The following is a 219,389-nucleotide window of genomic DNA, read 5'->3' as shown; positions in this document are numbered from 1 at the left end:
TACTTTAGAACCTTCATATTTGTGCATTAGCCCTTTAGGACACCTCTGTCCTTGCTATGAGAGTTACTGTGCTTACAGCTTCTTGTTTTAGAGAAGAAATAGAACTGGGCTTACCTGCTTAGACTTTGAAGCTTTGGATGACCCAGATGTGACTTATTAAGCGAAAAAGCAACCTGATAGTTAAAAAATTTAGCTCTGCAAACAATTGAGGAAGTATTAAAAGGAAGCACATTCTAGGAATAGGTTTGTGCACTGCCCACCTTTGTGTTGCAGCTAGCCAAGGCTTTTTTAGTTTGATGTGGATGCTGCTCTTAACATTTGAATATCTGACAACCAGTCTGCTAGCGTTCAGCAGATATGTTGTCCTCCAGGTGTCCTAGGTGTCCTCTAGGCAGGCATTGGGCAGTAGGAAAGGCAGGTGCTCATCCTGAGGGCGTGTGCTGAGCTCTTTAGTCAGCAAGGCTGCAGTCACATTCTGGCAGTAGTGATGAGTGCAGTAGAGAGGGCAGTCAAGACCAGGAAACAGGAAGTGGCACCTGTTAAAGGCATCTTTTAAAGAGGAGAGCGGGACTTAATTTGGAAAGCCATAGAATGGCTGAAATGGCTCACGACCACCAGCTGTTAGAAGGCGTCTCTAAGGAGTGCTTTTGTTTTCTTTCCTTCTAGAAAAGTCTTGCTTTCACAGCCCTTCTTTATCGGTTTCTGGAATGGTAAATTACGGGTGTGTATCACCATCTGTCTGAGGAGATGCCCCTTTTTTTCCTCCCTCCCTCCTTCCGTCCTCTCTCTTCCTTCTCCCCCCCCCCACTTCTCCCCAGCAGGGTTTCTCTATGTAGCCCTAACTATCCTGGAACTCTCTTTGTAGAGCAGGCTGGTCTTGAACTCAGATCGCCTGTCTCTGCCTGCCAAGTGCTGGGATTAAAGGCTTGCACCATGCCTGGCTGAGATTATTTTATTTTTAAAGGAAGAATCTTGTAAAGTAGTCCAGGCTGGCCTTGGGCTTGTGCTGCTCAAACCTGAGTCTCCACAGTAGTGGTGTGTGTTATCATATTCATTTCAGGGCTGATGTGTAATTCTGTGTCTGGAGGCCAGAGGCACTGGATCGCCTGGAGCTGGAATTACAGGTGGTTGTGAGCTATCTATTGTGGATACTTGGAACTGAGCTCAGGTTCCCTGGAAGAGCAGTAAGTTCTCTAAACTGCTGAGCCATCTCTATAGACCTTTAACATACTTATGAAAGTGATTTTGGGGCTGGAGAGATGGCTCAGAGGTTAAGAGCATTGCCTGCTCTTCCAAAGGTCCTGAGTTCAATTCCCAGCAACCACATGGTGGCTCACAACCATCTGTAATGGGGTCTGGTGCCCTCTTCTGGCCTGTAGGCATACAACAGACAGAATATTGAATACATAATAAATAAATAAATAAATCTTAAAAAAAAAAAGTGATTTTGTCAGCCAGGCGGTGGTGGTGCACTCTTTTAGTCCCAGCATTTAGGGGGCAGAAGCAGGCGGATCTCTGTGAGTTCCAGGCTAGCCTGGTCTGCAAAGTGAGCTCCAGGAGAGCCAGGCTGTTATACAGAGAAACCCTGTCTCAGGAAAAGGAAAACTATTTAGTTTGTGCGTGTGTGTTTACAAGTGAGTGTGTCTTTGGAAGGCAGATAATAATTTTTGGGAGTTCTCTCCTAACTTTACATGGATCTATGGGTTGCAATCAGGTGTCAGGCTTGTGTGGAAGTGCCTTCACCTGCTGAGCCATCTCACAGCCTTAGGATCTGATTTCTCAGCAAAAGTCAGACACAGCGAGATGAAGCCATAGTGAGGATACAGCTGACAGTCTGCTGGAGTTGAACTCAGGTTGTCCGGCCTGGTAGCAAAGCCTTATCCACTAAGCCATCCAGCCAACCCAAGAACTTCATTTTATAGCAGCAAGAGCATTGACTTTATGGGGAATCACTTTGTACAGTGGAGGAAGAAGAAAAGGAAAGCACAGAGTTAGTATATTAGCTTTCTTGCCATTTAAAGTGGTTCAGCTAAATATAGCTGAGGCACCGAAGGCCGGGAAGCTGCCATCTAGCTATGCTTTCCTTGGAATCTAGTTTCCCTTTTCTTGGCTAACAGTTTAGCTAGGTTTTGTGGCACATGCCTGTAATCTCAGCACTCGGGAACTCGATGGAGGAGGACTGTAGTTTGGCTAACAGTTTAGCTAGGTTTTGTGGCTCATGCCTGTAATCTCAGCACTCGGGAACTCGATGGAGGAGGACTGTAGTTTGGCTAACAGTTTAGCTAGGTTTTGTGGCACATGCCTGTTATCTCAGCACTCGGGAACTCGATGGAGGAGGACTGTAGTTTGGCTAACAGTTTAGCTAGGTTTTGTGGCACATGCCTGTAATCTCAGCACTCGGGAACTCGATGGAGGAGGACTGTAGTTTGAGGTCAGCTAAGGGTGCATAGTAAGACCCTTGTGTCTCAGCAGCAACAACAAAAGGTCCCAAGTTGGTTCTTGTGTACAGAAACAGTTCAGATAATTAATGAGAGAAGATAGGCGTTTTTAAAAACAATTTAATGTGTATGAGTCTTTTGTTCCCATGTATTTCTGCAGTGTGTCATCTGATACCCATGGAAGCCAGAATAGGGTGTTGGATCCCCTAGGAACTGAGTTATAGATTCTTAGGAGCCCCCATATGGGTGCTGGGAATCAAACTTGGATTTTCTGGAAGAACCCCCATGTTCTTCTCTGCAGAAAATCTGATCCGTCTCTCCAGCCCCCTAGACTGGTCTTATAAACATGATTCTTCCTCTGTTGAGAGCTGGTTTGTCTGAATTTTAAAGGTGTGGTACAAGAAGAGCAGATAGGTGCCAGGCAGGTTGAGTGGACATCATAAAGCCATGTGTGGCGGTGTATACCTGTCATCCTGGTACTCAGGAGTCTGAGGCTGTCTTCAGATTTGATGATAGTGCTGTTAGAATAGTGGTGGGCCAGGCATTGGCAGTCTCCACAAATGAAGTAGAGTAACAAGAACAGAAAGAAGGTTCCAGAGAGTGAAGACAGGACTTTAGGATAACAAAATATGGAGTATGAAATGATGTATGTGTAACCCTAGAAGCACATAGTCAGAAGTCATCAGAGAACAAGGTAGTTCAGTGGTAAAGGCACTTGCCATCAAGCCTGACAGCCCGAGTTCAATTCCTGGACTCTGGAGAAAACTTTCAGACCTGCAGCTTGTCCTCTGTCCTCCACATGTGCACTTTGGCACTTGACACACACACACAATTCTAAGTGAGTAAAATTGAACTGTAAACATAGGCCTGATGAAAGAAGCCCATGATCTGTGATACTGAGGAACTGGAGGCAGGGGGGTCAAAATCCAAGGCCTAGTTAACTATAGAGTAAATTCAAGACTAGTCTGAAAAACTCAGACCCTGTCTCAAAATCAAAAGCCAAAAGGAGTACAGGGTTGGGGAGTGGAGAAATGGTGTAGGTAAAGCACTTACTGTCCGTGTGGACACTGCTTTTGGTTCCTGGACCTTGTGGAGGGAACTGACTGTGAAAATTGCCTTCTGCTCTCCACATACGCCTCAACCCCATCATGTTCACACGCGTGATAAATGTCATTTTGAAAAATGAATGCAGGGCTAGAGAGGTGGCTCAGCCGTTAGGAGCGCTTGTTCTTGAAGAAGACCTGGATTTGGTTCACAGCACCCACATGGTGCCTCACAACCACCCGTAACTCCAGTTCTAGAGGGCCTGGTACCTTCTGAACTCTATTGGTAACAAGTACACTTGCAGGCAAAAGACACACATAATAGAAAATTTGAGGACTAGAGATAGGTAAGTCTGGTAAAGTGCTTGCCCGGCATATATGAGGGCTTAGTAATACCAAGTAAGAAAAGAAGAACCATGTATAATTACTGCACGGGTGTTGGTAGATATCCCTTGAGAACAAAATTCTTCCAGGTGCTGATGGGATACGTGATAGTAGGAAGTGGAGCCTGGTACTAAATCTAGGACATTTGGCACATTGACTCTTATCACACCTGAAAAAGAGTTAAAATAGTTGGGACCATGCATTCTGATAGGGCTTTTGTGGGGGACACGGAGGAGCAATGGTGCAGGAGCAGAGTGAGAAGCTGGGAGGACATCTTACGACAAAGAAGAAGTCTGGTGGAGTAGAAGTATCCTCAAAGTCAGGAAGTGAACAGTTGAGAGAAGAGACTAGTTTAAATGTATGTTCCTTTCACACCCCGATTCCCGTGTGTGTGTGTGTGTGTGTGTATGTGTGTGGTGATAAATGCTAGGATAGCGAACGTTGGCTTTACTCTTTCAAACACTGGATGATCGATGACCACTTGGTCCTCAGGGTGGGGTCTGGCTCAGTGGACAAACCCCTCTGGCTCAGTGGACAAACCCCTTGCTGTACAAGTTCAGATCCCCAGCACCCACAGAAAAGTTGTGCAGGTGTGGCAAGTCGTAATCCCAGCCCTTGGCAGGGGAGATAGAGTATCCCAAAGGCAAGCTAGCTAGACTAGCCTACTGAGCAAGCTCCAATTTTGGTGAGAGGGTCCACCTTAGGGAATAACATGGAGAGCGATTGCAGATGACATCTTCCATCAGTCTCTGGCCTCCACACACTCCGAACATGCATAGGTGCACAAATCACAGTGTCCACCCCAAAACAAAAGTCCATAACTGATTCAAGTTATAAGGAACCCGAGCCTGCACTTAGGCAGTGGGTTCATAGCTCTGTTTAAGCTACAGTTTCAAGGAGTTGGCTGTCTTTTTTTTGTTGTTACAGCTTGTACTTGGTACAGGATGTCAATTTATCCTGGGTGTTTGGTTAAATGACTGTGGTAAGAGAGCGAAGTTGCAAACAGTTGATTATGAAGATGTAGCAAAAACAAGCTAATGGAAGCCGGGCATGGTGACGCACGCGCGCATGTAATCTTGACACTTGGGAGGCTTTAGCAAGACTGCTGCAAGTCCAAGACCAGACTGGACTGCACAGTTTCAGGCCGGTCTGATCCAGAGAGTGAGGCCCCATCCTAAGTTTCTTTCCCCATGACCCGCATTTATGTGTATGGGTGTTTGGCCCGCATGTGTGTTTACACCCCATGTGTGTGCATGGTGAAAGCCAGAAGGGAGGAATCTCCTAGAACTGGGATTAGAGAAGGTTGTGAGCCAACAGCTGGGTGCTGGGAATCTACTCAGGTCCTCCGGAAGGACAGCCAGTGCTCAGCTGCTGAACCGTCTCTCTAGCAGCTCCTCTCATCAACTGGTTTTAAAAGCAAACCCAAAATTTATGGAAGGTTTGTGAAATCTGACCTTGATGTCACACAACAAACTAGCAATGTGAGCATAACGCCTTGTGATTTATGTCCTTGTGTTGATTTTGGTGACCCCCATGTCCTCTAGCCAATAGTCCATCCCAAGAATTATATTTTATATGATTTATTAGAGTACATTTTAAAGCATAACAATCTCTTTTAATTATACTTAAATTTCTCTATGGGTATGTTTAATATATTTTTTTAATGAATAGAAAACATTTTGATTATATCTTTGGAAACATTTGTAGAGTTCAAAAACAGCTTGCAATCGATCATGGCTGCCAGTAGGGTCCTTTGAGAAAAGTGCTTTGCTTTGCAGAATTTTAAGCCAGAAAGTACAGTGGCACTATGTCGGTTCAAAGCATAGGGGTTCATGGCTTCTTACGTTAGCTACCTACTTTTTGACCCACATTGAGAACCCCGCCCTGCATTGCTCACGTACCCCAACCTAAGTGATCTCTGTGTGTGTCAATCATTTTGCACTGCCTGAACTGGCCTGTCTCAGCCAATTCTGTGTGTGTCAATCATTTTGCACTGCCTGAACTGGCCTGTCTCAGCCAGTCACCTTCTGCCTTCTCCCCCTCCTCTTGTTATTTTCTTCTTCCACCTCTGTTTGGCTCGGAAAGGAGGATACATTTGTTGTAATTACACACTCTGAGCTGACTTTCCTCTTTGAAATCTCTGCAATACTCTTGGCCGGCAAACCCCAAGATGCATGTTGTCATCAAGCAGGACCAGCTTGACAGAAGGTAGTCCTAATTTATGTAAGCAGGGATTGGGCTTACTAGAAACTTCTTCCATCCCAGTCCGAGACAAACTATCTTAAAGTCTCTGAAGGGTCGTCCCCCCCTTCCCCCATTTTTGAGACAGGGTTTCTCTGTAGTTTTGGCACCTATCCTGGAACTAGTTTTTGTAGACCAGGCTGGCCTCTTGTCTCCCAAGTGCTGGGATTAAAGTCGTGAGCCACCACTGCCTGGCTTTCCAGAGCTTCTTAATCAACAGTTCGTCTTGGGCCTATCTGTGATTTTATCAACTGCAGAAATTGACTTTTTTTTTTTTTTATGATCGAAGTCTCTGAAATCCTTTCTTACGGTGTGTGGGATCTGAGCCTACTTGGTTTATAAGTAGACATCCAACAGGTAGACCTTACAGCCAACAAGGACCATGCAAACCATCAGAAATACTTAGTAGCTCATTTTCACTTTGATCTTTAAAAACAGAATTCTCAACACCCAAATGTCTTACTGGTACATTTTATTGGATTTGCAATTCTGCTTAACTAGATTATTTGAAATTAGTAGGTCATTTGATACTGTTAACATCCCTACTGAAAGGCGCTAGTCGCCGCTTTCTGCCTTCTCTTGGCATCTAGTGGTTCTCACCCTGCTCCCAGCTGTTTCGGGCTCTTGGATTGCCAGTGTCCCTCCTCTTCGTCAGACTCCTCACCAGTGTGGGAGTGCCAAGGTAACTAGTGCCCTCTCTCCAGCCTTTGATAAAGGCTTGATGAGGATGCTGACAGTGACATTTTTAGTGTCTCCAGAGTCCAGAATTTTATCGTGGGTACAATTTTGAATTTTAAGGCTTATGTTAAGCCAGTAGTGTATTTCATAATGACATCTTGGTCAGATCTCTTTATATTCTAAGAATAAAGAACAAAAATTTAATGCTCTTTCTCCACTCGATTTTGGCAAAAAGGGGAGGGGAACCATCTTGGGAGGACTGTTTTGTAAATAAATAAGAATTATTGACTTAAGCAACAGTACTATGTCAAAAAAAAAAAGGGGTACATGTAAGCATTTTGCTTGAACTTCAGCCTTGAAAATGAGCTCCCCCGGGTTGGGGACTGGCAGTTGCTCTTTTTGGCATATCAGCAGTCCTGACGACAGTGTTACTTCACCTGGATGGAAGCAAGTAGTCTGACTGCCATTCTCAGGGATCCAGTATTAGAGCCCCCGGTGGTGGCCAAATGGCGACCCAGGGCATCTTGAGGAAAAATTTCTTTGCCATGGAATGAGTTTCATCAATGCAGGCTTACCCAGCCCACAAAGTGTATGAATATGTATGTGACTGTTGATAGCTGTAAGACCGTCAAAAAAGGACCACACTTGAGAAACAGGACTCTGAGATGGGAAAGTCCCAAACCCTTCTGGAATTGACTGGCTAAGAAAACTTGAAGTAAGGAAGATTTCCAAATACGTATCAGGGGGTCATGGGGACACCCACATGCCCGTTCTTCTGAAGGTGATGTCGCAATTGAATGGTATCTAAAGGAGCATGGCAATCATTTTAGAAACCCGCCCTCAGGATTGAAGTCATTTGTTAGTGTACAGATGGTGGCTTTTCTGTCTACCTGCCAGTACAAATACATCCTAGACGTATTAGAAAGTTTAAAACAGTAATTAAGTAGTTTCAGTGTTCCGGTGCGTGGCTCTCTCCCTCACGTCCCACTGGAACGAGTCTTTGCTAAGGCATTACCATGAGTGCACTGAGCCTCGCTCAGAGCTCGCTAAGGCAGGGATGCGTTTTCAGTTCTTCAGAACACGGCCTTTCTCATCTCTCCACACATATTTCTTCACCTTCTGTGACTGGGGGGGGGACTGCTGTGTCCTAAGATTTCTCGTGGGTTGACATCTCATGGCTGTTGGTCCAGTGCTTTCCTCGCCTACCAAGAAAGCAAAGGCTGAAGAGCTAGTAACTGTTCCCGGGCTCCCTCACGGGGGCTCACTCTCATTAGCTGACTTACTAGTTAGCCTTGGCCCGGGCCCTGCTTAAAGGGGTAGGTCAGATCCTTGCGGTTAACCTGGGAGGAAAGGAGGGCATGACATCTGTGCTGAGGCTTCCACATTTCCACTGGAGATGACTTCAGCTGAGCCCTACCCAGTTCAGTACTGACTGACTGGGGTCAGCCCGCGGGTGCTGCTAGTCTTTCTCTAAACTGAGCTTCTAGACAGAGCTCAGCCAGGCTGGGGTCTGAAAAGTGCCCTATCAAGCATTTGAATGGAAGCACCAGGTATCTTCCAGCAGGTGTAAGGAACACCAGATTGGTTTACTGCATCTGTTTGTGTCTAGACAATGTCAAAGAGCAAGTCTGAGTGCTCAGGTGGATGGTGAAGGGGGAATTAAGACAGAGAGAGGTGTCTCAAATCTGCCCTTGAGTGAGAGGAGGAGAAAGGAAGGGAGCCACTGGCTAAAGGCAACACCCCTTTGAGGACCATGAATGTCAGTGACAGCCACTGCTGGGGCCCCTCATTGCCCCCTCTCCTGTCATGCCGGGCCCAGACAGCTTAGTGATGAATGGTCAAGCTGAGCTAGAATTTTCTCCCCGATGCCTGGCCAACTTTAAACACATCAGGTTTCTATGAAGTTGTGCCTTTCTTTGAGGCTTCTCCCTATGACATGTGGCACTTGGATTCTGGTACTAGTAAGAAAGCAGACACGTCACTCCTGCAGACCTGTTTGACCTTCCCGTCCCACGCTATGTGACTTGCAGTCCTCAGTCCCCCTAACTGCTGGATTTGTTCATCGGAGTTCAGCACAGGGCAGGTGGAGGGAGTCGCGAAGCCAGCACCAGGAAGCGTTCGTGGGTGGTGCCAATCTGGGGCTCTGCTCTTGAGTACTGATTGTGACTTTCTCTGTGGTTCATGGATCACCTCGGACAGGTTTGCAGCAATCCCAGGGAGAGAGCGCAAGAAAGTTCCCCCACCTAGATACCTTAAGTGCATGTTAGTTTGCATTTTCAGATCTGCTTCTACTTGGGGGTAAGACATTTCTACAGAGCTTACAGTGTGGTCTAAGAGAACACGCTTTAAAAAGCCTAAGAAAGCATGAAGAAGCCTTCGGTGGCAACAGGAAGATTTTTCTGACTCAGGCAAAGGATTGTTCTTTCTTTCAAGGGATACTAACACAGCCAGCTCTGAACAGTATCAGACAGTGGTGATGGAGAAATGCTGTGACTCACGGACGAGCCCCAGTTTCTGCCGGAGGCAAGAATTCCATCCGCTTCCCTTGCCTAACCTTCCCAACTTGCTCCTGTGGACTTACTTAAATCGGACTTTTTGGTCCTTGTCTTGACCATTCTTCTGGCAAACGGACTCATGCATGGTCAAAGACAAAGAGAGGCAGGGGAAGTGGGAGATGGGGGTGGTCAGAGGCCAAAATAAGCCTCCATTTAGAAAACTTGTGCCTGGAAAAATGGCCAGTTGGTCCTATAATAACCTCCAGATGAACCTGACGTTTTTGCAGACACCATCAGGCCAACTGGTCTCATTCTATTTGCCTCCCACTTCTTCCATCCAGAATCACGGATCTCCGCTGGGGCTGGTAAAAACAGCTTGTTGACGTCTCTAGTCTCTGGCCATTCTTAGGGATGGTCATCTTATTCCTAAGCGTAACCCCTTCCGCTGTGACCCATGTGTTTTCTGCCAACTCTCCACAGAGAAGGCCAGGGGAGACTGTCTGAGTGGGGCTTCTGATGGGGGACAGCAGGACCTTGGGATCTATCATTGCGGAGGAGGAGGGTAGGTGGTCCATGATGGGGAATAAGATTAGGCTCTGAGGTCTTCCCGGCCTTGACCTGTGGAAAGACTTAGGACCCGCAGACGCTCGCTCCAGTTTCGAAGAAAGAAGGTTCTCCCCTGATGGTTCTGTCTCTGATGTGCGTTTCCTGCATGGCACCATCGCATCCTGTGTGGAGAGCAGACTGGCGGCCCCTGGTTCCGGAGAGCAGAAGGATCCCTCGCACGCGCAGGATGCAGGGCTGTCCTTCCTCTGGGATGCAAAGGCTCCTGTCTCTTGCTTTGGTTGCTGCTCTTCCTCTGGGCTTTCCAGGGAGGAGGGAGAATCATCTTTGGTGAGTTTCTGAGGGGTCTCAGTGGTTGAAACAGGCTCTTCCTGCTTCCTCTCTAGAGGCTGAGTCCCCCCTTCCCCTGTGTTCTGAGAGGGCAGGGGCTGTGGGATCTGCGTGTACTGAATCTTGGGTGGGATCACAGGGACAGCCTTGGCCTGACACATTTTGATCATGAAGGAGGTTCTTACAGCTGACACACTCACAGGAGCTGAGTTCCGACGGCCTGTCAGAGCATGGGCAACAATGTTCAGGTCCTGAGTTTCCTGGGGGTTCCAGGGGGCTGCTTGACAGTGAGAGGAGGTCACCCAGGTGACCTTGGCGTCTCCTAGTTCAGAGAGCTCTATGCCAGGTGAACTAAATGAAGCCCCGTTCTCAAGTCGGAAGAGGTCAGCCATGGGTGTGGCAGAGTCCAAGTTGAGGGAGGAAGGCCTGTGTTTCCCTTTGGAGGGCACACACTCAGTACTCTTATGCTGTAGCTTTAGAGGGTGCTCCCCAGGCGAGGTGCTGTCTGGAGCCCTAGGTGAACGTTCTGTGCTGCTCTCAGGCCCGGGGACATGGCTGTGTTCCACCTGAGGGTTGCTGAGTCCTTGCTCTGGTTCCTGCTCCTTTCCCTCTTCCAGACTGCTGAAGTTGGTTTCCACTGGTTTGGGCGGTACACCAGACGGTCCCTTCTGGCTGGGAAGAGCCTCTAACCCTTTCAGGCCAGAGAACTCTCTGAAGGCTTTCAGGGCTTTTTCCTCCCACCCAGCACTCTTATTCCTGGCTGCGGGGGGCTGCAGGGGCTCATAATTCCTCTCTGTTTCAAGGTCGGCACAGCTGCTGGAGAAGGGAATCTCGAGAGTCCAGTGACTCTGACCAGTGCTTTTGCTATCTAGAGAGCGGCTCTGGCGAAGGCTGGGCCTGTGGCAAAGTCTCCTCTCCAGTCGGTGGGCCTGGGCGCACTGCACCTGCGACTCCTGCACTTCTTTCAGGGTGGGAGAATGAAGGGGACTGGTCACCCACTGGGGCTCCTCCCACGGTTCTACCATCTCCAGGCCGTGCTGAGCTGTGTCTGTCCCCGTGTCGTCTTCATCACAGTCTGAAGGCTCCTGTGCTGCGTGGGGGGCATCCCCCTCTTCTGGAGGGGAGACTTCGACCTCCTGTGCTGGGCTCGGAAGACCGGGGCCTTTGCTCTCGGGAACTGCACACTTTGCATTTTGCTTCTCGTTGAGGCTGGCAACGGCCTCCTCTCTCTGACAGAGGCTAGTGACGCCAGGACTGTCTCTGGGTTTTGGCTGCTCTGTGTAGGCATCTGTCCTGGAATCCATGGATGATTTGTCTCTGTCAGGGCCTTCCTTTGACAGCAATACTCGAGGCTCCTCCTCCAGAGGAGTTGGAGGGGGAGGAGCAGGAGGAAGTGGAGGAGAGAGATTTCTAGGGCCTCCTGTGTCTGTCCTAGCTGGAGAAGACACCTTCTCAAACAGAAGTAATTGCAGAGGTGCCAGACCGGCTGGGTCTGGGCTGAGCACCTGCTTGGACTCTGACCCAGGGATGCTGCCAACCGGCTCCAGCTTCTCTCTATTGGCGAGGACAGCAGCCTCCTGTGTGCTCTGATTGGCTGAGTCCCTCGTCCACACTTGCAGAGGTGTAGAGCTACAGGGCGAACTCGCAGAGGCCTCTGGGAAGGGAAATGGGGCTGGCTCTGTCTCAGTTATTGGGCTTCTCTTCTGATCAGGGGGTGGCAACGAGGAGAGCTCCTCCTCTGATTCAATGATTTTCAGTTCCTGTTGAATCTCAGGCCAGATCAGGGTGTGAGCTAAGTCATCTTCATCCTGAAAAACAAGAGGACCCTGGTTACTTTGGAGTCCAGAACTCTGGGGACTGATGTCTGCCAAGAGGGAATGGGGTGATGCCATATTCCAGCCAGTGAAGGAGGCAGCCCCAGCCATAACCATGGGTGTCTGGAATAGGTTGTGTCTTCCTGTTTAACTTTTTCAACATCCTAAGATGATACCAGGTAAAGGCTTGTTAAATAGATTAAACAAATGACCCGAATCATACAGCAGATTGGGATGGAAATCCAGTCCTGTCCACAGAGGAACTCAGTCTGCGGCTGACCCTCCTCAGTCAGTTCTTAACACGCAAGTGCTTAGCTTAGCAAGTGCTCCGTCACTGAGCTACGTCCCCAGCCTCCCACTTACCTGTAGTGCATTCCTTGCCTCTATCATATCAAAATGCAATTCCCTTGTAAAAAGAAGCATCTCAGGGAGTCTTCACACACACCCCCCCCCCCAGAGGTGTGAGTCATTCTGCGAAAGTCTGATATGCCTCTGACCTTTCATCTCTTCACCCGGCTCTGGGTCTAGAGTACTGAGGGTTAAATCCAGGGTCGTCTCGACAGGTACTTTTCTCTCCCACCCTCCCTCTCTCTCCCTCCCTCCTTCTTCCTTCCTTCCTTTCTTTTTTTTTCTGTCTGTCTCTTCTTTCTTTCTTTTTTTTGAGACAGGGTTTCTTTGTGTAGCTTTGGAGCCTGTCTTGGAACTCACTTTGTAGACCAGTCTGGCCTTGGACTCACAGAGATCCGCCTGCCTCTGCCTCCTGAGGGCTGGGATTAAAGGCGTGTGCCATCACCGCCTGGCCCCTTTTATTTCTTTAAGCTCACGAGTACGACTCGGCCAAAACCACCTGGATTCTACTTCCCTGCATTCCTGTGTGAACAGTTCTGCCCTTTTCGCGTTTCCCTTCATGGATCTTTTACTCAGAAACCCTATTATGTCTCCTCACCACTCCATACCTCCACTGCACCCTGGACGCTGACTTTTCCCTGTGAGGCTGGCAGGGACAGTGGTCACAGTCTTGGTCGCACAGCCCAGCAGAGTGCCTGGCACAAAGTGGGGATTTAGGCCATGTGCCCAGTGAAGGAATGGCCTGAGGCCTTGATTTGCTAACTTGTAGTCACTCTGGTTCTTCCAGCACCAACCGTCTTCCTCGAGGTATTGTCGTTGGTATTGGGGTTCTCCTCACGAGACTCCAACCCCCAAAGAATCTCTGCCAATGCAAACATGCTTTATGGGAACCCTTGCTCAACCCTCCCGAGGCCACCATATTTGCCTAACTCAGCTTTGCCCTAACTCTCCCCATATGGTCCTTTTGGTGTTTCTGGAAGCAAGTTAAAACGCTGTAGACTTCCTTTACCCCTCGGCCCATGCCTCTGATCACGGTTCTTACAAATGCAGGCCTTCTCCCTGGGTGTCCCCCCCAAAACCTCCTCACACCTTCTACATAAAGACATCTCATAAAAACACTTTTGGAAAACATCACCCCTAAAAAACAGATACGGGTTGTCAGCTTTGGCATCGGATTTGACCTTCTCTAGAAGCACAGACTAGAGCCTGGGAACTTCTCAGGTTTTCTAGAGAGCCCGAGACAAACACCAGACTGCCATGTCTGAGAGAAGAGAATGGAGTTCATGAGTGGTCATCTTGTTTGGAACTAGGATAAAAGGAGCAGGCTTCATGTTGCTTCTGGGCTTGAGTGTCATTGCATGCTAAGGACATGCAGTGGTTTATGGGCCAGCATTATTCAGGGATGCGTCTGCCTTGGTAATCTGAGCTAAATGATTCCTTCACCTCATGGCGGACCTCCCTGAGGCCTGCCACGGAGGAACTCCAGACTGAGAAGTTGGTTTTATTTTGTTTGTTTTGGGAGACAGGGTCTCAAACATCCGAGGTTATCCCAAACGATCTTAAAACCATGGTCCTCCAGTTCCCATCCCCCAAGTGATGGGATCATAGGTGTAGGCCAGCATTCCTGCCTAGTGAGACTTCTAAAGATATAGACGAGGCAAGGAAGATGGCCAGTGAGTAGGGGTGCTAGCCTTGCAAGCCTGACGGTCTGCGCCTGATCCCCGGAGCCCATGTAAAAACCTCATCTGTAATCCCAGCGCGCCTGTGGTGAAGTACGAGATCTGGAAGCCTGGGATCTGGTCATCCTGCAGTCCATAGTGCAGCAGAAACAACAAAAGAGAGAGGCACTGCCTTAACAAATAAGGCAAGAAGAGACTCCCCAAAGTCTACCCCCCACATATACACACATGCAGCAGTAATCACACTTACAAAATGAAAACCTAAAAAAAAAATTAGTAAATAAATCTCTCTTGCAGCAACCCTTAACATTTCTTTAAAATTCTGCTTTAAATTGTGCTGTTTGTGACTAGAGCAGGCAGAGTCCACCTTACCATCTCGTGGAGAAGCATCGCTTCCGTCCTGGCCCTGAGGCCCTCTTGTGGAGCGGCGCTCCTCAGCTGGTCAGCCCCCTGGCTCTCCTCCACCACCTTCTCGGCATTTGGCGTCTTCTCTGGGTCCCTTGAAAGTTGAGAGCCCAGGGATATTTCCAAGGTTTTCTTCTCCACTTGGGTACCTGGGTCGAGGGGAGGGCCTTGGCTACTTTCTGCTGTCCCCAGGGCTTCAGGTTCTGGCACGGTGTCCTCAGGAGCCGCCTTCTTAGCCACAGAAGCTGCAAGGAGAACACTGATCAGTACAAAGGGCTCTTTTCCCAAAGGCCCTTGTGGCACCCTCCCATCCCTGTCCCGCCTCCCCACCCTGCTTCACAGAGACTCACTGCCCCCCCCCCCCCCCCCATTCTTTATGCTTTTCTCGACAACATTCCTGCCTCAGATTCTGGCCATCAGCTACTCCAGGGTTCTCAACTGGGAGCCATTCTGCTCCAAACTCCCCCAGCCCCCTGGGGACATTGGTGATTTCTGAAGACAGTTTTGGTTGTTTACAACCTTGGGGGCGATGAGTTCTTTTGGTTCCTCGAGCACGGCTTTTTTAAACCGTAGGTTGTGCCGGCACGTGAGGCCATGTAACTGAATGTGCAGGTTGTGAAAATGTTGCCACGAGTGAAAGGCGTCTGGAGGAGACGGCAGCCAAGATGAATTCAAAACCGAACAGACAGTTAATCTTAGACGTTCACCGCAGTGCTCACCTGGGCTGCATTGCACAGCTTCGTGGCAGTCTTGGTTCTGAACACTGTGTTGCCGTCCTACCAAGCAACACCAACAAATACTGGCCAGCACACCTTGGTTCAGATTTGAGATTAATAACATGCTAGCAAGTGGTGGCTCCCCACTTACTGGGAAGTTTAGGGAAAATCATTCCTCTACAAGAAAATGGGGATTATCTAATAATAATTACCGCTACCTCAGAAGGTTGTCTTGAGAAGAGAGATGATACATGTTGGGCACAATAGGAGGTTCTGAAAATGTTGGTTGAGACAGAAACATTCTCTTGGCTTGACTGTCAGTAAACCTTTCTGTTGAGATTCTCCCTATTTCGTTTTAGGGCTGTTGGTCAAAAAGAGTCCTTCCTAAGTGGCTTATGCCTGTAATCCAAGCACTAGGGAGGCAGACACAGTGGGATCTGTTGTTGGAGACCAGCCTGCCTACAAGGGAAGAAGTCTGGAGCAACAATAGAAACTCCTGCTCAGCCTGGACACAGTTCAAAGACTGTATTGGCCTTGGTGTGGGAGATCCCATCAGTCTGGGATTGCTGTGGTCAACCCGAAGGAAGCACTCTCTCATGGCTAGGTATGCTAGCCCCATTCTTTGCAGATATGAGGTAGAAGCAAGGAGGGATGGGCAAATAGAAAATACATCCAGAAATACAGGCCCGTCAATTCCAGTTCTCTAGCTCAGCCTCTGGCTTTTCCCTCCTGAGTTCTCACTGTGTGTGCTAATAAAGTAGTTAGTATCATTTACTGAGTACTTAGTATCTATTGGACACTGCTCTGAGATCTTTGCATGTGCCAACCAAATGTTCACACAAACTTAAAAACAAGGTATGGTTATCAACACCAGCATTTTATACATTAAGAAACTGAGGCACATGGGCTGGAGAGATGGCTCAGAGGTTAAGAGCACTGACTGCTCTTCCAGAGGTCCTAAGTTCAATTCCCAGCACCTACATGGTGGCTCACAGCCATCTGTAATGAGATCTGGTGCCCTCTTCTGGCCAGCAAGCATACAGACAGACAGAACACTGTATACATAATAAATAAATAAATCTTAAAAAAAAAAAAAGAAAAAGAAAGAAACTGAGGCACAGGCAGAGCATGGGTTTGCAGCAGCCATTCTGGCCCTGGAGCCCATCATCCCAACCACCTCACCACACTGTCCTGAAAATCCTATTTAAGCCAGTTCAAAGATCGTGTCCTGTCTTGCAATGGAGGGAGACCCTCCGGCCCCTATTTTACCTGGAAGAGACTCAGCTCCCAGGGGCTTCTCTTCTTCTGGCCATCCTCCACTTTCTGAACCTTGGAAAGAAAACTCTTCCAGGCTGGAGAGAGACTGCAGCTCTTTGGGGGGTGTTCTGCACGGGGTGCTGTTGGTACTGATGACAGCGGACACGCGCAGTGGTACCGACACAGCGAAGGGCTCCGAGATGTTGAGCGCCTTTCGCTGGTGGCGCGGTGAGGGCTCCATCTGGAACAGGCTGCTGGTGAAGACGGATTTGCCGGGACTGTCGCTGGAGGTGTAGAACATCCCCAGAAGCTTGGGGGCGGATTGCTCGCTCTCAGGGTCTCCGATGGGGCGGAACACCTTCAGCTGCTCAGGCAGGGGTCGGATCTGACCGCCCACCTCACAGCCCCCCTCAGCCCCAGCCGGCATCCCCTCCTGACCCCATTCGCTCTCCTTGCTGAGGTCGCAGGAGCTGCCGGCGCTGCCCGCGTGCATTTTTGTGGCTGGAATGAAAAATCCACCAGTGGTGACTGTTCGATTGAAATTTCCTTTGCTTTCTTTCCCTGGTGAAGAAGAACAAGTCATGGTTAGCATCGTGGCTGTCCACAGGCTACGCCTGGGGGAACCGCTTTCCTTGAAACTTGTAACTGAGTCTGTTGGTTGTTTGACAAAAAGTGGAACTGCTAGAACAAATGTCAATCCCCCGTTGTTATCAACTCTTATGTGACCCACACCAGCAGGTAATACGTAGCAAATACGCCATTATGCTGGGTTGCCTTTGTCAACTTGACATAAACCTAGACACATTTGGGAAAGGGGCTCTCAGTTGACAAAGATGCCTCCACCACATCACCTCTAGGAGAGCCTGTGGGGCATTTTCTTAACTGAGTGATTGATGTGGCAGGGCCCGGCTCACTGTGGGTGGTGCCTGGACAGGTGGTCTTGGGTTGTGTAAGAAAGCAGGTCAAGCAAGCCATGAGGAGCAAGCACTCCTCTATGGACTCTCTTTTGCTCCAGGCCTCAGGTTCCTGCCCTGACTTCCCCGAGAAAGTTACAAGGTAAATAAACCCCTTTCTCCCCAGGCTGCTTTTTGCCCTGGGGTTTATCACAGCAGTAGAAACCCTAAAACACTGGTCAGTGTTTACTGGCATAAACAAGTCTATCAGTTCAAAATGACCACCGAAACCCTGTGAAACTCATGACCAGGAAACTCACAAGTTCAAGACACATGATTATCCTGGAATAAACAAACCAGTGTTTGGCTCTTTCTGTATACGTTTTGTCTGTCTTAGTTTTTAGCTTGTTGACCTTTAATGTGGTCTAATTTTAAGTGAAAAGTCCCTGTGGTCTCCTCTGTGGCTAGAGGAAAGCTGGAGAGAGGAAAAGTTCTAGATCTTGTTTGGGATGAGCCAGGGAATGATTTGGGGCTAGGTGGTCGTGTATAAAGATAACCACAGGTAAGCGACTTGGTACTAATTGTGGCATCTCACTGTGGTGCTTTGAAAGAGGACCCCCCCCCCACACACACACCATAAGCTCATTTATTTGACAAGTAGTCCCTAGTTGATGGACTGATTAGAGAAGGATTAGGAGGTGTGGCCTTGTTGGGGGAAGTACATAAGTAGGGATGGGTTTGGGGTTTCCAAAGCCCACACGCCTGCCTGCCTGCCTGCCATTATGCCTCCTGCCATGATGATAATGGACGATATCGGACTGTCTGGAATTGTAAGCAAGTCCTTAATTAAATGCTTTCTTTTATAAGTCGCCTTGGTCAGGGTGTGTTATCACAGCAAGAGAGTAATAACAAAGACACTCACCTTCCACAGGCACTGAACACAGTGAGTCCATGCTTTTAGCTGGTCGGATAGTAGCTTTTTCCACTAAAGATAAGAGAAAAAAATACCCCGGATGAATATATATCAAGAAGAAACATTCAGAACAGTAGGTTAGGCTATAAGCATATGAGAAAAAAGTCCAGCAAATGGTTTCAAGTACTACAACATATTATCTCCTTACAGAATTGCCCTGTTCCACTCTACATGTCCCCACTTTCCTGTCGGGGACTGACCTCACGACAAGAGAGCGCAGACTGCGTTTATTAACACTTTACAAGTAAAGTTAAATTGTAATTTCATCAAACGAGAATTCCTGCATCCAGTGTAGCTGAACAAAGAGTTATCAGGGAGTTGGAGCAAAGGCTCAGTGGTTAAGAGCTCTGCTCTTTCAGAGAGCCTGAGTTTGTTTGTTTTTTTTTCCCCCCCGAGACAGGGTTTCTCTGTGATTTTAGAGCCTGTCCTGGAACTAGCTCTTGTAGGCTGGTCTCGAACTCACAGAGATCCGCCTGCCTCTGCCTCCCAAGTGCTGGGATTAAAGGCGTGTGCCACCATCGCCCGGCTGAGAGCCTGGGTTTGATTCCCAGAACCCACACAGCATCTCACAACTGTCCCTAACTCCAGTGCTAAGGGATCTGATGCCCTCTTCTGACCTCCCAGGGAACTGCATGAACATGGTGCAGACAAACACCCATACACATAAAATAATAAAATACATATCAAATAATAAAAATAATGAACAAGGTGTGGACAAACATCCATACACATAAAATAATAAAATACATATCAAATAATAAAAATAATGAACAAGGTGTGGACAAACATTCATACACATAAAATAATAAACATAATTTTAAAAAGTACTCAAGATGGATTCATGGGGTAGACTCTAAGGAACTGGGAAATCTCTTATCCAGCAGACTGGAGAGCAGGACTGTTGGCTGCAACCATATCGAGCAGCACCAGGAATCTGGAACAAGTGAGCAGGCCTGGGGGTGCCGCCGTCAGCTTTACCCCAGGGGCTGTGCTCCATGGAATCTGTGGACTGATGGTTCCTCACCCACCAACCTCCGCCGTGAACAGATCCCTACAAAATGGAGTCCCTTTGGACTCAGACTATGAACCTGGTATACTTCATGCATCATTACAAGCTACCATAGCTGGGACTTGGGAAGTGTTGGTTTAAATGAGTCAAGAGCCCACTGCTAGCACAGGAACAGGCACAGCTGTGGTAGGAGTTTGATCCCCAAACATTCATAGGTTGGAAGCTTAACTCTTCAGTACGTCAGGGTTGGGAGGAGTTGGGTTATGGGGGCAGAGATCTCGTAAATGGCTTAATGACTGTCTTGCTGGGATGGGATAGCTACAGTGAGAGTCTGTACTTTCTCCAGTCCAGCATGAGACTCTCACCAGAAGTCAAGAAGGTGCCGCATGGCCATGATCTTAGACTTCCTAACCTGGAGAACTATAAATCACTATTCTCCATAAGTTACCCAGCCTCAGGGATTCTCTTACAGTAAAGGAAACAGGATTAGGACCAATATTTCTTCCCGGTCAAGCTTGCTAGGAGGAAGACGAGAACGTGGAGGCTAAGAAGTGCAGAACTAACTGCCATTAAGGTAAGTCTGGATTTGCACAGATCTGGGCTTCAGTTATCTCTGTCACTTTGCCGCTGTGCATCCTCAGACACACAACTCTTCTTTTTTCGGGGGGGGGGGGGGGGCGCTATACATCTTTTCATTCTTTTTCAAGACAAGGTTTTTCTATGTAGCTCTGTCTGTCCTAGAACTCACTCTGTAGACCAGGCTGGCCTCAAACTCACAGAGATCCGCCCGTCTCTGTCTCCCGATTATGGGGATTAAAGGCATGCTGCACCAAGGCCAGCAGATTGTATCTTTTTCATGAATAAAAGAAAAACAAGAGTTGTTAAGACTAAATGAGAAATGACTATAAAGTAATTATATTGCCCTAAACTAGAACAGATACTCAATTAAAAATAATACATAGTAGTGAGTTCCAGACCAGCTAGGGCCACATAGTGCGAACCTGTCTTACAAACAAAACATACTCTTTGTGTCTTTAGGATCAGCCAGTGCTCTCACCACAGGGGAAGATGGGAGGCTGTTCCACGAGAAGCGGTCAGAGTTGGCACGAACTCAAACTGGGCAATAACTCATGCCTGTTTTTATTCCTCTTTTTAAAAATTTCCCCTCTTTCTCCCCTTATTCCAAACTCTCCTCTTCTAAGAGGTTCCAAATTAAACAGCTGGCCTCCTCTGCTTGGGGATTCTCTGACTTGGCCACATGGGAGGACTGGCCTTGGCTTCACGCAAGCCCTCAGATGCACCGAGCACCTCCAACCTCCTCACTCTCAATGGCATGCCAAGATTTTTACACTTGGAGAGAGGCTGTCTGTGTAGGATCGTGAACTGATTTATCATCCCAAAGGTGCCTGGCTGGCGTCCCTCCGTCTGTGTATTCTGAGACAGGCTCTGCCTTGCTTTCTGTATCTCTCTGTCTCTGGGCTCCAGTTATCATGTGGTGACCTTAAGGGGCCGGGACCAGGTAAACATGAACTAACCCCGAGTCAGCCCCCTCCATCCGCCCAAGCTCTGAACTTTCAGCAATAGTTCTGAAGCATTCCAAAGCATCTTCTCTAGTCGCTAAGAGTCTGGTTTGGACCCATTGACTCCTGCCTATACTTAGAGGATATTTTTGCCTGAGGTGCTGATCTGGCCTCCTGGAGGTCCACCCACTAGCCCCCCCCCCTTTTTTATGTAAACCAGGCTGTCTTTGAACTCACTATATAGCTGAGGATAACCTTAAGATCCTGATTCTCCTGCCCCTACCTCCTAAGTGCTGAGATCACAGGCAGGTGCTACCGTGCCAAGTTTGTGCAGTGTTGGAAGGCTGAACCTTGGGCCTCCTGCATCCCAGGTAAAAACTCTCCTGAGCTTGTCCTCAGCTGTCGCCCCCCAGTCATCTGGTAACCTTTGTGGTCTCTTCTGATGATTCTTTCACTCAAAGGTAAAGTCTCCAGCCCTATGACTTCGGCGTTCCTCTGCTCAGAAGTTTATTTTGATCTAAAGCAAACTTTAAATATTGAAACCAGTGTCTGGAATCTCTTCAAAGCTTAGGCATCTGTGTTGTCACGACCTCATTTGTTTTCTCACGCTTTCTCATCTGTTTAGTTTTTAAAAATGTGCTTGAACATGTCCCTCTCTCCGCTGCCAATAAACTCCCAATACTATTCGTGGCTAATCAATTTTTAAAATGCCCTTAGGGGGCTTAGGAAATGGTTCAACACGTAAGGTGCTTGCTCTGTGACATGGCAACCTGAGTTTGGGTCCCCAGCATCCACATAAAAGTCAAGACTAGCGGCACATGTTGGGAGGTGGGCACAGATAGTGTGTGCATGCGTGCGTGCGTGCGTGTGTGTGTGTGTGTGTGTGTGTGTGTGCTGGGGGTGGGGTTTCTGGTCATCCAGTCTAGCCAGTGAGAGAGCATGTCGTAACATAACAAAACAAAACAAGGGGAAAGCAGTATAGCAAGACTCCTGGCATTAACGTCTAGCCTCCACAGGCGTGGGCACATGTACGTGCACACACATATGCATGTACCCAAACATATTCCACATACACATACAAAATTTTCAAATACCCTCTGTCATGGAAATGTTAACATATTGTTCACATATGTGAATCCACTGATTTCCCCTTTTAAAAAGTCGCTCACAACGGTATTGCAAACCGTGGTTCCACAGAGACCACGCTGGGAGATTATGGACTTCGGTGGCCTGCCTTTGAGGAGGGATTCAGGTCCTGAGCTTCAGAGTCTGGAGTCCTGAGCAATGCTGTTCTGGCTAAAGCAGCCTCTCCTCTAGCCATAGTTACTTTGGCGACACTAGGGGAGCCACTTGCAATACCATCCTCTGATGTCATTTTACTCCCACCTCCCACCAAGGCTCAGCTGGCTCGGTTCTGTTTCCAATCAGTTGGTTCTAAGACCTTAACCCAGTGGCTTTCAAGCCTGGCTGAATGGTAGAACTACTTAGGGAGTTTTTTTTTTTTCAAGATTTATTTATTTATTATGAATACAACATTCTGCCCCCCCATGTATGCTCACACACCAGAAGAGGGCGCCAGATCTCATGACAGACAATTGTACGCCACCATGTGGTTGCTGGGAATTGAACTCACAACCTCTGGAAGAGCAGCCAGTGCTTGTAACCACTGAGCCATCTCTCCAGCCCACTTAGGGAGTTTTTAAAGGTCACTGACACTCAAGGAGAAACTGCTGTGGCAATGGTACTCTCTGGGTGACTCTGAGACACTACCCTGCTGGGCACATGACACCCCATGAACTCAACCACCATTTGGTCCAGCACCTCGGATTTGTGCCTTCTGAAAAAACACAGAACTCTTTCTATTTCGAGATCACAGCCCATTGTTTATTTCATCTTATTTTGTTCTCTTGGTTTTTGTCTTTTTATTTCTGGCCTCTTCCGTTCCGTAACAAATCCTCTCTTTGCTGTGCTGAGGCAGTCTGTCATCATAGACTAGGGTTTCCTGTCAGGTACTTACTCTTCCTCCCACTGTCCGTGGAGAGTCCTAATTTCTTACTTGTATGAGTTTGGCATGCTGTGACACTCCGTCCTCCTCACTTGAACCAGTTTTGCATTTGATGAAAGGTATGTTAACCACACAACTGTTACAGATACCTACCCAGAATCCTTCTCCCTTTGCCCTATTTACAAAGCTCTTGTACTTCTGTAAATGGAAATTGAATGGTTTAATTTCCATCCCTCGTGCCAGTGGTTGGTTCAGAACCCAGGTTAATCAGCCCCGGGAACCCCTTTGGCCACAGAGCCTGGTCCTGTGGTCCAGTGAAGGCTACTGAGACCAGGGAAGACTCACAGCAGGACACTTGATGAGAACTGCTGAGCAAGCTACCAGAGTGACATTCCTTCTGCCCTTGGGGACAGCGATGCTCAAGGAGAAAAGCTGACTCTGATTACCACAGCCAAAGAAGTCAGCCTAGAGCAGTACTGACGCAAAACGGACAGAACAGCCGAGGAAGGCAGGATGAAATGGAGACACAGCCTCTGTGTTAGGGCACCCCTAAATCTCCTAACTACTGGAATGTCCGATGCTGCCACTGAACTGAATCTATTCTTAGTCATAGCAGAAATCACCACGACTGCTGTCCGCCACACACCTGTGCAGAGAGGTAAACACAACTCAGGTTTCTAGTATTTCTACATTCTGACCCTTGTCTTGAAATCATCACTCTGCCTGCATAAAGAAGTTAGAGATATTGCCCCTCGTTTTCTCTATAGAAGTCCATTTCTTCCCAACACTTAGTTAATATTTCAAACATTCTTAAAAATTGAATATTTTTCTAAACCTACCATCTAATTTCAATGGTTGTTGGCATCTTCCTATTGATTTTATTTGTTCATTTTATACCTACACTTCCCTGAATCACTTGAAAGTAAGTCTTGTTATTTTGACATTTCATTTTAACTACTTCAACTACAGCGTACACCTCCTAAGAACCATTAGCATACTGTACAATTTAATAATTCTTCAAAATCACCTAGTAGCCAGTACATACCCACAGTTTCCTATTGGGCCTTAAAATTGTCTTTGTAGGTTTTGTAAAATACAGACAAACGAACAAATAAACAAACCAGGATGCAGACGAGATTTGTATTTGTGCCTTCGCACTTTGCAAGAACTAAATCATTGTGGAGGTTTTCCTTGGCTTTCCATGACAATATTCAGGATGAACCGACCAGATTCTGCGTTATGTAGCGGTTCCCTCAATTCTTTTCTTTTGCTCAGGAATAAATTCAGGGGAAAGCACCCCATTAACATCACAGCACTGAGTGCGAAGGGACAGAACTTCTACAGCAGAATTCCAACTAATAGACCATAGCTTTTTGAGAAAATTATAGAAATAACCGTTGCAGGCAAGATCTAACCAGCACTGCTGAAATACACAACACACCGTATTTTAACCAAGTAACCCAAACCAGCTCTACAAACAATAAGGCGCTGGCATGGTGTGCCTCTTGACATGACCCAGAGGCAGGCAGCACACAGCCTGTGTGGATTCATAGCTTTAGCATCATGCTGAGAGAAACTAAAGAACAGCTCCACCGTGAAGGAGACTGAGAATGTACCACAGCCAAATGAAGTATGGACCCCAGGTTTGGGCTTGGACCAGAAGAAGGACATTTGTGGGACAATTGGTTAAGTATGACTCTTAACCTATATAAATCAGTCAATAGAATTGTATTCATATTATCTTTTTGTTTTGATAGTGGTTCTATAGTTGTGATGTTAGCATTAGATTTCATGGAAGGTGTAGACACTGAACATTTTTGTAAGTAAAACATTATCATCATCATCTTAAAAAACCCTAGTGAATATATATATTTTTTTTACTAGTTAATGTAAAGTGATCAAATGTGAAACCCAGCTAAGAACCACAGTGTGTTTGCCGGAAGCCATGGTCCTGCTCCTCACCTGAGAGCCTCTGCCCTCTCACGAACACACTCCCATTTCTGCTCAGCTTGGATTTCGAGTCCGACCCAGAACGCCCCAGGTGAAATATTGATTTCCATTTCTTTGATTTACTGGAAAGCTTTCTCCTGAAACAACCAAGCCATACAGGTTAGTTGAACTTGTCATTTCAAGGCAGTGTTTTGTTTTGAGGCAGGGTTCACAGTAGACCAGGCTGGCTCAAACTCATGCTCATTTCGACTCACTCTCTCAAGGGGGATTGCAAATCCAGGGGGAACATCACAGTTACAGTTTCAGTTATGAGTGGCTTTGATAGTTCTAGAAGTTTCCCTCTAAAAGCCAAGATGCACCTGACTATAGCCTATCTGGGGATGTCCTGGGTGATCAAGCAAGTGAAGGCAGAGACCCTTCTCCTCGGAACTACAGCCAAAGATTGTTGTCTATCAAAGGCAGGGATGGGAGGCCAACATAGGCAGCAGTCAGTGGAATGCTCAGAGATCACAAGCAAACACACAGTTCTGAAACCCTGGAGGAAGTCCATGAAGCACCCTAGTCCTAGCTCTTCAAATGTGCCGAAGTCTTTTTTGAAAAAAAAAAAAGAGGTGTAAACAAGCCAGAGGTGGTGGTGCACGCCTTTAATCCAGGCACTAGGGAAAGTGAGGCAGGAGGATCTCTGTGAGCTCAAGGTCGGCCTGGTCTACGTAGTGAGTTTCAGGACAGCCAGGGGTACGTAGAGACCCTCTCATAAACAAACAAACAAACAAACAAACAGGAGTGAACAGCTAGGGTCACAGACTCCATTTCTGTGTCTCTGCCCGGTGGCCATGTGACTAGGGTATGTCGCGTGAGGTGAAGGCTGATAATAACTCAGGATGGAGGGGTGGTAAAGAATGCGTTCTGGTGCTGATGGGGAGATCTGTAGCTTGGCAGCGGGGTCAGGGATCTTGGTAAAGAAATGCATCAGAGTCAGCACACCGCCTACTCCGCCTCCTACCAGGCTGTTTGGGGATGAGGATATGGGTAGGTGACTGACACAGCATTGGGCTGGCTCGTGAGAACCTGGTACCACCAGGGGTCACCACAGAGGCAGGTCCTCCTTGGGATCCACCCAGCCAGGATCTGGAGTGAAGTTCAGGGTGAAACCCTGTAACTTGGGGTTCTCATAAGGCACCTATATCCACAGGGCTCTCACTGAACACTGGGTCTCGGGTTTAGCGGGTCTTCAGGATCAGTAAGTGACAAGCTTGCAACCTCGTTGCCTTCTCCCTGGCTCAGCTTGATAGCCTGAGCACTTAGCCTTGGGCTGTATTACACAGAGCAGCATAAATTAAACTGGCATGGTGCTGGGGCTGAAGGCAGAGACAATGCAGCGGATGGTCCCTCTGAGGTCCCCCTCTTCACCCCCGGGAGGGAGTCTTATTCTGTATTGATTTAGAAAGGTGCTGGCCATTTTGCTCTAGTTGGGTACAATCTGCTCTAGGAAGCAGCGCTTTCGCAGGGAAGTTGAGGCATGCCAGTTCCTCTTCTGCCACAACCTCAGTCTCCACCTCCTCATTGTACCCGCCACGGAAGAAGGCAATGCCTGGAGCCAGAGTCGCTCACCCTTAGCAGACAAAGGCGAGGGCACCTTTTCATTGGATGGTGTCATCCTTTCTGTTTCACGAGCCAGTCCCTTCCCCCAAGATAGCGAGCTGTTTAAAAGGGAAGAAATCTGCCACCCTGGCTAAGTAGAGGAGGCTTGTGCTGTAGGAATGAGGAAAGAGGATACCCTATAGGTACCAATGACGACTTGCTTTGAAAGGGAGAAGGACCAAGGAGATGGCTCAGTCAATAAAGTGCTTGCCACTCAACCTGAAGGCCTGAGTTGGATCCGAAATCTCAAGTAAAAAGCTGAATATTACCCAACAGGCCATGGGAAGTGGGCAGCTTGGCTATTCAGTTCTTTGTGTGTCCAGTCTCATGCACACACCATATTGAGTTTAGTCCAGACGGCATTATTTATTTAAGGTGAACAGAGTGCACACTTGTAATGCCTGTGCCTGGAAGGCACAGACAGGTGAATCCTTTGGTCTCATGGAGCCAGACTAGCCTACTTCATGAACTCCAGGCCAATGATGGAAATGTTTTAAAAAAGGAAGGGAGGAAGGAAGGAGGGAGAGAGGGAGAGGGAGAGGGAGAGAGGGAAGGAAGGAAGGAAGGAAGGAAGGAAAGAAAGAAAGAAAGAAAAAAAAGGTAGGTAGCATCTGAAGAACAACCTGTTCCCTGGCCACACACCTGCAAACCTGCACACACATGTCTTCGCGAACACATACAAACACGCATGTAGACAGACACAGAAAGAAGATGAGGGGTGTTCTCTGGCAGGATGAGAAGAAGCAAGGAAGTCAGAAATGCCATCCCTGAGGGCTGCCACTGAGAACTCTCGGACTAGAGCGGCACCATCTGTCAACCTGTATCTGTCGTAGGCTCATCTCTTGGTCCTTTTTGGTGTCATGTAAGGGTGGAGGTCATGGGGAGGGAGCCAAGCATTCATTTTTGGCAACTGGCTTTGTAAACTGCTGGCCTGTTTTGTCTACTCTTTGGCAGGAAAGACTCACAACTCACTTGGTACCTTGCGTCTTTGGCAGGGGACCAGAGCTCACCGGGGCTCTGGGGCAGTGGGCGAAAGCATCACCATGGACGATGGTGAAACCTGAGGAGACGGCTCCCTTCCCTTTGAGCACATCTCTCTGTACCCCACCTGGACTGCACTCCAACCCATACCGCTATTACTCATGGCCCCGAGACTGGACGCCTCACCTCCTTTGTCCCCCCTCCACCCGCAAATCCTTCAGAATTCTGGAAGAATGCCAATTACTTGCTGTCTGGTAACTCAAGGACTGTGTGGAAGAGGGTGCCCATGGGAGGGACGATCTCAGGCAGGCTGTTTTCTCGTCTTTCCTTTCGAGCAGGGTGGTTTGTCGCCAGGCTTCGGGCCTGAGCCTCCTCCAGGCTTACCAACTTCATGGGCAGGGACAGGGCTGGCAAGGTCAGGCTTTTGGTGATGACACGGCTTTCTGGAAACCAAAGAAGAGTTTAGCTCGGGAGCAGGTCCGAGCTCAGGCCTGGTCAGAGCTCTCATCTATAAGCCTTCCACTTGAACCCCCTGACTGGGGGGGGGCACTGCATGCCAACTGGGGCTCTTTTTTTTTTTAACCACAGGGGAGTCTATGGCAGAGGTTGTGCAAGGAAACTGTCACAGCTGCTCACAGCTGGTGGAGGGCAGAGAGGGGCGTCAGGAGGTTCCTGCTTTCTGGACTTTCCATGGAGCGACTCTTCATAGGCTCGCTCATTCATCCCACAACATTTACTGGGTGCTTACTGTGATCCAGAGTTTCGGCAATGGTTCTTTAATCCCCAAAACTCTGTTAAGTGCTCCGGTCAGATAAGAAGGTGGCTTAACTCGACTAAGATGGAGGAGGAGGCTGCCCCTCCTCCCACAGCCGAGGACCGCATTCTTTAAGGCCATGGATGTCTGGAGTCTACTATTCCTAGGCATCTGTCTCTAGAGGGACAGAGCATTTATCTAGCGTACTCTTCCCTCAGAGAGGGGTGGCTCTTTCCTTGCGGCCTCTACTTGGAGTGTTTCTATTATAGTCACTGTCCCCCGACTCTGGGGTGTTCCCCTTTAGGGTGGACGTGATGAAGGCATGGCTGATGTACAAGGGTCTCCCTTCTCTGATGACGGTAACTTGAGGCAGTTTTACACACCCTCCCCTCACCCTACCCAAGGACATTTGGTGATATCTGGAGATTGGTCCCACACTGTCTATGCAGCCTAGCCTGACCTGGAATGCCTGCTTTTCCTGCCTCCACTTTCAGACTCACTTATTTGGGGGCTCTATGATTAGGACAATAAAGGAGGATGGGTATTTGGGGGCGTAGGCCATGGGGGGAGCCATTACCATCCTGCTGCAGAGGCCCTGGAGCACCACTGTTGAAGATTTGGTCCGCATGATTCAGTATGAATTCAATGACCACCTGCTGGACCCGGACTGCCAGAAAGGCTGCATCTCCATTGCAAATAGTGGCTTCGATTTTTTTACACCTGCGCGGGAGAAACACATCCAGAATGACTGTGCCTTACAATAGGGGGCAGTGAGCACGGCTGGTGGGTCTTTTGTCTGGGCCACATGTTTTGGCTTTTCATGACCAATCAGAGAGTGTCTCCCAACAGACGCGAAGCCCAACCCACTGAATAGACGGGAAGTCACTGTCACACACTCTACATCGCAAGACTACAGACACTGTCCATAAATGCACAGGACGGACTTGTTTTTGCTTCATGGGATTCCCTTCCACCTTTATCCTGCTGTCTCACGTGAGTCACGCATGAAGCAGTTGATTCAAGTCACAGGCATAGGTGACCTCATCAAAACCAAGAGAAGCCAATGAGCCCCAGAGACAAAAAAAAAAAAAAAAAGGCCTTTTCGAGAAATGGAAGCAAACATAGAGATCCATAACTTTAGGCACATTGGGATAACAGCCAACAGATGCCTTTGGAACCAGAATTTCCATGCTGGCAGGCCAAGAGCTTAGCTTTTAAGGCACTATTAGTTCATATATGCTATAAAAAGACCACTGAGCCTTAGGGCTGTCTTCCAGGGCTTTCACTTTGAAGCACCCAGGCTTTGTTTCCACTCAGAGTATTATGGGCTGCTCTGAGCCCACGGGTGGTAGTTACCTGAGGAGGTTCGGGGCCCACACCAGGGCCAGGTTTCTGGCGTGCATGTTGGTCTTGCTGCTGAATGAGGCGATGTGGGCCAGGTGTCGGATCAGGTATTCCAAGGTCCTGAAACGGTTCACGTGTTGGTTGGATGCTTGGCAAAGTAAGAAATGTCAGCACCCATGTGAAGCCTGTCACTTGAAGGTCACACCCTAAATTATGAACTTTGAAGGAGTAGTAGGAAGAGATCAAGATTGATAAAGAAGCTTTCTTGACCCCAGGGCCACTGACTTAGGATGGGGACAGGTGTCAGTGTCATCAGATGTCAGCTGTAGCTGCTGAAGCTGGTCCATAGACAGGACCAGGGAACCACAGACTGCACACCCTCAGCTGGTAGTGAACAACTTGCTTCTTTTCCACCCTGGGAAAAATTCACCTCCCCACGATCCTCAAAGAGGTTCTCATCTTGATTGCCTGAGGACATCCATATGGCTACAGATTAACTTGCTAGCAGGCTCATCTCAGAGACAGACATTTGTCGACCACAGAGAAGTTCTTTTTAACACCACGTCAAACTCTGCCCTCTTTTGAAAAGTGGGCAGATGTAGATGATACTGGGAAAGTTAGTACCGCTTGGGCTCATCTGTGAGACTAGAAAGGAGGGGGTGACACCTGGGCTAATTTTAAGGAGCCAGTAGAGATAATACGCTCAAGAACCACAGGCGCCCACAGCTTAAAGCCATCTGGAATTCCAAAGGTTTGTTTACAGTTTAACTCTGGTTATGACCAAGGATGTCACTCTGAGGCTGGCTTGTGTGACAGCGAGGACGATGACTTGCTTTGGGACTCTGATGAGTGCCCTGCAAGTGGAGACAGGTTTCCCTTGGCTGCCACTGTCCCTGGTTGGACACCTGCCCATCCGCTAACACTGACTGCTCACTGATTTCCAAAGGCATCCAGGGAAGCCACCATCTGTTTATTCCAGTTGCTATGCATCCCCACCTCCTCGATGCTTTACCACACCAGAGTCTGGATGGTTTTTTCTTACCTATAATGGGGCGGGGGGAGCTCATGGATAACATTCTGGATTCGGGCCAGCTGGCCCTCTTCCGGGCAATGAGACACTGCTTCCTGTGGGGAAGAACGGGAAGTAGCTGGTGAGCACCCAGGGGCCAGCACCCTTCCTGCACATGCTGGTCTTACTCAGGACTCAAGTCCTCCAGCCTTACAAATGAGTGCTTGCAGATCCCATCCCAGAAGCATTCTGGTCTGTGGCAGCAGCCAGCCACATGCCCTTTCTGAGTTTCACCAAGTCAAGGGTCTCCACTCTGTATGCACACAGCAGTGGGTGGGGCTCCGTGTGCCCTCAGATGCTGTTTGGTGTCTGGGAAAGAACAGATAGCATCTAAAAGTGTCCTGCAAGGCAGAGAGTCATAGAGAGTCACATTCAGAGAGACAGCATTAGACAGAGACGTCCCAGGGGCACACAAGTCTACTCAGCCCTTCTGGGTGTGAATAGTGACTCACTTGTCACCTAGCCTGGGACTATTCTATGACTCCCAGTCCTCAGCTGCTGCCTGTTTTGGCTGCCAAGAAGCAGAGAAGACGTGCCTTCCTTATCATGGATAAGAGTTTTGTCCCCAGGATCTGGTGGCCTTGCCCTGATTTGCTATCTGCTTAGATCCTGTGTGGGCATTTTGTTCTCATCAGTCCAGGGCCTTGCTGGGGAGGCAGGAACACCATGAGGACAGTGTGATGACAGCCTGGCTCGTGTCCATCTCTCACTAGCCCGAGGCTGCCGCGCGACACTAACATCCCTGAAGATTCTTCAGCCCCAAACTGTTTCCTATCTTAACCATAGATCCTACCTGTGTGCAATGATTGCAGTCGACGGTCAACTTGACAGAAGCTAAAGCCCTGTCAAGTCTTTTGGCTTGCCTATGGAGGACTATCTAGCTTAGATTAACTGAATCCAGAGATGCACCCTAAATACGGGCAGCACTGGTCCATAGTTGCCCCGAATTACAAAGGAGACATAGAGCTGACCTGCTGGCCTCAAGCATCCTTGCTGCTGCCTGACTCGGTGCAATGCGGCTAGCTGCCGCTTGCTTTTGCTTTTTTTTTTTTTTTGGTTTTTCGACACAGGGTTTCTCTGTGGTTTTGGAGCCTGACCTGGAACTAGCTCTTGTAGACCAGGCAGGTCTCGAACTCACAGAGATCCGCCTGCCTCTGCCTCCCAAGTGCTGGGATTAAAGGCGTGCGCCACCACCACCCCGCTGCCGCTTGCTTTTGCATTGACCTGGATAATCACCGCTGGTGGCGGCTGCAACGGAAGCAAAAAGGAAGATTTGAATCTGCGGGCTTTGTGCACTGTGTTTGCCCACATTTATTAATAAATATGAGCAGGCATTTCTGGGGGCCTGGGTGTGGCTTAGTGGTAGAGCATTTGCTCAGCATGTACAAGGCTCTGCCAGCCCAACGAAACAAATAAACAAACACCCAGAGTTCCTTTATGGCACTGTAGGATTTGGTGGTGATTGGAGCTTCTCAGAAGGGTGAAGCAGGAAGGCCATGAGTTCAAGGCCTGCCTAGTCTATAGAGTGAGTTCCAGGGTCTCCCTAATAACATATCAAGACCCTGTTTCAAAAATCACTGTCCTTATTCTTACTATTTGTGTGTGGGTGTATTTGCACACGGTATTTGTGTGAAGGCTGAGAACAGTATGTGGGAGTTGGTTGTCTCTTTCCATGATGCGGGTCCCAGGGACCAAACTCAGGTCTTTGAGCCCTACCCCTGCCTTCTTCCTGGAGCGTTATTTAGACATCAGAATCTCAGGGGCCACACTCCCAGGAGGCAGGGGGAAGCTCACAGGAGAAGGCATCCAGGGATGCAGAATGCAGCATGGGTTCCATGGAGCAACACACCCCGGGAGAGTTGGGGAGGCTGCAGGACTGTCCTTGCACAGCCAGGACCAAGGTCTGCAGAGCTTTGTGCCACTCCCCTCTTTATAAAAGGTGTCTTGCACTGAATGTTGGGGCCCTGGCCAATAATAGCAATGGAAAACTGAAAGACATATTTGGGAATAAAAGCGCAGGTGGAGATAGCAGCCCTCATGGAAAGTTCTTCAATATTTTAGGGAGCAGTTCAGTCATTGTCATTTTTAAAGCCAGTGTTTCTCAACCTGTGGTTGTGACTGTGTGTGTGTGTGTGTGTGTTATGGGGGTTGAATAACCCTTTCACAGGGGTCGCCTAGGACTATCGGAAAACACAGGCAATTACATTATATTCACAACAGTGGCAAAATTACAGTTATACAGTAGCAATGGAAATAATTTTATGTTTGGGGGTGAGCCCAACATGCGGAACTGTATTAAAGGGACAGGACACAGCACTAGGAAAGTTGAGAATCACTGTCTTAAGCGAAGGGGCAGGTTGACCCCTGATGCTTGCTGGGCCCAGTGAGAATTACCTTTTATTTCCTTACTCACAGTCTCTCCCCACTTGCACCCCCATTCTATCCAGAAACTCGCTTTCCTTTTCTTCCCATTTAATTACTTAACCAGACAGGGTCTTTCTGTGTAAGCCAGGTTGGCCTCGAACTCACAGTCTTCTTGCCTCAACCTCCCCCAAGCTGGTATTTATGGGAGGTGATACCAAGCTTGACTTAAATCTTCATTTTTCTCTAGCGGGAGATCTGGCCACTGCAAATTCACTTTGGGTTTGTGTTCCCCAACTAAGACAGAAGATCTTGTTGTGGGCATTTTGGGGAGAAGAGTTTAAGTTTAACACACTCTAATTTGTGTGTGTGTGTGTGTGTGTGTGGTGTGTGCAAGCCAGAGGACAATATGCCTTTTACCTGCTGAGGTCCCCTGGCTACAGTGTTAAGTGTTATCAATTATTCAAAAATGATTATAAATCATTTTGTTAAATTATTTGACACCATAACTGCATTTTTTAAAAAAGTGATAATCAGAAAAAATTTAGGAAAAGGTTCATTTTCCTTTGAACTACAGACCGTCAGTCTCTGGGGGTAATTACTGTGTGACTTCTAGATAGTCCTGTGCGTGTGTCCTTGTTCCATCACGGATGTAATCAACCCCGGATGACCATGTCCTCCTGTGACTCCTCTGTCTCATCTCCCATCATGGCCATCTTGCTCGCTCCATGCTGGTCCCCATCTCAGCATCTTCCCCACCTCCAAGCCAAGGTCTCTGGACCTGCTGTTTCTTGTTGTCACCCACTTCACCAGATACTGGGTATAATCTGTTCCCTCACTCTATCCCTATCTGCTCAGATTCTGCCTCATGGAGAGAACGATGCTGACCCTAAAATAGCAGTCCCTGTCCATGCATATCTCTCCAGCCCGGGGCTATTTTTCTTCACTGTGTTAGTAACACTATGTTCACAGTCTGTAGCCGCTCTAACGAAACATCTCTGTGTTACAAGAGTTTGCCATCTCTCTCTCTCTCTTATCCAAATAGAACTAAAGTAACAATAAGTACGGCTTGTATCTGTCTCCTTCACCATTAGCTCTCCAAGGCCTGGACTGAGAAGGTCCTAACAAACAGCCCTTGAATGGAATAAACAACCGAATGAGTCAATATTCTGCTTGATGCTGACAGCCACACGTGGGCCACAGCAGGTCCAGAGACCTTGGCTTGGAGGTGGGGACAGTGCCACCTGGGAGAACTCTCCATTATGCTAAGCACTGTCTTGCTAGGATCAGCCCCTCCACCTAGGCCCCTGACAGGGAGACCAGTTTGGTTTCCCCAAGGTTAAAAGTTTCTGAGATCAAGGGTCTTTCCTTTTTATTTTTAAAAAGATGTTTTAAAAGATTCGGGTTTTTTATTTATGTTTATGTGCATGTGTGTGCTTGCATGGGTTATGTACCTCACTTGCTCTGGCTGTTTAAGGAGGCTAGAGGGCATGGGGTTGCCTGCATCTGGTGGTCGTGATGCCTGGTGCTGGGAACCAAGCTCAAGTCCTTTGCTAGAGCAGCAGTAAGTGCTCTTAGCTGCTGAGCCATTGCTTCACCTTCCTATTTTATTTCTAATTCTGTATGATGTGCACGCATGCATGTGTCTCTGTGGGCGATTGGGAGCGCATGTGCGCATGTGTGTGTGTTTGTGTGTGTGTGTGTGTGTGTGCGTGTGTGTGTGTGTGTGTGTGCTCGCACGCGTGCGCATGTGTGTGTGTGTGTGCGTGAGCATGTGTGTGCGTGTTTGTGTGTGTGTGTGCTCGCATGCGTGCGTGCGTGTGCATGAGTGCAAGTGCCCACAAAGGCCAGAGATGTTGGATCCCTTGGAGCTGGAGTTACAAGTGGCCGTGAGCTGCCAAACATCATTCCTCTGGAAGAGCAGCACTAATTCATAACTGCGGAGCCCCCTCTCCTGTCCCAAGCGTCTCTCAGTTTTAAAAAGGTCTCTGGCAAGCCAAGACAGTTGCTTTCCACTCCTCCGGCTCTGGAGCCATCTTGAGCTCACAACCCACTTGCCATTGTGAGTTTCTGATTAGCCCCAAGCTGTATTTTTGGGTGACTTATTTGAGTCAACAAACTTGTGAGCAAACATTTGCTGAGTAATCATTCCAACATTTTCTTATCGCTGGAAGGAAGACGCAGGATAATGAGTTAAATAAATATGGTCCTGGCCTTAGGTGGAATTCTAATTCAACAAAGGAGATTAGTACATGAAGAACGGATTTAAAGGGGGCTGTGGAGATGGCCCAGAGCACTTGCCGTCAAAGTATGAGGACTGAGTTGGTATTCCAAGACCCCACGTAAAGAAATGACCCAAATGCCTATAAGTCCACCGCTGGGATGGAGACTGTGGAGACAGTGTGACCCTGGAGCCCCTGGCTAGTTCACCTGGCCCAAATGCCTTTAAGGCCACCACTGGGGTGGAGACTGTGGAGACAGTGTGTCCCAGGAGCCCCTGGCTAGTTCACCTGGCCCAAATGCCTGTAAGTCCACCGCTGGGATGGAGACTGTGGAGACAGTGTGTCCCTGGAGCCCCTGGCTAGTTCGCCAGGCCCAAATGCTGAGCTTCAGGTTCAGTGAGACTGCTTTAAGGGAATAAGGGGAGGGCGAGAGAGAGCAACACACAAGGCTCTTCTGCATTTAGGGACATAGATGTATGCAGCTCCCTCCCCCCCCAGGAAATGATCTTAATATAAATGCAATAAATAATTAAGCCACCATTCCCCAGGACCTCCAAATTAGCAATGTTCATTTGAGTTTAATAATTTTAATTGGATCAATGAGAAGAAAATTTGAATTTTTCCTAAAACAAATGTTGCTTTTTTTTTCTCTGCAAAACAAGGTACATTGAATAATTGTGCCCAAAGACGCCAGGTTCTGCATCCTGGAATGTGGAAATGTTACCTTATTTGAAAGAGAAAAAAGGGGGGGTGGTCTTTGTGAACCTTGAGGAGGGGAATGATCTTAGATTCTCTAGCTCATCCCCAAATGCAAATCTCCTCTGTCCTATGAGAGAGAGACACAGCCAGGAGAGAATCCCATTTGACCCAAGAAGCAAAATTGAGGGACATGACCAAAGCTTATAAAAGTCAACAGCTATTAGGGCTGGAAGAGGCAAGGACTACCCTTTTCTCCATGCCTCTGGAGGGAGCAAGGAACCTGGAAGCCACCTCCAGGACACTGTTTTTAATTCTTGGCTCTCAGAGGTGTGACAGAATAGATTAGCGTCGTGATTGTTTTTAATTGTCAACAATTAACACAATCTGAATTGCCTGGGACAAGGGCACGTTACTGAGGGGACTGTTTAGAGTGGACTGGTTTGTGGTACATCTCTGTGGCAATTTCTTCTTCGCTCCCTCCCTCCCTCCCTTCTTTCCTTCGCCTCCCCCTCCCACAAACAGGGTCTTATTGTACATCACTGGACAGCCTGGAATTTACTCTGTAGATCTGACTGGCATCAACACAGAGATGCACCTGCCTCTTCCTCCCAAGTGCTGTGATTAGTGGCGTGTGCTACCACCAGAAGGGTTTCCTTAATTGAGCACGGAAGACTATTCTTGAATGTGGGAAGCACTGTGGGTGCATGTGACAGTCAAGGGACAATCTGTAGGGGTCAACTTTCTTCTTACATCAGAATGTTAGGCGTGGTGACACCTACGCTTGCCTCCAGAAAACCCCTAGCGTTGCTTTTTTTTGTTTTATTATTTTTATGTGCGCAGGTATTTTTGCCTGCATGTATGTCTTTGCCACTTGCATTCAGTGCCCTAGGAAGCCAGAAGAGGGCATCAGAGCCCCTAAAGTTAAAAGATTGAGTGGCCATGTGAGTGTTAGGAATCAAACTCAGGTCCTCAGGAGAGCAGACAGTACTCTTAACCTCTGAGCCACCTCTTCAACTTTAAACTGGTTTTGTCCAAGTCTTTTTTTGTCATAGCAACAGGAAATAAAACTAGGACAATCAGTTTGTGGTAATTCTGTTACAGGAGTCAACTTGAATAACTTGAAAGTTGCAGAAAAAAAATGTATTTTTTAAAATTATTTATTCCTTAGAAGGGATCACTATCAACCTACTTACCCAAGAAGCAGAAGAGAAGCCCTGCCGCCCCGCATCTTCCAGCCCCAATATGAGCACCGTCTTGCCTTCCTATGCACCCTCACAGACTGCTTTCTTCCTATTTAATTTCATACCATGGCCAGTAAACAGTCTTCAGAGAAGTCTTCCTGCCTACACAGTTTTGAAACGATAGATTTGCCATTTATTTGTCTTCGATGGTAGTGATGTAGCTATTCTCCAAAATTGGGATGCTATGTATAATACCACAGTGAATATAGTTGTATATCAATTATTCGAGTTAACTTCTAATTATTATCCTCAAATTGGGTCCTAGAGTTACTGGATTAAAGAGCAAAACATGTTTATGACCTTGATCATAATTTCAAATAACTTCCCGGGGTGCCCACCTAATTTACATTTCCAGTAAAAGATTATAAAAAGTGGGTTTTCTCACAGACTTGCCAGCATGAAATGTAATGTTGATTTTCTTTTTAAGAGTGTGATCATCAATTAGAGCACATGCTGGTTTTGCAGAGAACTCAGGCTTGTTTCCCAACATTCACACAAAGCTCACAGCCACCTCCAGGACACAGCGCCTCCAGTTCCGGGCCTCCAGCGCCCTTTTGGGCACCCACATGTGTATGGTGCACAGAAATTCATGGAGGGACACACTCACGTACACGTAAATGAAAACAAACAAATCTTTAAAAATTAACATGCAAGCTAGGCAGCAGTGGTGGTGCACGCCTCTAATTCCAGGACTCAGAGGCAGAGACAGGCGGATCTCTGTGAGTTTGAGGCCAGCCTGGTCTACACAGGGAGTTCTAGGACAGCCAGGACTGTTACACACAAAAAAATTAACATGCAAATATATTTTTCTAGTAGTTTTTACATAATTATGTTTTTCTGAATTGTCTGTTGAATTTTTTACTCATTTATTAAGTGAGATATTGTGTATTTTTCTTTTTATTGTAGCAGTTCTCTACAATTAAGGAATATTACTTTTTGTCATTTATTAAGAATTATTAAATATTTATGAATATGAGTGCTCTATTTCCATATATACTAGCATGACAGCAGAGGGTATCATGTGAGCCACCATGTGGTTGCTGAGAATTGAACTCAGGACCTCTGACGGAACAGGCAGTGCTCTTAACCACTGAGCCATCTCTCTAGCCCGAATGGAGTGTTTTTAACAGATGGTCTCACGTAGCCCTGACTGGCCTCCCACTTGGCATACGGCTGCAGCTGACCCTGAATTCTCAACCCTTTTCCTTCATATCTTAGTGCTGAGGTTGCAGGGGCGCACCACCATGCCCTGCTGAAGACTATGTATACAGTATGTCAAATCCCCTGAAATTGGGGTCCCCTGGAAGAGCAGCCGATTCTCTGAACTACTAAGTCATTTCTCTAGCCCAAGGGAAGAAAATCATTGTGTGTGTGTGTGTGTGTGTGTGTGTGTGTGTGTGCCATTTCTCTGGCAGTCTAAAATAGTTTTTATAATTAATATTTGTGTTTTAATGTTATCGACGTATTTTTTAGCATAGGAAAAGATAACACATATGTGGTTCAGCTTGTCAAATTTGGCTTTTGTTATCTTTCCCTCTGCTTTTGTTGTGCGGACACTGTTCAGCACTCAGGCCTGCAAATGGTAAGAAGGCAGGCGTTTTCCCTGGTAGTTTGCCGGCTCTCAGCACGGCTTGTGAACTTCGTCCTTCACTGGGTCTCCTGCTATGCTACTTAGTAGCTGAGACTTTCCAGATCCCACACTGTATCTGAGGGGTGTGGGAGTTGAGCGGAACTTGAGTCTTTATCACCACCTATGAGCAGTACTCGTCTGTGAGTGAGCGACAGTAAGACCGGCTTCCTAAGGAACTAAGAGAGATCCTAACAGAGTAACCACGTAGTTACGTGGCAGATGTTAGCATTATTAACATTACTCTCCCATTAATATCTTAAATCCTCGTATTAATCCATTGAGGTAGTATTTGGCTTCAGCCATGCAAGTAAGTTGAACAAACTGTGACAGTGTAATAAGACTGTAATCTTCACATTTCCAAAGGGGTGCTTATAATGTTACCTCCTCCATTACTGCGGTCCAAGAAATCCACCAAAGGACAAATTTGCAGCATCATTAATATCAGGAGGTCCTACCTCTGCAGAGATTAGTAACCAAAACAACACATTCCCCTTTGACTTTTTAGTGTCCACAAACTGTTTAAATTCAAGTCATTTCCTTCGATCAGATGAAAAGCTGACCAAATGCTGCCTTCCGGCTTTTTTTTTTTTCTATTTTTTCTATTCTCCCAGTCCCTGTGACAGGACCAAAAGATGAACACTGTCAGGGAAGGAGTAGGGATGGAGGAATTGACCCAAGGCTGTCGACAACGTTAGGAAGAAATGGCTTCTGAAGTTTCTTATCGAGGACTCCCCTAGCTCTACACCAGCAGCTATTGGTCAGTGGAGTCGCCAGCATTTATAATTAAGTTTTTGTGTGCTTTGGGCTATTGTTATTTCACTAACCATCATGTATTCTGTGGAGAGGTTATGAAAATCAGTATATAAAAGAGTAAATACTACATACCATCAAGATAAATACCACCCTTGAATTTCCTTCCTTTTAAAAAAATTACTTTTTCTTACAATATTACTTGCGGTGTGTGTGTGTGTGTGTCATGTGTGTGTGTGCATGTGTGTGTGTGTGCATGTGTGCCATGGCACGTGTGTGCATGTGTGTGTGTGCATGTGTGTGTGCATGTGTGCGTGCATGTGTGTGTGCATGTGTGTATGTGTGTCATGTGTGTGCATGTGTATGTGTGCATGTGTGTATGTGTGCATATGTGTGTGCATGTGTGTGTGCATGTGTGTGTGTGCATGTGTGTGTGCATGTGTGTGTGTGCGTGTGTGTGTGTGCATGTGTGTGTGCATGTGTGCCATGGCACGTGTGTGCATGTCACAGGACAAGTTGTGGGCATCGGCTCTCTCCCTCTACTGTGCTGGTCTCAGAGACTGACCTTGAGCGTGGGTCATTAGGGTGGGCAGCTGAACCACTTTAACATTGTGAGACTGCTTTTCTTTTAAGATTTATTTATATGTATGTAATTGTGCCTTCGTGAGGTTATGTGCACCACATATGCACCGGATACCCAAGGAGGCCAGAGGGAAATTGAATTACAGGTGAATTTTAATGACTGAACCATTTCTCCTGTCCTCCCAAGCCTTTCTTAATATACATTTATGTTTTTTCCAACTTTTCAATTATGACTGGAACCTTGTTCCTGTATCAGTGAAAACACTTAAATCTATTGTGAGGTTCCAAGCCCAATTCTTAAGAATAATTTTTCTTGCTAGACAGTGGTGGCTCATGCCTTTAATCCCCTCACTTCAGAGACAGAAGCAGGTGAATCTGTGAGTTCGAGGCCAGCCTGGTCTACAAAGTGAGTTCTAGGACAGCTAGGGCTACACAGAGAAATCTATCTTGAAAAAAAGAAAAAACTACCCCTCCAAAAAAGAATAATTATCCATTTATTTGTGCATGACTTTGAATGAAGGAACTTTTCACGTGGTCCCAAGTTTATTATAGGATATGAGGAAAGATCCTGCCACACCACTAGAGCCCAGATCTGGTTCCTTTCTATCTCCGACGCTAATTCGAGCAGTCCCCTGGCTCCTGCCCTCTCACACTCCACTGTCCTTGTGGGGATGAGTAAGTGCTCAGTGTACCTTCCTCAGTAACCCTGAGTTGTTCTAATTTCTTTCCTCTCCAGAGTTAGTTCTGTGGTCAATTATCTTAGCAACTCCCATCCCTCCCCCCTTTAGCTTTTCCATTAAACCACCTATTCTATAATCTATCTATGTATCTATGTGTTACGCCCTATTTTAGTCTTCTTATTTATTAAAGATTTTAATCGACATTCTTGGTATTAGCTTTCACTATAACATTATCAGAACAAAATCTGTTCTTGTCGAGTCTGCCCTCCATTCTGGCCTCTGTCTGAGTTCCTCTTGTCCCCTTCCACCCACCAAAGTCTCTTTCTACATTCATGTTACATGTGTCCTGTGGTCCTCCCCCATTTTCTGCACACCCTTTCCCCCTTTCTGGGTCTACACTCTAGTATCCTAGCTTGTACCCACTTACACACCCACTGGTATACACACACACACACACACACACACACACACACACACACATCATGAGCTCGCATCAGAATGTGAGAGAAAACATCCAGGCTTTGTCTCCCTGCGCCTAGCTACCTGACTTTACTGTTTGCTTTATGCCTGTGTTTAGGGCTATTATTCTCTTTTCTGCTCACCCACGGGCGCCTCACTTGGTGGCCATGCTGCTTGGATGTAGCTATTCTGTTCTTGGGTGTAGCTATTAGCAGCCCACTAGCCTGGCCCATCCTTTCTCCCCCTGGTCCAGGTGCTTTTCTGTTTCCCTTCTCTTCTTATCTTTCTGACCTATCTTTTGATGTTTGGATGGTTCTCTCTCCCTTTTCTACCTATTGGTCTTTGTCCTCGATCCCCCAACAAAACCAGAAGGAACCCTCTTTTGAAAATGAACCATCTTGGCTTATAGCAAGCGCTGGGGGGCCCTCAGATTCCTGCCCTGCCTCTGTTGTGTGACCTTGGGCCAGCCACTTTACTTCTTTGGTTCTCAGTTTCCTCCCGGTACAATGAGGCACATTCAGTTGAATAAACAAAGAAATAATTTAAGCCAGCTCTTAAAACAAACAGCACCATTCTGAAAACTCAAGAAAAAAAGAGCTAGCAAACTGCCCTCCTCCCCTCGCCATCTTACTTCCACCACGATGCTAAGATAATGCCAACCAGCTGGTGAGTTTTATTATTGTTATTTCAGTGTTGAAACTGCCCTTGGCCGGTCCATGCATCCCACCCGCTAACCACAATGAAAATCCAAACACTCACCGTGAATTTCTCATAGAGCTCATAGGTCAGGAGGGGGTTGGGTAGCTCCCTGAAGTACAGCTTGCACAGGGAGCCCACACAGTGGATGTCTTGGAGGTACACTTCCCTTGTCAGATCTGGACATTGATCTGAGCCGAACTCTTGCCTGAAACAACACAGACGGAGACATAACAATCCCGGGGAACAGGCGCTCGATGTCAGCAGCCGCTCGGAGGCACGGGGTAAAAAGAGCCTACACGGCTGATCTGCCTGTACTCTTGACCTCCCTTCTACTCCGGGCACCAGGAGGTTGGAGAGACACCACTTTCGGAGGCTGAAGCTTGCATGGAAGTAAGCTGTGACCTGAAGTCAGAAAACTCATTTGAGAACAGACGTACCCATGGCACTGTGAGGATATGAAAAGTTTGCCAGAAGAGCCTGCTGAGATTTCAGCTTCCCCTAAGCCTTACTCAAAATTAAACTCTTTTTTTTTTTTAAAACCAGTGATACCCAAAACCAGAGAGGGGGTGAGACGGGGTGGGCAAGGGTGGGGAGAGTGTCCTGTCTTATCACAGACCTCCACAGCCATGTCACAAATTTCTTCATCTGGATACTCAAACTCAAGGCCTAAGGACCTAAATCAACTTGCATATTGACTTTGCAATAGCAGTGTTCTACAGAAACAGGAGGATTGCCCTGAGTTCCAGGCTGGGCTACAGACTAAGATCCTGTCTCAAAAAAAAATTAAAATATATATTTTTATTATTTTAAAATATTTATACTAAACAAGTATATAATAAATATATTTTAAAAACCACTAAATATTCTTTTGGTGTTATAAATAATGAGCAAAATAATGCCTATTAAATTAATCACAGAAAAAATATATATTTCAATATGTTTCATATGTTCTATATACAGTCTCTCTCTATTTTTTAGCTTAAAGGTTCTTATGGATTATCCATTTAAAAAATTACTGGTGTACGGGGGAGGTGGAGGGCACACTTGCTATTGGTTGTGTATGAAGATCAGAGGATGATTTCATGGAGTCTCTCTACTTATGTAGGCTCCAGGGATGGAACTCAGATCACAGGACTTGCCCGGCAAGCATCTTTACTTGTGGTGCCATATCACTGGCCCCAAGTAACTTCAAAACGTCATCATTGATTAAAGACATGTACAGTTACTTCTAATTTCACAACCACCTGAAATATCTAGTGTATCCAAAGAAAATCTCCCCTAAGGGCCTTAGAGTTCTGAGTATGGTGTGAGGGACCCCAATCTAACTGGGCTTTAGAGAGAACAGGTTTCCTAACTTGTCATTTAGATCACATGAGGCAAATCCAATCCACCAGAGAAGCACAAACCCTACCCAAGACAAAGAAAAAGGCACTTTCATTGGAAAGAGTTTCACCAGGCTGGGAGCCCCCTGATTAGTTAGTGTTAGACCTGCCAGGCAGCCATGCCTCACAGAGGCCATCTTTCCGTTTCCTGGGACTCCCAACAAGTGCCAGCAGGGACCCAACAAAGGCAGGCTCACTGGGGGAGTCTGGGCTCTTCTGTCGGCTTACCTTAGCCGCTGGATGTTTGAGGTGACGCCCGAGAGACGGTAGATTCCATCCACAATGCCATGAGTCTCTATAAATTCGGCACAGCTCTTCAGCACATATGGAACTGTGGACGAGAAGAGAAGAACAGCCGATATTAGACGGCAATCTGTCCTGTAGAGATTTCTCCCTCACAATGCAGGTAAATTCAAAGAGAAACAGGTTGGGATTCAGGATAGTTACAAGCGGGGACAATTGCTCTTTTATTTATTAGTAAAGTTAATAAAGTTTCAAATTCTCATGTCTTTGAGGCCCAGTGGGTGTGGTGGTGCACATCTGTAATCTGAACACTGGGGAGTCCAGGGTCATCTTCAGTTGCACAGTAAATTTGAGGATAGCCTGTTTCATACAAACACACAAACAAATAAAACATCCCCCCTCCATCTTCATAGGTCTTAAGAATGTTTTTTCCTTCCTGTGTGTAACTGATGCATGCCCTCATTTAAAAGGTGAGAACCCCAGTCCTTTCTTCTAGTCGTTTATTTAAATGGGTCATCTATATAAGGGTCTGCTATGGCCTCTTGTATTTGCATCCCGCCCCAGGTTCAGAGCCCCCTAGTGGTAGGGAATGGCTGTGCGGGTTTTCTCCTGGGTTGACGCTGAAGGGCCATAGACAGAGTGACGGAATGACACATGTCTTTGAGATGCACAGTAAGTTATTTCTACCTGGGTCCCTTGACCAGTCTGCCTGAGGTCCCCTTGTGAGAGTGTGGTGAATGGTGACGTGGTGTGGGATAGCCCAAGTCTCAGACTAAAGTGTTTTATGGTTGCTGGATACCTAAGGGTGACTGACATAGGACCTCCATGAACTAAGGATAGGTTAGTGTTGTGCTACCCCTCCCAACACACACCCAATCCTTTCTTGGATTGGACTAATGCCAATTCATTCTTGTTTATTGCACAAGCTTCCTCCTAAATGCAAGTTCATACTGGACTGGATCTTTCTCATTTTTAGATAGGGCATTGATAGCTAGGCCAGGTTAGCCTTGAACTCATCAAGCTTCCCAAGTATTGGGCTTAGGCAACCACTACCACATATGTCTTAGATCAAACCTCTGTCTTGGTAATACTAGTTGTTCAAATCCAACATTCTACCTAGACACAAGGTATTGGTTCAATAGTCTCATTATTGCTACGGGTGCTGGAGGATCTAACCCAGCGCTGCTTGGATACAAGGCATGAACTCTGTTACTACGCCACAACCTCACCCACTGACAACGTCTTTGAAGCATTTCCTTTCTCTTGCTGTTTTCAAATAATTGTAAGTTAGGCCCTTACTCAAGTCCATCATTCTTAAAAATACCCTGCCCATCCCTACAGGCGAACGCATACCAGGGCCTCTCCCTTCACCAACACATCCTTATTCTGTTCGTGGCTTATCCTGCAAGACGGGAATTGGGGTGAAGCTTCCAGTTAACCCAGGTACAAAAAGGTCAGGGAGTGGATTTGGGGTTGGAAATATCAGAGGCCAGAGACCGAAGAGGTGGATCCACTTCCTGTGAGTGAGTCGAGGGCAGGGGTGGGGTGTGTGAGCAAGCCAGACTCCCAGATCCTTCTCCCATCTTTGAGCAGAAAAGGTACAGTTGGATCTGCTTTATTGCATAGGAACTTTGCTAAGTCTGTGTGTCTTACCCTAAAGAGAGAAACACAAAGAATGCCAGTGCGTTCTCTCTCTCTCTCTCTCTCTCTCTCTTTCATCTCTCTCTCTCTCACACACACACACACACACACACATACACACACACAGAGAGAGAGACAGAGAGAGAGAGAGACAGAGAGAGAGAGAGAGAGATGAAATTTCTGTCATCTAAGCAAGAACTGATTCTTGCAACACCACTCAAAGCTCTTCTGTAATGTGTCACATGTGGCGTGTGGCTGAGAATTCAGACAGAGATGCCAAGCTGCCTTTGTGGCCTGGGATTAGAATACATAATGAAGTCATCAGTGACATTACCCTCATGGTAGGACTGAAATTATCCATTTATCCTAGATCCTGGACATCAGACATACTCTGGAATGACAGCTGTTATTTCTGGTTTGTGGCTTATGTAGGACATGCATTTCTAGTTTGCATTCTCTTGATGACAACAGAGCTTAGCTCCTCCCTTCCCAACGAACTGTCAAAATTCATCTCTGCTCCCTGGAGTGACAGCTGGTCTTATTTGAGAGTAATTGTGCTTCTGTGTGGTCTCTGTGCCCTTAGGTGACTCTGTGGGGGGCACAAATGCATTGCTTACTTTATTATTTATTTATTCATTTATTTTTAAGTGTGTAGTCCAGGCTGACCTCCAACTCGCGATCTTCTTGCCTTCGCCTCCTTCAGCAAATCCTACGAGCACGCACCACCTCAAATAGTGGCATCGCGTATTTTAGAGATAGGGAAATACACAGGAAGCCCTTGTTCACAGCTCTAAGGGAGAGAGAGGGACTGTTATAACTCCTCCCCAAAAGGGGGCACAGCCCCAGTCCCAAACTTAGCTGTCCTGCATTCCCATCTTGGACCAGGTGGGAAGGTGCAGGTCTCTCTTACTTTCAGCAGCGGGAAAGGAGTCTCTTCATCTCCCGACGTAGGCAGCCAAGTGTGTCCCCTAGCCACCAGAGCTGAAAAGCCACTGGCCCAGCTTAGAGCTTGTGAAATGCAGATGTACATACAGACCACGGGGACCTTGTCAGCCTTCATATTCCAGTTCAGTAAGAAGCTGGTGGGGGGGGGAGTGTCAAGGAATTTACTTTTTGGACAAATTCTGAGGTGACACTGCTGCCACCTCAGTGTCACGGCAGTGACACTCGGGGCAGTGAGGGCCTAAAGGGAGATGGTACTGGGGGATGCTGTTGCTGGGGCCACCAAGATGGAGAGATGGCTTAGCAAGCACTGTAACTTCCTCCTTTTCCAGAGGACCTGGGTTTGGTTCCCAGCACCCACGCTGAGTGGCTCACAACTACCTACAGTTACAACTCCAATTCCAGGGGATCTGACACCCTCTTTGTGGGCGTCCTCACAAACATGGCATGCACACACACACACACACACACACACACACACACACACCAAAACATTTCAACAAGAGTTTAGTCTCCAAGTCTCAGGATTCCTTGCTGCTTCCAGAGTCCAGCGACATCAAGGACAGTTTAAGATTCTCCTCAGGGTGGAGGGCTGATAGAAGTGAGCCCAGTGACCGCACATGGCTAGAAAGCCTCCCTTGTCAACACGGGGAGGAGTGACTGTGGAGGCCGGAGTCACAGAGTTTGGTCTGTGGGCTCTATCTGGGTCTCTCCCACACGGGTCCACATGGTTGCTGGCTAGGATACAATGGTATCATCCCTGAGTTGTTTCACGGACACTTTTCTCCAACTCCCTTTTCTGGTTTGCTTTTGTTTTTTCCTGGATCAGCAATCTTGAAAGTTATCTTCTAATCGGCACAGAGGTTTTCCTTAGATGGCTTCTGGCAGAAGAGAAAGCCTGCCACCTGCCCTATTTACATAGCCCCGTAGTCTCCTTGCCTCTAAGCAGGCGCAGGAAAACACGCTTTTGCCCTGATGAACCACACAGTGGGTCTCTGCGACCCCTGACTCCTCCAACGTTTAGAGCAGAAAGGGCCACAGGAAAGCTTTCCATGTCCCCCCAGAAGTCGTGACTCTGTGAACAGCCTCGGTTTCCTGGTGGCTAGGGTCTGGGGTAGATGGGAGCAGGCAGACTTCTCTTTGGTCACTGTGGGGACGTGTGAATGAAGTCACATTCTTTCCGACCACAGTAAATTGTCTTTGTTAGGGGCACTGGTGTGCTCCTTCCCTGTTCTTATTTCTTATTGGTCAGCTGTCATCCTCTGGGTTCTGTATTCCTGACCTTCACGTAAAGTGTGGCAAATTACACCTCAAACACACACACACACACACACACACACACACACACACACACGTGTGTGTGTGTGTGTGTGTATGAAATATATACACACAGGAACAAAACTCAGAGAGCAACAAGTGACAAGCCCAGGGTTATATCTCAAAGACATGAGGATGGGTGACAGAAGCCATTCCATTCAAGTTCACCTGGCATGATTCCACATATATAAACTCCAGGAAATAGGGACTAGAGAGATGTCATAGCAGTTAATAGCATTTACCACTGTTGCAGAGGACCTGGGTTCAATTCCCACCGTCCTCATGGCAATTCACCACCATCCATAACTCCAGTTCCAGTACATCCAACACTCTCTCCTGGCTTCTATGGGCACCAGGTATGCACATGGTACAATCAGACACACACAGACACACACAAACACACACACACGCAAATCACTCACACACATATAAATAAATAAATATTTAAAAAAAACCCAAAACTGCAGGGAGTGCAAATGAGCTTGCAGAGGAAAATGTAGGGGTGGAGCCTAGGCAGGCAGGATAGGCTAAGGGGCGGCTGGATTGTTTGAGACCTTAGGAAGGTTCCCAGTGCCTCTGGTTAGTGAAGACTAAGGAAGCCTAAAAGGCAATGGAGCAGGAGGGAGACCAGTTGCACAGGGAAAGAAATCCTTTGACATCATTGTGAGTGGCAGGAGATGGCCGAGCAACTGAGGCCTCCTTGTGCCATTTCCAAGTGATGCAGACAGGCTCGACATCCTCCACGACTTGGTCCATCACCCAGAACTCCCTTAGAGTTTCCTCCCCAGAATCCCAGAGCCGTAGTCACAGTGGCCCCGTGATTCTGTCTCCATCAGCCCCCGCTCTTCCACAGTTCCCATTTCCCCTAAGCCTCAAGCACTGTCTCTGTCCCCTCCTCTCCTCTGTGAGGCTCCTCATGCAGATCCCTGTCCCATCACCCTGATTCTCATTTCGTTGTCTCCTCTCCTCCTCCTAGCTTAAGGTGGAAAATTAAAGATGTGTAAATTTGTGGTATTTGGTTAACAGAATACAGTATATTTTTTTTTCAAAAAAAATGAACTACTTCCTACTTTTCTAAGGAAAAATTAAAAATATGTGGTTTTAGTCTGGCTTTAGAGAAAAAAAATTCTTTAAAAAACTTTTTTTGGAGTGGTCTATACCTGTGATCCCAGAACTTGGGAGGTGGAGGCAGGAAGATCAGAAGTTCAGTGTCATCTTCAGCTACAGAAGGATTATGAGGCCAGCCTGGGCATCACTGAGATTGGAGCAGAGAGATAGCTCACCAGGTAGCAGGTTGCTGCTAAGATTCACAGTCTGAGCTACCAGATGGTAGAAGGAGAGAACTCCCCAAAATTGTCCTCTGAGTGCGACCCTACCTGCTGTGGTGCACACAGGTCCTCCCTCCCCAATATATTAAAAGAAAAAACTCAGCATGGTAAGAAGGGGCAAACCTGGGGCTATATCTCAAAGACACAAGGATAGGTGACGGAAGCCAGTCGAATTCATAAGGCACGATTCCATTCATAAAAGGTTCCAAGAAATAGGGGCTTGAGGGCCCCCAACGGAGGAGGCTTCTGATCATTCCACAGCCTTTCACACTTATTGTTGTCTCTTTTTCTTATGGTCATCCTCCTGGGGGCACACTGGTATTTACTGTGGTTTTTGATTTCCATTTTTTCCCCAATGACTGATAAACAATAAGATAAATAAATGTGAAAAATTTAAGCTATAACTCAAATTACATAAAACTCATCTTTTAAAGTGCCTGATGAAGTGGGTTTTTTGAAAGTACATTTACAACTTCAGGGAGCATCACACATCTTATTGTAGAGCATTTCATTAACCGTCCCCTGCCACCCCACAAAAAAACCCCAGCAAATTGATGATTACTTCTTTCCCATTCTCCTCCCTGGAGCCCTCGGCCAGCTTTCTATTTCCACGGGTTTCCCTGTTTCAGACATTCTACAGAAACGGAATCTCACAATGTGTAGTCCCCCGATGGGCCTTTTTCCCACCTAGCATAGCCTTCTCAAGACTGGTTCCCACCGCAGCATGTGTTGGCCCTTTGTTCCTTTCCGTGATTGATATTATTCTAACCAAATTCCTCATTTTGCTTATCCCTTCACCAGTTGGTGGAAAGTTCATCTGTTTCCACTCTTTGGCTAGAGTGAACAAAGAAGGTTCCTCCATGTACATATTTTTGTGTGTGTGGACAGAGAGATTTTTTATTCTCTTGGCTATCGATCTAGGAACGGGAGGGTAATGCTACATTTCACTCTTGGGGAACTGCCAAACTGTTCTTCCAAACAACTCCCACTGGACAATCTAGGAGGATTCCAGTCACTCCACACCCTTGTCAACACTTGTTATTGTCCATCGTTCCTTACGGCCATCCTCCTGGGATGCACTGGCATTTACTGTGGTTTTCATTTGCATTTTGCTGATGACGAATGATGCTTAGCGTCTTTTTCTGGGGTTCCTGGCCATTTGTGTATCTTCTCTGGAGACTCTTTCAACTCTACTTCTAGTTGAGTTGTTTGTCTTTTTGTGCAGTTGTAATAGTTCTTGAAATACTCAGGATGGGAGATTATCATCACATCTGCGTTTGGCAAATGTTTTCTTCTAAGTGATGGGCTGTCTTTATATCTAACTTTTTCGTAAAAAATTTCAAATTTTTGAAATAATAATTACATCATTGTCCTCTCCCCTTTCCTCTTTCCATAACCAGTCCCCACCCCATTCCTTTCTTTGCTCTTTTTCAAATTCATGGGCTCTTTTTTTTTCATTTATATGATGTTACATGCATATATGGATATACATACATATTCCTTAATAGAACCTGCTCGGTCTGTATGATGTTACACCCACATACGTGTTCGGGGCTGACCGTTTGGTTTTGCATAGCCACCTGGTGTGCTCTTCCCCAGGGAAGGCTATTGCTCCCACTCTCAGCACTCCTTAGTTGCTTCAAGTTCCCTGGGTAGGGCTGAAGCCTCCTGGTCATCCCTTCCTTCACTTCGGCATGCCTGTTGGTGTTTAGTCCAACTCCTGTCTCGGCAGTCACGCATATGGGCATAGGTTCTAACATTACAGGGAGCTACAGTATCACTGCAAACTCCCTGATCCGCTGGCTCTTGGAAACTTTAACCCCTCTCATCCACAACGTTCCCTGAGCTTTAGGTGTGGGAGTGTGCTGTACATGTATCTGGCCTCCACAGCTCTGCAGGTTGATTGGTTGAGACTTTCTGTAGTGGGCTGTCTGTTGCAAAGAGAAGTTTCCTTGACGAGGGGTGAAACTACACTTAACTGTGGGTATAATGATAAACGTTTACAGTGTAGGTAGGGGTTTTGTTGGTTTAGTAAAGTAGTGGTTGTAGGGTCTCTTCCAGGATCCATGATTTCATGAGTACTGAGTAGCTCAAGTTTTTAAAAATTGATTTATTTCATTTTAAAATTAATGTCTTTCCAAGCATAGTGGTATGTGCCTTTAATCCCAACGACGGGAAGGCTGAGGCAGGCAGACCTGTGTGTTCAAGGCAAGCCAGGTTTATGTAAAGAATTCCAGGACATTCAGAGTTACACAGTGAGGTCGTGTCTTAAAAATAAACAAGTAGAAACTGGGTGGTGGTGGTGCACGCCTTTAATCCCAGTACTCGGGAGGCAGAGGCAGGTGGATCTCTGGGAGTTTGAGGCCAGCCTGAACTACAAGACCTAGTTCCAGGACATGTTCCAAAGCTACAGAGAAACCCTGTGTTGTAAACACACACACACACACACACACACACACACACACACAGATACACACACTAAAAAAAGCAAAAACCAAAACCAAACAAAAAATAGAGAGATAAATAGATAAAATTAATGCCTTAAGCTAGCAAACAAAGCCACCTTTAATTATATAAAATTTTAAGACTCAAATTGTCATTGGCAATACTTGCACTTATTTCTGGTTTTCTTTAAAGCTGAGAGGTTTTAAATTCGGATAAAATTTGAATTTTCAATTTATCTTTTTTTTTTTTGCTGTTTGTGGTTTTGGTATCAGGAAGAAACTTATCTCTGATATGTTGTCTACACGCTTTGGTCCTCTGCTGTCACGTGCACAGGAAACGAAGCTGTTAACAATGCACGTTGTTGATTGTCACAGATGAGGGCACACAAATGCAGAGGCCAACTGTCCTTTGGGGTCTAAGTTGTTATTCCATTCCAGGAATTCTGGAACCTGCCTTAGGAACCTATTAGAAGTCATACACATTCAGCTCATAAAGAACTAGAATATGAACTGGGCATGGAGGCTCAGGCTTTTTGGTCCAGTACTCAGGAGGCTGAGGCAGGGGAATAGCCATGAGTTTGAGATCCAGGCCAGGATTGCCTGGGTTCTAGCTTCCTCAATGCACTCTGCACTCCCATGAGCTGGTGCTGGGTTTTACAGAGGGCACATCCCTGCCTTGGCCAACTGCCTCTTCTCCTTGGGGGCTCCTCTACCTGCCTAGCTTGGCTCTGATGCCTTCTTAAGGCAGAGATTCCTACATGAGTTTATCTCTCTAGTGCCTTCTGACTTGACAGCACTCCCTAGAACTGTCTGAGCTCAGTTCAACTTCAAATTATACTTATATATTACGTACAACTTTTTCATACACACATGCACACATAAATGATATTTCAGCTCTTGTATTGACAGAGATTTGATAAGTTTTCTTACAAACTATGCTGGCAAACATTTGGAAAGAGTAGCTTTGCCAGTCATGGCAAATAAAAGAAAAGAAAAAGAAAAAAAAAAGAAAAGGAAAAAATCACTAACATAAAAAGGAACATTCAGATTGTAAAATATTATATAATTAATAAAAAGACTACCAAAATTTTCATTTTCCTATTGGTGACTGAACTTATGACTTTCTTTTATATCCCTCCCTATATATTAACTCATATGCAAGCGAATATATGCTTTTTCTTTCATTCTATAAAGTAAACAGATGCTAGTTAGCATATTGTTACATTCATCTAATAAAACAAAAATAACAAGAAGGATATAAAAGAAAGTCATAAATTCAGCACCAATAGGAAAAGGAACAGGGAAGTATATTTCTCCAGAATACATCACCTTTAAATTATTTCATAAATATGAAAAAAGTCTACTGTCCAGGGGCAAGGTCCTGTCCGTCTCTTTGCCGTCCCCATTTCTAACTGTGCTCTACTGAGATGTGGGACCTTCAGGGAAGGAGACATGTCGCATGTCAGGCACTACTTTTAGGTGGCCTTTCATTTGCTTGTTTTGCCTCATTTTCTATTGTACAAGCAGAGTCAGCCCACCGAACAGATGAAGCTCCTCTCTGTTTTGAAACAAGAAAGTTTATTTAAGAGAGGTTGAATGTGAGTTGCCCCACACCGCGGAGCTACTCAGTACTGAGCTGGGCTCCAACCCCAGCTCTGTCTGATGCCACAGGCCATACCTTTTCTATGACATCACTAGGAAGCCATGAAGAATGGAGAAAACCCCAGGCCTACCGAGATTCTCTTCATGACAGGACCTGTGAGCTCTGCTGCCTGGGGGGGACAGAAGAGTGGTCCTTTATCCTTGGTTGCCAAAGTGACAAGAATTCCACGGCCATGGGGCGGACCTAGGTGTTACACATCTCTCCTCAATAACACCACTTAAAGTGTCTTTGAAAAGGTTACAAAAGAATACAAGTGGCTTTTAGAAAATGAGAACTGCTTCCAGAACCGGGTGTGGTGGTACACCCCTGGAATTCAGCTGGAGAGGAGGTCAAGGGCAGACTGGAATATGAGAAACAGTATCTATCAACTAACAACAACAAAACCCCAACCAACCAACCGAGCAAAGGAAAACATACCTTGTTTATATATTAAGTGGGGGTGGTGGGGGTGTTGGGACATGACTCGGGGACACTATCGGAGTGCGAATAGTGATTACTAGATACTAGATCTGTATCTAGAGTCTAGATGGCGGAGAATAAGTGCCTTGCTTTTCTGAGTCTTCTGGAGGAGCGGCGCTTTCTAAACCCCGGGTTCTGAAGAGCAAGATGAATTGGAAGAAGTTGGAGGAGTTCCCGAGATCAGTGAGGCAATGCAATGTTTGCGGAAGTCCTTTCCCGTGATCCCGTGAGGCGATTGCCTGCATTAAGCACAAGTGTTTGCCTAACCTGCTGGCACAGCCTCCAAGAGCTGGCTCTGCTCAGCTCAGGATCCCAGAAAAGGCTCCAGTCATGAGCCTGTCTCTAGGGACCAGGGGGCTCACTGGGTCCTCTCCTCTTTCCACCTCCTAGGTCTCAGATGCTAAGTCAAATCACATGGGCCTTGATACTGTGACTCCTTTTCATCCATTGCTCTGCCCTGTGCAGTCCCGACAACCACCTTATGAGGGAGGTATTCACCCTGTTATACAAATGGAGAGGCGTCTTAGAGGCATTGAGCAACATGGCCAATGGGAAAACATCCAGCAAAACCCATTAAGGGCTTTAGACAGGCACAAAAAAAAGTCGTAACCGGTGTTTTTATTTTTATTTTGTTTTATTATTATTATTATTTACAAAGACTGCACACTGTGGTGGGGTACAGGCAGGAATTTCTGGGTTTGGCCAACTACAGGAAATAATGTGCAATTTGTAGTACTCCAGCTGTGTGAGAAGGACCATGTTAGACAGAGCTGGACCTGGGTCTTCGCACTCAGGGCTTACTCTGTTGTGAGACAAATGGGTAAAGGTGTGCGTGTGGGGAGACCCTGTCAGAGCCGCTCAGTGGAATTCTAACCCGTGGCAGGAGTGATTTGAAGTGAGGGGATACTCACTTTGTGTCTTAAAAGTGCTTGGTCAATCGGCCCATAACAAGCGCTTGGTGTGGGCTGAGCAGGGAACAGCATAAACAAGGTAGAACCAGAGAAATAATGCGGCGCATCCCAGGAATGCTGCCTAGACCAGTCTCGTGGAAGGGTGCAGGTTAATGGGGGAATTTGGAAACGAGGGCCAGGGAAGATTGCGATACTAGGAGTCCTCTTTGCGCGCATGCCCCGTGGCTTCTCCAGAGTCAGTTTCCATCCGGGCGGCTCCCTGGCTAGATCTGCAGCTGCCTTTCCGGGCAGACTCTTGAGAGGACCTGACGGACACAGGGTGCCTCTGGGTGTAGGCATTGGGTTGGGGTGGGTGTACGCATGGTGCTGAGCAGAAAGTGTGGCGTGGGATGAGGCTACAAGGAGTACCCTGCTTGGGGCCTTGAGCTGGCCTTTACCTTGCACAGGGACATTCAGAACTGCTGTCTGCTGACAGTGGAGGCTGCTAGACTGTGTTTAATTTGAAAAGACTATTTTTTTTTAAAGCATCCTTCCCACTATCTGCCCGAGAATAAGGCTTTGTTCTTAAGAGATGCGTACAGAAGGCTGTCCTTCTATCAGGCCAGGAGAGGCTCACAGGACAGAGAGCTGTCAACCCCCAGCACATTCCCAAGCCCAATTTGTGAGCAAGAACAGATAATTTAAAATGCATAACATCCCAGCTTCCCTGCTTAAGGACAAAACCATCCTGAGCCTGCAGCCAGGGGCTGTATTTGCAGGGACCAAGGATATAGCTCACAAGGCTTGATGGCTCATGCCTGAAATCTTAGCACTTGGGAGATAGAGGCGAGAGGTTATCCTTGTTTACAAGTCAAGTTCAAAGCCAGCCTGGGAGAACCCCCCCATCTGTCTGCTATCTATCTGTCTGTCTGTCTATCCATCCATCATGTCCATCTATCTGTCTATCTGTCTGTCCGTCCGTCCGTCCATCCATCCATCTATTTATCTATCTATCTTTTTTTTTTTTGGTTTTTCGAGACAGGGTTTCTCTGTGGCTTTGGAGCCTGTCCTGGAACTAGCTCTGTAGACCAGGCTGGTCTCGAACTCACAGAGATCCTCCTGCCTCTGCCTCCCGAGTGCTGGGATTAAAGGCGTATGCCGCCACCTCCCGGCTTATCTATCTGTCTATCTATCTGTCTATCTATCTATCTATCTATCTGTCTATCTTTGCTGGACAGGTAGTTTTATCGCTACCAGCTTCTCAGGGAACCTGTGGGTGGAACCCCCTCCCTGGCCATGGGCAAAGAAGAGGGTCATGCATACCTACAGACAAAAAGTCTCAGGAAGAGGAAAACTGTAAACTCAGAAGGTCAGCGAGAGGCGAACAAGAAAATAAATCTGTTTCTCGAAATGCTGCTTCACTGGCATCAGTCACCTTACACAAGAGGACAGCGAAACCTGCGTCTCCCTTGGTTATGTGTCCAGGCCACTGTTATTTGTGTGTTCCTAGGGCAGTCGGGGCAGGTCTGACCAAATGCTCTTGGAACCACAGGCTTTGCTATTATTTTATTTAATTCTTATAACCCTGAGGAGGAGGTGTTGCTATTCTTATTTCCTATAAAACAAGAAAACTCTCTGTGTGTGTGTGTGTGTGTGTGTGTGTGTGTGTTTGTGTGTCTAGTTTTTCCAAAGTCTATCCCAGGAGGTGGCAGCAGGTTTATATCCAGAGCTTCCTGGATCGGACCTTACTCTGGGGGAAACCCTGGAGCTTGTTGACAAAGAACAATGTTACTATCCTGATGCTTCACTAGGAAGTCTTACCTGGCGGTAGAGTGGCATGTGTGGTCCTGTGTAGAGGAAAGAGGTTGATTTCGGGATGTCCTCATCATTTCTCTAATTTCTCTGCTTTATTTTCTGAGACAGGATCTCTTACTGAACCTGGAGCTTGCTGGTCCGGCTATACTGGCATGTCAGGGATCTATGGCAGACTTAAGAGCTTGTAGTAGCACTGGGATGCACCTAAAGTTCTTGAACTTTTCAGTAGGTTTTAATAAGCATAACCCGACTTCAGGGAAACCTAGACACAGGTTAAGGACGGGAAGAATAGAAAAAAGAACAACACAGGGGCATTTCCCAAGTCATGAGGGCTTAGGTGAGGAAGTAGGAAGCCTGGTCTCTTCCTGCTCCCCAGGAATCAGATTTAGACCTTTGAGGATAGCAGTTCACCCCTTCCTTGACCTGTGACAAGAACCACTCAGGACAGCAACATGAGCCAGCAGAGGTCCTGGGGCATCAGCTCCTCCACTCTCAGACTTTTCTCTCTCCTGGGAGCCAGTTCTGGAAGGAATGAGGGCCAATATTTCCTTCTGAACTAACGTCCCAAGGTCTGTCAGCTTCCGGGATGAAGCTGGGAGGAGAGGCTGGGTAAGAACCTAGGAGTCCAGTCCACCTGCTGATATTTGGGTCCTTGCTCATGGTGGTTTACATCCAGGTCTTCCTGGACAAAGAAAGGCAGTTATTCTTGTTTGCTAGTTGTGTTTTTGTTTCTCGTTTGTATTCTTCATGACTCTCCAACTCACCCCACCCATATGAACGGAAATTTCTGTTAAATAAAACATAAACTTTGGCCTCAGAAGGTTTAAATGCATCTGCTTCATTGTGGCTGGACTCCCATTAACCCCAACGCTATATTTACCCTGCCAAAGTCAGAGTCCTCCAGGGACTTAACTGTAACGTAGCTCTTAGTTCACCTAAGGGCCTGCCCTCTGCTGATGTCACCATCCCTTTCTTCTGCTTATTGTGCCCTCTGGTTTCCTGGGCGGTGCAGCTTCCTAATGGTTTCCAGACCCGTGGCACTGCGGGCTTCTGCCAGGTCAGTAGCTTTCCTGACATCAGTTTGGTCACTGGGAGATGGGGAGACGTCAGAGAATGTGACTTCATCCCTGTGAGCAGGCTAAGACCCTGTGAAGAGCTGCCAGGTAACAGTTCCTCAGTGCCCCACCCCCACCCCAGCATCTCTTCATTTCCTGCCTAATATTCCTGAGCCACAGGCAACCATTGTTTCCAGAACAGCTCTGCTTGGAAGCCTTGGTACTGAGGCCTCCCAGCGCTTCCTGTTGTTACAAGATTTCTTTTTCCTGCTGAAAACAAGGGTACCTTCCTGCAGCCCGTAACCCTTTTCAGGCAATTCATGTTGTGCGCAAGCTTGTTCAGTGATGGGAAACACTGGGTGCTCAGTAACTTATTCCATTTAACGTGTTTTAAAATTTATTATTCGAGGCCGAGCAGTCGACTCCACCAACCCTGGTGACTTAAGTTCCATCCCCAGACCGCAAACGGTTGAAGGGAAGAACCGACTACCGCCAGTTGTCCTTGGCCTCCAAACCCTCCAAGCCCTAAGTATTATAAATAAAATGCATTTGCAAACTTTTAAATTTTACTGTGCAAGTAATCACTAGAAAAAAACTACAAATGAACGTAAGAAAAAGTCAACCGAATCTCACCCTCTGCGACAGCAATGAAATCTCCTCAAGTGTTTGTGACTTAAGAAATGTGTCTACAGCCACAGTTTACCTCGGGACTTGGGCCTTGTCTCAGGGACATTCCCAAGAGTCTAAATGAGGCAGGGAGATAGCTGTCCAGAACCAGCGTCCTGAGCGAATAGCCTTCTGGAGGTTCTCTATTATCAGGGTACAAAAGTGTCTCCTCAGTCAGAGCTGACAGAAAATACACACTTAGGAAGCGTCCCTTGAAAGATCTCAAGAGCACCCTTGAAGAAAGATCTTTTTAAAATAGCGTATGTATGTATGTATGTATGCATGTATGCATGCATGTATGTATGCATGTATGTATGTATAACATGAAAGGAGAAATGGGCCAGTTGCTACACCGATCTGCCTGCTCTTGAGGTAGCAGAGAACTTTAAGCTCCCTCCCGCAACATCACTCTCTAATTTACAGCCAACTTGTTGCAGGACTCCGGAGACCACCCCTCACGCCTTTCCCGGATTGAAAGAGCCCTAACAGGCTGGGACTGTGTTCTTCAACAACCATCTGAGAGACGCCATCCCTAAGGCTAGTCTTGCCACTTCAGAGGAAGCCGTTTTCAACGTGACTCCAGTCCCCCCAGCACTGCTGAAGCACTCGCTTGTGTTACAAGTCCTGAGAACCTGAGTCCTTTGAGCCTTGGTTTTGGGGCCCTAAAGAACAGAGCTGAGGGTTATGGGTGACCGCGGCAGACGGCGCCCTTCCCCCTTTGCAGATCACTCCTTCTCAGTCTGCTTCTGCAGAGGGGTCGCCCCTGCGCCTCAGCAGACACCACATTATCTCGTGGAAAACCGGGCAAACGCTGGTGCAATCCGTGATTTGTTAACACCGGGATGGTGACTTCCAGGCTTCTGTCCTTAAGTTTTGCGACCCAAACAGCTGTCGTACCCTCTGAAATGTCTCTTCTGAAGGCCAGCACCCATCCAGAGACCCATCCTTACAGGACCCTGATGTAGCAAGCTGCGTGGTGGAGATGTATAATCAACTCCTGAGATGGCTAAGGCCTGACCTATGCTATGATCACGCAATGATTATCAGCTGCCTGCATATGCGTGAACCTATGGGCAGTGCCCACCTGGCAATCCGGGATTGACAGCCCATGCCTACTTAACGGCTGAGAGAAAGAAGAAAAAGGAGAGAGGGGAGAGAGGAGAGAGAGAGAGAGAAAAAAGAAGAGGGAAGGAGAGAGAGAGGAAGAGAGAGAGAAAGTGTAAAAAGTCCTGGAATAAAACTGCAGTGAGAAGAGCTCCGGTGATCACGTCATCCTTGCAGGTCGAGGGTGGCCCTGACACCCTGACAGCTCCCTCCTCGTCTGCTCTCTGTCTCTCCTGACGTCAGGGCTGTCTTCAGAAGTGATTTTTGCAAGATATATTTAGGATTAAGGCTGAAAGATTATGAATTGGAGGGGACTTTGATAAACATCCTTGACTCTGTGCCAGGCAACTGAGGCCCCAGGGAGTCCAGGGCCCTAATCAAGGCCACCCAGCTTCACAGTGGCCAAGCCCCAAGCTGGAGAGAGACTGGAAAGGGCAAGTGTACTTGGTCAAGTGCCTCACATTCCCCTTCTCTCTAATTTTCAGAATGAAGGCGTAACTACCCGGTAGGTTTCTTTGTGCCCAAACTAACACATGCTTTGATGGCATCATAATTCAGGGTGTTTAAATTAAGACACGCCCTTAGCGGTCAAATCAAATTAATCATGTTTATCTGATCCCCACATGTAAAGCCCTTGTGATTCAAAGATATACCTCAGAAGATACTGCCCATGACCTTGACCTGCAAGTTAGTTCAGTTACATGCCGCTGAATGGTAGGTAGAACAAAAATATCAGGCAGAGCCCTTGTTCATTCTATAGCTGCGGGCCAGAGTCATTGGACTTAATGATAGCTTTCTGGAGAGGAAAGGGAGTGGGCTGCTAGAGAGTGCCTCTCCTCTGTAAATATGCAATATTTTGGAAAAAAAAAAACCCAGTCCCTGATCCTGTGCAGAGAGGAGGGATTCGTTTATTTTTGTAAGGCTCTGGTGATTCCTGTTTGAAGAGGGTGCAGGCATGCAATAGATTGTCCTAGGCTTAAATTTACTGCAGAGAGATGGAAATAGCAGGGTGTGGTCACAGCTGGGAGGGAGGGGACTCAGGTTAGGAGCTCTGAAAGCCCACTGAGGACTGCAGAGAGACCAGCTAGGCACCAGCACCATAGGGAAGATGGGGCGTTCCCTGGCCGAGGGCCCAATGGAGGCTCAAGGGGACTGCTCAGGCCCCAGGAGATATGACCCATTCCCTGCCTCCAGAGAGAGGAGGCGGTGAGCCCTCGAGTGAGCACATAGGAGAGATGTCCAAGGACTGACAGCCTTTATGACCTGGCCGGAGGAAAGAAGACACTGGCTTCTGTCTTGTGATTTGCAGCCACGCGCTGGTCTCCCTTAGCGACCAGTTGTAATGCTATTTAAGCAGCTGGGAAGGGGACAGAACAGGGCCAAGTGAGTTCACTGATTAGGTCCTCCGCAGGAGACAAGCCAGAGCCGTATCCCACCCTTCCCCAAGGCTTCCCAGGTGTGTTCACCCTTCAAGTACTTCTTGCCTACTCTGTGCACAGAGACTGAATAGCACATAGCCGGAAGCAAGGGTGGGATCCTCACCTTCAGTGAGCCTGGTGTCTTGCAGGAAGAAGTCCCTGCACATAAATCTTTCGTTGGCTTCTACTTAAGCGGATGAAGCCCATCTGCTTGGGTTTTAACCCTTCCAATTGTGATCAGGGCATGCATTCTGTAGGTAGAATATCATCTTCCTACTGTGCAGGGGCAGGCTTAGTTTGTGATAGTTTGCTTTCACTTTAAAACATTTCTTGTTTGGAGTAAAGACTTTGCATGATCACCTTACTAAGAAGGTTTGGCTTGCTTGTTTGTAAACTGGGGTTAATAATAAAAATCTACCTAAGGGTAGCTGAGGGACTTAGGGAAAACAGTGTGTAAGCGTAGAGCCAGACATTATGCAGAGAGAGAGAGAGAGAGAGAGAGAGAGAGAGAGAGAGAGAGAGGAAGAAGAAGAAGAAGAAGAAGAAGAAGAAGGAGGAGGAGGAGAAGAAAAGAAAAGAGAGGGGGAGTGAAGAATTGAGAGGAGGAGAGAGAGAAGAGAGGAGAGGAGAGGGAAGGGGGAGAGGGAGAGGGAGAAAGAGAGGAGAGGAGAGGAGAGAGAGGGAGAGAGAGACACACAGAGAATGTCTCTTTGGAACTCACAGTTCTAAAGAATGTCTCCATCAAATCTCAGGGAATCCTTTGGAAGAGAAGGCAGAAAGGGTGTAAGAGCCAAAGAAGGATGGAGCCAAGGCTTTCTCAGTCAACTAAGCAAGGCTCATATGAAATCACAGAGATTGAAGCAACAAGCACAGGGCTGACATGGGTCTGCACCAGGTCCTCTGTGTATGTCTTACAGCTTTCAGGCTAATATTTCTATGGGACTCCCGAGTGTGAACGAGGGGCCTCTGATTCTTGTACCTGCTCTCGGGGCTCTTTTCCATCTTCTGGTTTGCCAGGTCCAGACTAGATGTGATGGTTTTTGTTTTATCTTATTCTATTTTATTTTGTCAGGTATGGTTGCTATCTCTAAGAAGCTCTTCCTAAGCATTTTTCTATGGAGAGACAGAAGGTGGGGGGGGGTGGATCCAGAAGGGAGAGGAACAGTAAACAGGATAGTGTATGAGAAAAGAGTCTATTTTTAATAACAACAACAATAATAAACCAAACAGTATCTTAGAATTCCAATGATATGAACAACTTCCTTGCCTCTCCCTGTATCCCTCACACCCTGCATCTGCCCTTACAAGCAGGGTCTTCATGTCTCTACAAAGGGCTTCATGGAAGAGTCTGTCATAGTGGGGTGAGCCTGTAAGAACGCAGGTGGGTGGGCTGGCCAGGGAAGCTGTGTCTCACACAGTCCCAGACAGAAACACAGGACCATGGAGGTCCTTCATTCCCTTTCAGAGTAGGGCTGCCATATAAGACAGTACATAATTGCTGGTTTCAGTATTGCCCCAGTATTGCATGGACCCTTTGTTAAGACGTGATTTGTTGTTTGCAAATATATTTTCTAAAATATATTTGATAATGATTAGAATATATATATATATATATATGCACTAAGATATATTAGAAGATATATTGATTGCTGATGTTCAAATTTAGTTGGGTATCCAGTGTTCCTGGCTCCTAACTATGTCCCCATTTCTGAGTCCCCTCTCCTCTGCTGCCCTCAGGCTAGAGGATGTGTTCCCAGGAAGCCTCATCTCGCCAAACTCTAACTGACCCTTACTTGCTCTACAGGCTAGCTCCAAGCCTGTGCACTCTCCACCTCTCAAATGCCTGAGCTCCTTCCCAGAAGAACTGAAGAAATGAGAGAGTGACAGGTACAAGGACTGATGTGTGTGTGGTGGTGTGTGTGGTGTGTGGTGTGGTGTGTGTGTATGTGTGTGCTGTGTGGTATGTGTGTGCTGTGTGCATGTGTGTGCGTGGTGTGTGGTATGTGTGGTATGTGTGCACGGTGTGTGTGGTGTGGTGTGTGTGTGTGTGTGTGTGTGCGTGCACGTGCGTGAGCTCACGCTCAGTGTGCAGGCCTTCAGGGTGCCCAGATGAGTCTGAGGTCCCCTCCCATCCAGAGAAGGGGAAGCTTGGTTCCAGGAAGAGAAAGCAAGGATGAAGACAGCTTTGACATCCCAAGCAGGCTTTTGTTGCCTGTGGAATCCCTGCCTTCCACCTGTCCCAGGGTGCTCCCTGCTTCTGTTTCTTCTTGGCTACTAGGCATGTATTTGATCATAGGAAGGTGTAGACCAATATCTATATCTTAGAAAAGGGTTGAGGAGGAATTTACCAAGCTATCTCTAAGTTGAAGGAGCTTACATTTTGAAGTCCTTTCCTTCCTTCCCCACTTAAAATAATTATAAAGTGCTAAACTTGGGCTAAGTGTCTGATAGATAATACTTCACACACACTGTATACACACACCCAAACCACACACGCACATATGCACACCACACACACACACACACCATAGACACACACACCACACGCCACATCATCTACACAACATACCACACACACAATCACACACACACATAAACACACATACACTACTACCACACACACCACACAGACACACCACACACACCGTACTATACACATACACACACCACACACCATCTAATCAATCATTCCTTTGATAATTACTGTCAGATGTCAGGAGCCTACAGTGTAAACGGTACAGCAACTGTAGCTATCTTCCTTTTATAGATGAGAAATCAAAGGCTGAGTGAATTCAACTCCCCTGCTGAATAGCACTCCTATGTAAACAGAACAGCAGGTCTTTAGGGCTGTCTCTCTGACTCCCAATCCCAAGCCATACCAGCCTGCTATTCCACCTTTTCCCAGTACCCACTCTGGTCCTGATTAAGTAATCAGTAAATATTTCTGAGTGAATGCATGATTGAATGTACAAATGAATGTAAACAGACAGGGGAGGGATGTTTACCTCTGAAGGTTCATCTGACAGTAATTCTCAAAAGAATGATTGGCTAGAGGGTATCTATATATTTTGATGAAAAACATCATTATTAATATGTGTGTTTGTGTGTGCGCGCGCATGTGTGCACATTGGCCATGTAGAGGTCAGAGGATAACTTTTGTGAGCTGGTTCTTTCCTTCCACCATGTGGGTCCTGGGGAATCAAATTCAGGTTATCAGGCTTGGCAGCAAGTACCTTTACCTGAGCCATATTGCCAGCCCATATTTTTGGCTTTGAAAATTTATCAAAGTAGCTGGGCTGTGGTGGCGCATGCCTTTAATCCCAGCACTCGGGAGGCAGAGGCAGGCGGATCTCTGTGAGTTCGAGACCAGCCTGGTCTACAGAGCTAGTTCCAGGACAGGCTCCAAAGCCACAGAGAAACCCTGTCTTGAAAAACCAAAAAAAAAAAAAAAAAAAAAAAAGAAAATTTATCAAAGTAACGTTTTTTTTGGAGATAGTTTTAGGGTGTCCTTGAACTTGAAGCAATTCTCCTGCCTCAGCCTCCCAAGTGGGGTTTCAGGTATGACCACCATTCACAGCTACCAGAGTCATCTGCCATGAGAGGCTTCACGTCTGCTCCATTTGTGACACTATTCAGTGCTCTGCTCGCAGCTCCTGCACCACAGCTGATATGCTCGAGCATCTACTTCACGCACAACAGTGTTTAAGAGGAACACTTCACAGCTAAGTGTTTCTGTGCAATTCGGGAGTCACTGTTTTATTTGTTTGTTTTTGAAGGGGGTTCATCCTTTTGGGAGTCTTAACTCAGAGCCTCTGGCTGGCCCTTCCATTTTTAAGGATTTTATTGAGACATATTCTGACCTTCAATTTATGCAAAACAGCGGTAACCATGGTCTCTGCACAGTTCTGGGTATCCCATTGAGAAACTTATTTTTTCTTTTGATCTTGCTGTACATTTGGTATTCATTTTTTCTTGGTGTGTTTCCATTTACACATGAATGACCTCAGTCTGGTTTTAGCTAGGACTAGATGAAGATGCAGAGCTTTCTAATGGAAACCCTTGAACCGGGGGCCTTGGTTACAGTTGCTCTTTCAAAGCTCAGACGGTTTGTACACATTCTGTTTTACACACACACACACACACACACACACACACACACACACACAGAGAGAGAGAGAGAGAGAGAGAGAGAGAGAGAGAGAGAGAGAGAGATCCCAAGCCAGCACGGTGTGAAGCAGAGGTCTACTTTGAAGACATATATATGACAAGGAATAGGGAAAACAAGCCCACCATCTTGAGAAGGAAGCAGTAGGACCAGGTTGGTTACAAGCTGTGACATCAGGTCTGCGATGGTTTTGATCAACATTCCAAGAATGTTTACAATTCTCAAGTCTCTCGACAGAAAGTAACAGGACCCTTGGGAGGGCCTGGAGAGTTGCAATGATGGATTGCACACAGATTTCTGGTTGTTTCATGATATCAGCGATGGACATGTCCCTACCACCAGAGCAAGTGCACAGCCACCGAGGAGTGGTCCCATAAAAGATGTTGCCAGAAAGGTTAAATATAAGCTGACAAAGAAGGACTGAAAGCAGGTAATGGCCACAAGTTATGAAAGAGGGCATAAAACAAATTGTTTTTCTAATTCTAATTCTGTCATATTTTTTTGGTGGTAGATAAAATATAACCAACACTGAAGGTGTAAAATTTAATGCGAAGCCCCACACTTTCTATTCTGAATGCCTAATCTAACTGCATAGAAGTTCATTAAGCTGTATAGACTTTGGATCTGGATAATTTTTATATGTGATTTTTTAAAAAAATTATTTGCAAGTTTTTCAAAATAATAAAGTTCATCAATTAAAAAAATTAAAAGACAGTGCTCATGTTTGTAGGAATATGCTTTTGAAGGGTTAAGAGTCACGCTGTTCTTAGTAGTGGAGCTTCTTGTTCATTGTTAGAACCACATTTGCAAGGTTAGCAATGCTCAGCTGGGAATATTTTCTTTTTGCTATCTTTGTGACCTCTTTGTGCCTTAGTATCCTCATTTGCCAAATGGGGGAACGTAATCATCTCATACAGCTGCTGAGTCAACAGAGTCCTGGCATGTCACAGCACTACGGACAGGTTTGCTACCATCATCATCCATGCTACCACCACCACCATCATCATTGCCATCATCATAACCACCACCGCCAGCATCATTATCATCATTGTGATCATCATGACCATTATCATTGTGACCATCATGACCATTATCATTGTCCCCCCACCACCATCACTGTCACCATCATGACCATTATCATTGTCCCCACCACCACCACCATCACTGTCACCATCATGACCATTATCATTGTCCCCACCATCATCACTGTCACCATCATGACCATTATCATTGTCCCCCCACCACCATCACTGTCACCATCATGACCATTATCATTGTCCCCCCACCACCATCACTGTCACCATCAGGACCATTATCATTGTCCCCACCATCATCACTGTCACCATCATGACCATTATCATTGTCCCCACCACCACCATCATCACTATCACCATCATGACCATTATCATTGTCCCCACCACCACCACCACCACTATCACCATCATGACCATTATCATTGTCCCCCCACCACCATCACTGTCACCATCATGACCATTATCATTGTCCCCACCATCATCACTGTCACCATCATGACCATTATCATTGTCCCCCCACCACCATCACTGTCACCATCATGACCATTATCATTGTCCCCACCACCACCATCATCATTATCATCATTGTCACCACCATCATCATCAACACGGGTGGCAGAAGCAGTAACTTAAAGTGACTCTGAATGCTGTGCATCTTTCCTGTGTTCCAGTTAGATGACCCTTCTCTCTCTATCCTGATGTAGTCTTCTCTCCTATTCCATCCAAATATAAACTCTCTCACATCCTTGCTGCTCATTTCCCTTTCCCCTAACAATTATCAACAGCACTGCTGTTCTGTTCTCAGAGCCTAGCATATACTAGTTGCTTGGTAGGTATTTTTTATTTGATTCCAGTCTCTCTAAATGCTGTTTAGATGTGCCCTGTCTCCCTACTCCTTGGCTGCCTTTGATCCCCAAAAGCTTCTTGACCAATAGAACATCCATGTCTTCTCATTCTCCGTTTTCTAGTCTTTTACAAAATCCAAACTTTCCTTTTCCATTTCACAAGTATTTACAGGTACATGCTGTGTACAAACCCCGCTAGGGACTTGCAAAAAATCTTTTGATGTTCCCATACAGTTCACACACTGAAGGAAAAGTCCTTGTAGACCTTTGGAAAGCTCCATCCACCAGCTAAATGAACAGTGGAAGAAAAGGGGTATAAAAGAGATCTTATATTTTTGAAAAATAACCAAGATACGTACCCAGACATGCATGAGCAGTCTTGTGAAAGCAGCGAGGGGGAAATAATACATCTAAGATTATCCTAGATATTATTGACCAAGATGGTCAACAAAATTAAACTTCTCCACAAAGACTCTAACTTCTCTTTGAAGATAGCACCCTTGGCTTTTGTGCTGAAGCAGTGTATGAGCAATGAACATCTGGAGGCATATCTCCGTGGTGTTCGATGCACTCTTCCCTGCACCCTATACACTAAGAATTATTGTTCTTATTTTCAGAGGTGGAAATGGTCAACAAAGTGGGTTCCTTGTCCTTCCACACAGCTGAGAAGTGGCCCAGGTTCTGCCCATCCTACATAGCTGCCACAACTGCTCATTGGGTCAATTGGTGCCAATTTTCACAAATATTAAATGTACTCTTGTGTGTAATCAATCACCAAGCTTTTCTGGAATGAGATATTTTGAAAGCGAAGCACTGGAAGACCCCTATGACTCTCCAGCTGTGGGACACTACTAGAACACTTAATTTACATGAAAAGGAAAAAGAAAAGAAACTATTTTTAGCATGGCCACCAGAGTCTGCAGCTCTAACAGCTTAGGGCCCCCTCTCAATTCAGCCCCTTTACTGGAAAAATTACTGATTTCTACATATCAGACACATTCCAAATGTATGGCTCAACCAAAATAAAAATACTAGAAGACATGTGTCTCACTGTGGATTTAATTTTTATTTTGTAGTGATGATGCATATGTCTTTGGGTTTCTCATCTGGACACCCTCTTCAGTGAAATACCTGCTCGTATCTTTTGTCAGTTCTGTAATTGGATTGCTCTATTTTTTTTTCTGCTGAGATCAAAAATTTCTTCCTACATTCTATGTACCAGTCATTTGTCGGTTCGTGGTTGGCATATATTTCCTCCCTTTTTGTAGATGATCCTTTCATCTCTTAGCAGAGTCCTTTGTTGAACAAAAATGTTTTATCTTCAGTGAAACCGGATGTATCTGTGTTTCTATTTATAGATGACACTTTTGGAGCCAACTCTAAGAATTTCTTTGCCTAGCCATGGATTCCAAAGATTTTCTTTAAATATGTTGTAAGACTTATGGTTTTACACTTTATATTTAAGGCGATGATCACTTTTCAGGGCAGGAGAGCCGACTTGGTGGTTAAGCTCATACACTCAAACTGCTCTTGCACTGAACCTCAGTTGGTTCCCAGTACCTACAATGGCAGCTCACGACCTCCTGTAACTACAGCTCCAGAGAATCCAGCGCTCCCTTCCGACCTCCTCCAGCACCTGTCCGCAGGTGCACATTCCCACACAGAGACACGCAGATGTTATATATTAAAAATAAAATCTTTAAAAATGTCTGTAATCACTTTCAAACAAATTTTTATATAAAGCATAAACTATACATTAAGATTCTATTTTAAGCACGCCTTTAATCCCAGCACTTGGGAGGCAGTCGGATCTCTGTGAGTTCGAGTCTAGCCTGGTCTACAAGAGCTAGTTTCAGGACAGGCACCAAAGCTACACAGAGAAACTCTGTCTCAAAAAACAAGACAAAACAAACAAACAAAAAAACAAAGATTCTTTTTGTTTTGTTTTCAGGTATGGTCTTATATAGCCAGGTCTAGCTTCAAACTTTGTCTGTATCTAAGAATGGCCTTGAACTCCTGATCCTCCTGTCTCTGCCTCCCAAGTTCTACATTATAGATTTGTCCCACCATGCCCAGCTCACACTTAATTTTAATCAATGAATGTGAATTTCTCTAGCACCATTTCTTGAAAGGGTCTTCTTCCTCCATTGTGTTACTTACATACTCCTATAAAAACAGTTTGGTGGACTGGTTTTGGCAGCTATTCCTAGGTTTTCCATTCCACTCCACAGATCCACATATCTACCCTTCGCTAATACAGCACTGTCGTTAGACTGTAGCTACATACTAGGCCTTCATATTGAGAAGATTGATCCTTCATACTTTATTCTTGTATAAGGTTGTTCTAGACCTTCCCTGCCTGTGTTTTTTCACATGAATTGTAAAATAAGATTGTGTTTATTTACAAAAAGGAAAAATGCCTGTATTAAACAAAGTAGGTCAATTTCAGGGAAAATTTATATCTTTCCTATGTTAATTTATAACATTCATCCGTTCCGTCTCCATCCCTGTAACTACCAACCTGGCTGGGCGGTGGTGGCACACGCCTTTAATCCCAGAACTTGGTAGGCATAGGCAGGCAGATCTCTGTGAGTTCGAGGCCAGCCTGGTCTACAGAGCAAGTGCCAGGACAGGCTCCAAAGCTACACAGAGAAAGCCTTGAACCCTTCCCAAAAGAAAACAAACAGACAAAAACAAAACCCTACCACCCTGCAAGAAAACATAACTAATCAATGCCTATACTTCTTGGTCATCTTATAACCACACTTTGGGTTGTGGTCTTCTGCTGTCTCCTCTCATGTTAAGTGTGGATGAACCTCAAACTCTCCACCAGGGTGCTTTCTCATTTAGGAATCCCCAGCTGCTTCCTACTCTAGAATTGGGCCTGGTTTTGCCCTTGCATTTAAGCTCATAGAGCTTCTAATTCTCAGTCGGAAAGACTCTACACCTTCTTGGTCAGGAATTCCTGACTGTTTCTTGCCTTCCAACCCAAACTTACTCAGTGCAACAAATAGTAAGGAAACAACTTGCTGGGTTTGTACATGTTTGTGTACAGCGGTTGACTCAGAACATCTGTCACCAGAGCAGGTCATTTGTTTACATCTTTGTTTGACATAAGCTCTCTTTGTAGCTCTGAACTTGTTACTAGCTGACTTTGAACTCTTGATCCCATGCTTCCACTTCCCAAGTTGTGGGATTACAAGTGTGTAACCATGTCAGGCTAGCTCAGGCCATTTGTAAGATGCTCTCCCTGGGGAGTGGAATCATGCTCTGTAACAAACATGTCATACAGTAGCAGTAGGAACTGACATTTTATTATCTCATTTTTTACTCTTAAGAAAATTGGCTAACAAATAATATAGTTTTATTTTAACTGATTAATACATTATTGTTGTGTGCACCGTGCCTGACATGCACGTGTGGGCGCTGTTTCCACATTCACGTGTGGAGGTCAGAGGACAACTTCGTGGTGTTGGATCACTCCATCTACCTTTCTGTGGGTCCCATGGATTGACCAGGTTGCTGGGCTTTTGTGACAAGTGCCTTTCCTGGCTGAGCCATTCCACCGGCCCCCAAATTCTATTTTAAAGTCATGTAAATTCAGCACAATAATTACTTTGTGTGTGAAGTAAAATCTACACTTGTGAAATAAAGATATGGCGTCTCTAGTTTGGCAACATGTCATTGTTCCAAGTCTTTGGCTTACAAGAAACACTTGAGGCAGTTCCACACCAAGTCATGTTCTGCTTTCTCTCTCTCTCTCTCTCTCTCTCTCTCTCTCTCTCTCTCTCTTTTCCTTTTTTTTTTTTGAGACAGGGGTTCTCTGTGTAGTACTGGCTGTCCTGGAACTAGCTCTTGTAGACCAGGCTGGCCTTGAACTCACAGTGATCTGCTTTGCCTCTGCTTCCCAAGCACTGGGATTAAAGGTGTGTACCACCACCACCCAGCCTCATGGTCTGCTTTTCCTCTCTGTCTATAATCATTGTGCTGTTTTGACTAATTTCCCAATTATTATTTGAGTGTAATCTATATAGAGGCAGGGACTGGAAGCACCAGCATACATACAGTGAAGTTAAACTACTTCTGCCAGGATGAATGAGCACAGAGTCAATGGGAATCCACGTGTGTCAAGGAGGATTGCAATCAGGTCTGCAAACCACAGTCGAAGAGAGTGCAAAGCTTATTAAGGAATAAATGCTAAGAGCCCAACTCATCTGTTCACTAAAGTTCTAGTAAAACTACACCAATATGCTAATTTTATCTGCACATGTTATTGAAATTGATGGGCTCCAAAAATGCTAACCTAATTTTAACATGTGACTAGAAATTCTATCCAAGAGAAATAAAAACATACATTCAGGGCAGTGGGGAGAGTGCTTGCCTAGCTTGCATATGGCCACGGATCTGGTCCCTAGAAACTCATAAAATAAAACTCAAACCAAAACCAACCAAATGCTCATATAAAACATTATCATAAATGTTAATAGCAAAAGTAGGAAAACCTCATATGCCCATCAGATGATGGATAAATAGCCTCTGGTATAGCCACACAGTAGAATTCAACCTTGCTATAAAAGGACTTAAGGACCAATATATGCTTCTGCACAAATGGATTTTGAAAAATAGTATGTTATGTGCAAGAAGTCACATCCAGAATATCACATACCATATAATCCCACTCATGTGACATGCCCGAAGTAGGAAATCTATAGAGAGAGACAGCACGTTGGTAGTCACACAAGGAGGAAAAGAGTAGGGGGAGGCAGGAATGGAGTCCCTGCGAGGGCAGCGAAAGCAGTCTGAAATAGCCGCAGTCGGTGTCTGCACAGCCATGGACTCCCGTACACGTTCAGAGGGTGAGTTGTATTGTGGGTAAATTATACTCAACACAACTTCTTTTAAAAGCAACAATAGTTAACAGTGCAACTGTTCGGAATTAAGACAAATAAAATATTTTGGAGACAAGGAGCATTTTATCATGGGTATGGATGGCTCAGGGATGATTACGGAAAGTGGAGCTTTTCCTAGCTGGTTACACTGTCATATTTAATGTCCTTACAGACAAGTGGGTATTATTTATTTCAGGTGCGTGGGAAGGCTCTCCCCGGCCCTTACATTTTGAAGTATCGTCATATCATCATTTTCATGGCTCATCTAGTGATGGAATGTTAGAAGAAGTTACTTTCGTGCAGAGAAAAGTTCAACTCGAGACCTGTAAGACATTTTGAACGAAAAAGAATGAGCCTCCTGTCTGGAAGCAGGAGAGCTGAGCACTAGCGAGGCTTCTGTCACGAATCTAGAAACCTCTGCATGCAAGCGCACTTAACCCAGGGTCTAGATCTCTTGGAGCCGTGAGCTCTGCGCTCAGGATCTGGGAAGCCTGTGCTGAAAGGGAAGCTTTGGATCTTTCCAGTTCCAAAGCAGTCAGAACTCCCGTGTCCGCAATGGTGAAGGTTATGAGCCACCACAGACCTGTGCCCTTACTATAGAATCTGGGGCCTCTACAGTGCCTGCTGCCTGAAGCCCATGAATCTTCCTCCATAAGCCCTTTTTCTCCTTAGTTCCTCTTTCCCCAAACTCACCTCCCCTACCCAGGAAGACTGCCTTTCTTTAGAGTTTCCCAACTCTGCCTCATTCTGGCCATCTCCCCTCTCTCCCCCCAACCTCATTGGCTAGGGAAGTGTAGGTCTCTACTCTTGGAAACCTTACTTGCTCTTTGGCAATGTCGTAAACATTGGCCAGATCCTATAACATCATAAACACTATTATTCTTTTCTTGAGACAAAGCCTTGTTTATCCCTGTATATGGCTTTATAGTTGAAGATGACCTTAAATTTCTGATTCTCCTCCCCAGGGCCCTTGAATGCTAGGTTTACAGGCACACATCACCATGCCAGAGAAGTGCTGGGGACCACACTCAGGGCTTCATTGCATACTGGGTAAAATCTCTACAGCTGAACTCTGCCCCCAATCCCCAAATGATGTTTTAAGAGAACCTTTTACATTCATTATTATCTATGAGTCATGCAAATTTTGGAAGTGAGACCTGATCTCGGCTTTGAGAAGTCTGTGCCTCGGAGAGTTCTAAAGAACTTGTTTCAAGGCACTCAGTCAATCACCGCGAGATCTACGCATAGTTTTCACTTCCTGTTCCAGTTTAGGATGGCACAGAGGAGCAGACCTCAGGGAAATTACAGTCTGCACAAACTTTTGTGAGTTGGGCTTGGAGCCTAACCACTACTTTTTAAAAAAATTTCAAACCATGGGAAAATGCATTTCAGATCCCAAACAATCAACATACAGATGTTTCTCTAAAGCAGAGCAGTCTTGTGTCTGTTGTCTCTCATTAAAGAGTTGATTTTTTATCGATCCCATTATCATACTGGTCAGGGCCCAAGGGGAAGACTGGAAAATAAAGGCCTCATGAGATGAGATGTTTCTTCAAGCTACTTTTTTTTTTAATTTAAATGGAAGATTTATTTAGAGTATATAGTTTCTCTTGTTTGGGTTATCTCAGTGTTGGGGAAGTAATAGGTCCTTGATGAATATTTATTGAATCTATTAAAAATATTTTTAGGATGGTTGAGATGGCTCAGCAGGGAAAGGTGCCGGCTACTAAGCCTGACGACCAGAGTTTGATCTCTGGGACCCATGCGGTGAAAGAGGAAGACCACGTAGGGACCCACACGGTGAGAGGAGAGAACTGACTTCTTCAAGACGTTCTCTGCCTGTGACGCCATGGCCTGCATGAGGGCACACACGTACACATACACTCTCACACACAAATTAAAGTGTAATAAGATTATTTGCATTTTATTATCTCTCTAAAATTATATTTATTCTGTTACAGTGTTTGTGCATATTTATGAGACCCAATGTGACATTTCCGTGCACGTACGAAATGGGTAGTGATCAGATTCAGATAACAGGCACATCTAGTGGTCTAAACGACTGCATCTTTATGTCAGGAACACTCAAAATCATTATCAAGTAAGCTATTTCATTTCTCGGAGCCCCTGTTTCCGCTGTAGAATATAGGCAAGGTTATAAAAAAATTTCTGTAAGGATTACATAAATAATGCCTGTTTGTCCTAAGCACCTTATGTCGTTCAAGATCAGCTTGCACTGAGTGTGGAATACTACTCTTCTTTAAAGTGGGAAATCCACCTGAGTGGCTGGAAATATGTACCTGTAAGAATCACCTGAAACCTTCCCAGTGGGCAGCCCTTGTTTATCTGCGGTGTTGTGGGAGGTTCTTAGGAGCACTCTCTTCTATTCCTAGTGTTCTGCAATATGGATGGTGAGTTAAACAGTCTTCTACCTAGAGATGGGTGACTGGCAGGTCCCAAGAGTTGAGACTTCAAAGGGACAACATAGACCCAAGGACAGCAGCGAAATCTTGCCTTTGTCAAGAGTATCGCCAGTGAGCAGAGAGCTACTGTTTGGATGTTTCCAGAAGCAGTGCCCACGTTCCTGTTGAGAGTCTGAAGCCAGGGTAGAGCTTGCCAGGTCTAGGGAGCCCAGCCAAAGGAGCCAGCGGTCACACAGTTTCTGGTCAGGCAGAGGCTTTGTCAAGGAGCCAGGCCGTAATGGTAGGGTGGGGGGGCGGGAGTGGGGGCCAATACAGCAAGCCAAACAGGAGGTGAAGGGAAGCCAGGAGGCAAGGTGTCAGGGACACTAGTCAGGGAAGCCAGCGAGGTGCCCGAAGGGCAATGGGTTTTACTAGTTAGGAGCATCAGTCATTCCTCTGGGGCCTGGCTCCATCCTTCCTCATCTTTAAAAGGACCGAGGCATTGTCTAGCAAATATCCGGGTACACCCTCTAGATGAAGTTGTGTCCATGTGCCAGAGTTGAACAGTGATGCTGAGGAGACTGTCTGGGCTAAGAAGGAGCAAGCTCTAAGTGGCAGAGCCATTTAAACCTCCCGTGGCCTGACTCTCTCCCATCTGTGCCAGAGTTACATTCTATAAGCAGAGTGGGAGGACCGTGCCGGTTTTATCCAAGTATCAAAATTCTCACTAAATAACTGCAGTGAATCGCTTCTCACAAGAAAAGCGCAATGGTCAAAAGCCCCATTAGAGGTGTGAGGATCTGGGAGGACAAGGAACAAGGGGCTGGAGGCAGAGCAAGGTCCCATCAGCTTCTGCATCCCTTTACTCTCTTACACCCATTTTCTCACCTGCTGACCCAGATCTCCACTGTCCTGAGGTCAAGGACAGGGTACAGGATGATATGCAAGCCTCCCAGAGACAGGGGCTGCCCCACGGTGTCCCCACACAGGCAGGGAACAAAGTATCAGTCCTTTGTAAGACAAAGGTCCAGAAAAAAACACACTATATTTTTAAAAGAATGCAATCCGGGTAATTATGACAAACACATTCTAATATTTCTCCAAATATCAATAAATTATCTCTTTAAATTGTAGGCAGTGTGTCCGTGAGAGTTGCTAATTCTGTCTTCTTCCGTAAATACAAAATGGAAAAGAAAATCTCAACCAAAGGGTGGTATAGCTATGTGGATGATAGCGCCAGGGTATAGTATTAATATGTTTTGTAGGGATGTAGAAGTGTATACATACATGCAGGTGTCTCACCCATGCACACGTGTGTGGAGGTCAGAGGTCAACACTGGATGTCTTCTTCCATCACTCTCTACCTTTCCTAAATATTTGTTTTATTTTATGTGTATGAGTGTTTTGTACACAAGTATGTATGTGCACCACATGCGTGCACAGTGCCCATGGAGGCCAGGGGAGAGTACTGGAACATGAAACTGGAGTTACGGGTAGTTGTGAGCTACCATGTGGGTGCTGGAAACTGAGCCTGGTCATCTGCAAGAGCAACAAGCACTCTGGACTACCGAGCATCTCTCCACCTCTCTACCTTAATTGTTGAGATAGGGTTTCTCACTAACCTGATCTGGCTGCTTTGGCTGGATTGGCGGTCCCTCCTTCTCTGTTTCCCCAGCACTGCATTACCGGTTCAGGCCCCTGCACCCGGCTTACATGCGGGTTGCTAGGGATCTGAACTTAGGTCTTCATGCTGCACACCAAGCAGTTTACCCAGGGAACCATTTCCCCAGCCAACTGGGTATTAATATTAGCGGAAATTCGGAGCCTCCTTTTGAAGAAGAAAGGAAAAATCTTGTTTGAGCCAGAACACTAGGATATGTTGTTTTGGGTCATGGGGTTCCAGTATGTTGACCAAACAGTGCCTTTCATCAGGGCATCGTAGTGTTTCACAAAAATAATCTTGAGCTCTGCAAGATGATGAGCCTGGCTCTTCTCCAAGCCGGCCCTGGCTGGTTCTGTAAAACCTTAGGCAAGGGCCTCCCGCATCCCCTGTGACCTCATGTGGAAAATGGAGACAGCTGTGTCGGCCTATTGGGTTAAAGGGAGCAACATCTGCCTGCTTTCTATGACACAGAAGAGGACACGGGTAAACGGAGGTCCTCATCATCCTAATAGAAGAACCTTGACCTCCTTTCTAGCATTGCCAGGACGTCACAGACAAAGACCAGGGCAATTCTCTGCTACTCATCAGTGTGAGTGAGCGGCTGGGTCAGGAAGCAAAAAGAGCCAACACAGCCAATCCACAGTAACAGAAACACACAGGGTCTGGAATGTGCATGTGTGTGTATGCACATGGGTGTGTGTGCCCATGTGTGTGTTATATGTGAAATGCCTGCAAAGTCCTTTTCACCGCTTGAAGAAGCTTTTTGTTTTTTTTATAATACTGAAGGATCTAGAAGAGACCAGTGAGTGGTTCTCAGCCTTCCTAATGCTGTGACCCTTTAGCTCAGTTCCTCATGTGGTGACCCCGACCATAAAATTATTTTCATTGCTACTTCATAATGGATAATTTTGTAACTGTTATGAATTGTCATATAAATATCTGATATGCAGGGTATTTGATATGCAACTTCTGTGAAAGGGTCATTCAACCCCCAAAGGGGTCACAACCCACAGGCTGAGAACCACTGACTAAGAGACAGTACCGTGTGGAGAAGGGCGAAGGAGTCTGGGAAATTTAACCTGGAAAAGGAGAATTCTAACTATAGAAAACTGCTTTCAAATATTTGAGGGTTTTCAGTAGAACTAGGTGAAGCTATATTTTCTGCGACTCTGTAACTCAAAACAGAACTCAGAGGCAGAGTTGATGAAGCTGCTGTTTAGCTCAGTCAGGTGGCACTCCCCCCCCACCCCCCTCACCCCCCGCCCTGGGCATAGGCTGCTCTCAGGTGGTCAGCACCCTGTGGCTGCATGTGACTGAGCGAGGCTGTCGGCCTCCTGACTCCAAAATGTCTCCCAGGGTCAGTTACCCTATGATGTGTCTTTGTATCCATTGATTCTTAACAAAATCCTGGGTTCTACAATCCTGTCAAAGTTGGTCCCTGTTAAATCAGATTTTATAAATGCCAAGTTTCTCAAGCGGGTTGTTCAAGGTGAATGGCTACCCCTGAACATAGTTGGTAGATTCCGAAACCTCAGAGAATTGTCACTGGTAGAGAACTAATATTTACGAGTTCCCAGGAGTTGTCCATAATACCCTCCCAAATCACCCCAGCCCAGCCCAGAGCCACGGTCCTCTTTATTTACTGCTTCGTCCGAAATGAAAATAGTTTAAAATGTAATTATGTGCTCGTCTTTTTGCTTTATGTAAAGCCTTTAATATCACTTTGCTTAACTCCTTCCGTTTTTTGTTTTTTCTCTCATCTTTATGAAGTTCAGCGCACAGTAGCGTGTCCACGAGTTACCATTCATGGACCTAGGGACATAGATAAACTGCAGACAGAGACAGTAAAGGGCTTCTCTTGAGCGCCTTTTTCTTACACACACAACTGTGAATGTTGCCTGGGCTATCTCTTGTCAGGCGTGGAGCCCTTTAGCAATGTGACTGAAGGCAGACACAATGTTCCATTATTCAGCCCAGGGACCCTGGGGCAGTCTGAGGACCCCGTGGCTTGTTTGGTTAAGAGCAGACTATCAGAAGTGGACATTCGAAACATGTCAGCAGCTTCAGGGGCGCACCCAATGACATTTTAATCTGAAAACTTATAAACAACAGCACTCCTCCCACTGGCCAAGCCACCTCCCGAGGAATGCACAGTGGGACGGATGTGAAGGAGTCATTGATAAGGATGGCAGCTTGCAGGGCCCCAACCAGGCGAGAGTTTGACAGCTAAGATTATTTTGAATGCTTTCAAAGACACACACTCCACAGACACATTGAGACACAGACCACAGAGCTGCTGTGCCTAACGAGCGAGCAGCACACCCATTTAGTTCCGCCTTCTTCTAAGTGTGGGAAAGATAAAGACTTCAAGAAGCCAAACCCTCCTTCCTGGTCTAGATATTTGGTTCAAGCATAGGTACTTGGAGGCTGTCTCGTCTTTATCTTCTTACAGATAAGGAAACTCGGGTTCTGAGAGAGGGGAGGTGACTTCTTTAGCATCATCAGACACTTAGGTTTAGAATTCCTGATTCTGACTAGAGTTGATGATGTGGCTGTAGAAAGTAAATATCCATACTAAATCACGACAAACAACCCTAGAGACAAGCCAAAGCCACTGGAGACTGGACAGGACTGGTTCATCTCTCAGAAGTCACACGGCATCTCGCTGAACCAACGCAACACAGGCCAGAGGGTGCTCACAGATGGTCAGGTGACAGTCTGTGTCCTTCCTGTGAAGCCAGCAGGCTGAGGTCTCACGAGGACTAGAAATGGCTGCACCGTCTTTCATCACCCTGGGGGTCTCTGGACCCTCTGAAGAGAGGAAACAGAGCCCGGGGAAACCACCAATCCTGTCTCCTACATTTTCCCCCGAGTGAACCCTGTGCCTTTTTCCTCACCACAACACTGGCTGGAACTATGAGATCAGTTGGAATAATCAGATAATTGAAGTATCTACTCCCCTCCCCCGAGCCGATTATATGAAGCAACTGGTTTATTGAGTCACAGATGATGGCGGAAAAGCCGCCTTGCAAGGACACAGCCCCATTCTCTTATCCTCTTTGACTGGCCAGTGTCTGCCTGTTTACCCAGACAGGGTCTTCATTTACCCGTTCTTCAGCGCTACAGAGGCCATGCACAATGAGCCTTGGACGGTGCTCCAGTGAGGGCGCTGTGGATGGACGCCTCTCAATCCGCTCATGTTCGGCCACAGAACAGTCTCCCCTTTCATGGCACGGTGGAATGAGCGCCAGCTCTGTACGCGGGCACGCAGGGCATCCTCTGTCTGACAGCCAAGGCCTGTTCCCAAGTTCCCCATGGTAGCCTTGGATACGGCTGCGTGGGGGTGGGAGGCCTGTGAGAGGCCTTTGTCCCCCCGAGACTCTGTGGAAGGAGGCCATGGACAGCTGGCTTCTGGGCCCGCCAAGGAGAGGAAAGGGACGGTAAGGAGCTGAATCAGGTGTGGATACACTCAGCAAACATCCCAGGCTCCCCAGCTCCCCTTGAACACCGCTGCTGTTGTGTGGCAAGTGTGCGTGATCCTGGTTATGCAACAGTACATAGGCAAGCTCTGGTGACATGATGCAGGCTGGGTTGACATGTGGCTCATGGGGGTAGGGGAGACAGAAAGAGAAACTTGGAAACTGTTTGCCACCATGACCTAAATGACAACGGAGTGACAGGACCCCCAATGTCTAGTTCCTGGAATTCACTCAGGACTGTGCGCCCTAGGCTCACCTATATTGTCGCTCTTGCTTTTCTGTAGACTTTTTAGGTTCCTTCCAAAGTAGATGATCATGTCCTGAGGTCCCAGCATGGGCCATGTAATTCCCCAGTAACATGTTATTGGGATGGTAATAATGATAATAATGATTATTATCTTCTGGGCATCTGTTTAAATCACCCATCCATTGTATATCAGCTATTGCTTATACGGCTTCATAACCTTCTAATGGCAATCTTAAAATGGGATTTATTGTTTCCTTTAATAAATAAGAACAGCAGCAATCTTTTTTTTTTTCCACTTGGGGCTCTCTGTTTCCAAAGCTTGTATTGTCATTATATGTTGGTGCAAAACTAGTAAGGAAATACTGAATTCAATTTGAAACTATCTTCATGGACCTCTTATTGTCACATAATGTGAATGCAATTTTTGTCACCACCCCTTGTCTGAAAGGTGGAAGCAGTTACAAGAACACTATATTTAAAACGAGATGTGGCTGACAAAGATATTGGTACATCTTCAGCTGCATTACCACAGAAATACAGGCTCTAAGAAGAGGGAGTGGGAGATCCTGCACCATTCAGGCTGTTTTTCTTGGCGGCACAGTTAGAGAGAGGAACAGCCAGCCGGCATTCCAGAGCAGTCTGAGATTGTTAAAGGGGCATCTGACTTCGATAGCAAACCATACAGACACACAAAGTGCAACCCTTTCCTGTGCCGAGAAAACTGAGGAGCCGAGGTTACTCGACTTCAACAAGGGTCCTGATGCCTGAGGTCATGTTGTGGCTAAGGTAGGCTGGGAGAGAGGAAGTGGCGATCTTCAAAGTTTGAAACATTGTCCCAAGAGCCTCACGTGGGGTAGTTTGAACAGTCCTGCACCTGCCTAAGGGTACTACTAACTGTTCAAGGGAAGGACTTGCCCCAGTATTTGGAGCTGTTCATAAGGTAACAGTCAGCTGTGTGAGGAGTGAGCTGGAGGTGTCCAAGGAGAGGCAGGAATGGGTGATGTATGGTTAACCACAGTAAAGTACCAGGACTTCCAAACCCGACTTCCGCAGTCATGAGTTACTTCCCCATGAGAAATGTTGCCTCCCTTCCCATTTTCTCTCTAAGGTCTCATTTAACTATAATCTTCTGTATTTGGAGGCCTTTACCTTTTCTCTTCATTTGAAACACAATTGTGTTTTAAAACATGCTAAAACTAATCACTGATGGGGTCTTTCAGATTTTCCTGAAGTAATTTGTTTTAAATAGCAAAGCTCTTTGATCACACATCAGGCTTCTAACACAGAACATTTAAAGGCAAATCTCCAGCCCACGGGGAGGGCAATTTATTTTTATGCACTTGCTGTTTCAAATGTTCCTCCCTAATGACCAATTCCTGTCTTAATTTCCTCTTCTTTGACGGAACAGTTACAAAATGGAGTCTCTTGGCTTCTCCTGCCCATGAATGCTGTATTTGCTTGTGCTGACAACAACATATATATAGACACTCATTCATTCGTTGTTTCATTCAACAAACAGGTAAAGAGTATCCAGATTGTTCCAGGCACTGGGGAAAGCAGTACACATCCCCAACAAAATTCTCTCTCACCAATAAAATGGAGTTGCATTTATTGGAGGAGACAGGCAGTAAGTAAGATGATGAGGTAAATATATACAAGACAAAACATAGAGTTGATGGTGACAAGCTCAGAAGGAAAAGCTCCAGCAGAGAGAAGTGTGTGGGAGGAGGGAAGGAAGAGAAAGAGGATGCTGTCATTTAATTGGTTGAGCAAATCCCTTGAGCTCTTATTTAACCAGCGGGAGCCCCTCTAGGAGGTGATAGGCTTGAACGAGCCCCAGCATACATCACGCAGTGGGGACAGCAGAAGCAAAGCTGCAGCCATGTTCTGAAGCCCTGCCAAGTGCTTAGCATCATGTATCAGAAACAGAACTAAAACACCCGCCCCTGAACACCAGGATCTTGAAGAGGAAAGGACACATCTGCACCCCACACAATAGGCACTTCACTGCCAAGTGCTAAATTGGGTAGATCAGATCAGTTTATTTGTGCTAGAGCAGCCATTGTCCCAGGAACCCCTCCTCACATGCCCCCACCCCCAGGACTTGGAACCCCCAGAACACCTCCTAATCTAGAGCGCCCTTCCCATACTTCTGCACTAGATCTCAGGTACCCTTTGAAACCCACCCAAAACTCGTCCATCTTTGCTATGTTAAGCATTTTGTGACCACACAGCATCCAGTGTTTCTCTTTTTTTCTGACTTTAGGAGGTAGCGGGTCTCCCACAGTCTACAGAGTCAGAACTCCAAGTGCAACACACTCACGAGTGATCAGATGTGCACCCTGCAGTCTGAGAAGCTCGGCACACATCATCAAATGTCACTACCTTGGTAAAGCCCAGGGAAACTGTCAAAATTCCCATGTCTTCTCCCACCTTCTGAGATTCCGATGAGCCTCAGTGAAACTGGGCATTGAGGTTTTTTTCCCCAAAAAACTTTCCAGGTGATTCCAATTTGCAAGCAAAGTCTGAGAATGACCAGTAGCTTCTCTTTCATTTCCCTCCAACTCTCCCACCTCTGTTTGCTGAGGCTGTCAAACAGCTTGTCTTAAAGCCATGCCATTTATTCTTCTGAGTTAGAGTCTTAGGTATATGGTGGCAGAGCCTGGTTTCCCCTCCACCCTTCCTCTGGCTCGAGGCTCTGAGACTCGTCTCATAGAGGCCTTTGCGGAATGAAGAAGAGCAGCAATGGGCAGAAGCAGGCAGACTCACAGCCTCTGGCAAGTCACTTAAATATCTTCTCCATAAAGGAGGAATGACAGTCTTTCCAGTTCACCTCATGAACACAGAGTCTTGGAGAAGAGCAGAAGCAAACATATATGAATGTGTTATTTATTTTTATTAATAGAGCACTGACAGACATGGAAGTTTGGGTGGATTCTTATCTAATAGTCCTAAGACACTTCTTTCAAATTTTAAAACCACCCTAGCTTCTACCCTAGAAGTAGAAGCAAGAATTTCAGGCAAAATTTTATTGTAGCATCCAAAGAAGAACTGTACATGTGTGGTCTCCGTACTGGCATGATTTGGAGCCATGCAATAGTTGTTACTTCATCCACTCATTATTAGTTGGAAGTAATTATATGACCTGAAAATGATTTAAATTAGCACCCAACACTAGGAGAGTGGTCAATATAACCAATGAGGTCCAGTTTAATGACATCATATCGTTCTCATTCTGCTCTGCTGAAGCAGGGGTAGAACTGTGCTTACCCACAGCACCTAGCTTCTCCTTTTAAGGAAAAGCCCATTTTCGGTTAGTCATTCTGTTGATCTGCTGGCTGAAAGATCCAAAGACCCTGGTTTGTTCAACGCAAGATTTCTGTTTTACTACAAGCAGTAGTTTGTTAAAATTTACCTCTCAAAGCTGAGGGTATAATTTAGTGATAGAGCTCTTGTCTATCTAGCAAGCTTGAGGCTCTGGATTCAGTCCTTGGTACAGGATAAGAAAGTCACCTCTCAGTGCTGTATACTAGAAGTTAGGATAGCTACAGCTGTACTACTTTAATCTAGACTGGGGGCTCTTGAATTACTTTTTCTACTTGTGATTCCTTATTGCCCGAGAAATTTTTACATGACTCCAAGTATATCTAAGTATATAAAATAGGTATACAAACCAACCACTGACTGGTGATTTAATAATTTAAAAACAATTATTGTCATACAAGTAATTTCACCATTTTTTAAAATTTATTTTTTAAACTTTTATTTTATGAGCATGGATGTTTTGCCTGCTTGCATGTCATTGTGAAGGTGTCAGGTCCCCTGAAATTGAGGTTAGAGACAGTTGTGAGCTGCCATGTGGGTGCTGGGAATTGAAGCCAGGCCCTCAGGAAAAGCAGCCTTAACCACTGAGCCACCTCTTCAGCCCCAATTTCACCATTTATTAAAGACAAAGGCACATTTGCATATTAATGAGATGGTGTACTTATTTTTGCATGAAGAATTAAATCTTGACTAAATATTAATATTGCCTGACATAGAGCCTCTCTGATGGTTTTTCAAGTTTGCTGAGATTTATTTTATACTTATCAATGCTGAGAATGCTTCTTTGTAAATACAGAATAGCAGAGATATCTTTTATTAGAAATTTTGTCCTGATCCAAGCAAAACATTCCTTCATAATTTTTGTATAAAACTGAAGTCAGAAATTCAGGAATATTTCTTTTTAAAGTCAAACATTTTGACAATGCATCCAAAGATTCATTGATATTTCCATGCTGAAGAATGACAGCAGGAACATATAAAAATACTTTGTTTTCTGTAATTAAGCCATTATATTTCTATAACAACAGAAGACTGTGCTGTGTTCATAAGAACAGTATAATTCACACCATACAGTTTGAGGTTTTGGGCAGTCTTCCTTGGTTCTGTTTAATGTGGTACTCAGGTAAGCTGTGCCGTGCAGGCTATGTGTTCAGTATCAAGGCTGCAATGGAGTCCCTTGATGGGACACTGGTGAGTGATATCAGAAACACTTTGGGTTCATTACATGTTTGATTTTGAATTAATTTTTGGTGGTTGTGTGCTCAGACACCTTACACTGTTGTCAAAATTTCTGGGGCCTCCCCTCAGATTCAGTTATGTGACCTCGTTTTAAGAATTTATGATCGCCAAGGCTGTTACACGGAATAATCCTGCCTCAAAAAACAGAGAAATCAAACAAACAAAGAAGAATCTATGATCTAGACCAAGTAATTGAGAAGGTAACAAAAAGATACTTCTGCCTACATATGGACCAGATGGTGAGCGGGATCACTGTCCTTAAGTCTTTTTTATTCCACAAATTAAGTTTAAAAGATTTGGGGGACCCACATACAATTGTTAGACTTTTCTTTTTTTTGAGTTTTTGAGAAAAAACATCAACCAACAATAATATGTCAATGACCACCATTTTGTTATAGAATAGTTCAAGATAAATAAAGCTACGAAGACTCATGTTTAGCATAAAGAGCTGCTCTTTATGGGAGGGAACCCTAACCTAAAGTTGTGAGGACACAGTGAGGTGAGCAAGTGATATGGCTCTAGATTGTCTAGAGGTCTGTATCTGAAAGCCACTGTTCCAAAGTCCAGGAGGGGCTGAATGGAGTTGAAAATGTCTGGCATCCAACAGACAGCACCAGGGCTTTGGCACCTTTAACTTCTGTTAAAGGCATATTCTAAAAGGGGGAAAGTGAAAGGGCAGAAAAGTAAAACCACAAGAGTGATTTTACCTAGGATGGCCTACAGGTCCAGACGACAGAACGCAATGGTGTGGGCAGAAGGGCTCTCAGCCCTTGATTACTGAGCAGGTTTGACAGGAGCCCCACAGCTACTACCTAAAAAAGAGAACATTCAGGGGCAGCGCCCTCATGCTGACTCGTCTTTGATTCATGAGCTCACGGCTCACTTTCTTCCAGGACCCAGGAGGGAAGTGGAAATGGAAACAGGGTACAGCCCCAACATAAACTAGAAAAGCAGTTTCCATTCAAGGAAGGGTGGAGGGGACAGACTGAACTCGAATGCTTTCACAGTGAAAAGAATCCCTGTTGGGAGGGCCAGAAAACGCTCTCTGGTATAGACGATCTCTCTGTGGCAGGGAGACTGCAGTTATTAGGACCAGGACCCTCTGCAGGCCGTGCACCTGGTGAGCTCACTGCCTGGGCCCCAGCCTCAGCTCCCAAGGACACTCTAGGGGTTTCCTTTGGCCTTCTCTCCGGCAGTTCATCACACATCCCATGACACAGTTAAACTATTTCCTTAAATTATGACGCATCCTCTCTCTTTCTCTGACCAGGCAGGTTTCCCCTCTCCTTGGATAGGGCAAAAAACAAACAAAAAACCCTAAGTCAAAACTCTACATTCTTGCCGCGCAGCCTCGCAAGGCCAGCACCATGGCGGAGCGGCGGAGCAGCAGACAGGGCCTCTGGGGCACATGACCCCATCCCAACCCTGGCTTTGGACAGATGCTTGGGCACAGCAGGGTGAGGGGAAGCATGGCCTGGGTATCAAGAGGGAGGCACGGGCCATTGCAGTCTGAGGGGCCCCGCTCAGCCCAGCACCAACTCTCCTACCTCAGTCGCTTCTCCACCAGAAACTATTTTGTTTTCACCATGGGCCTCTCCAGGGCCATGGGTGTGGGTGTGGGGGGCTGGGCTGAACAGTAGTGGGGACAAAGATGAGGTGCCGGGTGCCCCCTGGCATAGGGAGTCTTCCCAAACTAACTCTTGGGCTCAAGCGGGGCAGTGTGGGAACTAGGCCTGGAAGAGCGATTGTTTCCAAATTTCACCTACCAGGCAAAGCGAGCTCATTAATGAAGCCTTGGCTATAAAACGAGGCTGGGGCACTTGCACTCTATACTCTTAGTTTCCGTTTATCTCTGAGATAAATGCTGTTTTTCTATTGTAGAGACAGGAGAAATCGAAATTCTTGTCTCTGGTCCCATCTTCCTACTCCTAGACCCCGTGATGCCAAGGGATTGTCTCTGTTAGTGACCACTATCACCTGTTATTTCTTTTTCTTGCTTTTTTTTTTTTTTGAGACAGGGTTTCTCTGTAGTTTTGGAGCCTGTCCTGGAACTAGCACTTGTAGACCAGCCTGGCTTCAGACTCACAGAAATCCACCTGTCTCTGCCTCCTAAGTGCTGGGAATAAAAGCGTGTGACACCACCACCTGTCTTCACCTGTTATATCTCATGTTAGAATTCTTTCATCCAAAATCAAGAAAAGTCCAGACTAATATACAACTTTAAATCCAGTAATTTTCTTGAGATAATATATTTTAAAGAACTATTGTAACAAAAGAGCCACATACTTAACAAAATATTTGCTGTGGCCTTATATATGATATTAAAATGATTTACAAGTGAAATATCTAATAACAGAGAGAAAAAAGGCACATATTTTATTTACATAAAACTATTACAAGATCTTAATGTTATATATACGATATGATAAAAAAAGATAGGTCATAATCGAAAAAACATAGATTCAAAACATTAAGTTACATGTTATTATATAACATAATCACGAAATACATAGAACACACACATATAAACAGTAAGAGAATTGCCCCTCATAACAACTATAAATGATATAATTATATCCACTTTTCCTTTCTATGACATGTTTTTCAGGCTTTCTACATTCAGGGTAAGTATGTATTACTAATTAAAATGAAAAAGTATGATTTAAAAAATATATATTTGAAATCACTGCTGAAAAGGAACCTCACTAATCCTCGTGCAAAAATGAACTTGTCTTTGAGCAGTTTTTCTATATCTTAAAAGAGTACGTGGACATTAAGAAGGATATGTTGAGTTTTACATGTTTGAGACATAAATGAAAAGGAAGGGCATGGCACAGGGTACCAAGCATGGGGGGATCTTTGAGATTTAAATGCATAAAGAGGAAATGGTGAGATTCTAGTGGATTCCTTATTGGCCAGGGTGTGCTGAGTTCTGAGCAGAAGAGTCTGGGGTGGGGCTGCTAATGACAAAGAAGAGATCACACACGTGACTTAAGAAAGGAAGAAGGGGTATGCCGAGCATGGAGATGGTATCGGAAGAAGATTTTTAAAAAACATTTTTTTTTCAGAATTCTTTCTAACCTCAAAATACTTCACTTAATGAATTCACATTTAACTGGAAGTTACTGTTGTCTTTGCACACGTGTTCTTGGGCATAGGTGCATGTCAAGTGTGTTCACACGTGTTCTTGGGTCTAGGTGCGTGTCAAGTGTGTTCCTCAGTTGCTCTCTAACTTTTCTTCTTATATTTTTCTTTCACATATTTTTACTGGTGTGCAAGAGCACGTGCACACTCCTTCCATGGCCTGCAGGTAAAGGTCAGAGGTCAATTTGCTTGACTCAGGTCTCTCCCTTGACCACGTGGGGCTCAGGGATGAAACTCAGGTCTTCAGGCTTCTCAGCAAGTGCCCTTACTAGCAAAGCAATCTCACTGGTCCTCTGCCTTACTTTTGAAGACAGGCAATCTTACTAAAGCTGGAGCTCGTTGACGTGGCTAGACCGGCTGGCTCAAAGTCTCTCGAGATCTTTTTATCTCTGCCTTTTCAGTGTTAGGATTAAAAATGTCACAAGTAGCTTTTTAAGGGAGTGCTGGGGATCTGAACTCAGGTACTTGTCCTTCCAACTGAACTATCACCCCAACTTACGACTCAAGGATTTTTATCTCGACCCAAGCGAGATGATTGTCGTGCCCATTTGAGGTTGGAAAAGACCTACCCATCAAGTGGTCACCCTATTTAGGGCCTACTCCTGTTCGACAGGGAGGGAAAGAAGAAATCAGGATGACCTCACAAGAGTAGCCGCAGGAGCAGATACAACTTGATGCGTTTTACCTTGTCTAGGAACTGTTTCACCTTTTGTGAAGATTGGATGGTATGTGGAGAATGGAGTGTGTCTTTCACGTAACCTGACACTAGGGATAACACTTTGAGTGATTTATGAAGCATACACTGTGCTGAAGGCTTGTGTCTCAGGAATGGGATGGAGGTCTCGGAATCTCTGGGTGGTGCATGCAGAATTTACCAGGCCATATATAGATTTCTCTTTTGGTTTTCAGGAACTCCCAGTGGTGGTTCCAATTCCCTTACCTTACTTCTCCTGGGTGAGAGAGGAGAAGTTGTACTTGAGGGGTTCCCCCATTACTCAAACAATTTTATATGATTTAAAAGAGCACACGGAAGAGGGAAATCCCTTTACCGACTTCCCATCTCACAGTGATCTCATCAAGAGTGGGCCAGCCTGCCTTACTTTTCTTTTTTCTCTCTACTTTTTCTCTCCCCTCTTTCTTTGTACATTTTTTGTTTGTATGTGTTCATGCGTGTGTGTGTGTGCGCGTGTGTGTGTGTGTGCGTGTGCATGTGTGTGTGTGCAGTGCATGTGTGTGAACATATATGTAGGGGCGAAAGGTCCTTCCTTCTTTTCTTCCTTTATCGTTTTCCCCCTTCGGTCTTCTGCAAGTTGTACTGTTTTCACTAGGGATAAACCAGGAGGACTCCCTAGGTTTCAGGTAAAACACGGACTCTGTCCGAATAGTTGTCGGTTCCATCCTCCCTATGCTGCTTTCCAGGCCCTGGAAGAGATGACAAGGGGCAGCCGGAACCACCCATTGCTGTCCCACTTTTGAAAGGAAAGGGTACTGGAACAGGAGCCAGGATGTGTTCACACTAGGAAAACACTACGCTTTATACTAATCCTGATTTTGTGTTGGGTATGACCTTGTGTTGGTGCCCAGATGGAAGATGGAAACGGTCTTCCCTGGTAGCCAGCAACTCACGAAACTCAGAGAGATGCTACTTTCTTAAGATGCCTCCTGATGCTGCCACGTGCAGTGATTTCTTAACAACGCCATCAAAATTTTTAAAAGGTGGTGCTGGAACCATTTTAACCATCACAACAGAAAAGATTTCTGTTTATTTTGCTTAAAAAAACCAAAATACCAACCTAAGCATTTGTATGGACACTTGGACTCAACCAAACTAAGGAGTTTTTCTGACTTGGGCCTAAAATAAATAAATAAAGCCTCAGCCCAGTTCTCTAAAAAGATCACTTTTTGAAAATATGGGGTGAAATGGGGGAGGCAGGGTGGAGGGGGGCTTTTATCTTATAACAGCCTGGCAAAGAGCGATCCCTGTGGTCGGTGTCTTGTTCTGTTTGGGAATGCGTTTGAGTTCAGCTGTGGAATTCTCTCTAGTCAAACATCTGCTCCCCAGTTGTTTAAGTTTGCTTGGTATTGGCCCAAAGGCGGCAGCACAAGAGAAGAATTTTTAACAATGAGTCCCAAGATAGATCAGACCAGCGGCAATGCTTATTTTGAAAAAGCATTTTTTTAGGTACCATCTGACCTGAATATGAAAAAAAAAAAGGCCAAGTCATTAGAGCAGGGATGGGTGTCCGTCTGTTGCTGGAATGTAGTTTAACTTGTTTTTACCATTTCTCAAATTTTTCCGCTCAGAAATTCTTCATTGAAATATTGCTGTATCATCTACCAGCGAGCCTACCTTTTTGAATGTCTGGAAATTTGAATGCTTATCTCAAAATTTTGAGATTTCTTTTTCAATATCTCTTTTGGAGTGTGCAAGAGTTAAAAGCTTCTAGAACCAGAAAAATCAATCTCACAGTGTCGGTTAAGTGCTGAAATCCCTAGAAATTTGTAAATTTCTCTTAGTCAAGAAAAGAGGGAACGGCTACCACTTCAATTCCAAGAAGCTGAGCTGAATTATTTGGTAAGAAAACAAAAGATCTCCTTAGATACCTACAACCAAGTTCAAGGCAAGCTAAGCCAAGCCACAATTTCAGAGTAAAGTCTCATTTAACTAAAAATTCAAATTATTGGTTGACATTCTCAAGAAATATTAGAGTTCGACTGTTTGGTCATCAATGTTATCTCTTAAAAATATTCTTTTATATGCCCAAGAGTTCTAATGGAGATAATGTATTATGGTTTTAAATTTTTATCCACTGAAAAACCATTGAGACCTAGTGTTTAAAATTGTAGAAACAGCTGGGTTTAGTTTCAGAGCAGAAAGAGAGAGAGAGAGATGAAAGTAGCCACGATCCTAACCCCTCAGACCAACTGTTCAAAGAACAGTGAAGAAAATGATGGCAGGAACCTGACCTGGGGAAGCAGTGTTTCCTCAGTGAACTCTGTAAGCTCCGTTCTATGCACTATTTAAGACGTCCTCAAAGCATCCCCGTGAGGTCTCCCATATGGGTGTATATGCGTGCTCAAGTGTGTGCGTGGAGGCCAGAGGACAACCTCAGCTGGATCCTAGGAAGCTATAGACCTTGTTTTGTTTTATATTTTTGGAGACAGGATTTCCCAGTGGGGCCTAGGATTCCCCAGGTAGGCTCAGTTGGCTAGCTGGAGAGACCCACGCATCCACCGTCTCTGCCTCTCCACTGCTGGGATTACAAGCATGAGCCACCACACCTCTTGGTTTAATGCAGTGTTTGGGATGGAACTTAGATTCCCAAACAGCAAGCTCTTTACCAATTGAATTATTTCCCAGTCCCCCAAGCAAACATAAAGGGACTGAAGTCTAGCCAGGCATTGGGGTGGACATCTACAATCCCAGCCCTCTAGAAGTCAAGGCAGGAAGATCATCAGGTGTTCAAGGCTACCTTGGAAGACACGGACTCTGTCTAAAAACAAGCCAAAAATCAAAACAAGACCAGACAAAGACAACACCAGCAGCTACTCCTCCCAAATACCTAATATACGCATATGTGTGTGTGTGTGTGTGTGTGTGTGTGTGTATACACACAAACAGGAATAAAATGAGAAAGAAAAAAATGTAAGTGATGTTTCGTGAAGAATCTTGTGTTATGTTGCACCAACCTTCACTAACAAGGGCAGGACTCCCTCCCACACAGCTGACCATTTCTAGTAATCTAAAGCTACATTTGATTTCCCAGTTTCCATGGTTCCTGTCCCCCTTCCTTTCCCTCTATCCTTCCTTAGCTCTTCCCATTCCTCTCATGTTAACTGTGACACATCTCTGGTGACAGAAGTCACTCTGTGTCACTAATGTTCTCGGCAGAGACACGTGTCTTCTTAGGGCCTGACAGTACAGCCTTCGAATCCCAGACACCCTGGAGGTTGATATAGAAGAATCACCTGTTCCAAGCCATGATAGGCTACAGAGTGAGTTCCGTGCAAGCCTGGGCAACGTGGAATCTGTCTAAAACTAAGAATGCACATGAAGAGAGGGTTGGGGTGCAGTCCAGTGGCAGAGCATGCGCCTAGCATGTACCTAGCCCTGGCTTTCATCCCCAGTACCAGAGGAGATGGAAGAAGGGAGAAGAAGAGGGAAGGAATATTAGCTGCTTGCAGAAGTTGGGGTTGGACAGACGGCTCAGCGGCTAAGCGATGCTGCTCTTGCAGAAGGCACAAGTTCGGTTCCCAGCACCCATGCCCAGTGGCTCACAATTTCCTCTAACTCCAGCTCCAGGAGATCTGTTACCTCTGACCTCAGGAATACCTGCACTTATAGGCACATACCCCCACACAGACACATATTTAAGATGATAAAAATGAACAGTGTCATTTAATGCCAGCTCTATAATTCTATCTTATTTCTTTCTTATTTCCATAGAAAATAAAATTTCCATCATCATACAAAACACAAGCTAGCACACTGCAGACTGGTGCTATGTGCTGTTTATTTGTTTCTCTCTCTCTCTCTTCCTTCCTTCTGTTCTTTCGTTCTTTCTCCCCCCCAACCATTGATTCTGTGTGTCTGGAAGAAAGGTTGTAGGGTGTAACCCTGAGTCTGACAGACCCCCCCAGAAGGAGTTACTGAAGAGGTGAACAGAGGAAAACCAGGAAGGGCTGGGAGGTGAGTTGTCTGGCTGGCTGGGTGACCTTCACACAAAAAGAAGTTTTGCGTCTGATTTGCCTCTTTAAAGAGCCAGGATGTGATCTCCAAACCGCCTAACGGAAAGCATATAATACCTTGTTCTGATGTATGTTTCCAAGGCCTTAAACAAAGAGCACCGGCAAACAGAGCTCTCCCGCCAAATCAGGCTGAGGAGCCCCAAGCCCTCCCGCCAGGCACCTCTAGTGGCCCTAGCTTAGCTCAGAAATAAAATTACTTGCTCTTAATATCCCTCAACATAAACAGGCAAAACCAATTTCTTAAGATTAGAGCAGGGCCCCACAGTGCCTACTCCCTCCAAGCCCCTGACTCGAGCCCACTGCGAGCAAGGAGTTGCCAAACCTAAAGGCAACAGGCCAAGAATTCCACGCTTTCTTGGAAACCTGATTATTTCTCTTCAGAGCTGAGTCTGCCCTAACCAGAGCAAGGGGTGTGAAAATAGAAGGTTTGGCTTCCTAGTGAAATGGCTGGGGGGGTATTGGATTGCTGTGAGCTGTATTAAGTTTATCCAGTCTTAAAATAACATTTCTGCATGGAGAAAATCATTCCCCCAAACATCTCCCTCCACCCGGCCACTGAAGAAACTGTTCGTGTTTCATAGTCCTTTAGCAACTCAAGATTTTCACGACACAGTATTCAGTTTTGTGCCTTTATCTTGCCAGATCCTGTGACCTCCTGAAGCAAGCTATCATTATCTCATTTTGCAAATGAGGAAGCTGGGGCTGAGATTTAGGGAAAGAATCCTTCAAAGTCATGGGACTAGTGTACAGGCTTTCGGATTCCTACAAGAGTTTTAAATGTGCACACTGCATAAATAGACCTCACTTCCTAGGGTGAATCTAGGGCACAGATTTGGTATTGGCGGCGCCGTTTCCTTGGGGAATGTGTCCTCTTTGTATACTAAGTCTCATAATTACCTGCCTTGCCTACGTCACAGATTTTAGAAGAACAAATGAGGTTCAGAGCAAGCACTTAGTCACATGCAAAGGGTTACTCTTCTGTTCCTCCTACCCCAACATGTTGGCAGGCTCTCTAGTCTTCTATTAACTTGGACCTCACATTTACAGATCCCATCCAATCCAATCTGTCCTACATTCTGTAGGTATTGTGCAAGTCTCTTATTAATGTCAGCAGCTGGCTATTGACCAGAGCAGCAAGCTAACCCGGCTTCTGTACAACCTCAAACCAAAGCTCTTTTCTCCCCTCATTAGGGATGTGAGGATGCCCTGGCGAAAGTCCTGAGGCAATGGCTCTAGGGGCCATGGGTCAGACTGGTGCCTTAGGAAGGGCCTCAGAACAGGCAGAGGGGACACCGGGTCTCTGTGGAGTCATCCCAGGCCAGAGTCTTGTCTTCAGAACTTGAACTTGGCAAGTGCACCTGAGAGGATCTGTTCTCTGCGGCTAAGTTCAGAGGAACACGACTTGGTAGAGTCACGTGGAAATTTAATCATTTTTTTTTTAAATAGGCGTTCAAAATTGGGCTTTGGCTTTTTATAGACGAGGGCTTCCCTGAGGAGCACTGCTGCAAACGGCGGAGCTCATCTCAGAACAGAGAAAGCTGCACTAATTTTGGGTTGGGAGATGACGGCTCATTGAGTAAGTGCGCTCGCTATGCAAGTAATTAGAACCTGAGTTTGGATCCTCTAGCGCCCACCTGAACCGCGAACTGTGACAGCAGTGGGGCATGGGAGTGAAGACGGAGGACACTGCAGCTTGATGACCGCCTGCCTAGCTGAAAAATGGCCAGCTCCAGCTTCACCACGAGGCCCATCTCAAGGGAATAAGGTGGAGAGAGATGGCAGAGGACACCTGGATGTCCTTCTCTGCCCTCCTCAAACAGGAGCACACCCCCCCCCCCCCCCCCCGGGACATACACAACACGCATTTCTTTTTATGTTAGGGATAAGTATGTTTTGATAAAATGAAAACAACTTTTCTTGGAGTTTTCATTATGCGTGTTCCTGGGGATAGCAGCAGCAACAGAAAATCCACAGGCCACACAAACACATTAATGTACACAGAAGAGAGAAACATCCATCCAAAGGAATGTATTGGTAATGTTGATGTAGATATCCCTAAGTATTTGGTTAAAATAAAACAAAAAACAGAATTACACTATATAGGCTGCTTGCAAGCTTTTTTTTTTTTTTTTTACTTTTTTAAAACACATGCTGTGTTTTGGGATATTCCATTAAATGTGTCATATTTGTAACTAGCTATATTACAAAAGGACTTTTTTCTCTCTCAAGCTGTGAGGTAGGCTGAGAACTCTTTCTTTCCATCGAAAGGTACCACAGTCTGACGCTCGGTCTCCTGAGACCCTGGCGCTCATGAGCAACTCGCTGACCTCTCATTTCTGGCCAACACCAACAGGCAGCCAAAAAGGCAGCTGCTTCTCCTCGAGCGAGTGACTTCACCCTCCAGGGCCTCAGGTTGGCCTCGAGTTAAAGGAGAGGCTTGGATAGCAATTTGCTGGGATTCGTTCAGCTCTACAAAGTGCCACGTTAGCTTCTCATTCACTTGGGGTCTGTGTTTGTCTTGGCACAGGGTAACCCCAGGACAGTGTAGGAAGGGGTCCCCCAGAAGCACTGGCTGCACACCTGATGTTACACTTCAGGGCCCTGAGGAAGTGCAGCTGGCAGCAGACAGCTGGAGCTGGCGAGGCTGGGGGAGGTAGAGGCCTGTGCACGGTTATGTTAGGGAAAGCGGCTCTGCTAACTTCCACAGTAATGTTTGCAGGAGGCATCACACTCACAGCACAGAAGTAAGTACAACCTTCGGGGTCAGTGAGCGCTTCCTGGGCCAAAGTCTAAACTATAAGCTAACTGTGGATCTTGTTCCCTGTTTCGGAAGCCCAAGTCTTGCACCTAGCCTATATCATCTAATTTTTCACCCTCTTTGTAGTTACTCGTTTATGAGAGGTAAGCATAGAGTCTCAGTATGTATCCCACAATGGCCTTGAAGTCTCAGTCTTTCCCACTCCACCTCCTAAGTACTGTTTTCAGGTTGAGCCACAGGAGAAGTGAAGATTCAGAAGTGCAAACCCACCTAAGGTAAGATGACCGATGCTGAAAAGGACTCAGCCTGTGTTCCACCATGGCTTCCTCCCCAGCCTCCAGTTTCCACGGGGATATACACAGACACACAGATGCATGCACACACGCAGAATGTCCACACAGACACCTCCACCATCACCTCACTGACACACACGACCAATCCAGGATGGCCTTTTCCTCGGTCCAGCCACTCGTCCAACCAGTATTTCTAAGCATTTCTGTAAGTATTTTGGATCAGGTGATGACGCAGGACACATGGCTTCTGGAATCTTGGAATTGCCCCAAGATCATCTCTAGGGTATAGGATGAAGTAGGGGCAGGTTGGAACGAGCATGTTTATATCTAGGCAGTGTTAGGAAATGCTGACAGCCATGTTGGTGAAGTGTGGGGGTAAAAGGGAAAACATGGACAGGACACTCCTTCTTAGAGCAGCGAGGGAAGACATTACGGACGTCCAAGCTGAGGTCTAGAAGGCTTGGTGAGGGGACCAAGAAGGGTGTGGGAGGAACATGGCACCTGGCACACCCGTGGTTGCTCCCGTGTGGCGTGTCCACCGAGGCTGCTGAGGAGACAGTGTTTGAGAGTGAAGGGCTAACATGTCTGCTGTAGATGGAGTCGAGGGTCTCTTCTGAGCATGTCAGGAAGCCATTGAAGGGCCTAGTAGTACTGTCTGTTCAGACACTCATTTTGCCCAGGTAAGAATCTAGGTGTACAGCCATTTTGTGATGTTCAATTAAAACCCACTCTGGTTGTAATTTCTGCAAAGATAGAACTGTCCGACTTTACTGAACTTTTCCAGTTTGAGCTGCCACATCTTTTCACCTGCTTTTGTCACTCTGGCTGGGTCCCTGTGGTTGGGGCCAGGTTAGTTCAGATAACTAGTATGATTAAGATACCGTCGGTATGGGAGTCGGGGCCAAACAGCTTCTAGCTGTTCCTCAGCCTCTGCCTTGACCTTTTGCCTTAGACTCTAGCTGACAGAAAACCGACTGACCTCACAAATCCTGAAAAGCAAGTTTGAATAATTCGAAGCATATGGCTATCAAGTTTTACCCTCATCCTAGGCAAAGTAAAACAGCATTAATATCCAATAAACTAGAGCTTATAGAAAATACTTACATGAATGATGCGTGGATCATACAACATGTTCAATAAATGATCTACTTATTCATGTTTAATCAATGAGAGGTAGCCTAAGGGCACTTATAAAACAGTGATCCACACATAAAGAACTCGATAAACACATGGTGATATTTTTACTAAACTATCTTTGCTTGCACATATATGCAGGGCACCCATGGAAATATTTCCAAAAAAATCAACAGTCCTTGCATTTAGGGAGAGGAACAGGAAAGCTATGGGCAGGGATGAGAGGGAGAGTGTTGTTTTTTTTTTGCCATACACTTTAAGATCCTTTATGTTTTCAACAACAGGAATGTGGTACTTGAAATATTTTAAAAAACTGTGCAACAGAATTCCACGCAGTTAAAAACGAATAATATGAACTCGGGACTGTAAACATGAGCAGCTCTCCAAGACTTACTATTATTTGAAATCAGCATCTTTCAAAACATATGCATCTGTGCTGAACAGTTTTATGTCAACTTGACACAAGCTATAGTCATCTGAGGGAAGGAAACCTCATCTGAGAAAATGCTTCCATAAGATCTGGCTATAGGCAGGGTTGTAAAGTATTTTCTTGATTAGTGATTGATGGGGGAAGGCCCAGTCCATGGTGGGTACTGCTATCCCACGGCTGATGGTCCTGAATTCTACAAGAAAGCAGGCTGAGCAAGGAAGCAGCATCCCTCCCTGGCCTCTGCATCCGCTCCTGTCTCCAGGATCCTGCCCTCTTTGAGTTCCTGTCCTGACTTCTTTTGAGGATGAGCTGCGATATGGAAGTAGAAGTCAAACAAAACCTTCCCTTCCCAACTTGATTTTTGGTCACAGCATTTCATTGCAGCAATAGAAACCTTGACTAAGACAGCATCCTATAACTTTTTGGTGAAGAAATGATGAAAATCGGTTTCTATGTCTATTTTTTAGTGCACACACAAAGGACAGCATCGGTGCCTCGGCACAGCACAAGGGCAAGGAGCCACCGTGCTCTGTGCATTTAAATGACTGAGAGCCAAAACTTCATTCCCTCAGTAGCACAGCACCATTCAGGGCTCAATACTCACATGTGACGGGTGACTGCTACATTAGACAGAAAATAGGGAGCTTTTCCATCATGCAAAAAGTTTGGCTTGGTAAGAGTAGTATAGACAAACCAGCCCAGACCGGTAATTGACCAATAGAGTGGCAGCCTTGTGAGATGGAACTTTATATTTTCTGATTCTTCTCATTTTCCCCTCAATTACTTTTGTAATTTTACAGGAGGAAAATGATGACTTTCACCGGTAGCAGTTATTCATTTCTCTTTAAAACAATACCCTGATTTTTTTTTCTCCTATATGTTGGCTAGTTTTATGTCAACAGGACACAAGCTAAAGATGTATCTGTGAAGAGGAGCCCTTAAATGAGAACATGCTTCCATAAGATTGGCCTGTGGCAGGTCTGTGGTGCACTTTCTCTACTGGTGATTGATGTGGGAGGACCCAGCTCCCACATCTGGGCAGGTGGTCCTGGGTGGGAAGATCCAGCTCCCACATCTGGGCAGGTGGTCCTGGGTAGGGAGACCCAGCTCCCACATCTGGGCAGGTGGTCCTGGGTGGGAAGACCCAGCTCCCACATCTGGGCAGGTGGCCCTGGGTGAAGAGACCGAGCTCTCACATCTGGGCAGGCGGTCCTGGGTGGGAAAACCGAGCTCCCACATCTGAGCAGGTGGTCCTGGGTAGGGAGATCCAGCTCCCACATCTGGGCAGGTGGTCCTGGGTAGGGAGACCCAGCTCCCACATCTGGGCAGGTGGTCCTGGGTGGGAAGACCCAGCTCCCACATCTGGGCAGGTGGTCCTGGGTAGGGAGACCCAGCTCCCACATCTGGGCCGGCGGTCCTGGGTGGGAAGACCCAGCTCCCACATCTGGGCAGGTGGTCCTGGATGGAGAGACCCAGCTCCCACATCTGGGCAGGTGGTCCTGGATGCTCTAAGAAGGCAGGATGCACAAGCCATGGGGAGCAAGCCAGTGAGCAAGGCTTCTCTAAGGCATCTACTCCAGTTCCTGCTTCTAGGTTCTGCCTTGAGTTCCTGCCCTGGCTGCCCTTCACAATGACCTGCAATTGAAACGTGCAAGCTGAAACAATGCCTCCTAAGTTGCTTTTGGTCATGGTATTTATCACAGCAATAGAAACCCTAAGACACCAAGAGTTTAATATTCACTCAGAAGCCAAGAGAGTTACAAAAAGTTACCAAAGGAGCTGTATTGGTCTTTGTTTTACAACAATGAAACACCCTAGGATCGCTAACCATTTTGAAGGTTCATGGCCATGGTGCTAGCAATGACTCAGCCTTGGTAAGGACCTTATAATGTGATAATAGGATTTTGCATGAGAGGAAGAGATCAAATCACACTGAGAGGCAGGAAGCAAAAGAGGCTGATACCCCATGATGCCTTGAGGGAAAACACCTTCAGCTGGCTTTAGGATCTGCCACTGGGCCCACATCTTAAAGGTCCTACCATCTAACTTCGAATACCCTGGGGACCCAGACACATGAAACCTGGGATGGAAGTGAAACGTATGAAGCAGGAGCCATTCTGGTAAAGATGCAATGACATTCTAGAGTGAACGCAGCTCAGGAGCAGCTTACCAGGCCCTGGTGACCATGGTGCCCCATCTCAGTCCCACCTGGGCTGCTTTTTAATAACACAGGATGCTTGCCCTCTGGCAAAGTAAAACTTAAATTACTTTCCATTCTTGTAGTTCTAGAGGAGGAATTGGGGCGCTGGACTGAGAGGTCCACTTCCAAGGAAATCTGAAGTCCCCTATGAGACAAAGACAGGGACGGGGGAAAGGACACTGCTTTGATATGGGGACAGCTGTCTGAGTGGAATGGGGTAGAGTCAGAAAGGACAGTGATATAATATCTGCTTATGAACAGATGACAAAAGTTGCTAAAAGCACTGGAAGGCAAGGAGGTGGGCTGGAATAGAAGCATGACCAGGAAGCAGATGGCGGGAAACGTCACACAGCTTTTTACCTCTGAGGAAACTTGGATTTGAAATATTAAACATCCTTCTGATTGTCATCCACAAGACAGAGCAAAAGAACATTTCCTAAGGTGATAAATAAATGGGACAAACTTTGAAACTCTGATTTATAGTTGCTCGGGGTAGATCTCAATTTCCCTCTAACTGAAAGAAAATCCCTTGACTGGGGACAGTGTTTTCTCAACAGCAATGATAGAAACCACAAAAAGGACATGGTGGCTTTAGAGTGTGGGTCTTTTGAGATTCTTCCTTTACCAGTAGAGTTGACGGAGACAGTTTTGTCCTGACCATTCCCTTCTCCCTGGAGGAGTTGCTCATGCAGTCAGAACCTGTTCCTGAAAGCACCGCCCATGAAAGGAAGTACCCTCTCCCTGGTGCCCTCCTGAGAATGTGGATCTGGCTTGACTGTGTTATACCTCTATGCCTTTGTGTAGCCGATGCCTCTAATCTAGACTATCTCCCCTTCAGGGAGAGAGCCCACTCATCTTGCAGGATTCCACTCCTCTGAGTCAGAACTGATGTTATCCACTTCCTACTGGGATGTGTACGAAGATCATCTTGGGACAAGTCTGTCTTTTGAATGAGATAGGGATTCTTCCTTGGGGACAGAAAATGCTTGTCCATTCCTTTGTTCCTTCTGACTCAGTGGTTGATGCGTGGTAAGAGTTTCATAAATGTTGGTGGCATTTGATGTCCATCCTGCACCTATAACACCCAGTTACTGTTATCCTTGAACTGACCATATGTGCTAGGAGAAAAAAAAAAAAAGACTGTGGTTGGTTGAGTAATTCTCCCCCTCCCCCAAAGAGATCTACATCCTTATTCCTGGAATCTGTGACTGCTGCCTTATATGGCAAAAGGGACCTCGCACACGTGACCAAGTTAAAGATCTTGATCTTGAGATGCTGAAGTTTGCTTGGATCACCTGAGTGGTTTTATTGTGGCCATGAGGTCTTTATAATAGAGGTGGGAGATGCAGACTTGAGAAGAGAGGCAGGGCGTGAACACGAATGAGACATTGGGGGCCACAAGTCAAGGCATAGGAATAGCTTCTAGTATCTGGACATAGATTTGACTCTTCTGCCTTAGAGCCTCAGGGAAGAAGCAGACCCCACAGGCCGAATGCAGAGCAGGAGTCAATGGTCCCAGTCTGCATGGGGCTCATTTGCTTTGACTCAAGGAAGGAAATAACTTAGGGAGTTCTGACAGTTGATGGAGGTGACGGGTAGTGGAGGTCTATGCAAGGGCAGGGACCTTGGGAGTGGGAACAAGTGTCCAGCTGGGGCTATGCTGGGGTTAGAATGGACAGGAATGCTGGGGGCTAAAGGCAGAGGTGGAGAGTCTGGATTCTCCACGCCAGGTTCTTTCATCTACCACTTTCTGCCTGGTTGGATTTTAAGACATGCCAGACAACCCATCCCACCCTATCCATCCAACTGTCTGTCTTTCTGTCTGTCCTTCAGAGGTATCTTTTCGGCTCTAAAGAGCTGTCTCAACTTTGAAAAAGTATAAAATTGGACATACCCTCTCAGTAATCAATCACTTCTAGGGGCAAATTTAAATTGGTTGTAATGCATTATTCACTTATATGTGGCTGAAATTCTTGTTCTAACAATTTTTATAGTTTTGTACCTATGTTCTAATTTGACATGGGTCTATAACTTTTCTTTGTTGTGATAATTTTCTCTGGTTTGCACTTTAAAATAAACACAGTCTCAAAATGAAGAGCTGTCTCTTTAAATCTAAGTTGTGTTGGGAAGAATGAAGCCAATCGCCTTCCCACTGAGATGCAAACAGCTGATAGTGCCTTTAATCCCCAGGTCTCAGCCCCTTGGAGCCTTCAAGGCATTATACAACTGGAGTCTCCCTAAGTGAAGTTCCCCAAACCCTGTTGCCAAGGCCAGGCCTCCTGACCTGGTGAGTCATCTGGTTAAGAGCATTGGAGAATCTCCTTTTCTGTATACTACCTGGTGGTCCTGGGATGTTCTTTAACTATCTCTGACTGTTCTGGAGTTCCTCCCAAGTCTAGTCTAACCAGTTTTTCCCAGACAGGGTCTCCTGGTACAGACAGATTGGCCTGGAATCTGCTCTGCTGTGGAGCTTGTGACAGCCTCGACCTTGATATCTTCCCGCCTTGGCCTCTGAGTGCTGGGACTATTTAGGTATCATTTGTGGTACCAGTTTGTTCTTGTGGCCATGTGGCCTGAATCTGGGCTGCCCAAAGGGCAGGACATTGAGTTCCCCACTGTTGTTGGCTCTCCTGGAGCTGCCTGTCAGGTGAAGCTTGCCTCTGTTTGGGTAAGTTAAGAATGGTGATACAGTCAGACGGAGTGGGATGGGCTTCGCTTTAAACTTGGATTCGCCAAGACCGCATCACTTCTCTGAGCCTTCCTGTTCTCACTGAAAAACGGTTGCATTATAAATGAAATAATCCAGCCACAAAGGAACAAATACTTCCCTCCCATGCCTGTGTGATCCTTGAAGTCATATCCCTGGAGATGGAAACTAGATTGGAGATTCTGGGTCTGTGGGAGGGGAGACCAGGGAATTAGCATTTAATGGGGACAGGGCTCAGTTCGGGAAGGTGAAGTAATCAGAAGATGGACATGGTGACAATTGTGCACGAATGCAAATGTGCTCACTATTGCCAAATCGTATACTTAATGAACAAATATATAAAATAATAAAAATGATACATTTTGTGCTATGCATATTTTGCCATAATTAAAAGCAACTGCTGGTATAGTTCAGTGATAGAGAGCTCACCTAGCATGCTTTAGGGCCTAAAGAGAAGAGTTATTAATAATATCTACTTTTCATTATTATATCCAACCATACTGCTGAGCAATATTGACCAAAGCAGCATGTTTGACATAAAGAAAACAACCCAGACAGGACAGAATGAAGATTCCAGAAACAAGCCAAGAGACTTACAGCCAGCTAAGTCTTTACAAAGGCACCGAGACCATACAGCCAATCTCTTACATCAGTGGTGCTGGGAAAACTAGATGCATAATGTGTAACAATGAAACCACACCCATAATAAATAAATCACCTCATAATAAATCACCTCAAGATGGACTGGAGACACATGTAAGGCCCCAAATCATGAAACAACAAGAAGGGAAACCACAGAGGAAATGTCTCAGGCCATTAGTTTGGATCCTTTCTCAGACAGGACCCCAAAAGTACAGAATCCAGAGGCAAAAGCTGAAGAAATCTCAGCTAAGGGAGAGGCGACTTGCAGAATGGAGAAAACATCTGCAAACCTCTCATTTGAAAAGGGATTAATATCCAGAACACACAAGGCACTGCAAAATCTCAGCAGCAAAACCCTCCTATTAGAACATATCCCAGGGCTGCGGATATAGCTCAGCTGGTAGTGTTTTCCTACCACTTGAGAGGCACTGGGTTCAAGTCCCCACAATGAATAACCTGGACATGAAGATGTACTTCTGTAATGCTAGCATTCAGGAGGTAGAGGCAAGAGGATCACAGATCCTCCCTGGTTACACGGTGAGTTCAAGGCTACATGACACCCTGTCTCAAACAACAACAAAATAAGCACAAAAATCTGATTATCTGTATCTCAAAAGAAGAGATGCAAGTAACTAAAAGTGTATGGAACAGTTTTCAACATCACAGATGAATATGAATCGAAGCCACATAAGCTATCCTTTCACTTTACTTAGAAAGACAACCATCAAACAATCAAAACTAACAAACACTAGTGGGTATACAGAGATAGGGGAAGTCTCAGAACATTGGTGGGATCGAAAATTATTAGTATAGTCATTATGGAAAATAGTATAGATGTTTCTCAGAGGACTAGGAATGGAATTACCATATGATCCAGTGATCCCACTTCTGGGTTTATATCCAAAGAAAAGGAAATCAGTACATAGGAGAGATTTCTACAGTTCTACATTTCTTGAAACACTATTCATAATAATCAAGATAGAGTGTCATATAGATGAATGCCATATGTATGTTTGTGTGTATATGTAAATGTATATGTGTCATTCATCTGTTGATGGATCTGTCTCTGTCTCTCTCTCTTTTTCACACACACACACACACACACACACACACACGAATACCAATAACATTTGGCCACTAAAAAGAAAATCCTGCCATTTTTGCAATATGGAATATGCCTGGGGAACAATGTAAAATGTATCAGGTAGAGAAAGACAAATAAATGCCACGTATTCTCAGATGTGGAAAGCTAAAGAAGCTGATTTCATAGAAGCAGAGAGGATAATTGTGCTTCCCAGAGCCCAGGTGAGATGTGACTGAGAGAGGATGGTTAATACACAGTGGTATAGCTGGTTAAGACTAACTTAGTGTTCAGTAGTACAGTTAATACTCAGTGGTATAGCTGGTTAGGACTAACTTAGTGTTCAGTAGTACAGTTGGGTATTGCCAGTGACAGTAGATTCCAGGCTTCAAAGAGCTAATACAACTCTCTTTTAATGCTTCTAAAACAGGAACTAATCAGTCTTTGAGGTGATAGACCTGCCACTTACCCTGATCTGCTCGTTACTCACTGTACTGCAATATCACACTGTACTCCATAAATGTGTGCAGTCATTATATGCCAATGACATCATAATACCTGCCTCCCAGAGCTGCTTCCAGAGACCCATGAGTCAACGCTGCAAGGCCTGCTGAGTGGCAGCGTCTCCATAAACAGAAGCCGTAATCCCACACCTCTGGCAGAGCAGAGCCTTATCAGGCAGCATGTGAGGTACACCGTGCAGACACAACATCCAGCGACTGTCTAGCGCTTTACAGACCCAGACTGTAACAGGGTTTTTTGTTTCCAGGAATCCACCATGGAAGGGATGGGTATCTTCTAACAGCTTAGACCTTGAATTACCATCATCCAGTTACCAGGTGTTGGAGTTGGCCAAGATCTCCAAGCTGGTTGGGGGCGAGAATCCACTCGGTGCTATGCTTTCAGCTTTAATGCCTGGAATCTTTGTAAGCTGCGCTTTAGATCTGGAAGTGGAGATAGCATCCTAGAGACAGGCTAAGTCAAATCCCATGGGTCTTCCCAGCCGTGGGAAGAGGAGCTGTGACTGCAAGAATGGTCAGAAGGCTAAGTGTCATTGCCTTTAAAGAAGGATCTAGAAGCTAAGGAGTGTGAGGTGCTTCTAGAAGGTACAAAGGTGAGGAAATGGATTCTCTGCCAGCTCCCTAGAAAGGAACACACTGCTGGCACGTGGTGACACACGTGCTGGACTTCCAGACCTGGGAAGTAGCGCTCTAGATTTATGTTATGTTGCTAAGCCCGTGGTAAGTGGTTATGGCAGCAACAGGAAATGAGCAGGAGGGGCTGCAGGCAGGAAGGCCTCCGCGGTGCGGTGTGTGAAGCTGCTTTACTTGCTCACGACAATCAGCACCCTGGGCAATGTTGGTCACCTGCAGCATTCACAGCCCATGGCTGCCTACATCACCTGGACGGAGTGTCCCCCTCTCAAAGCCCAGAGAACACACAGATTACTTGCTGGGAAAGTTTGTTATCTGCCAGAGTGCAGGTCTGTTCCTGCAGCTACTTCGCCATTATCTGGAGCTCAGCCCACCTTGACATTGTGGGGCAGACAGAAAGGCACGTGTGAAGGGCCTCTTGCCCTCCTGTTTCGTCAAAGATGGACGCAACGCAGGCTTTCTGTTCAGATTTTCCCTTCTGAAGCCCGGATGCAAACATGGCTGTCCCTGTAATTACAAACTTCCACCACAACACATGCCCCCACTTCGGGTTTTGTTTTAAGACTCGTTTCCTTGGGAGATTGTTAAAGAAATGTGAGCCTTGAAAAGTTTGCCAGGATCCCATCCCAGCTATGTTTACCAACAGATAAGATTCTTAAAGCTGGCCTTTTAATGCAGCCTACCGTAGAAGTCAATAATTTTGTCTATCTAAGAGAATAAAAAAAAAACAAACAGTGTTTGTTCTCAGCGCTCTCAACTTCCACAGCTCTGGAATCACATTCCGAGTGATGAGGCTGAACCTGGGTACGGCTTCCTGACACCACACAGTCGCTCACATTTCCCGGAGTCCCCTAAGGCAGCCCTGGTTCCTTCACGCTTGAAAATGACCCAGAGGAAAAGTCTGACGTCATAGGAAAGCAAATTGACAGACTTCCTCCAAAATAAAGTCGGAAACAAAACTCAACAACTCCAGACACTCTGTTCCCATAAAAATTTTAAAAGATTTTTTTTTTCTCTTCTGACTTAGAAAGTAATAATTCATGTCTCCCGTTGACATTGGGGGCAACAGCAAAAAAATTCTGAGGATTATCAAGTCACATGATTTCACTTACCGGCTTCTCCCAGCTGCCTACTCACTGCGGCCACACCTGAGGTTTGCAGGCCACAGCTATTATCCATTTAAACCTCTATTCCATGTTCATTTTGTTTACAAGAGATCCAAACATGCACACGTGGAAGTTAAAGACGATCTGACTAATCTTCAGTTAACATTAATTTTGAAAATAATTTTTTTTCTGGAGACAGAGTCTCTTTATGTAGTCCTGACCACACTGGAACTCACTACATAGACCATGCTGACCTTGAACTCACAGAGACAGAGGAGACAGAGCCTTTGCCTTCCAAGCGCTGCTATCAAAGGCGAGCACCACTCTGCCAGTCTTTAAATTAAATCTTGAAGGAACTGTATTTTTCTCATTGTGGCTTAGAAGTTTTTTTTTTTTGATTCATATTTCAAAACTCATACTCTCCCTGGGGACTCTATCCCTTTCATTCTGGAACCAAATAGTCTGTAAGGGCATAAAGGAAAGGGAGGTGGGATCTCTGCTTCATTTAGAAGTCCCGCTTTAGATGGGGGAATACAGGATGCTCACAGATGACGTCATAGGTGTATTTTCCTGACCTTAAGCTGTAGGCCCGGTGCCCAGGCCATTACAGTTTTCAAGCCGCTCCACTGGGGCCCCAGGCAGGGTTCCACTGTTGGCCCCGAGCTTACTTTAGAGTCTTGCATTTAACACTGCTTTCTCCATAAAGGAAAAGTACCCTTCTCCATTAACACCAAGCCCACGTTCTAGCCATCAGCCAAACAACAAAGGATTTTCCAAGTATGGACCCAAAGAGAAAGGTGCGCATTGCAGGCCACACCGAAACTCAAACAGCTAGAGCTTATTAAGAAAGCCAACAATTGATGCCAATCGCCGAGTCCCGAAGTGAACCGCAAGACAAAAGCCAGAAAGAGGAACAAAAATATGCATTGAAGGGGAGGGGCCAGCAGGGAGGTGTCGAGTTCTATGGAAGGATTGACATCATTGTTTCCCAGTGATACTCGGCATACAGGAAACAGATGGCTAAGAAGTGGTGGGAGGGGCTACTTAGGGTAATGGCGGCTCGCAGTGCTTCCAATGTTGCCTTTGGGAACCTACCTAGGAACCCTTTCTTGGAAAAACCAGGAGTGGGAACTCTGTTCTCAGGGTTGTAGAAACTACTTCAGACCCCACTGAAGCTAGTCTAGCAACACATGTGAAAATGAAACTCAGCATAGCCCACTGCCAGCAAAGCCATGGCTATCTGGGACCCTAGCAGACAAAGCCACTGGGAGAAACCGAGTGTCCATCAGATGTGGTTGGAGTCCTGCTCCTTCCACTTTCCAGCCAGGTGACCCTGACAAGTGACTATCAGAGCTGCTCCTCACCCATCAAACAGAGACAGATGAGGTTGAGGTTGAACATTTCTATGCCTTATAGCTATAGACCTAAGAAACCCAGTTAGCCATGTGCGTTGGTGAATGCCTTTTATTCTAGTACTTAGGCAGCAGAGACCAGCAAGGTTAATATTCGGTCTTCCGGGGTTAGTAAGACCATGTCTCAAAACAATTTTTTTTAATTGTTTTTTAAAATGGGGGAAAGGATTGCCGTGCAATCCTGACAACCTGAATTGGATCAGCAGATTCCACGGTGGAAGGGGAGAACCAACTTCCACAAGCTGTTTTCTGACCGCTACATGCACATGCACGATAATAATGAAAAGAAAAAGAAACAAAATCTGGGTGGGCAGTATCTTCTCTTTCTCTGAGCGTGTGTGTACATGCGTGTGTTTGTGCAGGTGCACGGGTACGTGTGTGGACACTGTGTGGAAGCCAGAGGAGAACCTCACGAGGTCCTCTTCAGGGGCTGGCCATCTTGTTTTTAGAGGGGGGTCTATCACCTGCCTGGAACTCACCAAGTAGGCTGGGCTGGCTAGCCAATGAGCCATAGGGATCCACATGGAGCCATGCCTGGCTTGTCTCTTTCTTTCTTTCTTTCTTCCTTTCTTTCCTTCCTTTCTTCCTTCCTTTCTTTCTTTCTTTCTTTCTTTCTTTCTTTTTTTAAAAAAACAAAACATGGGTTCTGAGGATTAAACCTGGGTCCTTCTGTTTGCACAGTGTGATAGAGCTGCCTCCACAGGACTCTTCTCTTTATTTCTGTTATCCTGTTCCCTTCTTTCTTTCCTTCCCCCCTTTGCTTTTCTTACTTCCTAGTTGCTTGTTTGTCATCTTCTTCTCCTCCTCCTTTCTTTTGATGGGTCTTGCTATGTAGCTCTGGCTGGCTTCCTGGCTGCCTTCAAACTCAGGATAGAGTCTGGTCTGGCCTCAAAACTACAAGCTTTCCTCCCTCAGCATCCTGAGCATTAGAATTATTGGTAGGTGCCACCAGGACCTGCACAGTTAACACACACACACACACACACACACACACACACACACACACACACATATATATTTGGGGGGGGGGAGCCTTATCTTTCTGTAAAAGGCTTTATTTTTCTGGGCCCAGTCAGAAACAGGTAGAGGCCCAGCCAGGTAGACCAGAGGCCGTTCTTATCCTTGCAGCTGCTGTGTGTGCACCTAATGGTGGAATCTTTCTTCTGCCCTGGAGACACACTTCTTTCTTCCCCATCTCTTAGTGGCCTTCCCAGAGTTCAAACTTCCCCGGAGGCAGCAGAGACTGTGACCAACCCCAAGGATCAGGCAAAGCCTCCTAGTTTCCTGCCTCTCGACTCCAGCCACCCCTCTCCCAGCCCCTCTGCTGTCCTTTACAGTCAGGGATCTTTATTTTATTGACTTTGCCAGCTACAAATAACCCTCTGTCCAGTGGCTGTCAGTCAGCTGCCGCAGGTGTTAGCATCCCTTGCTTAAACATTCTCTACAGCCCTCACTTCACTCTTCTTTATAATTTGTAGAAAGTTGGTTTCTTGTCTTTTGATCATCTCTAGGCCAAGACCAATTTGAGAACACCAAGAGGGCAGTGATTCTCAACCTTCCTAATGTCGAGGCCTTTTAATGCAGTTCCTCATGTTGTGGTGACCCCCCAACCATAAAATCGTTTTTGCTGCTACTTCATAATTGTAATTTTGCTCCTGTTATGAATCATAATGTAAATATCTGTGTTTTCCAGTGGTCTTAGGTGACCCCTGCTGAGTCCCGCTGCAGTAGGGTCTCCCGCATTTACCATTCCCTTCCATTTTTGTTGCTTTAATTTGAAGTCCCACTAGGGTAGTTTCTGATGGAAAGTCTACGGATGAGGCTGGAGATGGAGGTCGGTGCTACTGTGCTCGCCTGGCAAGGGCAAGGTCATGGGTCCCACACTCAGTATGACCCCCTGCCTCCACACACACTAAAAGTTGTCTTTAAAAAAGCAGAACAAAACATGAAGTAAAATCATAAATATCTCTTCTCTGGGGGAAGAGATATTCACATGAGTTTCTACAAAGGCTCTTTCCCAACCCTTGTGGACTCATTTCTCTGCCAGCTGTTTCCAGATGTGTTCTGGCATCTGTAACAGTGTGAGCTGGTATATGCTGCTTTTCAGAGGCATGAGTAGCACTCAACCCTCTGCCCTCCGAAGGCATCCTGGGCCAGCATCAAACCATGGGTGTGGTACCAGAGCATGACGTACCAGCCAAGCTTGAGCCAGAACAGAAAGTGCCAACAATTCGATCTCAGAAACTCAATTGGTTCACACCAAGGAGTGAGGTGGCAAAAGGCAGCTTCTGCAGAGTTCCATGCAAAGTCTGGGTTGTTTTCTCTCCGGGTCTGGCTACAAACCCCCCATGGGACCATGAAAGAGACTTGGAGTCCTGATCACACAGTAGATGAGTGGAGTCCTCGTCACCAGTCACCTCAAAAGGGCTCCAATACCCACTTCCCGGATAGGAAGAGAGATCCCAGATAGACACCAAGCAACGATCATGCGCCTACCACAGGATCCCAGAGATACATATACAGCCAGGAACAACACTGAACGGTGGGCAGAAGGGAGAGGGAACTGGGGGCCTCTGACTCTCTAAGGACACGGGTATTTCCAGAAGGAAGAGGCGGCTTGCAGCTACAGTGGGGAAGGAAGGACCTAGGAGGACTGAGAACTGGTGGGTTTGGATAGATGTGAGTGTGTGTTTGCTCAAACGCGGGCACAAGCTGTTCACAAACAGGCTTGCAGGGGACAAAGCACTTCTCACTCCCCAATTGTTATGACTGTCTCTGGGTCAGGCTGGGAGAAGGCAAAGCAAAAGGCAAAATATTTAGGTTTTGTGAGGAACAAAATAGGTTAAGTAAAAATTATGAATTATTTTCTTCTGGGAGATATGATTCCAGACTGTGTCCTTGGGTATCTTAGAGAGCTGGGTTTAAAGCTTACATTTCTGATCTGGATAATCTTGGTGAATAATTTAACCTCTCAGAACTCAGTTCTCCTTTGTAGAAAGGGTGGATGTGAAGACATCAATTTTTAAAGAGGTTGAAAATATTCCTTGGTGTGAACAAAGCGGCTGGCACAAAAACAAAACAAAACAAAAACCAATATTGATGGTCACTCCTGCTAATGATAACAATAGCAGTATGGTCTGGTTTGGAACTCGGCCTTCACACTGGGTCCCTTCCCTCTTTCCAAGAAACCTCCCCGCCCCTCCCCCTCCAACCACCTAGCAAACTGTAGCCAGCCAGCTTTTTCCAGTGGAGGAGAGTTCCTTCTCTTAACCTTTATCTAAGGTTGCTTCCAGGCAAGAGCAGTCCAACAAGGGCCAGGCTCCTAGAGTCCTAGCAGGCTGGAGCCCCGCCTTCCATAGTACTTGAGGCCAGCCTTTTGAGAGAGAGGCGCCAAGATCAGTTCAACTCAAGCCTGGCCTTTGTGTTGGAGCCTTGGGAGAAATACTTAGGAGGACTGGTCGGCACATGCACTAATAAGATTAATTTGAAGAGTGGGAGAAGCGGGAGGGGGGACAACGGGGGGGGGGGGGGCGGGATGCTGCATTTGATTTAAATGTGCGGCGCACAATATGTGGGGGAAAGAACTCATTCCATGTCCCTGACTCCGAGACTGGCCTGTAGGAACCACAAGAAGGAAGTGGGATCCTGAGACCCTTGGGCCAGAGAAGACAGGCAGCTCAGCGTGGGCAGTCTGCTCTGGAGGGAATGAGCAATAGGAAGCCCTGACCAGGTGGTTTTATCACTACTTTCTTCCAGAAACATTAGCTACAATATCCAGTGGCAGAGTGGGTGGTGGTGAAAGGTTCCCATGCCCAGCCTGAGTCTTGGAACTTTCAGTCCCACCCACTTCTTCCACCCACTGCTCAGAGCCACACACTGCTCGAATCCCAGGAAAGCTGTTTGGTAGGGAGGCCATCCCTGGGAACAAACTGTCCCAGCAAGTGCTTGAGAATTGTCTTCGTCAACCAAACTCTGGAATTCTCACTGTTTCCCTCCCTCACAAGAAAGCTTTCAGGGCTGCCCCACGGAGGCTGTACAGGGCTGACTGGCCTCAAACCCACAATCAAGGGGAGGACAGACAGTTGCATCCAACGCTGCAGTCTGGACCTCGTTTCTGTATGGGTAGGATGTGCTCCTTCTCTGTCTGTTTTCTTCTGCGCCAGTCTAGAAGGGAGCCACAAGCTCTCCCCTGTCCCGCAGATGGGTCTCTGACTCTAGGTGGGGGGCCGGGGTGGGGGCTGGGGAGGAGGGACTGGGCTTCCTTAGAGGCAATGGCACTGGGACTTCCTGGAGCTGGGAGGCACCTGGGAAGCTGCCAGGAGTTGACATGGGAGAAGTGAGGGCAGGGCTGTTCCTGTGGTCAAGGAGCTCTTGGCAGAGGTCTGGAGAGCCTGCAGAAGGCAGCCATGTGGTAGGTGGAAGTAGCTGTTTCCATTCTCTGTGTGGGTTGTTTGTTATACCCAGAAACAAAGCCGACTAGGCTGGCCTGAGGGTTGGCCAGGCAGTTTGCTCTGGGCTTCATGCCTTTTCCCCTCTCTTGCCTCTTCCAGTTCCACTCTGGCATTCTGAAGTGGGGGTACCTCTAAGCTCAGTCCCCTCAGGCCACTGTTCTGTCTTCACAATGTCCCCAACTAGAACCCAACTGAGACTTCTCTTTTAGTTTTCTGAGGCCTAGAAGGAATTGGCTATCTCTGGTCTTTAAAAAACTTGCTGTTTAATCCCAGCACTCGGGAGGTAGAGGCAGGTGGATCTCTGTGAGTTCGAGGCCAGCCTGGTCTCTAACTTGAAATCTTTGAGCCTACCCCGGCTCTGAGATCTACTGATGCACGTTTGTTTCAGGATGACATTTTTCTTTTCTCTGCCTGTGTGCTGAAGGTCTTCTCAGCAACTCAGGGAAGGCCCTGCATCAACTGGACTTTCCACTAGTGTGCCAAGCAATCCTGCTTCCATTTCTTCTGGGCGATTGATAAACGCCCTCACTTCATGGAAGCCTCATTAAGTCTTGGTGGTTGTGGGAGGGTAAATGCAGGATGTTTTGCTGGTGACAGGTGTGGGTCCTCAGACAGGTGTTTTACCCACATCATCCCATGTGTTTTCACATCTGTCCCGTTACCTCTATTTCACAAGAGGAGAAACTGAGACCCAGAGGCAGGAAGCAACTCTCTCCAGGGTCAGTCATCTGGGAACAAGCAAAGCTGAGACTCTAGGCAGAAGAGTTCCAGCAGTCTTAGGGGAAGCACCAGCAAAGTCCCTAACTTGGATTAGGGAACACTTCTAGATCTTTCTATAGCCGAGACACACTTGGTGAGGAGTTAGCTGTGGAAGGTGTGCAGATGATGCATCAGACAAGGATTAAGCTGCAGAGATGCTGTCCCTGTCTCCACTAAGCACTAAATCTTAAACAGAAAAGTATTCGCCTCCTTTGCTATGACATTGCTCTGTTTATGTCTGTACAGTATCTTGTCTGTGTAACGGGAGACTTTCCCATCTTCTCATACAACTGCCTCTTCAAAGTCAACAGGTGCCGAAGGTTGGCTGGTTCACATCCCTGAGACTATGCGTTTCTTATAGCCAAAGCCCATCTTTCTCCCCCCCCCCCCCCCCGCATCCAAAACATGGCTGGGATAGAGTTCTGTTTATTGGATTAATAAATAAAGGAAATGAATAAACCAAGTGAGGGAACTATTTAGCTTCAGAAACGAAATGAAAAGAAGTGACAACTGATGTTCCCACTGCTCACCCTCATCCTTCGAAACACTAGCAAGTTCCGAGCAAGGGCAGCATTACATTGGCGTGGGCCAGTGGTTTGTTCTGAACCTCCGTCGCCTCTCAAACTAAATCAACGTTATACCTATAAATCTTTGTTTTATATTAATCTACACATTTTCAGCCTGATAAGGATGAGAAGAATTCTTCAGCAATGAAAAGGTTCACACTTTTTATGGAACATCCAGAGGGGACTCTACTTACGCAGGGAACATGGCCTACAAACTAAGCAACGCATACAGCTTCTCCACCCTGTCCATGTACCAAAACCATCTCGGAGAGGTTTTGATTTAGTTGGTCTCACATGGGCCCCTGCATTGTTATTTTTTTCTCTTTGAGAGATGAAAAGAGGATCTGACAATGTAGCCCAGGCTGGTCTCAAACTCTTGATCCTCCTGCCTCAACCTCCCAAGTGTGGGGACGACAGTTGTGTGCTATGTGCAGTGGCTTCAACATTTTAAAGGACTTTCTAGCTGGTTAAAAATCTGTCACCATCATTTGCCTGCCATTAAGGCACTAGGTGAGATCAGTCTCGTTTTCCACCAAGGAGTAGGTAAAACGAATAATGATGGATCAGAAAGGCAAGGAAGTCTTAGCTCTTAAAGTGTGGCCAGCCCAGAGGATAAGATGGTTTCCATCCTAGCACCTGGCTTCTGGTCCCATCACCCCCAAGCTCTGTTAGAAGACCCAGATTACTTGGCTCGAAAGGGAGTGATAGGAAATGACCATGACCCACATTCCAGATCTCTGGGCTTCACTCACGCCCTAGTGCCATGGGTAACAATAATCTGATAGGTTTCAACACATCATAAAAGACCTCCACATTCAGCGATCAAAAAGAAGAAAGAGAGAAGTAGACTCTTTACATCAGCAGTAGGGAGGTGATCTGAGATAGGAAGAGAGAATTTGAGAGAATTAGCCGGTGCCCAGGGGACGAACTTCAGATTGGGGCAGAGTCATTCTGCCTATGGGTAAGTGAAAAAATGTTCCCAGCAGTCACCTTATGGCCTGCTGTGGCCTGCTTATCAGGTGACAGAAAAGTGGCCAGAGGCTGGGGGTGTAGCTCAGGGTTAGAACACTTGACTACCTTTGGGGAATCCCCTGCTTTGATCCACAACACTGGGGGTGGAAGGGAGAAGTGGGAAGTTGTCACACCAGGCTTCTGTGCTGCTGGGGATGGTCCCAGCAGGGTATGAACCCACCGTCCATGTGGCTACCTGCAGGAACTGCGTGTTCAATGTGCATGTTTCTAAGGAAAGGGAGCTCAGCTTTCATCAACCTTCCAAAGATTAAGCGTGATAGTTGGCCATGAGTAATACTCATGCCAGACTGAAAGAAAAAAGAGGTGGCTTTTCACCCTACCCTGTCCGATTTGTCTGGTCAGAGGTAGCCAGGCTAGACTTGAACTAGAGAAGTAGCTCACAGCCATCCCTTTTGTACTCAGTTTCTCTCTGTCTCCCTGGAGCGAGCACTCACTCACTGCAGCTTCCCCTATCCAGAGCGCCAGGCTCAGCTAGTGGTCACCAGCTTTGTCCTCCACTCCCATCTGCGACTTTGCTCCCCGTGGCAACACAGGAGCTCTTGGTTTTTCATGTCTCTGCTCTTCCTCTATATTCTTGTGCTCCCAAACTGAAACCCATTCCCTTCCATTTCTACCTAGGTCCAGTGTCCTGTCCTTTAACCCCAAAGTTCAATGACCATGACATGATTATTAAATAGGCCCTTCCCAGCTTCCTGGTTTCTGCTTACCACTCTGATTTACCACCTCCAACATTCTGAGATGCTCTTCCAAGGTCATGGACAAAGGGGTAGTGCCCTGCTCAGCCCTTCCTCACCTGGGTCAGAATCCGGGCCTTGCCTATTAACTTATACATGTCTCTGCATTGTTTTAGAAAAAAACATTTATCAATTCTATCATCATCTCATACACGTGCGTGCACACAGACATACATAGATACACACACACACATAGACACACACACATACATAGACACACACACATACATAGACACACACACACACACACAAGGAGAGCAATGACTTTTGGCTGTCTTGAGGCAGAAGTTCTATTTAGTCTCATTTATATGAGCTGCTTATTATTCGTGGCTAATTTCCACATCGTACGACATTGTGGGATCAAGAGTGGCAGCTGCCTTCCACCTCAGAACCAAACTCTCTCCAGGTGTGGCCAGTCTTAAACGGTTGCTCATCTGTGGCAGGGCTGTTCGCTTTCAATCTGGGGACAGGGATCATTAAAAGAGAGAGCCAGAAAGAGGTCTGGATCCTCTCCATCCTGTGCCGGATCCTCCCCATTCTGTGTGGTGACGAGCCTTGGGCCTCTACTCCTCTCTCCCTCTCAGGATGGAGAGCACAGAGCACCAGCCCTCCATGTTTTCTCCTGAACATCAGTTCCCTTTCTCCTTTCCCATATGAGGCACACAGAAGTCCAGAATACAAAAACAGGTTTGAGAGAGAACCTGCCTAAGGGTGCCTATGAAGTTCTCTCCCAGAGCCCTAGGGTTTTCAGGTTCTTCCTTAACCTGTGACTTTTTAAGACTGGGGTGTGGCTAGCAGGGCCCTTATACAACTCTCACAGCGTGCGTGCGTGCGTGCGTGTGTGTGTGTGTGTGTGTGTGTCTCAGAACAACACCCACACGACAGGAGGTGGCATCCCAGGAGCATGCCCAGTGTCCCTAAGGTTAACATGAGGACCCCTGCCAAAACAAGTGGAGACAAATATTTCATTCGTTATTTCAGGCCACAGTGGTTAAGATGTGTCCTTGGGCTTCTGTCAAGCTCAGGAAAGCTCAGCCTAAGTGATTTTATTTCAAAACGACCTCTCCAGAGTGTTGTGAAGAATTCAATGAATTGACTTCAGTTATTCCTCCGGTTCAGAGGCGGTTTTGAAACCAGCGGTTCCTCCAAGCTCTAAAATACTAAGCCATTTGTCCTAATGACACAGCAGACTCTGGACTGCCGAATACCACAGGAATATCACACCACTGCAAATTGCTAGGGCTGCTGAGTCTTCAAAAAGGGGAAATGAAACAAAAGCCCTGCACTGTTTCTGGGATGCCTGCTTGATACAGACAAACCAAGTTGTTTTGGGGACTAGTTTTCCTGGAGGAAGAACTACTCTGTCCAGTTGCCTGGCCCTAAGCTTTCTTTTGTTGTGCCTATCTCTCCGTAAACACGGAGCGGGCTCTTTTCTCTTTCTCTGGAGTTTCCAAAGCTTTTTAATGTCATGGCTAAGTGCACAATCAGTCAGCATTACAAAAGGAGTCATTTAACGCTCAATTTCCCCAACTTTCCTATATTAAGAACTTTTACTGTAGCATAGATAGTTGTTTTGTTTTGTTTTTTGAGACAGGGTTTCTCTGTAGTTTTGGAGCCTGCCAGGAACTAGCTCTGTAGACCAGGCTGGTCTCGAACTCACAGAGATCCACCTGCCTCTGGCTCCCAAGCGCTGGGATTAAAGGAGTGCGCCACCACTGCCCAGCTAGGGTAGTTTTCATTCTCCCTCACCCAACAAACATTTAAATTGTCTCTGCTGGCTCCTCTTTTTCTTTTTCCAAGCTGACGTTGACTTTTCTTTACAGCCCAAACTATTTTAAAGCCAAGGCCCTCTGACCTCTTTACAGAAAACGTCTTCCATGACACACCAAATGCTAATCTGAAAGCCAAGAGGAGGTAAAGGGTCTGGTGGGGGGGGGGGCAGAGTTAAGGGAGGTAAAATATATTTGGCATCAACTCAGAGATACAGAAAACGTTTGGTGCAACCACTCCCCCGGCCAGGATTCCCCACCCCACTCCCATCACCCTGCCTTCTACCACATTAATAAAGAAAGGATGTGGGCGAGTGAAACAGGACAGTACAGGAGGGACATTTAAGATGGTCACAGCGGCACATCCAGAGAAACCTATCCATGACCGCTCCACGCGTCAGTTACCGCCCCCCCCCCGCCCCATCTTTCTCTCCCAACACCCGAAGTTTAAGATCAGAGCCTCCACTGCCACAGCTACACCCCACTCAACCACTCCTATGACACGTCGGAAGGACAGACACGGCTCCTGAACGTCGGGGTGGCAGTGTTGTTCTTAAGTACCGTGTACTTTTTTTTTTTTTTTTTTAAGTACAGTGAGCGCACGAGCCTGGAACACATTAACTTGTGAACGGCATCCAACATACCCCAAGAGAATCCACCGCTCTTAAACAAAAAAGGGGGAGGGGGTACATTACCATCCTGTCCCGAGCTCTCCAGATACTCTGTCAGGTCACATCCAAACGCACTGGCGGCTCCCTTTCGTTTCAGCTTCTGCTTGGCACCCTTGTTCTTCATGAGTTAGTCCCACAGAGGCTGACCCTCCGTCTCCGCTCTCTGCTCCGCACCGCTGACGAGGGTTTCGGGGTCGGGTCACTGGGGCAGAGCCGCGCCGCAGGTCGGCATGGGAGAGCAGATCGGGTCGTGCACCGCCCGGGGCGGGTGTCACCTCCCTCCTCGGGCTCCCGCTGCGTCTCCCCCGCGTTTCTCCGCTGAGCCTTGCGAGGAGCAGGGGCCGGGGCGCGGCGGCGAGGGGACCGCCCCGGGGCTGTGAGTGTACTCCGCCCTAGGCCCGCGTTCTCTCTTCAGACCGCTGGGGGACCGCGAACAGCAAGCATCCCGTCCCCTCGCCCGCCCTCGCGCCGTCCCTTTTTTCCTGTCTTACAAATCCCAGGATCGTCCAGCTCAGGAAGCGCTGGAAGGAAGTCAGCTCAGGAGGGGGGCGGAGGTTGGAAATTTTTGGCAGCTCTAAGTGTGTGTGTGTGTGTGTGTGTGTGTGTGTGTGTGTGTGTACGAGCGCGCGCGCGATTGAAGGAAGTAAGTGGGTGGGTTGAGCGGCGCGGGCTGGGGGAGAGATCGTGCTCGACCGAGGCGGGTCTGCGAGTCCAGAGATCGCCCAGGGCCGCCCCGGAGGAAATCGGCCTCGCGAGGACCGGCTGCCTCCCGCCGCCCGCTTCCTGCCGCCAGCCCGGCTCTTTGCAAGGCGCAGGAGGCGGCGCCCGCCGGACTCGTCAGGGGGGGCGCGGGATGGGTGCTCACGAAGTTATCCTCCTTGTCATCCCAGTTCTGACACTTTCTATTTCAGTGCCTGCCTTTCTCCTCCTCAAACACATACAAGGATAGTGACATTAACAAGGACTGGGATTCCAGAAACCTGACCTACAGAGCCTTTTTTTTTTGGCCACTCCCATCTCTCCTAGCCAGGGTCTGAGGTCCCTGAAGCCCAGACGTCTCCTCTCCCACGCTGAGGTTAGGATACCCTAGGGCGAGAAAGGTGCAGCTTTGTAACCACTGCCCAGGAAGTTATATTTCTAGTTACAAGCTCAAATTCAGACACACACACACACACACACACACACACACACACACGCTTGCCAACCTTGCTAAATGCAAGAGATTTGAGCAGAGAATCCGGGATTTAAGTGCGCTCTGTCATTTCTGCCATCACACAGAGAACAGTTTCCCAGGTTGTTTTAAAACTCGAGGCATGTGCCTTCAGGAGGGCATGTTTTCCTTCACTTAGCTGGAATTCCTTGACTTCTGTGTACTCAGCACACAGCCAGCACTCAAAGTCTTGTGCGTTAACAATTTGAAGATTAGATTAAACTTCCTGCATACATTCGAATCCATATATAGGTTTAAAGGGTAGGGATAGTCATATAGCTGGCAAAAAACATTGTGGGTAGTATTTTAGTTACTGATTCTGCTTAAAGTCACTTATGTTTCACCATGACAGTTTATGAACTTTGAACTCTGACCTTTTCTGTATCTCAGGACATAACCTGATAGCTAGCCTACCAAATCTGGCCTACAGATGTGTGTGTGTGTGTGTGTAACATATCAAGTTTTTTTTTCAAAAAAAAAGCAGCTAATATTAAAGAATTAAGATATTTCTCCGTTAGGAGTCTGTATTTCTGTCATCTCCTATGAAATGGAAACTCTGGTTATACCACAAGCGTGTTCTCACATAGCCAGGACTGCGAGAACTAAGACACGTTAGCTCCCTTTAGAGAGGAGCCTTCTAATCTGGAGCTCCCCCCTCCCCCCTGCCTGTCTTCCAGCCTTTACACCTGCCTGGCCCCTGGAGCCACTCGAGTTTGTGCCCAGTCCCCAAGCTCTCCTGCCTTCCACATTCCCATCTGTCTCAATGACACCACCACTGGCTCGGTCATCCTGATGACCACTGACTCATTGCTCTCCCTCCTCCTCCTTCCAAGCTAGCCCAGCCCAAAAGGATGAGTCCTTCAGGGTGCCGCACAGATGGGGGGGGGGGCTCTTCATGGTCAGGCCTCCTTGGTAGTAATCAAATACCCCTCAATGGTTAGGATACTCCCCACCCCCTTTGCTAAGGCCAAGCTCCTCCCACCCCCCCCCCCATCCTAAGTACTAGAAACCTAGTGGGCACTCCTGAAGCCGGGCTGTTTTTGCGCTTGCTTATTCAAATCTATCAAAGACTCTGTTCCCAGCAGTCAGAGCAGAAATTCCTAAGGATCCTGTAAGCTGTTTGGATTATTTAATATATTGGCTTATTTCTCCCTTTTTTTTTTCTAGAGAAGCATCTCTTTGCTTAGCAGTTTACCTCATTAAGGGATTTCAGAGCCTTATTTTTTCTCTCTCTTCTTGTTTACTTTAAGCAGATTCTTTTGTAGGACCATGGTGTGTGTGTGTGTGTGTGTGTGTAATCAGATTTGGGTTCCAAAGGGTTCTTCCGTTGTACTGCGGATTTCCTAGGATGCGAGGTTATATGGCGATAGGGTAGGAAAGTTCACTGAAGGAATAAGTAAGCTGTCTGGTGATAAGTTATGAATTTACTGGAAAGCGTTTTTGCTTACGGAGACCCACCACTGAGAAGCAACTATGGTTGCTTACGACTCCCTTACCTGGCACCTACTGAGGACGAATGGCTACCCAAGTCTTCCTCACCATTAATATACAGAAGACCGGCAACCAGTATTAATTAATAGGTTTTAGCATCACTTGTGGTTACGACCTTTTCTTTACCCAGTTTGCCCATACGACTAGATTTAGTATCAGCAACTTCATCATCATTCCTCTCCTTCTCCAGGTAGCCTATTAAATGCTCAATCTGTTGTCCAGCCAGATGCATTTCTTACTGACTTCCGTCTCACCCTGCCTCCAGCTGTCCCTGCTCTAAAGGTGCTCGGATGGTGTCTGGGGGTGAGATCAGCTGCGAGGGAAGCTCTTCCGTGACAATGACGACTGTGTCTTATCTAGCCCTCTGTACTCCAGGGTTCTCAGGCCAACAAAGGACAAAGGGTGGTCAGGTAAACGGACTTCAGAGAGCTGGCATCCAGGGCTCCATGATTGTACTTCTTGTGCACGGTGCCTGTTTATGTTACATTGCAAACGGCAGCTCCAAAGGTCCAGATGGGGTGAACCAAGCTTGCTTAGAGAGCATGCAAACTGCCGAAGCCACACTGCCAACCCCTAAGAAAACACAAGTAGCTGGGCGGTGGTGGCGCACGCCTTTAATCCCAGCACTCAGGAGGCAGAGGCAGGCAGATCTCTGTGAGTTCGAGACCAGCCTGGTCTACAGGAGCTAGTTCCAGGACAGGCTCCAAAACCACAGAGAAATCCTGTCTCGAAAAACCAAAAAAAAAAAAAAAAAAAAAAAAAAAAAAGAAGAAGAAGAAGAAAAGAAAAGAAAGAAAGAAACCACAAGTAAAGAACTCCTTCATGAGAGTAAAGGAATCAGTTCTCCATCCTGACCAGTCTATTCCCCAGGGCTCTGCCGTCTCCATGACTATGAAAGCTAGTGCTGCTCCGAGCAGGACTTCCAAGAGTGAGCAAGAACAGTGTGAAGAACGAGTGAGAAGGGAATTCCAAGAGTCTCCCCATCTCCAATACGGTCAGGGACAGTCTGCCTGTGTGCCCGCCTGCCTACCTAGTTCTTTTGGATTCCAGACTTGGAAAGCAGAGTGACTCAAGGTGAGAGCCTTACATATTGCTTTGCCCTCCCGATTGAAAAAGCAAGTAAGGAGGAATTTGGGGATGGGAAAGATGGAAGGGAAGAGAAATGTTAGAAAAACATTTGACTTTCCCCCTCCCGCCTCCCCCTCCTTCTCCCCCTCCTCCTTCTCCCTCTCCCCCCTCCACAGAGTCTAGATGGAGGAAGGCTGAGTCAGAGGCCAAACCAAGTTCCTAAGAACTGGGCACTGGTTAGGCTAAAATTCTCCCTACTTCTTGGCACATCAAGGGCCACACCAGAGGGCATCTAGGAAGAAATATTCTTTGGCAGTTTGAAAGGTAAGATAGAGTAGACACTGACAGAATGGAAGATGAGTAGCTACATGTAATATTTGAAACAAGTTCAGAAATTAAAATTTCCTCGCCAGTATTTTAGTCATGCTTTAATATCTTTACACTCAATACTGTGTGTGTGTGTGTGTGTGTGTGTGTTACTCTAATCTAGAGGTCTGGAGATTTTCTGCGTTCCCTGATTTTTTTTTTTTAAATCACTGTGACATTTGACCAATATGCACAGCTTGCCCTGAAATGGTTTCTTTCTTTCTTTTCTTTTCTTCTTCTTCTTTTTTTTTTTTTTTTTTTTTTTTTGGTTTTTTGTGAGCAGGCACAAAACTCACTTGTCCCACTCAACATGGGCCCGGAGGTTGCCAAAGAGCAGCGGGACACTTCCTTCCTGGTCCAGGACTGAGAAGAGACTTCAAGACTAGAAGGAGAGCCAAATGTCCCTGCTGAATTGCTATTATGCCCCCATCAGAACCTACACAGCCCACATCTGAACTAGCACAGGGCTTAGCCCTAGGCTCCGAGTCTACCTTTGAATCTGTTTGGCTTGCGGCCTTTGATCAGGGGCCCAGAGAGAAAAATGACTGGGCTGTTCTTTTTTAAGAGGGCCCAGCGTCTGGAGGTGTTTTTTGATCCCCCCCCCCCCCCCCCAGTAGCTACAACTTGAGATCGTTTCTTCTGCTATGTCTTCAACTTCTCAAACTGGAAAGTCTTGGCGCAGGAAAACCATCCTGCATTGACTTGGGATAAAAACCGTCTTTGACTTATTTCTGTAATCCCGGTTTGGTTCTGGTGCCTCCTCCTTCAGCCTCTGTTTTCCCTTTCACTGGGTTCTGTACCCCTTGGGAACGTTGCCTTTTTTTTTTCTGACTTGGAAAAAAGAAACTATAGAAGGATCAGAGCCTGGGCTCCGAGCCCCATCTGTCTCCCTCCAGGGTCCCTCTACGTTGGAGCAAGCGATTTTCTTAGGTGGGTGGGGATCTGTCCCCGCCCCGTTCATTGTGTTCCACAGTTTCCTGTACACTGCCTCTAACCCTTTACCAATCTGCCAGGCGCCATTTAACACAAAAGAAAGGGGAGGGGGCAGGGACTGCTGAGGAAGAACATCCCTATAAATAGCCCTCTTGAGCGAAATTGTTTTCCTCGTACACAGTTGTTGTTAGACCTTGACGCCCTGTAGTCTTCCTCCACAGTCCCCTCCCCTTCCACTGCAGCCTTCTTCTCCAGGACTTCTTGCTTTTTTCCCTCAGGCCTGCTGGAAGATGCAGGTGTAGTTGGGGGCTTGAGGAAAGCTGCAACTCTCCAGCCCAGGTTTTTGCTCGCAGCTGCAGGTAGAGGCTGTGGGCGGAGGCAGACCTGGGTCCTAGGTCAGGCACTGCTGAGTTTTGGCCCTATGACCCTTGGTTGGGCAAATTTTCTAACCTTGCTGATCCTCAGGGCTCTCCTCTTAATGAGGGTGGCGGGAACACCTTATGGAGTTTCTCTGAGGATTGGAAAGGCCTGATGATTAATCTATACCTACATAGATCCTACATAGGTCCTGCATACACAAATGAGTCTTTGTTTGTTTGTTTGTTGGTCTCTTTTACACAGAGTAAATCTTCATTTTCTTGCAGTTCATCCAGTGTTTCAGGGGTGTCCGACCCACCCCCATCCCCATTTTGCATCCTGGTTTCCTATCTCATATAAACCGGTTTGTAAGCCTTAAACATATTTGATTTACATTTATTTATTTATACTTTCCTCGGTTCCCACACGAGTTCCGATAATTTACTTTATATTTAAGTGACTGGAACCTAGTAGCATTTTCCAAAGGGTAAGAGAGTCCTTCCTGGAGGAGGGACAGTGCCTTTTGTAGGTACTTTGGGAGTGATTTTGTCATGGCTCACTCTCTTCTGTTGTCTCATCCATCCCAGGCTCCGCTTTCATTACTACTTTGGGAACATAGCATAGAGAAGTCAGCATGAAAATAAGAGGTAAAATAGTCACAAATGCACATTGTTGTCTCCGTATAACCATGACCCCCACAGTGAATGTTTTCAGTTGGGATGATATATTCCTGTTGTTTCTCCTTATGTCAAATATATATATTTTAACTATATCTATATAGTTACAAAGTTGTAGGGCTTGGGGGTAGTGAGGAAGTGGCTCGAATTAACCAAAATCACACTTGAAAAATAATTTTACAATGTTCTGCATTTTCAATGGTTAGTACACAAGTACTGAACTCTTTATACGGATCCTAAATGAGACCAGTCAAACATGCGCAGTCTGATGTACTGTTATTTTTTCACAGATCTATGTGTGTGTGTGTCCACGTCTGTATTCATGTCTGTCTCCATGCATTGCACATTCATTTGACTTCATGGGAGTCTTCTCTAATTCCTCTTGATTTATGATTTATAATTCCTAATAATTTAAAAGATCCACAGGTTTAGTCTCTAATCTTACATATAAAGCAGAGCTTCTATAATTAAGAATCTTCCAATGGATATTTTAATTCTTCCTGAGATGAGATGTCCCCCACAGTCCCGATTGCACACATTCTGCCCCGTCTTCAAACTAGAAGGTGTTTTTGGCTTTTTCTTTAGAATATGTAGTCAGTGTTCGGTTGACTTTCATCCTCCCCAAATTGCTGAATTTCTAATAAGGTGCGATGTGACTTTATATAGAATGGTTATGATGTAATTAGTTAAGACTCAATTAACTGGAACAGGGTGAGTCTCTGACCCAGTTTGTATCCATCCTGGACACCAGAAGATGCCGTGGAGAGATGAAGGTAACTAGAACGATGCTCCAGCAAGGCAAATGTGGTTTGAGTGAGAGTGGTTCCCAGAGGCTCGTATATTTGAGTGCTTAGTCACCAAGAAGTAGCGCTATTTGAGAAGAATTAGGAGGTGTGGATTTGTCATAGGAAGAGTGCCACTGGGAATGGGCTTTGAGTTTCAAAAGCCCACATCAGGGCACAGTGTTCCTCTCTCTCTCTCTCTCTCTCTCTCTCTCTGTAGCTCTCAGCTACTTCTCCAGTGCCAGCCATGCCTGCTGCTGTGCTCCCTGTCATGATGGCCATGGGTGCAAGCCAGGCCCAATTAAATGTTTGGTCACAGTGCCTCTTCACAGCAATAGAACAGTGACTAAGACAGCAAGGAATATTGAAGATTGCCAGAAAACCACCAGACACTTGGGAAGAGTGTGAAACAGATTTGTCTCACAGCCCTCAGAAGAAACCCCCTCAAGAGCACCTTGATCTTAGATTTCTAGAATTTGGAATGGTGAGACAATACAGTTTTGGTGTTTAAACACAATTTGTAGTACTTCATTATGGGAGCCCAACCAATATCATAATTAAGTAAGCTAAATAACCCAGGTCCTGAACCTGAAGTTGTTACCCCAATGATGAAATTGGAAACAGTCTAAGTTACCTCCGACTCTCTCCTGGTGGAGTCTCCAGTGTCAGTAGCTCCAGATGGGAGGGAAGCTAAACAACTGTTTACAAACTGTGTACGTTAGCAAGATGCTCCTCCAGGTGGTCAAGGATGACTGCTGTGAAAATAGACAGAGACCCTGTGGTCCAGAGGACGGTAGGATGTGGGAAATCAGGGGCAGTCTTCTCACATCTCCTGGTTGGTCCCCTTTATCCACAGGAAGATGTTTCTAAACTAAAACTGCAGTGTCAAACCTTATAGACAATGGTTTTTGTGTGTGTGCACATGTACACTTATTTTCAAATTCAGTTTATAAGTTAGGGACAGTAAGATAATAACAATGAAAACATACTAGAATAGAACATTTTTGTAACATGGCACATTCCCATCTAGTATTTTTAGTCTTCAGTGGCTCCAGGTAATGGCAGTAGAGGGAACTATTACATTTTGAAGGACACCGAAGTCTTTCTTTTGCTTGGGAACCAGAGAAAGGGAAGCTCTGTGGAACCACCTTAAGGGCCCAGTCCCCACTCCAGGGTCTCCCCACTCTGAGTCACCACAGATTCCTACTCTTCCATGAGAAATTTGGTGACTATCCCAAGGCCTGAACACTGACATTTTTGAGAGTCTATGAAATCTCATTACACTCAGCATTTATTCATCGACTGGCCTGGCCTGTCAATACTATGTTCATGACAGCAAGGTAGCTTTTCTAAAAATACCCTCAGAGGTGTAGGGGGCCAGGATCTGTTCATGTCAATATAGGATGCGGGAGAGGGGGGGCAAATCTGGCTTGTGCCGAGGGAGGAGCTAGACAGGATAGGCCAGTGTGTTATAGATCTGAGTCCAGACTGGGTCCTATTGTACAGGGTCTACAGGGTTGGCTAACCCTGGGTGGAGGGGAGATGCAGGAAGCTACAGGGAAGGTAACACTGCTTCCACAATGCTTCCTCCCCCATGCCTGAGCAAGAGAGGAAGTGCACCTTAGCTCTGTGGGTGTCTCAGCCTAGGAGTGAAGCTGCTTGGAGTCCTGTCTTTGTCTTGTCCCTAACTTTAGTCCCACAATCGGTCTTGAAGCCAGCTGTACCATCCTATGGTTTTGTCAAGGGAATTTATCAAGACTGTCAGTTTGCATGGACGCCGAGTAACATAGACTAAAGAAGTGTAAGTTTACCCTGCATCCCCAGAAGTTATCTGTAAGATTACCATCACAAAGTTTATTTGCATAGTCTGAAACTATATACAATATCTCAGCCTTTCAGGAATTGGGCTTGGCTTATTAAAATTCCACAGACTTCCAGGAGGATCCCAGTCAACATTAGCATTTGAGATGTGGGTTTGCCATCTAGTGGGCATCTTTGAATACGTATGCGTTATAAACACCCAAGTAACACGCACATGTGTACACAGAGACGTGCACACCCTCCCCTTCAGGGTTTCAACGACGTTAGTTATCTTTCTCTCTCATCCTTAATGCTTAAAGCTCAAGCAGAATTTGGGGCCCAAGACTGGCAAATGTGTCCCGTGTCTCAGTTTATGTGTGTCGAGGTAGAAGAAGGTTTTATACTATGTGAAGGTTTTATACTGCGTGTGTTTGCACATATAGGAGAGAGTATCCGGGTTCCGTGGGGGCTCAGTTGAACTCTCTGTACTTCTGTCTACCTTTCGTGCTCCACTTGAAAATTACTGAGCCAGAACAGAGCACCGAGGGACACGTCACAGGTACAGCCACAGCAGATACTCGGTAAACACTCATTTCCTTCCTCTTCACTCACGCCCACTTTTGTAAAAGCTGTATTCCTAACGACAGTTTCCATGTGCACTTGGTGTGTGAGGCACTGCTTTGCCCGCAGCATTGCCATGGTCGGGGGACTGGCTTGTGGGAATGCAGAGATGGGTAAGACCTAGTTTAGAACATTCAGAGCCGGAAACAAGAGTTTTGCAAGAGAATCCAACAGGTTAGGTCTCAGACACTGGGGGTAAAATTTCTGGAGTTTCAAGCTAGACTTTCCCTTGGAAGGACTCTCTTACCCTTGCATGCTTTCCCCAATAAAGAGTGTGCTGATGGTAAGGGAAGGAGGAGCCCCACCAGCCCCCATGTGGTGTGAGATATTGAGGGAAGGCCAGAGCAGGGATTTCATAAGACTTTCTTCTGGCTTATGAAGGGAATCCCCCTTTGATGTCCTCGTGGCATGGAGGTGGAGATTTAAGTTCCCTTTCTGTTATTTTTGGATGTGGGTTAGTGTTTCTTTGGAAAACAGCATCGTGTGGAGACAGGCTGTGAAGTGCCTGAGCTTCGTCTGGAAAACATGCATGCACAGACCATAAAACTTTAAAAATAGACATAGTCTACTGTCCTCATCTGTCTTAAATCTGAAATCGAACAACAGCAAGACAATAAGGCAGAACATGGGACATTTATTTTAAAAGTAATGCATATGTTTGGCTACAGAATTCAGAGAGTACAAAGTAATACCAACCGGAAAAGGGGCTAGTTTTCTCATGGAGAGCCTGATGTCAGTTCCCTTGGCCATTAGCACTGTGACTGTAATGTCTATGCGGACGTCAGTTTCCCGTGGCACCACCCGGTTCAGTGTGCGCTGACTCCCTGCTGTGAGTGATGAGAAATGCAGTCACTTCTGATGCCTTTCCATTTCCGGTTCCTCTTGTGTATTTTTCTTTCCTCCTCATTTTTGGTTGTGATTGTAAATTTATTTCTTTATCTGTTTTGACAAGGTCTCACAATGCAGCTCCTACTGACCTGAAATTTGCTATGTAGACCAGACTGCCCTCAAACGCACGGAGATCCACCTGCTTCTCAAGAACTGGGACTAAAGGTGTGTACACCGTGCCTGGACACTTTAAGTTCTAGTTTGGCCTCGTCAGTGCTCTGTTGCTGTATAGAATACCTACAGATAAAGAGAAGAGGTTTACCTCAGTTTATGGTTGTGGAGGGCTGAGGAATACAAACTCTGTAGTTCAGGATTATTGAGAGTGGAATATTTCATCTCTGGCTATAGCCAAGGATATGCCCACTTCTCAGCACTTACCTTGTGGGTTTTTTCCTGCATATGCACTAAGGGTCTGTTATTTGGTTTATTAATATTTAGGATTATTTCCCTTAATAACTGACCCATCTTTTACTCATATAAAATGAACGACCTTCTTTATTCTATTAATAGTCTTTGCTTTGATGTATTTGTTTTTTTTTTGCTTGATATTGAAAACAAAACAAAACTGGCGTCTCATTTTCTTTGTTCCTTTCTTACATGTCTGTGTGTATATGGGTCTCTCTTTCTCTCTCTCTCCACCTCCCTGTCATCTGCTCTGGCGACTGAACCCAGGGACTTGTACACACTAAGCACATACTCTGCTACTGGACTATAGTCCTTGTTTCATTTTAAAAAATTTAATTACCTTTTTATTTATTTGCATGTGGGTGGTGGCGGGGAGGGCATAGAATATATGTAGAGGCCAGAGGGCAATTTGCAGAAGTCACCTCTTTTTTTCTTCCATGTGGGCTCCAGGAATTGAACTCAGACTTTCAGGCTTGACGGCAAACGCTTGAATTTGCTGTGACATCTTCCTGCTCCTTTGTGCTTCTTTTGATTTGTATTAGTGGTTTATCTTTTCCCAGCTTAAAAAAAAAACCATTTGTTGCTATTACCAACTTTATAGTTACTTTCCAGTGTGCTTTCAGGCAGCATATAGTAGATTCTTTGTTGTAAATGTTTTAGTTTAAATTATATGTTTATGTGTGTGTGTGTGTGTGTGTGTGTGTGTGTGTAGTGCATGTGACCACAGGGCCCACAGAAGAGGGGGCCAGATCCTCTGGAGCTGGAGTTACAGCAGGTTGTGAGCTGCTGAGGTAGGTACCGGGAATTGAACTCCAGTCCTCTGCAAGAGCAGTATGTGCTCTTAACTACTTCCAGCTCCAAAGTTTTGCCTTTTTCACTGGCTCTAAGAATCTGCCTTCTAATGGGTGTTTTTATGTATAATTAATAATATTGTTCAAGCAGATTTCCTTCTGATTGCTTTCTATTTGTCGCATCTGTTATTTGCTCTCCTTTTTCTGCACACTTTAAAATTATTTTTACTAACTTTTAAAAGATCAAAACATAATTAAGTGTCCCTCTATTCCTTCCTCCAACTCCTCCCATGCGCTGCTCCCTTGTTCCCTTCCAGTGCCTGGCATCTCCCCTCCCTGGCTGTTATTGTTACATATATAAACACGCAAACATATAGATGTAATCTACTGAGTCCTTCCGTGTCTCATGTATGTGCTTTCAGGCCTGACTACTTGGAATCGGATAACCAATCAAGAGGTTGCTCCTTGAGGGAAGATTATTTGTCCACTTTTTTTTTTGAACTAATAGAGTTTGTGAGAGTGGAGTGCGGGGCAGAGGTGTAGTCTATACACACGTGTGCACAGAGGTTAGAGGCGAGCATAAAGTGTTCCCTTCTATCACTCTTTGCCTTGTTCCCTGAGCCCTGGAGCTCATGGTTTCCAGCTAGGCTGGCCACCAAGCCCCAGCGATCCTCTTGGCACTGTCTTCTGCACTGCCGGGTTTAAGGGCAGGTGGGAGACCACCCTTGGCTGGTTAGTGGACCCTGAGATCTGAATTAAGGTCATCAAAGCTGTGCACCAAGCACTCAGCCACGAGGTAGCTCTCCAGCCGCATAGAAAACCTTATGACGATGCTTTATTTCCTTTGTTGCCATACCAGCTACAATCTATTTTTGAGGCAGGCAAGCACAAAAACCAGCTCAGTAACCTGGGACTCTATTTAGGTTGGGTTATGTACCTCCTAACAATGCAACTGACAGCCATTTCCTTTACCTATAAGCTATGCATACACAGCAGTCTCTGAATATGGATCCAGCAACCCTGGACCCCACCTGCAGGGAGTACACATACATTCCCTCTCTGATCTGTGGGGTAAATTTCTCTTCCACTAGCAACATTTTTTGTCAATTCTTTGAGGATTCCGTAAGTATACTTTGATTATATTTATCACCTACCTCTCCCCCTAGTTCCCAGATTTTTCTCCTCAGTTTCCCACTCACTCTCAACTTCATGTCCCCCCCCCCCACCAGGGCTTTTCTATATACCCCAGCTGTCCTGGAACTCACTCTGTAGACCAGGCTGGCCTTGAACTCACAGAGATCTGCCTGCCTCTGCCTCCCTAATGCTGGGATGAAGGGTATGCAACACTACACCCAGGTAGATGCTCCTGTTCCTCTTCTCTCTCTCTCTCTCTCTCTCTCTCTCTCTCTCTCTCTTTCTCTAGTAACCCAAGTACAATTTGTACAGACCATACACTCTAGGGGCTATCCATGGAGCATGGTCAACTGTGCACAGGGCCACACCCTTCAGTAAAACTGTCTCTCTGTCCCCTAGAGGCCACAGAGTGCTAACAGTTCTTTGGTTAGTGGTGGGAGCTCACAGTACACTTTATAATGTCCACTGTCTTGATCTTGTGTAGGCTTTGTGTAAATAACCACAACTGTTGTAAGTTGATGAGTGCAGAGATCCTGTTCTGTCCAGAAGATGCTGTTTTGTTATTGTCCTCCCACACTTCTGCCTCTTTCAGTCTTCCACTTCAGTGATGGTTCTGAGTTTTGGGGATGAATTCATGATGCAGGGTCCCATTATTCTCTGCACTTGGATGGTGAAATTCATATACATTTCCAGTGTATCTGGGTACAAGGAATGTAAAGACCTGGCATGAATTGGTTTGGGGTTCACTCACAATGAAACAAAACCGTGTCCTCAAGTGAACCTTTAAGGAGTGAACCATCTTATGCGTACTTGAGCAGGCATGTGATTAAAATCAGATGTCTTGTGGGGAGGGGCACCTACCCCAGAAAATAATTACATAAGGCAATCTCTCAATTAGTAGACATAACCACTCCCACTATGTCCTTAGTAACTAAAGTCACCCTTTTACTGAACTGCAGAAAAGGAAGCCCCAGACAATAGCAGGGGCCCTTCAGTGTCTTGATTTGCGTAGCCACTGCTCGCTTGGGGAGTCTTCTGATCTTTTCTATTATTTTGTTTTAAGTAAGGGTTCCTTGCTACTTTTGCAAATCTGTGTGGGCTTTCATTTCAACTTTTGGAATAAGAGGGCAAGCACCTGGAAACCCCTGATCCTGATCCAACCACTGATGGCCATTTTGTCCCTTTAGTGACTGCCCTAAAGCTTATATTATTATCTATCATATTCTATTTGAAAATAATATACACATATAGGGTAGGGATTTTGTTATGTATCATGTAGCATGAGCACCTTACAATAGGGGCTGTAAAGATGGTTTACCTGATAAAAACATTGGATGCTCTTGCAGAAGACTCGGGTTCAGTTCCCAGCACTCGCGAGCTGGCTCACAACCATCTGTAAGTCTATTTCCAAATCGGATGCCCTCCCCTGAACTCTGCAGGCACCAGGAATGCATGTGGTGCATATACACACAGGCAGACAAGACTTTTGTGCACATAAAATAAAATTTAAAAAAGAATCTTACGAGAGTATACCTCCCTTTCTCCCCTATAACCTGCTGTTGTCATACAGTCTGGCTGCCTTTCATTTCTATAGGTCCAGTTAGAGACTTCAAAATAAAACTCCCTCCCAGCCGGGCGATGGTGGCGCACGCCTTTAATCCCAGCACTCAGGGAGGCAGAGGCAGGTGGATCTTTGTGATTTTGAGGCCAGCCTGGTCTACAGAGTAAGTTCCAGGACAGCCAGAGCTACACAGAGGAACTCTGTCTGGAAAATAAAACCAAACTAAACCAAACCAAACAACCAAACAAAAAACAAAAACAAAACTCCCCTACCCTTTTAGATAGGGACATATCCAGCCAGGGTGACCTCGAATTTCCCAGGTAGTTTCAGATTATTTTGAATTCCAGATCCTTCTGTTTTTACCTCCCAGCTTCTAATATTACAGGCATGTGACACTATACATGGCTTGTTGTTTCCTGAGATACAGTCTCTGAAGACAAGGGTTGCTTCAAACTCACATCCATCTTGCTCCCAGTGTTGGGAATACAGACATGAGCCGCTACAACCGGCTCAACTTGTTGAATGTGTAGAATGTGTGCAGAGCTGTCTTCCGGCCCATCTCTGCTAACTCTAGTATCAATTCCAGTTCTACATCACCTTCAGCTGATTGTCCTGGACAGTGGTTGTCTCCTGCCTCTTTGCACACCTGATATCAGGCATTATGAATTTTTCCCTATTGGATGCTGAGTAGTTTTACATTTCTATAAACATTCTTGGTGACAGTCCTTTGGGGTCTTGTTGCGCAGGTCTGGAACAGTGCTTCGAGTACACTAATTTTCCACCAAGGCAGGCAAGACTTCTTTGGGTGTTCCGCCTAGTGTTCTTTGGATGATATATTTTCTACTCTGGTAATGGAAATGAACACTATTTCCAGCCCAATGCAAAGGATCAAAATTGTTTTTTCTAGTCCTTAGGGTCTCTTGTTTTCTCCTCCCGCTCCCTCCCCCCATTCTTACTGCTCCTTCCTAAAGCGACATTCTGTCACAGTAAAAATCCCACGCTGGGTACCAGTCTTTGTCTTAGGCTGCTTCCCTTTGCTGTGACAAACAGTGCCCAAAAGGCGCTTGTGGAGGGAAGGGCTTGTTTCAGTCTACAGCTGTCATCCGTCAAGGCAGGAACACAAGGCAGGGGCCACGGAGGAGCCCCATTACAGGCCTTTTCCTTCCTCATGGCTCATTCGCCTGCTTCCTTATAGAACACAGGAGCACCTGCCTACGGTTGGCACCCCCTCAGGAGCTGGGCCCTCCCACATTCGTCATTAATAAAACAGCACCACAGGCTAATCTGATGCAGACATTTTCCCAGCTGAAGTTCCGTCTTCTCAAAGCGCTAGCTTTTGTCACGGTAGCGACAATCTAAGCAGGGCCCCGCACTCCTTGGGTGTGATAAAAGCCTGAGTCAGGGATCTCTTGCTGTTCAAAGTATGTTCAGTTTGTTAAAAGCTTTTCTTCTGACAGCTCTTCGGGGGGTTCATTCTATGGGGTATTGCCTTTGCTGTCATTCATATGTAGCCCCTTTGCTTGGGGATTGTTCCAGTCTGTTCTCTGTTGTTCTGATAAACACCATGACCAAAAGTCACCGGGGGAAGAGGGGCTTTGATTCCCTCTTACGTGCTAGTCCATCACTGAGAGAAGCCAAGGCAGACTGTGGAGAAGCTCTGTTTGATGGTTGCTCACTTTACTCTCTTACATAACCCAGGACCACCTGCCAGGGGTCACATCACTTCCCGTGTGATGGCCCTCGCACAAGACCTGGTCCTCAGGAACACAAATCTACAGACCCACCCACAGGCTGCTCACTGGAGACAAGTCCTCGCTGAAGCTCCCTCTCCCCAGATGGCTCCAGTGGACATCAAGCTGACAAAAACTAACTAGTATAATGATTTTAAAAAGGATTTTGAACTCAAGGCGTGCCCGGGTGGAGGGGATGGCCGTGATTGGTTCTGTACAATTTGGTGGTGGGTTGTCTCAAGTAGCCCAGGCCTTGATTCCTGTCCTCAGCACTACACAATAAGTAAATATAGAAATAAATTAAAAATTAAAAGTGGTAACTTGTATCCATAGGACCAAATCGAAACCAGTCCTCTATGGGGAGGTCCCATTACTTCTGCCAGAGCACAGTCCTGGGACCTCTCCAGTGCTCTTCAGGGGGCTCTGCACAATGCAGGAGGCTCAGGCTCCTGGCTCTATATTTCCCTCCCCCATCACAGTGATGACTAGGACTTAGAATGGCCTTAGATCTGTTTAAAGCTCAGTGCCTCAGGGCTCTTTCCTAGTCTGCTCCTTGGGAGCAGAGGTTCTCAGCTTTCCTAATACTGAAACCCTTTCGTGCAGTTCCTCACGTGGTGGGAACCCCCAACCATAAAATTACTTCGCTGCCACTTCATAACTGTAATTTTGCTACTATTATCAATCACAATGTAAATATTTGGTATGCAACTTCTGTGAAAGGGTCTCGACACATAGGTTGAGAATCGCTGCTTTAGCGTGAGCTAGATAGGTAACTTATATAAATTTTCTGAGAGAGCTGGTAGCATGTATTCTGTTGTCCTTTGTGCCTATGCAGAGCCCACCATTATTTTTCAATCTTTTTTTTTGGCATAAATATTATTCTGTTTTCAATTTGGAGCAATGCATGACTGAGAAGGCTGCAACCTGTCAAACTTTAGAGTTACTTAAGTGTACGTCCAACCCTTGGCCCAGATTAGTTATGAATTCAGACCAATGCAAAATGCAAAATTGTAAAATTACTTAAAACATTATTAAGGGTGAAGGCTTGGCTTTTGTTTTTATTTTGGTACGCGATTTCTGGGTTCTCAAGCGTGAACTTTGTAGATGACAATGTAGCCTAGTAATGTCACGCAAAATACACACGTAACTACGGAGCTCTGGATTCTAGGATGTGGCCTAATGCCAAGCTTCACTCAGTGTTGCCCAGAGAAGCGAAAGGGTTGCACATTCCTGCGAGTCCAAAGGGTCGTTTTCCTGTTCTGTTTCGATCTCTTTCCCAGGTTCCGGTGACGTCCCCGGGGATGGAATGTGAGAAGCGCCATGGGCCTAGCTCGCAAGCCGCAGAAAGGTCTGTGATCCCCCGAAGGCTGAGTTGTGCATCCCTTCTTATTTTCAAACCCCTGCAGCGCGTTGTGGGGCTGGCCCGTCCGGCCGGTGGCGCCAAGTCCCTGGAGAACCGGGCAGACCCGCCTCCCAATGGCATTGTGTGCGAGGCGGAGCCGGGGCTGTAGGGCCGCCTCCTGGCGGCGCAATTCTCGAGGGACATCCCCGGGGCTGCTCCTCACCACCTCCCCTTCCCCGGGCGGCCTCACGGTGGCCGCGTCCGGGGTGAGTAAGCCAGGCTGGAGCTCCGCGGCTGCGCGCTCAGAGCGGTCATCGCCCGGCTGCGGGCCTGGTGGGTCGACGGGATGGGGCCGGGCGGGCGCGGAGTCTGCGCGATCAGGCCTCGGTGCTGCTGTCCCACGTCCTCGCAGCGCTTGTGGCCGGCGGGCTGGGGGCCTGCAGAGGCCCACCCCGGCGGGGCTCCGGCTCCGGATGGGGTGCCGGCGTCTCGGCGCCCAGGGAAGGGGCGGGGGGGGGGGGGGGGAGATGTTGCGCGCAGCCGGGAGATGCAGGGCGCATCCGCAGCGTCCCGTGTCCTGGTGCTGGCATCTCCAGGCTCCTCCACCTGGAAAAGGCCCATCCTGGTGGGTCCGGGCGGGCTAGACAGGGTTTCACCTGGGGAGACAACGCAGCTGAGCTGTACTTCCGCGCCCGTGAGGGCCGGGCGAGCGCTGAGTGTCCTCAGCAAGAGGTTGTCATAGGGGATTTGAAGGACTTCAGACACACCTGCTGCCGGTCGGTCGGGCACCTGATCCCGCTAGGGTCTGTGGATCCGTATCTCTTGATGGTCTGGGTTTTCTTAGATAAGGGTGATTAACTGATGGTTTGGGGTTCGGGTTTTGGAGGGTGAGGAGGATAAGTACCCAGCAAAGGCCTTTGGGACTTTAGGACTCCGAGGGTGCCTGTGGTTGCAAGGTGTAGGGAGGTGGACAGTCATGAGCACGGGAAGCTGCCCTGACTCTGGCTGTCTCCCCACTGGTTTGGTGATGAAAGAGCAGAAAGAAGGTAATTTGAGAGTTAGAAAAGGCCTCTCTCTGTCTCATTTTAAAAACAATTAGCTGGTGTGTGTGTGTGTGTGTGTGTGTGTGTGTGTGTGTGTAAAGAATCTTCCTAGGATGTAAGAAACTCAAGGAATCTCAGACGTGGTTCAGGTTGAGCAAGTGAAATTCAAGATAGGGTGTGGACGGCTGCCCCAGCACCCTGCGGGAGAGTGCCAGCAGGGAAAGACACAGTGTTTTGTTGGTTTGTTTTCCTTTCTTCCTTTCTTCCTTTTTTTTTTTTTTAAAGTTAATTTTTAAAGAACAGGTTTGGGCTTTGTGGACACGGAAAACTCCATAAGATAGCACAAGCGTTTGTGTATCTGACTATATTTGAAAGAAGTCCACAGTTTTGAGGGCTAAAACCATCTATAAAAGAATGGCTGGCCATGCTGAACAGCTTGAGGAAGAGTAGGCAGGGAGGGCCATAACAGCAACTCTGTTAATTACGGTTTATGTGCCACTTGAGGTAAGTCCTTAGTACCTTCTCCAAGCTGGGCTAGTAATGGTGTGTGCTTTATCGGGAGGTGAGTGCAAATGCCTTGGAAGCCAACCATCAAATGTCTCCGTAAAGACCTTTTCTCCACAGTGGTGACATCCAAAGCAAGTCAAGTTACTCTTGGCCTGGAACTAGCAAATACAGTCCATACTGGCCTGGGGCTTGGGGCAATCCTCCTGCTCCAGTTTTCTCAGGATTATATTATAGCCATGGACCAGAACAGAACAACTAACAGAACAATGAAGCCATGAACCACAGGTGACTTCTGGTTATTCTGGCCTTTTTTTTTTCCCTTTTAATCATCCGTGAACAATGGTATGTGTCAGAATTACCCAGGTTCCTGTTTAAAATATAAATTTCTTGGCTCCACCCCAGACTATTAAAACAAAACCTTTGGGTGTGGACGCAGAAATAGGTATTTTAAGAAGAGCACACGGGGTTACGGTGCTCTGGCTAGTCCTGAAGTTAACTGACAGCGTGTGTGTGTGTGTGTGTGTGTGTGTGTGTGTGTAGATGAGGGTTTGGAGGGCATATTTAGAATAGGTCCTCTTAAAATTTACACAATCAAGTTGCCACCAACTTTATGTAACTGAATGTTACTGTTCCTTGTCAATAATAATGTCATATTAAACTTTTAGACTATTTTAATGGACAATTAGTTATTTTTACCATAAAGCAGCAGCATTGTTTTTGGTAATGAGGCATACCCCAACCCTGGATTAGAAACACAACTTTCTCCTGTCCTGTAATGACAGAAGGTGCACCTTTTTAAAACCTTCGTTCTTTTTTTATACATAACATCCCCACCGAAGTTTCCCCTCTCCCCACTCTTTGCAGTCCCTTCCCCTCTCCCCCAGAGCAACTCCTCCTCTTTCTTTCTCTTAAACAACAAAAACAAACAAACAAACAAACAGGCCTCCCAAGGATATCCACCCAGGTTGGTCTAACAAGTTACAATAAGACTGGCACAAACCCTCATATCATAGCTGGACAAGACAACCTAGTAGGAGGAAAAGGGTCCCAAGTACAGGCACAAGAGTCAGAGACACACCCCCAGCCACAGTCCCACTGTGGGAGTCCCAATAACACCAAGCTACACAACCATGAGGTATATGCAGAGGTCCTCGTTCATGTTTGTCACTTCAGGCACTGGGAGTCCTGCTTAATTGATTCTGTGGCCTGTGTTCTGCGATCAGAAGGTGGACTCTACTGACCCCCACTACAGAATTCTCAGAGAGCTGAACATGACATAGAAACTCTCCATGAGCTCCTGAATAGAGGGGAGGAAATAGTAGGCACAATTCAGAGCTGTTTTAGAAAGGTAAATTGAAGGGTGAGCCTTTTCTACTGTCAGACTTCCCCTAAGATGCTTTGTATGTGTTTAATCCTTCCCCTTTCCTGTTAGTCTTTATTTTCCATGCTCACTCACTCTCTCTCTTTCTCTCCCTCTCTCCCTCCCTCTCCTTTTCCTCCCTCCTTCCTTCCCTTCTCCTTTCCCTCCCTCTCTCTCTCTCCCTCCCTCCCTCTCCTTGTCTGTCTGTTGTCTCTCCCTGTCTCTCTGTCTGGTTTTTCAAGACAGGATTTCTCTGCATAGCCTGGCTGTCTTGGAATCACTCTGTAGACCAGGCTGGACTCAGAGTTCTGCCTGCCTCTGCCTCCTGAATGGTGGGATTAAAGGTGTGCGCCACCACCACCCAGCTTCTTTCTCTTTTTAAATATGGCATCTCTTTCTTCAATAGGCGTGGTTTATGTTATGTCCATATTCATATAGCATATTTTAGAAAGTTATGTGTTAGGTTGATTTGAGACATCAGGAATACACAGAGTTGGGAATCTTTTTGAGAATTCAGTTAATTGGGGCTCTGCTCAGGTTCTGACTTCATGATTTTTTTTAACATTTTACAATACTTTAATTTTAGATTGCCTAAAAATTTTGAAAATGATGAAGTTCATCTAGCTTCTTCTAATAGAGTAACCCCTTTACACAGTCACAAACCTCTTATCAATACTACCTAGATTTCATTTCTCAGTCCTGTTGATGGCCTTTATCTATCAATACAACCAACAGGTGTGCAAGGTCGGCAGATCTCACCTGGTAATGTTAGGTCCTCTGTACAGTTCCTGCTTGTGGATAGTGTCTTGGTGGAGAGTCTTTACAGCTAAGCAGAGCACAAAACTGTTCATCCTCAAATTCCCATCCATTAATTGGTGAAACTGGACAGAAGCAATGATGCCTGTAGTATTTGCTTAGTGGTGGCTTTTTTCCTCCTGGGTCTTAAATTGGAAATTTCCTATGAGAAAGAGCTACCTTTGTCTCCAATCCCTTTTTTTTATTTGGTCACTTATATCAGTATATATACACAAGGAAATTAATTTTGTTCTGTATGCTATAAAACAGGGCCAGAGTAAAAATATTATTAAATGCTTCCAGTTTGGGAGTTGAAGTGACTTAAATTTTTAAAGCTTGTTTGTTTAGTAATTTAGTGTGTGTGTGTGTGTGTGTGTGTGTGTGTGTGTGTGAGAGAGAGAGAGAGAGAGAGAGAGAGAGAGAGAGAGAGTCACCTGTGAACATGTGTGCAGGTCAGAGGACAACTTGTGGGAGTTCTGTCCTACCATGTGCATTTTAGAGACCTTGGCAACAGGCTCCCTTGCCTGACAAGCCATCTTGCTGACTCCTACGTGGTAATGGCTGTTGTCATTTCTGTCCCATTCTTACTTGAAAGGTGTCATAGGCGTCAGGACAGTGATCGCCCAGAAGCTCCCTAGGAGTTTGTACTCGAGCCCTAAGGAAAGTGGAAAAGTCTGTATAGTAGTCAGTTCCTAGGAGCTCTGATGGAATATCAGCCACCAGCTTTTCCTCTGTGCAGCCCCAGAGAGTCTGAAGCAGCAGGAGCAAGTGTCTGGGGCCACGAGCCCACTCACACACCCTGTCTGTGAGATAAGGAGATGCTGACTGTACCGTTCACCAGCTACTGAACCACCACATCCTTTCTGTCTGGTGTATGAGCACTTAGTGCATAAGTGTGGTTCCCACATATCTGCACTGGAGGCACGGAGATGGTGTATTGCTAAGAGATCTCCCAAGAATGGATGTTTATGTCATGTTGCTATTGGTTATAGCTGATCTTCCTTATTATTATTATTATTATTATTTTGGTTTTTTGAGACAGGGTTTCTCTGTAGCTTTGGAGCCTGTCCTGGAGCTAGCTCTTGTAAATCAGGCTGGCCTCAAACTCAGAGATCCACCTACCTCTGCCTCCTGAGTGCTGGGATTAAAGGTGTGTGCCACCACTGCCCGGCTAGATTATTTTTATTATTATGGAAAGTTTAAAAAATACAGGAGTAGAAACACCGTGGGCCCTTAGGTTAATATCACTTACCTACTCAATGTTTTACCAATCTTTTTCATGTATGGACTCTTCTTTGGAGTGGCAAGCATACTTGAAAAACAAATTGCAGACATTTAAGGTCTGGGAAAAGACTGAACTAAATAATGCTTCCCTTTCTGGCCTGTGCGATCTAAGCCTGTGCTTAAAAGTGCCAGGTGCTCAGAGCACAGTTGTTACCTTGAGGGAAGAGAAAATAAAACTATAGGGCAGATTTCTAGAAAGGAAAGGTGGGTGAGGACTGCCCTAAAATGATGCCTTGATGTCTGAATTGGCTTTCTGCAGATTCCCCCATCATTTTCCATATAAATGTCTTGATTAAATACAAGAATGGCTCCAGGAAGAGGGAGGGTCCCACAGTTAAAGAATTGTACAAAGAAGTCTGGTGGTGCCGTTCTGAGCACCACCCGAAGTTACCTGCCCCAGGGATAATTTTCTTTTGAAATGTCAACATGTTTCTAACCATAAAAGTATTCTATACTCATGGGAAGAAACGTGGAAATTATTAACCGAAAGGGTCTGTACTTCAGCTGGGGTATGATTATGATTATCTCGGTTAATATTCTGATACCACATGAATCACGGTGATAGAGAGCAAATACTTGGAGCGCTGGAAACATGGCAGGTGTTTGGGCGTGTCTTCTCATTAAATTCTGACGATGTCATTATGAAGTGAGTGTTCCGTCCGCCCACGTTTTCCATGAGCTGGGGAAACGTGGAGGGAGCTTGTCCCAAGCCTCTGGTCACTTAGCTGAGGATGGGGTAGGAAATCTCCCTTGAACACAGAGAGGTGTTCTGATGCTTTCACCTCTCTTGTCTTTCACCACAGAAACGAGGACTTTTGCCTTTGAACTTTCTTCTGTTTCATCAGTTTTATGGAGGACACTTAGGCTTATGAGGGGTAAGTGATTGTTTTTAGCTGGGCCAGAGTTAGTATCGATAAATGACGGGATGGAGGTCTAATGCTAAGGAAGCGTTGGTCACAGTCTCGGCTTTGAGGATGGGTGTCTTGTCTCTGAACAAATTTCTTATACTGCAGCTCGGGAATGTTGGTTTATCATTCTTAATAGCTCCTCAATTCTCAGGGAGAGTTCTTAAAACTTTAAGGCTAGCGAGATGGCTCATGATCAAGACTCCTGCTCCTCCCGAGGAACTCACATTTCGTTCCTAGCACCCACCCTGGGCAGCTCACAGCTGCCTGTGACTCCAGCTACAGGGGACAGGATACTCTTTTCTGGCCTCTGCTGGCATCTGCACTCACACGTGCATACCCGTATGCAGACAGATGCATAATTACACATACAATCTTTAAAAAGTATTTAGAGCAATTTTAGGTTCACAGATATTGAACTGAAGGTACGAAGTTTTCGAACCTCTCCCCCCACCCCTGTAGATTATTTGTTTGTTTGTTTTTATTTTTTTTCAAGTCAGGGTTTCTCTGTGTAGCCCTGGCTGTCCTGGAATTTGCTCTGCAGACCAGAATGGCCTGGAACTCACAGAGATCTGCCTGCCTCTGCCCCTCAAGTGCTTAAGTGATTAAATGCATGTGCCACCACCACCCAGCCAGGTTTGAAATTGCTTTAAGTCAAGCCTCCATACACCCTGCAAATGAGAGTCCTACCCCTGTGGTTTAAAAAAATCCTTCCTACTTCTTTTTTTCTTCTTTCTTTTTTTCTATCTCGCTGCTTACTCTGCATTTTGTGACCATAGGCTCCTTGAATTCCATGGGCGTTTCCAGGCAGTGTCCCATAAATAGCTTTAGAAAAGCAGTGTTCAGAGGCCAGATTTACAATAGGTTTTTTTTTTGTTTGTTTTTATGAAGTACGATTACCAATCCCCACATTGAAGTTTCCCCGAAATGAAGTCCACAGTCCACGAGAGGTTGTCTCGCTGGCCCAGAGTCCTGATGACTTCCTGCCAGCTGAAGGGAAGAGAGCAGGCTTCCAGGCAGGCATGTGAACTCGTCCCAGGAGAGGGACAGGAAGATGGAGGAGAGTTAGAGGGCCACCAGAGGCTTTCTGTTGAGTGTGTTGGGCCTATCCAGGCATGAAGGGAAGAAACAAAGCATCTGCCTGAGGGCTGTGACCGATGAGCACAGGGACTCACACCCAGCTCTGCCCCCTAACCAGGTGTGCGGTCCTGGGCCGGTCAGCTGTCCTTTGTGAGTGGCTTTAGTGGGTCAAGGTGCTTATGGCGAGCCTGATGCCTCAATCTCACCCCTGGGCAGTTTCATCATGGGCAAACCACATTCTGAGATGAGAGAAGACCAGATCCACAAGCTGTCCTCTAACCTCTGTGCCTGTGCCCCGCCCCATACAGAAGTGTAATTTTACAAACAAGTAGACTAAAATTCTTATCTCACAGGAAGTTGTCTTTTGTCCCCATTTTCCTTATGCGATGGCCCCTTAGTTCCCAATGTGATGGTGCTTGAAGGTGGGGCACAGGTACCCCACCCCTTTGGGACATTTAGGTTAAGGTGCGGTCGTGAAGGTTCAGCCTTCATGTTGGAGTTAATAGTCATATAAAAAGAGCAAGAGATATGAAATTTGGATTTTAATCTCTGTCTCTGTCTCTCTCTGTGTGTTTTTATATACATGCACCAAGGAAAAGCCATTGGGGATATAACCAGTACGAGGGGCTCTAATGAGAGACTGACCATACTGGACCCCAATCTGAGATTTCCAGAAAGATCCCAGAAGCGGCAGAGCTCAAGTCCCGCTATTTTATTGTAACAGCCAAACAGAGTGAGACCAAAGGGCTGCAATCTGTGCAGCTGCCTAAGAACAGGCCCGCACAGAATCCTAGGTCAACCCCACAGACAGGTCTCCCAGTGTACACAGGGAGCCGTAGTTGACGTCAGGGAGGGCTCCAGCCAGCTCTGATGAGCATCTCAGAGTGGGTGGCATACATACTTAGTGAATGTATGCATTTCCTCTTTCTTTCTTATCACTTAAGATTTAACCAGGAACCTTTCCTTGTTGGTCCTTACTTAGAACCGTCCGTTTGGCTATGGAAATTATCCAAAGTCTGGCTTGAGGCATAATGTGACTTTGATGGCACAGAGAGGATGCGGGGGTGCTGTAAGCTGTACCCCACAAGTCCTCAGCATGTATCCTTACCATCTAGTGAATTTACCAGTATTGGTGGTGGAGCCCAAGTACCCCGAAGAGCTGGATTTTTGTTAGTAACTAAGACCATAGCTCCTCGTTGAGGTGAATTTGTATCATCCCACCTCATGGTACTGAAGTATGAAATCAGGACAATTTATCACTTATGAAACGCACCATTGGTACAGCGGTGGTCCAGGTGGCTGCCAGTACATCTGCTCACGGGCCATCCCTGGCCTCTTTCATGTAGCAGGGAGAGTAATGGTCACTCTCTGGTGGCCACTTGACTGTGTGCAGGAGGCTGGTCAGGACTTTGTATGCTAGTCCAGCCCTGCAGGAAGGTAGATGTTATCTAGGTAGGTATCATTTTACCCCCACTTTCCAGATAAGGAAGTAAGGCTCATTGAAGTGGCCGGGCATAGATCTCATGGCTGATAGGTGGTAGAACTGTGTTTTCTGTCTGAACCCGAGTCCCCATCTTTACTTGTTTTTCTCAGAGAAAAACTTGTTGACATCTTCTGTTTGGGTCCCATCCTACCTCTTTCGGGACTTTGCCCTGGGCTAGCATCTCGCTGAGACTGCAACTCAACTGGGATTGGGTTTCTAATGTGTGCTGAGGTCTTTCATTTTAGGACCGGATTTCCACCCCAAACAACACATCCTTTGTGATTGCCTTTCAGTGGTCTCTGAACTAGAACCGCTGGGCCATGGCAGACATCGGCTCCTAGGTTGTCAGCACGTTCTCAGTCGGACCGGAAAAGTATAATTCAGAACTTCTTCACTCCAGCTGAAGCAGAGATACACATTACCCACAAAATCAGAGCCATGGGCTGCAACCCGCCGTGCCTCCTCCCCTACAGACTACGCCTGTTGTTGTTCTTTACTCTGTGCCTGACTGTGGTTGGATGGGCCACCAGCAACTACTTCGTGGGTCCCATTCAAGTGATCCCCAAGGCAAAGGACTTCATGGCTAGTTTCCACAAGGCCATTCCTTTGGGGAAGGAAGAAACTCTGGCCCATGATGTCATGGAAAAAGCAGAACTTGGCAGCTGCCCTTCTGTGTCTCCAAACCTTAGTAAGTATCTGCCCCAGCCCCAGGGAATCTCAGCTCCCCCGTGTGCTCCACCTGCTGTGTTGGTCACGGTGTGGTGCTTATCGGTTAGTGTCTCTGTCTCTGAGAGACAGTAAGCAAACAGCGTGTAACTGGGTGCCCTTGTAGTCGAGCTGCTCTCCCAGACAGGCATCTGTGGCTCCTTGTGTGCACCAAGAGAGTGGTCTGGAGGGTGGCCTGGGGCTCTGCAGACCTGTTCTTAGCCTGCTGTGGAAACTGCTCTTAGCATGCTTCAGGCTGTTGAGAGAGGCCACACTTGTAAGGTACAGCTTGGAAACAGCTTGTCCACGGTTTGTGGGCTCTTAAAAGGGGGTGTAAGGAACAGGGAAGGTTATCTTAATTCCTAAGCAGAATTAGGTCTCCTTCCCCTACTTGTCAGAATAGCCTTTGACTTCAGGTCAGAAAATGGGGGTTAGTTACTTCAGCCTGGTATCTGAAGCCTTGCCCAGGATCGATTACTACAGTCTTGAGTTTCACTGGCAGATGCTGTGTTTGCTGGAAATGTCTGCCCTGGTGCCGTTCCGGGAGAGGAGGCCTGGAGTATATGTCGTCCTCACCCTGGCTAGGGAGTCTGGTGGGCTTCAGCCCCTTCCTGGTGCCTTGCCTGCAGGGAGCTAAGTGTGGGGGTATAGGGCAGAAGTAGGAAAAGGGCCCTGTGAAGGAATCGGAGTCTATAGAATGTTCGGCTTTTCTGTTCCATCCTTCTTTGGTGGAGGAGCTACTCAGCCCTTTCTGATCTCCAGTGAGCAGTTGGTGGCTGTGCAGTCTGCTTGCCTCCTTCAGAAATGGATCGCGGAGGCCAAGTTGCTCGCCCAGGCACAGGAAGAGCCAACCCTTCATCCAAACCAGCCGTGTGAACCCTAGAGCCCCATGCCATGGCCCCTCTTATGTCAATGCCTCGTGTTGATTGCAGGAGGCCAGAGCAAGCTCATTTTTAAACCAGACCTCACTTTGGAGGAAGTACAGGCGGAGAACCCCAGAGTGTCTGGAGGCCGGTGTCATCCCGAGGGATGTAAGGCCTTGCAGCGGGTGGCCATCCTCATTCCCCACCGGAACAGAGAGAAGCACCTGATATACCTGCTGGAGCACCTGCACCCCTTCCTGCAAAGGCAGCAGCTGGACTACGGCATCTACATCATCCACCAGGTGAGTGCGGGCCTTTGCTGGGCCCTGTCCTCTGCAGAGGCAGCCACGTGTCTGTCTGCTTTGGGTGAAAGGATCATTCTCGAAAGGAGAGTGCTCTTCCCTCACTTTGAGAGAGTAGAGGAAATTCTGATCCTGAACGTGGAGCCACCGACCAAGCTCTGTGAAGTGTTTCTATCCTAAAATGTACCCCAGGAGGAAGCCTGTTTTTGTAAGCTCTCCCATGTTAGCCAGCACTCGCCCATCCACACCCCTGAGCTCTCCTGTCTCCTGGTCCTTCTGGGTTTGCCGTGCCACACCATGTGGGGTTGGGCTTCTGCCTGTTGTTACAGAGTGTGGCTGTGCAGGAGAGATCGCATGAGTGATGTCGCGGAGTGCCAAGCGGTACAGCCAGCCAGTTCTGTGGCTTTCTAATGGCCCCGGCCTTTAACTCCACCACCATGTATCATGCCAAACAGACGAGTGCTTGCCTTCCAGAAACAGTAGGAACGGCACGTAACCTACTGTAGGCTGACTCAGAAGAGTTCAGCTCTAAGGTCAGTTGGTCCGTGGTGGGTGACTAAAGATGCCTCTATTTGGTATTGAAGTTTATTAAAGAGCATTAGTTTGAACATTGGTGTCTAATCTTTTTGCTATCATCCTGGGCCATTAAAATAATGCCCCATTAGATCCTTATAAACTCATGAGAGTATGGACAAAAATCATTAGCTGCTTGCTTAATATCGGATGTAGCTGATAATCCCAATTTTGGGTAGAATCGACAGCTCATGGGTTCTCCTGTGTGGTGTATACTTGGAGAGACTTGATAACCGGGGGCTCATCTAGTACATCTGTGTCTGGTTTTTCAGACTTGAAATAAAACTTTAGAATTTATTTTATTTTTTTGTTCAATATTTATTTATTATGTATACAATATTCTCTCTGTGTGTATGTTTGCAGGCACCAGACCCCATTATAGATGGTTGTGAGCCACCATGTGGTTGCTGGGAATTGAACTCAGGACCTTTGGAAGAGCAGGCAATGCTCTTAACCTCTGAGCCATCTCTCCAGCCCCCTAGAGTTTATTTTAAGATTTATTTTATTTTATGTATATGAGTGTTTGACTACATGCATGTAAGTATATCATGTGCATGACTGGTACCATCAAGGTCAGAAGAGGCTGTTGGAGGGTGTTGGGTTCTCTGGAACTGGAATTACAGATGGCTGTGAGCTGTCAGGTGGGTGTTGGGAGCCAAACCTATTATCCTCTGCAAAGCAGCAATTGTTCTTAACCGCGGAGCCATCTCTGTAGCTCCTGCAGCAGTTCCTTGTTTGGGGTGTGTTCTTTGAACAGGGACTTATGTCTCCCAGACTTGCCTGAAATACACAGCCAAGAATGATTGATCTTCAACTTCTCATCTTCCTGCCTCTGCTTCCCAAATACTGGGACTGTAGGCAGGCATCACCTCACCCGGTTCCTCTGGTGCTGGAGGTTGAACTCAGGGACTTATGGGTGCTGACATGCATTCTACCAACTGAGCTAAATCTCCAGCCCACTTGTTTTGCTGTGGAATTAATTTTGTTTTTAACGTCATTGGTCAAAATGATGATTTATTGAGTCTGAGTTTCTACACAGGATGGGTAGCTACCAAATATGGCACTATTTTTAGTTTGTTTTCAAAAGTTACTTTGTGTGTGGGCTTGTGCATGGCAACACGAGTTGTCTTCTTCCACCTCCTGGAGTCATGGTTTCTCTTACTGCTTCTGTTGTTGACACTCAAGGGTAGCTTCCCTGAGAGCTTCCAGGCCATTCTGTTTCTGCCTTCTGCCTTGTCGCAAGAGCTGGGGTTCCTGGAGTTTGTACCTCATATGACTTTTCTTTTCTTTAGTTGGGTTAGTCATTGGCTGGCCACTCCCACAAGTTCTGCACCCCAGCACATCTAGTAAGCAGGACAAATTGTAGGTTGAAGGTTTTGTGGCTGGGTTGGTGTCCCAATCCTTCCACTGGAAGCCTTGCCCGGTTACAGAATCATCCGGCTTTTTATGTGAGTTCTGCGGACTGAACTCAGGTTGTTAGGCATATGTGGCAGTCACCCACGCTTCCTTTTTTCCCCCTGCTCCTCTTCCTGCACCTTCTCCTACCTCCCTGCTCCTTCTCCCCCAGATTGGCCAGGCTAGCCTGATGAAACCTCCATCCTCTTGCCTCTGCTCTGCCTCTAAGCACTGAGATCATAAGCCTGTGCCACTACTGCTGGCTAGGTTCCGTATCACTTGTATAAAGAGAAGCTCTTGGGCCGGGTGGTGGTGGCGCATGCCTTTAATCCCAGCACTTGGAAGGCGGAGGCAGAGTCAGGCGGATCTCTGTGAGTTTGAGACCAGCCTGGTCTACAAGAGCTAGTTCCAGAACAGGCTCCAAAACCACAGAGAAACCCTGTCTCGAAAAAACAAAAAAAAAAACAAAAAAACAAAAAAAAAAAGAGAAGCTCTTCACTCTGTTACTCTTTAGGAAAGTGTTGTGATAACGTCTAAGAATTGCTTGTAACCTTGTTATGATTAGCTGTCAAATCAGACTTCATTTTTACATTCGATTTGCGTTGAACACAGCAATACTGAGAAGTCCTTGGGTCATATTGCATGTTAAGTATTGATGACACTGCAGGTCAAGTTTCTTAAGGTCCCTCTGCAAGGCCACTGAGGAACAGCCTCTTCCATTGGTGTTGTAATGAGAGTTTTTCTTAAGTCATTTCCAAGAAAGTTTTAAGTAGCTTAAAGTATTAGCAGCAGCCTTCTCTGCTGTTAGGCCACAGTTTCATGATCCCTGTTGGCAAGCTCTTAGCCTCGTCTCTTGGAAGTTCAGTGTCAGAGAGTAGGTTAGCTGGGATCAGCTGAGAGCTGACAGGGACTCCGTGACACTAATCGACGTGGCAGGTTCCTTCAAGAGGTTTTGTAGTTTTATAAGGAATTAGGAAAGACTCTTTAGAGATTGCGTTTAGAACACTTGACATGGGCTCTAGCCTCTTAATACATTTGAGGGCCCAATTAGTGTTGCTTTATTTTTATTTGTGTTTTTAAACTACATTAATTTTTGTGCTAAAATACCACGTAAAATGTGTCATCTCAGCGGTTTTTTTTTTTTAGTTTTTTAAAAACCGTCTTGTTACTGTGTAAGTGCGCTCATCTGTAGTATTAAGTGTGCGGGGTGGGGTGTGGGGAACTCTCAGCAGTGGAGAACCATCGTGCTCTGGCAGAGGACCAGTCTTGCTCCTCGCACTCACTCCCAGCCACTCGTGACTGCTGTGACTTAGGCTCTAGGGGACCCGACGTCTTTGGACCTTAACAGGCACTTAATTGTATTCATGTGGCATATTCTCACATGGGTAGACACACACACACAATGAAAAATAAAATAATTTTTTAAAAATGAAGATTTGTCTGATCTGGTATGATGGTTCATGTTGTTATCTCAGCATTTGGGATTCTGAGGCAGGAGGATTGCTGTGAGTTCCAGGCCAGCTTAATCTACAGAAGGAGGAATATTTCAAAAACGAATACAAAGAAAATATACTGCCATGTAACCTACCTACTTTTTAGTCTTTCTAAGCAAACTATTCTCCATTTTCACCTTGCCAGAGTCAAGGGGATGCTTTTAAATTACAGAATATAACTATGTGTGAAACACAAAACCCAAACTGTTTTCTGTTATCATTGCATCTGTTAGATCCCAGTGTGTGTTGTCCTGTGAAGGAACAAGGGTAATGTACCACTCCGAAATGGGTGTGAGGGGGAGGACATTGGAGAGCTTATCTCTGGAGCGCTTTCATTTTTATTTCCATCCTCAATAGACTGGAAGTAAGAAGTTTAATCGAGCCAAGCTCCTGAATGTGGGCTATCTGGAGGCTCTCAAGGAGGAAAACTGGGACTGCTTCATATTCCACGATGTGGATTTGGTGCCGGAGAATGACTTCAACCTTTACACGTGTGGCGATCAGCCCAAGCACCTGGTGGTTGGAAGGAACAGCACTGGCTACAGGTGAGGCCGCTCTGGCTGTGCAGGGTGTTCCACCGTGATCAAGGCTGTAATGTGTCCAGAGTGAGTGAGAAAACCGGGAGGGGAGGGGGGGTGGAGATGAGACGACCCATTTTCCCTTAATATGCCAAACAGCAATGAAAAGATGAAATAAGGAAGCAAAAAGGCCTCCCACAACCTTGGCAAGAAGCACAAAGACAAAGAGAAAGGAGAGGAGAATGTAATCCAAGCATAGCAAATCGTGGTGGTCTCGCCCTGCAGGACCTGTGGCAGGACATGCTATCTCTTTTTAGGATAGCTTGCCTGAGTTTTAGGGAAACGTGGGGGTGCACTTTAATAGTCTTCTTGGAACCAGGATATCCAGGACAAACCCATTTCCTTCAAAGCCACCGTGGGAAAACGCCACCAGCCCCTCATCCCTCTCTATTTCTGTTCCCAGGAGAGGAACAAATGGTTTTAATTGGATTTTATACCAGCTCCTAGTCAAATATTACAAAGGGAAATAGGGATTGAGATAACTTCTGGTAAATTAAACCGATAGCATGTGCACTTCCCTGTACCTTCCTCCAAGTCCTGCCGTTCATGTGTGTAGTTATGACACTAGGCTAGGGGCTAGGAAGTCGGGTTAAAGAGGCAGCATGAGTACTGATCTACTCAGACCGGAAGTGCCTATGGAGATGCGTTCATCTGCAAACACAGCTGAAAGCCCTTAAGTTAGGGAGGGGGAGGAAGTCAGAAGGAAGCTAAACTGAACTGTGAGGTAGGCAGAGGTGGAGGAGACTCTGCCAGAGCGTATAGAGTGCTCAGGGAAACTGAGTCTCTTGACATCTTCGCTTCCATGTTGCTTCTGCAGTCTAGGTCTCTCACTTTGGATTACTTAGGAGAATTCATTTGTAACTCTCATGAGAATGTCTGTCAGGGTAGGAGTGTAACTCACACCTGCCTCCTACTTATGAGGTCTGATGTGGGATTCCCCTCTGTGTGCTGTGAATATTATAGGTGAATAAAGAAACTGCCTTGGCCTGTTGATAGGGCAGAACTTAGGTAGGCGGGAAGTGCGGGGGGTGGGGGGAGGAACTAAACTGAATGTTGGGAGACAGGAGATGGGGTTAGGGAGAAGCCATGTTGCCTCACTGGAGACAGATGCTGGGAACTTTACCTGGTAAGCCACAGCCACGTGACGATATATAGATTACTAGAAATGGGTTAAATTAAGATGTAAGAGTTAGCCAATAAGAAGCTAGAGCTGATGATTTAAATAATAGAGTTTCTGCTGAGCAGCTGGGAACCAACAAGTGGCCTCTTATAACAGAGGTCCCTATGATGAAGCAAAGTTGAGCCCACTGAAGTTTACCCCAAGGAGCAACTGTTTACTAGGCTTATTTATAGAGCATGGGTGAGGAGCTGCTGGCGGAAGGATGTGTGACTTTACTAAAGCAGCCTCCTGGGAAGGTCTGCACCAATCATCGGGGGCCGCTTCCCTGTGCCCACATAGATGTTGGTCCATTGGGGTAACCTCCCCTAGCCTATGTACCTCAGCACCTCCCCAGACCTCAAGGCCGCGTGCAGTTAGGGCATTTCCTACACGTGGCTGGGAGGAGTAACCGGGAACAGAGGCAAGGGTCCAGTGATGCTCTCTGCTCCCTCCTTAAACACAGAAGTGTCAACAGTCCATACACCCAATTGGGATCGACTCTAACTCTGAGCCTTTAGCTTCCCGTTCCTTCTGAGAAATTTTAAGGACAGGCCATGGACTGATTGTATCATTGTGTTAACTTGCCATCAGTGGGCAGAGACGATTGCCCATTCCTGGTGGGAACTGATTTTGACTTACACTTTGGTGTCACCAACATGGATTCCATCAAATGCTGTGCATGCTAAGAGACAGGCTGTGCCTGAATCTTGCAGCTTAACTTATCCTTACAACTGACCAGACATTGCTGCTATTCCCAGACACTCCACAAGCCTTTGTCTCCCTTACTTAATTGAATATGTTTATCTTTTGATATAAATGCAAGCTCCAAGGAAAATTGTGAACCTCTTTTAGAAACTGAAAATTGTGCCGACCGGAGTGTGTGTGTGCGCATGTGTGCACACATGCTGATGGAGTTAAACAGAAGGCCCTTGCGCAAGTTCTCCACAACTGAGTTACACTAGCCCTGTGCATCCTAGCTTCATCTGTTCAAAATTAGAGTTTAAATTCTTAAGTAAATTTTATTGCTTTAATTTTTCATGTCTTCTTGTATCCATCATACAGATGCCTTTTTTTTTTTTTTTTTGACCTGGAAAAAGTAGGTCTTCTCTCTCCCTAACTTTGCTATCCTGGGCAAAATCCTGCCGGCGGCTGGTGAGTTCAGTTACAGGCACTCAGTCTGTATCACTGTGTCATGGAGCCTCACTCAGCTCAGGCTTCTTCACTGGCCCCTTTTGACCGTAGCAGGCATCTTCCAGTAACTCGCCAAAATAGCAAACACAAGGGAAAGTGGAAGGACACCAGCTATATGCTTTCCAGGACTTTTAGGAAACATGGAGTTGTTCCTTTGGCCACAATACGCGAGTCTACAAGAAAGATGGTATTGTAGACATCAAGGGAATAGAAACTGTTTGAAAACGAATGCCCCTTAAGTGTTATCATGGCAAAACTGGAAGAGTCTACAACGTGACCCGGGATGCTGTGGGCATCACTGCAAGCAGGCAAGTTAAGGGCAAGATTCTTGCCGAGAGAATTAGTGTGTGGATTGAGCACATCAAGCTTCCCCAGAGCCGAGACAGCTTCCTGAAGCAGGGGGAGGGGAAAGGAAGCAAAAGAGAAGGGCACCTGGGCTCAGCTGCGGCACCAGCCTGCTCCACCCAGAGCCTCACACTGTGTGAGGATGGACAGGAAAGGGCCTGAGCTGCGGGAGCCCATTCTGTATGGATTCGGGGCTTAATGTACAAGAGGGCATTAACGGCCTGGACGGTGGAAACGAAGCAAACAACGCGAAATATTTTCACTTGCCATACCTTTGGCGTGATGATGTTAAAGGAACTTACCCAAGTATTTCAGCCTCATGGTGAATTTTACTGCCAAGAATTCCCCTGAACCTGCCCCCTTTCTCCAAGGACTCCACTGTAACTGTTTGACATTTTCCTCCTTCTGGGGACCTAACAGCCCTTTAAAACACGTGTGTAAACTCACCTGAGGGCCTGTTAAATCACATCCTTTTCCAGAAAAGGGACCAAACGCAAAAGTCAGCAAACGCAGAGCCATCTGCTGACAGCAGTGGTGAGACTAGTTCTTAGTTTTCTCTGGAGGCTCCCGCTGCTCCTCCACACACAGCTGCTCCTCCACACACAGCTGCTCCTCCACACACAGCTGCTTCTCCACACACAGCTGCTCCTCCACACACAGCTGCTCCTCCACACACAGCTGCTCCTCCACCCACAGCTGCTCCTCCACACTCAGCTGCTCCTCCACACACAGCTGCTCCTCCACACTCAGCTGCTCCTCCACACACAGCTGCTCCTCCACAGAGGCACCCGCTACTCCTCCACACACAGCTGCTCCTCCACACACAGCTGCTCCTCCACAGAGGCACCCGCTGCTCCTCGACACACAGCTGCTCCTCCACACACAGCTGCTCCTCCACACACAGCTGCTCCTCCACACACAGCTGCTCCTCCACACTCAGCTGCTCCTCCACACACAGCTGCTCCTCCACACACAGCTGCTCCTCCACACACAGCTGCTCCTCCACACTCAGCTGCTCCTCCACACACAGCTGCTCCTCCACACTCAGCTGCTCCTCCACACACAGCTGCTCCTCCACACTCAGCTGCTCCTCCACACACAGCTGCTCCTCCACACTCAGCTGCTCCTCCACACACAGCTGCTCCTCCACACTCAGCTGCTCCTCCACACTCAGCTGCTCCTCCACACACAGCTGCTCCTCCACACTCAGCTGCTCCTCCACACACAGCTGCTCCTCCACAGAGGCACCCGCTGCTCCTCCACACACAGCTGCTCCTCCACACACAGCTGCTCCTTCACAGAGGCACCCGCTGCTCCTCCACACACAGCTGCTCCTCCACACACAGCTGCTCCTCCACAGAGGCACCCGCTGCTCCTCCACACACTGCTGCTTCTCCACAGAGGCACCCGCTGCTCCTCCACACACAGCTGCTCCTCCACACACAGCTGCTCCTCCACACACAGCTGCTCCTCCACACTCAGCTGCTCCTCCACAGAGGCACCCGCTGCTCCTCCACACACAGCTGCTCCTCCACACACAGCTGCTCCTCCACACACAGCTGGTCGTACCCACTGCTCCTCCACAGCACAGCTGGTCCCAGGAGCTCCGGTCTCCGTGCTCCTTAGCTCCTGCTCGTCCTCACCGATTCTCACCACCAGATCCCACCTTTTCTGTAGATCCGGGTCCTTCCAGCTCTGCTCCTTGCTGTGGTAGTGATTCCTTTCTGAAAACCCTGGCGTTGTTCAGTTCTGAACTCTGGGAGGGAATAGCATTGCTGGCACTGTGCCCTCGGCCATCATGATGGTGGTATTGGCAGTTCCCTCCAGGACCTGCATGCAGGGTCTCTCATGAAGACAGCTCTTTGGTGCATGAAAGGTTGTATGGAACTGATATTTCTTATTCTTTTTTTTTAAAATTTATTTCTTTACCTAAGGTGTATTGGTGTTTTGCCTGCTTGTATGTCTATGTGAGGGTGTCGGATCCCTTGGAACTGGAATTACAGACAGTTGTGAGTTGTCATGTGGGTGCTGGGAATTTAACTCAGAACCTCTTAACTTCTCTCTAGTCCCTGGGGCCGATATATTTATCTACAGGGTCCAGGTGTAGCTGCTGCTTTTGGTAGTTAAGAGCCCCTTCCCTATTAACTAGAGTCTGGTAACCTTGGACATAAGTCACTGTTAGAAAATGATAGTAATTGCCGTGTTCTAAATATTTTATTTCTTTTTATTGGTTTTAGGTTTAAATTTCTCAGAATTTTAGGTGCACAAGTGTAATTGTCATAGGCAGCCTTGGTTGTCAAACTTGATTAGACTGAGAAGTGCCAATGAGTTAGTTGGGTGTACCTCAGGAGTGCGTATAAGGGCGTCTCTAGAGACAGATCAAGGACTCTGAGCTAATCAGTGGTTTAGCTGATGGGTTTGTGATCTGATAGCATTAATGGAAAGAGATGGGTATTTTCAGAAGTGGGGTCTACTCAGAGGAAGTAGGTCACTTGAAGTGTGTTCTTGGGGGTGGATTTTATTTTGCTCCCCTTCCTCATCTTTGTGTCTTGACTGTCATGAAGTGAGTGCTGTCTCCACTGGCCATACCTTTCCCATCATGAAATTCTCACTTGCCACAGGCCTGGAAGCAATGGAGCCAACTGGCCATAGATTGGAGCTATGAGACAGAATAAAAATTTCCCTCAGACATTTGCGACGATTATAATCTGTTTCTATAATGGCATGCCTAGGATTTGCACTAGGACTGTAGAAACTCCTCAGCCTCAGAGAAGCCTTGGGGATGCCGCTTGTTAGGTGGGAGATGTCTACAGGGGAAGACATCAGTATGCAGTTGGCCCTAGCCATTTAGAACTGAAGTTGGCTGAGGTTAGAAATCCTCCATGTGGTCCCCTGGTCCCATGGACTCCCTCCACCTGCAGTTATGTGGAAGGGTAGCCTCATCTCAGCTTGTTGATGAAAAGTCCTTGTGTCCTGGAGAATTTGTGATGTATCTCTCATCCTTCCCCTGGGCTTTTAGCTGCCGCTCTCCCGTGTCAGTCTTAACCGCAGTTCCAGGCATGCTCAGGTCTTCTTGTTCGCCCTTGTTTTCTGTGATTTCTGCTACTCTGGGGTCCTCAAGTGCTCACAACTGCCGAGATATCTGTAGCCACAGGTGTCTCATGAGCTTGGACCCTGTGTCCTTTGCCTTTTGGCAAAAGGCCCAGGAGCATCTCAGATTCAGCCTAAGAATAATTCATCACCTTTCCCTCAGCACCAAATTACTTTCTTCATACTCACTTTTCATCAAAGGCACTGCATTCCCTGCAGTTGCCCAAGCCGGCAGTTCAGGGCAGTGGGTGGGGTGTTGACTTCGGTAGGAAACACTGCAAGATGGAGATTTGCAGAGTGAGCACACTCGTAGCATGGCCTGGAACTGTCTGTCTCCTGATCCACACTGCTTCACTCCCAAGAGAGAAAGCGGTGAAAAAAAAAATTTCTGATGACACTCATTCATGCTGAGCATGGATGCGACTCAGAATTCTCTACCTGTTTCCCCTAGCAGCTGCTACCATTTGTTGGATTGGCATACGGGATGAAATCTCTACTGACATTTGAGCAGGTATCCTAACAGGTCTCCACATACCAGTGTTATCAATATCAGGGATGTGGGGGTCACCTTGCTTAGTGGGGTCATCTTGCTCAGTGATATCAATAGCAGATCAAATGCCCGGAGAACAGGGAGAGAGACATGAGAAAGACTAAATGAATGAAATGGGTGGAGGTGTATCCTCAAGTGTTCCTGGAGTACCATTCCCAGAGCCGGGGAGTGCTGGAGTGTCTGTGGGAACAGAGGGTTCTTGTGCTAAACGTCACCACCTTTCTCTCTTCCTCTTTTGCTGCAGGTTACGCTACAATAAATATTTTGGGGGTGTTACTGCCCTCAGCAGAGAACAGTTTTTCAAGGTGAATGGATTCTCTAACAACTACTGGGGATGGGGAGGCGAAGACGATGACCTCAGACTCAGGTGAACAGCAGAGAAGGGAGCCTTCATGGGGCTCTGCTATCCGTGATGACTCTGGAAACCTGTGCTTGTGTGTAGCTCCTGTGAATTCCAGGCCAGCAGGTCATAGGACTGCAGATCTGGGCTGACAGAAAGGGCCGGGTATGGAGGGAAGGCAGAATGACCTAAATTGTTCTTTGTCACGGGGAGCCTAGAAACTAAGGAGGATGGTCTGTTGCTGAGTGTGGCGTGCAGAGGTGTTGGGGCCTTGGGTTCCACTAGTGAATGAGAAGGCCCAAACTTAAGGTTGTCTGTAAGACTGCCCCTCTGAGAATGGCCTGTAAGTCCTGTGCTTTCCTCAGACCCCCAGAGCCCTGACACTGTTCCCAGCATGTGGAACAGAGTGCTGTCTTCTCTAAGGAGGGGACATATGCCCCAAAGAAGGCAAGGGTGTCCTTTAGCTATGCGGTGTGGGAGCTTCCGAGTTGGAAGGCTCACTCTGGGCTGCTGTTGTAACTCCTGGATCCCTTCAGACAGCTCTCTGCTCTAGAGGACTGAGAGAAACTCCCCAGAATGCCTAGCCTCTTTTAGTTCCCTGTTCCCTCTCCAGAACTTTCCTTCCATCCATCCATCCTTCCTCCCTCCCTCCCTCCCTCCCTCCCTCCCTTCCTTTTTTTTTTCTGTGACTTGAAGGTTAAAGGCATTCCCATTACTCAGAAATTACTGCTCAAAAGCCTATGGCCCATATGCCAGAGTTCTTAGCATCACAAGGGGACCTCCTGGCAGCCAGGGGACCTTTTCCTCTTCCTATCCCCACTGCCTCTTGGAGAGTATGTTCTCAGCTGTAGTTCTGAATTAATAGACATGTGACTAGCAAATTCCCACTGGGCTTGTGGGAAGGAGCTAAGGCCTCATGCTGGTTAGTCTTGTTCCCAGTGGGCAGAGAGCCTTTGCCTTGTTTCTGAAAAGGGAGATTTTCCTACATAAGGGCATCCTGTTGTCCATCCCCTCAGCAATCACAATCCATAGATGGTTGGCTTCAGGGTAGGGACAGAACTGGTTAGAGGGAGCCAGCTCTCTTTTCTCCCCCAGGTCCCTTGCCCCACCTAGCTGGAGAGAACAGTAGACTGTTGCTATGGCTACATACCCATGCTGTCTCATTTCCTGCTGTTCCTCAGTTGTAAGGGAGAGGGAACCCCTCAGTTTTGGTTTCCTTTTGTGTCAGCAGTGGTAGGCTTGCTGCCTTCAGCAGCCTCAGGGTTCTCTTCGGAGATCTCTGCTTGCTGTAGAAAAGAGCTTCAGGACAAGTCAGTAGAAAGCAGAATTGGAATTTATTTAAAGGTGTTCTTAATATAGATTAGGTGCAGGTGTTCATATAAATAGAGGGTTTTTTGGGGAAAGAATAAGACACACCCATGTGTAGGTGTGGGCTTCTTTAGGGGAAATTGTCTCATGTGTGCAAGCACATGCACACAAATGCACACACCTTTGATCCCGTGCACTTCTAGATTGTTTAAAGGGTATAAATTACAAGGCTTAAGAATTTTTTTAATCTTTAATTTTTATTTTACATATATGAATGTTTTGTTTGCGCAGACATGTCTGTGCACCATGTACATGCAGTGCCTGTGGAGGCCAGAAGAGGGCGTCGGAATCCGCCTGGGACTGGAGACAGGTGTGAGCATTAAGTGGGTGCTGAGGATTGAACTCAGGTCCTCTGGAAGGGCCACCAGTGCTCTTAACCACGGAGCCATCTTTCCAGTCCCACAAGGTTTAAAGATTACGCAGCACTTAATGCTTGAATAGAGTTTAAAAATCTATGAGCTGACTTGCTTATTTCTCCCCCAGAATTTCCTTTTGTAAATGAAATTGGAATGTGGTTTCAGGAGGTGGGTAATTTAGATTTCGGGATGAGAGAAGCCTGCTACCATGGAAAAACTCAAGGCTATAAACATTCTGGTCCAGGCAGACACTGTTGTCTTTAGCACTGAAGTTTGAGGTGTCTGTAGGAAAACCCTGCATTATCTCTGTAGACAGTGTTGGCCTTATCAGCAGTGCTGAAATTTTCTTTCTGCCTGCAGGAAAGGCAGCTAGATCCCAGGGTGAGGGGGTTCTTCCTCTTCCCATGTCCCTTTGCTTTTTCTGTTTTTCTGTCCTCCTTCCATGGGAACATCATGGTCTGCAGAACAGATCTCCGTTCGTGCACTGGATACCCCAGGAAGGGCGGGATGTAACACCAGCTGAGATTTGCTAAGGTTGAGCACCGCATCTGTGCTCCTATAGAGTGCATTGCGTCTGCAAAGTGCATTCCAGGGAATCCTGTTACCTGAGCCTTTGAAATGTGTAGTCTATGCTACCAGCCTCACTTCTACGTAAGGCTGAGGTCTGGTGGGATGAGCTGATCAACACACTTGTCAGTTACAGAGCTGAGACTGAACCTTGGTTTGTGGCTTTAAAGAATACAGCTCTACACAGCCCTTCCTTTCCTTGTGACGAGACAGCATTATTAATTAGAGTCTGACAGACTTGATGGTCTTGCCCTTTGAAAGGCATTAAAATTAACATTTTTATCAGGTTTCCTCTTTTTAAAAACAATTAACTACAAATTGGCGTTTCTCCACTAGTGAGTGCTAAATATCATTTCTTTGTGTGTGAGATAGGGTCTCACCTGCATTTCGCATCAGCTTGGAACTCACTGTGAGGCTTAGGCTAGCCTTGGTTTCTCCCAGCACCTCCTGCCTCTGGCCAGCATCTCCATTCAGTCTGCTGGAGCTACAGGTATATGTTACCATTTGAAGCTGCTTTTAGTGTTTGGATGATCATTTTCTAAAATAGGACACTGAAATTTTTGCGACGTGTTTTAGCAATCGCATAGGGTTATAGGATGTACTGTTTGCTAATTCCTGCCAAGTGTCTGGTGGCACGTTGGTTTCAGAGCACAGTGACTAATCTCATCGTGGCTGTGAGTAGCATCACACTATTTTCCAGCCACCTCTGTGTGTTTGTGCGTGTGTGTTTTTTGTTTTTAATTGTAGGTAATTCTTTTTAAGTGTTTAGTGGTAAAGAGATGGGCTAGATCTCAAAATAAACCTTGTTATTTTTCTAGGGTTGAGCTCCACAAAATGAAAATCTCCCGGCCTGATCCCGATGTGGGCAAATACACTATGATCTTCCACACCAGAGACAAGGGCAACGAGGTGAATGTGGACCGGTAAGCTCTGGAGGCCCCACCTTTCTCCAGCGGGGTGCTGAGTCCCTTGTGTGGCCAACACACCAGGCCGGACTGACCGCATAAGCCCGTTCACCTTGTTAAAACCTTTTGATGAAGGAGCTTTAAAGCAGAACCCAAATAAGGGAGAACAGAACATAGACCCCTTATTTCTACGATCATGAACTCCTGGCTTCTGTACCACTTTTTCCTTCTGGAGTTTTCCTTCTGTCCTACTGGATTCTTTTTCATAGCATCTGTGTACGTATTTTCACATGCATCTTTAAAATATAAAAAATCCTGTGAGAAGAACCATAGTATTGATATCATGCTTAAAATAAGACTAATGAGGTACTTCATTATGTTACCACATGTCCATTCATCTTTTAGGATTCCCTGATTGTTTAATAAGGACCTTTAAAAAAGAAAGCGCGTCGGTTTGTTCAGTGTGATAAATAAACAAGGTCCACGTTATTGTTAGGATGATCACTCTATCTTGAGTTCTCCTTCGATTCTTTTTGGAGACAGGGTTTCACTGTCCACGTAGTCCCCTTTAGCCTCAAGTGACCCCAGCTGTCTCACCTCTGAGTGCGTATCCCCATTCCCTACCCTTTCTCTTTCTTGTTTTGCGGTTTATTGTTGAACATACTAGGCTGCTTATCCAATAGATTCAAATTCACTCCCTTTATGAATTTTTGATAATTATCACCTGGAGATTTGATGTGTTCTTGTGACCTCTGCTTTATTATATTATTCTTTTCTTTTCTTTTTTTTTATAAACTAGGAGGGCAGGTTTGGTGTCAGGATTGTTCCGTGACGTGGGCGTTGACAGCCTGATCTGTTCATTTTGAGATATCTCATCCTATCTTTATCTGGTGACTTTGTTTTTAGCACCTGTTGCTCATCACTCAAATCAAGGGTTGCAAAGCTGTGATATCCTGATTCTACCATCCCATCTTCATAGTCTTGTTAGCTGTTTGAGTACCTTGAGGTATAGTTTCTATGTGCAGGGCAGCCTGAAGGGTGAGAGCCCCACACTGATGAGTCGTTTTCCAGAATAGTAACCTGGTATCCCTGAGCGTCCTTCAAATTGTAGTTCATGTTCTGGATAAGAAAGTTTTCTTGACTCTGTCCAGGTGGAGCATTCCAAACTGGCTCCCAAGTCCCGAGGATGTAGCCACTGCCATCCTTGAGAGCTTCCTGCTCTGGGCTCTGGACAGGGGTGATGGCCTACTTGGCCCTGTTTTGTCCTACCCAGCTCTGGCCCTTTCATGGAGGAACTCTGGTAGATAAACACAGCTTTGATGGAAAAATTTATGTTTTTTATTCTGAATCTTTTCCCTTTGATGAAAAGCTATATTCAAGCATTTTTTGTCCTCTTATTAGTTCTGCATGTTAAAATGGTGTTAAATAGTCTTTTAGCTCTTTTGTTAGAGGCAACAGTTTCAAAAGAATAGACTTTTCTGTCATTCCAGTCTTTATCAGTTAATAACTGTGCATTTTTGTGTTTGTTATTTAATATTTATAAGAGAATACTTACAAATTACCTGGCAAGCATGAGACATCTTGATACCCAGGCGACCCCTTAGGTATGTCCGTGTGGCCTCTCTAAACCCACACCCTCCTCTTCATACTCTAGAACTTCATACTTCATGACTTCATGACCTAGGTGACATTTTCCTGAACTTTGTGATAATTATTTGTCATAATGCTAATTCTTTGGGCTGTTTCTTGGTTTACAGAAATTAGTTTTTGCACGATTTCAACTGTGTGCCAGTGAATCCTACTGTATTTGTTCCTCCTTTGACGTTATACAGCTCAGCATTGTGCCTCTGCTCTCTACCCATGTTGTCATTGTCACGGCTGAGCTCCTAGAGAACAATTCAGTGCTCACTTCTCCACCCTATTGCTCCAGTCCAGCCACAGGAGTGGGCTATCCTTCCTCAAATGTGTGCTGTTCTTTTGTCGGTCTGTACCCCTTGCCCAAGTGGTCTGGTAGTCTTTGCTTTAGAGCATCCTGTCTCTCCTTTTTCCCTTCATGAATGTCATGTCTTTAAGCCTCTGTGAAACTGGCCTTCTCAATATCCCTCCCTAGACTCTCATGAAATAAGGTGCCCCTTAATCTATCCTCCTGTGCATATGCACGCACACGCTAGTTTTGAGACACGGATGACAGCTATGCACCCTTCTGTCTATAGACAGCTTTCTTCTTGCAGTAGTGGAATGAGCAGAGATCCCTTGATGCTCAGCCAAGAACCTGTTCCCTTTTCTATCAGTGGTTCGGGTAACCCCTCTGCGCTATAGATGGACCCATTGGAGGCAATGTCCTCTATTGGTCCAGGGCCCGGTGTAGAGGTTAATCCACAAATACTTGGCTGTCATTAATGTCTATTGAGTAAGGAAAACACTTTTTGTGTGTGTGTGTGTGATGGGAACTCAACAGGGATGGTAAATTGTAAAACTACTTGTGCTATACTTTGGAGCAGGACAAAAAGCAGTGGAGATGCGTGCTGCCTTCTCTCTCTCTCTCTCTCTCTCTCTCTCTCTCTCTCTCTCTTTAATCATTCTCATCTGCTCTTTTATCTTAGGATGAAGCTGTTAAACCAGATGTCACGAGTCTGGAAAACAGATGGCCTATCAAGTTGTTCTTACAGATTACTCTCCGTGGAACACAATCCTTTATATATCAACGTCACAGTGGACTTCTGGACTGGTGTGTGACCTGGATCTTTGGATGGGGTTCAGGAGAAGTGATAACTTGTCATAATTTTGGCCTAGAGACTTCCATAGTAGCGCACACTAAGGACTCGTTCCAGATAATTATTAGGCCGGATTTTTCCATTTTGTGTTTTCTCGGCCGCGCTCTTGGTCATAGGGAATGTAGAGCCGTCATAACGAGACAGCTTTCCTAGTTGTTCTGATCCTGGCAGTGAAGTGTAATGCGCATACTTGACGGACTAAAGATGAAAAGATGCAATGAAGGCTACCTGGGAGCCGTGTCCTTGAAGGATCGACTCCAGCAAAGCATCAGGGGATTAAAGAGTGGGGAACAAAATCCCCGTGTATCCTAGAGAGCCAGAACTGTTAGGCCCGAGATAGAAAGGTACTAAGATGTGTTTCTGTCACGCGTGTATCCTATGTGGCCATCTGAGAAGCGGTGGATTCCGGATGAGAGGAAGGCCATAGAGGAGCGGAGCAAAGTCAGAAATCAGACCCCACGAACCCAGCAATGAAGAGGTGACGAAGGGGGAGTGTGGCGTGAACTGGCAGCAGTGACTGCTGCCCCCAGTTGTCCATGCTGTTTGCTTCCTCATCGGAAACACCTTCCAGCCTGTGGCCACCCGACCTCGAATGTACCAGTCTCTTCAGAGGCACTTGCCAGCAAGAGCCCACCAGAGAACACTCTCTCCTAGTTTTTAAAGCATTTTTTATAAAATGATTTTGTACACATAGGATATGAATGAACAGTTTATAAGCTACATCATGACTGATAATACATCTCTAGAGTACCTCTGTAGTAAAACATGAAAATGCTTCTGGCTCTTGGTCTTCTTTTTTACTGTTCGTATAGACCAAAGGTTTATTCAGTTCAGCACTTCTGATTTTAAACATCTTAAGAACCAAGCAGTGGACTGGAGATATCTCAGCAGTTAAGAGCATGTACTGCTCTTGCAGAGGACTTGAATTTGGCTCCCAGCACTCCCTTGAGGGGGAACTTACAACTGCCAGCTTCAGGGGACCCTATGCCTCTGGCCTCCACAGCCAACTGCAGCAAGCCACGTCTCAGTTTTAGTCTCCGGCCTCTCTGAATTCTTACTGTTTTTATTCCTCTATGTGTCCTTCCCACAGTCAGAAGTGGAAACTGCAGGGCTTTGGGAGTGCTCCTGGCTGGTTAGTGCTAGGGACAGTCCCGTACCCCCCCCCCCCCCCAAATCTGGAGTAATGTTGTGGGTGTGGTGCTGGCGTGGAAACCAGAGCAATTTGAGAGAGAAGGTCCCAGCACCGCCGAGCTTTGTAGGGGGCAGGGCAAAGGGATCAGGGTAATGGAAGGAAGACAGAAGAAGCCATTCTGTTTTTCAGTCAGAAGAGTAGTAATTATTTCATTTGATTAGGTGGATAAGTGGACAAGTAATTAACACAGATGTTAAGTGTTGTGTGGCTGTGTCCCAGGCCTCAGTCCATCATCATTACGTGACCCCATCGCTACTAGACTCAGTTGGTAAGTAGAAATAATACCTAATCCTTCCAGACAGGATGAGTAATCAGGAGGGTTTGGAGTGAACACCAGCAAAGGAGGAAGAAGAATTTGAAGGAACTTTTTTGTTTTTAATAAGCTTGGCAGGTTTGCTTAGGGCTAGTCTGGTTTATCAATAACTCTGCATAGGAAGTAAAAACTGCATTTTTTCTTTGTTTAGCAAAATCATACTCATGGTTTTCCTGTTTTCGTGCCAAACCTTACAAAGGGAGTTGTATTCTCGGGAGATTTGGTAGTGGCCTATGCTAGTGAGAGAGCTCCTCCCACTCCCTTCTTTCTGCAGAGGCACAGGGTCTCTGAAACTGGTTGGGGAGGGTAACAGGAAAGAGTGGTGTGTCAGGGGATTTGAGACTCAGTTTCTTGGTTTTTTTGTTTGTTTGTTTTGTTTTGTTTTGTTTTTGTTTTTCTTTTTTTTTTTTTTTGGTTTTTTTCGAGATAGGGTTTCTCTGTGGCTTTGGAGCCTGTCCTGGAACTAGCTCTGTAGACCAGGCTGGTCTCGAACTCACAGAGATCCGCCTGCCTCTGCCTCCTGAGTGCTGGGATTAAAGGCGTGCGCCACCACCACCCGGCCTTGTTTTTGTTTTTTTGAGACAGGATTTCTCTGTGTAACAGTCTTGGCTGTCCTGGAACTTGCTTGGTAGATCAGGCTGGCCTCGAACTCACCGAGATTCACCTGCCTCTGCCTCCCTAGTGCTGGGATTAAAGGTGTGCACCCCCCCCCCCGGTGAGACTCAGTTTTTTTTTAAAGAGAAGAATATAGTGAATGCCATATAGAAACTCCCTGACTTTTGTTGTTGGTCATAGGCAACCTGCATTAACAAAATATTGGAAACCATTGAAATACACCTCTGGCCCTTCTTCAGCTAGTTCTTTCAACCAGGGAAATGGACAGGTCATCTCAATGACTTGTTCCAAAACGTCTTCAGGTGCAAGATAATCTTGTGGGACCCTCATGCCACCCCTGTGCCATGTGACTCCTGCAGGTAGTCCAAGGCCCACCGAAGGCTGGAGCCCTGGACTACTTACTTGCTAATTGCTATCATCTACGCCTCCCTGGCTGGCCAAAGGAGCCAGCTCCCAGTTCCTGCGTATGTATTCGGTCACAGTCCATGCCATAGCATCACACATTCTGGATGTTGAAGGTAGATATGCCAGCACACCGTGGCTGCCAAGAACCATATGAGCGCTGGCTGTTTGGACATTGACACTCCCCATGGCCATGAGTGGCCCTTGCAAGGCTTAAGTTGTTTTAAAAATTACTTGGGCTAGTGCTCATTTTTTTATGGTGCTCACAGGTTGTAATGTTTTTATACAATTTCCTGGGATTAGAGGGCTAAGGGAAGGGGTGGAGACCCAGAACAGATGGGCAGTTGCTAGGGATCTCACAGTGGAGCAAAGGCTGGGTCAAGCCCAGACTCAAGTCATGGGACTATAAAACTACTATTCCACCTTGTCTTTAGCAGGGCTTCTTTCTTTGGGGGCAGCTTTCCTGAATCTATATTCTGTTGCGACTCCTACTGAGATTTGGTATCTTCTGAACCCCCAAAATGACTTTCAAGCATTCATCTGCTCTCCTCCCCTAGTTATTTGGTTCTGAACCACCTCACACTTCCTCCTGTACCCCAGGAGGAGAAGTTTCTTGGAGTGGACTCTTGAAGGAGATGAAAGTCATTTTCTGCCAGACTCATATTTTCCACTTTTCCCCAGGTCTGACAGAAGCACAGTCCCTGCCCAGAGCCATCGATGTGTACTATAAGATGGAAAATATTAGGAAAGTCTCAAGTTCTCGCTTGCCAAGATAGTTTAAACTGTAGCACTTGTATCGTTTGCAGTATAGGGAGCACTTTTGTCTGCTGAGAGAGTCAGACAGGTCTCCAAAATGCACTCATGTGAGTGGCTCAGAGGTCCCCCCTTCAGGGAGCGCACCCGAATAGACAAAGGGTCCGTTGACAACGGCTGAGAACGCTGATAAATCTTCTGCCTTGAGTGTGCATGTGTAAGTGTGTAGTTTGGGGGCTTAGAAAATCAGTGAACGGTAGAACACAAGTGAATGCTTATCCTGTGTAAACTTTCTCTTTAAGAAAAGACTGTGTATGTATGTGCGTGTGAGTGTGTTTAAATGTGTGTGTGTGTGTGTGTGTGTACACAAATGTGGGTGACTGCAGAGGCCAGAAGAGAGCGTCGGATCCCTTGTACAGTCTGTTGTGAGGCCCTGATGTGAATGCTGGAAACCAAACCTGAGTCTTCTGTGAGAGCAGCAAGCTCTCCGAGTCACTGACCCATCTCTCCTCTGTCATATTTTTGTTTGTTTTATTTTTTTATGGTACCGTGCCTCACACATGCTGGGAAATGATGTACAACTGAACCGCACCCTTTGGTTTTTAAAATTTAACTCTCTAGTAACCACGTAGGTGTGTGTGTGTGTGCATGCGCACGTGCATGCACTGCATGTGCCCAGTTGTGCCAGGCATGGGGACCATGGACTGGAGGAAGAGAGCATCTCCCATGTGTTCACAATGCTCCCTGTCTCTAAGACAGTGGTTCTCAATCACTACAGGAGTCACAGATCAGATATCCTGCATATCAGATCTTTACATTATGATTCATAACAGTAATAAAATTACAGTTATGAGTTAGCAATGGAAAATGTTATGATTGCGAATACCACGATCATGAGGGACTGTATTAAAGAGTGGCTACATTAATAAGGTTAAGGACTACTGGTTAAGACCATTCTGGCTCTCTTTGTTGGACATGACCACTTGATCCTTCAGATAAACATGTATGAAACCGGACTCAGCTGGTTATCTGGTGGTTGCTGTCTGTTCCCTAGCTTGTCTAGGAGTGGATAAGAAGCCGAGTGAGGCGAAGCAGGAAAGAGAAGGGAGATTCCATGGAAAGCAATCCTTTACAGTAAGAAGTCAGGTTAGTGGCTAGTTTCTAACCCCACCCCCAACCACAGCACTTCTTGTCAATCAGACAGGTAGGGGCGGGGTTAGATGGGACAGTAGTTTTTCAAGTTTGTAATGCTACCTATGAGTAGCTGGAATGCATCTGTTCTGCTGTTCAGACAGAAGCAGATTCTTTATTCTGGTTCCAGGACTTTGAAATGTTAAATTTAATCAGGCTGCCACAGCTTAAGGATGAGGCCAACCAGAGACAGGGTGATTTTTCAGTGTTGCACTCAGTCAAACTTGCCCCAGAGTTAGCCTGACTGGTTTGGGTTTCAGTGATAATTGGTGGGCAAGCTAATAACTGAGAAAGGAAGGTTTCACAGAAATCATGTCTGGGTGACTCTCAAGGACAACAGCCTTCCACCTCCCCACCCTATTTCCAGTTCCAGGAGCTTGAAGAAGAGAAGGATGCCAGGGGCATGAGGGAAAGAGGCAGGAATGGAAGTGGGATTCTATGAAGAAATTGCTGGGTGACCTAAAGGGAGTAGTGGCAGTAGTCACTGCTCAGGCTTGGGAATGGCAGAACACTGCAGGGGGAGAAGAAGCCTGTCCCTCTCTATCACTGGGGTGGCTGGGCTCACCATCCTTCCTTGGTTTGGGAAGGATCAAAACCTGCTCCTGTGGGTAATGGAACTTCCTTACTGTGCTTTTGAGGCTAAGATCCAGTCACAAAGAAATGAGGGTTTTGTAACAGAAAACATTTTGAAGCATAAATCTCTGGAAGGGAAGGCAGAACTAAGGTTGGGTGGGAACCACTCAGCCAATGGAGTCCAGTGGAAAAATCTAGTTAATGGTGGAAAGCAATGGGCACCAGGAGGTAGGGATACAGATAAGTGGGTAGAGTGCTCACCTAGCAGGCACAGAGTGATGCCTTCTTCAGAAGAGACAAAGCCAGGTGGAAAGTTGGAGGCAAGCTGTGCTGGGGATCAGAGAGCGGGCTTCTGCTGCAAGGGAGTCCACTTCTCTTCTCTGACTGCTCTTCCTCTCCAGTGTTCTGCCTAACCACAGGGAGCTGGGGAGGCAGGACCTTCATGCCTAGGCTGACTTTCTAAGTGATGGGTGTGTTTTCTGCATAAGGAACACAGTTGAGCTGTTGGCATCACACATTGCTTCCTAGTGGAGCAATAACTTCAAAGGACAATATTGTAGACAAAAGTTTCTCAGTTCTGCAGCCGTTCAGTCCCAAATAAACTCACAGAAGCTTATATTAATTATAAACTGTTTGGTCTGCTAGCTCAAGCTTATTATTAACTAGCTCTTACAACTTTAATTAACCCATACTTTTTGTCTATGTTTAGCCATATGGCTAAACATAAACATAGTGCAACATTCTCATCCTGCTTTTCAGTCTGGCTGGTGACTGCATTTCTCTGCCTTTCCTCTTCCCAGAATTCTCCTAGTCTGGTCACCCAGCCTATACTTCCTGCCCGGCTACTGGCCAATCAGTGTTTTATTAAACTAAATGACAAATCTTTACAGTATACTAGAGCATTATTCCACAGCACAATGTCGCAAGAGAGAAAAGAAAAAGGAGAGAGAATTCCAGCCATTTCCTGTCCATGTGGACAGTGACAGTGCACTAGTCAGCAGGAACCCACAAGTGTGTGTCTCCCACTTCTTCCACTTTAACCCCCACAGTTGGGGCTCTTCTTTTGTTAGACTCATGCATTACCAGGTGGAATCAAAGAAAGTAAGTGTATTTTATGGGCTTCTTAATTGAAAGATAAGCAAACAATGGTGAGTTGTCAGGACTTCCTTCAGGACCAAACTATTTTGACAGCAAACAAAAGTCCCTTTCAATCACCTGTTCTAAGAGCTGGCTTGGACTGCCACGTTCAAACCTTTGAGCAGATGTAAAGTGGGGAGTGTCAATGTCCCTAAAGATTACATACTTCCAATTAACTGAGAAGGAAACTGCTAAATGCTTGTCACTCCACGGGGCAGAAGAGGAAGTCTGAAGGCTTATTAAATGAAAATCAAGGACTGTCCCAGAGAATAAAAAGTATCCAAAGGTAGAAGGTGTGTCAGGAGTGCCACCAGTGTGGACAGACGTTATCGCCAAACCAGAACAGAGTTCTGCAGTCTCCCTCCTCCCCTTGCCCAGTCTACACAGTGGCAAGCGCATCTTTCAAGGCTGAAGAAATAGTAAGAAATATGGGCTCCCTGTTGCTCAAATTTGCTACTAAATACAGACAGAGCTTGCAGTGGTGGGGCAGGCTCCTGTGAATGTCATGGTGTCCTCACAGTAAACATAAACAGGGATGGAGCTATCTCACTCCAAATGTTCTGTCTCACGGTCCATAAATATGTTGTAGAGTATTAGGCAAGGACGAGAAACATTTCTGTTGAGGAGCACAGCAGCCCGAGAGCCTAAAAGGAGCCCATTCCACTGGAGCTGGCATTTGAGTGAGAGATGCATACGTCACTGTGGAGAGCACACAGAGAGCACGTGACAAAATAGCAGGTTCCAGCACCAAGTCCAAAGTCACCCGAGGAGGGAGGTGTGGCGAAGATACTGTGTGCTTAGTACTCAATTCTGCTCCAGTAGAACATGGTACCCAGGAGAACCCAAAACTAGAATTAAAATGGGAAAAAGGAAAACAAATGATTAAGACAGGATCTTAATTAACATCAACCTTAATATAAAACGATGGCATTCCTTTTGTGTGGACTTAGGTGACACAGAGTCTCTAGCTGTAATTTAGGGGCCAGCTGCTGCTCTGTCCATCCCATATGAGAGAGCATTGCTTATAATCAGCCACTCAGAGCCATTTCTCCATTCCCCACGTGCCCACTACTTCCTGTGTAGTCTCTGAGTTCTTAAGTGCTCCCTTGGGAAAATCCTTCCTTCCTGTTACCAAAGCGAAATACTCCAGCGTTCACGTTTCATTAGCAACTGCATAGATCATCTTTTTTAAGTTTTATTTATTTGTTTATTTTTTTGATATGGGGTCTCCTGTAGCCTAGGCTAGCCCTGAACTTGCTATATAGCGTAGGATGACCTTGAACTTTTGACCCTTCTGCTTTCCATTTCCAAGTATTAAAATTATAGGCGTGGCAAGCATCCTTGGTTTATTTGTACTGGGATGTAAATCGGGGTTTGGGGCATGTTGGGAGGTGCTCCCCCAACAGAATTAGATCTCCAGCCATTTGGGTCACGTTCTTCTAATCTTAAAGCCCTTCCTTCTAAAAGTCCTACCACTTTGAATGGCTGCCTCTGTAGAATACCACAGAACCTAAGCCCTCTCACTCAGGAGTGAAGTTGGAATGTCCAGGCTGCTACCCATCTTCCGTCTACTCCTTGGGTCCTAGCCATGCCATTTTGCTTCCTTGAGCCTCAGTCTCTGTAAAATAAACTTCATCCCTTCTCTCTCTCTCTACCTCAGATCTAGAGCTGTGGGTGAGACAATGGATTATAACTGGGCCTGATGTTGATTATGACTTGTGTGCACCAGGTGCATCGGCTTTCAAATGTCTCTGAAGGACTTGAAGCACAGCGAAGTAGCAAACCCAAAGACACAGAGCCCGACAGGCCTTAGAGCCGTGCTTCTCAACCTTCCTACTGCCCAGCCCTTTAGTACAGCTCCTCAGGCTGTGCTGACCCCCAGCCATGAAATTATTTTGTTGCTACTTCATGACTGTATTTTATTTTTCTCTGTTATGAATCATAATGTCAATATCTGATATGCAGGCTATCTGATATGCGACCTACAAAGGAATGTCTACCCAGAGGCTGAGAACTGGAAAGCCCTCTGTGAGCAGAAGTGAACTGGCTATGGCTAGGAGTTCTTCTCAACTGTGCTTCTTTGTCGGGCAGACCGACTGCTGTTCTGGAGGGGGTCTCATATGAAGCCTAGTTGGCATGATGTCTCATCCATAGCAGACCCTCAATATCTCTAATTCTTATCCCCTGCTACTGATTTTCAGGAAATTAGCAGTATTTATAATTGAGAATTTGATACCTGTGTACAGTTAGTAACCCCATGACCCTTACATGCCTTTAAATGTCCGCTAATTCCTGGTAGTACAGCACAAACAGACACTTCCCCGTTTTCATTAAAATTGATTCAATAAGCCGGGCCATGGTGGTGCATGCCTTTAATCTCAGCACTCGGGAGGCAGAGGAAGGCGGATCTTTGTGAGTTTGAGACCAGCCTGGTCTACAAGAACTAGTTCCAGGACAGGCTCCAAAGCTACAGAGAAACCCTGTCTCGAAAAACCAAATGAAAAAAAAAATAGATTCAATAAATCACTGAACCTTTACTCTGTTGTGCTAGGGACTGGGGGGGACAAAGGAGAGTGGCTTCTCTGCCTCGAGCAGCATCGACTATGTCATTGGTGCAGTCTCACAGCAGAGAAGATCCTGCAGTGACCATGGAGCACTTCCTGGAGGAGCAACTTTCTCTCCCTCCCTTATTCTACCCCCTCTCACTCCGCCCTTTCCAGAGCACACAAACACCCTTCAGGGGCCAGAGAGGCTTCATTTGCCCTTTGGTGTCTTTCCATGGGCCCTGGTGGTGCAAAAGCAGAATAAGGTCAGACTGCCAAGCCTCAGGGGGAAATCCAGGCAGAGGCCTTGACTTGCATCAGCTCCCTTTCTATACTGCACTGTTATACACATAGGGGAAAGGAGGAAGCAGGAAGTTTATCTGGGACGGTCCTCCATGGAGCTGCCAAAGCTATTGATCACACAGTACTTTGACCTTTGATTTACATCTCTTTTTAATATTCTACATAATAAGAATGCCCCAAATCCCATGGCGTCTCTGAGATATAGTTGTGCAGAAGGAGAGGACTTATGTGATGGGTTATGCACTGACTTAACTTTTTTTTCCTTGAAATATTAATTTTATTTGAAAAAAGTCAATAAAAGAAGCTACAGTTATTTAAGCTTGGATATTTGGGCAGATATTTTCTCCAAAGTTTACAGCATTAGTCTTCCTGCAAAGAAAACACCTGACAATGTATGATGCCAATAATGAATTTGAGTTGTCAAACAAACATCAGATCTCTGGAGAACTATCATGCTCTTGTGGGTTCGGTAGAATCCCGAGATCTTTTCCAGTGTGGCAATATTGATGAACATGATCTTCTAGTGTAACACAGAGAAACCAACAAACACCAGCAAGTGCTACGAAACACAGTGAAGCTGCGTTTCCCCAAACAGCCAGTTCCTGATGTTATAGGCTTAGGTACAGATCGCAGATCATGCAAATAGTACAGAAAGTTCTTCCTTAATCTAGTTTCAGATCCATACTGCAGTTTATCTCGAAGAAGCTCATAGAGAAGGGCACGTAGTCTCAAAGCAATATTCAGGTTATTCACCTTCAAAAAGATTGCCAGAATATTCCTGTTCTTAATTGCACACTGTTATGAAGGACCTACTTCCTTCTAGTCCTTCAGCGCTGGTGAATGTTAGCATAGACGCAATGGAGGAGCACCTGTGACAGGCTCGGCTTCTTTTAGGAAGCCAGACCTCAACAGGATTGGAGGAACATGCAAAACTTCACGAATTTTTCATTTTGCAAAATAATTATTATTTTTCCATAATTCCTAATTTAGGATTATGTTGCTATATGAACTTGCAATTGGCTTATTATCTTATTTTAAAACAAATTAATAACTATTTAATTTTTTTCAGTCGCTATACCTAGTGGAAGTAAATGTCAGTAGACACTGGTCCCAGAGAAAAATAGCTTTTTTTAAAAAATTCTTTACATATCTCAAGGTGTTCAATAGTAATCAAACTCTGCTATTCTTTCCTGAATGTCATGGTTCTCGGCTGTGACAGAAATTTACAATCATCTAGAAAAAAATTACCAAATCAAGACACAAACACAAGCAAAATAAAACAAAGTTCCCAGGCCCAGCCATAGCTTCCACTGAGGAGGCACAGAGGGCTGCACACCAGCTCCGCCTCGTCTAGGAGGTTTCACAGTGCAGTCAGGGCTGCGAGCCAGAGCTCTGACCTCACTCTGACCTCACAGAGGCTGCAGGAAGTGATCGGGCTGTTGAAAGAGCTAGGCAGCTGAGGTCGGGCCTCAGGAGTTGTCCAGAGAGGTGACAGGAGGGGCCTTGAAGTCTAGTTGTGATGAGTTACTGTGTGGAGCATGGCTGGAGCTCACTAAGAAGCCTAGCTGGGTTCATCTGGGGCAGCCAGAGGAAGGGTTTACACAGTAGGCACATCCTTTCCCTAGGAGGGAGGTTGACATCCCACACTTTAAGGGACCCCATTGTCCTTGGTCTGGTGCCTGAAGTCTCCTGACTCTCTTAGCTGCAAGACTTGGCTTCCAGACTTTTTAGGTTAGTTGATATAACCAGGAATCATCTCAAGGTCTCTCATTATTGCCCCTTTCTGAAATATATATTTAAAAAAATGTGCTGAGGATACTCACAGTCCAGCAGAGGATGGCAAACCCAAACCAGGCAACTCCCCAGGCATGCCGGTCCAATGGTCCAGAGATCAGGTCATAGCAGCCCTGGGAAGATGGCATGAGCTACATTAATGTGGGGAGCGTAGAGCAGAGATAAGAACCGATGCTGTCAGATTAATAGCTGACAACCATCTGAGTAACTTTGCCATAACCTTAGAGATCACAGGGCATGCAGGAAATTATTCCAGGCAGATTCCACACCCCAAAAAGTCCAGAAGCAAGTGTGCTGGATTTGTCTGCAAATTTCAGCAACTATTCTAGGTTGGCCATGAGGTTTAGGCCACACCCAGCTGTAGTGATATTTCTTTTGTTTCTTTTCTTTTTCTTTCTTTTTTTTTTTAATAAATAAAGCTTGCCTGAAGAACAGAGAGTCAAACAGCCCCACTGGTCAGCCTTACATACCAGGCCATGGTGACACGCACCGTTAATCCCAGTAGCCACACTAGTTTGCCATAGAAACCGGTGGTAGTAATGCATGCTTTTAATACTAGCCCTAGGGAGGGATATAAGACAGGAGGAGACAGCTTTCAGACACAGTCTCATTCTGAGATTCCAGGAGGTAGGATCGCCATTTCGGACCTAGGTCGAGGTAAGAGCCAGTGACTGGCTGCTTTGCTTTTCTGACTTTCAGGTTGAACCCCAGTATCTGTCTCTGGGCTTTTATGAATCATGTTCTACCCAGCAGCTACAACTGTGCACTTCATGTTCCGTGTTCCATGACTGAGCGTCCCCCTTCCTTAAGCCACACGCATGCTGTTTTCTACCCTGATGCTTCAATAGTTCCCTCCTGACTTCATTACATTTCAGGATGGCCAATAAAACCTCCTGGAATTTTCCTTAATTTCTTTCTCCAATATTTAACCTTAAGCAAATCCTTTAGGGTCTATTTAAAAGTATCACAAATGCAAGCACTCCTGAGTCTTTTTTCCTCGTACTGCTCTGGCCCCTCCAGGGCCTCACTTGAGGGCTAAGTCCCCCCCAAGAAGAGCATGCGTGGGCGTCCTCCTGTGGTACTGAGTCAGCTCATCAGAGGCCAGGGCCTAGCGCATCTGAGCCCACTCACTAGATCGAGGTTTACCCATCCCTTCTAGACATCTCCCAACTGCTCTAGCCTTGTAAGGCTTGTCTTCTTGATGCCCCTCCAAGGTGCTAAGAATGCTCCAGGATTTGCATGGGCCGAGAAGTGTTCCCTTAACACTCCAGCTCCCCCTCTCCTCACGTAACTCAGGTCTCTGAGATGTCATCTCAACAAAGGCTTTCTGGACAGCCACAGAGAAGGCGGTTTTCTTCATCATGTTCCATTTACCGATACCGCTTTATGTCTGCTTCGGGCACCCCACAGCCAGGAACCTGCGCGCTTGTGTGCAGTGTGTTCCTTATTTGTCATCTATAACAGATTGCAGCCTCCACAAAGGCAGAGGGTTTATCATGTTAATTGTTGCCTTCGAGAACCTAGAATGAGTGCCTAGTATCTAGCAGGTACCTAATAATAATTTACAGAACGAGAGTTTGTAACCACAGCATTCAGGAAGTTTAGGCAAGAGGGTTATAAATTCAAGGTCAGCCTGAGCTACAGAATGCCGACCTATCTTGAATGAATGAATGAATGAATGAACGAAAGAACAAACAAGAAACAGACTTAATGAAAGTAATGATCACAGTCTCCACTCGGAAAACACAGAACTCTCATTCTCTTGAAAAGCTTGGGAGGTAATCATTAATCTAATATTACATGTAAAACCCAGTTTACACCAGGTCCTGGGTTCTGAGTTGGGCACTTAGCTGGAGCAAGACAGAAAGGACTCTTGTCTTTGTGGAATTCACAGTCAAAATCCACAATTTTTCATTTCATTAGTAAGTTTTCAGGAGGCTAATCATTTTATTGGGACTGTACTCTCCTAGTGTGTTTTAATATTCTTCAGGTAAAGTCATCAAGATTCGCATGTAGCATTTTCAAGGCTGAAGAAGCCTAAGTGTGTGTGTGTGTGTGTGTGTGTGTGTGTGTGTGTGTATTTGACCTGCTTTGTGTAATTCTCATTGATTTCCCTCATTATATACTTAGTCTGACTTTCCTAGTTCTGTTAGTGTTTATGGCTACAGCAACACCTTGGTGCACTGCAAATGTTGCAAAGCTTCAGGACGGTTATGAAAGGGGAGCCATCCACTCCTTCACTCACTTCTGCACCCACCAAACATTTCTTGAGTGTCTGCCTTGTGCCAAGCATTATGCCAAGTGCTGAAGATATAGAACTAAGCAATACAGCTCTTAAGGCAGCTCATAGAAATTTGTGAACAAGGTAAATGCAAAAAACAACGGCAAATGATAGTAGGTTTCGGGTGGATTGTTTCCGTGTATAGCAAAGGATTGTTGGAGTGGAATTAGCAGCACCTGTATGTCATAAAGTGGGGATATGTGGGAATCTGGGGGACCAAGAATGGGAGGGTCAGACCCATAGGTCTGCTTGTGGTCAGAGCGAAGAATGAGAGAGATGGGAAAAGTAGAGGCAAAGGGGAAAAGGAATAGAGGAACTTGGTCGAGGAGTGGGGCGAAGTGGCGATGGTTTAGCTGTGGTTCAGCTGCCTGGAGTGGAGACAGAGACACTGAAGGCAGATAAGGCCAAAGGAAGGTGTCAAGATGGGTCTGGAGGTCCCAAAACAGTCAAAAGAAAAAGAGTTCATTTGTGTTTCCCCTTCAAACTGGCCTCTTTAAGCTTGAGTAAGTGGTTTTGGTTGATTTCCATCACTGGAGTGCTATGTATTATAGTGGGAAGACAAGACTATGCTCTAACAGGAAGGTGGATGCCCCTTTGTCCCTTTTAGAGAGAGGACACTGCTTGTACGTGACTGTAATTCAGCAAAGTCTGGTTTGCACGAGCCACTTCTAATGTGGACATGCTGAAAACATTTTATGAGCGGTATGGGCGATAGCTGCATTTTATGCTGATTTTGAGCAATAAATTTAATTTTTATTATAGCTCAAATATAAGTGGCTAATACAATGCCATAATGAGGTTGCTCTAAAGCCCAGTGAGGGTTGCTATGGACACCGCCACAAAGTCATCTGTATCACTCCCCTGTCCTTTGTGAATGGACGCATCCAGTTCAGGCACCCTGCCAGGCGGCTCTCACTCCAAAGTCTGGTTTGTGACATTTACTTCTGTGCGGAAAAGCCTGATGCTTCTGAATTATTTGACAGATTGACCTACTGCTGCGCTTCCTCACAGTGACCGCTGCCAAAGCAGGGCAGAGGGCTTCAGTGTGCTGTGTCAGCAGATGTTGGTTACAGGGTCTGAGAGCACTCAAGAAGACTTTGGGGGACTATTTCCAAGCCTTTACTGATGCGGTGTCTGTGCTTTCAAGCTATGTGGCTTGCAGTTGAAGCCTGACTGCCAGTTACTAATTGTGTAAGCACGGGCAAGGTCCGATTGGCACCTCTAGCTCCATTCCTCCCGTGTAGACTACAGAGCACAGCCAGCACCAACTCTTGAGCACCCTAGGCATCACAGTCTGTGTGTGGCACACGACACAACATCAGGCGTTCAGGAAGACGTCGGTAAGGGTTTCGTGATTGTCGTCAGGTCACTTTTGTCAGCGCAGACGCACTTTGATAAAACTCATACGCATATAAATCATCTTCCGCCCAAACCACCAATCTAATCCTGCTGAACACCCCCCTTTCATCACCTCTGACCTGGGGAATTGCTGTTGTGTTGGAACTGAATAATATTCTTTTTGTATATCATTCTTTCTAATCTCCATTTTGCAAGCCTCTGTCTAACGCAAACATTTCTCAAAAAAACCGCGTTCAAACATTGCACAGGTTGTCGTTATTGACACCAAGTTGGTTTGTGCTGCGGAAATCCTCATGTCACAGTAATTTTAGTACAATTAAAAATTACAACAATTCTAAATGAGCACTCACAGAGAAGAAAACGTAATGCGAGGTGTAGGGGAAACAGGTAGACTTCCATGCGGACATTACCCACGGCTGACTGTTACTCTCCTCACGAGGAGCAGAAGCACTTCCTGCCAGGTCTTCGGAGGAGAGGGGACTCACCTGACGGTGGTAGTAACCGAGCACCCCGAGTTTACAAGCGTCCAGGTTGAGAGGCTGTTTAAGTGTGTTCAGGACACAGCACTGCCGGGGCCAAGGGTAGTCAGCATCGTTATTCTCCACCCGGAAGGCGGAGGTGTATTTCTGCCAGTCTGATGGGCCGTTTACACCACAGCAGTGGTCCTGCCAGCCGAGGAGAGACACCACGTTATCTATGCCCCATACTAAAGCCATCAGTGTCATAACCAAGGCTTCGTGGAGAAAGTACTAGAAGCATACCATATCTTACATTACTAAAATATCCCAAAACTGGAGCTCATGGTTGTCCTTGGTTTCCAAAAATGTTTTTGTGCTTATTAATTTAACAGTCATGAATGGGAATAACATTGTAGGTCTCTAAGGCAGTGGTTCCCAACCTGTGGGTCGCTGCCCCTTGGAGGTGGACCAGCTCTTTCACAGGGGCTGCATATTAGATATCTTGCATATGAGATATTTAATTATGATTCTTAGCAGTAGCAAAATTACAGTTATAATAGAGCAATAAAATAATCTTCTGGTTTGGAGTCACCACTACATGAGGAACTGTAATAATGAGCTGCAGCCTTAGGAAGGTTGAGAACCACTGCTCTAAGGCTTGTTCCATTTGACTATAGATTAGAAATGAATATAGGACCTACCTTATAGAATTTTTGTGAGGATCAAGTGTGTTAATATAATTAGTGTCTTGGTATAGCACCTAGCTCATAGTAAACTCTTACTAGGCATTTATTATTATTAATACTTAAAGCAAGATACATTAACATGAGAGTATTATCGTTTAAAAATCATAAAATGCGAAGTTTTAGTAGTAAATAAATTAGCAATTATTCTTGTTTTCCTTTACTGTGTTTGTAATATTTTCCTAGAGCAATTATGCATTAGTTTATCTATCTATCTATCTATCTATCTATCTATCATTTATTTATTTATTTCAGTTTTTTCCAGGTTTTTTGTTTGTTTGTTTGTTTTTGAGACAGGGTTTCTCTCTGTAGCCTTGACTGTCCTGGAACTCACTTTGTAGACCAGGCTGGCCTCGACTTCACAGAAATCTGCCTACTTCTGCATCCTGAGTGTTGGGATTAAAGGTGTGCACCACCACCTCATTTTATAAGAGGGAAAGTAAACTGAAAAACCATTTCTGACCTGGTGGCACACATCTGTCCCTCTACATAGGAGAAGGGGCCGATGGACACCTCTGATGCCCTGCGAACTCTGCACACACTGGAGAGAGGCTGTGGAGTCCATATCGCCTCCTTATCATAAATTCTGCTAAAATGTTTCAGTGAGGAAGGAAAAATTACAGGCCTCCCCAAAATTTTAGAATAAATATAGCCAAGCAAATCTAAGGGCAAAGATCGTCTCGAAATAATGTGCATTTTTGTCACTTAGATATAGGAAATAGCTAACCAGGAAAAAGATCATTCTGTGGTGTGTGTGTGTGGTGTGGTGTGGTGTGTGTGTATGTGTGGTGTGTGTGTGTGTGTTGTGGTGCCCGTGTATGTGTTGTGGTGTATGTATGTGTTGTGGTGTGTATGTATGTGTGGTGTGTGTGTGTTGTGGTATGTATGTGCATTCTAGGGGAACTGAGTTATGTTTGAACGGGTTTATTTCAGGTGAGGATCTAAGTATAGATAGAAAGAGTTAAGGCTCTGGAACTGAGCTTTGATCCACTTTAACCCTGAGCTGGGAAAGGGGTGAAAGTCCAACAAAGGAGACTAGGAAGGGGTCTTCAAGGTGACTAATGTAAAAGTAAGGAACTGGTAACTGTCATAGTGTCGTGTGAGCAGAGCACCGGGGCTAAAAGCAGCTGGAAAGGGGGACAATGAGAGCGTCCGTTCTGCGGCTCTCTTCTGAGATTTGCCATGAAATCCAACAGTAGTGGAGCAGAATAAATGGGCGAGCAGTGGGCAAGAGTTCTCGAAGGTGTTCCCATAGCCTGATGTTAGAGAGAAGCTGGTGAGTCAGAGCCGAGTAGGCTGCAGAAAAGGAGAGGCACCCGGAATGGAAACCGAGGACCTGGGTGTGGCAGTCTGTCTGTCACTAGTGAAGAGGCTTAGCTGAAGATCAAAGTGGACAGGCGGACTGGCTGATAGAGAGGTACCCAGATGCCATCTGCTTGCATCTATATTCTTAAGGCATGGGGTGCAGTCATTGCTGAGGCTGAGCGCGAGAGGAATTTGGCAGAGGCGTGAAAAGGGAAATCTATGCGATGGTGATAAAGCAGGTTTAAAAAAACCCAGGAGACAGAGAATGCTCATTTGAGCTTTACAGTCATCCATTCAAACCAGCACAACCAGGGGCTTTCCTCCTGGTGTGTGTGTGGGGGGGTGGGGTTGGACAGAAACTGTATTCACTTCCCTAGGGACTGGGTAGGAAAGATTGATGAAAACAGACTCACAGCAGAGTGAAGGAGATAAGAGAGAGCGATGGCAAGACGAGAGAGCATGGAAGGGTGATTAGACAAATCAACGAATTCTAATGGAAAAAAATGACGAAGTGAGGATAGTAGAGCAAATGGAAGAAATTATAGAAGGTTGTCAGAAAGTGGGTGCCCAGTCATTGTGGGGACATGCTGGCTGGTGGCACAGTAATTGGGGTGACATGTTGGTTGTGGCCATGGAAGACGATGGCTGAGAAGGGGGTGGGGATTTGTGGGATGCAGGAAGACAAGGTACAGAGAGAGCAGATGCTGTCGAAGTCCCCATCTGGTTTCTGAAACCTCGTCCAAGGCAGGATGCTGATAGTATGGGGGAAGAGGGCCCAGTTGGTGACCCTGAAGGTGTTTGTCAAATAACTACAATAAAGAGACCACAGGCCGCTGGCATGAACCTCAAATTTTTGAACAAGGAGGGAATCAAGGGAAGAGAGAATATAGAAGCCAGGCAGAGAAAGAGGCAACCTAGCCACTTTCTAAGTCTTAGGGCACATGAAGGTAAGAGCCCAGGCAGGGGACACTAGGCAGCAACCTGGTTTCTAGTGAAGCAGATGTGTCAAGAGAGCTTCAAAAGTAGACCAGATCAAAAGGTTGGCTATGTGTGTGAGTGGCTGCATGTATGTGAGAATGTGTGGGTGAGAAAGAGTTGTGTGTGCATGTGGATATGTGTGTGTTGGGACCAATGAAGAGTTGGCTCATATTGATAGGTTATACACAAAAGACAAAATGGGGCAATATTCTGGAAGACTTGGGGTTCTGATGGTATTTGGAATAAGTTTGGATATATGGAATGGTGGCCGCTTAAAATGGGTGATTAAATCAAATCCTATCTCCTGGTACTTAGCAGAATTTTTCATAGGAGATATAAAAAGGTGAGATGGGCATATCACTATTTGAGTTTGCTTTAGGGGTGAGAAGGCCTCTTTTTCTGTTAACATAGGGGAGACTTAACACTGTAAGAGGCAGAGCCTATTATTAATCTAAAAATTTTAACATACACTCTATAAAGGCAGGCTAATCAGCAGTGTAGCTTGACATAAAGAGTGGGTCCAGAGGCCTCACTGAGTCACGTGTTTTACATTCCCCCTTCCTCACCAGTACACAAGAGGCCTTGCTGGCCAGGCCAGGGAGGGAAGGCCCTGGAGGCACTGACCCACTCCCACCCACCTTCACGTTCTTTCACCGCAGAGCCACACAGCCTACCTGGAGCATGAGCCTATCCCAGGTCTTGGTCACGCCGTCGTTTTTCCATTTGTCGTCGTTGGTTGGGGGGCTGTTGTTCTGATACCTCACCAGCATCTGCTTCAGGAAGAGGTTGGGTGTGAACTGTAGGGGCAGGGACGACACAAGAGAGAGCATCAGCACGCCTGCTCCCACGAAAGGCAACGTCTTCTGCAGGGCTAAACTCGGACACAGGCACATTTGGCTGGGGCTGCTTTGGGTCTCTATAGAAGAAGAAATCACCGTTGGCTGGTGTAGACAGGTGTTTTAAGATGGTATAGATTAGAGGATTAGTGAGAAATGGAACAAGAAGGATTCTGAATTCTCCCCCAAGGCAGAACATGCAGGAAGGCCACGGCATGGTTGAGTGACGGATGACCAATGCTGGGATCACAGGTTGGGCACTGGGAGCCAGGCTTCCTCACCACCCCCCTTGGAACCTCCCCTCTCTTTTAACTTAGAAACGACAATCAATACTCCCATTCTAGGGTTCTGAGTATTAAATAAAACTCATTAGTTTTAACATGTGTGTATTAGGACGACCAGCACACAGCCAGGGCGTAAAGCATGTCAGCTGCTACAGAGTCAGTGCTATTGTCATTTCTGTTCTGTGCTTTGGGGACCATACTCACAAAGTCTCGCTGTGTCGCTGCTGTGATACAAGATGCCACTTCGAAACCATACACTATGAACATCATAATGAAGTACTGGGAAGGAGCCAGACGAGAACAGAGAGTTAGAAAGGGAATCTCACCACGTGACTGCATATTCATCCAAATGTAATATCCAAGCATGACGCCTTACAAACACTCTTGGACCAGCTGCTTGGAAAGAGGCTAGTGGTAGGCCCTTGGCAGGTGGGTCTTCTCAGTTCTCTGCTTCTCTCTAGAGAAATGACCATTCAGAACTTTCCCATCGGCATCATGAATTTCTATTTTAACATGGGGAGCTAATATAAGCAGTGAAGGGATGTGTGGGTGTTTCAGAGTCTTCGTGTACACACAAATGCCCAGCGTTGTGAATCCCTTCTTAGCGGGAGTCATTTTCTTCACGGACTACGGAAGCCGGAAGCCGGGAAAAGATGACAGAACACGTTCAATGCCTTGTGTCTTTCCCACCCAGGCTAGTCGGTAACGCGCAGGCAGCCTTCCAGCGTGGAGACTCACGGGTGAGCTCCTGTCACAAACCCATGTCCTAGTGAAGGCAGAGCAGAGCTCTCTGGGTGCTGATTACGCTATGCTGAAGGGTGCAGGCTGCAAGGCACTGTGGGAAAGAAAACAGCTCTGCGCAGCCCCGCCCCCAGGGTCTGGCTGGGAAAGCAGAACAGCAGACGCTTTACGACGTGTATTGAGAACTTTATCTCTGCCTCGCACACTGTTATATATGTGTGTTTGCCCTTATGGGAGCCAGTGGCAGAAGACAGGGGACGTTGTCTTCCCTTTTTGGGGGTGTTTGTGGGTTCAAAGGTCAGGACTGTTTATTGCTTTTACTATCTGGCTCTAAAACAAAATAAAACAGAACAAACACAACTACCCCACTGAAAAAATTAGTAAAGGGCCTTCTGGGACACCAGAGGACCCCCGCCCCCCCCCCCATAACTCTCTTCATATTGGCTGTTGTTTTGCTTCTGCCAAGAGCTTTGGTGGATTACAGAATCTCAGGACCCTCTACAATCAGTCCAGAAAAGAGGCATTGGTATACGCATGTCTCCTTCAACTTCACAGAGAGGGGTCTGTTCCCTTCCCCCACTCCCCGCTCAGTTCTCTTGCTTGGTCAGGCACATATGACTGGCCAAGAAGGAGCCCAGGGTGCAGTGGAAATTGCCTTCAAGAAGATCTCCCTCTTCTCTCTGGTGCTCCCTGCCTTTCCCCGTTCTCTCAGAGTGGGTGAGTTTGCCCTGGAACTAACTCACCCAAAGGAAACAGAGAAGGTAAATATTCTGCACTTCCGGGCACTAGGGTGATCACTACCTTAGAGAAGTGAGCCAACCAGCTCCCTAAATGGTTGAGCTTCTTCTATAGAAGTGGGACTCAGGGTGGGAGATTGACTTCAGGGCTAGGGAGGGGTGTGTGGTGAGTGTGTATGTGCCTGTGATCACGGTGCCTTAAACTGATGTCTTGGGGTACAGGAATGGAAGCCAGAGGTCTAGGCCCAAGTAAGAGTTTCTTCCCCACTGGTTAACGTTCATTCCCATTTGCAAAGGCAGAGCATGATCTAGTCAGAGGAGTGTGAAGGGTCGCTCACAACGGTGCCGTTCAGGGTCTTCTGGGGTCCCTGTACTGCAGAGTCAATGACAGTGTGGGCAGTGCAGGCCACCATACAAAAACCATCTGCCTTGAACTCAAAAGTCTCCAGAGAGGTTCTTGTCTGCTTTGAAAAATTCACGCCTACTTCGTAGTCTGTATCTCAACACACCTCTATCTGACCGATAGTAAAACAACACTTAAAATGAGCTATTGTCAGGGGGAAAATAAAATCTAACAAAAAGCCCCCCCCCCCCGGCCCCGGATTTTTCTCCTGTTTGTGTCATTCCTGGCTGTGAATGTTGAGCTCGTGCAGACGGTAGCTGGAGGAGAGCGCATCTGTGCACAGTCAGCTGGACCACCCATAGCTGCTGTCTCCATTTGCAGTGCTTTTTACGAGAATCCGAACTTGCAATTATGGAGGACATCTTTGCCTCCTGCACGGAAGATCTTGCAGCAGGGGATCTCCATGGTTTTTTGTTTTGTTTTGTTTTTGTGGTTTTGTTTTTACCACTCACCTGGAACTCATTTTTTTTTTCATTTAGTGAAAACCAAACCTCTGTGCTCAATGGAGAAGAAACAGTTCATCGAGGGCTTTGGACTTACTGTGCCGTCAAGGATCACCTTGAATTTTGGATCATCCTGCCTCTGCCTACGGAATGCTAGGATTGTAGCTGTGCAGTGCCGTACCCAAGTAATACGGCGCTAAGGTTTGAACCCAAGACTTTATGTGTGCTAGGCAGGCACTCAACTAACTGAGCTACACTTCCAGCTCTCAGAGTGCTGTGAGGTCTTACCGCCAAGAGCATTTTCCTGTTGGACTTCATAATCCCTACAATGGCAAGAACAGACAAGCAGAAGAGGCAGATGCCCACAAACATGCCAATCCAAGCTGCTCCGTAGATGTCATCGTTGTTGGTGGCTTCAAGCAGCGGGTAGAGACTGTGTTGGTCAGATACAAAGAAGATGCACTCTGCAGTTAGGGCGATGCCACACATCTGTAAACAAGCCATGAGAGGATCTGTCAGGCTGGTGACCAAGAGCAAGGCACTGGGGAAGGGAATGGGGGCAGGGTACGTCCTAGAGCCAAGTCCCTTCCTTTACAGGGGCTTTATGCAATGGATTCCTCATTGCCAGGAGACCCAACAACTATTTGTACCTTGCTTCCTTTTCATATGCCCTCTGTCTTTGATGCTTTATTCCACATTTCACTCTGTCTGCTTATGATTTGGGAAAAGGTTTAGGTAGTCTCAGACCATCCATAAAGCCCCATGTGATATGACCCACTCAGACAGTGTCTTCTTGTATGAAAGTCATTTCCCTATCCTGTCCCAATGCAAATCTTGCTTTCAATACTTGAAATGGCCTGGCCTTTGTCACAGTGGTTCTGGAAGCTTAGCCACTGTCTTCCTACTGCTCATATTCTATGGATGACGAATTAAGGTCCCGAATGATGGCGGCTCATCCACAGCTATACACAGAGAAGTAGAGACAGAACTGAGTCAAGGACTAGCTCTCTCTACTCCTTGACTAGTGTTCTTCCCTTCTCCTCATGTCCACGCTGTTTGGGTTTTGAGCCACTATCACACTCCGTACAGAAAAAACATCTGTCCCAGCATCTTCAATAGCACAGTCTCCAAGTCAGGCCAAGGTGAAACTGGACAGAAGCATAAAGGGATGCTTAGCAGGTGTGCTTGGCAGGTGTGCTTGGCAGGTGTGCTTGGCAGGTGTGCTTAGCAGGTATGCTTGGATACTGGCCATGGTGAACATGACTCAATATTCATTATGTCTTAGAACTGGAAAGGAAATATCTATTTTAAAGTAGGTCGTGGTGTTCTGTCATAATAGGTCAGTTATATACGGCTACCCTAAGATTCTAGCTAGTGTGTTTCCCTCCACATTTCTTAAGATGAAGGCACTATAAAGGGAGTGGTAATCACACCATTTTCTTAAACTTTCACTTTTAAGTCATCTAAAAACCATACTTACAAGAAGAACACTTTTTTTTTTTTGAAAAACATTCATGACTTACACCGACAATCACGTGTCCAAAGATCAACAGACCCTGGAAGCAACGGACAGTAGAATCATCCTTGGCCATCTTCAGGATTTCCCACAGGCTGGAGACACAGTTAAAAATGTTAGAATTTGGCCGGAGCAGGTAGCAAATACTGCTTCAATTTCTACACTGTCACCAAATCATGACATCACCTATTTCCTTTTTGTCATCCAAATCAAGGTCATGTGAGCTTTTAGTAACAGTGGAAATCTGGTATCCTAGGTCAGCAATCACACGAAGTTTATGAAGATAAATATATATATATATATATATATATATATATATATATATATATATATCTCAGAGTCTGACACACCTTTCGGGTGTGAAGGGCACCAGAGTCTCATTCTGAGAGGAGTAATGAGAGTCTTCAAGGTCACCAGGGGCACAAAGAGAAGACCTGTCTTGGTGATGACACACACTGAGAGTCCCTGGTATTGGCTCTGCCATCCTTGGACAAGGCCAACTTCAACCACAAGTAAACAAAGAGAGTTGGCTGAGGTCCCTATGGCCTGTGGGTTGATGTTAAATATTTTGTTATCCTAAAAAAACACAGGTTGTACATAATGAAGCTTCCTGTAGTGCAAGAGACATGCAGGGAAGAGGAACGTTTAGCTCCACTGGGCACTCCTCTAGCGACTTCTCGTGCCTATCAAAGTCCCAGAACCCAGCTAGATGTGAGCGAGGAGGAGGTTCTTCTGCACATCAGGAAATCAAAGCCTAACTAACTGGTAAAGTGGTACCTCCGAGGCCACACAGACCAGCGATGGCAGAGTCGATTGCATCTTTGGTCTGTGTGACTCTGAGGCCCACACTCTTCCCTGCTGCTTGCACTAGCTCCTAGAAACTATTTATACTATTTATGCCAGATGGAGCTAAACATGGAGCTCATGTCTCCTTGAGGATTCTCTGGAAGGAACGCAAGGTTAAGTGTTTGGGTCAATCATTTTGGCTTCTGCACTTGAAATGCTTTGAGAAAAGCTGTTCGCATGCCTCAACACTTTAACCAATTGACACTCCAAATCTAAAGGTATTAAATGATACAGTTTGCATGTTGGGGCATGTAAAGATGCATGAACAAGGTTCTTACATTCTAAGGTTATGTTCTGGGAGAGAAACTAAGTTCTCAAGTAGTTATAATATGTAAGTGGATGACTAAATACATGAGTGGGGTCTGGGCGTGAAAGACTCCAACCTAGCTGATTACAGAGCCAGCATTTGGATCAGCAGAGGAGAGAGCAGTAGGATGTGTAGGAGGAGAGTGAGATGGGCTGTAGACATTCCAAGGATAGGGAAATTCAGGGAGTAGATTCAGAAGAGCAAAGTGAAGACCAGAGAGCAAGCTCGCCAGTTTGGCTGAACTCCCCGTTTGTTGTGAACAGGATCTGTGGGGAGGCGCATCTCGCTTTCGTTGCTTTGTTTCTCCCCTCCCTGCCTTTCTTTTTAGAATCATGTGTTTTTGTGTTTCTGCATGAGTGTATGTCGCATGTATGTGGATGCCTGTGTACACCCGAGGCTTCGGATCCCCTGGAGCTGGAGTTACAGGCTATTGTGAGTCACCTGATGTGGGTGCCGGGAAGTGAACTCAGGCCTTTTAGAAGAACAATTTGTGCTCTTAACTGCTGAACCATCTCCTCCAGCACTAGTCTTTTATTTGACTCTGGCCTTGGTAAATCTTGCACTATAGGCATGTATTAATAGCCTAAGTAATTTAAACATCCCTAGTTCGTTCGTTCGTTCGTTCCTTCCTTTCTTCCTTCCTTTCTTTCTTTCCCTTGAAGGCTGTGAAAATTGAAAATTTAAGGAGTTAAAAATTTATGAATGTTTTTAGCTCCGGGTTTGGCACACACACTCAATCATTGTTTGTCAAAGAAACAGAAGAATCTGGGCCCTTGTTACACCATCTTCCGACCCCACCCAACCTCTGGAGTTTCTTTTTAGAAATGCTATCTTTTCAGGGAGGGGAGCAGAGAAAAATGTAGAGCTCAATGAAAATCAATAAAAAAGAAATGCCTTCTATTTATCTGGAGTAATCGTTCCACATCATAAGGGTAAAGCCTTGCAGTGTCTAGAGGGCTCCACCAGGAAGAATCTAACTGGTACAGCCGGATTAGCTGCATTGTAAAACATATTATTGGCATGCACGGACATTAACCCTGACCAGTTAGGCTGCTCTCTAAACTAGACACACAAATAAATGGACTTTGAAAGATAGAAATTCAAATAGAAACAGAGAGTAAAAGGACAAATATCTGGAAAGGCCAAGTCCAATATCGTCCCTGCCCTGCAGGGTATCGAGTCGGTGGCCATTTGTCACACAGCAGTCTCTTGATAGTGGTGAGTGGGGCTCAAAGAACAGAGAAGAGAAAGTTTCTTCTTTCAGGGAATCTGAAGTGGGACTATAGCAACATGGATTCTAATGGCACATTAACTGGACCCAGTCCTAACAGAGGGGAAGTTGTGAGAGGTGAGGAGAAAAAAGAAGGGACCAGAGAGATGCTCAACAAGGGGTCTTAACTGGTCCAGAAGGAAGCTGAAGGCTCCTGAGCAAGGGATGTTGCCCCAGTGCCTGACTATGCTTTCCCAGAGATGCTCTTGTCATCAAGTTCTTGAAGTGGGTAGATACTGTTTAGCTTCTTGGCTAAGATCAGGTAGAACAAGAGGCAAAGAACAAATCAGTGCCACATGGGAGAATTCCAAGAGTCAGAATTAGGATGAGAAAATGCAGACCAGGGTGGAGAAGAGAAGGGAGAAGGTAGGCGGCTACTTTGGACAAGAAAGGCACAAGAGAAACCTAGACTGTGGCCTGGTAGGGCCATCTCCTATGGGTTGGTAGCCTGAGAAGGGGCTGCATCAGTAGGCAAGGTATTCTGAGCCTGCTGGCTTTTCCATTTTTTTTTTCAAATAGTAACCTAGAGAGCCATGCTTGTCTTGGGGCTGAATGGATGGGCCAGCAGGTAAGAGTGAGTACTGCCCTTGCAGAGGACCAGAGTCCAGCTGCCCCTGGGTTAGACAGCCCACAAAAGCCCGTGACTCCAGCTCCAGGGGATCCAAGGCCCTCTTCTGGCCTCCAAGGGCACCTGCAAGCTCACCATGTACCCCTCCACTCCCACACACGTAATTAAAAATAAATCACCTTTTTTGCTCTGTTTGGTTATAAAGAAAGCCGTGCTACTCTTGAAATGACCAAAAGGAATTGGAGCTGTCACCTATCAGGCCCCACAGTGCTCTCTATTCTGTGTTAGGCACCTTTGATTCATCTTCTCAACAGACCTAAATGGATATTTTTGCCAAATAGATAAATAAATAAATAAAAATCTGTGCTTGTTTCTTATTGCTATAGTAACAAATTTCCTCAACCTTACAAATGTAATTTCTGGCACTCTGGGGTCAGAAGTCTGAAATGAGAGTCACTGGGTTAAAATCTGTGTTGATTGGGCTGCACTCCTTTTAAAAATTTTAATGTTTTCCATTTTGAGAATTTCATGCATGAGTATTGCCCTTAATCATTCACACTTCCCTCTCCCCTCCAAGTCCTCCTGTGCCTACTTCTCCCTCCCAAATTTATGACTCCTATAGTTATTATTGTTATACACACACAAACACACATGCACACATACGCACCCCTCCTGAACCCATTTAGTGTTACTCCTATGAACATGACGGCTTGGGATTGGATGACCTATCTGGGGGCTGGCCCACAGAGAAAATGGGTTCTCTCAACAGCCATTGACTGCATATAGCTCTTCATCCATGGGTGGGGCTTTGTAAGATTTCCCCCATCCGCATTGGTGTTGTTATGTTGAGCATCCCTATTAAAGAGATCTCATGGAATACACACTCCTTAAGGATCCAGGCAGAGAACCTGCTTCCTTCCATCTTTGCAATGAATAAATTTGGAGAGACTCATTTCCTCAAGACCTTGCTGCCAGAAAGCCCAGGACCCAGAGTCAAATCCAGGTCATCATGACTCTTAAGTTATTCGACACCAGAGTTTAGCAATCCTAGCACAATGCTAACGCTTTAGGTAGAAAAAGAAACGCCTGTCTAGCTTCCCTGACAGCTTGGGGACAAAGAGAACACAAAGAGCCTGTCTTTGCAAAGAACACCAGGCTTCTCCACGTATCCTTCACTACTTTCTTGGCGTAGCCCTTTCACAGGGCATTAACACTAACATTTTCCCACTGTTACCCAGGAAACTGCATAGATATTTTCCAAACCCACAGCTTTCTCTTCTACTCCCTTCTACTTTCTGGAAATAAAGGGTTGCAGTGTGAGATCTGGGAAACCAATGTTTGATAACACTTCCTCAGCCACTTGCGTGTTGTTTTATGGATATAGGGTCTTTCGCAATAGTCTAGCCTGGCCTCAAACATGGGATCTTCCCACCTCAGCTTCCCAAGTGTACCATGCTGCCTGGCTTTGTCTCTTTGTTAGATTAAATACATGTCTGTAACACCCCACAGACAGGCATAGATGTCAAGAGGAAGCCAAATGTGGGCTTCCTGTTGTTTAGTGTGGTGTCCGGTAGTTGCGGTCTAAAAGTGAGCATGCTAGACTTGGCAGCAGTCAAATCTTCCTGTCAAGAGTTACTCTGAGCAGTGACTGACCTTGTTAGTATCTATTTTCTCATTTATAAAATGGCTAGAATACAACTTGCCTCACAGAACTGTTGCAATCATCAAATACTAAGATGGTTTACAAACAAGACAGTGTCCATGATGACCAGGGGATATTTGGAAAGGAGAGGGTCTTGGGTTAAGGGTATTTAATACCCTAACGACCCGTGGAACATAGGAAGGAGGTACTAATGATGACTGGTTGGTCCTACAGTTAAGGGCTCCCAGGGCCAGGAGAATTAGCCATATATCCACTTCCTCATCCCCAACGGGGGCAGCATTCTAAGCTCTGGAAGCCCCACACCCACTACCCTTTTGTGCTTCTTTCTGTTTCTATGATTGGCTTTAAGAGGTAAAAACTTCCCTGGGAAAAGAGAGAAAGCCTGCTAACTGTGCTGGGGTGTGTCTAGTGTCAGGTACCAAGTTGCACGTCTGTCGGCAGGGAGGGTGTCTGTACATTCCGTCAGCATTCCTGTCCAGTTAGCTCTTGCCCTTGTGCCCTGGCCGTTGCTGAACCCTCTGATTCAGATTGTAGCGATGTGGATATGACCTCTGAGGTTGTCTCTTGCACAGGGGATGCTTTCTTTCTCTTTTTGCGTTCTTCTTCTCCGTAAAGGAAGGTTGAATAGAGGAGCAGGGAATCACATAACTTAATTAAGGGAGCCATCTTAGGGTTGGCAAGAGACTTGAACCTTGAGGGGCTCCCAGGTGCCCAGGGCGATGTCCCCAGTTAGCTCCTTGGCAGCTGAGGATAGGGAACCTGAAATGACCCTATCCTATAGCCATACTGAGGAATATCTTGCATATCACTATAGAACCTTCATCTGGCGATGGATGGAGATAGAGACAGAGACCCACACTGGAGCATCAGACTGAGCTCCCAAGGTCCCAATGAAGAGCAGAAGGAGGGAGAACATGAGCAAGGAAGTCAGGACCACGAGGGGTGCACCCACCCACTGAGATAGTGGGGCTGATCTATTGGGAGCTCACCAAGGCCAGCTGGACTGTGACTGAAAAAGCATGGGATAAAACCGGACTCTTTGAACATGGCGGACAATGAGGGCTGATGAGACGCCAAAGACAATGGCACGGGGTTTTGATCCTACTTCATGTTCTGGCTTTGTGGGAACCTAGCCAGTATGGATGTTCACCTTCCTAGACCTGGATGGAGGGGGGAGGACCTTGGACTTTCCACAGGGCAGGGAACTCTGACTACTCTTTGGACTGGAGAGGGAGGGGGAGAGGAGCGGGGGGAGGAGGAGAAGAGTGGGAGGAGGGGGAGGGAAATGGGAGGCTGGGAGGAGGTTGGGAATTTCTTTTTTTTTCTTTCAATAAAAATAAATAAATAAATAAAAATAAAAAAAAAAGAATGGCACATTAGAATCCAGCTGCTGCCTGGGCTGGCATAGCTCACTGAGTTCTTTCTCATCTATAGATGCTGGCAGGAACCCTACAAGGGCACCATCTGGGAGTCTCTAACTGACAAACTTCTTGGTGCCCAGATCTGCCACGTGGGATGTGAATTTAAGTTAATGGCAGGTATCGGTGGCTACATATCCTCTTTGCCAGCACCTTCTCTGTCTTTTTCCAGAGAACCTGGCTTCAGGCTTCTATGTTGAAAGCCCCCACATCCTCAGATGGGTATAGAAAGAGACCCCACTTAGGCCATGTGGTCTCTGATTTATATCTTTAGAGACCCTGTCATGTTGTTTGTCTCTGATCCTGGCCTGAACGTTTCTCGGAGCCCCCACCATGCTGTTGCCTCTGCAGGTCTATCTATGACATTAGTAACTTTTCCAATAAACCTTTTTTTTTGTTACCCCCCCCCCCCCATTCCCTCAGTGCCTCTCTTGAACCCCTCTCCCCACTCTGAAACTTTTTACTGTTAGTATCTCCTACACAGGGCTTCCTGCATATTATAATAAGAGTCTCCCAGATGGAAAGCATTGTTTGCTGCTATATTTGTTCCAGCCCCAGAATGGCATAGTGTTCGACACACAGGAGGGAGTCAATTATTTCTCTAAATAAAAGAAAAAGTAAACAAATGTTTGTTTGTAGGAATGAGCATGTAACTGAATGTGTGAATGACTGATTTGCCTAGAGCCTGTTGCTGAATAGGTTAAGGAAGAGAGAGAAGCAGAGATATGGGCTCAGGATAAATCTTGCTTTGAGTTTTGGTTTAATCACGTAGCTCTGTTACCCCAGGACTCTGGTTGAGCCTTATCTGTTAATGAGAATTGTAAAGCCCAGTATCAAGAGTTCTGTAAAAATTAAGTGAGAATTTGCAAAGATCTCATACCATATTGGCTGCCTAGCCAATCTTAATTTTCTTGGTTTTTGCCTCAGCTTCTTGAAGCAGACAGACCAGATCTAACAAGTCAGGAAACATCGAAGGCAACCAAAGCAGTGGCTTCATTAAAAAAACAAAATAAAACAACGTAGCCATCATTTCAAAGGAAACAAAGATATATGATTTCAGTATGGACTCTAATATATTTGAACAGATCAAAATGATCGTCTTCAGCTGGAAGGGGAGTGGGGAGTCTGTGACCTCAGAGCATCCCGCTCTCCATCTTGTCCAAGACTAGGGTTCTTGGACTAACAGGAAAGATGTAAGCAGATCCCAATGCTCAGAAGGCAATCACCCAGAGGATTTATGGAGTGTAGTTAAAAAGCCCCGGCCACAACAGAAGTTGACAGCATGCTGTCTCTGTGCAAAGGGGCCCTGATTCAACGCGGGATGTCTAGAAATTGTTCCCGGAGCATGGACAGGTGAACTTGCTTCTGTCATACACAGCCAGAAGGCTCTCTGGGAAAAGACTCACTCCTGGTACTGAGAGAGAAGGTGACAGTATTTGTGCGAAGGCTCATGTATGCCTGGAGGCTGGGATTTGCTCAGTGGGTAGAGTGCTTGCTTCCCCATACAGTGCCCTGGGTTCCATTCCATGCACCCAATAAAACCAGATGTGATACGCTCCTATTATCTCAGCACCGGGAAGCAGAGGCAGGAGAATCAAAGACCAAAATCTTCCTCAACTACAGAGTGAGTTCCTAGTCATCCTGGGTATGTGAAACCCTATTTCCAAAATAAACAAATTCTGGAGAAAAGGGCTGACTGGTACATGTTTTGGCTTAAAACCAAAAGGTTTGATGAAGTTCTATTTTGAGAGTTATTTTTAGTTTTTTTTAAAAACCCTTTTATTCTTATTTTATGTGTGTGGGTGTTTTGTCTGCATGTCTGTCTGCGTACCATGTTTGTGCCTGGTGTTCACAGAGTCCAGAAAGGTCAGATCCCCTAGGATTGGAGTTACAGACAGATGTGAACTGCTGTGTTGTTGTTGGGAACAGAACTGAGGTCCTCTTTATGTGAAGCCAGTGATTTTAACCACTGAGCCATCTCTCCAGTCCCCTGGTAGGTATGTTTTAAAAGACACTATGAAAGTCTTCCCTTTCCAAGAAGAGAAAGAAGTACGGAAGAACAAATGGACATTTCTCCGCACACAGAATACGTTTGATAAAGAAATGCAGAATATACTTCTTGTGAGGGTTGATTAAATATTTTTTAGGAAGATTTATTTATGTCATGTGGGTGAGTCTTTTGTGTGCAAGTATGTATGCACACCGTCTGCATGCCTGGTGCCCTCTGACGTCAGAAGAGGGTGTCAGATGTTGTGACACAAGATGGGTGGATGTGGGCCACCGTATGGGTACTGATCATCCGACCTAACCTGGGTTTTCTGAAAAAAGCCTCAAGTGTTTTGAACTGCCTGAGCCCTCTCTCCTCTTCCTGTGATGGCTAATAATATGTGTCAACTTGGGGAGGACCTGGTGCCTAGATTTTGTTTGTTTTGTTTTCTTGCCTCAAAATACCAGTCTAGGTATTGCTATGAAAACTCCTTCATTCAGACGTAACATTTAAGTTAGTAGACTATTTTTTTTTTTTTTAGATGAGGTCTCACTATGTATCCCAGACTAGAATTTGTGATTCTCCCACCTCAGCTTCCCAAGTGCTGGATTAAAATGTGCACCACCGCACCTGACACATCAGAAGAGTCTGAATAAAGTGGCTCGGCCTCTATCACACGGAAGGCCTTCCCAGATAATGGAAGGCTGTCAGTGCAGACGCTCATGTTCTCTGGAGAAACAGTAGTATCTCTTTCTAAAACCACAGCACAGAAACCCAGCCTGAGTTTCAATCTGAGAGATCAATCTGAGAGTTTTTAGGTTGCCATCTGCTCTGCAGACACACTGTTAGCCAAAAATCACACAATCTAGCAGCCCAGTTAAGATCAAGCTCTTTCTCTCAATAGATCAGCGCACACACACAGAGGGAGGGTGTGTGTGTGTGTGTTGTGTGAATATGGGTATGAGCATGCTATCACCTGTGTACAGAGGTCAGAGGATAACCTGTGGGAGTTGGTTCTCTCCTTCTTCCTTGGGCTCTAAGAATTGAACTTAAGTCACCAGACTTGCTAGGCAAGTGCCTACCTGAGGAGCCATCCTATCTGCCCTAATGTGTCTTCTTTTCAAGATGTCGTTTACATTCATTTTTAAAATTGAGAGGCTTTAACTCCCTTGCCATTGACCCCACTTTTATCTCACAGTTAAGGGAATCTTGCACCCCAAACCACCTTCCCACCCCACCCCCACCCCCTGCTCACTCTTCTCCTCTCTTCCCTTTAGTACATGAAATGCCATAGATACAGAATCACCTCTTGGATCCTGGTTAAAATGCAGAAACATCTAGAAGAAACACAGTGAGTCTCATGAGCCATCAACAGCCATGCCTCACGGTGAGTGATTTTATTATATCTTTCTTCTTACTGATCTTCACAGGGAGAAGAAAAGTACTGCCTGAAGGACACAGACCCCAAACAAAAGTATGACTTAAAAAGACAAACCTCCCTTGCTAAGCCTGGAATCTCAGGCTGGGAGTGGTGGCTCATGTCTGTGTCTGCAATTCCATCCCTCTGGGGCCAAGAGAGGAGGGCTCTGAGTTTGAAGCCAGTCTGGGCTACATTATGAGAGACCCTGTTTCAAAACATGAAACAAGGCTGGGGATGTAGCTCAGTGGCAGTGTACCTGCCTAGCAAAACGTAAAACAACAATGACAAAAAGAAAAGGTAAAGAGAGGGAGGGAGAGGAGGGAAAAGAGGGTGGCACACACACACAGAGGGAGAGAGAGAGAGAAGAGAGAGAAAGAGAAAGAGAGAGAGAGAGAGAGAGAGAGAGAAAGAGAGAGAGAGAGAGAGAGAGGAGAGAGAGAGGAAGAAAAAGAGCTAGTGTGCACGGGAACACGGGCACACCTGCGGCTTGGGTCTTTCTCTCTGGATAGTTGACTCCCAGAGATGTGACATGTCCTCTCATCTTGTCTTCTATTGAACGCCCAGCATTAGAGGCTGGCTCACAGTCATGACTTTCTGAAGCTCTTCATATCATTCTCATATACCACTTCCCCCACCATGGGAAGTACTCTACCTGGAAGTACTAGAAAAGAAACCGGTAGGTGGGGCGAGTTACATAAGTGTCCTACAGTAGCAGAAGCAGAGAAATAGCTGTGTACACTAGCAGTGATGGCACTGTCGGCTGACTGTGTGCCTCACCTTGCATGTTTCCATGTGGGGGGGCCCGTGAGCCCCACCCTATTGAAGAATGTCCAAGTGACCCGGCATCTCCATGATTTCATTGCTCAACACCCTGGGAGGCCCTTTGCTTTTAGAAGCACTGATTTTTAAGAGGTTGAAAATGTATTTCTTTCTTTTATTCCCCTGTTCTTGTGCCTTCTTTAAGTTTGTTTTCTTATGAAGTTATTCATACCTGGGGTGTTGATACCTTCAGACACGCTGGATAGGTTTAAGAACAATTGCTCACTAAACAACAATGTCCAAAGCAGGAGAGAGGTGAGGCTCACCTACCACTCATGAGATTGTCTTTTCAAGTTCATTACCTCTTCTACTTACTCAAGTTTCTGGCACCAGAGAATACACAAACCACACCTCAAACTCATGCTAGAGAAATTTGGATTAGGAAAATGGGAGGGAGGAAAGAAAAGAGAGGGTGAGAAAGAGAAAGACGAAGCAGGACCCTCCTCATCTGTGTGGTCTCTGTCCCAGTTAGGAAGCTGTGGCTCGTCAGGTTTGTGCGCAGCCTGCAGGGCCATCAGGCCCGGATTCCAGTGGATTCTGGGCTTGATTGATGTTGTTCCTCGGAATGTAAGCAAGGGTGAGAAAAGAAAATTTGATGTTTCACTTACTTTTTGCCTAACTGGTGCCTAACTTCTCTTGCTAAATGTTTATGAGTCTTTCTCGGTAGTTAAAAATATAGGAAAGTTGATTTCGGAAGCCTAGTATAGCGCAAAGCAAAATAATGTGCTGTAAGGGGAAGGGGGAAAAGACATTATTACACTTACTAGGAAGATGAACCAAAAGGAGAACTACTTCCTCAAGGACCTAGGAAAAGCACAGCAACCACATTACCTGTCAAAATAAAATACTGCACAGGCAGAAAGCATATTGCCTCCTTGCCTGCTGTGCTTATCAGTTCTCCCAGCAAGAAACAGCCAACAACCAAGTGCCTTGACTTTTTATAAAGACCTTAAAATTAATCCAAATTCATAAATGTTCTTAAAAATGCCTAAAGCTACTGATAAATGAAAATTTAGACTTATAAACAGAATCATAAAAGTATAAACATCTAATAATAATACTAGTGTTACTTGAAACAACTTGTTTGTGTAAAAAATATTAGAACAAAAATATGTGTATCTAAAATCTACCGATCCTGGTGGATCAACTCAGTGGCGAACTGTAAAAATCAGTCTGGTAAAACTGGCCTTGATTAGATAAAACTAATTGGCTGACTTATTCCAGACCACACACCAATCAAAGCAGAACTGTTTAGAGGGAAGACCCGCAAAGAAACTGCCCCACCAATCCTTTCAAGGCTTGTCAGACCAAATGATTTATCAGAAGAATAGGAAACTTTTTGTCAGGTAAGGGGACAAGTAATTATCGAAAGAGAATTTCCCAGAAGAGTTGCAAGATCTCAAACTACAAACAGGACAGACTCATCAAATCCCACATCCCTAGTTCCCAGGAGAGCCCAGAGTGTCCAGTGGGCTTCTCTGAGACGTTCCAGTACTTACACAGTGGCTGTTGGGTGGTCTCTGCTCCTCTTGCCTGCTGGTTCTGGGATCCACCAGCTCACTCTGCAGTGCACACCAGCCCAAGGTGCTTTTCTACCCCACTGACTTCTCTGGAACTGCAGTCCCAGGGAAGGGTGGTCTGTGATTGGGAGGAGACATCTCACATGGGCTGAGCCTGCTGCTGCCTGAACCTGCCCGGCTGAGCAGGAAGCATTGTGGGCAGATTTCTGCTGCTTTGGAATGTGCATCTCTGATGGAGAGGTCAGCTTTTCTCCTTGAATACAAACTCGGGATTTTTGTGTTTAGTTGATTTTTTTTTTTTGCTTGATTGAATCATTAACTTCTAAGCTTTTGCATAGTGAAGAAGGCTGATCATTCTCCCTTCTCTCTTTGCTTGCAGTGTCAGGACCAGGTTCAATGTCTGTAGCCACAGGTTATATTCTCAGGGACAGTAAAGACTTAAGTAATGTTCATATGGTGAGTAGTACAGCAACTCGTAGAGGAGAAGAAAGTTAGAAACATATGGAGAAACATAGAGATACGATCAAGTAATTATTTGATGTCTAACCAGGTCCTTCCTTTCTCTTCTCTTTGTCCCTTCCTTAAGGACCACTATGAATTATATATACACAGCATGAACAATATTGCTTTTAGTGGGTAAATAGCAGCACATAGCCTAGCTAGCACTGAGGAGTAAGTAAAGGCAGGGATAGTAGAAAGGACTGGACACTTTAATCAATGGACTTGGGAGTTTCTCACAGGTTAGCACCATCTCTTCACAGGCCATGCTCTTCTTCTTACTCAAGGAACAGAGTTAGAGCATGGTTTGCTCATCGGGGTGTGCCCTGAGATCCAGGCCCATAGAGACTCAAGCACATCATAGGCGGGACAGCCTCAGACCGTGCCCTGGCAGCTTTGAGGGTGAAGGCCTGTCTGAACTCTGCACTGGGTGCCTCCATGATCTCTGTCTTAAGGCGAGGGTCACCCAAGAAAACAGATTTTCATAGCGGAGACCTATTCCTGAGCAAGGCTGAGGAACCCTTCTCACTTGCTCTTACATTCCTAGAAGTGCTGAACATTTCCAGTGCTTACAACTGAAGCTGTTTTCCTTTACACCACCTTGTTCGTATCACAGATGGAGAGACAGCTGCCTATTTGCTACGTCATTTTAATGAATGCATTGTACTCTGCTTTATGAATTTGAAACCATCTCCCTGGCTGAAAATCCAGTTCATTAAAAAAGTTCCCGTTGTTATAATAATGTTGCAGAAAACATGGGATTTTAAATGCTCATCATTTCCTTAGTAACATTATTAAAATTTAAATTTGTGCCCAAAGGCTACGTTTATTTTTAAAATATTTTGACTTATGAGCATTTCAGAGATGTTGTAAAATGATTGTTTCCTGGAACAGTGTAAGTCCCCATTTCTCTTCATCTTTAGGTACTATCTTAAGACAAAAAGGCATTAAAACAGTCTTCAACTTTTTAAAATTTCTCTTTCTTTTGTCAGTCACAGGCTCTCATAAGCAAATGTCTTAATTTTATATTGCTCATATGACATGGCCAAGGCAGCCTCTAAAATAAAGCACTTAATTGGGCTCATGGTTGCAGAAGGTTGGAGTCCATGACCATCATGGCAGACAGCCCGGCAGCAGGCACACAGGCATGGCACTGAAGTTGTAGCTGAGAGCTAAATCTGACCTGCAAGCAGGAGGCACAGTGATTTAGAGATTAGGAGTGACGTGGGTTTTTGAACCCTCAAAGCCTACCACCAATGACACACCTCTCCCAGTAAGGCCACACTCCCAATCCTTCCCAAACAGTTCCAACAACTGGGAACCAAGCATTCAAATATGTGAGCCTGTGTGGACCATTCTGATTTAATCCACCACAGTCAATTTTCTTCCATGTTCTTGGCCATCTTCTATAAGTGCAGTGTGTGTAGTCTTACCAGTTAAGCTGAGGAAGGCTTGATACATTTTTGAGACTACTGGTGCACTATGTATATTGCAATTATTAATTTTTTCAGATATTATAGATGAAGCTGCTTATTCATTTCCTGACTGTTCAGACATGAAATAAGCACATAGAAACTGTATTAATTAAAACACTACTTGTCCTATTAGTTTATGCATATTTTTAACTAGCTCTTATATCTTAAATGAACCCATTTCTGTTAATGTGTGTATCGCCATGTGGTTGTGGCCTATGGTTAAAGTTCCATCCAGTGTCCTGTGTCTGTCTCCTGTGGCAGCTATGTGGCTTCTCCCTGACTCCATTTATTCTCTCTCTAAATCTTTTCCAGCCTGGCTATATTCTGCTAAGCCATTGGCCAAAAGCAGATCTTTATTAGCCAATGGCAATAAAACATATTTACAGCATACAGAGGGGAATTCTATGTCAAGTTACCTTTTGGCTTTTTAGTTATCCTATAAGTATTGCTTACTTATGTCAATTATATATAGCTTCTTAATGATATCTGATTTTGGCATTATATTTAAAGGCTTTTAAACTCAAGATTTCATATTATCCTACTTTTCTACTTTATTTTATCTAGTTAATCACTGTTTTATCTATTTGACTGTCTTTTTCTATGTGTGTTTGCTATTATGTGTGTCAAAAGGTATTATATGATGTGGGCTAGATCATATACTTATACATATTAAATAGTAGCAACAGTAACATCATCTGGATTAATTTACTGCAATGTCATTGTATGTACTTGACCCATGAATACCTGGGCAATTCTGTGGTTTGACAATTATCCTCACATTTTTATTATAAAAATTTGACAGAAACTTTTCCTATGAAACTCTCTAAACTTGGTACCATTTCTGGAGGTATAGTTCATCCACCGAGAGGTTTTGTAGTGGGGAAGTTTTGGTGATGACCATTGTGATGACTAACATGACTGTAATGGTCATCAGAAAAGAGAGGCCCCCAGTGGCTCATAGCCACAGGTCAAAACCACAACTCTCTCTGAGCTTTACCCTCACAGTGTTCCTAATTAGATATTTCTCTTCCCACAGCCTCACATGGCTGACATGAAGATGAAAGTATAGTTATAGCTCCCGAGACACAGGTACCCTGGAACAACACTTGTCTACGCCGCTATGCACACAGATATCAGAGAAGACAGAGCTCCAGGCATAGTTGTACTTACATGTGCTCATCTGTGCCACAAGGTAGAGAAGTAGGCGGGGGCTGAATAGAGTTAAGATAGGGCTATGTAAGAGCAAAAGAAGATGGGCGAGAATGGCTAAATAAAGGCAAAAATGGGCTACCAAAGGGTTTCTAGAGTTGGGGAGTGAGATGGGGAGACTCTCAGGAATGGGGGGAATAGAAAGATATTTCTAGAAGACTTGAACATTGCTGTTCTGAATTTCACAGCTTTTTTTTTTATCATTTTTTTCTGTTTTCCAGCAAGCTTAAAAATGTTAACCTCCAAGCTTTTATATAAAAAAGTATTAAAATACGTTATATCTCACAAAATTCATCTCTTGGAAACATTTCTCATCCCAACTGACATGTGCTGGTCTCCGTCTACACCACGACCTTTCCTGTTCTAGAGATTTAACGACGTGAAATCATCTATGTCTTTACTTAGGCCTGTTTGTGTCACAGTCATGCGTTCTGGATTCCACTCTTTCATTGCCGAGACACACCACTGTGAGCGGACACACCACCTTTCCATTTTAAATTTAACAACTGCAGAAGTAGCACACACCATTCGCTGCACTAGTTGCGCTAAGTGTACAGTCTGGGAGTGTGAAAGACATGCGCATTCTCATGCAACAAGTCTCCAGATTTCTCCATCTTCCAAACAGACGAGTTGACTCTTCAAGTGGCTTCTAATTCTTTTGCTCTCCTTCAGCTCCCAATACCCACAGTGTGCTTTCAGCTTCTTCAAATTTGGATATTTATAAATATGTTAAGTACTAATTATTGACATCGATGTAATTAATACTAACAATTGATAATTAATATTAATTATTTAATAATATTGATGAACATTAAGTAAAATCATACATTTCATCTCTGGCTGATCTTAGTGAGCTCAACACTCTCAAGAATCATCTAGACCAGAACATAGCTGTAGCATTTTACATCTCCACGAGTAGGATATAGGGGATTTAATTTCTTTCCACTTCTACCAATACTTGCCACTGTCTCACCTTTTGACCGCAACCATTCTGCTAAACAAGACGCGTTGCTTCATTGCGACTCTCACATTTCTTTAATTGCCAATGATGCTCAAATTCCTCTTAATGAGGCTTATGCATTGCCCACTGTGCTAAGGGACAGGGAAACAAAATCTTTAAATAGCAGAGGGGAGGGTTGGGGATGTTGGTCAGCTGGCACAGTGCTTGTTAGTCACGCAGGAAGCTCTGGGTTTGATCGCCAGGACTTCACAGAACTGGGTGTGGTTATATACTTATAATTCCATCATTTGGAAGGTAGGGATAGAAGTCTCAGAAGTTCAAGATCATCCTTGGTTACAAAGCAACTTTGAGGCTAGCCTGGGCTACATGAGACCCTGCCTAGAAGAAAGAAGTAGCGAGGGAGGGAAGTGGGAGAGGTAGGGGGAGGAAGGGAGGGAATGCGGAAGCTCAGGGAAAGAGAAGATTTGGTTTTTGCCACTGTGAGGAAATCAGTGACAAAAGTGAGGGGGCCCATTGCTCAGGTCCAATCAATATTACTCCTATTGATAAGAACACTTCTGATACAACATTGCTAGTTACTGTTCTAGGCACGTTCTTATATATTTCCTTGAGAATGGCAGGCCTGGAGATAGAGAGGGTAGAGGGCTTGTCTAGCATGCCCAAAGCCCTGGGTACCACAGGATCACAGCATGGTGACATACACCTATCAGCCTCTGCACTTGGGAGGCAGAGGCAGGAAAAGCTCAAGCCCGAGGTCATTCTAAACTGTGCAGCTGTACAGCCTGGATTACTTAAGTTTCCATCTCAAAACAAAGTCATACTTGAGACACAACTCATAGCCCTGTGGGTAATTCTTTTCACAGCCGTCCTGGAAAGCTTCCTTCAAGAAATCAGGTCTTTCAAGCCAAGTGTGATGTCACGTGCCTTTAATCCCAGTACTTGCAAGACAGAGGCAGAGGCAGATGGATTTATGTGCGTTTGAGGTCAGTCTGGTCTACAGAGCGAGTTTCAGGACAGCCAAGGCTATGTACATAGACAAACCCTGTGTGAAAAACCAAATAAAATAAAATAAACTATGTGTTCGAATCTCAGTTTACTCCCCACTGAGACTTTCGGCCCCCACTTTTTTTCTACGTGGCGACTCTGTCCTCTTTGTATCTAGTCATAGAGGGCAAATTCCAAACCCCTGCCTCCTGCACTGCACTTAGATTTCCGCACTGAGTGCTTACTTCTGGCCTGGGGGACCTACTTCCTGCCACTTAGGAGCGGCTGCTGATTAATCTCCTCTTCAGATGCCTTTGTATAGAGCACCTGAGTCGCGACATGGGAAGTGTTGTGCGCGTGGTTCTTCCTTCTCAGGTGACTGCTCACAGAAGACATCACAGCCCGCTCATCCCCGTTGGTCCACCGCCTCACGAAGGGAGGTCACAGATGGGAGGTCACAAAGGCTGTGGAAGGCATCGGAGATAAACTGAGGGCGTGGTCGCAGCTGTCGGAGTGGTTGGATCAGAGGTGCTCCACCTGTAGAAACTTGGTCAAACTATCTAATACTTGGGCCAGACATAAAAACCCCTAAATTTAGTGCTTTAAAGTTAATTTTATTTATGATTATTATTGTGTTGTGGCATGTGTAGGGTGTATGTGTGGGGAAGGTCGCGGTGGGACTTGCGCACTATAGTGACAGTGGAGATCAGAGGACTCTTTTTTTTCCCAGAGTCAGTTCCTTCATTTGACTGTGAGATTCAGGGGCTGAACTCAGGTTGACCTGCTGTTGTGGAATGTACTATATGCACTGAGCCATTTTATCAGCCCCTTTTCATTTCTTTTTATACATGAGATCATCTTGTCAGATAGCCCAGACTGATCTTGAACCTCAAGTTGTCCTTCTCTGGCTTTTAAATGCTAGGATTAAAAGTGTGCTCCACCAACCCGGCACAGAATCATCACTTAACACGCCATGGCCTTGAAGCCTCCATGTTTCTATCACTAATAGCAGGGATGGCCACTCAGGCTGTAGGTTATTAGTTTACATCACTCTAGTTTATTCCACAGGTCACCACTTGTTGGTCAGCTTTCAGCTCAGCCTCCAGGCTGACAAGCTGCATCTGCATAGAGAGCGTTTACTGAGTTTGAACACACGCACAGTTCATGAACAACTTAAAGGAAAAGCTAAACAATCAGGAAACGAGGCAGGAATGCTTGGGGCACAATTATGAGAAAGAAATTGTCAGAGCCCGGACAGCGGATTTGTGTGTGAACGTCAAACAATCATAATCCTTTGCCGTATAGTCAGTCCTACCTCGTCATTAGCTAACACTGCCAAGAGTCAAGTCCACATCTGTGTTCCCATAGAAAAGCTTTAAAATGTTTGCCATACGAAAATAGAACCGAACAATCATCTCAAATATGATTTCTGACCAGATACTCTCATACCAGATAGACTGCGTTAAAGCATTTGGTGGCTAAATACTCGTTGGACTGGTTGCACATTCCGCCTGATATCAATTTCTCTAGGGGATAAAGGTGACGAGGAAGTGACATTGCCTCACCTGTCCAGATGTGTGTAGGGTATGAACACATGCCTGAGTTTTACTGTAGGCAAAAGCCAGGGGAAGATTCAATCTCATTCACCAATGGCAGAATGAAGCAGGCAGTGATAAGAAGCCATAGTGTGTGCATTTTGTGGGATTATCCAGAGATACCTGTAATAGTCATGTGAGATTTACAAAGGCACTCTATATATTCTGACCTAAACCGAGAACACACTTAGGCAGAGTCACCGTCAAGGCCTGCTGAAAACACATTTTTTTTTCCCCAGGGAGAGAGGAGCACAGAGCTGACGTGGGTGACAGCGCACAGTGCTGGCGAGAGTTAGTCTTCAGATGCTGCTCTGCTGGTCTCTGTATCGGATCATTTCCTGTACCTAAGAAGAAGAAGAAAAGGCAAATTTTCCACTGGGAATCTTTATTTCCTCAGAATCACTACCTCCTGTAGGGGTTAAATATGTAGAAGTTTAAAATACGGAAGTCCTTGGTCTGAGTAAGCACAAATAATTTAGACTCCATAAGTGAAGATCCATGGTTTCATCTCTAAATAAACCGTTACAAAATCAAGATATACAGAGTCTGGAGAGATGACTCAGTGGTTAAAAGCACACACTGCTCTTGTAGAGAACTTGAATTTGGTCCCCAGCACTCTGATTTCATGGCTCACAACTGCCTGTAACTGCAGCTCCAGGAGCTCTCTTTATAACTGTAATTTTGCTAGTTATGAATCATAATGTAAATACCTGTGTTTTCTGATGGTCTTAGGCAACTCCTGTGAAGAGCCGTTCAACCCCCAAAAAAGTCATGAACCGCATAGGTCGTGAACCATTGGTTTGAGAACAAGATGGACTAAACTACTCCCTAAAATATTAAAGGGCTGGGTAGGTCCTCACGTCTACATGGCGAGCATTTGACTCAGCCCTCATACAGCGATTTTTCTAATTCAACTTTCAGTGATGAAAAGGAGCTATGAAGATGGGTAAAAGCAAAAATAGTCACTGCACAAACATGAGGGCCTGAGTTCAAATCCACATAAAAACCCGATTTGATGCAGGAACATTTTAAATCTTAGTGTTCCTACAGGGATATGGGAGGTAGAGAGAATTCCCAGCAGACCCTCAAAGCCAGTTAGCCTGGTATAGTCAGCAAAAAAACAACAAAGGGACCCTGTCTCCAACAAGGTAGAAGATGAAGAATGACCCTCCGGGTTGTCCTCTGGCCTGCACATGTGCTCTAAGGCACTCACAGTGCTCATGCTCTCACAGATAAATGCACACACACACAGTTCCCAGGTTAGACACTTCACAACCACCTGAACTCCAGTCCCAAGGCATTCTTTATCTTTCTCTGTTTTCCACTGACATCCTCATCCCCCCTTTCTTTCTCTCTCTCACTCACACTCACATAAACATAAATATATTTAGGAAAAAATAACCAATTCATTGAAATTATAGTAGAATCCCTCCCCCCCCCGCCCAATATAAGAAAAGAGATGGGAATTCAAGTGTGAGTGGCATTTAAAATTCTAAATAAGCATAACCCCAAACTGATTTCTTCACAGTACATTATAGCTAAAATTCTTAGACTAAGGAACAGGAAAAGACAATTGAAAGCTGAGGGGAACTGAAGGAGAAAGACACCAACTTATGATCCTAGGCAAATTCTTCAGAACTACAACAGACATCATAAACCCTAAACCTGAAAAGGCATGGAATAATATATTTCCAATCCTGAGAGATAACTGGGAGATGTGATGACTTTGGAATTGCATTGTGTCAGTAACTAGAGACAGAAGAATACTCCGCGATTAGTATGGAGATAGTCAAGTCTACAGAGATTAAACCTTGGAGAACGCCCAAGGGAAGGACACCTGTCTAGGGGAAAGGTGGCCCTCGGGGGTGGAGGAAAGTTAGGAAATAACCAGAGTTGAAGGTGAGAAGTGATTACCATGTCAAAAGTCTCAGGGCTGAGGAAGAGAATGCTGGCGACATCTTTTTCAGTTGGCCCATGGCATGTTTTTATGACATTAAAGATCACAGTTTTGGAAGAGGATTGAGGTAAAGGATGATCACAGGAGATTTAGAGAAGAAATAGAAAAAGGAGGGAGAGCCATGTGCTTACATCAGCTTCTCAACAGTTTTGTTTGTGGCTTTACCCTGACGTCGGAAGCTCAGCAAACCATGACCGAAATCACCATCTTACCTAATTTCTCTCCCAATGGCACTAACATTTTGTCTTTCAATTGTGAACAGTGAAGAACTCAGGATTCCAGAGATCCCTCTGGCTGACTGTTTCTAGACACTAGATTCAACCATGGGGATTCCAGTTATCCTTTCTACCAGGTTATCTGTAGGACAACTTCAAGTGACCTCAAATCCATATAACTGGGATCCTTAGAAGAGGCGTCGAAAGAACGGACTCTTGCAGGTTGTCCTCTGACTATGATCACACTTCCTGGTACATGGGACCCAACACACACACACACACACACACACACACACACACACACACACACACACGACAGCATAGATAAAATGTAAAAGTTTAAAGTTGAATTTATGGCAATATACTATACCTCAGAAAAATCCCAGGTTTGGATATGTGAACACTAGAAATACATGTGTATGTGTGTCAAGAAATCAGTATAACTCTATGTTCACTATAGCGTCACACATAATAACCCACGAAGGATCATTGATATATAACTCAGAATAGAGAATTTGCAAATAAAAAAAGAATGACAACATGAACCCTATGAGTGAATCTCAATCATGTTGTTGATCAAGGAAGAAAGCTCTTAAGTAATCAATACATATTTCATTACTTTCATGTTACATTTTAAAGGACATTAATTTAGAAGGAGCAATAATGAATATTTCATGTAGGAGAGAGGGTAAGGCACCTAGTTGAGTTCTGAGGAGCTGCTAACACACTGTCTTGATTTTGAGAGAGAAAAGAACTGTGAACCGTAAGGTTAACTCTAGAACAGAGAAACTGGAAAGGCCACCCCAGGCAAGCCTTTATCATCCCCTGCATTGCTGGAGATCACCCTAAGGATCATATGAGGCCCCCTTCAACGAACAGGAAAAATAAGACCACATTTAGGAAGTGAAACCTAGGAGGGTATTTCCAAGAGACACGTGTACAAAAGTAGAGTGTCCCAAGGTGACCTAACTTAGGGGCTACCACGTATGAGCTGCATAGCATTTTCCTCACTCCAACAGAGAGGATTATGGGATGGCAGGCACATGCTCAGTAAGCACGAGGTTATATAACTTAGGTCAGTCCAAGAAATACCCAGCTCTTCAGGGAACCCTTCCTTTAGAACCAAAAACCCCTGGACTGGAAACAAGGCAGCTCTGGAGCCATGTGTTTGCCTGAGAATGACTTTGCTCATTGGAGTGTGCTCTTCGCATTCAGTTTCAGTAAAGCTGTCTTAGGGTTTCTGTTGCTGTGAGGAGACACCATGACCACAACAACTCCCATAAAGGAGAACATTTAATTGGGGCTGGCTTACAGTTCAGAGGTTTAGTCATCGTCACCATGGTGGGAAGCATGGTGGCCTGGAGAAGGGCTGAGAGAGGATGTACATCTGGACCCTCAGGCAGCAGGAAGAGAGAGACACCGGGCTTGGCTTGAGCATCTGAAAACCCAAAGTCTACCCCCTAGTGACACACTTACTCCAACAAGGCCGCACCTACTCCAGTAAGAACACACTTCCTAATAGTGCCACTGCCTATGAGCCCCTGAGGCCATTTTCACCTAAGCTGCCACAATAGCTATGCATTTGTACTGATTTTCTGGGCTTTTGTTCCATGCTTTGAGTCATGGAAGACCCCTTCAGATCTGTGCAGTTTTCTGTACGTATGATTGAAAAGCTCTAAGAGTGAAAAAAAAAAATCTCCCTTTTGCTAAAATAAGAACAACAAAAAAAAATTCACCCAATCATCTCTAAAGGTAAAGTAAATGAATTTGAATTTGATAAAATCTATTTTAAAATCTCAGAAAATATATGAGAAGGGAACTTAGTTAAAATGATCAATGACCATTACAAACAATAAACATCATATTTAATAGTGAAGCAGTGAAAAATATTTTTTTAAGGAGCAAATAAGGTAAATCAAAGCAGGTACTTACATCCAGCACTGATTATTCTGGAGATCTCTAACCCGAGTGCTGCATCAGTCATTATCCCAAACAAAACAACAACAAACAGAAAAACAGAGCATACATTCACAGTAGAATTCTATGAAGGGAAAGGAATTACTTAAAAAGAAATAGATATGGGGAATCATATGGAGCAAGATAATCAATGCTAGAGGCAGTAGAAGTAACTTTAGGCCTGAAGGTGTGTGTGTGTGTGTGTGTGTGTGTGTGTGTGTGTGTGTGTGTATGTGTGCCTGTGCATGTGTGTGTGTGTGTGTGCGTTCATGTTCGTGCATGTGCACTGCACACTGAGGTATGATTTGAATATTATTGGAATCCAAAAGGTAATAGTTATGCAAAATAAGATGTCTCCAGACAGACAGATCAGCATGTACTCATAAAGAAAGCCACAGAAATAAACCTAAGCACGCTTTTCTTTTTCTTCCTGCTCCTCATCCAGGGTTTCTCATGGTCTTAGCCCAGCGGAGAATCAGGACACAAGCCTAATTGAGTTCCTAGAGATCAGCCTTTCTGTAGGAAGGAGAAGAGAGGAAGATGGCCGTGAAGCATCACAGAGAAGACCTGCACCACAGGTGATCAGACGAGGGAGCAAGAGGATGGGAAAGGTCAAAAGACTACTCATAGATGATGTGCGTGTGTCTGTGGAAACCCCCAGTGCTTCAACGTATCTGGAAATACTTCACTAGAACCAAGTCAGGGTCAGTGAGGCTAATGACTAAGAATAGCAAAACCGTATTTCTGCAGGCCAGCTAGTTAGATCCTCAAAATTTAAAAATTTCTACATACACTAGCATCAAAAACATTAAATACCCACAAGGAAACCACCAAAATACATGTACAACATGTATGCAGATAGTAAATATACTGAAAGAACTTAAAACCTAAATGAATGGCCAAGAAGGATGGGAAGCATTTATTTTAAAGTTATCACTCTCCCCAAATAATGACCCAGTTGAGACCAAAAGCAACCACACACACACAATCCGACTGGTGTATGCTTGTATGTATATGGAAGTATACATTACATATTATTATGTAACTTCATTAATAATTCTTAAAACGAATATGGAAATAGAGCTCTAAGAATATCAGAGATATGTTTAAAGGAGAATAAAGTGGGCAAGCTTTCTCTACTAGGTACTGAGTTATTCCAGTCACAATAATTAAGAGTCTTATTTCGAAGCAAGTATTAATAAATATGTGAAATACAAGTCAATGTGTAAACTATGGCCTTTACTAAAAAGGGGCTGGTTTCTGGATGAATGAAAGAAGTGGATCTTTACCCAGTCTCCTATGATATACAAAATTGATTCAAGATTGTAGACATAGATTTGAAAGGTAACAAAGAAACCCTCCATTTTACACACACACACACACACACACACACACACACACACACAGTAATTTAGGAAACTATAGTCAAATGTGGGTGAAACTTCTAACATAAGACAGTGGAAGTATTTATCATAAATAAAAATATTGTTATAGTTGATATTAAACTTGAGACTTTCTGCTCATCAAAAGATAAGAGCTAGAGAGTCAGACAAAGAGTGGATGGATATACAAACATATGTGATTAACCAAATGCCCACAGCCAGAACATACAGAAGCCTGTTGCTAAGGACTAAGACATGAAGTAATACTATAGAAAACTAAGTGTTTCCAAACAGCCAATAAACAGATGGAAAAGCATGCCAGTGCCCATCAGCCAGGAAAAGGCAAAAGGACACTCTAAAATGAACTACCTACTTACCTGCACAGCCATGGTTAAATACAGTGGCAACAATGAACACCGGTAAAGTTACAGAGCTGTAGCGGGCAGGGTTGCAAGCTGGTACACTCATGTTGGAAAACGAAAACAATCCATTTGAAGCTAAGCAGATACATGTTCTACAATCCAGCAATTAAAGTGTACAGCCAAGAGTGATATACCACTAAACGACCCGGATGGGAAAGCTTACTACAAGGTTTTTTGTAAAAGTTCCAAATTGGAAATAATCTGCATGTCCTTGGAAAAGAGAATGAATCAGCCATAGTAGTCTACCCAATGAATAATATGCAGTGCTGAAAATGGATGAATAGCTACATACAACAGAAGGCTCCATCTCCCAGACAGAATCTGGGGCAAAAGAGGGAAAACGAAAACAGCACTGAGCAAAGACAGTTCAGAGAGCTCACAGGTCTCAACAAAAGTGTTTCATGACTCATGTTTGACAGTAAAATTTTAAAGAAAAGTGAGCAAGCTCTTAGAGAGGTCAAAATAAGCAACTCATTTGTGGGAGCTAATGAGGAGGGGGCCTTCTGTGATGCTGAGCCGTTCTTTTCCATTTTGAGACAGGGTCTCACTATGTAGCCCTAGCTGGCCTTGAACTCACAGAGATCTGCCTGCCTCTGCTCCCTGAGCACTGGCATTCAAGAGGTGAGCCCCCATCCCTAGATTTGTTCTGGACTTGAGTAAAAATGCTTGGATGGAAGCTGCAGTACGTTTCCTTCATGATAGCTTGGAGCTGTTCGTGGTCTGTTTTGTCCATCTGTCTGTGTGTGTGCTGTGTTCTGACAATGAGAACAGAAGGCTTGTTCTCTCCCACTCCATACCTGGTCTAGCATGAAGTTCAGAGGGTCATCCGGCTTTTCATAGACTAACTTTTCAGTGATCTGCTGAGAGAAAGCACACCACACCACACTTGGTTCCAAGAGGTTTGCAGTCAGCTCCTACTGCCCTAGCCATTCTAAAGGCATTCCCATATCCCCAAGAAACATCTTACTTTCTTTCTTTGGATGAAATCAGGCAAATCAAGACCAAATTTGAAGGGCTAAAAGTTTTATTTAAAGAGCAATGCATCTTTTTGGTTGTTTCCAAGATCAAAGAGCTGGTGGGAAAGCTGCAAAGCGTTTGAGAACTGCGATGTTGCTAGATGATCAGTTAATAAATTATTTGCTTTAAACAGTTAAAAAAGAGTTCTTAAAAGGGAATAAAAGAATGGCACTGGGGATTTACATATAATTGTCCAAAATACTTGACTTTAAAACATAAAAATCATGTTTTGTTTTAGTATTAAATGAGGAAGGATATATCAGATTTATGAGATTAACTTCCATACTTTTTTACTGTTGTTGAATAACTCAAACTCAAAATGCTCTCACAAAGCAAGCAAGCATCTCATTTGCAGGGAATAACAATCATGTTCATTTCAGGAATAACATATTAAAATATACTAAATGTATCTTTATCACTCAATTCTGTATTCAATATATATACTTGATGTTTTTAATTAAATTAATTAATCAATTGATTTTATAGTGCTAGAAACCTTGTGCATGTGGGGCAAGTATCTTCTCACTGAGCTATATATTCAGCCACTTCATATATATTTTTATTGAACAATATATATATGATAATTTATTTTCTTTAATATCACACTCCATTTATAAGCATTATTTTTTCTTTAATTTGAAAAATTATAGAATAGACAAAATTGTTACGGGAGGTCCTCCCACCCTCCAGCCTATCGCCGCTGAGATACCAGCCCATTGGGGTATGGTCTCTCTCCCTTTAAAAAGGCGGCCACTCTCCTCTCGTCTCTGACCTCACTTCCTCTTCCTCCCAGCATTTTGTTCTGTTTACTCCACCCACAGGGCCAAGCAGTTTCTTTATTGGCCAATGACCTTCCTTCATCATTGGTGTTACGGGAGGTCCTCCCATTCCTCCAGCCTATCGCCGCTGAGATACGAGCCCATTGGGGCGTGGTCTCTCTCCCTTTAAAAAAGTGGCCACTCTCCTCTCGTCTCTGACCTCACTTCCTCTTCCTCCCAGCATTTTGTTCTGTTTACTCCACCACAGGGCCAAGCAGTTTCTTTATTGGCCAATGACCTTCCTCCATCATTCCTACCCATATTGCTCAGTAAATTAAAGACTCGTGTGGTCAGAAAAAGAGAGATATACAGTAAAGAGAGATTCAAAGACAGAGAAAATTTCTGAATGGTTTAAAGTGTGTTAAAAATATATGCAGACTAAAAGTTGAAGTTCTTAAAGTAAAAAGCAAAAAAAGGAAGAGAGTTGTTGTGTGTGGTAGCACACGCCTTTAATCCCAGTGCCTAGAAGGCAGAGGCAAACAGATCTCTGTGAGTTCAAGGTGTAGTAGCTTACACCTTTAATCCCAATGCCTGGGAGGCAGAGACAGGCAGATCTCTGAGAGTTCAAAGACAGCCTGGTCTACAGAGTTACTTCAGGTCAAAGATACAGAGAACCTGTCTCAAAAAGCAAAGAGTTAAAAGTAAAAATAAACAAAATAGAGGTTAAAACAAAGCTGCACAAAGATGGAAAATACACAGAGAATTTTGATACTGTATGCTATTGTGCTCTCTTTGAATTGTTTGAATGCTGAGGAAAGAGCAACAGCTGCTAAAAGATATTTATTTATAAATGCTGCTGAACTAATCCAACATAGATATTTTAAATCTGGATCTAAGGATATGATACTTTGGAAAAGAGATTCTTCTTTTGTTTTCACAGAGGATCAGACCTTGTGGATTGCATTTATCCTGATATGGTATGATGGACCACGTCCTCCTGAATGGTTCCTGTGCACGCCTTCAAAAAATTGCTTCGCTCAACTGCCAACTGAGAGGAAACTAGCACACAGGTTATACCATGAAAGACCTAATTAATGACGCCCCCATTCAGCAGGAAGCAGTTTAGAGAGAAATAACTGTGCCCATATTCCCAAAAAATGTTTATAAATGTTCTTTTACATTTAAAGGGGGATATGATATAGATATGAATGATTTACATTAGTATAGATTTTGCTTTATTGATAGAGATTTAAGGTCAATTTTGTTATATGTATAAGTGTTTCTGATTTTGATTAAGGTATTGTGATTGTGTAGTTCATTTAAATATGTACTGTATAATTAAGAAATATAGGTTGTTAATGGATAATCATCGATAATAGTAAAGCTTGTAGTCATGTTAGTTAGATTTTCTAGATATATAGAGATATATTTTAGATAGACATTCTTCATGTCTTTCAAAGATTACAGAATAGGACATTTAATGTTTTAATAACTGAGGACTTTTCATGACAATGAGACACTCTGCTCCTGGCAGCACCAATCTACTTCAAGAGGAAGATGGGCATCGAAGAGGCACCTTATGGAGTTTGATAGCCATTTGGGCAAGAAACTGCTCTTGCCTGGACTACTGCATAAACTGGAAACAGAGAACCCGCAGAGAGAGGACTACTGAACTTGCCTAAGGTGAGATGATCATTCGGAGTTCCTGATTCATGAAAGAGTCTGCGAGACATTCTGCAGGACACAACAGATAGTGACTGAACTGACTTTGAATTTTCCTGCTTTATGGAAATGTCTGCTGGATACCATGGGCCTGAAGGCTGAAGATGGATGCCCCAACGGTACAAAAGAACTTTGGGTGACTGTCCAGGCAGCGAGATGTCTCTGTCATTTCTAGAGTTTTAAAAGTTGCTTTTTTCTTGTTTGCTTAGGTAGTATTGTATCTTTCTGGAGTCTTTGATGGAGTTAAGAATAGTTAGTTATAGTTATAGTTTTCCTTAATTATGATAAAGATTATTGTAACTTTTACTTGATAACTGTTTTGTTATATGTAATTTTGCTATGTTAAAGTTAAAGCCTTTTTTTTTTGTTTAAACCGAAAAAGGGGAAATGATGGAGGAAGGTCATTGGCCAATAAAGAAACTGCTTGGCCCTGTGGGTGGAGTAAACAGAACAAAATGCTGGGAGGAAGAGGAAGTGAGGTCAGAGACGAGAGGAGAGTGGCCGCTTTTTTAAAGGGAGAGAGACCACACCCCAATGGGCTGGTATCTCAGCGGCAATAGGCTGGAGGAGTGGGAGGACCTCCCGTAACACAAAATTTTTTTAAAAATTAAACTTATTTTAAATGTGTATATATACATGTATGCATGTGTGTGTGTACCTTGGTACATGTGTGGAGCTTGCATTAGTGTGTATGTATGTGTGTGCATGTGTGTGTCTGTGTACTTTGGTACATGAGGAGAGCTTGCGTTAGTGTGTATCTATGTGTGTGCATGTCTCTATGTGTATCTTGGTACATGCAGAGAGCTTGTATTCATGTGTATGTATGTGTATGCATGTGTGTGTACGTGTGTGTGTATATCTTGATACATGTGGGGAGCTTGTATTTGTGTGTATGTACATGTGTGCATGTGTGTGTGTGCCTTAATCCATGTGGGGAGCTTGTATATGTGTGTATGTATGATCAAGATACTTATACATTGTTTACATTTGGAGGTCATTGTCCTCATTTACTGCACAGTTGTTTATTGTCTTAGTCTTTAATTTAGATAGGTATTAAGAATTATAGATCAGGGCTGGAGAGATGGCTCAGTGGTTAAGAGCATTGCCTGCTCTTCCAAAGATCCTGAGTTCAATTCCTGGCAACCACATGGTGGCTCACAACCACCTGTAATGAGGTCTGGTGCCCTCTTCTGGTCTGCAGACTTACACACAGACAGAATATTGTGTACATAACAAATAAATAAATATTAAAAAAAAGAATTATAGATCAATAGTCATCTATGTTTGTCATACTTATAGTTAGACTAATCAGGTTCTTTAGATACATAGAGATTATATTCTGCATAGATAGATAATCTTCAACCACTTCAAGGATCTGTGGAACATGGCATTTTAATAACTTAGGGTTTTGTTGACATGAGACATGATTGCTCCTGGCAGCACCGATCTATTCTCTAGAGAATGTTGAGCACCAAAGACACTCCACTTGGAGCCTGTTTTCTTCTTGCAAAAACTGGCCTTTGGGCAAAGAAGTGCCCATGCCTCAACCACTGACAAGATATAGTATCCAGAAATGGATAAACAGGACTGTCAAATCTTGCCAAGACAGGGTAAGACGGTTTTGAAAAATTTCTTGCCTTTGAAAATGGTCTGTCAGTTATTCTAGGCCATAGCCAAAGTTGGTTGCTTCAATGTTGCAAAATGAGACTTTGGGTGATTGCTCAGGTAGCTAATTGTTTCTGTCATATATTGCTCACTTTGGAAGCTACTTGCTTGTACTTCCTGCCTGCTCAAGTAATATTATTTCCCTTCTCAGGCCTTTGATAGGGTTGAAGATTCGATAGTCATAGTTACCGCCCTCTTATGATCTAGCCAAGCCATTTCCTAAACAAGACATAGACTCCATAGGATAGAATGTTTATTAAAACATTCAGCATATGTTCCTAGCTTAATATTGTTTATGCCGATTGTAATTCTAATCTTATATTTAATATCTGTTCCTAGTGTATATTGTTTTGTATTGGGTTTAGAACTCTCTTACTTAAACAAAAGGGGGAGGTGCTGCGGGAGCTTCTTCTGCTCCTTCAGCCAATAGCCTTTAAGATACCAGCCCACTTGGGCATGGTCTTGTTTGCTTTAAAAAGCAGCGGTAGCCATGTGCTTGTTCTCTTGCTTCTGGCTCCGCTTCCAGCTACTAGGCTCCTTTCCTGATTGCGCAGAGGGTTGTTGTCTCGGACGGTGATCTGTAAGTTTTTTTCCTTTAAATAAATTCCCATTTTTAATTCATAATTCCAAATTGGTGTGGGATTGTTTTGTGACTTATGCCTTCAGTAGATCAAAAGGCAAGGGCTTTAATCCACTGAACTATCTTGCCAGCCCCTGGACTCTGCTTTCCTAAATACATTCCCTAGTTTTGTTTAGCAATTACTGGTTCTCTGATTAAAGACAGAAACCTGGCCACTTATACTGTACAAACCAGAGGATATTTTAAGAAGGAAACATCATAAAGCAGAGCGAATGAAATAGATATTTCAAAACCCTATTATATATGAGGAATCTGATGATGGAGGAAGGTCATTGGTTAAATAAAAAGAAACTGCTTGGCCCTCATTGGTTAGAAGATAGGTGGGAGGAGTAAACAGAACAGAACGCTGGGAGGAAGAGGAAGTGAGGTCAGACTCGACAGCTTTCCTCTCAGGAGCAGACGCCTGAGAGAGATGCCATGCCCCGCTCCCGGGATGAAGCTCCGACCCAGGATGGACATAGGCTAGAATCTTCCCGGTAAGCGCACCTTGGGGTGCTACACACAGATGATTAGAATGGGCTAAATTAATATGTGAGAATTAGCCTAGAAGAGAATGGGCCAAGCAGTGCTTAAAAGAATACAGTGTCCATGTAATTATTTCGGGGCATAAGCTAGCCGAGCAGGCGGCCAGGGTGCTGGGAACGCAGCCCCGCCGCCCCCATTACTACAATCTGAGAGCCATAGAAACTAAGTAATGTCCTCAACTCATGGATGTGTGACCAACTTAGAATCTGAATGGTGGTGCTCATAGAGCAGGGTATTTGTTCCTTTCTCTGTCCCAGTGGTTCTCAACCTTCCTAATACTGCAATCCATTAATACAGTTCCTCATGTTTTTCTGAACCCCCAATCACAAAATCATTCTCATTAATACTTCATAACTGTACTTTTGTTACCCTAATGAATCATGATGTAAATATGATTTGTTTTCTGATGGTCTGAAGTGACCCCTGTGAAAGGGTTGTTTGACCCCCAAAGAGGTGGGGACCACAGTCTGAGAACTGCTCCTTTATACACTGCTTCAAACTTTACTATTTTGGATGCTTTCACAAGAGGAAAACTACTCAAATTTTAACCTGTCTAAACAGTCACTCCAAACACATGCTGTCGTAGATGGATATGTGCATTGCTTATCGGATAAAAGAGACGTACCTGGTGAACAAAACAACCAAATTACAGCTGCAATAATCTCTCATAGTTCTATACTGTTCAAGAAATCTCTTTAAAGGAAGTTCCAGTTCTAAACCCTGGCATCAGTGAGATTTATGATTCAGGAACCGGAAGGAATTTGTTATTTCTATCATTTCCTTCTGAAGAATGTTGCTCTCAGGTGGTCCTGAGAATAGTCTGCTTTTGAAGACTCGGCTCTAAAGAGCCCTCAAACTTGGTTGTTTTTTTTTCTGATTTTTTTCTTATACACTTATTTAAAGCTAAAATGATAATTATTGGCCAAATGCTACCCCAACGACCATCCTACATGGTCTCCAATGCTTTCGATGAACTTAATGTCACGGTATCATTGGCTTGGTATTTCTCATCTACTTTTTTTGGTTAAAACACTAATGTCTGAACTAGCCCACACCCAGGAAGAAAGGTTAAGAATTAAGAGCTTTACCTGGAATATCTGAAGAATGTTGTGCTTTTCCATGTAGCGGAGTGCAATTTGATAAGGGTCTTCAAAAATGATTGGAGGGAACCGTCTCCTGTGAGTTTGGCTCGATCTCTGAGAACTCTTTCTTTGCTCAAATTCTGTATCCTGAAATTAAAACAGTCCCCCAAAGATTTATCTTTTTTAGAAAATAAACTTAAAAGTAATAGCACTGTTTTTTGCTGTCACTATCAGTGGGATCTAGATTTAATGAAATTTAAAGCCAAGAATTAAGATTTAACACCGAGAATTAAGAAAGATAGTAGTTGTGCTACTTTCTTGGTGTGTGTGTGTGTGTGTGTGTGTGTGTGAGAGAGAGAGAGAGAGAGAGAGAGAGAGAGAGAGAGAGAGAGGGAGGAAGGGAGGGAGAGACAGAGAGAGAGAGACAGAGAGAGAGACAGAGAGAGAGAGAGAGAGAGAGAGAGAGAGAGAGAGACTAATGACCTTTAAGGGTTCCTTACAAGAGCATGGATCAAAGGTTATTTACAGAAGCATAGGTAAATTACCAGTGCTCACACCAAGGAGAGAATGTATCTGTCACAGTAACCATGAACTGCTATGATCCTCAGAGCCAGTTCTTTGGCAGAGCCAACTCATCCTTAAGCACTATAAAGCACCTCAAAACTTGGTTGGAGGATATCTTATATTCCTCTACTTCAAATACTTTCTCCATCACAGGGATTTCCAGTTAACTTCACATCTCCTTGCTATGGTTAGACACCCATTGTGGGACGTGATTGAGTGACACAGAGTTCCTTCGTGAGTATCCAGAGGAAAACCAGGAGACAACATATCTCTTTTGTTTCACACCTTTCCTAAAACCTATGGATAGCACATAAGACATTACATGCATTTATTCCTCATCTCTGATTTAACATGCATCTTTCTATCCCCGTGTTCTTGTTCCTAACACCACAGGTCCTGTCCTGTCCTGCAACCTCCCAGGCAGACATCAGATCTCCCTTTTACCTACAGTAGTGACTTCTGTCGTCTGCAATTTGTCTTGGCTGGAGGTGTAGTACCCTTTGGTGCTGATGGAGGGCAGTTTTTCATACGAGGACTGGGAATTGCTGGTGAATTCAGTATCAGGTAGGTTGTAAGCTTGGACAGTGGTTGCACTTTCTGTTTCTTCGCCAGTTGAGACCTTGGATCTGATGTCCGTTTGGCTATCTTCAAATTTGCAAGGCTGTACTTTAAAGTCAGCTTCTTTGATCTCTTTGTTGTCACCAATGTCAGATAATGCGCGGTTCTCAGCCTGGGCAAGTGTTTTGTAGTATGAGCGGTGGTCAGCCTGTTTTTCTGTTTCTTGGCTAATTTGGGTGTTGTCCTCACTAAACCTGTGTTGATCAGTGTCATCTTTATCCAAGAAATCATCTTGGTTGTAGACTTGGTGTTGACTCTTTCCTGAGGTCTTATAGTCATCTTGGTCTGGTGAAGTCTGCTCATCATACTCCAAAGATCCTTGGTCAGTCTTCTCAGAAGCTTTCCCACCAGAGGGCAACGGCACTTGGTCATCTATATTCTCAGAGCCTTTTCCCTCAAACAAACTGGGCGATTGCTGATTAGGGGGCTCAGAAGTTCTTCTGTCAGCCTGGACAGATGATCTGCGGTCAGCCTGCTGAGATGTTCTTCTGTGCTCAGTCAACTGAGAAGCCTCTTCAGGAGTTCTTTGGTCAGTCTGTTCAGACCCAACATTAGCAGTTTGGCTGGATGCTTTGCTGCCAGTTTGCTCGGATAATTCAACCCCAGCATGTTCAGATCCATTGTCTGTGTTTTCATGGTTCAAGGATCCTTCTGGAGCCTCTTGTGGAGGCTTATCCATTTTCTGCTGCACCTCTGACTGGCCTTGGTTGTCAGGCACTGTGGGTGGGGCCTGAGTTTGGTTGTCTAGGCAACCTTCCATGAACTTGTGATTCCATTGGGCTTTGTTCTGCCTCTGCTGAGGCTGCTCAGAGTAGGTAGGTGGCTTTCCTGCTGACTGAACAACCATCACTATCAAAAGGAAAACTACCGCCCATGGGTAACTGCGGTGTGAGCAAGAGATGTCTCTTGAGAAGAGGTGAAGCCCATAGATAGGCAATCTGGCTCCATCATTGTCTAGTTGTTTTTTTAAACTCTTACTCTTTTGGCTCTTCATTCTTTGAAGGGCTGTCACCTAGCTCCCAAATAAATCACAGGGGTCTTATTCTTACTTACAAATGTGTAGCCTTAGCTTGACTTATTTCTATTCAACTTTTCTTAAATTATTCCGTCTACCTTTTTACTCTGGGCTTTTTTCTTTCCTCATTTCTGTATATTTTTAAATTGATTTTATTGAGCTGTACATTTTTCTCTGCTCCCCTCCCTTTCTCTCCCCTCCACTTCAACCCTCTCCCATGGTCCCCATGCCCCCAATTTACTCAGGAGGTCTTGTCTTTTTCTACTTCTCATGTAGATTAGATTCATGTGTGTCTCTCTTGGGGTCCTCACTGTTGTCTAGGTTCTCTGGGATTGTGAATTGTAGGCTGGTTTTCTTTGCTTTATGTCTAAAAGCAACTTATGAATGAGTACATATGATATTTGTTTTTCTGGATCTGGGTTACCTCACTTAATATGATGTTTTCTAGATCTATCCATTTGCCTGTAAATTTCAAGATGACATTATTTTTTTCTGCTGTGTAATACTTCATTGTGTAAATGTACCACATTTTCCTTATCCATTCTTTGGTCAATAGGCTTTTTGGTTGTTTCCAGGTTTTGGCTATGACAAGTAATGCTACTATGAACATAGTTGAGCACATATCCTTATGGTATGGTTGAGCATTCTTTGGATATATACCCAAACATGGTCTTGCTGGGTCTTGAGAAAAGTTGTTTCCTAATTTTCTGAGAAATCACCACATTGACACCCAAAGGGGCTGTACCAGCTTGCATTCCCACCAGCAATGCAGAAGTGTTCTCTTTACCCCACAACCTCTCCAGCATAAGTTGTCATCAGTGTTTTTGAACTTGGCCATTTTTACAGTTGTAAGATGGAATCTCAGAGTTGATTTTTATTTCTCTGTTGGCTAGGGATGTTGAGCATTTCCTTAAGTGTCTTTCAGCTATTTTGGATTCCTTTGTTAAGAGTTCTCTGTTTAGGTCTGTATTCCACTTTTTTAAATTGGATTATTTGTTCTTTTGATGACCAATTTCTTGAGTTCTTTTTATATTTTGGAGATTATTCCTCTGTCTGAATTGGGTTGGTGAAGATGTTTTTTCATTCTGTAGGCTGCCATTTTGTCTTGTTGACTGTATTCTTTGTTTTACAATGCTTTTTAGTTGCAGGAGGTCCTGAATTGTTTCTCTCAGTGAGTTCTGTATATCTTACTTTTACGCTGTGACTGACTGTGTGACTGGGTGTCTGGGCCCTAATGTACTCCTCTTCTTTTCTTGCACCTCGACTCTGCTGTTCCCTGATTTTTGCTCCATTTATTATCTCTACCTGACAGCCCCGCCTATCCTTCCTCCTGCCTAGCTATTGGCTGTTCAGCTCTTTATTAGACCAATCAGGTATTTTAGGCAGGCAAAGTAATGCAGCTTCACAGAGTTAAACAAATGCAACATAAAAGAATGTAACACATCTTTGCATCATTGAACAAATTTTCCACAGCATAAACAAATGTAACACACCTTTAACTAATATTCTACAACAGCCTAGCAATGGAGTCTTATGGTTTTTACTAGTGCCTAGAGCTATTCTTCTTTTTGTATTTTCTTTATTTTTTTTTTCAGGCAGGTTCAGGCAGTTTGGGGCCTAGGTACCATTCTCAGGTTCCACACTTTTAACCAACACCTCTCCCTAAACACCATGAGGGGCTCACACCTGAGAGGGTAGACTACTATTGCCATCAAATTCACACTGCTTTGGGGTCTGACTTAACTTTGTCACAGCCATGCTGCATAGCTTGTGAATCACTTTCTTACTGAGTTAGATGAATGATCAGTTGCTGGAATGACAATGGGAAGATTCAGGGAGAGTATTCTGTCAAGTAGTCTTAGAGCAAAAACAATGTTAAGATGAGAAGGCCAAGCCAAAGTTCCAGAAAGGAAGAAAACAAAGTGTGGAAATATACCAAAAGAA

The 219,389-nt window shown here is 45.6% G+C and overlaps 4 protein-coding genes and 1 pseudogene across 8 annotated transcripts; 2 read left to right on the top strand and 3 right to left on the bottom strand.

The window, feature by feature from the left end:
- Positions 1 to 5,451: 5,451 nt before the first annotated feature.
- Positions 5,452 to 116,743, bottom strand: Arhgap31 (Rho GTPase activating protein 31). Its single transcript, XM_041673044.1, has 12 exons — positions 116,325 to 116,743; positions 43,465 to 43,567; positions 41,915 to 42,059; positions 30,505 to 30,587; positions 29,475 to 29,582; positions 28,696 to 28,838; positions 27,609 to 27,807; positions 24,755 to 24,879; positions 18,208 to 18,270; positions 16,405 to 16,953; positions 14,387 to 14,664; positions 5,452 to 11,981 (listed from the first exon to the last, which is right to left on the bottom strand). Exons 1-12 carry the CDS (start codon positions 116,422 to 116,424, stop codon positions 9,588 to 9,590), a joined length of 4,290 nt encoding a protein of 1,429 aa, XP_041528978.1. The 5' UTR covers positions 116,425 to 116,743; the 3' UTR covers positions 5,452 to 9,587.
- Positions 116,744 to 133,411: 16,668 nt separating this feature from the next.
- Positions 133,412 to 161,239, top strand: B4galt4 (beta-1,4-galactosyltransferase 4). Of its 3 annotated transcripts, none has more exons than XM_041673031.1 (8): positions 133,412 to 133,462; positions 139,249 to 139,320; positions 142,207 to 142,601; positions 143,551 to 143,783; positions 147,602 to 147,789; positions 154,402 to 154,524; positions 157,607 to 157,711; positions 160,297 to 161,239. In XM_041673031.1, exons 3-8 carry the CDS (start codon positions 142,352 to 142,354, stop codon positions 160,427 to 160,429), a joined length of 1,032 nt encoding a protein of 343 aa, XP_041528965.1. In that variant the 5' UTR covers positions 133,412 to 133,462; positions 139,249 to 139,320; positions 142,207 to 142,351; the 3' UTR covers positions 160,430 to 161,239. The 3 variants fall into 3 exon arrangements, with proteins under 3 accessions (XP_041528965.1, XP_041528964.1, XP_041528966.1); XM_041673030.1 differs by lacking the exon at positions 133,412 to 133,462 and adding an exon at positions 133,654 to 133,789; XM_041673032.1 differs by lacking the exon at positions 133,412 to 133,462 and adding an exon at positions 133,703 to 133,722.
- On the top strand, positions 150,174 to 150,716 carry LOC121462040 (annotated as a pseudogene).
- Positions 161,240 to 166,150: 4,911 nt separating the features above from the next.
- Upk1b (uroplakin 1B) lies at positions 166,151 to 195,251 on the bottom strand. 3 transcript variants are annotated; one of them, XM_041673256.1, is made up of 9 exons: positions 195,165 to 195,241; positions 194,430 to 194,469; positions 183,375 to 183,462; positions 182,140 to 182,340; positions 179,732 to 179,806; positions 179,082 to 179,204; positions 175,409 to 175,588; positions 171,313 to 171,396; positions 166,151 to 167,491 (listed from the first exon to the last, which is right to left on the bottom strand). In XM_041673256.1, the coding sequence occupies exons 3-9, from the start codon at positions 183,441 to 183,443 to the stop codon at positions 167,441 to 167,443; spliced, it is 783 nt and encodes a 260-aa protein (XP_041529190.1). In that variant the 5' UTR covers positions 183,444 to 183,462; positions 194,430 to 194,469; positions 195,165 to 195,241; the 3' UTR covers positions 166,151 to 167,440. The 3 variants fall into 3 exon arrangements, with proteins under 3 accessions (XP_041529190.1, XP_041529189.1, XP_041529191.1); XM_041673255.1 differs by lacking the exon at positions 194,430 to 194,469 and having other exon boundaries at positions 195,165 to 195,251; XM_041673257.1 differs by lacking the exons at positions 166,151 to 167,491; positions 194,430 to 194,469 and adding an exon at positions 169,797 to 169,858 and having other exon boundaries at positions 195,165 to 195,251.
- A 6,955-nt stretch (positions 195,252 to 202,206) lies between these two features.
- On the bottom strand, positions 202,207 to 217,109 carry Tex55 (testis expressed 55). Its single transcript, XM_041672713.1, has 4 exons — positions 216,261 to 217,109; positions 215,255 to 215,395; positions 208,637 to 208,699; positions 202,207 to 202,251 (listed from the first exon to the last, which is right to left on the bottom strand). Exons 1-4 carry the CDS (start codon positions 217,107 to 217,109, stop codon positions 202,207 to 202,209), a joined length of 1,098 nt encoding a protein of 365 aa, XP_041528647.1.
- Positions 217,110 to 219,389: the final 2,280 nt, after the last annotated feature.

The sequence above is a fragment of the Microtus oregoni genome, unplaced genomic scaffold (assembly GCF_018167655.1).
Source record: "Microtus oregoni isolate MIOR12 unplaced genomic scaffold, Mior012 000023F_ref0000262, whole genome shotgun sequence".
NCBI classification, from domain to species: domain Eukaryota; kingdom Metazoa; phylum Chordata; class Mammalia; order Rodentia; family Cricetidae; genus Microtus; species Microtus oregoni.
This window is presented reverse-complemented; position numbering and strand designations above follow the sequence as displayed.

What these genes read in the sequence shown, in the direction of transcription:
- Arhgap31 (XM_041673044.1), bottom strand. Translation starts at nt 116,424, where the DNA reads ATGAAGAACAAGGGTGCCAAGCAGAAGCTGAAACGAAAGGGAGCCGCC. An exon ending in GAGAGGGCAGAGGCTCTCAG is followed by an intron (nt 18,271 to 24,754) that starts GTGAGGAGCAGG and finishes TCTTATCTTTAG; the next exon opens with TGGAAAAAGCTACTATCCGA. An exon ending in GGGAGCTGAGTCTCTTCCAG is followed by an intron (nt 14,665 to 16,404) that starts GTAAAATAGGGG and finishes TTCTCCTTGCAG; the next exon opens with CTTCTGTGGCTAAGAAGGCG.
- B4galt4 (XM_041673031.1), top strand. Translation starts at nt 142,352, where the DNA reads ATGGGCTGCAACCCGCCGTGCCTCCTCCCCTACAGACTACGCCTGTTG. An exon ending in TTCTGTGTCTCCAAACCTTA is followed by an intron (nt 142,602 to 143,550) that starts GTAAGTATCTGC and finishes TGTTGATTGCAG; the next exon opens with GAGGCCAGAGCAAGCTCATT. An exon ending in GACGATGACCTCAGACTCAG is followed by an intron (nt 154,525 to 157,606) that starts GTGAACAGCAGA and finishes TTATTTTTCTAG; the next exon opens with GGTTGAGCTCCACAAAATGA.
- Upk1b (XM_041673255.1), bottom strand. Translation starts at nt 183,443, where the DNA reads ATGGCCAAGGATGATTCTACTGTCCGTTGCTTCCAGGGTCTGTTGATC. An exon ending in GGGATAGGCTCATGCTCCAG is followed by an intron (nt 175,589 to 179,081) that starts GTAGGCTGTGTG and finishes CTCGGCTGGCAG; the next exon opens with GACCACTGCTGTGGTGTAAA. An exon ending in TTGCCATCCTCTGCTGGACT is followed by an intron (nt 167,492 to 171,312) that starts GTGAGTATCCTC and finishes TTTTAATTCTAG; the next exon opens with TTTTGGGTTCTCCTGGGTAC.
- Tex55 (XM_041672713.1), bottom strand. Translation starts at nt 217,109, where the DNA reads ATGGATAAGCCTCCACAAGAGGCTCCAGAAGGATCCTTGAACCATGAA. An exon ending in AGACGACAGAAGTCACTACT is followed by an intron (nt 215,396 to 216,260) that starts GTAGGTAAAAGG and finishes TTTTAATTTCAG; the next exon opens with GATACAGAATTTGAGCAAAG. An exon ending in TGAACTTCATGCTAGACCAG is followed by an intron (nt 202,252 to 208,636) that starts GTATGGAGTGGG and finishes TCTTCTTCTTAG; the next exon opens with GTACAGGAAATGATCCGATA.